Source organism: Oenanthe melanoleuca, chromosome 5 (assembly GCF_029582105.1).
Source record: "Oenanthe melanoleuca isolate GR-GAL-2019-014 chromosome 5, OMel1.0, whole genome shotgun sequence".
NCBI classification, from domain to species: domain Eukaryota; kingdom Metazoa; phylum Chordata; class Aves; order Passeriformes; family Muscicapidae; genus Oenanthe; species Oenanthe melanoleuca.
The window spans coordinates 45234251-45488630 of NC_079339.1; the positions used below are offsets into that span (position 1 = coordinate 45234251).

At 40.7% G+C, this 254380-nt stretch overlaps 3 protein-coding genes across 7 annotated transcripts; 2 read left to right on the plus strand and 1 right to left on the minus strand.

The window, feature by feature from the left end:
* Window positions 1-10162: 10162 nt before the first annotated feature.
* On the plus strand, window positions 10163-165303 carry LOC130254099 (ras and Rab interactor 3-like). Its single transcript, XM_056493323.1, has 27 exons — window positions 10163-10654; window positions 12896-13003; window positions 61328-61404; window positions 62603-62677; window positions 64517-64601; window positions 66101-66204; window positions 66889-66963; window positions 68447-68472; window positions 69168-69221; window positions 70023-70165; window positions 74727-74896; window positions 76764-76908; window positions 85881-86047; window positions 87469-87583; window positions 89704-89816; window positions 90405-90470; window positions 91978-92123; window positions 101955-102089; window positions 119113-119299; window positions 121677-121791; window positions 138961-139033; window positions 141795-141886; window positions 145719-147194; window positions 149624-149932; window positions 158444-158575; window positions 162166-162329; window positions 164225-165303. Exons 1-27 carry the CDS (start codon window positions 10498-10500, stop codon window positions 164531-164533), a joined length of 4818 nt encoding a protein of 1605 aa, XP_056349298.1. The 5' UTR covers window positions 10163-10497; the 3' UTR covers window positions 164534-165303.
* A 5546-nt stretch (window positions 165304-170849) lies between these two features.
* LGMN (legumain) lies at window positions 170850-196326 on the minus strand. Of its 3 annotated transcripts, XM_056493522.1 has the most exons (15): window positions 196221-196290; window positions 195265-195308; window positions 190121-190297; window positions 182549-182646; window positions 181647-181728; window positions 181045-181130; window positions 178916-178991; window positions 178382-178444; window positions 177450-177516; window positions 175773-175891; window positions 175017-175106; window positions 174122-174319; window positions 173326-173496; window positions 172407-172474; window positions 170850-171618 (listed from the first exon to the last, which is right to left on the minus strand). In XM_056493522.1, exons 3-15 carry the CDS (start codon window positions 190256-190258, stop codon window positions 171579-171581), a joined length of 1296 nt encoding a protein of 431 aa, XP_056349497.1. In that variant the 5' UTR covers window positions 190259-190297; window positions 195265-195308; window positions 196221-196290; the 3' UTR covers window positions 170850-171578. The 3 variants fall into 3 exon arrangements, with proteins under 3 accessions (XP_056349497.1, XP_056349496.1, XP_056349495.1); XM_056493521.1 differs by lacking the exon at window positions 195265-195308 and having other exon boundaries at window positions 196221-196326; XM_056493520.1 differs by lacking the exons at window positions 195265-195308; window positions 196221-196290 and adding an exon at window positions 196055-196158.
* Window positions 196327-204171: 7845 nt separating this feature from the next.
* On the plus strand, window positions 204172-221473 carry GOLGA5 (golgin A5). Of its 3 annotated transcripts, none has more exons than XM_056493524.1 (13): window positions 204172-204300; window positions 204881-205496; window positions 207938-208159; window positions 209139-209358; window positions 209904-210027; window positions 210847-211050; window positions 212165-212335; window positions 212870-212998; window positions 214878-214976; window positions 216526-216751; window positions 217847-217955; window positions 218754-218817; window positions 220133-221473. In XM_056493524.1, exons 2-13 carry the CDS (start codon window positions 204932-204934, stop codon window positions 220208-220210), a joined length of 2211 nt encoding a protein of 736 aa, XP_056349499.1. In that variant the 5' UTR covers window positions 204172-204300; window positions 204881-204931; the 3' UTR covers window positions 220211-221473. The 3 variants fall into 3 exon arrangements, with proteins under 3 accessions (XP_056349499.1, XP_056349500.1, XP_056349501.1); XM_056493525.1 differs by having other exon boundaries at window positions 204182-204300; window positions 217850-217955; XM_056493526.1 differs by lacking the exon at window positions 218754-218817 and having other exon boundaries at window positions 204182-204300.
* The last annotated feature ends 32907 nt before the right edge of the window (window positions 221474-254380 follow it).

Consider the following 254380-nt stretch of genomic DNA (forward strand, 5'->3'; position numbering starts at 1 on the left):
CAGTCCCAAGGCTAAATTCAACTTTTTAAAATGATTGTGAAAGGGACAGCAGATCACTTTTCTCCAGATAAACATTTATTTAGCTGTATTTTTATGCTATTATTGAAGATGTGTGTGCATAGAAATAATTGTATTAATTTTTTTTTTCAAAAGCTGTGCTGTGAATATATTTTATGATGATCATTACAACCTGTCTGGTGCTCTGCCAGCCAGCTGTGAATTGGCCTGGCTGTTTGCTTCCACGTTCCTCCAAGCCAGCTGGGTATGGGTAGGATCTGTTCCTTGGGGTTTGCTGGTAGCAAGGTCTCCCCAGTGTTCCAAGCCTGTAGACAGTTCCCTCATGATCCACTCACAGCTGGCTGAGGCTGTGGCTGTGTGGAGATCTCATTTACCATCTGACCCTCTGTGCAGCCCTCCAGGAGAAAGGTGTTCTCAATTCTGCACGGGCAAATCTGAGTTTCAGCAGCATCTGGTCTGCCCTCCTTCACCTCAGAGTTTCCCTAATGTGCAGTGGCAGCTGTTTACCTGCACAGAAAGCACTGACAAGTCTCTGAGCAAGAAACTCCACCTGTAACCCTTCCATCTCGTTGTGGATTCCTATGAAGAAGAAATCCATTGTTTTAAGGAGAAGGACTTTGGAGGAACTGAAGGTCAGTAAAAACCTCAGTTGGTCCCAGGCAAACCAAAGGTGACATTTTCAGCATGTTCTGGCACCTTTCCTGGAGAAGAGAGTTCTGGAGTGGATCCTTTGGGCCACCCTGGGCACTGATATCCAGGTGCTCAGAGTGCAGGTCAAACCAGAGCTGGTGGATTGCTAGAGGTGCATCCCCACCCTACAGTCTGCAATTATGAAATTTTACTAGTGGCCACTGACGATAGGAATGATTCTTTTTTTAATCATCAAGACAATTTCCAGCACTAGGAAGAGGTTTTAGACATCTCCCAGGACACCTCCTTTGCCCACAAAAGAAAATATGATGGTTAAAACATGGTTTAAAAGGCTATAAAGAGCAAATAAAACTCTAGTCTCCAATGTTTTCTTTCTGAACAGAACATCTTGTATGGAATATTTAAATGTATTAAGTGTTTCTGTGGTCAATTTGCAGATGCCTAAAGTGAATATGATATTCATTACAAAGCTATATTTGAGTTCTCTTGCCCATAACACAGTTGAAACACCTTCACTACAGGCAACACATAGTTCAGTAAAGCTAAGGCTGAGTAAAGTCACAGGGAAAAGTTTTATGATGTAAGCACAGGCAAAAGCCCTGAGTTGTTCCTCCCCATGCTTGAGAGAGGTAGTTATGGTATTTCAGGATATATAGTGACAAATGGACAAAGGTATGCTTTTATATTTATCCATAAGTATAATTTAATACCCATTTCTGAGCAAAATTTCTCTGTGTATTCATTTGCATAATTGGAAGGGCCTTGACATATCTAGCTGCATTTATTATTCCAGTAACACTAATCTTTTTCCCATGGTATGATTAAACTTTGCAAGTGTCTTGTATCACAACTCTCCAATGCTCACACTGCTATCAGGAGGGAGTTTTGATTTGAGGAAGCTGGTGTTGCTGACCCTTAACAATACCATTTCAATCACCTGACCTTGCTGATTAATTAACTCCAGTGGTCATCTCCACAGGGTGGTATTATCTCTTGTGTCAGAAAGGACCAGCTGCTGAAAAGTTTGAATAGGGGGAGAAGTTTTATTTTCTCGTCACATGCAAAAAAGGTGAACTGTTCCCACTCAGAAGAAAGCAATAAGGGCAAACAGATGCTCAGCAACAGCCTAATTAATTATCCATTTTATAATTTCGAGTTGCCCCAAAGCATGTCTCTGGTTTTACTGATAGATGACTTACTTTTATGTTGAGCTGCTTCCTCACTCCATTGTTTCCATGGTAACACCTCTGAAACATTGCTTCTTTCTGAGGAGATGAAACGTAAAGTGGCTGGAATATCTGAGTGTTTAAATATTAAATGAAAACAACAGAAAAACGGTGGAGTGAGTCAGACATTATAGGCAGGTGACACCCACAATATCTGCTGGTGAATTGGGCTATGGAGTAGCACTGCCTTTACTGCTCTCCTGCTAAAGCTGAAAACAGCAATCAGCTCTTAGGAGTTGTCCTGAACCTGGGCTATCCTGGGGCCAAGGCAGATGAGAACACTTATGACCAAGCCTAGCTAAAAGATCCTGCTGCTAAATTCTGTAAGGAGTTAAAAACAGCAAAAAAGTTCATTTACAGGAGTGCTGTACTTCTTATTTGCCAGTGATAAACATTTCTTGCTAAAATTGGCAATAGCTACAAATTTTCTTGGTGTTTTGCTGTAAAATCTGTTAGGAAGCTAACATGGAAATACTGCAAAAAGCATTCCTGTCAATGTTTGAAAATACAGCATGAGCTTTGACCATGTTTTTACACTAATGGTAACAAACATCAGTTATCTGGGTTTGGAGGGGGCTCTGCTGCAGATGTGGCCATTTTTGTAAACTTAAAGGGAATTTCTATGGAGGATTCTTAATGTGCTGCAGCTACAGTGATGTCTCTCTCCTCCTAGACCAGCCCTTTTCAAATTCACAGTGCAAGGCTTGATCTTCAAAGCAGACCTAGTGGTGCTCATTTCCCCAGCCTGGTTTGTTTCACTCACCCTTCTGATCCACTTTGATTCGGGTTCCCTCTGCCTGCTCCCACCAATGACTGTGCCCAGCCCACTGGCTTAGAACCCTGTTCTAATCTCCTGTTCTTGTGTACCAAAGCTCTCCCTTCCTTCCCTTAAATGCCTCCTTAGACAAAAACCTTTCTCCTTCCTGTCCTGAACCTGAATTTCAAACCAGCCTTCTCAGTCCTCTCCTGTCTTGTCTGAACATAATGGGGAGCAAATTAACCCCCTTTCTTATCTTTTCCACAGAAGACAACAAGAAACAGCAATGAAATAAATGCCCTGAATTCCTCATATAAAACACTCCACTGAGCACTGTTCCCACTCACTTGATTTCTCTGACTGCCATTCCCTCTAGACTGTAATTTTGATTTTATACACTGAATTTATCTTCCTAGGACAAGGTTGTTTTCTTCCTACTGTCTATGAAAGTACCTGATTTCTACTAACTTTACAGAAATAAAGGGTGAGAATATTCTTCCCCTTCTTTGACTGAGAATTACAATTCCTTTTAGCTTCAACATTAGAGGTTTTCAATAGAATAAACATTTGTTTTTGAAAATCTGTGGTCATATGAAGAGGAAAATTCCCAGAACTACCCAAGCTCTGCTCACTAGCCGTGTTAAAAAAAGATGCCAGCCAAAGTAGGAGGTGTAAATTTTCTTAACATTTTTCACCATAATTTTATTTTAAAAGATTTGATAGGCAGTCAAACAGCAATTTCAGTATAAAAATGGGTATTAAGTTTCAGAACAAGCCCACTCAACATTAGGGAGAGTTGGTGTTGCCTTAGGAAAAGGGAATTAACAAGATAACCTTTCCAGGTTCCTTCAAACATGTGTTCTACAAGTCACCAAATAAAGACAGTTCTCACCTTTCCAACACTGTTGTTTCAAGGACATCAGTCATCAGGATACATGTCCCTGCACTTGTATATACAGTGTTTGGAGTTTGCAGTTGGTTTTCTCCATATTCACTAAGGATAAATACTTGCTCTTCTTCTCTTTCTAATCTAATGAGGGAAAGGAGCTGCCCTGTTGAATTTCTCCCAGCTACCCCAACAGGAATGTCACTTGGCCTCTCTGGCCTTCAGATTCCCCCATAAGATCACAGCAGCCTGTGCTTTGGGCCACCAACATAGCTGTTGAAAATTTTTGTCACTGTAATGAATCAATCTTTGCTTATTTAATAATCCTTCTCATTCTGAGGGATTAGCAAAGGGTTTTGGAAAGAATTCTCAGTAGGTATGAAAGCTGAACAAAAGTGTGGTTGACTGAGGTGTGTGAAGATGTCTCCTCAGTAGCTGTTTTGAATTTTACTTATTTCAGACATATAAATTTTACCAGAAAGAAGGAAAAAAAAAAAAAAAAAAAAAAAGGAGAACATTTTATGCAGCTGAATTCAGTTTTTCAGTTTCTTTATCAGGGAGTGGAATGAGATTATGAACACCAAACAAATGTGTTGTATACTGATGGAAAAAAGTGCTGTGATTAGCCCAGTCCCTTGTTTTAGCATGATGTCAGCTAACCTCATTCTTCAGAGTTAAGGGTAAGCACAGTCAAACTTCCCCAGTCCTCTGGGAGTAAGGCTTAGAATCAATACTGAGCTTGAACCCATGTGTAGATTTGAAGAGGAGAAAAGAATTCTGTTTACAGAGAGAGGAAGAAATGAAAAATTTGCACTGGGTCTAGAAAATCAAGAAGTGGGGAACAAAGCTGTGTAGCAAACAGAGAGAAAGCATAAGAGAAGCAGAAAAATAGGGAGAAAGTGACTGAGAGCAGAGAGGAATAGAAAACAATGAAAACATAGTAAAGTTAATTGACACTGGAATTCACTGGAGACAGCAAACTTGAGAAAATGAGAAAGAAAATGTGTGTGGGGAGCATATGAGTGTAAACAGTCCCTGCAATTTAACCCCCATTTCAGTATGGCTTTATGCACGTGCATGAGTTCTTCAAATCTGGCAAGGATTTAATCAGATCCCTATATCCATGAGAAATCTAGAGGGCTTTAAACACAGATATTGTGATGAATTTGGAGGGATTAGATAATATTGATTTATGGGTGCAAATATTGAGGTTTTTCTAACAAAATCCCTTTTTTAGCCAGATGTTGATTGAAACCTTATGAGCAGAAGGACACATTGAATACCACTGATATGCATAATGTCTCTCCTGTCCTGCAAGACGACATTTTGGTGGGTTTGGAGAAATGAAGACAGACAGTGTACCTTAACTAAAATGTATTAACAGCACATGTGGGAGATAGAGTCAAGTGATCTTATTTTCTTGTACTTTAGACATCACATCAAGTGTATACATTTGGTTGGTACCATTTGCACTTACTGTATGGCAGGAAGTTTAAATGCATCAGCTTTACCTCCTTCCTGTGCTTATGGGAGGTTGCTCATGGCATAAAAGGTACGAGAAACTCTTGCTTGTAGCATCTCTGCATACTGTTGTTAAACTCCCAAGTAGGGTGTGAGTGTGTGGGTCCTAGCTAAGTGTTGAATGTGGGGTGTAACCACAGATGCTCATCAGAAATGCAAAGTAGAATTACCCAAGATCATTAAAGAGAAAACAGCAGTTGGAAAACTGCATGACATAAAGCACAAGGGAGAAGCTGGGTAAGTGAAAGGAAAATGTGGTTCCATGTTACAAGGTGAGACTGACTTCATAGCATTTGAATTTCAGCTCACAGTTCAGTTATTTACAGCCTTGAAAGCAAAACAAAGGTCTGAGTTAAACTATAGAAATAACTCTTAATTAAGGAATACTTCTGCCTTTGAAGCATGCAGAAGTACTATGTGATAAAACAAGTGGCAACTCTCCACTAGAACTGGGAGATAAAAATCTGAGAATGCATAGAAAGACATGGAGGATCTTAGCACATGGTTGAGTCCTAAGTACTGCAGCTGGAGCTTCTCTGTAATATTGTGGTCACAGAGGCTCTGGCTGAACCCACAGTATGGATGCCAACAATGGATCTGCTTTCCAAATTTCAAGTATGGTTCAGCAAAGTGCTTAAAGAACCATCTGGTTATATATATACACCTAAGGAGGCAGGGTGACTGATGTTACAGTTCAAAACTTAAATTTGATTTACTTTCTGCAAGTTTGTCATATTTGTGTGCCCTCCTTTGCCAGGGACTAGGTCCTAAATAAACACAGGATTGTTTCTTCCTTGACAGTCAGGTGATTATGGCCAGGGCCAAATTAGGTTCTCTCCATGGTTTCCTTATAAGAAGCACTTGGACCAACTAGCAAAGGCAGTATCCCAGTCTCTTTTTTACCAATGCCTTTCCTCTCAGTTAAATTTTTATGGCTTATGGGAGATTTTGGGGTCCTTTTTTAAGGGAACATTTGTGGCTTTTCTTTGCTGTTACCTCTTGACCTTGCAGACAGGACAGAGGGGTTGTATTGAGATGCTGGTTGAATCAGCCAGAAAAGTCAGACTCGAAAAGGCTCCTAGTGCTGGTTGGGTACCTGACACAAACAATCACCTTCTAATAATCCAGAGTTTCCCAGCTCTTCTGTGCTGGAACAGTCTTCATGGCCAACTACCAGGACCTCAGCTTCCAGTAACCATGCCATGTTGCTGCCTTTTCTGCTCCTTTTAGGGGCTGCCATAGAAAATTAATCCAAACATACTTCTCCTTCAACTCTCAGCAGCATCAATATTTTCCTCTCAGATGAGCGGCTTTCATGGATCTCCTGTGAGACACTTCCCTAATTCAAAGCCTTTTGGCTGTTTCTCAGCTCAAGATACTAATTGTGCTTGAGATGAAAAACAAGCACATTTGGCAGTGCTAGATGAAACTAACATTAGTATGTGCTCCTACTGAGACATTTTGGCGTGGGACATACACAGAAGTTAAATTATCACAATGATAATAAGAAAGAAGATTTGTTTCTTGTGTTTGTCTTAAAGACAAGTGCTTTTTAATATTTTCTTCCTCTACACTTTGTTTTGATGATATTTCTCAAATACCTTTAATTTTCAAAATGGAATACGTTCAGCAATCCTAGACCTAGTCTGGAAAACATTTTGTTCTGATTATACTGGAAGCAGAACATCTGAGGTATCACCAAACCACTCACTGTGAAAGCATCACTCAGAAAGCCATGTGTCTTACTCTTTTTTTTTTTTTTGAGACTATTAATGGAAGGCTTCACTGAATTCATATACAGTTGTTCTGCTTGCAGTAAGAGATAGCAATAATTTGAGATTTAAAAAATAAATGCAAAATTCTCTAATGTCACCTTATGCAGAAAGCATTTGCTTCTTTTTTGCTCCCAACACTGTGTCTCTGTACCCTCATACACAGCAGGGATGTCTTAAATCAGATTAAAGTGTTGGGACATCATTCCAGTGACAACCTCCATGTGAATGGCTCAAATATACTCCAACAGACCCTCCTGGTGAGAGGTAACTGGAGCTGAATTCTGCAGCACACCTTGTCCCTTTGAGACATCCTACACAAAGAGTTACCTGACACATTTCTCAAAAAACCCTCAGCAAAATAAAAGTGATTTGGAATTCTGTTCTGAAAGTTTAGTATTCAAGAACAATTTTGAGGTTGCCCTCTGATCACCAGACTGATTAAAAATGCTAATCAGAAGCTTGTATGATTAGGAGATTAGTACTGTCTGAACTTTGATCTACCTCATTTGTGTACACAAGAAAGGGAGAGACACACCATCACACTGAGAACTGCTTTCATGGGTAGCAGATTTCCCCTCTGCTCTGAAGGAATTCACAAAAGCACTCTTCACTGTTTTGGTTCTTGTTTCCTGCTTTCAGTGGTTCACAGGGAAGGCCTCAGGGTTTCTATAGTCACTAACTGTTACCTCTAAACCAGACAACTTTATAACAGCCAAAAAAAGGCAAAAACCTCTATGTCAAAACAGGCAATATTATAATTGCATTCCTGTTACTAACCATGTGCTTTGGTTTGATCCATGTGATGTTCATAGGATCTGACAGAATTAATGAAAATCCCTCACATGTGAAACTCAGGACCTCTAACAATGGGTCACTTCCACAGTCCTTGTGTAAACAACATACTGACACCAACATGGAATATCTGTGAATGACAGCCTCAACTCCAGATACAACTCCAGACCCAAATTTACCTCAATTGTGGCAAACTTGTCATTGCATGTCTTAATATCAGTACCTCTTCAGATCAGGAGCGCCATGGCTTTGAAAATGCCTTCAGTGTAAAGAGCAAATAAGTGAATAAACACAGTAAACATAAAAATCACAAGCAACTTTCATCAGTTGTGGGAAGAGAACCAACCACCAGAACAGCATCTTTGAAGCCCTTATAAGTGAAGAATGGTCAGGCATTGGAACAAACTGCCCTGGGAGGTGGTGAAATCACAAACCCTGGAAGTGTTAAAAAAATGTGTAGATGTGGCACTAGGGTACATGGTTTTAGTTGTGAATGTGTCATTGCTGGGTTAATTGTTGAAACTGATGACCTTACAGGCCTTGTACAACCTTAATGATTCTATTATTCTAAGCAGATTATAAACTTATTTTGCTGAAAACCCAACAAATCTCTGCAATTCCCTCCAGTGTTACCATCCTCCTATTGCTAGATAAAATCTTCATACAGAAAATTACAGTCTTGTCAGCACTGCAACTCTAATTCAGCACACAAAAAGGGCATGGCAGACTAATATTTGCATTTCCACTTTGAGTGGATGGGGAGGCTTTAGTCCCAGACAAGAGGGGATGGAAAGCTTTGTGAAGAATTAGCTCCCATCTATTACAAGAAATGACAGGGTATAAAGTGGCATCTCTACTGACATGGCCAACAAACATCTTCACTGGAGCTTAAATGTCTTCAATGAAAAAAAACAAGTCCACTATAAAGAAAAGTGCCAACCTAAAGACCTTCTGTTGCCTTTATCCAGCTTCCATTGCCTCTGTGTCTAATTAGCCCGTAAATTCTTTTGGTCAGGGATAGCTTTCAGTGTTCTGGATTAACTTTTGAGATTTCCTACCTGGCTATGGAGAGAAATTAAAAGACATAACCTGATTTGTAATCTTCTCTATTACCTTTTTTTTGTAGTAGGCAAGACCTCTCAGAGTTACTTTTCCTCTCTCAGCACCTATAAATGGGATGAAAGATAGGAGACTGGAGCATGTCTCAGTGCCATTCTTCTGACATGCAGTTGTTTTCCTGCTTTAATGTAAACCAGAAAGTCAAAAGCCCACCAGAGCCTTGGTGCCTGTGGAGCTTGGACAGTTAAGACACAGTTTCTGTAGCTATGTGCATGTAAAGCAGCAACAATGTTAACATGGAGATGTTAACAATGTTAATGGAGAACCTCTTTGGTTCTCCAGCTTGAATAATGAATTTGAGACAACTGGTACTCTTCAGGATGAATCCAGAGCAATTTCACATGCAGTGTGGACCAGAACATCCTGAGCACTGTGCTTCTGTATCTTATTGCAGTGGACAGAATTCACAAGCAAAACTAGAAAACACATTTGAACGATGGGAAAACAGAGGATTGTTGATATTTTATTTGTGATTATTTGTTTATGTAGGCTATTTGTATTATAATTATGAAACCACGACAATTCCAGATACGTGTTGTATGTTCTGAAGAATATAGACAAAGATCCAATGGGAATCACTTGAAAGGCTTTCTGTCGTAAGCCAAATGCTGTATCAAAAAGAAGATCAGATGAGTTAATCCCATTTTGCCTACATGTGCTTCCTCATGCGTTTCTGGGAGGAATACAGAAGCGATACGCGTGCTCTAGGAGGAAGTTCCCATCACTCCTTGTCTAACAGAAACCACTTAATTAATGTAAACATAGAATTTTAGTTGAAAAAAGAAATGAAATCTCGGTGGCACAGCCTGCAACTAACCAGCCACCATTTCACAAAACGGGTCATTAATTTGTCATCCTAAGCACCAGGCGTTCGCCGCAGTGCAAACTGCGCGCAGAAGCGCCATTCTCCCCATGGAAGCCCATCTCGAAACCCATCTCCTGAGACAGGCGGGAGAGCCCCGAGCCTCCGGCGCTCCCCGCCAGCCCCGGGGCGCCGCAGCCCCACAGGAGACCCGGCCCGGCCCCGGCGGCTCCTCCGCACCTACCGCTGCCCGCTCCCCTCCGCGCACGGACGGCAAGGGCGCGCCGAGAGCGGGGCATTCCTGCGCCTTTAGGGAAAGGATTAATTTCGCCCGTTAATTCCTTCCCCCCGGCCCGGAGGTGGGGGAGAGCACATGCGCGTTGCCATGGGTGCCGGAGCAGCACCCAGAAAGTTGCGGGAGAGGGGCGGGGAGAAGGGGCCGAGCCGCCCGCCGGGGCTGAGTGCCCGCCCGGCGCCGCGCTGACAGCCCGCGGGCAGCCGCTCTCGCCGCGCCGGCTGAGTCGCCCACCCGCCGCCTACGGCTGCCGGCGGGGAAGGGAGGGAGGGAGGAAGGGGATAAACTTCAAACTTGGCCGGGCGGGCAGAGAGCCGCATGGATGTGTCCGTCGCTCGGCGCTGACTCGCAGCCCGCGGCGGCCGCTGCCCGAGGAGCGCGGGGCGCCGCCGCGCCGCTCCCTCCGCCGGCCATGGGGCGCGGGGCTCGGCCCGGGCCCTGAGCGCCCCCCGCCCCGGGCTGCCGTGCATCCCCGCCCGCCGCCACCTGCTCTGCCTCCGCCGCGCCGCTGCCGACCCGAGCGAGGCCCTGGGCACCGGCTTCTCTTCGCGCTGCAGCCCGCCCGACATGGAGCCGCCCGCGGGCAGCCGCCGGCAGTGATCCCCGCTCTCCCACCGACCCACTGGCCGCCCCCTCGGCGCCCGCGCTCGCTCCGATGGAGCCGGAGGAGACGCCGCTCGCCCCTCCGAAGACCATGCTGCTTATGCTGAGGAAAGTTCGCAAGAGGCGGGAGATGCTGCTGCAGCAGCTGGGCTTCATCTGCGCCATCCTCTTCTTCGCCTGGTGCATGTCCAGCCTGCTCTCCAGAGCGGGTGAGTGCCGGGACCGGCGCACCCCGCAGGGCCGGCTGGGCTGCAGCGCCCCGGGGTGCCGGCGTTCGGCGGGGTCGGGCGGCGGTGGCTGCTCCCGTTTGGGCTTTTCTAGCGGAGATGCTCCGGCGTGCGGGCGGGGCGCGGAGCAGCGCGGGTTCCTCTGGAGAAAGCCCCGCGCCGGGCAGAGGGGGAAGCTAAGCTCTCGGCTCGGGAACCGGCCGGGCATCACCGGGCAGCTCTGTGCCTGGGAGCGGCCCTGGAGGAGTTTCCCCTGCTGCTGCACCGGAGTGGAGTTCTCTGCAGCCGCCTGTGGTCCCCTCCGCAACTTCGGGCTGCCTTCCGTTCTGTCCTTAGGTTGTAAACCTCCATCAGCTGTAGCTGATGCTTTTCTCAATCTCACACGCACCCCCAACACCTCTCCCCTCACTACAGTATAGATATGAGAGAAAATTCTGCATTTTAGGCTAGGAACGGTGCTAATCTTACGTTTTGTAGAGAGAGTATTATAAGAGAATCTTTTGCATCATTTGTGAGTGTGCTGTATTGGTAAACTGATGCATTTCGAATTAACCATATCATTCCCATTCGTTCCTCTGCCTGCTGGCACAGCTTGGGCTGTAAGTGTGTAGCTTCAGGCCCTCATCCTGCAATATGCTTCACATCCCTCAAATACAAAGTCTGAGGTTGTTGGGACAGCACTTGTGTCTCTGGGTAGGGCTGCCAGCAGTCCAAACAAAAATAAATAAAAAATAAAAATAAATAAACAAAAATAAAAACAAAATCGACTAAGCTCACCACTAAGCAGCTACGTTTAATGTAAGAAACTCAGATTTCAGCACATTTAGGATGGGTCATCTACTTAAATTAAAGCTGAAGTTCAAGTGTGTGCTTTAGGGAAGAAAAATCTGCTGGAACTTGCCATAGTTTGTAATGCTCTTGTGCTCAAATTATTGCCTGGCTTGTTTGAGCTGTATCTAGGATGGCAACAAGCCATCTATATAAGAATTTGGTGTCTTAGACCATATTAGCATATTGCTCATCTTAAAACTTTCAACTTGTTTTTTCAATTTGGAAATAAGTAATAGGGGTATGAATATGTTTACATAGCTTGAGGGGTTTTTTTGTTGCAGTTGTTGTTTTCCACAACTTTTTTAGGTTTTCATGAAAAATGTCATGACTAATGAAAGTTTTTAATCTCCTGGGTTATCAGCTAAATCCCTCATAACCTAATTTTTGATGGTATGCTGCATCAGGTAGGGGTTTTTTTCAGCTGACTAATTTACAGTACATATTATCCATAAACACTGACCATCTGTTGGCTGTGTTTCTTATAATTGTGGCTCAGAATATTTTACTCTGAAAAAACTAACTTCTAAACAAGACTTCTCTTTCTAGCAGTCACTAGGAAAACACAGGCATTACATGATAACAGTAAAAAGTCTAAAATTGGCCAAGGAAGAATTTTTGTTGTTATTACAATACGTTAATTTGAAATAGGTAAGATTGAGGTGGAAGTGATTTGATTAAGAGGTTCTTTCTTTGGTTATTATGATTGCATATGGTACATGATGTCACAAGTGCTCCTGTACACTATTTAACAGGTTTTGTTGAGAATGGTTCTGGAATATGCATTTTGGCAAAAGCTTCATTGACTTCTGAAAAAGTTTTTATTTTTTTAAGACTTATGAGAATTCACTGTGATTTCCATTTTCTTTGACGAGTTATGAATGGCTTGATATTATTAATCATACCCAAAACTGAAAAGTTCAGAATAAACTAAAACGTAACTGGAACATATCCATATGCATTTTTATTTTTTCATGAAAGCAGTAATGTAATATGTGCAAGTACAGATGACTAAATGGAAGTGTGATTTTTTGCTCATGTCAGCATAGCTGGGCTGGTTTCATCTATATAGGAGCTGCAAGTGTTGACTTTCACAGGTACAGGCTCCAGCATTTGCTTGGTGCAGAATATTTTCCTGCTGTGGGTCACAGCCAAGTGTTCTGATAGTTCTGATAGCTTGGAACATGCCAACAGCTCGGATATGGTGCCTGGATGCACCCTTTGGAGCTAGGAGCACCTAGCACATGTCTGTTGGCACATGCTCCAGTCACACCTTGGGTTTTACCCTGTTTGCTTTCTGTCCATGCTCCTTGTTAGTGGGCATGTGTAGTCCAGCTGGGATTATGCAGGAAAAAATCAGTGCTAGTGGGCATAATGTCTTTTTATTTAATACAGGCCAAGAATTAGCTGTTCCAGACAGAAGCATTATATCAGGAATGTGGAGGAATAGAAGGTTGATGGCATCACCTAATGAGACACATGAAGAGAACTGTACAGAACCAGGTAAGATGGGAAAATTTTGTTATGTCCTATAAGCTCTTGAGATGTACTATTGGGTAGTTTTGTCATGAGCAAGCTGCAGTGGTGTATAAACATCAGTGTTAAACTTAAAAAAACCCAACAAACCAGGACTGTTCTGTGTAGAAATAAGGTTTATTGTGTTACATAATGATATGGTTTTATGTATTAAAGGCAAAAGGTAATGTTCTGATAAAGGAATGTTTTGGGGTCATTGTGAGAGTAGTGCCAACTATTTGATTTCTGTAGTTTTGTTCCTTTGGTGATTATTCATTTCTGTTCAGCTGATGTGTGTATGTTGCACAAGTCATGAGACGTGTGCTCCTATTAAAACTATGGGGGGTGAAATATGCTGTGTTTTAGATGACATCTGAGCTCAGTGATTTATGCTCATTACCATTACACAGTTATTGAGGTTTGCTAGTTTAGTGATAAACCATGTATACAGAGTAGGAATTTATGTTGTGTAGAGGGGATTGATGAGGTAAGTGATATAGAAACCCTGGAATCCATTTTACTTCAGGATGTCTATCTTGGCCAAGCAAAAAGAATTGATTGAGGGCAGAAATAGATGATGCATTTTAGTATTGCTGTTAGTCCACAATGCTTTCATCTTTCCATCTGTCTTTCCAGTGTGTATTGCCTTTCTCCCTCTCTCCTTGCCTCTCTGTGGTTTATGGTGTGTGGGAGATAAGACATTTTGCCAGTGGCACTGGCCAAGTTAATTTTAAGTTCAGATTTACTTTTTTTAATGTGACTCTTTGATCAACTCTGTGATAGCAGTGGAGTGTGTGCCTTCTCTCCAACAGTGTCAGCACGAGTTCTGGGATACTGTGAGCCCCAGGCACTAGGGGAGTTTGAAGCAGTATTCCTGCCCTCACTTATGTATTTGTTGTAGTACTGAGATGCCAGTTATATAGATTGAAGATCACTACTGTCTTATACACTCCTGAGAGAGAAGTGGAAGAACATAGCTCAAAGTATGTGGGTCCAAAAGTTTTAACTGTATCCTTTAGATGTCCAAGAGTTTCCCCGTTCTTTTGTTAAGAGCTTTGTGGGTTGGTTTGCTGTCTTCTGTGTCTGTAACCTTATGATGCTCTTGATTTGTCTGTCAAAGTTGTTCACAAACAAAAAAGAACACAAAAAAGACCTTTTGGAGACACATAATGATTCTTGATGAATAGTCAGAAAATACTATTCTTTCCCACTCCTCTTTCATTTTCCTCCAATATGTGGATGCATCAATGTGATCATGTTTGAGCACATACTCCATAGCATGCTTGGAGTCAAGGCAATGGAGGCCACAAAATTTTAGAAGCTAAATCAAAAAAGCAGCTGTCAAAGTTCTGATGGAGACTTCCATTTAGCATGAGCAAGAACTTTTTCACAATGATATGAGAAAATGACCAAGGCAAAAACATGCTTGCATGTCAGTTGGAATTTCAGAAACATTACTGATTTCTTCACATGTTTAAAACAAATAGTTCAGCTTCTTCCATCCTTCTAAGGTTGTAAGATTAGTTTAAGAATAATTGGAATAAATACATCTGGGTCATTTTGATGTGCTTTCTGAAATTCAGGTCTCTGAGGTGCACTTTTCTCTGTAACCACAAGAGATGGACACAAGGGAGGCCAAAATATGCCTCAGGATGCTGTAGTTTTATGAAAAATATCACAAGACTTGTATTAAATTAATAATTTCTAGGCACAGAAATGGTGCTAGCCTTTCTTTTAAAAAGTGTTTCTTCAGTTAGAAGACAGATTTACAGATCAAGTCTGTCACAGGATTGCAGTTGTAGCATTTTTAATCACTTCCTGTTATTCTGCAGTTATGTTCTGCTTATCACTGTGTATCTTCTGCAGCTGAAAGAGGAATTGAGATGCTGTAGTAGTGACTAGATATAAGCTGTAAATAAAGGGAACATCTGAAAATAGCTAAAGTTGGTGTTTGTGGGGCAGGAGTGGATCCATAAGAACCCATTATTGTTATTGCTCAGTGACAACTTGTGTAGATTTGGGATAGTATTTGTTGTTGTCTGTTTTTTGTTGTTTTGTTTTTTTAGTGTATTATCTATTTTTTTTTCCATTTTTTTCTGGTAGCCAGGGATTTAGATTTGTCATATAATGAGAAAGTAGCAATGGTTGAACACCTATCAATAAGGAGCAAGTAAGATAGCTCATCTGGGAAAGTAGCTTGTGTAATCATATGACTACAGGGAGAGAAGTCCCAGGAAAGGTCAAGAGGCTTGATGGAGATTGCACAGGAGATTGGTGAGAGTGTGGATTTTCAGCTGGAATATGAGTACAGAGTTCCCTGTAGGCTCCTGTATGAGATGTACTTACTCTTGCCTGTGTCATTTCTGTGTCTGCTCTAAGCATGAGGGGCTGTACAAATGCATGGCTGTGTGTATGCTATACACCAGTTTTCTTCTGTTATGTGGATGTTTTTATGTGTGTGTTTAGGATACAAGGATTTCATAGTACCTTGAGAAATGCAGGTTTTTGTTGAGAGCCTGTTAATCCCTTGTGTTATTGCTGTGCTCCCTTTTCATTAGCTTCCCACACAAGTCTGCAGCTTTACCTCCCTTTTTCTGAAAGCTTTCAATAAAGTTGATATATTTACCACTCGATTTTTTAACTTATACATAAGTAAAAAAGTAAAAATCCCAATTGTTAGAAATGGCAGCCATAGAAGTTTATAAGACCATGAGATCCTTGTTCTTCATGACACTGGCAAGAAAGGCTCATCCTTTGTAATATATCTTGGGATAAAAACTGAGTAAGCTTCTGCAAGTAATGTTAGAAGCCTGGGAGAGCTGCTGTCTTCTAGAAGCTCACATAGTCTACACTGTTTGAGATGAGTCTCATTTGCTGAAGTAGATAAGTTCTTATTGTGTTCTTCTGCAAACATTGATAATGTTTCTGGGGCATTGTATCAGAAGAAAAAAAAATGCTTAAGTCTCAGCAATGCTGCTTTAAAAAAGAACCAGGGGACTCTGAAAGAGGACAAGAAAATACATGTGTGTGTGTGTATGTAACCAGAGAAGAAAAGTTGGAGTTTTTGTATCAGAGGACTGATAATTATGATAGTAATATTCTGCAATCATGAGGAGTTATAGATTGTCACTATGCCATGGCAGCAAGGGAGCTGTAGGTCACTGCAGGAAGCAGGTGAAGCCTTGGGAGCTTCAAGACAACCTCAGTTCTAGTCTGGACTGAGACCAAATCCTCACCATAGTTGATGTGTTCTGGAGCATTTTTCTATTAAAAATCATTCCTAGCTTTAAATTTCCCCATTGTTGAAAGCTTCTCTGCTGTGATAAGATACTGGTCTTTGTATTGTCATGGAGGCTAGAGGGCTTATAGATTCTATATAGAAGGCTCTGAACTTCAGAAAATTAATGAGAGTCTGGGATTTTTGAATTATGAATCTTATATTTGTTTGGTATTGAGTAACTCTCTGGATGGCTTCCTCTTGGAAGGAAACCAAGCTACCTTTTCTTTATGGTTCTGGTGGATTTCTGTGGGAGGAGGAATTGACCTGACCCTCACTTAAAGCAGAGAGATCAGAGAAGAGTTGTCTCTAGCATCTTAACATACCTCATTAGTTTGCAACTGATTTTTTTGCTGTATCCAAGTCTCACTTCCATCTGCTATCAGCTTGCTAGCTTGCAGTGCCATCTGCCCAGAAAGTCTGGTTTGTAGCTTCTCTGCTCCAATGGCTTGCCTCTTGTTTCAGAATGTTCCCTTGACTCCATGTCCTCCAGAGCTCCTAGTAAGGTTTCCAGAGCACATACAAGGTGGGGTGGCTGGGTGTCATGATGTTTCTTACCATGTGCCTCCACTGGGGCATGTCAGGCTGTTTAACAACTGACCCAGACTCTTCACTGTTGTGAACATTTTCAAGTAGTTCCTGAATACAGATAGATTTTTTTTCCCTGTGAATTAGAAACGTATTGGAATATATTTCCATTGTCTTGTGACAGTAGTCAGGGAGCAGCCTTGAAACAGATATACAGTGGGATTTTCTTGCCTGTGGTTTGTTAACCATGGACTGTTCATGAGCTACATTGATTTTAATGAGCTACATTGATTTTTAAATAGGTGGCAATTTGGTTCAAGCATGTTCCTCCCATTGTAACTACTGGGTAAAGAAGAATTGTGGACTGGGGGAAGGACAGGGTTAGCATTTCTTCCTGACCCATGCTGCATGTTTAGTTTAGCATTAAAAGGCACGTTGTAGCAGAGAGAAAGAATCAGTCCTCTATAGCAAAGTCTGTTTCCCAGTAGCATGTGTATAAGTGAGTTCTGAGTCAGGATCAAAGTCATTAAGTCTGTGTGTATTTTGCACTGTTAGTTATAACTTTGGGGTCTCATGTAAGATGTGATGCACTGGTATTAATAATTTCACTGTAAACCTCTGTTTCAGAACAGCCTAAAAATTAGTAAGTTCAGCATGACCTGCATGTGCTCTTACTCTGCATTGATAGAATACCTAGCACAGAAAGACCATGGTCTCATTGAGATACTACAGAAAACTATTGTGTTCTGTTATGTTATTTGCAAATATTCCCCACGTGCATATTAGTCAGACTTCCTCTCTGCCTTGATGCATGTGCAACAGTTTCAGTATGATAAATTTATTGATAGTGCATGCATGTGGATTTAAAATATTTTGTTATTCCAGAGTGTTATGCCCTCAAAGACCAGTAAAGTTATTAATTAATTTCTTTTCACGTTATTCTAAAATGAAATTAAAATGAAGAGAGGTTTAAGAAAAAGAATTTTAGTTGCTTTATGCATATTGTATTCACATAACATATAGGTGCAGTGTCCTGTGAATGTGTATTTATTTATGTAGTTGAAAGACTTACTGATTAGCTAGCATGTAGCTTATTTCTGTATCCACTTGTCATATGCTAGTGGGGTTTTATTTGTTTTGGGTTTGCTTTGGGTTATTCCCCCTAATCCAGTGACTCCAGACTCCCTCTTGTCCCTGTAGATACCAAGTGCTGAATTTAATTGATTGTGATCTCATTTGTATGGGGAAGACAGATGTGTGGCAATTTAAAACCACTTTTAGTGGGGTAGCTGATGGCCAATGACAAACATATTGTCACAAGTCTTTCTTATGTGACTGCTGAGGTCTCCCAGATCAGAATTCACACCTAGGTTGAGGTTGAACTGGCATCTTTGCATAGCCTTGGAGTGTGAGATTTAAATGGTTATGCAGGTATGTGTGGTTGAAGTTAGTTGGGGAAGGTGGTGGGGTTTTTCTTTGTGTTGGGTGTTTTTTGTTGGTTTGTTTGTTTGTGGGCTGTTTTTTGTGAACTTACCATCAAGAGTAGGAAATGTGCTTTGGCTGAACATAGAATTTGAAAAATAATCATCCTTCTTTCTGAGCTGTTCATTTTGTTGCAGCATATTAAAACTGGCATCCAAAATGCTAGAAAGGAATGAGACACACATCTTTCTGTGCTTTGACTCAACCTGCCAGCAGCATCCCCTGGAGAGCTGAGAACAGAACACTCCAGGGTAATTTATCCATTTTGCCAGGTCTAGGTGTCAAGTTTGCCAGAAGCAGTTTAATGCACAGTAAATTAAGGTCTGACTAAAATGCCATGTAGACATGTAGTAAACAAAGGCAAATCAAACATATTAAATAGTATGTTCTTATCTTACTGTGTACTCTTAAACCTAGTAAAAATATTACCTAATATAATCTTTATTTCATATGACTCAGGTTTATTTACAGTTGGCTTGGGTCCAGTTGAAGCACACTGTGGATAAGGACTTCTACAAGTTGAGTCTTTGCTTTGAAACCAACAAGCAGGCCTGAAACAAAAATCCACATTTTTAAAAAGTAGCCACTTCTGAACTAAATTTAATGTCTGTGAACACAGGTTCTTGGAACATCAGGTTGAATGCTCTGGAGTGCTAGACTAAGATCTCAAGTTCCCTGTATTAGCCCAGCTCTAGTATTTAGATATTTGATTTGCCTGCATTTCAAACCACATTACCTAAGCATTTATCAGATACTTATGTAGCAGCAATGTAACATTTCTTTCAGTAACTGCAGACAACTCAGGCAGAGAACAGCTGTGTAAATCACTGGCCTGAGGTCAAAGAGGAAAGATGTGACAGAATCAAATCCAGATACCTCAGTTTTGACTTAGGCTCCTGGAAAAATGATGTTTGGACTAGTATGACTCCTGAAGTTCCATCCAACCTGAGTTATCCTGTGAGGTGGTATGGAAGTCAAATGAATTACATTTCACTCAGGACATATTTGAAATCCTGAATTAGTGATTTCAAAATCAAAGTTAATGAGACTTGGCTGTGCAGCTCTCCATGGTATTGCTGACTGACTCGCCTTTAGTGGGGGATAATGTGTATTTGGACATGTTCTTCTTTGGTATGACAGGGGAGACAGACTGTTTTGTAGATATGTGCTCCATTTTTCACTTAGAAAATGGTGTAATAGCTGTGTTTAAATGTACCTATCTTTGTTCATGGCAATTTTGATTTCTGTGTCACTTTGTACTGCAGCTGAGACTGCAAGCACTGCAGTTTTGTATTGCATGCAGTTGTTGCCAGAGCTGACTTTGCTTGTAGGAAGGTGTAGGAAGTGGGTTGAAAAGGCCTTGTACATCAGCCTGTGATGATGGAGGGATTTGTTATCATTATTCATACTCCAGGGGTTGGCCTAGCACTGCCTTTATGAGATTCTGGGTTGCTTGACAAATGCTAAAATGCTGATTTGTTTCTACATCTCTGTGCTCTCAGTGTTTTGTCAGTCTAACTTGGACCCCCAGTGTGGAGGATTCAGACAAAGCTCTGAAAGTGCAGAACTGGGCTGCAGGGAAGTAAATTGTGAAAAGCACCTGGAGGTGGAAGATTGTCACCAGAAGCTGCAAGAGGGATAGTGAAATTTGGGGGTTGGAACTGTATGGTACAAAGACTAAGATTATCCTGTCAGGCATCCTGGAGTTGGAGGATAAATGAAAGAGGCACTTGAATGAAGGGAGAATGAATTTGGATGGTGGACCATGGGAGAATCTTGGGAATTGCAAAGCAAAGAGGTAGGCCCTGGGAAGTAGTAAGCAGAGAAAGTGATAAAAGGAAAAATTAAACTGTAGAGAGAGGTTTGGTTTTGGTTGGGCAAGAAATTATGGTAAATTAGTTTTCAACTGTTCTGCTAAGAACAGTTCTGCTATCTGTTTCTGATAAGAGCTCTTATTTTTTTTTCTGAAGTGACAGCATTTTATTATACATATTTAGTTCTGTAGTCACTATGCCAATGACATATTACAGAATAGATGTGGTTATCCACCTAGCAGGCTGAAAATACCTGCTGACAGTTCAACTGGCATCAGTCCTGTTCTACAGGGAGGCAATAAAGACTGGTGGTTCTCTTTATTCTTTGAAGTTGATAGACATTGAAGACATTCTAGTAGAAATTTTAATAGCCTTAGAAACTGAATCAGATCAATTCCTGCAGGAAGTCTTCTGGAAAGTTGAAGTACAGCAGGGCAAACACTTCAGATGGAATAGGTTACCATGTGTATGTTTCAGCCAATTGGTTTTTCTTTCAGCGTGAGATTAATGGTTTAATGTTAATAACAGGTGCTGCTTTAACAATGCTGAGGGTGACATTATCTACCCATAGTGAGGAACAGTGGTAAATGTGCCTTCCTGCAAGCAAGAATATTATAATTTAGACTGCCTGTTCAGTTTCCATACATGCTTGTTGGAAAATTCTCAGAGTTTGCCTAAACCTGATGAATTACTTTTCCCCTGCATATAATGCATTCAGTTGTTCAGTGGCTTGAAGGCAATATGATTGAATCTATTGCTATTAAAGGTATTTAAACCTTTTGATAGCAAGATGTACGATATTCACAGATGGTGGGAAACATTTAGACTTCTGGAATGGAATTTCTGAATGAAATATACGTTTAGAAGTTTAAATTGACTGAAATGTGGAAAACAGATTTATTACCCACTCTCCCCATTTACTGTGAACCAGCTTGTGCTTTGAGCTTTGTGAGCTCCTAGACCAAAACTGGCTCTTTGAGAAAGGCAATTGTTTAGAGCCCCAGGGAGCATATCTGTGCTTCCTTAACTCTACCATCAATACACCCCTGACAGTCCACAGCAGCTGAGGCTCTGTCCCACAGATTTAGTGCTGGATGGTGGGATGATGTGTCTGGTTTAGTTCTTTGATTAGCATTTTCTCCTATTACTTTTCATGCCTTTATAAAGGTTGCATTCTTATGTTATGCAGTTTTCCCTCCATAGAATCTTTGACTGCTGTAAGGCTTTTCTTTATATTCAGAAGCCTTTTGCAAGTATTGCTCTTCCCTCTTGCTGCTATCCTTTGTCTGCTTCCTTTACTTGCACTGACACTTTGAGATGTTTCCCATGTCCATTTATCTTATTATTTTTATGCAGATGCTTCCAAAACAGAAAGTGAAAGAAACTGTCTGTAATATTATCACTCTCTGTTTTCCTGAATCTCACTTTGTGAGCAATGAGTACCATGGTGCTCTGAGAAATTGGCCAGCCAGGATTGGCCAGACAGAGAAGTCAAAGCTAACATGTGAATTAGTCCTGTTTCAGTGATGTTTTGCTAGGTGAGTGTGGGAGGTCCCTGTAGAGCTATAGTGTTATCTGTCCTTGTTATGAGATGCAGTGGTAGTCCCTAAGAGTGCCTAATGAAAGTGAACAAGGAAAAGGAAAAGAAGACTAAAAAAAGGCAAACTGTCTTACCCAAAGTCTGCAGAGAAGGTCAGTAGCTTCCCCCCCACATGATCATAACTTTTAGCCATATTAAGTTCATTGAGACTGGAGCTGTTGCTGCTGCCACCATCAGCAGTCCTTCCTGATCAGCTCATGATTTGATTCTTTTATTGTGCTTATTAAAATGAAAGATACAGCTTTTCACAGTAAATAAAGCATTAGCACTTCCCAGCTAGTTAAAACTGGTAGCTAAATGCTACACAACAGAGCACTTGTGATTTCTTCATGTCTTCCACCTAGAGGGAGAGGAAGCCTTGGACTGTATAGATCTTCTTAGTTGCTCCCTAGAAGGGGGTGAGTACATTCCTGGCTGACACATCTTTGGGTCAACTGCTCTCCACAGAGAATGGAAATGAAAAATTGGGACTTGGGAAGTTGCAGGTCTCTGCTGTGGCAATGTTTCTGCCACTGGGGAATGCTTTTTGGGACTGCTCTGTGAGAGAGACATTATAAAATGCCAACACTCTGTTGCTCTGCCAAGACTAAAATGAGGACTTCTTGCTGCTTGCAGGCTGAAAAAGGAAAGAAAATGGTCAGCAGTATTTTCTCATGTGTGAGCAAACCTGTGCTTGTGCCTGACTCAAAGCTTTTTGAAAATTACTATTTTTAAAAAAAATTGTGAAGGGTGAGGTGAGGGTTTGTTTAGGCCAACTGACTTTTAAGTGCAGAATACGTACTTCACATTTGAAGGTTATCAGTTAATCAATTGTGTTTTTCAGTGCTGTATGTGTTTACTATAGTTATTTGGTTGTATAGGATTGTTTAGTAATAGCACGTGATGAGAGAATTCTTACTTGGAAAGACTATCTGGGATCATCTCCAGAACTACTTTAATCTGTGGATATTTAGGGCAACTAAGTTTAGTAAGTACTACTTAGGTAATTAGAGGTTGGAGCTGGGCTGCTTTCTCTGCAAGACAGCAGACTGGTAATGGGAAATCAGCCAACTTGGTTCAGTGCTACCTCTGAACAGCACCAAGCCTGGTCACCCAACTCAGTTTTATTTTTCTATTGTCTTAGGGGGGTTGAAAGTCTAAATAATATTATGTTTCCTGTAGTCTAGGAGATAACAAAACTATCTCAAATTGCTTAGGTTGAAAGGAGTACTTACAGCTGGAAACAGTCACAATACCCATTTTGTACTCTGGACTCTCATTTGCTGTAAAGAAAAAAATGCTGACTGGCTAAAGAATGTTTAAGTCTCTGCTAAATAACTGCTTGTGAAATTCTTTTTACTCAGTGTTTCACCAGTTGCTCCTTAGGTATAGGTACAAAACCAATTTGTGTGTAAGAAAGATGTTATATTGAAAAAGGATAGTTGCCCATATCATACAAACTTTTCTGGATCTTAAAAAGAACTATAAAAGTTTCTATATAAGCTCAATGGCTTTGGTAATTGTTCAGATTTGGTGGAGTACATGAAATTATTTGCAGAACCTTTTGGTTTTGCTGAAGACTTTCCAAATTTGATGTTTTCTCCCTCATTCTACCTGTTGCTGGATTGAGTACTACACAAATGCCAGCAGCATTATTATTATTCTGGGATGAAATTGCAGATGGCATGGGAATAACGATGCATGTACTCTATGCTTCTTACAAATAAAATTGTGATCTTCACAGCTGAAATTCTTTCCTAACCAATTCCAAATATTTTGGTCTGGCATTATTGTATTGAGCACTGCAGTCCAGCTCTGAGGAGCCTCTGAGGATATTTCCTGCCAGGGGCTCAACTCTGCAGGGTAATTCTGCCCTCCAAAGGGTTTTCAGCTGTGCACATCTGATACCTTGTGGAAGAGATGAGAACCTTCTGTATCCAAAGTGTGGGGAGGAAATGGCTGTGCTGGGCAGCACTGGCTGTGTGCCTGTCTGTGCTGAGACTTGTGACATCTCACTGGGCTCAGACTGTAATAGGGGCTGTGTCCTGACTCTGGAGTGCCCACAGACATGACCCCAAACTGAGATCTTGAACGTTGTTGTAAGAAACCAGATTAACATCTCTTGCGTCTAGAAGACTAAGTTCAGTCACTAAGTACTAAGTGGAGAGAGGTTTTTTTGTTTGCCTTATTTAGAGTTTCTTTACTACAAAATCTAACACCTCTTTTTGTAAGTAATAGCTATTTTGTAAATATCTTGTTTTAATGGCAGTTTTATAGTAACTATAGAGTTAGAAGTTCTGTGCACTGACATCTGTGCATTGTCATGAAATGTACAGAGCTTCATAATAACCATATACACCAGTCTTTACTGCCAGAGATTGAGATTCAATCTATCAGTGTGATATGGGACCAGAAAATCCTCAATTCTAGCTGTGCCTGCAGCAGTGAATTTCTTTGGAACTTTAGCCTATATTCCTTCACTCCAGAAAAAATACTTTTTTTTTTTTATTCCACAGGGAGCAAAAATACAATTCAACACTAGCAGGGAGCAAAAATATAATTCTGCATTAGTGAGGAACCTTGATCTCTATTTCTTCTACAAATATTACCTATTTAGATTGGGGTCTGAACATGGAAAACATCTTTATAATAGTAAGCTTTGTTCTCCACAGAGAGTGAAGATGATCTTGGATTTCCCAATGGTAGATTTGCAACTAGTTAGGTACCACAAATACTGATTTAGAATGAGTCTAAATATGATGTGCCTTGTCAGTGAGGCACCTGTTTCTTGCCCTCAGATTATTCAGTTCATTGCTCTGTTTATTTCTTTTTTTTCCTCTGCAAAAATACCTTATCTTCCTTTCTGTCTGTAAAATGGATCTTTTATATGGGAAAAGCAAATGAATTGCTTGTTTTAAAGTAATGAAATCAGATTAGGCATTTATAGGAGTAAAAATTCAAAGTTACAGTCATTATCTTCCCAAAGGATGCATTTATATTCTGCTAGTAAACATACTTAAATATCAAGGAAACAATAGTAATCTTTCTCTTCTTTATACAAATGGTGTAGCATATCTTTTGGTGTCTTCCTATTTTAGTTGCACGGTGACTTTATATACTTAATCTTGAAGAGGCATTTGGATTGTATTATTTAACAGCCATGGGTAAAAGCCTCTTGCAATTATGAGATTAACAAGAGTTACAATGTTTTGATTCCTGAGGACTGATATATGAATACATGTGTGCTTTGACTAGATACATGTTTGACTTTATTTTTCCTCTCTTTTGGTCCCCATCCCCCATTTTTCCTTTAGAGAAAAAAATTTGTTAGTTGAAAGATTTTCAAAGGATGTAAAGGGCTTAAATGCCATAGGTGTTCCTTCAGATGCTCTGTGAGTGCCAGACACCTTTACAGCTGCAAAGTAACAAAATCCAAGAATAGAAATTTGGAATTTGGCTTTACTGGCTGTTAAGCTGTATGGTCTATGTTTTATGAGAGGATAATTTTATTTTCTTTAAAACAAACTTGGGAAGGTAGTGTATGTTTTCCCTCTTTTGGGAAAACATTCACTCTCCAATGTATGAAGTTACAAACACATAATTAAAGCTGTGAGAAAAATCATGGTGCTGTAATGTATTAATTGCTGGTGAGTTTATACTAACTGTAAAATAGCTCTGGCTTTTTAGAACATCATGCATCTCTATATTTATTAGTTCCCAACTAAAATATTTAAGTTAATGATGCTGAATAGTTTTATGGGGAAAAATATATGCTAATTCAGAGGCTTGAAAATAGCACCAGGTTGGCTTTCATAAATCAGCACAAGCTCTTGTTTCTTGATGTTGTGTAACAGCTGTTGATGTGATGCTGCAATTTAAACTTCAGAAAAAGCTGATTAGTGTAAACCTCCCACATAGTGTTGAGGACAGGCTGGAGGCACAGCTAAAGTGAAATGACCCATGCAGACGTGGTCACATTTCAGAATTCTGGGAAAGTCCAATCTTGCCAATTTAATCTGAATGTACATCTAGGTTTAGATGTTTGCATGGATTTACTTTGGGTGTTTGGTTATTTTTTTGTTCAATTGACATTTTCTTGATCTGCTTTGTGAAAATGAAAGCTGTGTAGTGGAGTGTTGGGGCTGAGGTAGTGGCACACACAGCAGTACCTGGGAGGACCATTTCTGCTTCAGGACAAAGTGCCTGGAACTGGAAGTTTCTTGCAACACTCCACACTACAGTGCATTCATTTCAGTTTGAAGGGCAGATTTTTAAGTAAGGTGGATCTAATACTTGATTTTGCTTGGCTCACTTGAGCCAATATTCATATTTAGTATAGCATTTGTGCAGAACTTTAACACTGAATATGCAATTGACCTGAAGTTGTTGATCTTGTTGTGAACTGCAACCTTTCCAATACCTTGAGTCTCCATTGGGAAGGATCATTCATGTTTAAGACAAAACAGGGTCTTAGGTAGGAATCAGAGGTTTTGAGTCTATTGGGGTTTTTTTTCTTTTTCAGAGGAGTATTTTGGTGTTGTGCTCTGCCTAAGTCACTCTTCACATCAGTAGGACCCCTACAAACACAGCAAATTCAGCACTGGACTGCCTTATGTAGTGGAAGTTAGGATTTGTTATTGTCTGTGAATATCACCTGCATGCAGGTTCTCTGATTTACATGAGGGATGGTAAGTTCTTAAGAAGCACTGCTACTCAAAATTGGGAATTGAGATTTTGTATGTCTTTTGTCTATTGTATTTACATGGTCTGTAAATCTAGTGTGTGTGCTGACCATCTAATGACCTTTAAAAATGCAGCCTTTGGAGAGATGAAGAGGGATTTGTTAGTTGGCAGATTTGTGCTAGCAAGCTTCAGGTTATTTACGGAAGTCTGGAATTTTGTGCTCTTGGATTTAAAGAATACTGTGTAATTCAGATCAAAGGCAAAGTATTAAAATCTTAATTCCACTGGGAGAAATATCCCCTATTTTGGCATTCTCAGACATTATTCTTGATTCATGTTACTAGTGTACCTTTATAAAGACAAAAAAGTTAGTTTTCTCATAATTTTCTGTGAAATCATTTTTCTTTCACAGTAGGACTGTGTAGCAGTCTGTGAAGGTTAGTCATAATTTTAAACAGTGAAACTGTTCTGATATTAAATCAGACAAAATCATAATTACTGTCAGGTGTTTATATTTCCTCCATTATATAGTGAAAACATTGACATGCTCAATTTAATTGTTAAAATACTGAAATATTCCTCTGTCATCAAAATTATTAGTGTATAGATAAGGAAGGGAACCAAGAAAAAGGACATTTCAAAACTATTGCAGTTGCTGTTCTAGAAGGGTTTTTAAATCTGTACAGATGGAAGATGCTAAATTGCATTTCTGTGGACTTTTACAACTAACTTAAAATTCATGGGTTATACAAATGAGAAAGATCACAGAGAAACTGATTTGTGTGGTGGAAAGCAAGGTAACCATTGCTTGGAGTGTTTCCCTCTCAAATGATGAAAACTGATCTTATTGTGCTGTCTAGTGCACAGAAGTGCCTTGAATCTTGTTAGGTGACTTTGGATGGTAAAACAGAAACTGTAAATCTCTGTGTTGGAAGATGTTTGTTGTCCTTGGCCTGTGGAAAAGTGCCAGATGACATTAGAAAGTGTTCTATGTAGTCTGAAAGCAGTGTCTTCCTTGGAGTTTAATTTCTTTTCCTATTTCTGTGCCTCCAAACCTATGGAATGGGTTTATTTCACTGGCAGTGTAATAAAGCAAAATGTTCTTGTAGTGTGAGTTGTACCCCTGTACATAGAAATTGTATCTCCTACAGTTAAATAACTGGGTATATTACTGAAAACTAATAGATTCCATTCTCATAAAAGCCAGTAAGGAAAATTCCCTTGAACAGGAAAGGGAAATGGGATGTAGAGTGGGATTTTAAGGACCTCAGTGCTTAGATATAAACAGATTCTCTGTGAAGTTTTTGAGTAAATGTGGTCAGTTCTCTAGGTTTCAGCTGAGTTGGATGTCTTTGGCAATATCACTAAGTGCATCCTTAGCTACCTGGGTATCTTCAGCAGTAGGGGAAAAGCTAAATAAAACATTCTGCCATGTTTTAGAAGAACTGTGTTTTCTTCCTGAAATGTAGGCCTCCAAACCTGAATTCTACCTGCATTGTGTCCACTAAAGTTGGTGAGGACTTTTGAACATAAAGGGGCTTTTGGCAAATGGTTGAGTTGCCCTCACTACAGAATCTTTCACAGTAAACACAAGGAGCAGCTGAGGGACAGTAAAGCAGCAGAGAGCAGAAGTCTCTGGCTGTAGAAAACTCATGTTCAAGAGTTAGCAGTTCTTGTGGAGCTGGCTGGGAACCGTGGGGCTGGTTTGCCTTGCTAGCAACACTTTCTCACTCATTTTAGACAGACTTTCTATTAAACCTGCAAAGATGCAAAACTCTTCTGCTGTATGAATCAACTTTAGGACTATAGTTGACATAGTTGCAGACTCTTTTGGGTTTCTTTAAGGAGAGGTGATACCTCCTTGAATTAGTGACCAGTGAGGTGTGAGAGAACTAGTCTGGAAGTGGAAGGATTTAACTTTTTTTAATTGAAATGGCTGTAGTGGCAGTGGCTTGTGCTGAATTCAGTCTTACTGAGGTGTGTAAGGAGTGCTTTGAATACACCTAATTGATCTAGTGTCTCTCTGGAGGCTGTGGCAGGTTCCAGTGCAGTTTCACCTTGCTGCTGTCGTTGTCTCTTTCCCCACATCAAGGTCATAGCTCTGCAGGTGAAAGTGCCTGGGGAGCTGCAGGATAAATTAAGGAGGTGCTGTATCTGTGCTTCCTCCAGGGAGAGGTACTGCTAATGCAAACTTCTGGACCATTTCTTTATTTACTCAAGTTCTGTATTAATCCTGGTTTAGCCCAAAATTTCGTAGTGCTCATCTAATCCTCTATGTTTCAGGCCTCATTTGTGGACTTTGACTAAAAATACTTTTGTTGAAATGTACAGAGAAGTTTCATGCTTTAGGCAGAAATGCACTGCTGCAGTCATGGGAGCTGCAGAATGCTGCAAACAGAGAGACAGTCATAACCACAGAAGGCTTGATACAAGGCACTTATATTGGACCCAAGATACACTGTAATTGTTTCTCAAGTCGAACATTGCATTTGAAATAACTCCTCCCTAAAAATACTTAATGACAAAATTACAGACCTTTCAAATTACTTACCACATCTTATGCTATAGTTATTTTAGCTGCAAATTTTAAATAACGTTCACATGTTCAGAAAGTGATGACAGAGTTGGACTTTTTTTTTACCTGTTGGATATTTGGCTCTCTAGACAGTGGTGAGCACTTACCATTAAACACTTGGTCCCCTGTAGTGCATATTATGTTGGTTGTTTATGGTGAGAGTAGCTTGCAAGTGACCTTAACTGTTTAAAACTGAGACTGCTAGTCATGTAGACCATGGTTATCATCAGGGGAGACAAGCATCCCAATGACTTGTACACTGATAGATGAGTTTGGGGTCTTACATTTCTGTTCTAAAATAAGCATCCTTTATGTGTCATGTGAGTGAAATTCAATCTCCAGAGACACAATTCTGAGTACATTTTGGTAATGGCCCAGCTAAGATGATAGAAAGAAATGCTCCTGCTTAGATCACTCTTCCAACTTCTTTCTTAATTTGCTGTTGCATTGTATTCCTTTCCATTTTGCCCATGACTTTTTGTTTTGCCCTGACTTGTCTTAGGTTTTTGTGAGTTGCTGTCTTCAAGAGACTCTTCTATGTTTTTAGAGGACTTTATGTATGTGTGACTTTGAATGACATTTTGTTGTCTCATTTGTTGCTGTAGCAATCACTAGTCTGTCTCATAGAGGAAGTGACAAGAGATGTGTCATATACCTGACATTTCCTTTATTCATTTCTTATTGATTGCATGTAGTAAAGGAAGGAAGTTTAGGAAGTAAGAGTTAGGATATTGTGTGTACTGTCACCATCTGCATATGGAGAATGTGATTTAAAAATGGCAGCTGATGCTTTCTGCCAAGATTTGGATCTCATATTAGACACTAGAAATATTTTGGGACTCTGTTTTTTCCTTGCTCTTCCAGAGTGGCAATTCATCTTCTAAGCATTGTTAGTATAGAGTGCTGCAAATCTACTTTTCTCACCAAGCAGGCATTGCTGACTCCCTCCTCAAATGCTGCTCATCACCAAATCTGTCATACAGGTTCCTTTAGTCATGCAGCCTGGCCACCAGTGCTCCAGGCTGCAGCTCAGTTCTGCTCACTTGTGATTGAAACCTGCACTCAAAGATTCAGTTCTTCAGAAGGCCAAGTCTACAGAAGCTGAGACTGTGCCTGAGACACTTACTGTTCATCATCTCACTGGTTATCTTCTAACCAGTGTACATTTGAGTGTTTTTTTTATTGATTTCTTGTTCTTCTGAGCATGCACATATGATCTGTCAGTAGCAGCATTATACATTTTCTTCATACTATATATTTTTGAATTATGTATTTAAATAATTCCCAGTCATATTCTCATTGTACATTATCACTAGCTCCTATGTGGAATGTCACTAGTATGTGTGGACTGCAGACTTTCTGCAAGTTTCATTACTGATTTTACTTGCAAAGTAGCTTTCAGCTGAGTAGGTAGTGATTAGATGTCATGATTTTTAGGCACTCATAGTAATGCTTCTTCCATCCAAAGAATGTAAACTGTAATGAACTTGGAGCACTTGCTTTAGTGTGGATCTCTTTTTAACTAGAGGAGCTGAGAGTGTATTTATGGGAAATCTAAGGAAATCTGTCCATCACAAGAAATTGATGTGGTGCCATTAGTGCCTCTCTCCCTCTACACTTACAGCTTCCCCCTCATGTTCAGTTATTTATCTTATCCCTTTTGGGGGAATGTCCCTCACCTCTCAGACCCATGTATCAATACTGGCATGGTTCTGTCTGTGGATGTTCTCATTTAGTGTATTTGACTAGAAAATAAATATTAATGTGGGGTTTTTTTAATGTAAGTGTATGTGTTTGTTGAACATAAAAGCTGAGATACTTTGGTTACTTTCTTTATAGTCTTTATAGTCCTACCATGTTCTCTGTTCTCCCCTTTGTGAAAAACAAGTCCTCCTCTCAGTCAGATGGGTGCACTGTAGCACAGGAAGTAGAAATTCATCTGACCAGCCAAACTAATAAAAGGAAACATACAGTACCTAAATAGACACACTAAAGAACAGTGCTTATAGCCATGTTCCTCTGCTATAGGAGAGCATTTCCATTATGTCCTCTTACCTTTGGAACAGCAACCAAGCCAGTCCTTTTCAGACACTCAGTGGTCAGCATTACTTTTATGATTTTGGACACTTGTATGTAAATTGTATGCCTTGAAGCACTTGTTAAATATGGATTTCTTAGGGAAAGAACTCAGTGTTTTGAACTCTGAGAGACAAGATTGCAAGAGCAAGGCATGTTCTTCACCCCTACAAATCAAGGGGCCCTGACAGGATCTTCCTGAAGATGTTAAGGGAACTAGCTGATGTCATTGTGAAGCCACTCTCCATAATCCTTGAGAAGTTGTGGAGATCAGGCAACATCCCAGAAAGCTGGAGGAAGGTGAAGGTCACCCCCATCTACTAGAAGGACTTAAAAGAGGATCCAGGAAATTCTAGACATGTCAGTCTTACTTCAGTGCTTGGGAAAATTGTGAGTGAATCCTCCTGGAGGCTGTCAAGTCAGAAGTGCACAACTGGGAAAAGACAGCATGGATTCACCAAAGGCTAATTGTGCTTGACAAACTCTGTCATCTTCCATGACAAAGTAGTAACCTGCTTGGCTGATGTGGCTTGTGGCAGGCACTGTCTGCCTGGATTTCTCCAAGGCTCTCACTGTGCTTTTCCACAGCCTCCCCCTAGAGAAGCTGGTGTGTTGGGATCTGGAGAAGTGCTCCATGCAGTGGGTGAGGAACTGGCTGGCAGGCAGCAGCAGGGTTGGGATAATTAGCTGCTTTTCAAACCAGCAGCTTGTCTCAAGTGAGTTCCCCATGAGTTATTGGGGACAACACTTCAGTATCTTCATAAGTGATCTGGAAGATGGGATCAAGTGCACTCTGGTGAAGATGCTGGTGATCCCAACAGTGGGGAAGTGGACACATGAGAAAGGAGAGCCACCCTGCAGGATGACTTGGCTAGGCTGGAAATGTGGGCTAACATGAACCTGAGGAAGCTCTTCAAGGTCAAGTTTTTGCACCTGGGAAAACATTATCCAGGAGTGCAGCACAGGTTGGGATCTGACCAGCTGGTGAGCAACTCTGTGGAATGACAGCTGGGGATTGTGGTGGGCAAGCTCTGTATGAGTGAACAGTGCACTGCTGTGGAAAAGTAAAGACAACAGGATGCTGGTTTTCATCAGCAAGGGCATCAGCAGCAGAGGTAAAGATGTCAGTATCTCACTCCACTCAGCGATTTTCAGGTAACACCTGGAATAGTTTGTTCATTTCAGCTATAAAAACAGAGCTGTGCACAGGCTGCAGAGGGTTCAGAAAAGGGCCACAGAGGTGATCCAGGGTCTGGGAAGCTGGCCACATGAGGAAGGGTGCAGAGAGAACTGTGTTTGTTCAGCCTTGAGGAAAGAAGACTTAGGGAAGACCAGTATGTAAAGGGTGGCTGGAAAGATGATGGAGGCTCACTTTTTACAAGGAGTCATGTGGAAAAGATGAGAGTAATGAGTAAAGGTTACCCCTGAGGAGATGCTGATTGGATGCAAGAGGAATAGATTTCACATTGAGAGCAATCAGCCACTGGAATCTCTCCAGGGAAGTGATGAATTCCCAAATGTTGGACTCTTAAGATTTGTCTGGACAGGATGCTGGAACATCTTATTTGGAGTGTGCTTTTGCCAAAAAAGGTTGGACAAGGTGATCCTTCAGGTTCACTTCCAGCCTGGTTTCTATGATTCTGTGTTCCTCTGACATAATTGTCTAAAATCCCATAGGGCTGATCTGCCCAGCTGGGAGATGCTGTGGTGTGTATCACATGCCTGCTACCACCAAAATGTGCATGTGTGGTGAATGATCTAAGCAGGAGCAGAATATGGAGTTGTATTTTGTCATGTGAACATTTTGTTAGTGTTTCAATGTTTGGATCTGCTAGTGGGTAATAGGTGTCATCCCAGGTGGATACAAATAAAGCATGTCTAATATACTGCATCCTACTCTGTTTTTATTTACTCTAGATATTAAAGCAAAATTGCCCTTAAGTAAAATGTTTAGAAGGTGGTATTTTTTTCACAAATATCTATTTTCCTGTCTCCCTGTTCAACTAAGCAGGAAGCCTTAGTAACCATAAGTCCAACAGCACAAGCTTCCAAGTGATGAATTACTATTAGTGAATTTTTGCAACCTCATTAAATAATCTAAAAGAGCTTAATTATATAAATCTACATCTGTGGATGTTTTAAGGAAATATTTCAAAATCGGCTGCCAGCTTGATCTCATGCAATAGATAATTAAATTATGGCCCTAATTCAGGAGAGCATTTAAGCATGTTATTAACAGGGTCTGTTGAAGGTAGAAAATTTGAGTGGTCTTAAACAGAGCCCTTGGAGAAAATTTAGTTTATATTTGAACTGATGATACTGTGAGAGAGGGATGCTCTTTCCCAAACCAAAGAAAGGTGAAGCAGTACCCTTGAAAAGAAAGATTTTTGTTTCTTCTTATGCAAGCCATCTGTCTTGTGAATATTAGACATTTCATACATATATTGAATTATGCTCAAGATTAGCATAGAGCAGTGTTTTTAATTGTAAGGAGTGAACATCATGTCACCACTTAATTTTTTCTATTCTGAGTTTACAGCCAAAGCTGAAAGTTTCTTTTTGCATGAACTATTGATCTCATTCCAGCTATTCCCCCCCAAGTCCTTCTACAGATCATGTAGCATCTGCAGAACTGGTCAGCAGACTATAAATCAAACATTTGGAGCCTGAAGAAAGAAAAAAGTTGAAAGAGTATGTACCTCAGCCTTTTTAGGGATCACCCCATCATTATTTTTGTTTAGCTCAGTGATCTTTCTATTAAGCAAAAGTATTAAATAAGTAATTGTCAGAAAATTGAGTCATCTGTGAACACATGCTGAAAGAGAAGAAATTGCAGAGTACATTTTGATCTGAATCCCATTGTAGTTGTGAACCATTTTCCAAATGTCTCTTGAAACAGTGTACCTGCAGCACTGCAAGAAAGATAATGCCTGCTGTTTGTTACTACTAGAGATTATTAGATGTTCTATCTTAAATTGTTAAAGCACCTAGATGAAATTTTGTTCTCAACATAGTATTTTCCAGCTTATGAAGGGGTTATTTTGATTCTGTTCCTATTGTGCTTTCTGATCATATATGCAGCAGAAGTGCTGATAGGGTAAGAAAATGGAGTTCCCAGTTACTGAAATGCTTATTAATTACATACACGTGCACGGATATCACAGTCGTTACACAATTACACCCCACACATATGAGGTATGACAGAACTGAATGAGAGAAGGAAATCCATCTAACCTCATAAAAGAAGATCTGGAGATCTCTAGCAGAGCCTGCTTTTATTTTTATAGCATTCGTGTCTGTATGGGTGAGTAAGGGGATTTATTCAGCTTCCCATATGGCAGTACAGGCAATCTGTCAGAGCCTGGCCTTAGGCAAGAGTAGTGCTGCTTCTGGAGCAGCAGCAGGGTGGGAATTGTCTGGAAGCAGGTGAAATCTTAAAGCTCCTTCCAGAAGATGCTGGCTCTAGTGATAAAACTGACTTAAGAGGTCCTCACCATTGACCTGTTGTTTATGTCTTGTTACTCCCATTTGCTTTTACCTTTTTTGTGCTGTAAGGCAGCTGAGGTGAAGTTCTAGGTAAAGATCTATCCCTTATTTAAAGGTATCTCAAAATAGAGGTACATGCACAGCTTGGGTGGTAGAGAGAAAAAGCAGGAAAAATTGAGTGATAGGGTAGGTACAAGACAGGAATTTCTTCCTTCAGCTTTTCCACCACCTGAAACTTGATGGGGTTTTTTTAATTGCATGTGGATTTACATCAGTAGTGCAGCACCACCTAGGCAGGCTAATCTACTCTCCAGCCTTGCACAGCTGGAGAGTGCAATACTGAAATGCCCTCAGTGTGTCCTCAAAAGTGTTTTGCTGATTCTGAGACTTCCAGAAAATCTCAGACTATATGTGATTCTTCCTCTAGCAGGATAATACTTCCCTACCTGCCCCAGATAAACCAAGGACTGACAGACACTTTCTATTCTGAGGTTTAAATCCAGAGACACTGAAAACAAGAGAATTTCTTCAGTTTCCTAGAAGGAGAGTAGATACTGAGTTTGAACCTGACATATTTTGAACCATGAGCATACATGTGCATTCCAGGAGCCATGAGCATACATGTGCAGTCAGTTATCTTACTGTCTTAATCATGAGTACTTCAAATATGAACTGTTTCTTTCTTAGGATGTATTTTTTAAGGTTTAACATTCTTTCAACAGCTCTGATAAATTTAATAATGCAGGTATATCAAGTGATTATGTACCTAGAGCAGTAGAACAGAGCTGTTTCTTTTTTTTTTCTTTTACCTAGGCAATAAAGTTTGCAAACTTTGTTTTGTAGATGTGCTATAGGCAGGTGTGTGATATAGTTGAGGCCATTGTTGCTGTTTTGAAGATGAACTTAAGGATCATGTTGGTCTGGGAAGTATCTACTACATAATTGTCTTTTCATTCTAAGTACAGGTGTTCTCTACTCAGAGGAACTGTCTTGGGGCCCAAAAAAACTTTCTAGATACTATTTAAGCTAAAGTTATTTGCTTGAAATGGTGTGATGAAGACATGAAAGCATGAAAATTATATGTAGGTGTCTGTACTCAAATTTTTATAATTTAAAACTATTATTAGATTATTAGTTTATTCTATTGATTTAGCTCAACATTCTGTACAATTCATAATAAAGTCAGTGAAATGCACCTCTTAATTTTGCTTTATGTTGGTACACTGATTATAACACTTGTCTTCTGGAGAATGACAGTGCATTTCAGAGACTCTTTTAATAAAACTGAAGTTGCTACTCTATCTGAGGACCACTCTAGTTTCCTTTTTTCTATTGACCAGATTACATGTAAAATGTAGGTTCTTATACTGCGGTGGAAATGGGTTTCTCCACCTAAGTAAAAGTTTTTAAATCTACTCAGTTTCATGAATCAAACATTTTTTGGCATCCAGTGTACTAAAAATCTCTGGAACCAAAGAATTAAAGCTGAGACACAGCTCTTCTTTCTGCTCTCCACATGTCTAGGAGTTACAATTACACACACTGCCTTTAGCGTTAGGTGGGATCTGTCCATGGTTGTTTCTCTCCTGGCTTTTAGAAAGAAGTTGGACTCCATTATCTATGAAATTGAATCTATTTTATATTGTATTCAAGTTTCATTTTGGCTGCATTCAGCCAGGGTTTCATGTGGATGTTTTTTTCATGCCTCAAACCTTAAGACAATGGTGGTGGTGCTGCTGGGATTTTAAGATGAAACTCGCTTTATAAATAAGGAATACTACAGATTTATTTTATTGTCTTGTTACTAGCTTTACCACTGGCCATGCTGTGGCTCTCACTATTTTGTTGTGTGTAGCAATGGAGGTATGTGCGTAAGCATTCTGTTTAAGGAAACAGCTTGGCATTTTTAGTTAGTAGAATGCTGGTACTGCTGTGATAAGAAGTAATTGCTGGTATACTTGATATATGTTCTCTCTGCAATTAGAAGTATTTTTAATCTCTAGAATAGAACCTGGACTTCAGTGCTGCATGTATGCTCACCTCTCAACTCAAAAAATCTATGGGTATCAAGTTTATATGATCAAGTAGCTGTTCAAGCTTATGTATTTCTCTCTCTGGCCCATACATTCTCAGTACTGTCTTTCCACAGTAGTGCCTAATTCTCACTGATCTCTCTGGAATTACTTAAAGATAATGCCTGTACATCTACCCATCTAGCTGAAGGGTCTGGGAAGAGTGTCTGTGCATGAGGAGTGAAGAGCAGGATCTCTGCACCTATTGCTCTTAAATGCATATACTTAAAGGGCCTTCTCACAACATGTAAATGGCATTTTTGCTTGTTTTGAAGTACTACTATTAATTAATGTTTTTTTCTAATGTCATTTGTTACTACTGCCATCCTTAGGGATCCCTCAGGTGTCTCTCATTGGTGTTCTTTTTTCTCTTCACTATTTCTCTCATATCTTTCTTTTTGAGTTGCCTTTTGACTGTCATCAAAATGAAACTGCTCATAAGTTACCTCTTCTCCAATAGTGTTGGAAACTTTGCTTTTGTTCACTGAGGCTGTCACCTTTGTTGAGACCTCTGGAGAGAGACAGCTTATTGCTTCATCTCACATGGCTCTTAGCCAAACACATCTTTTTATTTATTATTATGAGGTAACAATAAGAAGTGGGGCATGGGGAAGATAAGTGTGCCAGTGTTTGGAGGGTCCATTTTTCAGCAAATCTGTGGTTCTGCCTCTCCCTCCCCACCCCCCAAGTCTTTTTCTTCAATTTTTTTTTCATATCCCTACTAATGTATATACAAGTGATGCATTGCTGAATCTGACCATTTCCCTGTCATTGCTAAATTTTAGCCTTGCTTTCGTTCCAAATATTCATTCCCCCTCTTCTCCTTCTGGGCTTGTTACCATTCATGCTTGCACCTTCAGCACTGCTTTCAGCACATATTTTCAGATGTGGAAAACAGCTAAAACGTGTAAACACAGCAGTCACCTGTTACATGGGCATGATTTTGATTCATATGCATGTTAGTAATTGGATAGTAATGAGCTACTATTAGCTAAATCAGATGTATTTTTTCTCATTGAAATCCTCACTACTGAAATGCTCCTGTTCTCAATATATAAAGTTTGTTAATGATGTACAATATAGCCTACCTTTTCCTTATTAAAATTATTTGTGCGTTTGATGGCAGAATTTGACATTTAATTAAAAACAAGACCTTTTAAAATGTGCTGTTATCACACCAGCCTGAGATGACTCTGATTGTAGTTTTTTGGATCCAGCTACTTTCTTCATTTTTCACAATGTGGTTTCAGTGCAGTATAAACTGATTTGCTGTTGTGACACTTGAGTGGTGCATCTGGCATTCAGCATCTCACCAGCAGCTTGACAGGAATCCCATGGCAGCAGCAGCACTCCCTGTCAAAGGAAGCTGCAAACCATGGACTCCTTCCAGTCTAAACCACTGCACCCATTTCTCTGTGGATACTCCCCATATCTGAACTGCAAATCAGAAGCAGTTGTCCAGCTGAGGTGTTGTGGGTGTTCTGAAAAGATGTGTGGGATGCTGCTTTCACAGAACAGGTGTTTACCTCTGTGTAGAATGTATGGGCAGATGAACCTGGCAATTTCCCTTCTGAAACAACAAAGAAGAATGCAGATAAAATTATCTGCTTCATGTATATGAGACCTAAATAACTGTTATCTTGCCTAAAAACAAGTGAATTAATTTGCTGCATTTGGTAATTGCTTTATGTCTGTGCAGTGATGTTTAAGTGTGGGTCTGGAACTAAGCTATTCTAGTGTAATAAGATTTTATAGCACTAAAATGTAATAATGTTTGTGGCTATAGTATGCAGATATACTACATTCCAAGAGCGGGAACAGAACCTGCTTTTTACAATTATTTATGGAAATACCTTGTGTCTGCTTCTGTGACTCAGGAGCACAGGGAATATCCATACCTGACTGAAATAGCTCGGCATCTCTTTTTTTTCTTTTTCCAGAACTGAACTGAATGCCTCAATGAACATATGCTTATAAGAAATTTGAAATAATTTATTTGATAAGTTGTTGAAAATCCTGCAGCTTTATATCTCATCATGTCTTAAGCAGTAATGATGCAGAACTATACCCTGGGATATGAGATCCTTACTTGATAGAAATGAGTATAACTGCCCTGAAGTCTCTGAAAAACTGGTACTTTCATCTGGCAGGAAATGGAAATTACCATCAAGTCTATGAAAATTTCACAGGAAAAAGCAAATGAATGATTTAGCAATAAGCATAATCCAGCTTCAGAATAGATTACTTGGCAGTGTAATGTATTGTCTTTAAATCCCCAGTGGATTAATAAAAAAATGATTGTGTGGGGTTTCTTGGCATAGCCTCTGTAGGCTAAATTGAAGATTAAGATACCTGATTAGAAAGGTCCTTTCATGCTCCAAAAATGTGCAGGTCTATGAAAACTAATTGGAAAAGGGACAAAAATTACCTCCACTGTGATAGAAACTTACAGTAGCATATCACCTCACTGATTTTTGCATGTGTTTGATAAGTTGATATGAAATATTCAAAGAACAAACAATACTACATTTCTGATTAGAACACTAGGGGAGTACTGAAAAAATAAACCCCTATCAAAGGCACCATTTAAAAGGAACCACACCAGTTGTCCTTGGAAGAAAGGTATTTAGCATTTAGAAGCTCAATTGTACAAAAGAAAAAACAAATCTTGTCTGACATGTGAAAATTAATCACTGCTTGATATTATGTCTTCTTTTTAGTTTTTTGATTTAGTTCTCAGGAAATGGGAAAATACACTAAAACTAAATCTAAGAGTTACTGAGGAAATGGGCATTCTGCCTCTTCCTGTTTGAAGACTGTGAGTCTTCAGATTCTTGTACATATGACAGCAGTTGAGATTTTGAGGTTTTTTTAAAGATTTCAGCCTTTCTGAAACAGTGCCCACAAATGAAGCATGTAGTTCTTATATGAAACTAAATGGATTGCTTTGTCCTTTCTAACATCAAAACTAGTGATGGGCAAGCTGAAGGCATTTTTCCAAAATCCCTGTGTGCTAAGAGTGACCAAGGCTTCATATAGATGACTTTAAATCAGTAGGCAAAACATTATACCACAGGAAGCTGGGCACCTTCTATGCAGCTCCCAAGAACCATGAGACTTCTCCAAACCTATTTTTGCAAATACTTGATGTTTTTAGGTAAATGTTTATATGCTATTGGTAGATCAGTAGAATGGAGTTTGTAATTTTAACCACTTTTCAGGCAGTTTGGGCTATTCTTGGTAAAAAAAGCATTTTGAGTTATTTTTATGGTAATTTTGTTTGATAAAAGGTAAGTTTAGATTTAGAAAGTTTATACTATGGTTGGGATAATGGTATACATTAACACAAGTCCAAAAGCACATCGTATTCAATTTTCTCTTTTTTCATTATTTGCTTTGTATATCAGAAGAGAAATGAGAAATTAGAAATTTCCAAGGCAAATTGCATCTTACAGAGGGGGTGAAAGGTTCTTGTCAGCTTACTTTATCAAAAGCATAGACCTAATTGTTTTTTCAGTATACTGACAAGGATTTACAGATACTTTGCTCACTTCATTTTCTTGCAGAGGGAGTAGTTTCTTTGAAAATTATTTTCAAAATTGCCTGATACTCTTTTACTTAATTTAATTGCTGGCTGTTGATGATGTTCTGGCAACACACACTTTCTACCTCAAAGAAAGGAAGCTGAGAAAGTAAGAATAGACTGGTCCCAAGGGAAGCTTTAATGAGTTATATATACATAAAATTAGACATGAAGGGGATAAGTAAACAGCAAAATGAATTTTTAATTGCCACTTGAGCATAGTGTGTATTTGTGACTAACATTCATGACTAACATTCATGATTTTTCTTTCTTTGTAACAAGCTCCTCTGTGTTTCAGAAAAACTTGGCAGGTGGTGTTTTTTGTGTAACAGATCTCCAAAATGAAAACTGTTCTAAAGGAAATTTACTGGTACCTTTAGACTGTTCCAGCTTGAGTGACAGTGTTAATGCTCAGTCTGTCTTTACAGGGCCATCTCATAGGACAGTGGGTGATGCATGTGCACAAGATTTTTGCATGCAGAACCTACAGAAGGGATTTAACTTAGGTTACCTTTTGTAAAGGCATTGCAATTACAAAAGAATCTACTTACAAATTGCCAAAAGTATCTGGCAGAATTTGAGAGGTAATTAGGAACTTAGCAAGCTTCTGGTTGTAAAGAAAGGCCTGTCTGCAAGTTGTTTGGCCTTTGTTCAAGCTTTGGACAATGACAGCAAGACTCTTGATAGTGGAGTATTTTAAGAAGCAGCTGTGCCCATCCTTCAGTGTAAGTTTCACCTTTTCTTTTGCTTGCATCTCCAGTGAGATATACCAGCTTATTCATGGAGGTTGTATTATTATTTGTTGTCAAGAATGCTCTTCCCTTTGCAGAAGGGAGGACTGTGGATTACTGTGTACAGGAAAATCCATTTAATGCAATATTTAGACACCAGGATTTGGCAAGAATAAATAAGATTTGTGTTCTGTACTAAATTTTGGTGCTTTTGTTTGACTAGACAGATGCCAGCTTGCTCTGTACCTAGCCAGAGATGCACTTCCCTGCCAGTAGCCTTGTATAAAAAATAAACATAAGCACTTAAATATGTGCAGGACAAAGGGAATTGATGTAGCTGAGCATGCCAACTCACTTGTCTTTGATAAGAGACTGGTCTGGTTGCTGGAATAGAATCTTTTGGGACAGGTTTTCTGCTAAACTATAGCAGTTCACATTCTACTGAATTTCATGCATTTTGTCATTTATGACAACAGAAGACATAAATAAGGGTTTTTGCTTTTTGGATTATGTGTGTCATACAGTAACTTTTCTTTTTTAGCAGAGAAAGCTACATAGAAAGAGAATACTTTATAAAACAATGTGTTGGGTGCCTGTGTACCAGATACTTAAGACATACTTGAAACATTTTAGTGTGTTCTTGACCACCTTTGCTCTCTATCCTAATATTGATAGAATAACTAAAGCATTAATTTTCTGTGGCATGCCAAGCAGCTAAGCATGTAAACAGGTAAGCACAATGCAATTAAGTGTGCTGTGTAATCCTCTGTGTAATCTCAGCAGAATGCCCCTTCATCACCTGATAGAAAGATCTTGTCTCATAGGATTGGAGGGGTCATGCTGCTTTGTATCTTGATCTTTGCTAATCCACCTTACGTTTTCACATTGAGATTTCACGTTTTTCTGCTTGCAACACTTGATCATTTCTAAGAAGATTGTTGTCTTGCTTGCTTGACAGTCACCATGAAATGGGAAGTCATGGAGTTTATGAGCAGCTTATTTGTTAATTAAAACTGAACTATCAGTCTTGTGACTGGAATTTTATTTGCTATTTCTGCATGAAATACTGCTCAGAAATCTGATTACATATTAATTATGGCTTCCAGAACAAGTGATAAGCAGAATTAAACCCACAAAATGTATGTTACAGTGACATATTCTGCACTGGTTGACACGTAAATGAAATGACCTGGTAGGTTTTGTCTGCTTAAAATCTGTATCCATGGCAATCCACACCAGGTGGTGCTGTAATACATCAGCTTTGCAGTTCTTATTCCTAGCGAGTTAATGCTTTCTTTGGAAGATAAACTGTATGTTGGCACTTTATTTTTTATTCTAGATTATCTCTAAAGAGAATAGTAGAAGCAGTAAGGGACTAATCTTGAACCTTGATTTTTGTATCAGAGATTCTGGTTCTTTACATAGAATATTGGGAGCTGAACTCTTAGACTGTCAGCGTGGCACCTTCTTAGCTGGAAATATTTATTCTGTTTTACATGACATTTTCCATTGTCTGAGATAATTGAAATATTATTCTGAGATAATTGGCATGTTAGAATTGTTACTTGAAAACTTTCAAAGTATGGTCTCAATGGAATTTTTTGTTAGAATCACAGTGTTGTGTCTTGCATTACAATGTACATGGAAATTAGAATTTTAGACATTTTACCCCTAGTATCATGGAATCTGAACTTTACAGATGAAATTTAAACAATTAAGCAAGGGATTTGGATACACAATTTGAATAAAGTCAAAATAGGACTAAATGATCCAGTCATCTTTGAAAACTTGCATCTTCATTCTTTTGCTACTAAATTTTCCTCTTTTGCCCTGCTGTTTTTTAATGGCAAGAGTCATGCTTCTGGCTTCTTAATTGCTTTTTTTCATTGCAGGGGACAAAAGCTGTTTCTCTCTGTTCTTCTGTATCCTGTTGTGACCAGGCTTTGAGAACTTTTAAAAGATGGGAGAAGGAGGAGAAGAGGGAATTGTTAGATATCTGGGACTATATTGTAGTATAAAAGAGAGTTGTATATTGAAAAGATTAGGAAGAATATGTAGGAAAATGTTATATACCCTTGCTCTGGCCAACAATCTGTTGAAATAAAAAGCCCTAAACCAACCCCCAAATGCATTCTCTATATGTTTTCTTACAACTGTGTTACATAACAACTTTAAAATATGTTCTAGTTCAGTAAATTAAAAGCAACCTGAAATTTTTTTTTCTGATTTTTTTTTTCTTCTAGGGGTCTGTAAGTTTACAAGATATCAAACAGGATACCTAGAGAGATACTTATTCCTGTGCCTTGCCCCAACTTTCAACAAGAAGCACAGCCCCAGACTTCAGCTTAAGATCATGTATTAATTAACTAGAGAAAGCAAGTTTAACCATGTTTTAAGTGGCTCTCAAGATTAGGGTCTAAAATAAAAAGCAGGAAAGTGACTGAGATGAAAGAAGGTCCTGCGAGTGCTGGAGAGAGAGAAAGGCTGAGAGTTGGAAATGCATTTAACAAAGGGCTGAGAGCAAGTTTGGTGCAAAGAGAGTGGGAAGCTGAGGTAAGCATGGGTGGCAAGATGGAAATGTGAAACTGAGAGCTCAAGAATTGACAGCAAATTGTCAGGCTGGATAATTACCCAGAGAGAGGCATCTGTAGTCATGATGCTCAGGCTGCATTTGAATAAATAAACCTTCCACAGCTCCAGTCACAGAAATACAGGGCTGGAAGTCAAGTTTTGGGTCATCTAGACTTTGTTTTGAGGACAGAACTTAGTCTCACTCTCAGTATTACTTAGAATCACTCTCAGTATCTTCTGCAAAACAAACACACAAACACCCTACCCTGAAGTTTTTATTAGAATTGAAATGGAGCTTAGTGGCTGTTTCATTGTAAATATAATTGCAAGATTTATAATAATTAGAACTTTGGAATTGGTATTTGATAGATGTTTAAAATGTTCACCCTACCCCTAATGATGTGTTCTTTCTTTCTCATTGTGATCTGGAGTTGGTCTGGAGTATTTGTCATTCAGCACAGCAGAGTGTTCTAATATTCTCTGGCACCCCATTCTATCGCTTGTTTACGTTTTATTAAAAGCTAGAATGCAAGTTATTTTACACTCTTCAGTAGGGTTATATAATTTATATGATTGAATGGGTAAGTATATTAATATATTGAGTTAAGTAGGAGATTACTTGTGTGTGGAAGCACAGGTGATTCAAAGCTGAGCTAACATGCTGTTTTACCTGGGTATGCAATTCAGAGAAGTCCAGGTAGAAGAGCATATTTCCCCTTCATCTAACTCCATTTTACACTTGGTGTAATCAGTCTGCTTCAGTCCACCTGATTAAAAGCAGTGTTGTTTTTGCCTCTGCAATTCAGTGATTCTTTTTGCTGGTGGAAAGGCAGATGCTAACAGGATCAGATAGTCTCGGACTTGATAGAGTTTAAACCTTTGAAACATGAAATGTGACATTGTCTAATAATCTTTTCTCTGAGATCACAATGGCTATTTTGTGACCCTGCTCAGCATATACTCAAGTTGGAGTTGGATTTTTTCCCCTTACCTGAATTTTTGTTTAGGAAGCAAAATCTTGAGACTGTTTTGTTTGGTACCACTAAAGTCTGAAATATTTTCATTAAAATCACCTAAATTATACACTCTCATAACTATTATAGACACATTTATCAAAATTAGAAAAACGCAGCTCACACACATCTGTTTGATAGTTAACTGAGCTTTTACAAAAACTGAAGTGATAGCAAGTCCAACTAACAAATGTCTAAACTATCAAATTTCCTACATTACAGTAGATGTCTTGAAAGTGCATTCCTTACTCTTACTGGCATGTTTAATAACAAGGCAGGTATTTTCATAGCTCATCCTTTAATGTAGACACTATTATTTACCAAGTCTTCAGTTGTGAAACCTCTTTGCATCTCCGTCACCAAAAGTGACAAAATAGTGAGATGTGAAATGGGTGACCTGGATGATCTTAATCCAAAAGGTTTATTGAAGGTAATATGTCAGGGTATTGCCTGAGCTGAGGACAGAATAGTAGCCCAACTGTTACAGTTTATTAATTAATACTGTTCAGAAGTCAGCCAGCAAGTAATTTAGATTTTGGCGGAGAAAAGATTCTAAAGTCTAAAGAAAAATGATGATTTGGGCCAAAATGTGCAGTCATATTTCAGGGAAAAGGCACTATGAGAATCATTTGGCTTAAGTAAGTACTGCTGGGTTTAATTTACTGTGTTTTAGAAATCGCTATTAGAAATTTTTGAAGTCTTTCTGATCACCTGATCTGAACTGCAAGTTTTACTTTTCAATTAGGCTCTTTGCACATTAGTTATTTTTGTAGGGTCTTTTATGGGAGCTACAGGGTTGGTATTTTGGTTAAAATGTTTTTAGCATCTGTGGTTCCCATAGGTTCACTTCTAAAGAAATATGTGGGGTAATTGTGATTTCTTTGTGTGTCTTTAGCAGATCACTGGGACAGTTCTTGATCTGTCTGTATATTTCTGCTGATACTATTTACACTCTGTTTATTCCTTTTGCTTATTTTCTTTGGTGTCATGCTCTGTTGGATATCTTATGCTTTACTCATCTTTTACTTGCCCTCCTTTTTATTTTTCTTTTGGCACAATTCATGTTTCTTCCTTCTGTTGCCTTCTTTATAACATCTTCATCTCTGCTGGTTTCAATCATCACTTCTTTGATATTTAATTTCCAAGTGTGTGTATCTGTGCCTGATTCTCGCACATTTTTCTGTTCTCAGATCTTTAGGCTTTTCTTCTGGATGTCCTTGAGTCTCATTAGCACATCACTGAATATTTAGTCAAAAACGGCATTTTGCCTCTTAGTAATTATTCCTTACTGTGCATGTTTTGTGTAATTTCCCACTCCTCATTTAGTTTTCTATACATCTCTCTGTATGCTCTGCACTTATTTCAGTCTTCTCTTGCTTAGCTCTTTGTGTCTTCATAAAAAGTCTTTGATTTCTTCTTCTTTGACAACCCTGGATATACATCCAGATGGAGGAAAGGGATGCTGGAGAGCAAGCACTGTGGAAAGGGACCAAGTTGAGCTGGATCAGGAGGGCCAGCCCTGTCCTGGGGGGTATCAGGTCCAGCATCACCAGCAAGGCAAGGGAGGGGATTGTCCTGCTCTGCTGGGAGCTGGGGACAGTTTTGGGTGCCATGATGTAACAAAGACATTAAAGTGTTAGAGAGTGTCCAAAGGAGGCCACAAGGGTGGTGAAGGGTGTGGAGGGGAATCCCTGTGAGGGGCAGCTGAGGTCTCTTGGTCTGTTCAGCCTGGAGGAGACTGAGAGGAGACCCCACTGCAGCTACAGCTTCCAGTGAGGGTAGAGGAGGGGCAGGCACTGAGCTCTACTCTGTGGTGGCAGTGACAGCACTGAGGGAATGGCCTGAAGTTGTGTCAGGGAGGTTTAGGCTGGATATCAGGGAAAGGCTCTTCACCCAGAGGGTGGCTGGGCACTGGAACAGGCTCCCCAGAGAAATGGTAACAGCCATTGACAGAGTTCAGGCAGCATTTGGACAATGCTTCTGGACAATGGTGTGACTTTTGGGAGTGGTCCTCTGCAGGGCCAGGAGTTGGACTTGGTGATCCTTGTGGGTCCCTTCCAGCTCAGAATATTCTGTGGTTCTTTCCTGCTTTCTTTTTTTTGTTAAAACATTTTGTTCTTGTAGTTACTATATCAATAATCTCTTAATCCTGTATAGTGTTCACTATGTTTTCTTTTTGGTTTTATCACATTAACTGTTGTGCTTTGTTGTGTTACTGTGTACGTAAGTTTTACAAATAGTTTATTTGGAATAATGAATTTTAAGAATCCTGTGAGGATAATTCAGTACTTCAGTTTTTCTTATCAAGGAGAACATTCTGTAATGATGGGGTGACTTTTGTGTATACTGTTTAGCAGCTATCCTTTGTTGGACTTGAATAGTGAGAAGTTCTTTGCAAAATTAGGCTATTACTTTGATTATTTATTGATTAATTTATACAGGCCTGTGATCTCACTCTCATGTCTCTAGAATGTCAGTATTGTAGTATTTAAATGCCTATTTGAAGTGCAGCTGACATTTAAGCCAAATGCATGTAAACTGGCTTTTGAATTCTTCTCTAAGCACTTCCCTCCTGTATCCCCTTATGCCAGTGGGGTGGTTTTTTGGGTTTGTTTCTTTTTTTTTTTTTTTTTTTTTTGGTGTGGGAGGGAGATGGTTAAGGGAGGAGTTGGATTGTTTTTTTTGCTTTTGTTTTTTTTGGTGTGGTTTGGTTTGTTTTTTAGGGATTTTTGGCATTTTGGTTTGTTTTGGGTTTTTGTTGCTGTTTTTGTTTTGTTTTTTTGATGGGAAAATAAATGTGTGATTGCTTATCAAATGTGTGGAGAATTGTGACTTTGTAAAGACTTCAGATTTGGTTGATTTTATTTTTTTTTTTTCTGTTGGCATTAACGTTGTGTTGTATCCTATATCTAGTTTTCCTACAGCACTCTTGCTGTCAGTACCTATACCAGTACTTTATTTGGAAAGTTATTCAATGTTCTAATGCCTTTATGTGGCTGCATTTATTATTAGGGAAAGTTTCTACTTTGTATTGTTCATGTCAGTTATTCATGATACAGTGTTCCCTCCTTACATGTTAATTTTAGACAATTACCACCTGCTCCTCAGCTTCTTCCAGCACCACTGACACCTTCCCAGCCTGCTGGCACAGCTCTGCCATCCTTTCCTTGGAAGCTTCTTCAAGTCTTCAACCAAATTTCTTCCTGCTTGATGAGGTGGCAGAGCAGCCCTGTGGACAGTACCCCATCACTCTTCCCTGGCTCAGCCTTTTCTGTCATTGCTAACACTGATGGTATTTATTAAGGTCTGCAGTTATTATTATATGTGTCAGAATGTGTCATTTCCTTACATTTTTACCATCCACAGCTGTCTGAAGTGTGGTGTGCCACACCCAAAAACCAGGGCAGGCCTCCTCCAGTGTGAAACACCACTTGCATCTGAGTCCTCTGATGATCTCCTGTGTTCCAAATGCTTCCACAAATGATGGAGTCTGGCAATCATTTTCCTAAGTGGCACAGCATCCCTTGAGTAAAAGGGGCTAGCTGGGGCTGCTGTCACTGTATGTTACTGTTATGGCTGGAATTCTCTAACACTCAGGTGTTATCCTGGCTTCCTTAAGGGGTCATGTCCAGCTGCTTTCTATGAGGCATTTATGTTGGGTGGGCCACCACATTTTATTAGAGTGACTGAGTAATTTGGGGCATTCTGGAGCTGCCCCATGGAGATGCTTCACCATGCAGGTGGGAGAGCACAGTGCCCACAGTGCCTGGGTAAAGGCTGGAATAAGGAGCCCAGGCTGACACTGATGACTCAGTGCTTTTCCCCCCTCACTTGTGTAGAAAGCCTTACATTATGGCTTTGAACAGCTGCATGAACTGTTAATGGTGTGAATCCATGGAAAAAGGGCACCAGTGCCATTGAGTATAATGGCTAAATTGTCAACATATGTTTTTCTTAGTATTTATAATTTTGTTTTTGGTATATATGTAATATATCCTTGGTATAATATATAATTATTTCTCTGTGTAAATAGTGCTGTAGTCTAGCAGAATGTAGTTTTAGTTTTTAGTTACAGCTGGAACTGTCTGAAGTGAAATAAACTGCAAAGGTAAATACATCTTTGCTTGGTGGCTTTATTTTAGATAAGATCATCACAGGAACTTTATCAGAGTAGTTAAATAAGTGCCTGACTCTAAAAAGAAGAAGTTTAATTGAAATGAGACCAATATTAATAGGAACTTCTGGAACTGGTAGGCTGGATTTGTGCTGATGACCTTACTCAGCCCATTATAGAATCTAGGACCTTGATTTGTGCCATGTAGTTGTTATAAAGCACCATAAAAACTTCTTCTTTTTTGAAATGCATAATCCAAACAGGTTTTCTACTTCAGAATTCTTTTGTCTAGTTCTAAACCCAAACTTGAGAGCAACATCATGCAGTTACAGTGTTTGCACTGTTTATGCCTCTGAACCTTTCTAATTAAAGCAAAATATGTGGGCTGGAATCTCAAACTGATGTAAATCAGCAGAGCTCCATTAACTTCTGTGCAGCTATGCTTCTTAATTTCAATATTAGCTTTTCAGCAAAAAATGTGGTTAGGAAATGAGAGTTAAAGGGAACCAAAATTGAAATGAGTTTTACTCTAATTTATGTCTGCAAAGTGCAAATACGTTAAAATCCCCATGTTGACCAAAAAAAATTCTGTACAATTATTTTGCTCACTGAACCATTTAAGCTGTTGATTTATCTGCAGACGTATTTCAAAGTCTTCCAACTGTTAAATTTAGGAAGAAAAAAAGCAAATTGATAAAAACAAGCTGTTACTTGGTTAGCTGCCCAGTCTTGTATTAAACCACAATATATGCTTTCACTGTAAGACTGGAAAGAGGTTTTTCTAGTGGATGGAACAACTGCTGGAAATCAAACTGGTACATATCATTCCCAACTGTGGCATTAATGACACCATGCAGTTGGGGAAATCATGTTCTGTCATTCAGCTTGTGTCTTCACTGCAAAGTTAATTTGAATGTTCTATCTCGAATTAGTTTAATATCAATGAGAAAAACTGCACTGGAAAATAATGCAAGAGCTTCACACAGTGATTGAATGACTGAAGTGCTGGTATTGGTGGCTGATGAGAGGTGCTGAAGAAAGCAGTAATAGTCCTTTCTGACAGACTAGCCAGCTGGAATCAAAGCTCAAGTTAAGGATTTAAAAAGGCATAATCTATTAATATCCAAAAATGGTTTATCAGGCCTTACTGTTTTACAGACCAGGTGCATGATTTTATGCCCAGTATTTATTGTTTTTCAAGTACCAGAAGAAGCATTTTCACAGAACAGTGGACTAGAAGAGTGGTACTCATCTGGTAGCATCCTTTAGTGTTTGCAAACCCTTGATTGCAGGTAAATTGAAATACACAAAAACAGCTACATTGTGCCAGGCTGTTGAAGGGAGTTACAATGACACTATTAAGTAAAGTTGGTAGATTTAGTAGTCCAAAATGGGAATATAAAGAAGTTTTGAAATGCTAGGTCTGGCTCTCTGGGCAGATGAGATATAATTGATCAGATCAGCAGTTTAAAGCTCTGCTTGCCTTACATCAGGTGAAAGCAGATGAAGTTTGTGGTGAGGCTGTGCTGTCTTTAAGCACTCACTGTCCTAGTCCACATTTCTTCATTTTCTGACCACTCTTTCAGCCATCTTCTGCTTCTGCAGCCATATTCTATCACATTTCTTTTTATGACTGTCTCTGTTTTTGTTGCACACAGGAATACAAGGAACCACCTTATTTGTGCATGTTGGGGTTTTTTTACCTCTTTGAGGAAAATCTAAATAGATACATATAGAGAGAATATGAACAGAATATGTGTATATATATATATATATATATATATGTATGTTCTGTGAATTTCTAACACGTTAGGAAGGTGGGGTTTCCTCTTCAGTTCATCTGAACTAGTACTAAGAGAGGCAAAACCAGTTTCTGAACCACATGATGTGTTGAGATGATGATACAAGCTCATTTTAAGACAGAAGAGCAGTGCAGTGTTGTTCCTACATGGGCAGAAGTGAAAGCAGTCTGTATATTTTGCAGCTATATGTTTAGGCTCCTTGAATGGCACTGCAGAGTGTAAAGTGGGTAACACAGGAGTCTTGCCTCATCTAGAAAAGACTCAAAAGCATCCTTTGAATGAGCAATTTCTACTTGTTTTTTGTGGGCACTATCTTGGTGTGACATTTCTTAAGAAAATTTTGGATGGTGTTCTGAGAGGTTTTATTAATTTCATGTATATGGTTTCAGAAAGTGCTTTATAATGTATGGCCTAAATATGTGCTACTATTTGTTGTGATTAGATGAGTATGCCATTTTCCTATTGCTCTTGTTGTTGAGAATTTAGTGCATAAACTTAACTGATTTTTTACTGCCTTCCTTAGCTTTCAGATGCTGATTCTTCTCTGTCATGTTCTGAGACTCTGTAATTCCCTGTCTTTATTTTTGTAGCTCAGTGGTATTTACAGACAGTGATTGTTTCCCATGGTGCCTTTCTGATGGTCCAGGTAAATGTGCTATTCTTGCTTCTCAAGGCTGGACAATATAGTATAGTGCCTGCTAAGCCATTTGTGAACATCCATCAGGTACAAATATATTTTTGATGTGTTGGTTTGGGATTTTCTGCAGAATAGTACCTCATAGTCTGTATGCAGACTGAGTAGTAAACTGGTGCAGAATAAGTGGGAGAGAACTCATCAATTTGCTTGTCAGGCAGTGATGTTTGGAAAGAAATTAAAATCTGCTAGCACTCTTTAAATTGTTTGTACTACTGATGGCTGCTTTGGCATGAGAAGCACATGGGTGCAGTACCTGCACTCAGGGTAGTACAGTGGGATGCCAACACACCAGACTTGCAGCTTGAAGATTTTTGCAGAAATAGAGAAATACCTGAGTTCAAGGAGCTATTTGTAGTACAGAAGCAGTGAAGCAGGAGCTCCAGCTATGACCTATATATCCAGGCTTGCAGCTGGGCTTGTGCCATATGAGCTGAAGCTCCTGTGACAGTAGTTCCCCTGTTAATGGTATCTGAGCTGGCTGGATTAAAGAGAGACGTGTGTTGTGTCTTTCTTCCACACTTAACTTCTAAGGTCTAAAGAAAGCCAGATCTGTCATGACTGGGCTGTGACATTGTTAAACTGATGTACCTTTTTCCCCCTTATTTCCTTCCTTTTGCCCTTTTCACTCCAGTGGCTTTTGGCCTTGTACTCTGCTTTGTGTAGCATTGCTCTAAGTAGAGTCTGTCTCTCCTGTCTGTGAATTGGTATGAGCTTCATTGCAACATTTTTTTACAGATACTAAATAGCCATGGAACAGCTGTGATTGAAGACAGCGTGAGAAGGACTGCAATTTCAGATTGTGAAATTATTGTAATGTTTATCTTATTGCTTTCCAACAGTGGATTTTCCTGCTGTTTGCCTCTATTCTACATCAGGATCACTTTTATTCTGGAGTAATTACTGTGCATTTAGGAGATAAATGATTTTCCCTCCCTCAAATCTCCAGTGCTGCTTAATAGTCTACTGGAAGTCTCCAGATCTTCTAAGAAGCTGGTTTATACTTACCAGATTTCATATCAAATGTGAGGATATTGAAGTATGTAGTAGAGGCTAGAACTTTTAAAAGAGATTGTTCTTGAAGTACTGCAGTACTGTTTACAGCTTCTTATTGAGTTTCTAGACTAGTGAGGAAATGCTCCAAGGGATGTTGTTTAGGGAGGACTTTGCAAATCTGCCATTGGAAAAATTATTTATGCAGTAAATGAATCGTGACATAGGAGCTGGAGGGTTGAATCTTAGCTGCCTTGGATGGAATTACTTATGTGGAAAAGGTGAAAAGATTGTTTGTCTGTGGCATAAGAAACATATTGATGTCATTTTTTATTATTGAGCAGAAACTGCATGCTGGAAAGTTCATGTATTTGTGACTTGGAGCTAAAGCATCGGAACTGAGAAGTAATGCTAGTAATCCTGTGTGCTCAAAAAGTGTGAACCTGGCCCCACAGAATTGTGGTGTTTAAAAGATGAGCAACAAGTCTGGATCTCTTTTTTGTTTGTCTTCTGTTTTTTGTAGGTTTGTAGACTTGTGCTGTCTTCTACTAACACAAAAGTTAGAAGCAGATTTTTTTGTTTTACATGAAAGCTGATGTTCTTATATAATTCCATTATTTCAGGACCATGGTTACAGAAAAAATAAAAAACCAAATATTATATATTTTACAAAGAATGAGACATGGCTATACCACATAAGCATGGCTTACACGGAAAAATTGTTGTGCTTCTGATTTCCATATGAAAATGAGTCTTTCAAAGCACCAAGGGGTACATGGAACCAAAAATTATACAGACTTCAAAGCCTGACTTCAGCCAGAGGTTTTTAACACTGTTGGAGGGGGTTTTTTGAGAGTTAAGTTGGCACAACTTAAAATAGTTTTTCGAAATTCAACTTCTTTCCAAGATAAAAGCAAACTTTGGAGAATTAACCAGCAGATCACAGCTTGTGGCATCAACAACCTGATTTTTTTTTTAAAGGTCTGGGTAGGGCATCTGAGTTCCATGAAAATGTTGGCTTGCCTTTAGTGAACTCTCTTGGATATTCTGACATCAGTAAGATCACTCTGTCTTATTGCAGCATCTTTGAATTTTACCTGTTCCCTCTTGGTTAAAGGAGTATTTTGGACAAAGTACAGGAAAACTCACTGTTGGAAACAAACCTGAATCAGCAGGGGTGGAATAGATGTTTGAGTTAGGTATTTTTACAACTGCTTTTCATAATTTTCCTTCTATATCTAAAAAGAGAAGCTGCTAAGTAAAAGAAGTTTAAACAATACCCATGCCTGACTTCATTGTATGTCTTTATCTGGTCTTAGTAGGCCTGATGTAAAGTCTGCTGTTGCTCTGCTATCTCATGACCATTTGGTTCTAGACAAGTAATTTGTTTAATTTAATCTTAGCCTGGTAGAATCTTAGCTATGTATGGTTTTTGTGCTATTTCAACTTGAAGAATATCACAATTTTCCTAGACGGTTAAAATCCCTGCTTGGATGTGGTATATTTTAAGTATTCAATTTAGTTTCCTTTTCTATGCATTTGGGGGAAAAGAATAGTGTGTACCAATACAGCTGCTTTTAAATGAGCCATGGTGAAGCTTTTACTGAAGTAGAAGGGATTCAAAAGCTTATTATTATTATGCATTAACTGTACTGAAGGCACAATAGAACAGTTTCATTTAAAGTGCACTTCTGTTCTGAATGATAGCTGCTGTGGCATCTCTTCTGGTAGCTTAATTCTTTCTTCTCAGTGTTTTCTACATGTGTTCTGTTCAGTTTTCAAGTAACCTGGTGGCTTTTCTGGCTACCAGCAGTTCAAACTTAATCTGTGGTCTGACTTGGATCCAGTCAATTTTGCCATTTGAATGTGGTTGTCACTTCTACTGAGGGTGTACCTGGCAGGAAATAGCCTCATATTCTGTGGGATTTGAGGTCTGTCTCCAACGTGTGTATGGAGGTAGTAATCACCCAATTTTATTCACTGAAGAAGGGTGGGTAGAAGGAACTTGGTTGTACAGAAAAGTACTTTTGTAGTCATTTTGCAGGCAGAGATGTTCATGGAACAGGATCAGTGATATTTTATAAGGAAAGAGGTTATTTCCTGTCACTTCATTTATATCCATTCTTAGATGTAATCATCTTTCTTATTAGCTCTGACATGGCAGCCAGCTTTTACTTTTTGAAGGGCAGTTTTGATCCCATTGTTCACGTGGAATAATGTTGGAATGGACTAATAATGCATCCCTGTGCCAAATGAGGTCTTCAGATTTTCAGAAAAGATTTCTATCTTGAACCAAATGCACTTTACTGCTCCCTCTTGCTTGCATATTCAAGCAGCACAAGGAGGATTTTCTTCCTGCTATGAAATTCTGTAGTTTGGGGATTTCTGCCAAGGGCAGCTTCTGTGGTGGTTGTTCCTTGTATCCTACCTGCTGACAGAGTAGGAAGAGACAGTGGTTTGCTGTGATTGTCAAGCTATTCATTAGACATAATACAACAGTATATGTAAGAGCAGCTCCAGTCATACTCAGTAAAAAACCTTGGGAGTTAACACCCAAGTGTGTAAAAGTGTCCTTTTGTGCCAAATGGAGTGGGGCATTTCAAAGGGGGTCACCAGTCTACAACGTCTTAAAATTACATTACACTTTTTGTAATCTTTGTAGTGAAGTGCTACAACTTGTCTGGTTGATTTCAAAGCCCATTGTTACAGCAATCAGATTGTCATTTTCCCCCTGGCAATACAGTTTATGAGTGGACCTGCGGTGAAATCCCCTTGAAGATGCTGTTGACATGTCAGATAATGCAGCCTCTTCTTGGTGTTATTGTGAAGTGAATAAGACAAGGTTTTTAAGTGATTAGGCTGAACAATCAGCGTAAATACTTTACATCCTTTAGTTCTGAAAGATTATTTTTTTTTGTCTGACTGGGAGTAAAAAAAAAATTCAAAACAAGACCTCATCGAGCTTGCACTGAGGATACCAAAACCTCGTAGTGTGATGTTTGATTCTCCAGCTTGTTTGCAGCTGGAAGGCTTGCCAGTGTAAAACATAAGGAAAGATTCTTTTCTGTTGGATGAAAAGCTGCCTGACCTTTTAATAACTGTACTTTTTATGTGAGTCACAGTATTGGGTGTTAATCCAGTCATTATCCTTTTTCTAAAAGGTGGTAATCTTGCTAGGGACACCACTTCTTATCTGCATTTTAAAAGGACACAGCCAAAGTGAGTCCAAAACCCAGCATAGCCAGAGAGTTCTCTCCTTCAAATGAAACAAGGTGCTGTAGACCATAGAAACTATAGACTTTCAGGAAGCAAAAATATCAACTGTATGAAGCTCAGAATGGAAAACTAGAGGAAAATTCCATGTGGAAGACACAATTATTTACTGGTAACTGATATCTGTAGTTATTTCACAGAACAGTAAAGAGGTAGTACAATTTAAACCATTCACATTATTTCACTGTGTTTATTCAGTCCTGAGAACCAGAATTATAAAGCACAAATGACATGTCATATCTGAAAAAGCTGCACCAGTGCTGGACCCTGGCAGTGTTTGAACTGCTTTGCCAGCCTTGGCTCAGAGTAGTGTAAACAGTGCTGAGGCACTGTGAGTCAGTAAGTGAAAAAGGGGAGAAGAGGAAAATTATTTTAGTATCCTGGTTTGGGAATCTGATGTGTAAAATAAAAGGGTTGGTGTCCATAGGTGGTGTTTTGAAGACTACACACATGCTTTGTGGAAAACCAGTGTACTAATACGAGAAGATGCTAGAAGAGTTAAGAAATTGTGTGAATGGTCTGGAGGCAAGGGAGAAAAAAGCAAACAAAATGATTCCAAACCTTTGGAACCTCTTAAAGTTACTTTGAGGACATTAAAACCATTAACACAAAGGTTAATGCATTAAACTCTCCTCTCTGGTATGTGGATGCATCCTTATGTTGCAGTACTTGTGTAGTCTTGTGTCATCACTGAGTCCCTGGATCAGGAAATGGGATTTCATCATGCCTTTTAATTTTTTGGTTGATAGATAATTCTTAATGTGTTTTTTCATTGTTTGACATTGACTTAATGAGTGAAAATACTTTTTTTATAAATGAGAAGAGGAACTCAGTGTAAGTCTAGGATTTAATAAGGTATTAATTCTACTTTTTATGGTAGCTAATCCAGTTTTGTATAGATATTTTCATAACTTCATACTGAGGAAAGAGAAATTTCAAGGCTATTTAATAAATAATACCATCCTATATTAATTGGATTTCATGGTTGAGAGTTGAGTCAGTTATTTGCTTCATAAGCTGCCACTTTTCCATTGCACATCTAATTGCACTTGGGAGTCCTCTTTTGGTTGAGCAATGCAAATTGAATTAATATACCAGAGAGATGAAATTTGTTCATCATTCTGCTGTTTATGAGGTGAGGGCTATGGAGGAGGATGCTTAGTGTGCCTCCTGCCAGATGGTACTTTGCCTGCAAATAGAAAGCTTGATCTTTGGCATCACAGTTTTACATGGAGGCACAAATGCTTCTCAGAGAAGATGGGTGGTGTTTCAAATAATTTCATTGCACTTCATTTGGATTATTGTTATTGTTGCCTTATTGTTGCTCAGGTAGTATAATCCATGAGACAAGTTTACTAAAGAGTTATCTCTACAGAACATCCTTGCAGAATTTTTCAAATGAATGTGTATTTCTTTGAATAACCCATTCCTGATCTGCTGTAAGACCACTGCCTAGGGTTAGTATCCAGCAGAAGCTGAACTGAGCATGAGAAAAAATCCACAAGTCATCCTGCTACAGAAAACTGGAAATAGCTGACTAATGGGAATGGGAGCTTAAAGCTTGATAATTCCTACTTTTTCCAGAGGGCATCCACCATGATTGGTGAACTGTTCTTTATTTCTTCTTTGGTCCTTTTAGGATTTATATTGCTGAGTGTACCATTTTTCTTCACTGACAACTTAGAGTTAAGGGCCTGTTAGCTTGTGAAAAAAAAATCTTTAATGCATTATGGCACATTTATGATTTCTAAATGACTACTCAAATCCATTACATATAATTTAGGAAGTATTATTAAAATGGAGGACTTTCATATGACACATTTTACATTTGAGTAAACTAGTTTCACTGTGATGGTTAAGGTCTTTGGGTTTCACTTTTTTTCTGGTATTAATACTACATTACATAACTAAAATCAATACTTTTCTGTGAGCAAAAGCTACCTGCTATTCTTTTTTTCAAGTACAGAATTATCATCACAATATTTACAGTGCACAGGTTGTGCAAGAGGATCAGCTGTGTGTATTGTGTCATTCCCTGAGACTGAGGTCACCACTGTCCTGAGACTGAACCACTTCAGCACCTGAGGTAACAGGTGAAAAAAGGCAGGGGACTGGCCCTTTTGACTTTCATGGTAAAGAGAATATGGGAAGATGCTTTCAAAGTTGCTAACCATCTTTCTGTAAAAATCTTCCCAGTGCACTGATTTTGAAGAGCAGTATGGGCTAAAGTCACAAATGTTTTAAAAGCTTATCCTATTCCTTGCAACCCAGCTGATACAGGACCCTTGCATTCAGGGAGGTGTTGGAAGGAGTGATGATTTTCTGGCTTTCAATCAAATCTTGCAGCAGATTAGTACAGAATTATAAATTAGTGCAGTTTGCAGTACCATGAAGTCTGTTGGAAGCTCAGCTTCTGTCACACAAACTGTTGACATTTTGCTGCTGACACCAGGTAATGATGCATCCATTTGCTTGACAGGTGCAAAGAAGCTCACTTCTGCACACAGTGATGAGTTTGTTCACTGTCACTGAGGCACAATTACATGTGTATGAACACAACACCAAGCTTGGGGAAGATGAGGATCTGGAATGTGAGAAGGGAATTGCACACAAGCAGAAACACACTTAACTGCAGAGGTGCCTAAGGCTGTTTGCAGTGCTTTAACAAATGCCACAAACTTTAAATATTCAAGCTGTTTTGTGACTGTGATCATTGAAGGAGTAAAAGGGGAAGCATATATTTCTGTCTTCTGTCTATCCTTCATCCCCTTACACATCCATTCTGGGTGAGTGATGATCAGCAGCCCCTGAGTGCCAGGGTGAAGGGGTAAGCATTGCAGTCTGTAGCTCTAATGGGTCCTGAAGGGACAGGGGAGCAAGATGTAGGCATTAAAAGGGACAGTGAGCTTTTGTGTGCATCATGTGCCTAAAGCCTTCCTGCAAAGGCAGAGCTGATTGCACATAGCCTTCAAAAACCTACAGATCCATTTTCCCTGTGAGGAAAAATATTTAAGAGTTGTAGCAGGCTTGAATGCTTAGCAGGTGTTAAGACTTGGCATGTTTGTTGTGAGTAAATCAACTGCTAATAAGGTGAAGAAATCACATGTCAAGGCAGGTTATAAAACCACAGATCCACGTGGTTGAGGTGGTTGTCAGGCTTAGGGGATTCTGAAACTTAACTTCATTGGCAGCCTGCCTGCTGGAGTAGGGGCAGGGCATGTGGGAGCAGTGCTCTCACGGTACCCAGGGTTAATCCTCTGACAGCCTGGCAGGGCAGGTGTCAGCAGCACGCTGGGCTGGCCCCAGCTGCTTCCTGCCAGCTCTTTGCTCCAGAGCCATGTGGCTCAGAGCTTATGCTGTGCAGCTGCTCCTGTGTTCTGGTCTGAGGCATGCTCTTTGCATGCCTTGTACAGCTCTTTAGCCACAGACAGCTCAGCCAGAGCTCTTTAGCAAAGATGAATCATCCTTTCTGCCATGCTATAATCAAGGATTTTTTTTTAATGTCCATGACTCAGAGGAAAAGGTGGTGTCCCCTCCAAGTCATAATTGGATAAGGTGCTTTTGTTTCCCCCCTCATTTAATGATTGGAGAGAGGGAACAAGCTACAGAATGATGGCAATTTCAGTATAGACTTGGCTTTCTTGGTGCCCTCTCTTCCCCCTGAGATCTGTGCTGGATAAGATGAGCTGCAGGACCCATGCTTTTGCAACAGTACCAGCAGGATAAATATTTCTGTATTTCTATCTGGTTTTAAGATGATGGGTGTATGTTCCCCTCCTTTTTTTGGCAAAGGTTAGCCCCATTAGATGTACTGCTCTTCATTTCATCTCCTTCTCCCATCTGTTCTGTCTCTTTTCAGTAGAAACCAAGGAGATGTAGCTCCCACTCAGGCAGCCAGATAACTCCATCTCCCATACATAAGAAAATATGTCTGTGTGAAGCAGAGCAGTGCCTTGCTGTGCACGCATCAGATTGTACCATGAGGGCAGACTGCTCTCTCAAGCTCTGGTAATGTCATATTCCCTCTGTCAGCTTATACAGATGAGGGAATGCCACTGCCCCCTTCAGTTAAGTGTTGTTGAATTCCCAGGCCTAGAATAGAACCCAGGGGAATTCAAACAGCTTTTTTTCAAACACTTTTCCTGAGAAACCAGGTTATCACAGCAGTAGGTAAGAAAAATAAATAGCTGGAAATACTAAAGCAGTGATACAGCTAGTAAATAAAGAACTGTGCATGTAGATAAGGTATATTATAGATTATCATTAGACCAAACCTATGATTATTTGGATAATAAAGCCATAAAGTCAGCAAATGTTTATACACTAAATCTCCATACTTGGAGACATACCTTGGAACTCACTGGTAGATAGCTATTTCATTAAGGAAGAAATCTTGCCTACCAAGCTCCAGAGCTTTGTTTAATTTCCCTGACTTTTAAAGAAGATTTTGAATTGCCTCGTTGTGAGAAAAACTGCACACCATGAGTTCTTTGTAGAGAGAAGCATTATCTTTGAGAAAAGCTGTCTTCATGTTAATTCATGCTATATTACCTCTGAGACAAGCAGGTATTTATTACAAGCAGTTATCTATTACTAATGCTGTTATCACCACAATAAACTGTTATTACTGTCTATGAAGAAAGGCAGTTTGCAGTGAAGCTGCTTTGCTTTTCTTTTCTGACTAGATGCCTATAGTATTTTTAATTTTCTGGCTCATAACTTTGATGTCCTCAGGACTTCTGATTTCTTATTTGGTATTTACTTCAGATAAGTAAAGTCACCTTAGAACAATTAGAAAAATGATGATTTTTATTATTCATGCTTCTTAAAACTTTGGTTTATACTATGGTTAGCCATTTTTTAACATTGTATTGTGAAATATTGTACAGTCATCTGAATGAGATTACCAGGTAGGTACTAGCTTCCCAGATGACACATCCAGTTTGCCAGGTTAGGGGACAGGGATGTATTCCTTCTGCCATACGGTGGCAGTAAGGGGTGGTAGTTCTGGCACCAACACCTGTGATGGGAGCTGCACACCTTTGCATCCAGTTATGTGAAGACATCTGCCTTGTGCAGGGTCCTGCTCTCATTGCTCAAGACTCAGGCCAGGGCTCTGTTCTTTGCTATCCTGTGTGTGTTCTCACAGCCACAGCTGGAATGGAGGAGACAGAGGACAAAATGAGGGTTGCAATGTGCAAAGTAATGTGGGTGTCCTGAATACATCCATGTGGGCATGGTATTTTAACCAGTGATGTGAAAACAACCATATTGTGTAAGATGCCAGCAGCTGGAGATCTGGATCTTTTCTCCCACAGGAGAAGTTTCCTTAATGCTTTTTTAGTTACTAATCACTTCAGATAGTATTAATTTTTAATAGTCAGAATTTATTAAAAAAAACTCCTGCCTTGTGTGCCTACTAATTTTTTACCTTAAATTATTTCATGTGGTAGGGAATAACTTCTCTGAAAAATTTTGCTTTTGTCAGCTAAATGTAACTGACAAGAAGTTCTTAAAGCTGATGGTATTTCAGTATTATTCCAGAATAGTACTCCACTCTCATGGAGGGAATTATATTACATGGAGGGAATGGTATTTTTTATGCTAGATATTACTATATTGCTATATATAGGAACCTACTTGGCTGTTACATGCATATATGCTTCTGTTGCCATCCTAAAATATTCATAAAACATATAAAATAGATCAAAGCATTGCAGATTGCTGCATCTTGACCAATAGTTTGTGAATTATCCTGTACTGTGTTCCTGTAAGAGTGTTGATTGTGATTACACAGTGTCTCAAAACTACAGAGCACTAAAGGAATTCTGAAGTGGCAAGCTGTAATGTAATACATCAGAAGGCACTTATGTTTGGTCATATGTTTCAACAGATGCTTCCTTATTTTTCACTCTTTCATTTATACATGCTGTACATTTTTTTTTAAAAGTATGTTTTTCTTTCAGCTATTAATGAGTTTCCTGAAGATATATTTACAAATAAAGAACGTCAGCAAGGAGGAATTCTGCTTCATATCTTTGCTGTAAGTTTTTCTCTGCTGTGCTTCATTTTTATTTTTCCTTTTGTGTTACTTATTCTATTTTTATTTTTTAATAAGATATTAATCATCATAGTGACCTTACTAAGTAGAGTTAGTTCTGCATATATCAGCAATTTTTTAATACTTTGAGTATTTCTAATGTGTCTATATGAATACAATTTCTTAAAAGGTCCTTGGGGACATGTATAGTGTTGGAATTGGTATTGTTGGATTAACAGTTGAACTTGATCTTAAGGGTCTTTTCCAACCTAAAACCTTCATGGTTCTAAAACACCATGACTTAAGAAAATGATACAAGTCTGAATTTGCAGCACCTATTCATTCATCCTCATGGAGATAAAATCCTGCCAGAATGGATCACACGACTTGTACTTCATGTTGTAGAGACACACTTTGGGATTCCTTCATTGATGACACTAAGCATGATGTGGAAGTTTCTTGAGTCTCTTTTTTCTTTTGTGCCTCCATGCAATGGATGCCATTATAGTTAAAAAAACCCCAAACCAATCCTGAAGAAATATAGAAAATATCATGTAGAATTTTATTTCGTATTGCATTAAAAACAGGCCTGCAGGCTCCACTTTTTCATTCCCAGCTCAGGGAAAGTAAAGTATAAAGGAGTTGTGTTTGATGGACAGCATCAGGATTAAGTCCTCTGCATGGGGACAGCACATAAAGCTGCATAAGACAGTGGGAGAATCCCATGTATGCAGGGAACCAGATCATTCCCAAGTGTTTTGGTGCAGTGATCCATGGCCAGGGTCCACTTATTTCCAGGTGTATATTATTTCCTGAATATTGTTAATCAGCCTGGTTTTACTTTCTATTTAATTACATGGTCTGATAATTATAGATGACTACACAATTTTGTAGCTTTACCTGTTACTTTTCCTTATATGAAATCTGTTGTGGCATTCTGTTCTGTCAAAGTGTGGTACCTTCCATATTTTAGGATCTGACAAACATTCTTATTCTAAATGAGATTTTACATTCAAAACTCTGGTTTGATGCCATAAATTTATCAACAGGGAGATTTTTTTTTTTTTTTTTTTTTTTTTTTTTTTGTAGTGGAATAAAAACTAAAGCGATATATTTCTGTTAGTTTGAATAAAACTAGCATTGCCTTTTTCCCTCTTTTCAAAAAAATCCAAAGTATTCCCTGAATTTGTTTTCTTTACAGGCTCTTTATATGTTTTATGCTTTGGCCATAGTATGTGATGACTTCTTTGTTCCATCCTTAGAGAAAATTTGTGAGGTATGTTAACAAAATTTATTACTCTTTTAGAAATGCATTTAGATAATATTATTTAAAGAAATGAAAATTTTGTATCGTCATTGTTCAGAATTGATTCCTGTCAACTTTTTGGCTTCAATCCTTTTCAAATTATTTGAGCTTCCATCAAAAAATGAACCAGTAGTCTGTGCACACTTGTTTCTCTGGTCACACTCAAGCAGAAAAAATCAAAGATTTAATGAGATCTGATGGCAAAGCCCACTCTTAAATACCTGAAGCATGTAGTTATGAGAGTTATGAGTTATGGATGAGTTGGGTTTATTATTGTACTCCTTTTTGAAAAAAGGAACTTGTTTAAAGATATCATAGGTAGAAAAATGTGGCTTTGCAAATCTTACTGTACATCTACCACCATGTCAGCAAGGAGAAAGAAGGTATGTGTGGTCCTAGCATAAAGTGGGAAAAAGAGAAAATGTGTGAGAAAAGTATGTACCTTGGATATGGAATCAGAACACATTTTATGGGGGAAAAAAAAAAGTAATGTAATGCATTTACATAATTTTTGAGAAGACTTTGCAAAATTACATGTAGGATTCTAATAGAGTTGTTTGTGACAGAGTAGAATTTATACATGGCATGGGAACGTTGTGTTGAGTATGATTTTGGTGAACAAAGTAGATACATAATACAAATATAGATTTAGATTTTAACTCCTTTTTAAAGCAAAATGAAAATCTCATCTCTTTGCTTTTAAACAAAAATAAGAGTGACTGTTTTCTGAAAAAACTCCTGGTGGTTTTTGTAGCTAGCTTAAAAGTCTGTTTTCCTGAAAGCATGTAATGTTAAATGTACTAAATGTACTAAATACCTGTTGGTGTTACTCAGAGCTGTAAGCTTACACTTATCAGTAGAAGAACAAATAGAATAATAAGGGAGGTGATCAATAGTAGTCAAATACTCAGCTGGGATCTTTTCTTTCCCTTTCCAGATCCTCTCTATTCAGCATGCACCTTATTTAAGTTATTCAAATTGGTTGGTTACAGATCCTTCATAAAATCTTTACATCTTATTTCATGTTCTGCTGAACATTTTAACCAACAGTTCAGATAGCACATTTAAGTTTGAGCTCCTGCATCAGTATGACTGTAATAATCATATTTATGTTTATTTTTTGTCAGGATGTGTAGGATGCCATTGTTATCAAGATGTTCTCAGGCAAACTGCCTGAAACAGGGTTTTTTCACTTCTCCTTTTGTCACTAGTTACTTTTCTATCCTTCAAAGAAAAATAATATACATAAATGAGCATGAAGACTCTGAAAAAGGAAAAAACTCCTCCATAAAACCATGTTTGTAGTTCAAGAGCAAGATCTTTAGCAAGATCTGCTAAACTGATGCAACCCACCTGTGGACCTGCACGTGTTTATGCTGGTCTGAGAACCCTAAGTTACCTATATCCTATTAGAGCTTAAGAGACACTGGCATAAAAATAGATCTCTCTGCCATACATGGCCCTCTCTGCATCTAATGGACTAATTTTTTCTGTGTCTATGGACTCACTTTTGATTAACACAATTGAAAAGTGAAGCCAGAATCAAGCCTGCTGTTTGTAGGATTTATTCACAAAGGTTGTATTTTTCTCTTACCGATTTTCATTTAGAAGCCCCAAGAGTTAGGGAGTTGAATGACTGTGTTTAGAGCTACAAAAGTAAATTAATCTAAACAATTTGAGATGTTTACAATCCTTTTCAATCTGCAGAGGTACTTTAATCAGCTCCATGTAAGCCACAATTGGCTATTCATTTACATATGTAACTATAGAACAGTAGCGGTGCTGACATTACTGATTGTTTTCTTCTAGAAACTACATTTGAGTGAAGATGTTGCTGGTGCCACATTCATGGCAGCAGGGAGCTCCACCCCAGAGCTGTTTGCATCTGTTATAGGTATGGAGCCCACACACAAGCTTTTTTGAGATCTGCTGTTAAAAAATCAGCAGCAGATCCAGCACAGGTACCCATTCTTCTGACAATTTATAATCAGCAATTGTAGCTGTCAGCTAGTCTGTGGTTCATGGTATAATTAACTGCTCAAAATATCTCATGAAACTGTGTGTCTTCTCTCAAAACACAGAGAGGAATGTCTGATTCTGAACACAGGACAGAAGAGATTTATTGAAGTCTCTTGAGAAGTAATTTGATATATTTGGAAATAGATTAAGAGCAGCCCTGAGGAGGAAGACTTGGGGGTGTTGGATGATGAGAAGTTCATCATGATGTGTCACTGTGCAGCCAGTGTGCACTTGCAGCCCAGAAAACCAGCTGTATCCTGGGCTGCACCAAAAGCAGAGTGGCTAGCAGGTTGGGGGAGGCGATTCTGCACCTCTCATGAGACCCCACCTAGAGGAAGAGACCTTTAAAGGACACCCAGTTCAGCTGCCCTGCAGTGGGCAGTGACATTACCAACCAGATCAGGTTGCTCAGAGCTCCATCCAACCTAACCCTAAATGTTCCCAGTGGTGGGGCCATCTTTGTGCCAGCATCTCACCACTCTCATTTTAAAAGATTTATTCCTTTTGTTTAGTCAGAATCTATCCTCTTTTAAAACCATTACTCCTTGTCCTAGGGGTCCTAAAAAGTTTATCCTGCTCTTTCCTGTAAGATCCCTTTGAGTGCAGAAAGGCTGTAAGTACATCTCAGAGCCTTCTCCTCCCCAGGCTGAACAAACACAATTCCTTCAGCCCTTCCTCCCAGGCAGCCTCCCCCACTGCTCTGTCCTCAGCTCTGCCTTCTGAGCAGCCCCTAGCCCCTGACAGCAGCATTCCAGCTGTGGGATTTGTCCAGCCAAATTTCAGTAATGGCAGCTTTCTAGCAGCATGGTGGCCTAAACTTGATAAATCTTTAGTAAAGCCTTTGTAGCCTTTATCCCAACTGACATTTTCACTTAGGGAAGCTTTAGGGAAATACAGTCCAAAGGAATGCACCATAACCTCACATTCAACTTCTTGAAAAGCAGTGAGTGTAAGCTTTAGGCTCCCTTTAGCAATCAAGTAACTTTAGCAGAAGTTCTCTGTTTGCTCACCTTGGAGAAAAATTTCTGTGCTTTAAATAAATTCCGTGTTTCTGATGTGACTAGAGATATTTTACACTTATTTGAATGGATTCTTATACAGCTGAAAATTAAGCTGTGAAACAGAGACCTTACTGTTGAACTAACTAGTGAAAAAATAATTTACTGAAAGTATGTATGTAGAGGTTTTAAGCCACAGCTGGGAAGCTGCTAGCTAAACTAAAAGTACAAATTATTACACAGAGAAGGGAACCTTAATTATGAAACATATTTTGATTAATCTTTGAAACAGTCTCTACTTTACAAGTTGTACATGTTCTGAGTGACCTAAAATTAAATGACAGAGGTAGTTATGTATGTTTTGTCCCCTCTGCAGGTGTATTTATTACTCATGGAGATGTAGGAGTTGGGACCATTGTTGGTTCAGCAGTTTTCAACATCCTCTGCATTGTTGGTGTCTGTGGACTGTTTGCAGGACAGGTTAGTAAGATACTTGTCTTTACATAGTTAAATTCCTTACAATTTAGGGGTTTCCATGAGCATATATTAAAAAAAAATAAAATTGTGAAAACCTCAAAGATTGGAAAGAATTTATAAATGCTTTACAAATAGCAAATGTTTACAAAAAGTTCAGCTGTAGTGTCAGCACTTTGTACATGTAGCATTCAGAGGACACTGGATCCTCTTCATACAATACTGTGTTTACAGTCAACTGATCAGTGGCATCTGCTGATCCTTCCTGGTACTGATGACAGTTAAAGAATCTGGGACACAAGCATGAGATTGCTCCATTTGCTAAACTACTTGTTTATAGTCCAATATATTCACAAATAAAAGGAGCTAGGAACAATTGATTTGCTGCAGTACAATGAATTGTAATTTACAGTTGAAATTATGACCAAATCAAGTATCATTAGTAAGAAATGTGTTTCAATGATGCAAGTTTCTCAAATGATTTTTGTTGCTGATGCTTATTATAGATCCATTGTCTAACAGACTGATACATCTTCATGGTACCATGAAACTGCATTTGGTTTCAGAATAGTTGATACTAGTAATAATTACTCTGCTCACACACCTAAGTTATTTTAAGATGAGGGGCTTTTTGCTTGTTTGTTTTTGAAATCCCATATTTTTGTTGGCTGAAGGTGTGGTGTTTTTCAGGTGGTTTCTCTCACCCAGTGGGCTGTGTTCCGGGATTCTGTATACTACACAATATCTGTGATCGTACTTATTGTTGTAAGTACTTCTCTTAGCAGTTACTGTGTTTCATTGCTTGAATTTTTGGACAACAGCCTGCTAACTATTGATAGACTAGCAAATAATTATTATCCTAGATAGTTCTAGTGGCATCTGGAAGTGAGGGTTGTATAAATATGAAAATTTCACGCAGCCCCATGGAATGTGTGCCCACCATGTCCATCAATGTCCATTCATTTTGTACCTAAGGTTAAAGTTCTGCAAGCTAGTAGGATACTGTTATGTGTAGGTGTAGAAGAGATAAGTCACAGCTGTACTAATTACCAAAGAAGAGGAACAGCCTTGCCCTTAGTGGGTCACATCCTGACTAATAAAGGTAAGTGTGATAAAAGGAGTGGGTTGGCTGGTTAGGGGGATTTTGGAGGCAGAGGGTCTAGAGAAAGAGGGTCTTGAGGAGGTAGAGGAGCCCTGAGGAAGAAGGAATGATCCAGAGAGACACAAATAAGTGAGGAAGAGAGTTGCTGCAGATCTGCAAAAGATCTGTTATGAGGTCAGTCTGGATCTGATGCAGTCAGAGCCTGCTGTTGGAGCCTACAGTCACAGCTGAGCTGGGTAAAGGCCTGTGGTCAGTCTGCAAACCACTACTTGCAGTCATATCCTGCAGTCAGAGTCTGCAGTTGGACCCTATGGTAGGAGCTTGCTGTAGTCAGAGTCAGGATGGCTAAGCTGTAAAAAAATAATAAATTGAGACCCTTTTCATGTTGTTGAATGAGAGTCTGTGTCCTGGCTGTCATTTCTATCCCTAATAAGAGATCTGCTGCAACAGTTGTGCAGTGCAGATAGCATTCTCCTCAGACCTAGGAGACTGCTTGTTGGGGAGGTGAAAAATTTTGAGCTACACATCTGTTTTGGATAGAGAATGTGGCTGTTTCAGATTCTGGGTTTTTCCAGAGCACAGGTACAGATATTACTTTGTTCATCTAGAGCAGTGTAGTAGTTCCTGAATACACATTTAATGTATCTGGTGGCAAGGCAGGGAAGAATCCATTTAGTCTGTATTTTGTAATGCAAGTGGATCCCTAGCTGTGTATTCAGTAACAGCAGTTACACAGTGTGGAATAAAATGTGTATAACCACTTGACTCAAGAGGAGAGGGCAAGTGGCTGCCTGTTCTGCTAAGACTGGTCTAGCTGTCAGAAGGACTCAGGGGTTAAGTTTTTTTGAGTAAGTGACTTTGCTGTGATTTGCACAGCATGGCATGGGCACATGAGTGTGTATCTGTCTGTCTTTCACATGCTTGTGTCATTTCCCTTAATAATACTTAAAACAGCCACTGAGGGATTCACAAGTTTGTGTTTTGTGAGGAGCACAATCCACACAGTAGAAGTTATGGTTAGAAGGGTCAAAACTTGAGTAGGTCTGTTTAGATATTGCTGATACTTGCTGAAGAAATTTGGCTGTTTTTTGAGATAGATTAGAGAAATGATAATTTTTATGTGTTTCCTTTTTTTCCATCTTCTAGTTCATATATGATGAGAAAATAGAATGGTAAGTTGTGTAAATTATTCCATGCAGTCCTGTATTTTTCATGAGGCTCATTAGTAATTTGAGTTAGCAGTGTGATTGTCTTTCATTCTACACAGTGAGCACGTGAGCTGGATTGAACACTTGGGAAATCTTAAGAACTTTGTTTGGGCTTAGTTTTTTTGATGGTTATGGAAAACTAAGAGAAAATGGAAGAACCAGGAAACATTAAGGAAGTACATAGGCTCTGTGTAAGGCTTGAAGATTGCCATGTGCAGAGAGGGCAACCAAAACTCTTCTGCTTTGATGCTGATTGTTAACACATATGGGGATGCCAGGTGTTCCAAGGAACACTCCAGTATGAATCCTAGTGGAAGATCATAGGCACCTTCTAACAATGCTCTCAGAGTGCCTGGCCTGTGCTTCAGCACTGAAATGACAAAAGGCCTTGGTGTTATGATCCTCAGAAGATATCTGTGGTTTCAGTCTGCATAGCACATTTCTGAAGTACATGCATTGCATTTTATTTGTGTGGTTGTTGAAACTTGAGAGTCTGCTTCCCCTCTCATTCTGCTGAGACACCCTCTAATCCTAATGATGTGAGGCCTGTGTGTGCAAATTTAACTTGCACCAGATGTTTAAGGCACACTCCTACATAAAACTTACAAAGCATACAGCTGTTTGATTGGCCTTCTAACACTTCTTTCTGTCTTTCTGAGGTGGGAAAGCCTTGTACTCATCATTATGTATTCATTCTACATACTTATCATGAAGTAAGTACTTCTCTTTACAGTACCCTTTAGATGTTAGCTGACCATCATTCCTTTGGTCTTGTTTTGTCCTTGGTCTTCCTGCCCAGGGCAATTCAGCCAGTTGTGTTTCTGTGTAAGATCTGTTGGGTTTTATGCTCAACCAGTTTAATTCTAGGTTTGTGCTCAATCAGCAGCAAATACTTTCATGCATCCTTTTCATACTGCACAGAGGTAAAGTAGCTTTCAGGAAAAGTAGAGGAAAATATCATTTATACAAAGATATATAAAAAAATTGCAGGGTACTCTGGATTGTAAACACATCATGTCAGCTCTTGCACATTTTGTACTCCCTGGAGAACAAGGTCAAGGAACATTAGACAGAATGCTAAGCATGTATTTATCTTCAGACCATCTCAAAGCAGGTTGTTTGCTGACATCCTCTTCTGTTGTGTCACTGCCTCTGACAGGAGAGTCAGAGGTCTGGCTGTTACTGCACCTGTGTGTCCACCCTTCAATTGCAAGTTATTTAGACTTACATCCCTTGGTGCCTTCCCCTCACAAATCACCCTTTTTTCTCCTACATAAAGTCTTAGCAGAGTTCACTGACAGGCCTCTCAGGTCCCACCTTAGTGCTAAAATAGATATATGCTGTCTTTAGAAGGTCAGCAGTCTCAGAAATGCTCAAGAACCCTCCCATGGGGAACACATTGAAAGAACCAGTGGGGTGAATTGGTAGCTGATGCAGGAAGAAAGAATGGCTTAAAAACTTGCCAAGAAAATGCAAAAATCCAATCTTTTTAAACCTTTCCTTTGCACTTTCAGGTACAACGTGAGGATGCAAAATTTCTTCACCCTTAAAAGCAAGCATGTTGGAAATGGTGACACAGTCAACAATGAGCTGGAAGATGGTAATAAATGTTATACCTCTAGTTGTGATGACCCATCCATTCCATTACTATGGAAAGGTAAGGCTGAGCAGACAGGACTTGGAAAAAGAGTAGTACACAGAATATCCTTTTTATTTCTTTAATAAAATTTCTGTAATGCAGATCAAAACAGTGTCACTATTCAATCATAAGCAGGATTAACTTGATAATTCAGCAGTGAGACTGCCACATTTAATTTTTAAATTTTTTTAATATATTCTGAAAACAAGCTGCTTTGCACATTGGCAATTTTGTTCCCTTTTTATCTCCTGCTCAGTGATGAGCTACACCATTGTGAAAGAAATATTTTTTTTTTTACCAGGAAGAAGGCAATTTTCTCTTCAAAAATTAGTTTGGAATGAGAAGCTGAGATGTGGATGTTGAAGGAAAGGACATGGGCAGATCAGTGGGCACGAGGGGTTACATGTTGAGTTCAGATTTTCGGAAGACTGGTTTTTCACATGCCTAAATAGACTTTGTGCATCACCAGACACATATGTAAAACTGAAAAATGCAGGTTCTTTGCAATTTGTGTCTTTGTCATAAAGGAAAGAAGATGATACCCAGCTTCTGGTAGTGAAAGTAAGAAAAAATACCTGGGTATTTTTGGCTTGTTTTCAAAGCCTGTTTTTATCTTTGCCTTATTCCTCTTCTCTTCCATTCTCTCTTTTCTCTGTAGAGCAAAATGATTCCACCTTCAAAGCACACACCATATAACTTAGTGAGAACTTGGGCTGCTCTTAACAAGTGAGGTCTCCTCACTTTGTTCTTTGCAGACATCCCCCATTCTAGGAGGCTGAGCTCATCAGCAGTGCTGGTAGCATTGGAAAGATCCTCATGCAATAACAAATAATGCCAAACAGGAATTTAGAGCAGACTCAGAATCCCACTCTCTTCTGCTTTTAGTGTTTAGGCTGGGATTTCTTTTAGGTAGATGTAGGTTTATTCAGTGACAACATACCTCTGCTCTGGTCCAAGATAAGGTGTTTAGACAATACTTATTTAAAATTATTTGTCATAGGACATTGTAGCATAATTAAATGATGGTGACTTTGAAATAATTTAATCTCATTTTATAGTGAACTTTTGGGAGCATTGGCTCTAATAAAATGAGGCCTGTCATTTAGATATGGTTTTGTATCCATGCAAGGCTCTGTAGGTGGCTCCTGTATTCAAGCGGAGACATGGGAAAAGGGTAGTCCAGTTAAACACCACAGATATTAGTGGTTTTCACTTTTGAAGAATTTGAGTTCTATTTTCATCTCCCAGCAGGCTCTCCTCTCTAGCCCTTGTGGTAAAGAGACAACAGCACAGGGTGCTTGCCTGTCCACCTATTTTCTTTTCCAAGGAAATGTGTAGATTATTGAATGCCTGTGAAGGACATGCAGAAAAGTAAGAAAGCTCCACTACATCAAATTTCTTTGATGCACTGATACTGCAGTTTCAGTCAGATTGCCTTTGCCTTCTCCAACACCCATTACACAGATTCACACTTCATTGGAGGGACAGTTGTTCAAAGAGGGAGAGTGTAGTTACTGTCACAGGCAAACACGCCTGGGATGAGAAAGTACAGAAGGAGGAGATCAAGGATGTGAGTGAGCAGTGGGAGGGGAGGATGGCAGGGCTAGCCTGAATGCTTTATGTGTCAAGATGCTGCCCTAGAAAACTGTCACATGGCTGCCTCCAGCTTCATTCCTGCTCTCTCCAAGTGCACCACAGCCCATCAGTGACTCCCTCTTAGCTGGCACATGCTGGCTTCACCAGCTGAGCTGCATTTTCCCAGCAGCAGCTTTCAGAAAGGAGCACTCCTGACAGCCAGGAGAGAGCTGGGGCTGGCCTCTGCCTTGCTTTCCACCACTGGTTAGTAGCTTTTGGCCTCCACCAAAAAACCTCCCTTGTCTTCACCAAGGCGTGGGTTTGACCTTAATCTGATTTTCCATGTGAGGAAAGCCGGATGCTTCCCATAAAGGAGCTGTTGTTTTGGGGAGGAACTTTGTTTCTAGTAAGGATAGTCTGTTGCTCAGGGAGCAGGTAAAAGGTGCAACACTGTATTACTCTGTTATGCTTTAAGTTTCATTACAAGAGCTTCCTGTGGTAAAAAAAAAAAACAAAAAAACTTTAATCACTCAAATTTCAGAAATAAAAAGAGATTTTACCATAAGAAAAATTTCATTTCAAGGGTGAGTTCTGCACACACAGGTAAAGGCAATATGTACTTTGTGAATAGTGCTCCAATTTTCAAAGTACAAATGTGTGTTACCCTTGACTTTTATTATGTTGACCCAAATTTCCACCAGGTGGCATGGTTTGACCCCTACCTGTGTACTGTGTACAAAAGTACTGTGGACAAAAGCAGGTTTCTGAGGGACCAGGTTTCAGAGCTAAAGTCATCAAGAACTTTCTCTTGATTTTGACAGGGCTGTAGGTGATGAACACTGGTGGTGAGCTGTAAGTTTGTTGGAAACAAGAGCTGTTCTCAGTAGATTTTTTAAAAGAATTATCACAAAGGAGAAGTGTAAAAGGCTTTTCTCCTTTTCACATTTCTTAAAACAACTTTTAGGTGGAGTCCATACTATATTGGGCTATTTTTACAGGTATAGGGAGTCAAATTGAAAATAATAAGAGCAATGTGCTGCAGTCACATATAGATTTAGCATGAGGTATTCTACATCAGCACTGAGTTCTTAATTATGGTACTTTAATCAAAGCTGAGTGTTTGCTCGCTGTCTTCACAGGGCTCTGAGAAACAGTTTCAGAGTACCTTCAGTGCCTCCATGTTTTTCATGTCACTAAGATGAAGCATTTTGGTTAATTCTCTGGAGGAACTCACTTGGGAGCAGTTAATCTGATGAGACTGTTAATATCTGGCCTTTTTGCCTTATGAGCATTGCTTTCAAACATTTTCTTTAAAGCAAATGTTAAGTTTATGTGGTTGAGTCCTATTCTGTGAGGACGGATCCCTGGGAAACCTGTCTGACTGTATATTCCTTCACAGAAAAGCTGCTGTACTCCAAGAGTCACTGGAGTGGATGTGCTCCTCATTTGTGTCATCAGCCACAGTACTCAGCAAGGTTAATTTGGTTTAGGTGCTGGGATGGAGGAGGATAACTGCTTCTTTACATTTAGCAAATGTGAAATTGCTACTAGTTCAATTCTGTATTAGAGATGTTAAGCTGCAAGCAAAACTACAGAGTGGATTCTTTGAGAAGAGCACATTTCATTGTGAAACCAGAGATCTTCTATTTATGACACTTCAGGTGATCCCAGTGTACTCGCTGAACATATTTTAGTGAAACAAGGCAAGACACTCAAAATGCTGAGGGGTAAAAGTTACAGATGGTTATTGGTGATTTACAGACTTGCTGTTTTTTTCTTGTTGAATCATTATGGAGGGTGTATTTCTTTAACTGCAAATATGCTAGAAGATGCTTGAGACAGCAAAGCCTTTATTGCATGATGTGACTTAGATGCATGCATGGATCCAGTCTTCCTGAAAAACAAAAATATTTCAACACTGTAAGAATGCAAAGGAGTAACAATATAGGCTTCTGTGTGTTTAGAACAGGTCCATTTTAACTCCATTGTTTGAGTTGAATGTTTTCTTAGATTTCCTTTGCTTCCTGACTGGAACCATGCACTAATTATCTTTCCCTTCTACCTCCTAAATTCTCCTCTTCCTAATGTAAGTAACAATGCAAAAGGGGAGGGAGAGGGGGAGGCTAAGCAAAGCAGAAAACAAGCAGCAAATATTTTTTTTCTCTGTACATATTATTACACGTAATAATTAATATTTATTATAGTCATGTATGTATTTCCTGCCCTGCTTTCTAACACCACATGGGTATGTCTCCTGTCTGCTGAGCCTTGCTCTGCTTGCTATGTGTAGTCTGTAGCATTTGTGAGAATATTGGTTTCTTGGTGAGCTCCTCTTGCCTGTACTTGTGTTGATATCCAATAAAATTTTGTTTCTGTGTGTTCTTAACATGGTAGAACTTTGTGAACTTTGTAGTCTTAGACTTGGTACAGGTTCCCTTATATTAACAAAGACTTATAGCATAGATTGGTTCTTGACAATTGGTTTTTTTTTCATAATTTCAAATCTTTTCCTGTGAGAGATACTGGTAACATTCTGTGAAGTAAAGTGAAGAGTCCAGAAGGAGTGAGCACAGTATTAGGGCCTTCTGAATGTGCAGCACCTTGATCCAGTGGAATAGCTTTAGGGGTTTCAGGAGTGCTGTCTACACTGCCACAGTGCAAACACTTCAAGAGAAAGGGTACAAAACTCCAGTGGGACAAAAGATAAGCAAAGAAAATTGGTACTACAGAATGAAGAACTGGGGAAAAACTGCTCCCAGTAACCTGGCATTGGCTTGTGGCTTCCTTAGTAGAGTGAAATCCCTTTCCAGCATGTGATCCAAACAAAGTGCACAACTGATGAGGAGATTTGCCAGCTTCAGAAATACTAAAAGAAAGTAACTCATAAATTCAGGTGTTCAGATGAATATTTCTGAACACCTGAGCCTGAAAGGACCTGACTCTGGATGATGGGATGCGTGGTACTGTCAATTATACTGCTAACTCTGTCCATTGTGATCATTAGTGAAGGGGATACAGCAGTATGGCAAGAACAGTGTTGTGATGGTGGATGAGATCATCTGCTCCAGCCCTCCCAAGTACCGGTTCCCTGAGGCTGGGCTGCGGATCATGATCACCAACAAGTTCGGGCCACGCACCAGGATGCGGATGGCAAGCAGGCTCATCATTAATGAGGTATGTTCATTAGCAAAACAGAGGAGGAGGCAGAGGGCTTACCCAAGAGCTGTGCTCATAGTGATCCTGGAATTTAGATTCTCCCATGTTCCTATGGTTGGATAGAACTGTGTGTTTGACAAGCAGCTATGTGAGAACAGATTCCCAGCTGGTGATGCTGCCAGTTTTAATGGGATGGCAGTCAAAAAGGAGGGACTGCCTTATCTCCCTGACAGAAAATATTTATTTCTCTCTGTGTGTGTGCACATTTAGATTTTATTTATAGCAGAAGAATTGGCTTTGATTACTACAAAAGTTGTCAGGTTAAAAAAGGATAATGGACAAGGCAGCCAAAGTTCTTAGAAGCAGGTCAAGTATTATTAACACTTCAGGGTCCCTTCAGAGATTTGTCTACCTCTTTAGTATTCATTGTAGTTCTCAACTCAAAATAAAAATGGACCAAAATATTTTCATGAGGGGAATTTGCCCTGGCCAGTTTATCTTACTTGATGCATTGTTACAGCTGTATATATTGCTTGTTCCATACCCTGCAGCTGAAGTAGCAGGACATGGCAAGTGAGGCTGTCCTGAACTTGCTGAAGTACTGGGGGTGAAATCTTTGGCCTACCAACCTTGTGTTTCATGAAGGCAGGATTTTATAGTTTGCTCCCACAGTGTCAAATATGAGAAGTATTTACTCTGGCAAGTAAATAGATTTCAACATCATATCACAATACTTGTGTTTAGCCAGCCTTATGAATACCACAGTAAAAGAAAGTACCATTAATGCATTTGTAACAAAAATCCAGTTTGACAGTAAAATAGTGAAAGGTGGTGTGGTCAGGAGTAGATGATCTGTTGACTCTGTAATCCTTGAAGTCATTTCATTCACCAGAGAAAAATTCTTTAATGGCTGTGTGGGCAGAAAGCTGATACTTGGCCCTTTCAACATCTGCAAAAACATTCTTAAATTTGAGCATCTTGGGTGTATGGTCTTATGTATTCTCACTTACATATTCACAAGTTTTGCAAAGTATTCAGATAGGATTTTTCTCTATTTTTCACTACAGTATGTTGATACTGCTTTCAGAAATTATTTGCCTGTTGTGCAGTTGCTTTATTTTTCAAGGCATTTCAGAGCACTTTTTAGGAATTTGCTAGTTTATCAGGAACAGGGAACACTTACCAACCCTGCATTACCTCATCTAATGAACTAAAAGTAATTTTTTTTTAATAAAAGTAAGAACTTACTGTTGAAGCTAACATTCTCTGGTGCATGAGTGGGTGTATATACTGATGTTTGAAACCTATCCCTGTAGTTGTTGTTCTGTGTATTGGAACATCAGTTCTTATATATGTCTTATAAACTTCATGTGCTCAGACAATGGCAACAGGGATTAGTCTTGCTTTTGAAATTAAAATGGGAAGTTGAAATTTACCTCAATGAATGGAGTTGAGAAGGAGGGAGAAGAATTGGATCTGAGAAGAACTCCTGGATAATGAGTCATTCATAAACCACCTCTAATTGTGCAGAGGCATCTTGAGTGTTACCATTTGGTTATGGTGCTATTGCTGGTTTGAGTGGGAACTGTTGAGTGAGAAGTGCTTGGGAATAACCACATTGGTTAAAACATGGTGTGGAACAACATATTACAACGTTCTCCATCATGGCTTGAAAGACTCCTGCCAATAATTTTGAAGTGGATGGTTAACCTGGTGAAGCCTGATGGAGACAGGTAGGCCACTGACAGATTTGTTGTTGACTGAAAGGAAAGCTTTGAGGAGAAACTTCATGGCTCATGTGACTGGTGCTGGACAGAGAGCAAAACTCAGATTTCACCAAGAAAATTCTTCCTGAATGATGGCAGTTTTGTGTTTTGACCTGCAGCGACAGCGGTTGATCCAATCTGCCAATGGCTCAAGCAAAGCACTTCAGAACAGGAGACAAGAGAACATCGAGAATGGAAACATCCCTGTGGGGAGCCAAGAGGAGGAAAGTGAGCAGGACAGTCTGACTCCATTTTCAGTGCCAGGTAAGGCCTACTTTCTAGATGTTTATAGTACTGAAAAATAAGAGAATTTGAATGCCAAACACTGGGTTGTAAGAAAGGCAGCATATGTGGGGAGAGAGGAGGAAAGGGATTGCTTTGACTGTCTGAAGAATGGATTTGCTGACAGGAAAACTGGGCTGGAGGCTGGGGGGCCAAAAGCAGATCTTAGGAAAGTGTTTTCCAGTCATCATGGACAGCCATGGTAGAAGTGCTGATTTGCCAGAGATGAAGGAAAAGCAGGAAAGGGAAGTTTGTATTGAAACATGTCAGAATGACCTGATGAGCACTACAAGTCATTTTGAAGTCAACAGTTAACAATGACTTGTTGGAAGTTGCTAGGCCAGAGGCACCTTGGTGTAAAAAAAAAAAAAAAAAAAAAAAAAAATTTAGGGAGAGAAAGAGCGTTTAAAATTGTTATAATAGCTGTATGCAATACTATTCATCTTTTTGAAGCTTTTTTAAAATTCTTTTGTGTATTTGGCTATGTGTAACCAACCTCTTGTGCTGGTACCCTTGTCACGCTGCAGATTGACTCTTGCCCAAATGCTTTGGGGATTAGACAGCAGAGATTAGATCAGCCCTCACAGACATGTAGTCTGTCACATAATTGCTGTTTCACACAAGTCTTGCTTGGCATGGGTAAATACCTCATGCACTGAAAAAGAAGGATTTTCCATGTTATGTCTAATTTCTTAGCAATCCCATTGCTTCTGGTGCTGTCATTGTGGAAGAGATGTTTTTGATGGAACAAACATTGAAGCATGCTGTGTGAAGATTAGATTATACTGTACATTTCTGTGCTCCCACAGGAGCTTCTCACAGTCAGCAGTTAAGGACTGGAGTGAGGAATGGAGGCAAACTAATTCACTGAATATAGGCCTATTAGATGGGCTTCTGCTCATTCATGAGATAATGAAAAAGAATATTTTTATTGTATGGTGAACTAACAGGATGCAAGTCAGCAATATGCTTGTGCACATGGGCACATTAATGATGAGTAGTAATAATAGCAATAAGAACAACAGAAACTAGTAAATCACTTCTACAAAGGAAAAATGTCTCCCCAAACCATCTAAACATCACTAAATCCTAGAATCATGAAGGTTGGAAAAACCTCTGGTATTGAGTGCAGCTGTTAACCCAGTACTGCCATGTCCCCTGCTAAAGCATGTTCCTGAGCACCATGTCTGTGCTGCCAGAGGCAGTGATTCCACTGCTTCCATGAGCTCTCTGCTCCAAACCTTCACCACCCTTGCATGTGTGGCAAAGAAGACTTAAACTGAGATGGTTTTGAACAAGTTTTTGAGTACAAGTTTTGATTAGGATAGTGCAATCATGCATTTCTTCTTACATTTCAGGCAGCTTTTATATTAATAAAACACAGGTAAATTTCAAATTAGAGCTTCCTAAGTGTGTGACATTCACAATAGACAAAATGCTTTGAACTAAAGAGGGAGTTATTAGTTCTATCATTGGTCTTCTTCAAATGCATTTTCTTCTGCATTTTTGAGGGAATCTTTAAAGATAAAGTGAGGTTTAACAGGCCAGAGTGGAACCACTGGTGATTCAGTTCATACTGAATGGAGCAAAAGTTCACCATGAGCTCAAGAGTGTTATGCAAAAGTGAATAAGTGATTGCATAAAATCCTTATCATTACCTTTGGGTTGTGTCACTCTGTTGCCTGGAGTTGATTATCCATTGGTTGGATTCTCATTTCTCAACTCATCTTCCGACCAAGCATTCTTTTGTTATGCTTTCAAAAGCACCACTCTAGTAAGTTTAGTGAAAATGTGAGGACCCAGCATCTTACTTTGTTGTTGTTTAAGTACTGTGGCACAATCAGTAGCCTAAAAAAAATCCTGACATTTAAAACTGGCTTCAGGGCAAAGGTAGTTCACAGACAGTTCCTAAGAATCCTCTGTGGTTCTCTTTGATATGTTTTCAGCCTGGGAATAAGGCACATACATTTTCTAAAGATCAGAAGTTCATGTATTTTTTCAGTACTGTAAAATGTTCTATGAAGAATAGGCTTTCAGTTTTCAATACAACTTTCCAATTCAACTGGTTTTGGTGACCTAGGTAAAAAATCCACTCTTGTATTTTAAGAGCTGCAACTGGCTGTGAGTTGGCCCAACCCCTTTTCTGTGCTGTTTTGTAGTCACATTTTTTAGCCTAATTTGGGATTTGAATTTCTTCAAATTGCATATTCTAGATATTTTTGCAAGAACAAGTTTGGGTTTTTCCTGAAGTGGAAGTAAGTGTAAGTGAAGTATAAAGTTTCATCTCTGAGTAATTCACAGTTATTATTTGTCATCTCAAAATACATCTTTTGTATTTTGTTCTTTTTTTATCCTCTGTCAATAGAAGTGCTCAGCAATAAGTGTAGGGCTTTAGCAAGCAGAAATAGAGAATGTAATTGTTATATGAAAACAGTCTCAAACTGTTTCAACACATATCCCCTTTGTCAAACATCCAGAGAGATTCACTCCTGGGTGTGGGTGTGGCTCAGGCCCATCCTGAAAGAGAAGACAACATGCAGTTTTTATGGAAACTGCATATGATATCATTCAGATAGCCTTTGCCTTTGGTTTTTGTGTGGGAAAAACACTTTCTCTTTAAAAGAGGCATTTGTTTGTTGACCTGACCTTTAGGCTATGATGATTATTTCCCAAGAAAAGGGCTCTTCTGAAGCTTTACAATTTGATTACTCTACAATTGTTTGAAAGCAGGTCTTAAAGTTTAAAAAAACACCCCACAGATCAGAATAAAATAGAATAAAACTGTCAGGCATATGTTGGCAACTAAATAGTGTGTTAAAGCCCTTTCATAGGTCAGTGGTTTTTTAGAGCCCAGACTCAGAAAAGCACTTCTGTGCAGCTCTTAATGGATGCTTAAATCCCTTCCATTGTCACATGTTCAGCACCCTTTAAAATACTCTGTGATCTCAGCTCCTGATCATTTCACAGGAATGAAGAACTTCTCTTACAAAACTGGAGCATGGATGCTTTATATAAGTCATGATGGTGTTAGCTAAAACAGGAATAATAATTCCTAGAGCTAAAATGAGATGGCAATAAAGGAGATTAGCAAGCCTATCAATTTTTTGTTTGGATCCAAAATACAAAGATAATGTGTAGGATAGAAGCAAAAAAAATTAATAGTACCTACTAAAAACATTTAAAATGTTTGTACTTGGTCAAAACAAATGTTTATCTCAATATTCTGACACCAGCCATGATTTTATGAAGAAGCCTGGGAAGAATGAGACAGGACAAGTTATTGTTCAGCTATTTTCATCTCAGGAAACTTCTTGGACTGGATAGAATTTTGATCTAAAATTCCTTAGTGTGTTTCTTCTCCATTAACCTGATATTTATGTCTAACTGTCATTGAACCTTTGCAAGCATTTAAAACTCACAACATCCTTTGGGAAGGAGCTTCATGATTTTGTGAAGAAACTTTTACTTTGTTTGAACCTGGCTCCTACTTGCTGCACTTAATATCTTCCTTTATTGGAAACACAGGCAAACCCAGTGTACCTCACCTGAACACTCAGGATGCTGTAGCTCTTTGTTAGACAGCAAGGTTAAAACACAAAATAAACCAGGCCAAAATCCAGCCAAGTCTAACAAGATATGGGGACTTCTGTTTAGTTACATCTTATTTTTGTTGAATGCTGTCTTGTGTATACCTGTTGTAAACCTTGTGTAAAACTGAGAGCAAAACTCGTTTCTGCATAGTGGAGCAAATTCTTTTTTCTAGACCAGGTTTTGCTGTACCAGAAATGTGTATTTAAAAGAAAATTATTGGCATAAATCCAAATATTCAAAGTGTGGTAAAGGCACAGGCTGAAAATAGAAATCTGAGTTGTTTTGGACACATTTCACAGTCTGGAATTTGGAACTTGTATTCTGGTAAATGAAACTTCTGAGCAGAGTATCAATAGGTTGAAAAATAATCTGTTTTGGATGAGGATGAGAAGTAAAACCTTGGTCTTTTCCAAAGGAAAAAAAGTTTCCAAACGTCTGTTGCAGGAGAACTGCAATAAAAATATTTTAATAAGTCTGCTGCCCACTTGGAAAGGTGATAAAGACTGAGCCTCTTGGGATACTTTACACACACATTAGCCCTTTTCTAGTGTGCTCTTACAGAGACTCTTTCCTCCACAGTTTATGGGGTAGTTTGCAGAGATGAAGTCAATAAGAATTTTCTAAGAAGGTAGAGAGTCAGGTGCTGAGTTAATTTTCCTACTGAAAAATTGAAAGCCATTTTCTAACAATTTTTATTGTTTTGCAGCAGATGCTGTTTTGTGGAAAATCATTCTGATGGAAAATTCACAGTAGATCCTAGTTTGTTGCCTCTGTTTCAGTTGGTTCTGTATTGGGTACCATACTTGGGAGAAAAATTTGTATTTCTCTGTGTTTTGGATGTTGCACATGACTAGAAATTAATTGAGTTTTCAGATTGTCTAATTTACTTATATTGAAGTTTTCCAGTCAGTCTGAACTCTGAACAGCATTTTCTAACAGAAGTTTACTTGCTCTGTGGGTCATTATAAAGCTCCTAGTGTAGAGGCATGTCACTTTTACACATGTTTGGATTGAGAATTGAATTGACATTGATAGTAATATGTGGGTGTAAATTCATCTTTGTAAATACAAAGCTTAATTAAAACCAAGGGGACAGGTGTTTGCAAAGTCATTTTTAATTGGAGAAAAGAACATATTGGATTTTTTTGTTTGTTTGATTGAGTTTTGTCCTTCCCGAATGAAAAATGATAGAGAGATTTTAAAATATAAAAAACTGAGTTTAAAAAATTTAAAAATTATTAAGTGACACATGAAAAAAGTTTGCAGCAATAATCTTTTTAGGTGAGTCTGCATGTGCCTCATTTTTAGGCTAAGTTTACCATCACCAAAGGTTTAGGCGTGTTCTGAACTAACTAATGGGGGGAGCTGAGATCTGTGCTTGGCTGACATGCTTTTAAAAGGGAAAACTGAGTGGAAAAGCTATCTTTTAACTAACTGCCATAACTTAGATGTGATTCCTGATGGTGTAGTTACAGACTCCACTCTGTTTAAGCTTGAAAAAGTGTTTTTCCTGTAGCTTATTAACTAGGACATGGGGGCTGTCTGCACTATATGCCTCTGGAAGTTCTGTGTCAGTCTAGCTCTAGCTTAGTCCCATGGACAAAATGCCCATTATAACTTGGAGCACTTTTAATTTTGTGCCTCTGGTTCAGCTTTATACCAAGGGAATGCTGCTGGTGTGATACAAGGCTGCCCCGTGCTGCAGCCTAAAATAGAGTAAATTGCAAACCAGAAAACACTAAGTGGGGTCAATCAGTACATTTACTTCAAGAGTACACTTCTCATCTAAAGGTAAACACAAATGTCATTTCACACTTTTATGCTGAGCTCCTCTCAACTCTCTGTGAGTGTTGCAAATAGGATTTTTATTTTTTCTGTAAGAAGTGCTTTCTTTGGCACCTTAAGGAAATACTTGTTTCTTCTCAGTGCTGTGATATGTGTTGCTGTCTTTGTTCTCCAGAATATTATCTGTATGTGAAAATAATTATGGCAAGCATTTCATCTGGAATGATGACTAGACCAGGAATGTATTGAAAATTAGCAGAGCTCTTCGTTGTAGGGCTGCCCCTTGATTTTCAGAAACATTGTAATTGAGCTCTTTTGTAATGATACCTCTCTAAAATACTTGGTATGCTTGGGTTCCAAATATCTGTGAAAACAGAAAAAATGGGTGTATGAAGTAGTGAAAACAACTTGCAAAAAACCCCTCATCTTCTTTTACAGCAGGGTGATGTGAACATAATGTAGACCAGTGTTGCTTTCTCTAATAAAGTCATATTCTTTCATTATTGTGAGGGGGTGCAAAATACATCTTTCCTCAGTAATGTGGGTTTCTGCAGGAGCCTTTAAACCCAGGGCTCACAGGAGTGGGTATTACCACTGTTAAACAACTGCCCTGGGGTCTTGTAATGGGCAGAACAGCTGTGTGTTGAATAATGGCCTAAATGGGAAAGATAATTTTCTTCCTAGCAGATGTACTAGGGAGCTACTCAACAATTGTGAAACAATTTGTCATGAGCTACAAGCATACTTCACTTTAACAACTTTATCATTAAATTTTTTAAATTATTATTTTAGAGTGGGTGGTCAAAACCAAAACAACAGAACAGCAAAAGAAGTACTTTCAAAAGAGCTAAAATATTTTTTTTGCATGTTTTAGCTGTGTATTGATTATGCATTCATAATGCAAATGAGTAAAGTCATCAGTTTTCTGAGGAAATAAAATCTCACTTCACTGAGGTTTCTGCTAAATGTACTTAAGGTCTTAAAAAACTGCTGAGTTACAGCCTAAGAGCAGACTCCTTTAGCCCTGTGTGCCACACAAGATCCATGACCCAGAATAGTAGGGGCTGAATAAAACCAAGGACAGATATAGTTAAGTCTTCATATAAAAGTTTATAAAAGCTAGAAAACCAAAACACAAAAGAGAAGCCAATGTAGAGTGTGTCAAGTAAGCAGCTTTGGCCATGGTGGTTCTGAACTCTTCCAGGCCACTGGGCTTGCCTTGTTAACCCAGCAGAGCCCCGAGCTGCACACTGCTCTTCCCCAAAGTCTTGAGCCCAGTTGCCATGTAAAGAATGCAGATGTCATTCCCACAAACCATCCAGCTAAGCACTTTCAGCTCCAGGTGTTTGTGGATAAAACATCACCCCTGATGGAGCCAGGAATTTTAATCTGACACACATCCATTCAAACTCAGCAAAGATAATGAGGCAGGTCCTCCTCCACTAGTGCTTATGTTTTCCTGGACACGAACAAACATAGCTGTGCCAGTGTAAGGCACTATGTGTTCTCAGTTAAGCATTTCTTTGAGTAACTCAGGGTACTAAAGAGGATGCCAGACAAGATGCATATTCCCCAGCAGAGACTCCATTTGTTCCTAAGGCAATTCTGTTTCACTTATTTATGTTACTGAAAAGAGAAATGGGACTGCTTGTGTGTAGCAGCACCAAAGACAGTCAGATTACACCCACACAGATCAGAATTGGATCCATAATTTCTTTAATCCACTGACCCTGCAATTGGAATTGTGAGCTGAGGATATTACTGGCCCAGGCCATGCTGACTTTTTGGACTATGAATCAAGCCTAGCAACTTGAGTACACAGAGTGTACAAATTAACTATCTAGAGTCTTTAAGTGATCCAAACTGTAACAAATTGAGCAGGAGGAGGTACAAATTACCATAGGACATTTTGTAGAATATTTACAGCCTTGTTAACAATTAAAGAGAGAAGTGAGCCAGAAACTGTCATTTCCTGGTCAGAACAGGTAAAAGATAACTGCTTTAAAAAACATCTGTGCAGAAGTATATGTAAGCAGAGAGAAAAAGGTCTTCCTTGTAAAATCTATAATACAGCCTCAGTGACATGTAAAAGTGTAGAATTAGAAATTACCCTGGGACACTTCAGTAGTTTTATGCATTGGAAGTTCCACAGTCACAAGCTATAAATGGGAATAAAGAGCAAAGTTTAGTCTAATATTCCTGATGAGTTGATAGCATCTCAAAATTCACAGGGAAATCTCAAGTTACAAGGCTGTTTCATAACTCAAGCAAGAAAATTTAGTTCTAGAATATATACAAAAGTAAATGAATAAAGACTTACATTTCAACTTAACAAGTTAAATTAGACTAGTAAGTAGCCTAATAAATGAAAGTATTAAATGTAAGATATTAAATTTCATTGCATCCAGAGGACTGAGTTCAATCAAATTAAAATCACTAACAAAAATTCCTGTTAAATACATTGTAAATCCCAAGTCTTTGCTGAAAGAAAATTACTGGTGTAATTTATAGGAGCTGGTTAGTAACTGTTCTTCATAATGTAGCTAAACAACAGCTTCACTGGAAGGCGTCCCTGATGATTTCCTTCAAGGGGATCAATGATTTTATTCAAAACAACATATTTTACTAGATCTCAAGTATAGCATTATGAGTTAATGATGGGAGCCCCTACTTAATTCTAGCATAATTCTAACACAGTGTAAAGAAAGCCCAAGCCAAAATTGCCACAATGTTGGTTGTGATATTCTCACTTAACCTGATAGACAAATCTGTCATCCTACTTGAAAGATGCCTCATGAACTGTATGAATAGTACCCTATTTACTTATGGCTCAGTTATAAAATAATTCTGGTTTATGCATTGAGATTCCATTTGCAATACTGTAAATTTTAAACAAATGACAAGGTGTTTACCAGTCTTCAGTGATGACAGTTCTTGGGTATTTCTCACCAGTTGATTTTGGAGAGCTGTACAAGGGAAGTCACTACCTTATTTCCTTTTCCAGAAGATTTCTTTTGCCATCTCAAGGTGGTCTTGTATGCAGATGGAGAGACTTAACAAATCTAGATCTTCTAAGTAACAGTTTATTTAAACTTCTGCCCAAATTAGAACAATGAGGCACGTGGAAAAAAATTGCCATGTTCATAGTTTGGGTCTTGTGCTTCTGTTTTCTGTTGCTGCACAGAATGTACAAGTAATTTTTGCCCCTTGGATTTCGATATTTCCATTAAGGTGAGAGGATGGAGTTTGTTTTTAAATTCTGGATTAGTAGTAATACATCTGAAGGAGCAATAAAGCTGACTTAATTTTAGTTTCAATATCAGCTATGATTTTAAATCATTATAATTATTCCATGGATTTTCATAGATCTTGGCAGGCTTAACTATAAGAAGATTCTGGATGAGCATGGAGAACTTGGCTGAAAGTGGCAAGGCCAAGTATAGTTGAAAGGTGCCTGAAAAATGAGCTGACATGCACAATTGTAAACATCCTTCTGGGATCATCTGCTCTGCTCAGAGGTGTAGCTGAGCCTGGGATAGTGATGGGAAATTAAACTGTTTCTTTCCTTTGTCCTGCAGATGGGAAAATGAACAAAATTAAATGGCTTTTGACATGGCCATTGATATTCCTGCTGTTTACCACGATTCCAAACTGCAGCAAACCACGGTGGGAGAAGTGCTTTATGCTGACATTCATCTTGTCCACTCTCTGGATTGCCTTGTTCTCTTACTTCATGGTGTGGATGGTAAGTGTATGTAACAGGACTTCATACTGGGTGAAATGTGCATCTCAATGTATGTAAAAATCATCTGTGCATTTGTTAAAGAAAGGCCTGTAATTGTAGTGCTGTCTCTTTAGCTCATACAATAATTACTATAATTTTAGCTTTTTGCTGCCTTTTTTCTGCAAAAATAATTGAGCCTTTACTGTATAGTGCACAATGTGTACAGGAAGGTAGTGGAGAACATCTCTACTTTGCTCAAATGCCTGTCAGGCATTTGCAAACCACCCTGTTTCCTCTCATGAAAGACTGTGTTTTCTATATACTTTTTGCAACTTTCTATATAATTTTTGCATTGTACAACAATCCTCTAATGTAGACTGTGTCTAAGAAATTAATTTGCCAGCCAAAGCCAAACATTTGTATTGTATTATATGTTCTTTGGAAGGTCATACTCTGTACCTTGGTTCCATATATAGATATTCCTTTCACAAATGAGAGAGGTGCTCATTAAGGCTGCAGCCCAAACTGCTTTAAGAGGCAGCTGGACCACAGTACCTTGTTACCAGCCTCAACAAGGGAATCATGCTGACTTCTATTCCTGGGTCTCTGCTTGCCCCTGAAGATAAGGTTTGTCAGTGGGTTCCTAAAATACACCTTTTCTTTAGTGAAGGGTCCAATTTTCCTCATGTGATCGACTGGCAAACTGTTTCAAGAAAACATCACATAGCCTAGAAGAATTCCATCCTTACAGTCTCAGCAGGGAAGCAGCTGCCTGTCCCTGGTTCAGTCTTCTCAGCCTGTTTCCTTTTCAGCTGCCTTTTCCTGATGTTTTTTCAGCCCTCTTTGGATGTCCCAGCTACATACAGTTCCCTGTCCTTTCTAAGAGCTCTGCTGCAATCTTCAGTGATTCCCTAAGCTCTTTTCCAGCTGAATCTGAAATATCAGGGGGCAGGATAACCAGACATGCTCACTTCAGGATGATGTGAGAAGTCATGCAAGAAACTAGTTCCTTCTTCATGTGTTAGGTTATAATAAGTTCTATATCTCTGCTGCTATATTACAATATAAAATTGGTTGCAGTCCTTTTGAGAATAGAACCAGTGAGAATCCTGTCATTTGTGGAAACCAAAATAATCCCAAATCCACAGATTGGATTGCATCTCCTTAAAACAGCAGTATGTCATGTTAGAACAACAGGAAATGGAGATTTTGTTTGTCCATGGAATGTTGAATAATAAGACCCAAAGTCCTTTTCCTTTGTACAGAATTAGTTTTAGGCTGTTTTTTCCACAAGTATTTTCTTTGCTGAAATGGATAAGTATTGTGAGTCTATTCCTGTTAGAGTCCACACCAGAAATCAAAGCTAAGAGTATGCCACAACTGTATTGGAATGAGGAGACTTTCCAAATAAGATAAGTTAATCTACCTTCCTCTTTATTCAGGTGACTGTGATTGGATACACCCTTGGGATACCAGATGTGATCATGGGCATTACTTTCCTGGCTGCAGGAACAAGTGTCCCAGACTGCATGGCCAGCTTAATAGTAGCAAGACAAGGTACTGTGTCTGCTGAAGCATAACTGCAATCTTGCATGTGCTCTGGGAATTGCTTCCTCCACACACACAAATTGTCAATGCCATTTTATAATTTTATTTTAATTTTTACTGTTTCATCACCTCATTAAAAGCCACAACAGTTTGCTAATAATTATGAACCAAAAAAATTATCTTTTTGCTTATTGGGACAGGGCATTCTAGAAGGTTATTCAACCTCCAATGTTCCATGCATGGTATGTGTCAGGGTAAAAAGACAAAAGTCATAGACAAAACTAGAATATCAGCTATTAGAATTACATTGAAGAATATATACTGATCAGCACTTTTCCATGTAAAACTTGTACTGGTTTCTAGAAGACCTCTCAAATCCAAGGAAGTGAAGTGGTTTGAGAGGCAGAAGTGTTGCTCCAAGAAGAGTTCTCATCCAAATGCAGACCTCTTTCCTGCTGGAATATATAAATAGCTGCTCTGGAAAGAGTTCTGGATTACTGACATCTACATCCTCCTCAGCTGTCCATTTGAAATTGTCAAAGGCCTTCTCATTTATCCTTAAATTTTAAGGGTTTTTTATGTTTGTTTTTTTTTAAATGTAAAACATGGGTAGTAACATCCCTTCCTGTTGTTGAAAATCATCAGAGTTGACAGTGTGATCCTCTGAACAGCAGTAGAATAAGAAAAAGACCAAATTTTATTCTTTTCCACTATTTCAATTCCCATAGCTTTTTTTTTATCAGATAATGACATCTCCAGCACACATCATTGGGCAGACAACAAGGGCTTTGCTGTGATAAATTAAGTACTCAAAAGCCCCACCTTTGTAATTTGAGATAGGACTAGTGCTGTTAAATGTTTCTTGGTTGGAAAGTGTTGTGTATTTAAAGTACATAATTTTCCATGTTGCAGTATTTGTTGTGTGCAGAATAATCTCACACAAACAGTACAAGGAAGTTTTCAGAATTGTTATGGAACTATCTTCCAACTAAATTAATTTTGCATGTGTATTAATTTAAGTGAGCAGGCTTTTTTCAAAAACAAGGAAAATGTTACATTTTTAAATTAACAGACTGCTGCTTTAGGTTAGTTCTTCTGTTGTACTAAACAAAATACTGCAAAGATTGTTTGCTCTGAAAGTTAAGGTAAGCCCTAGATTGACAAAAGGGGACCAATGCCCTTAAAGAAAGTGCAGGGGCTTTGCAGTACTTGATTTCAAGAGAGTTGTTCACTGACAGAATGCAGACAGATACAGATGGACACTACCATAATTTGGATCCAAAGCATTACCTTTCAACAGCTTCCTGCCAGAAGATCATGTATTTATGGTATGAGAGTGTCTGTCTCCACTCTGTTTACTCTGAAACTATTTTTGGGACATGTCCCATTTATGTCAAGAGTTCCTCTTCCTTGTCAGTTCCTTCCTTTCCAGTATTCACTTAGTATAAGTGATTCAATAATTAGCCCAGTTAGGTCTAAGGGAAGTTAGCAGGGACAGAGAAGAGTTTTGTCTTCCTCATATCCACTGACACTGGTGCAGAATGGAATGCCAGCCAGTGGTAAGCATTAGAAGTGGATTTTGAGTAATACCTAAGTACCACCATTTACCTTTCTTTTTCTTTCCTGTAGTGTTTTATTGTTCTTGAAGTGAAATTGTTATTGATTAAACCCCACAGAAGCACATAATATCTTTCACCATCATCTGATTGGTTATTTGCAGGATCTCTTTTCATTCACATGAGATAAATATCACATATTCACATGAGATAAAGGCCACATATCCACATCCTAAATCCAGTACATAACCTTCAGGTTCCCTGTGGCTGCAGACTACCTAGAACAAGACTTTGACATAGACCTCAGGTGCATGGATACCACACACCCTGTAAGGGCTTTGCAATACACAAGGAAGATGTAGTTGGAGTGAGCAATTTCTGCACTTTTTTTCAGAAGTCAGGCTGATGTTATGGAAATTGTCTCCCTACCTCAGATCCTCTGTCCAGTTGAAGGGAGATTGGATCAGTGCAGATCATTCCCCTATAGTTTCCTCCAGTGCACAGAGTAATGGCCATATACTTTGATTTTATCAAAGAGTTAGTTTTTGTTTGTTTGTTTGTTTTTCTCTGCAGGCCTTGGTGACATGGCAGTATCCAATACAGTAGGGAGCAATGTCTTTGACATTCTGGTGGGACTTGGTGTTCCATGGGGTTTGCAGACCATGGCAATTGATTATGGATCAACTGTAAGTATACTTGGCAAATCCTTAATTTGCACTTTCATTCTGTTTTTTAAAAATCCTAAAAAGAAGCATGCAAATAGAGTAAATTTAGAACCAACCTGTTGACCATTTTATTAGTTGCTAAATAAGTGTTATTTCTTTGCCAAGGAACCTACTTAAGAAAGCAATTCTTCCACAAGCTGCATTTAATTTCCAGTTTGTCAGCTGGAGTAGATTACACTGTGTAGCAGAAAACTATTGCCATGGATGGTTCATGACTCTTTTTCTTGCTACACAACTTCCATTAAGCCTGTCTCCATGTACCTTAGCATTTTTGCCACTAAGATCAGAATAACAGCCTATCTCTCTCTTCTGAGGATTTTTAACATAAAATCCGTTATAAATACTCCTTTTTAATGGAGATGGGATTTGGTTTCATTCCTTAATCTTCCTGTTCTTCATTAGGATGCATCTGTTACGGATTTGCATAGTTTAAAATATGTGAGGCACTGTTCAAAGCAGAAGGTGGACTTTAAATCAGTAAATTGATTTTTGATCTCCAAAGCACAATTATATGGCCAGCATTTTAAAAGTCTTCTCTGATTTCCACAGGTTAAAATAAACAGCAAAGGACTGGTTTATTCAGTTGCACTTTTGCTAGGATCAGTGGCTCTTACTGTAAGTATTAAGGCATCTACCATGCATTTCAGTTTGAAAGTACTTGTTAGGTATTTACATGTTACAGAAGGATAAAATAGAAATGCTTAGCATTGATTCTTGTAAAGTATCATTCTTCATATAATACCATGAGTTTAAGAGCTACCACTGCCCTCAATGAGGACTGAAATTTGGCATGTGGTAGAAGAGATGCTGGATATGTATAGGTCCCATGGATTTCAGTGGCAGTGTTGAAATTGTTAGTACTACAACAGTACTTCTGTGGTCCTGTCCATGGCCTGTCCATGTACCCCTGGCCTGTCTCTGTTTTGAGACAAGACCTGATATACTTCATCATCCTTTGCCCTTGTCTCTGATTTCCAAAACCAGCCAAAATCAAGTGCTGTAGCCTAAACCCTTAATGAAGACAGTGAGGATTGTGAACCCCAGGACTCAGAACAGGCATGCTAAATGTCACTCAGCATAAGACACGTGACTTCTTAAGGTGAAACAATAATTCTGTTTGAAAAAATCAATTTTGCTGGTACTTAAGGTCTGATCCTGCTTGACTCCCAGGGAACATTCTATAGGAAGAATCAAATCAAGAATAAGGAATCCAAAAGGTATAAAAACACCCAGCTATACTAATTTCTTTCACTGATTGCCTGTGGAGGCTTTGTAGAGGACAAGGTCACCACTGGAGGTTTCACACTGTTGCATGACTAAGTCTTACAAAGCTTCACATCATCTGTGCATGACTTCAGTGACAGAATGACCAGGGCTGTTCACTCTGCTACCAACTTCCTAATGTATCTGATCTATAAGGTGTGAGAAGGTGTTCTTTCCATTTCTTATCCCCAGCCTGCCATGCTGCACAGTGCCTGTGAAACAGCACAGGTGTTCTGTAGACATTTGTGTCTGGTGTTGCTGCATGCATGTTGTTAATCAGCACTTTGGGAAGAAATGGGAGGATTTTGCCTTCATGCTTTTCTGAAGAGAGTCTTTTCATAGCAGAAGCCAAATCACTTGAATTTGAGGCAGCTATTACTGTCTCATTTGTTCTGCTAAGTACCCTGATTTGCACAGGCCCTCCCACAGCAAACTCAGTGGAAAGTTTTGAGCAAAATTAATAATAATTCAGAGGCACTGAACACCATGGAAAATAGATGCCCTCATGAGGACTTTGTTGCTTTGCTGCCTGTAACTTATAACCCCGTAGTTCTAGAGCTCAGCAAATAAGCAAGCAGAGCAAGTCTTTTGAAGCTGTTGAAAGTATGGGCATTGGGTGCTGGTGTACTACTGGGACATAAAGGATTTGCAGGGGAACACTTGAGGGAGAGGCATAAATTAATTCAGTTTAGTTCATTGGATATTGTTTAAAAGTCATAGGACAACTGAGGGTCAGAACAGAATATATTTTTGTCTTCCTGCAAGACCTCTAATTCAAAAGACTCATTTTTAGCTTATAATGGTTGTTTCCAAAAGTGTCTTTCAGAACTTAATTAACTGACACTCTGTTTGCTTGCAGGTGTTTGGAATCCATGTGAATAAGTGGAAACTTGACAGGAAGTTAGGCATCTACGTGTTGCTCCTTTATGCTATTTTCCTGTGTTTATCTATAATGATAGAGTTCAATGTCTTCACCTTTGTCAACTTCCCTATGTGCCGAGAAGAGCTTTAAACCACAACAAGGAGAGAGACTGAAATTCTTCTGATTACACAGGCTGTAAATGACAGGAGGCATTTCACATTTCTACCTTCTTTCCATCAGTAATTTGAGTGTCTTTCCTGCTTTATCAGCTAACAAGCACTTTTACCTATATGGAAGGAAAGCATACCTTTCTCTTTCTATGCTAGCTGAAGGCAACCAAAGCATTTTCCTCATCTTTGGACATTGCTGCTTGGTCATAAAGCTACATGGATCTTACACAGCACTCTAAAAGGACCCACTTATGGGCATTCTGTTGTGGTTTTCATTCTCCTTTTGCAGACAATCAACCACCACCATCAAGGTTAGCAAGAGGATGGGAGAAAAATCTTTATAGTTCTTTTGGTTTTGACATTTTCTTTCATGGAAGGATAAGAGGCAAGTTCAGAACCTTTTTTTGGCTGTCAGAATATTTAAACTACAGGACAAGAAAGTCCAAGGCACATATCATGGCATGTACTGTTGAGGATCATTTCCCCCTTCAAGTGCTCTGCTTTTGGAGAAACTGCACTGACAGTTTTTGATGGCAGTGTTGGATATTTATCACTCTGTACAGTGAACAATGTGGCAGAGAAAGAAGAGGAAATGGTTGTATGTTGTATCACTTGTGATGATGCACACTAGAAGTCAGAGTAACTGCATACTGAAGAAGAGAATTTACACGCAGAAATTCATACTTGAAAAATATGTTTTATTGTTAATGAGGAATGCTGTATACATAGATATAAACTGATATTTGTGGAATATTACACCACAAGAAAAACTTTGCATTGGCCATTGTAAGCCCATTGTGTAAATTTAGAAGAAACTAAAGAAATAAAATATAATTGGGTGCTCAGTAACTATCAGTTACTGTTACCAGCTGGCAGTAGTAGCTGAACATAATCCAGACTTTCTGACAACAAAACCCACCCTGATTATGATTTGATTTGATTCAGTTTGATTGGTGGGAGGAAGAAGCTTATTTCATCAGTCAAGATGCTGGTGTATTCTTCACCATTTTTTTTATTCCCAGAAGATGAATGTCTGACACGGAGCAGTGCAGATAAAAGTCACTCTGACAAAAGCCAATCTGTCAAGAGAGTGTGGTCCTTGATTTGATTGCATGCAAGTTTTGAAGCATAGTATACTTCTTTTTAACCCCAAGTAGAAGCCAAGTTTTGATATCCTTTCCACCAGCATAAATCCGAATCAAGGAATTACTCTGGATATAATTGACAGCAAGATCCAGCCCAGAGTATTAAAACAGCAGGTAACATTCCACATTTTAGCAGTGATATAATTGTAAATCACTGAGACAGCATATTTTGAATTGCTAGTAAACTTTAAAAATATTATGAAGCTCTATGTGAATGATCACATAAAGTTTCTAAAGAAGCACAGTTACCTTTATACATAGATTTTTAAAATTTTTTAATGTTTATAAACCAAACCAAACCTATCAACTAACAGTTGATGTGTTTTTAAATGTATTAATATTTTCCATTAAGACTATATATTAAAAAATTGTGTCAATGAGAATATACTATAAAAACTCAGAGATGAGCACTTACTCAGAAAGTTCCTTCTTTTTGACATATATGACAATTATGTTTTGCCAGCTGACTTGCAGAATACTGTTTACACCAGGCAGTGAGTTTACAACTAAAACTATTTAAAAATTATTTTAGGGTAAATTAAAGAGTGTATGCTGCTGCTGGTGTGATTTTTGAGAATTGGGTCCATTCAATGTGATTCTAAAGAGAAAAAGAGTAACACATTTGTTATTTGCTTTACATTTTGTTACAAATGTCAGTATTAGTATCCATTTAGGGTTTCTTACCTTAATTAAAAAATTACATCATTAAACTAAGAACTAAAGATGGACGCAAATACAGCATTACTAAAATGCTTTATTGAATAGGCAAGAATGGCAGTAAACACATTTTATCTCAAGTATGCCAATGACCCCATTTCCAGGCATTCACATCGGTTTTGCTGCAGTATAAAGCTGAGGAGATGGAATTCATGTTCATCTTTGAGTCTCTGTTGCAGAAAGGCTGTGCAAATGCAGCATACTGCTGCAACACTGTAGGAATATCCCTTTCTAGTCTTACTCTCTCCCCTGCTCTCTTTCAGGAGGACAGTTTACTGCTGAAAATCTAATGGTGACTTAGATATGATACTGAAAGGAGCAGAGAGAGAGGCTGAATAAATGGGGTTTTTCCTATATTCTGTTTTTGTGGTCTTGGAGAACTGTCTCCAAGAAAACATTTGCCCTCCTATGCACAGTTCAGGCAGTTCAGTTGTCTTTATATAATAGAAGAGTAGTTCCAAAGTCTGGTATTGAGTGCACAGTGATCAGCTGAGTTGACAGGGATGAGGGCATCAAAGTTCATAGTGCCAGATATAGAAAATTGTACTGTACCTTCATATTTCTGAGCCAGGCAACTTTGAAGAGTATGGGCACCATTTTTTCTGTAGCACCTGACTCTCAGCACATATATGCATAAATTTTGCTTGCTAATTCCATAAGTCCTTCACACATAATTTAAAATTACTCTGGCTAATCTGAATATCACCTGCTCCCAAAGACCAGTGTTGTGTTTTATTTAGCAAGAAACAGTCTCAGAATCCAGAACAACCCTTACAGTGTGTGGCTGGTTCCTGTCATCTACAGCTCTGCCTGAAACATAAACTCACTTCAGACAATTTATATTGAATTCTAATGCTGCATTTCCTGGGGTGTTCTCATCTGCATCTAGTGAGACAAATATCATGTTGTGCTTATCATTATAAATGACATTAGTAGGATTCTCCTTTGACACCACCACATGACCTAGGCTGTATTGTTTGCCAAAGAATTATGAGATGCTGTGTTAGGGCTTTGATGACACATATTCATATGAAGTACTTTAAGAAGCCCCTAAGTAGTCCTTGCCCATATGCTAAAATAAATAGTAATGCACTAAGCCATGCAGGTAAATTGAATGATCCAAGAAAGATCTGATTGACAAATTGTTGTGTTGCAGATAAACCCACATCAGAATGTATCAGTAATTCAGGAGGCTCTTGCCGAGTAATAACAGACTAGTGCCTTTCACATGTATACAGAAAAAAAAGAAAAGCATTAGCTTGTGGGATCAGGAAACCATTAAAATTTTTGCCATTTTCTAGTCAAGGAAAGAAGTGATCTGAGCTTGGCTCTCCACTCTTAGCACAGTTCTATACTGCAGCTGTTGAGATTGTATCTATAAAATTTTGTAGCCATTTTGTTTCATTAAGCATTGCAAAAGTTAGCTGCCTGAGTTTGGAATGTATGTCACAATGTTCTGTAAGTTAATGCTCAGCTCAGGAGTGAAAAGAAAACTGGTGGATGTGAGAGAGAAAACTGTTAGTGTGATCTGAAATTTGCCAGCATACTAACACTGAAAAGCAACACTACTCAGAAAAAGATATCCCATATCCAGCAAAGCTTAACTTCAATAGGTTTTATTCCATTTTAAAGCTAAGCATCTATCCAAGTGCCTTGCTGGATTGTGTCCTAAGATGACAGTGGAGCATGATTTCTGGGCATTTTATTGTACTTAGTTCTTCCCATGTTCTCTTGATTTTGTAGTCTAAAGATTTTATTTCTTAAATTAAAAGGTTTGACCAGAATCTATGGACTTCTGCTCTGCTGGTATCACTTTGGATTTCCACTCTTGTAAATAAAAGAACTCGTTCCTTGTCTCAGACTTCTCAACTGTGCATCTGCCCTCGTGTATGGGCAGCATCAAAACTGAGTTACAGCTCTGAGCTATGGCCAAGGAGGGCTTTTAGCAGCTCCTTTGGGCTGCATTGCCCTGGAGTAGCACAGTCCCACACAGACCCATGGAGTGTAATCCTGTCTGTAGCAAGGAACTGGGAGTGTTTCCATTGAGTTCAGCAGTGTTTGATTCCATTTATTTACCAAAACAATTGTACTGCATTGTAAAGTATTGCTTGAGTAAAGATTTCAAGCTCAGGATCTGCATGTCTGTATCTAAGATATGGTTATCTTAATGTCTCTTTGATGGTCTAAGGGCTTCTCTCTGGGCAGCAGAAGAACACCTGAAGTCTTCCCAACAGGTACAGCATAGTCAACCATCTTTCTCCTGGTTCAGTCATTGGCGTGCCAATTTTATTTTGTTTTTATATGCTTGCTGCAGCTGTAACAGAATCAAGTTCTGGTTTTAGATTACATTTGTAAACTTTCTGTCAATATGTAAGCAAATGGCGAAGGTCTTTACTAATTAATACTTAGCAATTATAGAGAAGATTCTATTGTCTTTCTTGTCCCTTGTGACTCTGCTTCAATTACACTTGTTTCTATTACGTGTTTGCTCTAGGTGACAAATGCCTCATGAGTTTTGTTGTCTTCCTTTCTTGGATTTCTTGCAATTGTAATGCCATTTACTTTTGTCCCACTGTTAGTTGGTTTTGGTAGAGTTCTTTAAGCTATGGAAATACTGTCTGATCATTCATGCCAAGTAAACATCAGACAGTATGTAATATGAAACAGACACTAAAATAACTCTGACAGCCAGGTGAAACCAAAGACTCTTCCTAATTGAAGTACATCACCTTGGAGCATAATGTTCTGTCATAGCAAGCCTCAGAGCTCTCTGTTATTTGTGTTTAAACACTCAGAAGAAAATCTCTACAGCTCATGCATTTTCTGCACAATTTTCTTTCTATTTCCATGAGTCTGAACACCACATTTTTCATTTTGTTGGATGGTGAGATTTATGTGATGGTTGCACAGGTAAATGACAGTGTTTAGTTACAGTGATGTAACTAAAACATATGTACCAAACCCATTATTATTCCCTTTGGAACCATTTGGAAAAGCCTGTATGCAAGTGATCAATGTCCTGTTGAAGAAGAGAATGTCACTTAACTGATGTGTGCATTCCAGTTTCTGACCTATCATGTACGTGTTTAAGAGCCTCCTTTTGAATAACTTGAGCATATACATTTCTCACATTTTCCCCTGTGTGAAGTCCTGATGTTTTTTCCCCAGAGCAGTCTGTGACATCCTGTATGTCTCTCCTGACATGTGAGATGTGTGGAGCTGCTTCTCCACAGGCCAGGGCATGTAGTGATTGTGGCAATTTGTTCATCACATGGTTCTGCTTGCTGCCATACAGTACACTGTCTGAAAGAAATGAATAATTATGGGAAATCAATGCCATTTGGATATTCTCTTAGAAGAATTGCCAGTTGAAATTTAATCCTGGTTTTCTTTTTCACTTGCACAAAGGATGTAGGTGATCATGGCTGTCCTGTCACTGAGATGGTCTTGATAAACTTGAATGACAAATAAAAAGATTGGTTTATAGCACTAGCCATGGTAACAAAGGTATCAGAATATGTGAAAACCAGACAGGTATAATCTCTAGAAAGATTAATAACAACTGAGATGCATCCATTCAGAGGGTCTTTGTAGAAAGATTATGGCCTTTATTCATATACCAGTTATGTGTGCAAAGAAAACTTGTAAATCTGCTTCCCCAGCAGCACCTGTGTTTCAAATGGCTGTTACTGCAGCAAAGTTGTGAGCAAATTCTTCCCTTCATGTCCTTGGGAGTGGTGCCAGTGTTCATTAATGTCCTGGTAGTTGGCACAAATTAAAATCAGTGGAACTGAGCATAGAATTTGGCTCACAGTATCTCCTCCATTGCAAGAAATACTTTGAAATCATTCATGATCACTAAAATAACTTCTGAACCTTTGAAAAAAAACGTGTTTCATACTTGCAGGCATTTGCAGTGCACCCTTCAGAGGTGCAATACCTCTTTAAATATTGTGAAAACCTTCTAGAACTGCTTACTTTGAAAACAGAAAGGGATGGGTTTGTAAACTGTAAATAACAGAAATCTCTCATGTTACTTATTTTTTCAATGACTGTGACCTTATGCACTGTGAATGCTCTGTGATATGGGGTCCATTGTACAGATAAATATGTCATGAAATCCAAATGGATTTAATGTGATAATTTGTTACAAAATGTTGGCATGATATTTGATTATTTTTGTTGTGAGAATTTTAAAAAATAGTTAACTCAGCATTTATAAAGATCATAGCAGTCAGTATTATAATGCACTATATAAAAATATGTACACTATCAATAAATTATATAAACAAGAATGTTTGCTTTTTTTTTTTTTTTTCCTCAGCTGATTAGTATATGTGAAATATTCTTTTATATATATTGTTGAAAATCTAAAATTTTGGGACCCAAATAGGATATGTGCCTGCATGTTTTTGGTGAAATCTGGACCCTGCTGAAGTGAGTGACAGAAGGTCCACATTCTGTGTGTTCTAGGGAGTATTGCCTGCATCAAGCCATTATTTGGAGTGAGTTAAGTGTATCAGTTTGATTTGCAGCAATTCTGAAACACACACTTTGCTCTTTTGGGACTAGAAAACTGAGAACTCAGTTTTGCTGAGAGCACAGTTTGCTGTACTGAGGCTCTGATCCAGAAGCAATTCTGGCAACCTCAGAAAAACCTCTGCTCAAGAGCATTTTGGCTGCCTCATCCTGTGGTATTTTGGTGTCCAGCAGGTTCACTCTGACTGCTGCATTTCCTTTCCCAGTTCCCTGGGCTCTGGAGACTGCCCATTCCCAGCATCCCTGCAGTCCACCTGAGGCTGTGTGGAGACTCCTGGTATATTGTCTGTAGTCTGTGGTGCAGCCTGTGCTGGGCTTAGGAAGAGCTTTAAATGTAGTTCTTGGTAAAAGAGGAGCTAAGAGTTTATTTACTTTGTCTCATGGTATATTAACAGTTTCATTAGACAAAGTCTTCTCATGAATACTCCTAACCAGTTTACCACCAGAAGATGCAAGTTAAAGCTTGATCTTCTTTTTCTTAATCACTGTGCATGAGATTGGAATCCCTACTGCTTAATAAACCTGGCATTAGCCACTGTGGACTTTTGTATATCTACAGAAAAATCTGATGGAAGTGGAGAAAAAGCTTATTCTTCATTCTCTGACTCTTGCAAATTCATTCTTTTGTGTATGCTAGGCTAAATTTTTTTCTAAGCTTGGGAAAGAAGATTCCTTCTTATACACAGAATTAACTTTTGAAAATCAGAATCTGAATGTGAAAAGTGCCTCTTCATTTAATCCCATCCTTGGTATGGTGACCTGTCATGATCTGTTATGTAACAGGCTCTATAAAAGGCACATAATCTATGGATTAGTGACACAATAGGCATGACAGTTCCTGAGGGCTCCTATCACAGGCAATATTATTGATGCAGCCACTCCCTAGTGAATGGAAAGCAGAACTGTCATGTAATCTGGGCATATTCTGAAAGCCCTTTATTGTAGCTCAAGTGCTCATTGTACTTAATGGCTTCCCCCAAAAGCCATTTTTAAACATTTCCAACCCAGCTGCATAAAACTACAAAAAAAAAAGGGCTGCAGGATGCTGTGGCTTAAGATGGAAAGGGTGAATCAGTCCTAGAAGAGACACTAATTCCTCCCATTTGGCTTGGATTTGGATTTATAACAGAGGAATGTCAATTTGAAGTAACTGGATATTATTTTGTCATTTAACTTTTGTCTAATTGTTTCCTTCCAAAGGCTGATTCTACAGCACATTGTCACATACTAAACCTGTCAAATCTCTGGTTCAAAAAAACATCTAGTAAAGGCTGGACAAAATTTGTCTTCTTTTTCATATAATAAATATTTTACATAAATACTGAGTATTTTGCAGAAAATGTGGGACCTTTAAAATTAAATTTGGTCAATATCTTTGACAAAACAAATTTTAAAACTTCAAATTTCTGAAACTGCATTCTTTATGTTGGAAATAATATTTCACTCAAATCACATGAAACTGAGATAGCACCAAAATACTGGACTTTTTTTTTCTGTATTTTTGTCATTTTTTCCTGGACCTTTTTAATAGTTCTAGTGATTTTTATTTTTTTTTATTATTCTTCCCTAAAAATATAAATGGAATTGTCTAATTCTGTTGTGGTTTGCATTTGCAAAATCTTAGGTCTTTGCCTAGGATGGTTGTCTGAACAGTTTTCTCTGCGTGAGCAGGTCAATGCAGGCAGCACAACTTTGCAGTTTTTTATCTCAGCAAACCTTTATTTCCAGCACAGCAAGGGCAAAAGCTGAGTGGGCCTGGTCCCTGCTGAATTGCAGGGGAGGGAAGTGGAAACTGGGGTAGAGTTAAATTTGTGTGGTGCATGTGGGAGATTGTTCTCATGCCAACACCTGAGGTGCATTTCAAAGGTGCCCAGCTGGTGAATAAATCTAGAAGATATTTTTTTCTTGGACCTCTGAACCCAGAACCCACAGAAAAATTCAGACCTGAGATCTGACAAGTCTGCAGTAAGGGATGAGTGAATCTCAGCCAACCAGTTTGTCTAAGAGGAATAGATTTTTCATTGGATGAGTTCGTCATTGTCTGAAAATTACTCCAGGAGTTGGAGCAATGAGATCTTTAATATAGTAGAAAAGAGTAGAAATAGAGTAGAAAAGACAAGATACAGTAGCTGAAAATGTAAATCTAGATAAGGCAAAAAATCAGGTGTGAATTTAAATAATACCAGGAATTATGCACTAACGTACCTTACTTAGAAGGATGGTGAATTTTCCATCATGCAGTCTTTCAGTAAGGCTCTTTCTAAGATAATAGAGATTTTAAGATAAATCCTTGTAAAAGCTAGAAGATAAATTTCCTAATGTGAACTGAAGTTAGAGTCTTTATTAAAAAAGAAAAAAAAAGGGGAAAATTTTGTCTTGTGTTACGTTGAGGGTGTGACTTGGTGATGGTAAAAGTGTCCCTAACTCAGTTCCAGCAGAAGTTTCTCTCTTGCCAATACACTGACAGCTCCCTGGCATTTGCTATTCTGCTATGGACTGTGTGGCACTGTCTATTTTCAGAAGGCTGAGGAATTCCTTCTAAAGATAAAAGCAGCAAAAAGTTACTTTTGTTTCGCACTCCATTCCATACAATTGCTCCTCTCCACCTCTCCTTTCTACTTCTTTCCTTATTGTTTCCATTATGTATTGTGCTACCACCAGGTATTTCTGGAGCAGCTGGAGTGCCAGCAGCAGGGTCTGGCAGCACATCTGTCACAGCTGTGAGCTCAGCCAAGGCTCCTGCACAGCAATCCCCCGAGCGCTGCCGTGTGCCAGCACCCCAGCACCTCTCACTGGCTTTTGCTTCAGCTGGGGCTGCTTTTGCAAAGCTGTCCTCTGCCAGGGTTAGACGTTTCGTTTCCTCAGGTCCTGTGTAAATACAGAGGTTTCCAAGCTCCATCTGGTTCCAGTTACTCAAGCAGTAGAAATACACATGCTTCAGGAATTTGCAGACGGAGACTTACTGCCTTGCTGCCTTACAAAATCCTTTACAAAGTTCACCGTGCTCCGCTGCCTCCTGACATACCTGTAGTCTGAAAAATTATTTCCTCTGAAACTTACTCAGGTTAGAGAAACAAATTAGTTGAGAGTCTCAGGCCCTTCTTTCTAATAAGGTTAACCTGCCTGCACTACTAAATATGGCTTTATAACACACACACACTCTCACACACACACACACCCTTGACCACCAAAGACTGCCTCTTCCTGAAATCCCCCGTTCATATAAATACAGGAAGTAGAAATAAGAGAGGCTAAAATCGGATCTTCTTGGTAGTTTGCTTTCATTTCAGTGCTTGTTTAGTCCTCTGCCCTCTGATACTGAGCCTGAAGCTGGTTTTAAAAACATCTTCCCCCTCACGCCCTTGAAATACCATTCTCAATACAAAACCTGAGGATGTGGAAGTTCTGCTCAGCAATGGGAAGGAATTGCTTTTCTGACCGAGGAACTCTCAAGCCACTGTGATACAGAAAGTGACTTAAAGTTTGCTGTAATGATGAAAACATCAGCAGGAGAGAAGGGAGCCAGGGATGACTCAGGGTAAGTCCTGAATCTTTCGTGACTCTTCATTTTTAATAACTCTTGCTTTCCTTTTCCTTCTTAACAAAGAGTTCTCGGCTGCATTTGTGAGCTGACTGCTGAGTTACTGCTCACACAGTCACAATGGTGAAGCATGACTGTGTTGCAATTTACAGCATTTCCTTTAACTGGCCAGCTAAAAACAAACTGCAATACCTTTATTTAGCTTGAACCATGGCTATTTAAGGAAGAAGGACAAATCCCAAGCTGCAGTTTGGAGCAAAGGACAGAAAAAGGGACTTTTTTTGGTTTTGGAAATGTGACAAAGCTTTTCTGGGAGGCTTGCTTTGTTTCTGCTCAAATGCAGAAGTAGATAAGGGCTCATCCCTATGAGCTGATGGTCATTTCAATGCCTGCACACTAAGGTGTACACAAGCCCTGTCCCCAGGCTCCCAGGAGACTACAAGCGTACTTTCTGTCAGGAAAAGGCTTCCCTTGCTTCTGGCCAAAACACTGCACCTTGCAGGACCAAATCCTGGGAAAACGGTGGGAAAGAAAATGGGTTTTGATGCAGAGGACAGTCAGCAAACTACTGGGATTCCAGGATAAGGCTGGAGTCCTCCCAAGACCTGGTTGTATCATAAAGCCCATGCTGAAGCTGGGCTTTTCTGTTTGCTGTTGTAAACAAGCAGGGGGAAATTACATAGCTGCTGAAACTGTCAGTCATACCCCCCTTCTCCCTGGAAAACCATAATAATACCAGATACTGAGACTTTTTCTTATCTGTGTAGCACACTTAGCCTGTCTTCCATAAAAGCTCCCAGATATTTCTGTGATGTATCCAGTAGAAGCAGCTGTGTGGATGGGTGGATAGATATGGGATACTTGCATGGGTGCTGCCCTACTTGGAGTACATTCAGTCAAAAAGGAGGGGAAATTGCTGCTGACATTACTGTGTGATGGTTTTACCATAGCACTGTTCCCAAGTACACACATGGAGGGGATGGAGGCAGAACCCTCATTGCCATTGTCACTGCTTTTGCCTTGTTCAGCTGTTTGCATTATGAGGAACAATGCCACTCCTGTTTCGAGGTAAAATTCCTCAGTTCCATGTAATGTCAAACACTGAGGGACAAAGATCACTCAGCTGCCAGGAAAAAATGAAAGCATCCAGTCCCTGTAGACTGGCAAGAGGAACTTACTATATGGCAAACCAAAGAGCTTGCACTTTGCAGATAATCCCTGCATTTGTGACAGTTAAGATGTTAAGTATGATAAACTGGAAAATATATTCATTTATCTCTTTCTGAGAGGTCTGAAAGGAGCCACATGCTTGCAAAGGTTTGTTTTCTGTCTTGAGTTGCAGGAGAAAGTAAACAAGCCATACACCCTAAATTAGGACTGTAAATCAAGTGGTTGGAGTGATATTGAAGCATCAATAGGCATGCTGCATGCACTCTTCATAAGTTTTTGAGCATCTGAACAATTTAACAGAATGACCTTTTATTTAGTTAACTGATTGTCTTTATTTCCAATCTTTCTCCCACCATAAAAAGGAACTTGGGTATTTTAAAATCTCATTTAACTCTTTCTGTTTACTTGCTATAATATTGCTGAAGATCCTCAAAATTACATTTTAGCACGCATATGTTGTGGCTTCCAACACATTACAGAATTAGAAACATTTCTAAATGGTGTTTAGCTGATTTCCTGTTATGGTTACACTGAATTAGGTGCAAATTACACAGAGTATTTGGAGTTCATAGCTTTCTAAAGAAATGGTAACATAAGGCAAGGTGTTGATGGAGAGCCTAGACCTGATTTTAAAATTCTGTCCACAAAAATTGCATGAGAAATTGCTGAGATTTCCCCTCTGTTCAGCATTGTTTTAACATGAGTTAAAAGGGAAAGCTACTCACATACACAGAAACTATGGCAGTGCAAATTATGGAAGTACCCCAGCAACTTGGAAATATCCATGCATTAATTCCTAGTAAGGACTAGGGTCTATTCTGCATGTAGTAACTCCATAAACAAGTTTTGCTGATTTATATCTGCCAAATGGTCAGAAAGACACTGAGCAGAAATCTGTCTCCAGAATTAGTAGCTACTCAGAGAGGAATGAGGGCGAAGTGCAGCTAGGGACTGGATAGAAATCAATCTAATCAAATTCTTCCAAAATGCTGTAGGTGAGAAACAGGAAAATTTAACCATTAATTCTCACCTAGAGTCAGGCTAACTCCTAGGAACATTAATAAGTGGTGAGATCACAAAACATCTGGAGAAATGTGAGCTCCTTGACCATGGCAATCATGGATCATGTAAAGATATATGCCTTCACTCCAACATCTGGCAAATATATGGAGGATATGATGAGAAGAGCAGGCAGGAGCTGAGACAGAGATGTTATGTGCAAGTGTTGAATCCATCTTTAAGAAAATGTCTGTTTCAGGTAGCTAGGATGGGTTCCAGTGGTTCTCATTTCTGGGACACCAGATTACCTAATGAAGTAATGATTGTGCATCTTTTTGTGACATGTCTCTTTTGGCACAAAATCCACATCACAGCTGACAGATTTCATGTGGTTAATGTAGAATAAAGAGGTCACTGGAGGAATCTGTAAACTGAACATTCTCATAGGCTCACAAATTTTAGCTTCAGAAGGGAATGTTTTGGTTGTCTAGTCTGATCTCCTGTGTAGAGCAGACCAGAGAACCTATGAAGCATGCTATGAAAACCATGGCTTCTGCTGGAATGGGAGTTTTCACAGAATCACAGATTATTTTGTGATCCCACAAGGATCACTGAGTCCAAGTCTGGAGTGAATAGCCCATACAGGGATCAAACCATGACCTTGGTGTTATTAGTTAGCCACAAGAGGTTTGTTATCAAGGGATTCTTTACCCAGGCTACACATATCTCTCTGCAGTTCAATAAATAAATCTTATACCAACTGTTACCAGGTTCAGGTTTGAACTGAGAAAAAAATTCTTTAAAATTTATCAAGAGCCTTTCTTTGTAAAGTGCTAAATCTCAGATTATTTGAATCAGTGGAAAAAGTCCTGCTGGCCTTGGGAAGTCTTGGACCCAATGCAAAGTACTCCTCAAAGAAAAGGAGTACTCCCACCAGAACCTGAGAAATATGGTGTTTAAGGGGGGAAGGAACAGTTCAGGCAGCTGGAAACAAATCAGTGTTATTAAATCCCTGCTGTCTGTCAAGCTCTGATAAGGGATACACTTTCCAGCTGAGGGGGGATGCTGCTTCTCAGGAGGGAAATCTCTGTGCTCAAGACGCATTGCACCAAGACTGGGATATCACTGTAAAATACAAAAAAGGAGGTGCTCTCCAAAGATACCTGAATTTGGTAGGGAGGAGACAAAAATCTCCTGAAATTCATTTAAGTGAAAAGCATGTTTACAACCACACTGACTTGTTACATGATTTTTCCAGCACTTCTAGTACGTGAGTCCTTGCCAAACTTAGTGGATGTTTGGAACACATTGTACAGTGGCACTGGTGGTAGCAGGGAAGTGACCTGTCCCTTTGGTTCCTAGAGGACAGACCACACTGGGAATATTGCCCCTGAGCAGGAACCTCTCATCACTGAAGTCTTAGAGCAGGGGACACAAATGTAAGCAATATTCTGATCATCTACTTTCTGCTACAGGTTCAGCTAAATATAGTTTTTCACTTCCTGTCCTAAATGGCTACATGCTGGTTTGTATTGTTGGCTTTACAACCTAGAGGCAACACAGGCTGAAAAAGGTACATGTGAGTTGCACACATCTCCCTTGCTCTGTGTGCACAGGTATTCACATAAACCTGTGTCCTGGGCACCACCTGGGAGAGTTGCTTGGCACAAATTTGGGCTGTCTCCAACCCTTATCAAACCATGTGTATGTAGGCCAGGTACTTTAGAGATTATCTATTTTTAGCATATTTCCAAATGATAGTAGGTGTATATTTCCACTCATTCATCAGTAAATATAGATGGTTTCTCTGAGATCAACAATATAGGATTGTGAGATTCAGAAGAATATCCAAAATGATCTGGATAATAGACATTGAAGAAAATACCTTAACCAAATCCATTAGGAAGAAAAAAGCTGGGGAATTTCAAATACTTGTCTGGGCAAGCATGGATAAAGAGAACAGAAACCAAAGTGCTTCAGTGAAACTTGGACAAAATACTGTCCATCACAGACCTTCAACCTTTATAATTTTGAAGGGAGAAGGTTTTTTGGCTCTTGGGAATAAAATGAAATAGTTTTTTGGAAGGTAATTATAATACACAGGCAGCTGTTTGGAATGACTGGTCAAATTCTAGTGGAGATGGATCTGTGGGTAGAGTGAAGATATGGTCATGGAAAGCCCTTGGTGCCCCAGAAGTCTCACACTTTTCCAATTGTATCCAAAGCATTCCCGCTGTGTAGGGAAGGGTGTCTGCAAGTTTTTGATTGTTTCAGTTGCCCTTTGTGAGGAATTACAGATTAATGACAATGAATTTAGGTATTTAATATGTCATTATAATCTTTTTAATTAGATTAAGGATTAAAAAGAACCAGGGGAAAGCATGTTTAGCATATGTTTTGTAAAAGACCAAAGAGAGGCTATGATGCCTCTTGCTATAATGTCATCAGGTCTGGGTGGTCCTAAAGTCACAGGAGATGGGATGTGCTGGGATGGACCTGGTCTTGGCAGTCCCAGTGTTCAGAGCAGCAGCTGTATCCCAGAGAATTTTGCTGACCTGGACCCTTTAATTCCTTCTGAGGAATTCGTTACAAAGCTGAGATGTTTGATCATTATAAAAAAATTTAGTTTCAAAGTATTCAAAGAAGACTTACATATTTCTTTAGACCAAAACTGAGAAAACAGGAATGAAAGAAGAATATGTTTCACTGCAGAAGATAATTTAAGAAAGCCTTCAAGAATCAGTGGAAGCAGTTAATGCAAAATGATGCTACAAGGGCAATGAAGTTTCAATTCTTGGATCTCAAAGCCGACATTGGTCTGCAGTGGTCTGCAATTCAATCTATGTTCTACATTTCTTCCTAATCCCAATTTTGAGATTAGTTTTTTCCTGTGGTATGGGGTAAGTGTTTCATGATGAGCAACAAAGCGAAATCTCTAGAGCAAACCCTCGTCTGAGGCCAGGTAGAAGCTAGACAAAATCATGTGTGCCTGTCTGCCTGTATGAGAAAATGTCTTTTTTTTAAAATCTAGGCACAAATACATGAGAAGTTTAGTGAATTCTTCACCAGAATTGGCTGAATGAGAGGAGGCCCAGCCCTGGTAGGCATGGCCTGGGTTCCTGACTGTGTCCTCTGAGCCGTAGAGCTTGTTCAGAGCTATGTCAGGTTACCACAAGTACTGGCCAGAGGACATTGCATGGCACCTGTGGGGTGAAATCACTGGGGGCCACCATGGATTTGGAGAGCAAAGTGCCTGAGGGGCATATGTATGACTGAGTCCTGTCCTGCTTACAGAGCTTCTCCAGGAGGCCCAGCCAGCAGTGGAGTACTCTAAATTCATTCTGAAATACAGCTACACAAAAGTGAGAAGACAGCTGAACAGGCAGGCAGGCATCCATGGAGAACTATCCACCAAAAAAGGTGCACAGGGCCAAAATCTGTCTGTTTCTATGCTTCCCAGCCAGAGAGGGCTGCCTGTGGCACACAAGGGGCAGGAGAGCTGTCCTTGCAGAGGCTGCTCCCATCTGCTTGGAGGGCAGGGCTGTCACACAGGGCTGCTTGTGTGTGTGCTGCATTTTCTTGGCACCCCACTCTCCCTCCACCACTCTGGCAGCCCTGATCCTCTCCTGGGATGCAGGAACACAGGGGTGGGGGAGAGGGAAATGTGTCTGTGCAGGTACCTGGTAACACAGCACTGTGAAGCAGCTGTGGCTGGGGGAGCAGTGCTGTTTAACCTGTGCAAATGAAATAGAGCTACAAGCATCACCCAGTGTGGTAAATATTGTAGCCACAAGCCTTTCCTCTGTCTATTCTGTACCTGTCTGAGCTATCTAAAGTAATTCCACCCACCTCCAGAAATGAGATCCCTCCACATCCTGCTGGAGGGGACCATAAAGTCAGTGCTTCCCTCAAGACAAGTTGCAAGAGTTTTGAAGTGCTTAGCTCCTCTTTGCCTGCACCCAAAATGGTATAAATCTTTTTGCAAGTGAAGATGATTACTTGAGCAGTAAAGGATTAGCAGATGTGAGCATTGCATAGCTGGTTGTGCTAGTCACATTTTCCTAAATAGATACTCTGTTAGATACACACCAGCCAGGGAGTGCTATGGAATGCAGCTCTTTTCAAATAGATTAATACATACATGCCTATGTCTGTGCCTTTCCCAGACTTTCTATAAGCTTTTTGCTAAACAGAGAATGTATTTATGTCTGAGTAAAGGATTTCTCCTTTATGCATTACTGGTACCTTTAAGAGGGACAAAGTGTTTTCAGCAACTGTAATCACATTGTGTTATTAATATAAAATCTTGTCTTTATGAAAGGATCTCTGGGTGTTTCATGGATATTAAGCCTCCCAACAACCAGCTGAAGACAGGTACTGTTACATAGGAAGTGAAACTGAGGCACGAATTCATGGAGCTGATTTGATTATAGTCACTTACTTCATAGCCCAATCCCCTGGGTCTTTGTTGAGCAGTGAAACTCTGGTCTTCCCCAGACCATCCTTTAAATTTGGGGTGATGCTAGGAGCAGAATCCGTTTCTCAGAAAGCCTTTTCTCCTTGGTGGATGAGTTCCCTGCTGGATTATGGAGCTAAACCAGCTTCCTCAGTGTTTACACAGCTTCTACAGCTGAAGCAAAAGTGGTGTGCTGGATGTGGAAATGCAGGAAGAGTTTCCTGCAGTACCCTCCATTGCCCTGGATGAGGAGGAGCACAAAACCCCACCCTGAGAGTTGTTCTCTGGGCCAGCCTGGAATCCTGGCTCTGAGAATGATCCTGCAAGGGGTGGGGCTGCTGGGATTTGCTCTAGGTGACTCAGGGTCTGTGTATCAGGACTGCTCCTGGTAGGGTTGGAAGACCTGCCTTACTGCTTGGAATTATCTTCTGACCATGTTAATTAGTACTTTCTCTTTGCTTTTGCAAAGCTAATGACTTGTTGGGGAATTTCAAGTGCTTTGTTGAGGGCAACTGAACACAGACAACCTTCTGGATGCTAGGAAAACTTTGCCAAATACAGGGAATCCACACAGCTCACGTCCATCCCTCCCATGGCCCTCTGGAGAAAGGCAGTCTTTTGAAGTCTCTCTCTTGTTGAAGCAGCTGTTGGGCAGAACAGAAAGCAGCTGCAGCCCCTTATGAACTGGATTACATTTTCTGCTGCTTGGAAAAATTCACCAAGGAAACAGAGAGAGACCAACAAATAGCAGAGTCTGGGGATGGACAGCACTGCTGGCTACCTGCATCACTGTTCTGCAAATTGCTAGCAGACTTCTAGGCAAAAAAAGGTTGTCACACATACTTGGCTAAATGACAGCCTGGGACCCAGCCCAACCTTTCATCTTGCCTGCCAAGAGTCTTCCTCTTCTCTCTTTCTTTTTTTGCCCCTCTTGAGTTCTCTTCAATGAATTTATCACTCCTGATACCCTACACAAACCAAGAAACTGGGCAAAGCTCAAAGCTTCTCCTGCTGAATCAATACACAGGAAAGAGCTGGGGTTGCAGCTTTGGCCAATTGTCTTTTCTGCCTGTAGGACAAATACTTAATACAGAATGTTTTTGTGTAATTGTGTCCTGAAATCCCATTCTAATCCTTTCTTGGGAATAGAAAGTAGTTAATTTTAGGCTGGATCCCACTGATAACCTTTCCAGCCAACAGGGAGAATGACTGTTACCCTCCCAGCAGAGATGGGTCCTAAGTGAAACCCAGTCAAGATTGCAGGAGGGACACTGTGAATAGCAGCTGAGACAGGGATAGATGATGGGTTTAGTCCCTGGCATTCTGCTGTCTCCCTTTGCTATCAGAGCTAGCTCTCTAGATCTAGTCTGGATTTACCCTGCCTGACTTCAGGTGTTTAACTGTTGTGTCTGTTTAGGAATCTGTGCACCCATGGTGATCTCTGGTCTGACTGGAGAAGCAGCAATTCCAGGGAGTAATTCAGGGTGACTGGCACAAGTGGGCTGAATCCAAATCTGAAATTGGTTCATGCCTCACCCAGCTGAGCAGGGAGCCAGACCAGAGAGCTGTGTCCAGCACTAACCTTTCCTCCCCTGAGTCAGAGCACCCCAGTGTCAGACAAGCAATAGGTGGGGGTGGCTGCAGCACGGATGCTCTGGGCAGGACATGACCAAGAGAGACATGTTGTGGATTAAACTACTATGAGCACAAAGCCTGTGGCTCATGACTTACTGACAATTTTAGCCCTGGTGAAGCTGGGGCTAACCATAAACACAATTAAAGGAACAGGCTTGAGGTCCCAGCAGTGGTTTGGTGGGGTCTGGGGGAGCTGACAGGTTTGTCTTGCTGTTTGGCAGGATCTGTAGTCACATGCTGAGCTGCCAGTCACTGCAGGGAGATGTTAGCAGATTCTGGCACTGCTGCACTAACCAGCCCAGGTTCCAGGCTGTCCCACCATGCCCACCCACAAGACAGGTTGCTCAACTTAGCAAATCTCTCCCACCTTGAGTTGTTTCCAGGTGTTCTGGAGGTGTTCACCACTAGAAGGTGGTGAGGGATCATGTCTTTTCACCACCTTTCCATATCCCTGAAATACCCAAATGAGCCCTTTTCTCCTTCCTCTCCTTCTCTCAGGAAGGCAGATCTCTAACCTTGCCCCAGTGTAAATGCAGGCAGGGATCCCAGCAGGTAATAAAGCAAGAAATGAACACATTTCTCTAATGCCTAATCAAAATTAAAGAGGCATATGAAATTGCTGGAGTAAGGCTTAAGGAGGACAGACAAAGAATAGGTTCACAGACTTAGATATTTGTTTTTTCACTAAGAGCTCTGCATTTTGAAATCCATCCACACTGGAAGGAAATCTTACCCAAAAAATGAATATCTGTGTGTAAGTAAGCCACTTTGTGTGGTGCCTTATGAGGAGAGACCCCAGAAGTCCTGTGCTCTGCCCCTTCAGATACTGCAGAATGAAAGTCCAGTGGATTTATTTCCCTTGGCAAAACAACCATTTCTAGTTGCAAATCATGACTGAGATAAGCTCTTGCAGATATTTCTTAGTACAGAGGAAAACTGCTCAGCATTATGCAAGTTTGTGTGGTTAGCCTCTCATGTCTTGTGTGCCACATGTCTACACTCAATCCTCTCACAGGGTGAGCAAGGCCATAGCTTTTTATCACTAGTCTGATGTTTCTCTAAACATTTTGCCCAGGTTTTTGGCTCTAATGCATCAGATTTCAAATATTTTTTTATATATAAGGTTTGAAACAGAAAGGCTTTATGAAAGCTATGAAACTGCAATCTATTCTTAATGAAGTTTGAATTGGAAATTTGTCCCTCCCCTTTATTTTCCGTTTCCTTTTCCCCTCTTTGTTAGGTGATTACAATATAGAAAAGCATTCCCAGGGTTTCCATTCCCGTCTTCCTTCCTGTCCAGATGAGCTGGAAAGGGGCAAAACCTCTGCCCATCACCTTGACCCTGCAATGAAAGCAGGGGTGCTCTGAGCTCCCAACCCTTCAGTGTTTTTGGAATGCAGAGAATCCCTTCTCTCCAGGTCATGGCCCCTCTCGAGCACTGACAGGGGAGGGTGAGGGAGATATGGGGTTTCCTTTTGGTCTTAAATCCTAGGAAGTTGTTTCTGTTCTGCACAACATTTGCTTCTGGTTTCTGCACTGCACAAGCCTTTCCAGAGAAGTTGATTTATCCAGCAAACATGTTGGCACTTTTTTGTTGAGGAAAATGTCTGTTCTCTAGCCACTCTGACCCTGCCTTGGCTGGTGTTTCAGCAGCTCCCTTCCCTTTGTACTCAAAGGGCCTTGCAGAAGGATAAATGATCCTTGTTGCCTGCACACAAAGAAAAATCTTCAGTTTTGCTGATACATTGAAATTCCTAAGAGAATAATTTGAGTTTGAAATAGGCAAAGGACAAATGCCTTGAAAATCTCTGATTGTAAATGTGAGGGAGAGCAACTTATCACTAACTGACTGCTGTTAGGAAGGGGGTACAGCTAATAAAACCTGCAAAGTGATTTTGACTCGACAAAGTATGTTTTGACTGGGTAAAAAGAGAAGGTCAGTTGATGTTTGTGAGACAAATCATTGACTGCAAAATATATATGTAAAATAAATACAAAAAAAATATGCAAAAAAGTTACATAAAGGCAGCAGTATAGTTTGTGAGTAGCAGCCAAGGTATGTTACACCAATAGGAGATAATAGCCCCAGTGTGAGACCACAGGCAGCATATTCCATTGGTGTTAATGAATGCAGGAAATGGCTAGATTGAAGGGGAAAAAAGCAGGGGGGTCTTTGAAAGAAGAGCTCTTCCTTCAGGAAATTTTTGGGTGTTTGTTTTTTATGTTGTTTCTGTCCATGCCATGGCTGTGAATGTGTGTGAGAAGGCTTGGTTGATAGTAGGGCTGACCTAGGAACCATCAGTAATGATAATTAGGTAGTAATTTGTTTGGGGTTTTATGCATATGCAGTTCTTTATACTATACATGACTTTGTATATTTAAATAGAGGGACAGACTTCATTAACCTAGGAAAAACAGGGAAGCTGGGAACTTCATAAACATTTAGTTGCAGCTCCCCATCCCCTGAGAGAACTCTTCACAGAAAGGTTGTTGACAAGGTCAAACAAGAGAGTCTGACAGGGTATTGCTGCTGCTTCTCTATAAGCACTCACAATTAAGCTTGATTAATTTAGGAGGAAGAGGCAGTGGAGGGTTTATGGGAAGCACTGCAGGCACACACTTCTTCTCTGTTCCTGAGCTACTTGCCCCTGCTGCTCCCGCCCTTAGAGAGCCACCACTGGTCCTGAACACCAGGTTTGTGCTCTGATGAGGGACAGGGACAGTGGTACATGTCCCCCACAACACCAGCAGCTCTCATCCAGCAAGGATTCTGCAGAGCTGACCTGACTCAGTGCATGTCCACACAGCTCCTCCAGTGTGCTTGATCCACCAGCAAGCCGAGCCATGTACTGTGTAAGACACCAATCTGGTGCCATATGTGAACAGAAAACCCTGTGGCTACTTGTTACTCAATAAATTGATGCATGATTTAGAGTTCTTCCACCTGCACAAGTGGCCATGGCATGTTTTTGCCCTTGAAGTATAGTAGAACTTGTTCATTTTTGTAACTTCCTCTTGGTTTTCACCAGGGTGGTGAGGGTTTGGTGAGCTGGTGAGTGGTTTAAGGGTAGGTGAGCTGTCCCACACCTGATCACCTGATTCCTCTGTGCCTTTAATGCAGCCCCCTAGCAGGGTGAGGACTTGCTCCACTTTGGCAGACTTTGGTAAACCTGTGCAAGCAGGGTCCAGCTGCATGCAAACCTGCCAGCCTTCACAGAATTGGGCATTTGAGAATCCCTGGCAGGAACAGAAGAGATCACCTGAAGTGAGACTTCAATTGCAGAGTGCAAAATTCACTGCTGAAATTGGCTGTGCCTGTAACAGAAAGTGGAGCAGGTGAAGAAAGAGAGTTTTGCTGAGCTGCAAGGTGTCAGGATATTTAGGAGACCTTTGGTTTTTCTGTCTTGGCTATTAAGCTTGGTCCTTCCAGGCTGACCCAAAACTCCTGGATGTGCAGAGCATCAGCTGCAACCAAAGAGTCGAAGGGTGGACATTTGAGTAGAGGAGGAGCAAGGGGACCAGCAGCAAGAGGAAGTGTTCTGCCAACCACAGGCTCTCCACAGACCACAGGCTGAGAAGCACAACTTCCTGAGTATAAACTTGTCACCAGGGTGGACCAGCAGCACAAGCATTCTGCAAGGTAGGGAGGACACTGGACAGGCAAGCCAGCCTCGTGGGACACACCAAGCTTCTCACATCATTTCCATTATCCAATTTTTCTGTACATCCAAGAACCTTACAATGCAGGAAGCTCCCGTGGCTTGCTTTACATCCTATTTCTTTTGCCCCTCTTTCTGCCTGTCAGACAACAAGAAATTTGTTTACTTCTGACTAGAGAATGACAATTACCTGGGTGTGATCCCTGAAGATCTCAAGAACTTACCTTTCTACTTTTGGGTTTTTCATTGTTGATTATATTTCAATTTGTTAGGTTTTGGCAGATCCCTTGGCTCTGTTATGAGTTATTAAAACCTGAATTTTCTGCAAGTCAGGGTTCATGTTTGGTGCACAAAATAAGCTTTTGTGTTATAGGTTTTTCAATATATCACTTTGCTGCCTTCTAATCTTCCTAATACTCTGTTTTATGGTGAAACATATAGAATTTCAGAAATTTCCAGAATTTTAAAGAAGTTGCAGCTCTTCCTGCAGCTAGGTTGGCTTCAGGGTCTCACTTCCACCACCTGTTGAAAGAAAGAAGAACCCAGCAAGGTGACAAAAGGCAGGTCCAGAGAGCAAACTAATTCTTCTCCTTCTCAGATTAATTTGATCTGAACTGATGAAGTGATCAAAGATGGGCTGGCTTATGAGAGTAAGTAGATGGCATCAAAAAATGACCATTTCTAAGGTAGAAGCAAAATGAAGCTTGATGTCTCTCACAGTGAACTGAAAGTAACAACACTTTAATTCACATGTGTCTGAACAAAGATTTTTTAATAAGTCTGTGCAGTTTGGACACCAAGCTACCAACATTCAATGTGTTCCTAATCACCTGCCTCATCAGAAGTGATACAAACCAAAGAAAGCATGGGCAGATCTGTTTCTTGAAATAGGTGAAACCTTGTACTTTTGCTGCTGTTATGTAATTCCCATTATTCCTGTAAGGAGAGCAGGTGACTATGGAAAAAAGGGATATAGAGATCTGCCTCTATTGCCAGTGGCACAGAGCCCTGCAGCCAAGTCCAGCTGGGTTGGTTGTGACCTAGGATGAAAACCAGCCCTGTGAGTTTTCTGTCAGTCTTTTAATCTCAGCACTGTCATCTCACCCATCTCCATGAAGCTCCATGCTCCCAGCTCTCTCTTAACCACAGGAATTAACAGCACTGTCTATCAGGACTGCTGTGTTGGCTTCAGGAGCTTCTATCTTTTCCTCCTGCTTCAGGTGCTCCTTTTAACAACTGGGCTTGAAGGGTTTCAACATGTCAGCTTCAGTCACAAGCTGGCTTGTCCCAAATGGTATCCCCTCAGGTACCAGCCAGCAAATGTTGCTCTATCACCTGGCACGTGGAGTTTGTGGCTGAGTGTCTGTGTTTCTCCCTCAGTATCAAGCCAGCTGGCACACAATGTGGTTCCTGCTCTGCAATAAATAAATATAAATATAAATATAAATATAAATATAAATATAAATATAAATATAAATATAAATATAAATATAAATATAAATATAAATATAAATATAAATAAATATAAATATAAATATAAATATAAATATAAATATAAATATAAAATTGTATCTCTTTCCTTGAGGACAGCACCAAAAACCCTTGTTCTTTCTTGAGGCCTTCTCATTTTCCAAGGGAGAAGTAAAAGCAGTACAACATAATAATAAAAGACTAGCTTCTAATTTTTAAATCTTGTCCATTTAAACAATAGAAAGGCACTCAGTAATTGCTTATCAATGCACTACAGAGCACTTGATTTCCAATTTAAGATTTAGTTTTAAAAACTTGTTATGTCTTTCCTCAGAGCAAATGTGCAGGAGAGAGGAATTAATCTGGCAGTCCCTGCTGCTGTTTCAATTGCTCTGTGTCTCAGCTGCCTCAGGGGAATTCAGAGTGTCCAGCCACGTATAGTCCAGCCAGGAAGCCCTTACTGTCAGCAGGTTAGTGACAGTATTTTTGAAACCCATTGCAAAGGTATGCTCAGGCTTTCACCTGCACAAAATTCAGAGGATTATATCTGCTTGCTGGTCTGCTGACTTTTGGGAATATTCAGCTGGCAAGTGTGGCTCCTGGTTTCTAAAGCAGTGAGTCATGGTGGTCATTACTGCAGTGTACAGTCACTGTGCAATCATTCAAACCACCACTGTCATTATTATTGCCTCCAACAAGCAACCTGATACCTTCTGCAACCCTGGGGCAGGTGTGTGAATGTAATCACTGTGCAATTAATTACCCCGTGCTGCTAGTCAGTAGGGAGCTCCCTGCTTCCCAACTGAATCCAGTTCAGCAGAAGCACTGCAAGATTTAAACATACTTTGCAGTAAGAGCTCAGTGAAAAAGAAAAGCAGGCAGCTCTAGGGACAGCTTTTCAGCTTCACATCACACCTAGCAAAATGAGCACCTGCCAAAGGGTTTTGCAGGACTGTGGGACAAGAACAGAGTTTTATGCTACTTTTAAAAACTGAGGCTTTAGAAATCATCTGATGCAGGAATTCTGAGTGAGCAAACTGGAAAGGCCAGCTGCTCACCGTGGTGGCCCTGGAAATCCCTGCAACTGGCAGCACTGCAAGAACCCAGGAGCTGCCTGGGCTCCCTCCTCTCTGTGCAGCCACAGAGCTCCTGCAGAGCCAGATTAAATTGCTGGATTAAGCATTCCCACAGCCCCATCCAAATCTTTGTGACAGCTGTGCCCAGGACAGAAGTCAAGCACTGGTGCCATGACTGTCAGCTGGTGTGTCGTGGGTCACAGCAGTACAGCTGGAAAGGGCTGGGAGGTCGTTCACTCCCATTTCTTAGCCAGCACAGATTTGATTCAATAAAGTGTGTGCTGCTGCTCCAAACCCAGCATTTTAAGAGATTGGGGCAATGCAATCCTCTTCCTCTTCTTTTGGGAGTTTATCCATCATCTCTTATAACTCACTGACAGGAAACCTCTCACCAGACATTCCCCTGATTCCACATGATCCTGTTAATGACTCTTCCTACCTCTTCTTTTGCCAAAGTCTCCCCTTTCACTCCTCTGTGCTTTCCTCCCTCTCTACAGCCTACTTAGCTCCTTCCAGGCTGGTCTGGCTTTTGAGAGGAGAATACCTCATCCCTGAGGGCTCAAAAATATTGGACTCCTTCTCTGCCAAAAAAAGAAGCCTTTTCCACTGCCCTAAATTTGCTGGACTGAAAGACTCCACACACTCAAATAATGAGATTTTCCATTAAGGCAAACACTTTCAGGCTCTTACTTTTTCATCTTATATGTCTGAGTTTGGAATTATTTTCAATTTTCTATCCATTCTCCAAAATTCAGACCCTACATGCAGTCACATGTATTGGAAGCTCAGTTCTGTTATTTTTCTTCACCAGCCTGTTCTTGTTGCCAAACCCCAGCTGGTGCAGTGAGCAGGGCTCTCACATGTTGTGCCTGTGGGAGGGAGCAGAGGGATGGGTTCCTGTACCTGTGGGGAGCCCTTCAGGTTCCTGATGCCCACCAGTCCAGGCTGGTTTGTGTTACCCTCCTGACTTTGTTGATAGCCCTCATTTCCCTCCAGGCAATGGGGTTCCTGAGCATCAGTGCTTTGCTGGCCCCACCTTACATAATTAAAGGCTAACACTGTTCTGCACTGCAGGAGCTGTGGCTGTACATGTCACCTTCTATGCCACAGTAGGACATCATCAGCACTGACCTCCTTTTGATTGAGGTTTCACACACCATTCAGATGTGATCAGGTTCATGTCTATGTGACTAATTAGGGGAGTAATTTTTGCTGTTATGGAACATTTCATTATATGTCAACTTTCTTTCCCTTCAGTTCATTACTTCTTTCCCACTACTGAGTATGAATTATTGCCATACAACACATGTTTTCCTTTCACATGGCTTTTTTTTTCTTTCTTGTGAAAAAAACCCAAGAGATGACTCAGAGTAACTTCCAAAAGCTGTCTTCCACAGTTTTACTCTATATGTTCAGATGATATTGATTAAAATCACATGCTGTTATATCTGAAAGAAATTCCCTCACCTATGTGACAACCTGGACTTTTATCACAAGTAAAGATAGTTTCCTTATTTCAATTTGCTTTTTTTTTTTTTTCCTAAAGCACAGTTCTCTCATTCCTACTGTCTTGACTATGATCTTAAAAAAAGATTGATTAAAATCAAGATTCTGTGAACTAATACCTTAATCTACAACTGGAATTACAGAGGAACCTGTATTTTCTGGGAAAGCTATCTGTGAAGGGTTGAAAAAGAAAAAAAAACTGCTAAAAATAAAATCTATGTGCTGCTTTTGGGATTTGAAAGGCTATTTTTACACAGACTGACTTTTGGGACAGACTTGCTGTGTTAGGTAAGGCCTTTGAAATCACTTTCTTTTAGTAATTTAAGACTGACCTTATTTGAAATGTAATACCTTAAGATCTGTATCTTTAATAGGAAAAGGAAAAATATTTGAAGTAAGACCAAATAAAAAGTGAGAGTCCTATTTCCAGTTCTGACATCTAATCAGAAAATTAGAGCAGCAAAACACTTTTTGTGTATGTTCTTTTACATTTTCTTTAAATGTAAAATCAATTAATCAAATGAATGACAAGCTTGTTTCCCCATGAGTCCATGGTCTTACCCAGTAGAACTCTTGTGACCAGACTTTTCAGCACAAGTATTTCCACTGCCTGCAGAGCTAAGCACATGTATAAATACTTTGTCAAATCAGCACCATAACTCGAAGCCAGTATTTAGCATCAGTCTGCCATTAGAATGCAGGGATTCCTCTGCTGCATCACTACTTTTGAAGCAATGAAACACCTCTCAGACCCTTCAGCTGAGTGGGACAGGCATGCTCCACCCTCTGTGGCTCTGGCTGCCCCTGTGTGTCCCTCACCTGTGTCTGTGAGCACCTGCACTCTGGCAGCATCGATGGGTGAGCCAAAACCAACAGAGCTCAGCACAAAGCAGCCTGCCAGCCTGTACATGACAATGTGCCTGGGCTTTGATGTCCCCAGGGAGCATTCCTGATGTCTATGTGCCCCTGTGTTTGCACTTGCAGTCCTCACTGCCAGCAGTTTTCTGCTTGCAGTTCTGCTTACCAGGGATTCCCTTGCTGTGTTTCAGCCCTGTCAGAGATCCCAGTGAAGAGGGGAAGGAGACACATCTCTGTCAGGCCATTGCTGTGCAGAACTGCCTCCAGCTTCCAGGGATCAGCATCCTTGACAAACTCATCAAGACTTGTCCGGTGTGGCTTCAGCTGAACATGAGCCAGGAGAGGGCTGGGGCCATCCTTGGCAAGGAAACTGCAGGGGTAAGTCCAAAGTGATTCCAGTTCAGACAACCACATTTCCTGTCCTTGGTTAGGAGAGCAGTGCTTTTTATTTATGTGGAAGCAAAAATATTTAGCAGACTGCTCTCTGTTTCCATTACCATTTGATGCTTTACCTCTCTCAACAGCACAAAACAGATATATTTGCTTTGGGAAAGCAAGGAGTATTATCTCTGGTTTTATTTGCTTACCATGTAGATTCATGGAGATTCTCATTCATGGTGATTATCCTAATCTGGAGCAATGAAAAAAATCTGTGAAGAAATGGACCTTAGATTCAGGGAGCTGCTGGGAGTCATTTTTCTTGCAACTATTGGTATCTGGTTTGTGTTAACTGAGTATTAGAGAATTATACATGTGTGCAAAGCTCAGAGCTTGCTTAAGGAAAACAGCTCTGTGCCAAAGGGAGCTGCTCCCCTTTCCTGAGAGGTCTGAGAAGTAGGGCATGGCAGGCTGCAGATGTCCCAGCTGGGGGACATTCCTCTTTGGGAAGGACAGGTGCAAATGACCTGAGCTGATGTCAGGGCACACCTGGTCTGGACCTGTCCCTTGGCTGAGTCAGTCTGTCCCAGGGCTAAGTGCTGGCACAGCTGAGTGACACCCTCCAGTGGCATTGACCTGAGCAGCCTGAGTGCACTGCACCCCGAATTAGATTTCTCATTTAGACTGAGCAAGTAACTCTCTCTGTTTTTCTGCTCTGTCTGTAAGTGGAGATGTGTGTGACTGTCTGTGATGTATGGCCCAAAGCCTTCTCAGCCATTATCCATTTCCCTGCTGGCAGGGAGTTCCCCACCCCTGAGTGGCTTTGGGAAAACATCTTGCCTCAGCTCCTCCTGCTCATGCTGTCCTTGGGCACAGCCTTCAGCAGCACTGGGAAGCAGGCAGAGAAGAGATGCTGCATCAGAAGTGTCCCATGGCAAGGGCAGCATCTCCTGCCCTCTGTGAGCCCTCCTGAAACTGGGCAGCACCATTCCCACCTGTGGTGCAAACAGAAGAGACTCATTTCAATACTGGTGCTGAGCCAGGTATAGGGTTAAGGACAGCTCAGAAAACCCACCTCCTACTTCTCTGAACAGCCATAGTCCAATTTTAGCCTTTGGCTCCATGGCAACGAGGCGTGCCGATCAGGAAAAAAGAAGTGATTCATTTCCAGGTTTCATTTCCCTGGCTGCTTAGATTAAATTTGAGATGCAGCAATATAAGATGGAGCTGTCTGGCAGTCATGGTTAGAGGGACAGCACTGCCATATGGGTGAAGGACCTGGGAAAGGGAGATACTGCCTGCCTCCTACCTGCAGACACTTACTGGGACAGAAGGCAGAAATCAGCCTGTTCAGGGCATACACCTGAACATTTATTTGCATTTTCTCTGCCCTGATGGTGGACCTGAGCCCCTGGGGCTCCATTTCTTTGAGCTCAGTGGCCAAGATGACAGCACTGTGCGAGGTTGTGAAGCAGCCCCAAAGCTGTGTGTTCAGCATGGGTGCTTCAAAGTGACTGGAGATGCTCTGATGACTGAGACTCATGCAGGGAAAGGTCCTAGACAAGCTTTTTAAAAATTCCTCTGCCCAAGAAATTAATGGGGTTTTGCTAGATTTCCATACATTACTGTTGATTAATGATTTTATCAACTCACACTTCTCTTTCTAATATTAATATCCAGGCTACAAAATAAGCTTGATTTTTCAATTCAGTTTTTAAAAAATACATTTGCTCCTTTCTGCCCAAGTTTACTATCAAAGAACAGATTAAGGTGAACATTATTTTGTCTTTGTATCTGCACCTTCAAAATACAAGCTAAAAAAATCCCTGACAATGAGCTTTACTTAGAAACACACCTGGGATCTCCCACAATACAAAGAATGAGGCATTTTTTTCCTTTTTCTTGGTGGAGCAGCTCTGTGGGAAAGGACCTGCAGGGATGGTGGGCAGTGAGCTGGGCACAGAGAGGCTGTGGGACCAGGGCTTGTTCAGCCAGAAGACAACTTCAGGGGGCCTGGGCTGGGACATTCTAGGGTGACTCATCTGGGATTTAGGGCACTGATGTGAGGACCATCACTTAACAAATTGTAAGTGCAGTTTTAAACTCTTCAGTTCATGAAATAATTTGCTTTAGGTGTAAGTGGGACATCAGTGATGCATACAAATTTTGTAAGTCCCCTCACAGGTCTGAATTGCATTAGGATGAAATGTCCCTTTATCCATTATTTTTGTTGCAAAAAGCTTAACTAAGTGGAACAAAGATAAAATAAGGCTATTTAAAGGTGGATTGTACTGATAAAATTCTGCATTGTCAATGACCTAAAATAAAGTTTAGAAACTCACAGAATGTAGCTCTTGATTCTTTTCTCCTTTTTCAGATATTCTTAGTTAGGAAAGAGGGCAATGTGAGCAACATGGTCCTTGCAGTTCGCCTGCCAGTGCAGAACGAGGCTCCTGGTGTGCTGGAGTACAACATTAAAGAAGAAAAATCAAGTAAGGACTTCATGCTTTCTGGTCTTGCTCTGGTTATTGTACCAAGTCCTCTTCTGATCACCTGTATTTGTGTAATCTCACTTGCACTGAACAGGTTCCCCTTGTGACCAGCAGCAGATCTTGCTTTTATGATGTAGTTCAGTTAATATTTCCTACAGCTGCTTTACCTCAGCTCCCCTGCAGTTCTGCACCTTGTGTTACCATTTACAGACTCACAGTAGGGAAATAAAGCACCTCCAGATGAGGAGGCCAGTGCTTTGATGGAGTGAGGGGAGCTGCCTTTCACCAGCTGGAAGTCCTGAGGAAAGTGGAAAGCAGTGGCAGACTAAGCCTTGTTAACTCACTGACTCTCTCTATTTAAGCCACTGAATTTGGGGGTCACCAGTCATCTGACATCTGCTATGTTGCCTTTTCATGCCCCTCATGCAGTCACACTGAGCAACAAGATAGTCCTAAACTGTTCTCAAAGGCAGCCAGGGATGCAGGTGACTGATGGTATCCTGGTTGGATGGCCAAGTCTGCCATGAGCAAGTGAAAATTAACCCAGTTTGCAGTCAGCCACATCTAATGCAGCCCTCTGTGTAAATGGATGTGCAGGGCACATGATTTCCACTTTCAAAGGAATGTTTGGAAGCAACCAAGTTTTAGGATAGTCATAAAAACACACACTCAAAAAAGTTCATAAAAATAACTTCACACTATTTATTTATCTGAACACATCTAAATCCTCTGCCACTGAGCTCTGTCCCAAGGCCAGCTCCCCAGAGAAACTGTTTTATTCTCTGCTAAAACACTTGTGCTTCTGCAGATCATTGGTGCAACATTACTTTCCCTTTGTTCAAATGAACTTCTACAGTTGCTTTAATAGTTTTTCCTTCTCCTATATTTCTTCCCATCCCTCTGCATTGTACACAGATTTTAAAGCCAGAGGTACAACTGAATCTCTTAAACTGTTCTCAAGGCCAGACCACAATGTGTCACAGCATTCAGCTCCCTGTCTGGCTGCTGCAATCCCCTGGGAAGTTTTCTCTCTCATCCTCCTGCTCCTGGGAGCACCCAGCAGCAGAGATGCTCAGTGCTCAGTGTGAGGACAGGAACAGAAACCTTCTGCCACAATTTCAGGTGTTCAATTAAGAATACAAGGGCAAGGGTTAGCTGCAGGGTAGGGAAACCTTTTCTTTATTTAGCTATTTGAACTTGACCCAGCACTTAGATTTTTCATGGTGGGGAATCAGCTTTTGATGATTCAAGCGTTCCTTTGGATAAAAGTTAAAATATCAAATCATGTCATCCTCAAAAATGTCATTTATAGAAATGTTACTTCTTGACTCATGTCCTGTGCCATAAAATCTGATTTCTTTCAGGACAGGCAAAGTAAAATGTAGTACAAAAATGTCACTGAGCTAGCCCATCTAGAGAGACTTTGCTGCCATGCGTTTCCAACTTGTTTGTTTTTTCTAATTTATCACTACCTTAATGCAAAGGATGTATTGGGAGACAAGCTTTCTGGTAGAAGCAAGAATTAAATCAGTTTCCACCATTTTCATACAAGTTGCAAAAGGGTAATTAAAATTCAGCTCTCATTCATAAAGCAGGAAAGGTGCCATCACATGCAGCAATCCCAGAGGCTCATGCAATCCTGTGGTGGATATTCACATTATTTTTAGCTTGAGTTCTGTCAGTGTTGCATGTCAGTTGGTAGAAAGCCTCTCAGTTCTCCATCCTGCACTGTGTTGACAAGAACACACTGGGCACAGAAGTTTGCTTCCTTTCTCATTTAGGGTGAGTACCCTGGATTTTAAATTTAAAAGAAATTGAATGACTTTCTGTTAATAAAGCTGAAGGCCTGTACCTAGTACAATGGGAGATGGTAAATCTTCTGTGTCACAGAGTAATCTAATACCTTAGGTAATTAACTAATTCATTAGCTTTTTTAACTGCATTACTACACTGGCTTCTAAACATTTTTCAGAAATAAAATTAAAATATGTCCAAAATCTTTAAAAGAACTTAGAACCTTAGCTTCCTTGACGAGTAACCTGGTATGTCTGGATTGCATCAGGTTGATGATGTGCCCTTCACTCATCCCTGGTATTCTGTAAGTGTCAGGGCAGGAGACCTCTGAGCACCCCCAGAGATACTCCCTTGCTGTGGAATGCAAGTTGGAAGTTTGGTGTTACACTTCTGAAAATATGTAAAAACACCCCAGCTGAATAGCCTGAGGGCCACTGTGGATGGCAGGGTTTTTCCAAACATCAATTCTTTAATTTCAGAAAATCTCTCTTTCGTTTCTGAGTTGGCACATAAGCAATGATCTGTGTGACATGCTCCAGGGAGAGCTGCTTGTCCCTTTCTGAGAGCTGGCTCCTCCTAAAGCAGGAATTTTGGAGAAGCAGGAACAAATTCTTGCTGCCTCAGTTCAACTCATTAGACTCCACACAGTTAATGCATTCAGATGTGACCTGAAATCTCAATTTGCCTTGACATACAGAGTTCTGATTTTATGGAGAGCCTTCCTTCAGTTAAAATTCAAGTTGCAACCAGCTCACTGTTTTGAATACCCTTGCCAGCTCCCTATTGTCCTTGTCTGTTTGTAGAGTCATTCTCATTCCACCCTACCTTTCAGTCAGGGTCTGAGAAGGGCTTTCCCTGGTATCACAATTATGGCACAGAGGTTGTTGCCCAGCCCCTGTGTTCCATATAAAGATGGCCATTCAATGAAGTACAAAAACAACCTTCAGAATCTTCTTGACATTGCACTGCCAAATAAGAGTGGTTCATTGTTTTACTGTTTCTTTTCCCCATAGGAACTTAGTTGATATTTGGTGAAATATTTAGGGAAGTATGGTTTTCTGATGGGAAGACTGTACTTAATTGTGTTTTCTCTTTTTAAGTGGAAATCCCCAAAGAATCCACTACGTAAAATAACAAGGAAATGAAACTGCTTTCCTCTTTTTCTTTTTTTTTTTTTTTTTTTTTTTAGTTGGGGATATTGTCACCTCTTCTGTGAAGTAGCCCTTAGAGAGAACAGAAGAATTGACTTAAAAAATTTTCTTCTGGTTCTTCTTGGTTGTAATTCTTCCAGAGTCAGGGCAGCTAAATCCCAGTGGTATCAGTAGCTATAGAAGAGACCAAGCAGTGACACCAGGTACCATATGGTTCATCAGAAAGCTGAGAAACCTGGCAAGATTCAAAGCCTTGGGTCTCTGTGGTTTTGCACTTGGCATGAAGGATCCCTTACTTCTTACTCAAAGCAGTGGAAATCTCCCAGACCTAAAGCTTGTTAGAAGATCTCTACCATTTAGAGGTGCAGTGCTAGCAGCTACCTCTCAGTCTTTGCCAAAATCTCGACTACTTTGTGCACTTTCTGTTCTGGGAGCTGTCCTTTATGTCTGCCTCATTCTGAGATGGAGCCCCAGATTCACAAACTGAGCACCCCTTCCTCAGCTGACTCCTGCCCTTGGCTCTTCTCAGAAAACTGAGGGGAATTAGGGCTCAGGCCCTAATTCCTTTTCATGTATATACCTTCAGAAGCCATCCTGCTGACCTCAGCTCCATTGCAGCAGTATTAAAAAGGGAAGAGTCAGATGTTTAAAGTACATGTGCATTTCTGAAGTAGCATATATTGAGAGCTTGGATGAAGCATCTGAATACCATAGATCTTTTACATATGCTTTGGTGTGGGATGTGTAGTAATTGTTTTCCAAGCTCTTCTGTACCAAGAAAAAAGGATGTGATTCCTTTCCAAGTAAGCAAAATGGCACTAAACAGAAGTATCTGCAATTTCATAGAATAAGGAACATATTGTTCATATTATTAGATTTTTTAAAAATAGAAATAGCAAGGAAATTTATTTTCTAAGTCCATCATGAACTCTTCAGGTTCATGTCATAAGGGCTTTGGGGCTGGCCTGGTCCTGCCATACTGCCCATCTCCTGTAACCATGCTCCTGCCTCCCCCATTGCTGGGACTGGCTCAGCTCACTTGCAGCTGTATTTTTGGAGGCACTCCACACAAGCCCATGTTGTGGAGTTGCTGTCCTTGTCCCTTATTTAAGCTGTACCTGTGGGGACACTCTGCCACCAGATACAACTGCTCTGAAGCATCTTTTACCACACATGGGGTCAAGGCTGTGTTGAGACCCCAAAATCAATGAGTGCACAGCTGAAGGGGGGTTGGTAGTGAAGTCTTGGCTTTAGTGTGGCTATTTCATTTATTAGAGGAAAATTGTGAGACTTAAAGTTCTCTGTGCTCTGACCCTCCAAACTTCTCTGCAGAGCAACTCTGAATGAGCTGGAATATAACAGAGGTCTTGAAATAACCTTAGCAAAATCAAATAGGAAAACCAAAATAAATTATCTCCAAGTAATACAAAAATGTCCAGAACATGATTAATACCTCCTTTGAAGGATGAGACATGGTGCTATTGGACATGGTAGCTTATACTCAATTTCTGGTTTATGGACAGCAGCTGTACTCCAGGCTATGTGGTATGAGCTTGGGGTAAGGACCCACAATATACCTGGACTGAAAAGGTGCAGGCAATTACTGCACTCCAAAGCAGTTTAAGAGGAATCACTGAGTGTTGCTGCAAAATTGCAAGTCTGGTAGCAAAAAGGATGTTGATAAAGAAATCCAATGTCTGCCTTGGTCACCTTATTTGACCTTCTCTTAAAGTCAGACTGAGCTAAGGAAGTGCAGACTGGAGTTTTATATTAAATACTTGAGACAGGAAGGATTTAGGAAAGGATTACAACTAAAGGAAAACACACAGCAGCAGTTTAACCTGTCTGGTTAATTCTCTAACTGCTTTTACCTGGTTACCATGAAAGTTTGTGAGGATCTGACCACTTTTTCCATCCATCAGTGAACATCTGCCAGCAAATTATCAGGGCAGAAAGAAGATTTGCACCAGGTATAGAGGCAGCAGGAAGGCAGGCCTTGCTGGGGAGGCCAAACAGAAATTTAGATGAGCAAAGATGTTCCTTTCCATGTTGGATGTTAGGAAATGTGAAATCAACAGGAAAAGATTACTGAAGGGCTAAGATTTTACAATATACTCCCTTGCCTTAATGATCCCAAATAGGTGCAGTCTAAAGATGTGAAAGCAAGCTTAATTCTCAAAGTCAACTTTGACAATCAATGCAAAGTCACTCCAGTCACTTCAACACTGCCATTCCTCCTTCCCAAGAACATATGGGAAAAGATCCACAGTATTTATTATAGACTAATGCCATTTGCACAGATAAAAAGGACATGTGCAGTCATGCTGACTGTCCTGTAACAATAACAGATGGAAATTAAACGACAGTAATCAGGCAGCAGCATGTTTACAGAGGGGCATTAGAGCAACAGGGGGATGGACTTTGCTCATCTTTGCAGGCTTGGCTCTAAACAAAGCTGCTGAAAGCCCTGGTCTTTACATCCCAGCCAGCCTGAGGTGAGGGCTGTGGCCATGCCTGGCAGGATGGCAGAGCTCAGATATGAAGGAGACAATTCCTGTGTGTGTGCCTGCACGGGTCAGTGCATCCCAGTGCTGTGTGAGGACACTCACAGGGCAGGGAAGAGGGGCAGATTGAGTAGGAACAACTCAGTAGATGCTCTCTGTTGGCTCAAGCACCTCCAGATGCTGACAATAGACTTGTCTATTTGCACTCCTCTGGCAGCCCAGCTAACGTGGCCAAATACAGTCACTTATGGCAGATTTTCCTGTTTAATTTTGTTAATGTTTATTTTAATACATAATTCTGAGGCTGGATTAACAAACTCAGAGACTAAAGCACTTGCTGCTAACATGTCACAGTATGGTCAGGTGGCATTTCCCCACGTGAACTCCATTGGAGCTCTGCACAAATGAGGTCATGGGAAAAAATAGGAGGATAGCTCAGTTACTGCAACCTACTCACAATTTAACTCCTTTAATGTGAGTGGCTAGTTGTGCAGATGAACTTTGTGATATGAATATTTTTGTGGAAGTGCTGACAGCTCTTGCAATAGCTTCCTCAGTTTTGCAAGTCTTTTTGCTAACACTCTGTCTCCTGGAATCAGGAAGTAGAGTGAAGATAGACAGAATTTTTTTTTCCAGAAAGAAAAATAACCATCACAAATACAGAGAAAAAACTTACAATTTTGGTAATACTCAGAAAACAGAAGATACAGGAAAATAACCCATAAGAAGACAACCTGACATTAAAAAAAATAATTTTAATTGCATTTATTTTGTATCCCTTCTGAACTAGAATAAGGATGGAAGACAGAGAAATCTGCAGTAGAGACTGAGGTCAGAAATATGGGATCCTTCACTTCATAGTGTAAGTGGATATACTGGTGTATGTGCTGGTATATCTGACCCTGACTTCTAAGATTACGACATTTATTTGGGTAGCACTTGCAGATTTTCATGGGAGGTTTTAAAAGTTGGGCTGGATGAAGCCTTGAGTGACTTGGCTTGATCTCATGGATGGCTCTGTTCTTAGTAGGATTTTGGGCTAGAGATCTCCTGCTGTCCCTGGCAGCCTGAAGGATCCCATAAGTGATACTGAGTCAGGCTGTGGACAGGCTCAGGGTAGACAGCAGCTCTCAGAAGGGATGTCTCAGCAGAGCAGCAAAAGCACTTCCCATTCTCTAAGGTCCAGGTTCTTGAAGAAATACTGCTAAGATTCACAGAGGGAAAACGGTAAAAAAATAAGTAAAACAAGTATTTTCCATACTATTGTGTCACCTGTGATCTCCCCAAAACCCATAACCTTCCTTTCTTCAGTTTCTTCTCCCTTTGTATATAGGGAAAGATAGAATGTGCTCAGTTTATTTAATCAGTGCAGATTTGCAGTCAACTACTATCAGGTACTTGTACATACTTGGAAAGGCCAATAATGCCCCACAGAGGTAATCATATGCCCCTAGGCATGTTGGAGAGCTGAGCTTTCTGCAGGCTGAAACAGATTTCATGTGCCATTAATAACACTGCAATGCTCCTGGACTGTTGTTGTACAGATATTAAAGGGAATTTTCAGTTGGCATGGGACAAGCCAAGGAGTAAATGTACATTCCACTCTTCCCAAGTCAAACCTCTCAAAACAATCTCTGGCTCCACATACTGCAGGCAGAAGGGCCCATTAGAAAGTATCTTTGGTTACTTCTGTAATCACTGTAATGGCACCACAGTTCTTTTTTAAATGGTCACTTTAAACAAAAGATTTGGCCTCCTTCAGTGGAAACCCTGCAGCATTCAATACCAGAAAGAAGAATTCTTAATTCTGTAAACTAAGGCATGAAAGCTGAGTAGGACTATTTATAGCTTTGGTTTCCTCTGAATAGATGAGAGGTTGAACCTGACATTACAGAGTGAAAAGATCAAGGTGGTGCTTTTTTTGGTTTTTGGATTGTGTATGGCTTTTATTTGACAACCCATTCTGGCATTCAGAGGCAAAGCAAAAAGAGGACTGACTTGGCAGCCACCTCATGAACTGCCCTGGAGACTTGTCTACCAGTCAGGAAGGTCATTAAGCATCTTTGAGTTCACTACAGAATATGACTTTACTGAATATATATTTATGTGTATAAGGAAAAAATACCAGTTGTCCCAGCAACTAGTAGTGAAGGTACTGCAGCCCCATGAGTACGAGTAAGGTGGGTGGAAAAGGGCATGGGCCCTCTCCTGAGGAGAAAGGGTCAGGTTTTATGTGAGTTCAGGCTGTGACTTGGTGCTGACACTGCTGCCACAAGAAGGGCTCTTGCCATTCCTCATCTACCAGCAGCACGTGTCCCTGCCCTCCAGCCCCTCTGGTCCCTGTCTCTGCCTCAGGCAGGTTATGGCTGGGAAGGAGGAGCAGTGTTGATGTGGGAGTGTGAAAGCAGGACAGTGTGGTGGGGCAATGCTTCCTTAAGGTGTTACCATATGCTGGGTTATGTGGAATAAAGTCTGGAATGGAGAAAAAGGTGGTAAAGGGCTGAGGTGACTTTGGGAAGGGTTGGTGTCAGGCTGGAGAGGGAGGTCGGAGAACAAGCTGGAAAGGGGCAGCAGGTGACCAAGGATGGAGTCACATCCTGTAGGGCTGAATAATTGTGTGACCCTCAATGTCCTCTAGGCTGGCCACGGAGGCAGGAGCCCAGCAGAGCTGCCAGCAGAGGAGGCTGCAAGCAGGGCAAAAGCACCCTGGGGGTGGGTGGGAAGTTGGTGGAAAACTGTGGCAAATTGCCCCATAGCATCCAGTCTTCCAGAGGCAGAGCATTGATGGCAGCAGGATGAGGAGCTGACCTTTCCCTTCCCTGCCAAGATGAATTCAGCTGACTTTTCCAAAGGAGGGCACTGATTTTACAGGCTGAGGGCTGAAGCACAGGGGATCAGCCAGCTGTGCATCACCAGCCCATCCTGGCCAGTATTGTATTTACTGGGCTGCAGAGAGACCTTTTGCTTGCTGAGCTCTTGGCAGAGTCCAGCACTGAGGTATCAACACAGCTATTCAGACTGCTTTTGTATGCTTTTTGTATAGCCTGACAGGCAGTTCAGCTGCTGTACTGTGTGCAGAGTCAAGTTTTCCAATTTGTTTAAGAGGAATGTTTTCCTTTATTGTTGCATGATGGAGCATGTGACTAAGGCAAAGTGAGAATCTGTTGTCAGCTCTGGGCCTGACAAGCCTGAAAAAAGAAGAAAAAATAACAAGTTATCAACACCCTTGGGACAGAAGATCCCTCTTCCCTTCTTTCCCCAAAACTGATTCCATCTCAATTAAGCAAATCATACATTGCAGCAGCAAAACTTGTCCAAGACTACTTTTTTCAATGATTAGCAAACTAATGAGTAAAAGTTTGTGCATTTTTAGCAGGGGAGACTGGAAAAGCTGAATATGTAGTTACCTTCATGTTTATTTTCATTTGAGGAGGACTCTGGGCACACAACCTATCTCCTATTTTCCTTGGAGTAAAGAACTCTATTCTGGGGGGCAGACACCTTGCCTTTAAAGAGAGTAGGCTGATGAATTTTGTCACTTCACATTGTGGTTCCTGTTGCTGCCTATAAGATGTAGAGATACCCTAGTTATCTTCAGATTAGCCTCTCTCAGACACAGATAACAATCTGCCTGCATCACCCCGGGCTCTGCATGGGCTCATTTCCCCTGTTTATGCATGGCTCTCATTAGCAAGAAAAGTCTGCCATCACCTACACAGCTTCTTGGCATGAAAAACCTCCCACTGAGTGAGTCAGCTCCTGGCATGGGATAACTGGGCAGCTCTGCCCCAGCCTTGACCTTCAGCTCTGTTCTGCTGCTCTTCCTCTGAATCTCATCTGCCTCCACAGACAATACCAGACCAAAGGCCATCTCTGTGTGGGCTGTAATAAGGACATAGGAGACATTATCTTTGTCTAGTCTGCTGCCAGTGGTTTGATTTGAGATAAGACATAGAATGATTTCTAGTTCCCTAAGGATGGCTAACCTAGACATCTTCCCAAGATCAGTCTGTCTGCCAAGGATGTGTTTTCCATTAGCCCCATCACTATTAACCCTGAAAAGTGGGTTAGAGTCAAGGAGTTCCCCTGCAGGAGGCTACTCTGAACTAGGAGCCCAGAATTTTGGTTTGGTAAGAACAGTGACCACGGGCCTGGGGGATATTGTAAAACATGGTATGAGGACACATTTTTTAACCTGTTGTGCAAGTCCATCATTTCTCTCCTAAATGCAGATGTACACAAGGAAGGCAGAAACTCTCACCAAGTCCTTCTCATTTGAGCTGAGTCTCACATCACTTTGACATACTGCTTATTTTAAAACATTAAACACTTGTGCAGCTGCTTTTTCAAGATTGAACAGTGCCAGGTTTCTCTGTGGTTTACAAGTTGTTTTGGAAACATTCTGGTTGCTTATAGCGGGTAGCTTTATTTTTATTTTTTTTTTAACTCTCAGCCTGAAGAGTTACCTCCCTTCTCTCCATACAAATGCTTTCATTTTATTTGAAGCTTTAAACTGGTAGGATTGTAGGGAAAGCCTTTTGGAAAGAAGCCTGTAGGGGTCTTGTTAGCTTTGCTAATCCTTACTTTGGGGTTTTTTTTGGTTTTTTCCCTATTTTTCACTCCCAAGAGGCATAATGCAAAATCTGTATGTAATCAGAGCTAGAGACTATGCAGGCTGTTCTAGGATAATATTGTCTTACCCTGCTCTGCTTAGTACCTTGAACACAACCCAAAAGGCTTACTGGCTTTAAAACAGCTACTCTAAATCAGTACCCATAATACAAGTGTCCTTGTCCCAGTGACTAAACTGAAACAAATTATTATTTTTTATCCTTGGACAGTGCTATCTAAAGATCTTATAGAGCTTAATAAACAGGAGTTTAGATTCACAAATGAGGTAAATAATATACTGTTTGTATTGAAATGAGGGCATAAAGGACCTCACTCTTTGATCCTTGAGTCGGATCCTCAAAGTCAGTGACAGTGCAATCTATCCCACTCAGAAGAAGGAAACAGAACTTCTTTCACCAGGTTGGCAACTAGGGGGGATTGCAGCTCTAGGAAGAAGAAGCGTTTTTTTTTTTCTTTTTCTTTTTGTTTTTTTTGTCCAGCCTACTGACCTCTGCCATTTCAAAGTGGGTTATTCCCTTTCATAACTCACTCTTGGAAATTGTCTTATTTGTAAAGGCTTCTCTTCCTGGAAGTCTCTCCTGCAGAATGTGATTCTGAATACTGGATGGCTTCCCTTAAAACACTCAACAAACTTCCTTTTTCTGTTTGATTAACCTCAGCACTACGTACTGAGGTACTTCACAATGTATCTCAGAGTCAGAGAAACAAACTTTTCTCCAAAGTAAATGGAGAAAAATGTTTTTTAATAAACTACACCTGTATTATAGCATACATTTTTCACATAAGGATTGTTATCCATATGATCTGGAGACTGTTGCTAAGAGCTAAATCCCCAGAATTTCAAATCATAGCACTGTTTCCTGTTACATGAGACACAGGGGAGACCCTTTATATATCTGAATGCTTCATTTGCATCACGAAGTTTTACCAAAGAAATTTGCCTTTTGAGAGTAACTTACAAGTATCTATGTCCAGTTTGTCTTGTCAGTCATGACAAGATTTAATGGGCAGCTGGGCAGCATAAATCTTGTACTGCCACTGTAATGTACAAGTGGATGCTGAATGATCTGCAAAAATGTGACTTCTCCAGCAATGGTCCCAACTCTTGCTCAGCTGCTTAGTGCAGAGTCCACATTGATTGAATATGTTGTCCTACTCCCCTGGGTGTTCCCCTCAGTCTCTTGGTATTTCAGAAAGGTATTTCTTCCCTTATTCCTGCAAAAACAGACCCTGTGTGGCTACATCTAAAACTTCAGCTGTATCTCATATTAAAATCAGGTCTTGGGAATTCCCCTGGGAAGAAGTCCTGGATCTCCTCTGGCTGAAGAAACTCTGGAATTTCCACAGACTTTAAGATGTTCATTCCATACCTGGAAAGTGGATATGGAGTTGAGGACCTAACAAGTAAGGCAAGGGCTTTGAAACTGAACAGTCACTCTTGAGTGTGTGCTCTGCTCTTAATCCCTGAAATAGCTGGCAGTGCTACCCACATGGATACCTTTAGGGAAAGCACTGAGGAGCTGTGGCACTTTTAGTGGAGTTGGCTGTGCTTGAAGTACCTGTGAGAGGCACTCTCTCATCCCCTGCTGAAACACTGATCACAGTGAGGAGGAAACAGCAGCAAAATGCCTGTAACACGTTCCTGCTCGAGCATCCTGCAGCAGAGACAACCAGACCAGGCAGCACCAGGATTTCAAGCTAATTTAAAGGCATTAAGTCTCAGTGGGCACCAAGGTGCTGCCCATCTGCTTGGGTGAATGTGGATGAGCAAAGTACAGTGGAGTGGTCAAGACCCCTGTGGCTGTTAGGGGTGAGGACTGTTCCTTACCTTGGCAGCAGAACATGCACACAGGGCAGAGGGGAATTACCATCTCCACTGAATGTCCCTTCTATTCAGCTCCAGCCTGAGTGGAAAAGCCTGTGATTTGCATCTTCTTTAATGACAATTTGTTCAGCACAACATAATTATATTTAGTGAAGAACATAGTTTAAAAATAGAGTTCACTTATACTCTACAACCAAGCTCATTAACACTTTATCACTTTCATAATTCATTAGTTCCAATTTCCCAGGAGCTGCCATGACAATGATTTTTTTTCATCATGGCTAGAAAGATTAAACTCTGTAGGAAGCCATAAAATTGAAATCTTTTGAAAAAGCATGAGTTGGATGCACAACAGGAGACTCAGGCAGAAGTTAGAACCGGGGAAGTTTCAGCCGTTCCCTGATGAGGAAAAAAGCCAGAAGCAACTGGGAGTTAAGTAAAAAACACTAGGAAAGACAAGAAAGACAAAACAGACATAGGACAGTCTAGAATTGTGCAACCAAAACTGAAACTACAGCTTCAACATCATGTGGAACAAGCAGAGGCATCAGATTACAGAATGAATAAAAAGGCCTTGAGAAGAAAAAACAGATTAACAGTGGCAGTTTATCTGTTTTACAAAAACACTAGAAGGCCATACAGTACTGTCCACAAGGTCATCAAGAATAACATGAGAAACAATGCTAAAGACAGATACTAGGAACTTCAAAACAGAGATATTGCAGGAAGGTACCATAAACACACCAAGGACTTCTACCAATGAAGTCTAAATTTCCCTTCTTTAGCAGCATCCAGTTGAAGCTCTTGCTCTTAAAATCACCACAAGCCAGTTGCATGAATAAAGGTCAGAACTGGAGAACTGAAACAATAACCTGAAGGAATTACATCACACTCACACATTTCTGCAAAGCACAGGAGGTAGGACCAGCACAGTGCATGGTGACAGACACAACAGCCTCAGCACCAGGCTATGGCAGTCACTGTAACACTCCATTAAAATACCCAGGGCTCATTCCCCAGTGGCAGGAAACTGCTAACCTGCAACAGCTTGAACTGTCAGTGTCTGGGAGTAGGAATTTGGCAGCCTCTGCTTTGGAGTGATCCCATCCTCATAGCAGGTTTACTCACTGAGGGTAGCAGAACAGCAGCAAATCTGGCCTGTGCTGCTTACTGCAAAGGTCATGAGAACTGTGGTATCAAACCAGAGACTTACATCAAAGGAGAAAAACACCTCTTGTTAGGAGGCTATGGATTTATAACCTGAAAATAGAAACAGATAACTGGAATCACACCCATAATGATAAATCTCAGTTTCCCAGACCTGTAAGAATGAGAACATCTAAGCACATCCAGGCAGGACTTCTGAGAATGGTTGTGTTCTCAGTAGTCCTCTGTCAACATAACTGCTGCAGAATAAGGAATTTGTGTCTTTGAATTCAGATGTCTCTGAAGGACTACACAGATACCAGAAACAACTGAAAAACCAAGTGGATAGCACTAACAGTGCCACTAGAGAAGAAGAAGCTGAAGTAATTGAGTCCCATGAGCCTGTGTAAGCAGTAAGATGGAAATTGGCTTGGTTTGTCCATGTGACCAGAACCATGGAACTAGCAAACACAATTCTGTGGGGAAAAATCAGAGAGGAAAGGAAGGCAGAATGCTCAGGGACAGTGTGACTCAAAGACATCTGCATCTGGATGGAGAAATGATGGGGAGATCCAAAGAGTGAAGGGAACATGAATACAGATTCAGTCAGTGCCTAAAGATTTACATTCTTCAGAGCTGGTGTTTGAAAGGGGAAGATGAGGCAATCATGAATATATGTAACAGTTCATAACCTGGCCATGTCCTGTTCATTTACTGAATTGCCAAAGGACACAAAAACAGAGTATAGTCACCAATGAACCACTGATTCATGTTGCTAATGCTTCTGTCACCCATAGAAAACTTCAATTAATTCTTATCTCTTTGTTTCAGACTACTCAAAATTGCCCACTGATCTACACATTTCCCCTTTTATTTCCTGAAGGTGACATTTTTCAATGGGCTTCTAAATATCAGGTAAAACTCAATATGCTGTGGCAATATGTTTGGCTCACAGAACCCAGCCTATTTTTTTCTCTTGCTTTTGATTATATTCTTGACATTCTGGCACTGTTATGGTGAGATGTAGATATTTCCTTGCTCTTCAGGTGCCCTGGATCTAGTTTTACAAGCCAAAGAAAGGTGATTTTTTTTTTCTCTGCACTTTTCATCAGTATTACAGCAGTCTGACAGATGTCTGCTTGTAGATTCTGCAAAAGTCATGAGTTCCTATAAATGGCAGCATCACGATCCCTCCCTAAGCAGCAGTTCTCATGTCAATGAAATGTCTCCAGCTACCCACAACACACCCACAGCACAGAAAATCACCTCTTCCTGATTGTCTTCTCAGAGCAGGGTGCCTTGAAGGCATCAATGGCTCTGGGGGAGAGAAATATTGTCCCAGTCAGCAGAGTCCTTTTAGCTGTACAAAATTGCTATTTTCTGTGTCGTTCCAAGAATTAGAAACATGCAGCAGGATGCACATAATGGTCTCCACAGGTGGATGACAACCATTCCTACAAGAGATGTTCCTGTATCAAACCCATCATCTGCCATCCAAAAGAAAAGCACTACTTACCAGGGAGGTCTGCTGGTGTCAGCAGGTGTCTAGAAAAGAAACAGGTTAAGAGAAAAGTATTAGATTTTCTCCCAAGGAAGATGTTCCCCACAGGAGTTTGCAAGGCTTTCCCCACGGGTGCTGTGCTGGGAGCAGATCCAAGTAGCTATGGCAACCCTCTGCATTCTGCTTGACATTGGCCACTGTTCAGAATTAATTTGGGGCTGAGTATTGGTCCTGATGGTGTTAGTACCTCGAGTAATGACACATCTAAAGTACTATTCTTACTATTCTTCCATCTGTTCTTACTTCTTTGCAGGCTGCCCAAAAATGTCCCAGGAGAGCTGTGGGTCTCTGTATGATGAATTCCAGCCTGCTGAGAAATATGCTTGGTTTTGTTACCTTCTATGACCTCCCAGAGCAGGGACAGTCCTATTTATATATACCACCTGCTGAAAACTTCTGTCCTTGAGCTTCAGCAGCTTTTTTAACATAGTCTTCTTTAGCTGTATAATTCCTGGTGATTTGTGGTGTTCTATGCAATTTAACTATATATGAGAGAAGCAGCTATGTAGTGGGAAAGCACTTGTATGTGGAAACTCTTGACACAGAGACACTCAGACTAATAATTTTTTTGTCTAACATTCAAGCTCCCAAGTGGCAGAGCTTTCTGGCACAGAAACAATCAATAGTCCAAATCCAAGCAATTTGCACATGTATGTGAGCATGTACAGGTGCAGCCTCGTCTCTTATGGATACCTGAGGTTCTTGACAGAAAAAAAATGCCTTAAAACTATCATCATTTAATAGCTGGCTGTTTGAGTGAATTCAGACTTGGGTTTAGTTCATTCTCCAGAACAGGACTGGGTTTTGTCTTTATTTTTGTTTCCTGTGTCAGAACTACAAAGCAGATGGGTTTCAAACTACAGAAATTGTTCATGGTAGATGTTTTGATAATCCTTGACTGAAATATGATTCTTATTATGGAAAAAGAAGAAAAAACTCATCAAACATGATTTTTCCAGTTGTGAGAAAAAAGTGAGGGAAAGGGATTGTTTTTCTTGAAGTATGTTTCGAATTCCACATTCCAGTCTGGTATGGGTGCATACACTGAGGTTAAACTGTTCATGCTAATCCAACATAAGCTGATGCTAGGAATGACTGTTGAGAATTACATGGCCTTTTTCTCTATAAAAAATGTCTACACTGGAGTATCCAGCCCAAAATAGCAACGTGCTAGGCCTGGGCTAGAACAAAGGGAGAAGTAAAAGGAGGAAATGCCTGGTTTGGGGAATGAGATATAAACCTGAACAAGAGACAGTCTTGAGCATTTCCTTGCAGGGGGATTGTCTGCTGGCTGGAAAACAAGAGCCAGGGCACAGAGGTGAGGGAGAGGAGAGCCAGGCAGATGTCTCTTCCTGCAGGTACTGGAGACCCTTCTTTGCAGGAGACCAGGCACAGGCAGGCATGGCAAGGGGCTGGAGAAGGCTCACAGGGCTGTGAATCACAGCTGACTGAGGAAGCTGAGTCACAACAGCTGAGCTTTGTGTCCACAGCTCTGACCTGTGGGCTAGAACAGTGTGAAGGAAGATGCACAGCATCAGTGGGCAGTGCCATGGGGGTGGGAGCTGGTGCTGCTCCCCAGGAACTCCTGGCATGCTCCTGTGGCAGCTCTGGAGTGCAGCTTTGGGATGGTTCTTGACGACCAGTGGGTATTTCTGAGAATCCTCTGCAGATTTCCTTACCCTTGTCAATGTCTGTTGTGGCAGTGTGTTGGGGAGGGAATGTTGTGCACAGTTTGCATTGAGTTTGTGATACTGTAAGGCTGAAGCAAAGATGGACACGTCTCTCCTGCAGATCCAGGTCTTTCTCTCTGCCTTGGGTTATCTGTCAGTGAAACTTTCTTCATCAGCCAGTGAATTTTTTCTAGTTTAAAAGCCAAAAGCTCTGTAGTAACACGTGAGAATTGGGCTACACAATGCCCAAATGCCTGCCACTATAAAGAAGGTCACCTTAAAGAGCTCTGCAATATGGTGGATTGTATTTTGCCACTTAAAGGAGAGTGCAGTCACTGAATAACACCACGGGAGGGAGAAGACAGAAGAGATACAAATAGGCTGTGCTCACACTGCCTGTGTGACCCAGGTCAGAGCCCACACACACAGTAATGAAACAGTAATTTCTATTTTTTTTCTTCAAAGCACTTTGTCCATCCAGACCAAACCAGATTCCAGCATGGAAAGTCACAAGGTCAGCCCTGTATGTATTGCAGATATGCACATCCTTAGAGACACATGGGCTTGTAACAATCCCTTTGGAAGTGAACTGGGAGGTTTTTTCTTCCCATTGTTTCTGTTAGTGTCACAACCCTTGGATGTCTTGAACTAACTTTTCAGAAAGCCAGGCTGAGATATTTCTTCTCTAGTGTCTCCCTGAAGAATCTTGTTGCATTTGGCCACCTGAAGCCAGTTCTTTATGCTTCGCCATATTAGTCCATGCAATTACTGGACAGTCACAGAACACAAGATGTGCCAGCCAAACCTATCTGTTTTGGTTTTTGGTTTTTTTAATCATATAGCTCAAAGAAAACAGCTGCTGACCTTCTTTTCTGTTTTTCACCAGTTCTGTACCTGGAAGGATCTGTCCTTGTATTTGAGGATATTTTCAAACTGGTTGCTTTCTACTGCGTCAGCAGGTGAGTTGGATTCTTTTGTTTCCATGGTACAGTCATTTTGCCCTCCCAGCCTGCCCTTCCCCAGTCCCAGCACAGACCCCTCTATTTCCTCTGCTCCTCTCCAGCCTGCCAGAACAGATGCTAGTATCTACATTAGGGCCAGATCACCCCACAAGCACAGCTGTCCCTGCAGCTGGAAGCTTTGTCCATAGGGCTGCAGAATCATATAATTGAGGCTAAGAGGGCAGGGAGGAAGAAGGGCATTGAGTTCACTATTTATTTAAAGCTTCAAGCATACACACAAACACACACCACACACACACACACCTGGTAGCAACTCATCAAACCTACTAATGGACAACATGTTGCCTGCAGTCACCTATGGGGAATCCTTAAAGAAAAATAGTCCTGAAACAATGTTCTTTTGCTAGTATTGAAAGTGAAAACAAAGTGTATGTTTGCTGAGCACAGAAATACCAAGAATAATAGGTACAGAAATGGGAATGACCTGTAATGTCATTTTCACTGGTGCAAGGTTTGATCAGCAGCTGATGAGCCCCTCTGTGTGATTAAACCCATATGTCTGCAGCCTCCTCTAACCTGTGTCCTTGTGCTTAGCACACTGCAGCAATACCTCACCTACTTACCCCATCCCTACTGCAGCAGGCCTGCTTGTGTGTTGTTGTAGACTTTTGACTTCCTCTGTATAAACTTACGTGACTCTCAAAGTAGTTATTTCCTTTTAGGAGGAGAAAGCAGATTCAGGATATGTTTACAAGGCAGTCACATTAGTCACTTGGCTAGGTCACACAGTAGGAAGAGTCTGTCTGGGGTAGGATACAGTGTGCTAGAACTTATCTAGCCAGTCCCCCACTATCTGAGGGCTGCTTCTGCAGCCAGCTGAGTTCAACACTACTGAGGCACAACTCCTACCTGCATACAAGAAACCATGCTCCACCTCACCCTCATCAGTTAATAGACAGTCAGGCATTTAGATGTGTGTAGACCCTATGGGCATAAGTTAAACCCCAGACCCTTATAAAGATTTCTTTCTCCCCAAAGCAAAGAACAGCCCAAATGCAAAATAAAATTGGGCATTTCTAGTAAGTGTCTGGTGACGGAGAAAATATGCTCACATCTGCTTTCTTGCAAAAAGGATCATGGCTTAAGAAAGAAAAGTTCTTCTATTTGCCCCTGTTATAGATACTGTTTCTGAGTGTCAAATACACATTCAGATGGTTCATGTGATTTTTCCAGGCTACTGGAAACACAAGATAAAAAGGCAATAATTTTCTGAGAGAATAAGGTAATAAAAAGACACTGATCTACCATTTGCTGGCAGCTCATAGGAGCTCTCTGTGGTGGTGAATGTAGAGGCCTGAGAACAGGGATGTAGTAAATTGTCTATGAATAGCTGGAAACAGCTTTTCAGGGCTGACAGGCACTTCTCAAAAGAACTTTTGCTTGATATATTACCTACCTGTAGGCAACAGTTGACTTGATGGCTGGTCTGCAAACTGCTGCCCTATTAATAAAACTGTATTTTTAAAAAAGAGAAATATTCATGCATATAAAATAACAAAGAAAGCAGAAGGTACATGGACCCTTTTCCTCTTTTAAACCTCATATCTCCCATGAAAAAATAGCAAGCCAGGGAACACATCCATTAATGTCTGTGTGACAGCAGAGTGCTCAGCAGTGCACAGAGAACCCACAGAGAACACAAAACATCAGAAAAACCATCTGTTTAAAAGGTCAGAAATAGGCCCCCTGCATCCACCTGTCAACAGATAGGTCTGCAGTCCTGTGCTTTTTTGGGGTGTGCATTTGTATAACAGAGACCTCCTACTCACAAGGCCAGTTTTTTCCATAATAATTCCTTGTACCATGCAGAAGATTTTGTAAAACTTTTTGTGTAAAATGATCCTGCACCGTTCCTTGCTATCATTTAGAGACTGGCTTTTCTAGTCCTTGCTAGAATGGGATTTTAGGCAAGGACAGGGTTAGCAAATTGTCACTGTGCAAGAGGCAAACCTGAACAGTTCACTGGCAGAGAAAGTGCTCTGTTAAATTGCTTGAAACTTAGGGTGTGCTTCAGTGAAACTCTGCCAACATCCTCTGAGAAACCCAGAAATCCTTTTTTCAGTAGAAATACAGCATCTTTCCAGAAACCAAGTAGTCACAAGTCTGAGAGTGGACAGTTAGAGGGATATGTGTTTTCTCAGTGTCATGCAGCACTTTCTTACTGTCTGTCCCTTCACCTAAGGGTCACCCTTCCCCAGGCAGGGGCTTCCTTCCCCAATCCCTCTGTGCCTTGCTGTGTACCCATGCCTTACACTTACAGACATTTTTAAAAGAGGAAGCAGAGGAGTGAGAGAGGGACAAACAGAAAGAAAAAGGACTTCAAATCCTTTCCACATGAAGAAGATTGGCTTTTCTAATTAAAATAATTACAGTTTGCAGCACCTCACTTTTAATGGGAAAATATTTCAACCCTTGTGGCCTCCCCTGAGGTGAGAGGCATTCATGCTCTTTTCAGAGGACAGAGCCAGGCCACAGTGATTAAGCCAGTGCTATGGCATGAAGCATTACCACAAAAGCTTTTGTGAAATCAGAGCAACCCAGGCTGGCACAATGTCCATAATTCCTTACCAGCCACAACTTTGCAGAACACAGCTGAAGTTGTGAGCCAACCCAATCACTAAAGCCAAGCGAAGTCTGGAGTTCCTAACAATTGTGGGGTTTATCCTTTTGCTGTTTTTTTCATTGTTTGTTTCTACAGGGATTTGCTGCCCTTTACTCTGAAGTTGCCACAAGCAATATTAGAAGCCAGTAACTTTCAAGACCTTGAAATTATCTCCAGTCTGGGCATAGGTAAGTCCCTCAGGGCAGTCAGATTTTCACTTGGACTTGTGAGAACAATGGTGCCTTGCACAGACATAATGCAAGTGGAAGATGGATGAATTATTGCCTTTGGAATAGCTAAAGAGGTCTGAATGCAAGAGGGAGGTGTTTATGGTCATTATGTTTATAGCAGGATGCTGACAAAAAGGGCACTTGCCCTCTGGCCATAAACTTCCACCTGGATCTCGATCCAGGGTGTGGTACCTGCAATCTGGGTAAGCTGCACCTTTCACCAGCTAAAGTGCAGCATGACCTCTTGGGATAACTTATACATGCTGGAAGTAGCTGGAATCTGAGCTATTTGGAAAACACCTTTGCAACTTCTCCTTCTGATGTGTGGGGGCAATGCTGATGAAAGTGTGATATTTCAGAATTTTGATATTTCTGCTTCCTCCTGCAGGATTTCTAGTTGGTAGAGAAATATGTATCGTCCCAACATGTTCTCTCACCTCACAATAATCACATGCAAAAAGGAACATTATTTTTAGTGACAGCACCAAACAAGCAAATTTTAGATGAGATGTATAAAGTTACAGATAGGAAAAGCAGTTCTGTTAACTAAGAGATCTCCTTTCTATTCCTTTTTATTTACACACTCCACTTAAGACAGCTGCTTCAGTTAGCCACTTTCATACTCCTTGGTTTTTCAGTTTTTCTTCAGGTGTTGAAATCAGCCAAACAATGGAAAAAGCTGACAAGTTAGAGATAGTTATTAGAGCACTCTCACTATTTTTGGATCTTCTGCATCATACCTCCCAGAAGGCATGGGCAAACCCCACTGGTTTCAGTTCAGGGAGTTTTGTTGAATTTCATCAATAGACTTGCCTCTAACACTTTCAGCATCCTCTATTTTGAGTATGTTCCATTTTTTCAAAGCATCCTTTTATACGGATGTCCAGCCAGCACTTATTGCTGATAAAAAGGTACTTTACAACTTGAGATAACAAGTTACAAACTTAATTTTTTATAACAAACAAATCTAAAAATTAGGATTAAAATGTAGGAAGTGTACCATGAATCTGCAATCTTCAGTCTGATTTGAGCCAGCAGAAGCTATCTTGATTCAGGCAACAGTTTCCAGCAACTTCTGAAAGAAGAGATTAGTTAAGCACAAGCACAAAGCAATATTGCTTGTAGTCTTTTTCCTTCTCTTTTGTTCTGGTGATCATAAAAGTAGTGAGGCTTGGAAATTTATTTGTTTTGGTTATTTCATACCAGGCAAGTTTCTGATGACAGAAGAAAACCTGCTGTTGTGTGCAGTTTTCCTGGGAAATGATGCTGCTTCCTGAAGTGCCATGCTGTCTTAATAGAGTCAAACAGGCTCAGCTACTGACAGATGCTGTTTATTGCTTCCTGGAACAAAATTTTGTGGATACAAATGGGTACACAAACAATAAAGGGCTTCCCAAAGTGGCATTTTCAAAGGAAACAAATCATTGTTTGAAATTCTCATACGTTGCTTTGTGTTTATTCCAAAGTAATATGTATTTCAAGGGGATAGAAGTAAGATGTCTATCTGCAAGCTGAATTGCTCCACAAAGGATTTGGCTGTTCTGTATGTTGTCACATACAGAGGATGTACTGCAGGCCCTCTAGTCCTGATCTCACTAGTACAGAAGTTATTTTAGCAGGAGAATAAGCATGATTGCACTGCACAAAGAGCACATACCATCACAGACATGCCAAAGACTCCAAGAGCTGCTTAATTATCCCTCCCAGAGTGCAAGATAAGGGAAGATCCAGGACAGGAATGGGAAATGATCAAACAGCCCTCTCTGCAGTGTGAAACAGTGTGGCTGTGCTGGGAAATGTCTGCCCTGAAGCAGCTGTGTTACTTGGTAGAACCACATCATCTGTTCCTTCCCAGACTGAGTGGAGCTTTGCATTTTCATCACAGTGCCTTGTCCTGACCACTGCTGAGAAAAATGACCAACTTCCCCTCTGCAGATCAGTTTACTCACCATTTCCTCAGCCCATGAGACTTCACAGCATTACATTCTGACTTAAAACAACTTCCTCTGCCTTGCATTTGCTGATACCAAGTAGAGCTGGAGAGCTAAAGGAAAATGGTACCCCAGCCAGCCTCAGATGTCAGGGGGTTCTCAGCGTGGTGTCAGTATGTGCAGTTGCATCTGCATGTCTATTCCCAAATTCTGCTGTTAAGAGTGCTGTTGTTCCTAGCAACATTATAATTTTAGCTGCTTTGCTCTTCTCCCTCTCACAGTAAGAAATCAGAGAATAAAACTGTTTTAACGTCAGTCACCCTAAGATAACATGCTGACATGCTTATAAAGCTGAATTTGCCATAGATGCTAGCCTAGGCTGCAAGAAGCTAAATAGGCAATTTTATCCTGATGGGAATAGATTTTCTTTTACTCACCTCTAGACATGAGAGCTGTACCCCATGCTCAGCACCGTGGGTCATCCCCTATATGTGTTCAGCCCCATCCATCCTCTCTTGGGCCTAGCATGTGATTCTGGCAGGGAGACACTCCTGATAGCAAGCACAGGGCAGGGTTCAGGCATTGCATGACAGCCCCATTGTGTCCCCTGAAATCAACATAGAAATGTGTGCCATCAGTGTCAGCTCTGTGTTTAGGCATGCTGAAATAGTTATTTAGTTGTCTGCATCCCTGTGTTTCCAGGATTTCCCATCTTCCCTTTATCCCTAAATCTGTGGGCATCTGTACAGTTCTTATCCAGTGAATACCCTCAGATGTTCATTGGTCAGAACATATGAGGTTTGCTGGATCCTGTTTCCTGATGCTTCCAGTAGTGGACCCTGGATCAGCAGCTTTAATATTGATCAAAAGCAATCAGACTTGTAAGGCAGGTTTGAAACCTCACCTTTGGGGAAAAGGAAAAAAGTTGGATGTGATACTGATTCAATTATAAAAAATGTACCAATGCTTTGTAATTTTTTTAAAACAGCTGTTAAAACACATTAGAAGCAGAGATTTCTGACATGAATGATTACTTGCATGTGAAACACTATCTTTCTTTTTCTTCATAGTTGAAGGCACTGAAGTAGTTAACTATTCCTTGGTTCTTCATCATACATCCTTCCTGTGTACAGTCGTTTGCATCATCTTTTCTGACACCTGCAGGCAGACAGTCTCAAGGTGTAAGGCAGAGAGGCCATGGTTATAGATAATAGAACTATAGACCTTATTAGTAATATTAATCTGGGGAAGGTGTTTAAAATCATGTGTTTCCAGACCAATTGTACTGCCAAGCAGTATCAGACAGTCTGTAGAACACATTGCCACATGAGCTTGCTGCATAGTAGAGCCATCTTCAGCTGTTGTCTCCTGGTGCATGTTGGATGCTGGCTGTCTATCTCAGACCTGCACCTCACTGTTGTGAGCAAGAGGCAGGCACGACTTGCCTGGGCTCTTCACATCCTCTCCTCAGTATCCACAGCTATTTGCACTTGGAGGGCTGTGATCACTGGGCAAGCACAGATCCTTTTCACAACCATTTGTATTTGTTACTTGCACTTTCCTGCTTGTACCGAAAATGCTGAAGAGCATTAACAACTTTCACTAGGTGAGTGTCATAAAATTGACAGGGGAGAGAATCCTGGTGAAGCTTCTGAGTTTATCCCCTGGCTTGAAGGATTTCACATGCATAAAACAGGCAACTCTTTCTTCACACTGTTTTGTGCAGAGGTTCGAAAGTTCAAAATTGAGACTTGTGTACCATTTCTTTTGACAATAAGTAGATTTTCTACATATCATTAGCAGCTAAAATTCTCTCAATTTTTTTATTTTTATTTTTAATTTTGCGCTTCTTTTTGCAGATTTCTGGGATTCCTACTTAAACCACAGAAGACAGGACTTATCCCACCCTGCAAAAGACACTGCTTTCAGTACTGCCCAGGCAGACAGTTCAAGATCTACCCAATGTTTTGCAAGTAGCACAAACCACTGCTCATGTGAAATTGAGCTGTCAATAGGAAATGACAGGCTGTGGTTTGTGAATCCTATTTTTATAGAAGAGTGCAGCAATCCTTGCCCTCCAGATGTACCTTCTCCTAAAGGCCACTCTGGGAGCATTGATCTCCCCCCTGCCACCATGCTCACTGAAAGGAGATCTCCTCGACGGCCTCCTCCCCCTCCACCTTCTCATGCCCTCACTCAGAAACCTTCCCTGAAGCTCCCACAGGACCCCCTGACTGCCAGGGAAGAAAACAAGCTACCTATTGAGCCACTCGGAAAGAGCATGGAGGCAATGAGCATTGCGGGCGGTGAGGACAGGGCAGAAAGGAAGCAGAGCTGCTGGGGCAATGAGCCCTCGGCAGCGAGCCCCAGCAAGGGCTCCCCGCCCGCCGCTCCCCCGCGGAGGCGGCTGAGCGAGAGGACCGCAGAGGAGAGCTGGGTGGGTAATCCTGAGAGTTGTGAAACGCCAAAAGGGGAAGGCACAGAGGAAAGCCAAGATACAAGTGCTGAGAGCAGAGATAAAACCTTGCTGTGCAAAAAGGCTCTAGAAATGCCTGGGGAGGTTCCCAAAAGGGCTGTGTCACAGCTGCAGAAGACGAAGCCTGAACCTGCAAAGAAGGAGGACATGCCTAAGATACAAAGCTATCCCATTGAGAAAGGAAAGTCACCCCCTGTCCCACCACCGAGAAGGAAGAGGGTTTCCCAGGCGCCGAGGATCCCCAGCTCCTACCAGCCGAAGCAAAGAACAGTGGCAGAGACGGCCGTGGCCACCGGGCAGGCTGTGTGCAAGGGCAGCCCAGCTACAGCCACAGGAGCTGCCACCTGGACACACACCAAGACTGAACAGGGACATGGCCACAAGTCTGTCAGCTCAGCTGAACTGGAAAGCTCCCGCCTGTCCCTGGAGGACGTGGGAGGCAGCACCATGGCTCAGGCATCAACATCTGAGCCAGACTCCTACTCCACCAGCAGCACAGAGGATGACCTGGAGATACTGAGTAGTTCATCTGGTAAAAAGACACGTTCTGTGATCTTGGCCAAGGCAAAAAACAGACTGTCCTTGGTGAACCTGTCCAACGTCTTCACAGTCTTTTTGTCTAGTGACAGGAAGCTGCAGAAGAAGATCGTGGAGCTGGCACAGGACAAGGATTCATACTTTGGCAACCTGGTGCGGGACTATAGAGTGTACAGTTTAGAGATGATGGCAAAGCAGAGCTCCAGCACAGAGATGCTACAAGAGATCCGGCTGATGATGACACAGCTGAAGAGTTACTTGGTGCAGAGCACCGAGTTGAAATCTCTGATAGACCCAGCCTCCTACACTGAGGAACAATTAGGTAGGTAACTGTGGTTTATTCATCCCTGGGCATGGTTTGGGAGGGTGGGGAGGAAGACAGAATTATGCAGACACAGGTTCTGCTTTACAGAATTATAAACCATTTCCTAAAACCTAAGCAGGACAAATTGAAGTCTGCTCTGTGGTTTCCAGTGCTTGGAGGAACAGCTCTAAAACCTGAAGACCAATGAGGGGAAAAATCCCCTTATGAATGCTTTAAAGGGAAAAGTTTAAGCAGAAGAGACGTTTTTATGTATGAGACAGACATGTATATATATGTGTGTGTGTGTTTATGCATACACATAGAGCTGAATTCAATGGAAACACAAAAGGTAAACTTTCCCCTTCACAGCTGCATTCCCACTTCCTTCCACTGCTCTGCTACAAGGATGGAGATTGGTTATGGATGCAGGGAGTTCCCTGCATGTGGCATGCAGTTTAGAGGTCAATCACTGTCTCATAGGGAGGAACTAGATTATGATGATTTTGAGAGTTAGGTTGGAGGAATCACTTAATTCTACTTTGTGCTCCTCAGAGCTCAGAGGTACAGAAGAGCTGTCTGCTGCAAGACTACTGCCAGTTCCAAAATGAAGTGTTCACCTCTTTGCTATAGATATAATTTGCCTTTGGGGAGAAAAAGTATTTTTTGTAACTGTTTAGAGGGGTTTCATGGTTTTTCATTCATATCCTGTGAGGGAATAATGTGCTGCTTCTCTCTTTGCTAAGGATTGGACTGGTCTATTTAATGTATGTCCACGAGAGAATATTAAAAAGAGCTGTAGGACGTTTTATCACAGTGAAAGCTGTACAGCCAGAAAAAGCACACAAGCACGCACACACATGCTCCTTTGAAAAAAAACTGTTGCTTGAGGACCTGAGAACCAGTGCAGAGCTATTTGTGGATCCTTAAGTCGGCTTAAAACAAGATGGGAGCTGGAAGACCCAGAATATGGAGTGAACTACAGAAGTGACCAGGGATTCCAGGAGATCCTTCAGTATTAGATGTGCAGTATTAGGGACTCAGCTAAGTGATGAGCCAGGAGTAACAGGCAGTCCACATCAGTCTCAGTGGGCTCTGCTGATTTCCTTCTCCCCAAACAAAGGCTTCACATGATCCTGCAGATCCCCAGCAGAACAGACCTGCAGCCAGCCCCTGCCATAGCTAGGAGAGGGAACCTGCAGTTTCACTTCCTAGGCACCTTGTAACGTCTTCAGTCTTTGTCCTAATAACCTCTTCCTTCAAGATGAGGAGTGTGGGGGCAGAACAAAGAAATCTGTCTTGGATTTTGATTAGTGAAAGTGGAAAGGAGGAAGAAAGAAGTGTCCTTGTTATGCTTGCTAGAGCTGCATGTGTGCAAGTATCCCACCACCTTCCCACAGACATGCCTGGTTCCCATCCTGTATCTAACCCTGTTCACTGATGGCTCCTTAACAGGATGATGTGGCCCAGTCAGCGTTGACAGGACTGCCTTCATCTGTGGAGGACAGGGATTCCCCTGGAAGATTTACCACTTGAATTAGCACTGTTTCAGGATGATTGGTTCTCTGGATTCTTTAAAATAGTTGCGTTTTGAATTCATAAATATTACTGCCCTCTGGTTCATCCCTCACCGCCTGAGCAGATGAACTCTTCTCCAATGACCTTTTTGCCTCAGTGCAACAAGAGGATCTCTTGCAGTGCCTCTAGTTCTCTAGGAGTTGCCTCTGGTTTCTAGGAATCAGACAACAGACTTCCTCATAGTCTGTCATGCTTCCTTTCATCTCCAGCCAAATATTAAGCAAATGCTCAACCCACTCACACTGTTTCCTGCTCCACAGGTGGCATAAGAGTTGTCTTTATAGGATCAGTAATTTAAAGTCCCTCGAGTAGTAATGATGAGAAACTTCTGACCAGATATTGGTGTCTGTCTGAGCTGGTGGCTACAGCTGCTTTGAGGGAAGAAATGGGTGCTTTGGGGGTGCAATTAATTTCATCCCAAAGTGAGTATCTCAAACAAGTCAGAAGGAGAGGTCAGAAGGGACATGAGATTGAATTGCATCTGGGCATCTGCAAGGGCAGGGCTGTGAGAAAAATCACAGTTAGGTGAGAATCCTCTTCTCTCCCCAGAGTTGGTTTTCCTGCTGCCTGGCAGTGCCATGCTGGTCAGCCAGGAGTCAGGCAAAGAGAGCAGGTACTGCTGGTAGCAGGAGGTCTCCTACAGCTCCAGTGACAGAGACAGACACTGATGTTCTTCTCAAGCCCATCTAGGACTTCTGGATAGTGTTGGTAATTAAATGTTTACTTTCTGGGATGTAATTTCTGTTCCTTTCTCACAGCTATGTAGTAGTGCTTGAATACCCAGCCACATGCTTCCTTAGGACTTGTACTTGTACTTGTATTACTTTATTGCTTATTCATTATGTGATTTGTGTTCTCCGTTCTCTATGCAGAAGTGATTGCTGAGACAGCTTTGTACAAATGTGTCCTGAAACCTTTAAAGGAAGCCATTAATTTTTCCTTAAAAGAAATACACAACAAAGATGGATCTTTACAGCAGCTGAAAGAGAACCAACTTGTGATACAAAACACAACTACCACTGACTTGGGCATCACAACCAGTGTGCCTGAAACTGCTGTGCTGGAAAAGATCCTTCACAAGTTCACAAGCATGCACAAGACCTACTCTCCAGAAAAGAAGATTGCCATCTTGCTAAAGACCTGCAAACTCATCTATGATTCCATGGCTCAGGGAAATCCAGGTACAGGACTCCTGCTGCAATGGTATCCACTATGGGTCTTTTTCCATGTATCAAAAGAACGTGTTTATGATACAGCTGCCATGGCAATATTCTCATTGGAGGTAGCAGTGATGGTTCATGTGTCTGGCATCTGATGTCTGCAGGTTGTGTTCAGAATGGAATGGTTAGTGAAGTTTTTCTGCACTAATAACTGGTATAAGATGTTACCTGTTTAAGTTTAAGCTCTGTAACTCCAAAAACTAATTACCTGTGTGTGTTTTATGGGTAATGTTATTTTTGCACAGGTCTTTACACAGCTCTCCAAATATCCTCAGGGCTCTGTTCCAGCTTGTAGCAGAGTAATGGTAAATTCTAGGAATGGGTCTTTGGGAAAAGATTTGGCCTTTACAGAGTTTTGCCTAATTTGAGGAGGAGATGCAGAATGCTGGTAGTTTGTTACTAATTCCTGATGATCCAGTAAATTCTAAAAGCCACTTCTTCAGTGCAAGGCAGTATGTGCTCTGAGTATAAACACAACATGGGCCTCAGGCCAGCCACTAATGCAGAAATGAAACCCTTGACCTGCAGACAGGATGCATCTTTGCAGGTAGACCAGCAAGTCCCTTCCTCCAGGAATCTGTTTTGCCAGTTCCAGAACTTTTTTTTGTGCACTGTGAACTGATGACTAGCCATACCTGAATTAGGAAAGAAGCCAGGTATTAATATTCAATAACTTGTGGTTGTTCAAGAACTCACAGTCACAAAAGGTGCTTTTAGCTGTTTTGCTTTATTTTGTACTGGCAACAGCCTTGGAGTGCTCTTACAGGGATTGTTATGTCCCTGCTGAGCCTCACCTCAAGGTGATCTCTTGGATAGTAAGCAACAAGGTTCAGGGACCAGTCTAGACACATTAAGAGCAGAGCAAAAAACCACCCCAGGGCTGAGCCTTAGCTGCAGAGTGGAAAGGACCTCTCACTGCCTTCAGGTATTATGAGATTTGGATATGTGTAGGGGAATTTGCTGTAACTTTGTTAAAACAGTTGTGTGAAGTTTGAGAATAAATTTGGTTTAGGTGAAGGACTTGCAAGCCTCATTAAAACCCACATAGTTTCCTTCTGATGCTGGTGGCATGTTACGTACACATCACATCTTAGTTAGCTCAGGGCTGGAATTTCTCTCTTGAAGGAAATATTGTTGTGTCACTTTATGTGACAGAAATGAGGAGTCAGGGAAATAATTCAAAAACCCCTACATGTTTAAAATATAGACATTCATGAAATCAGATGGTTTCATTGTGGTTTGCTGTGCTAATCAAAGCACTGCATTTCAGCCAGCTGTTTTCTCATCCTGAGTACTACTGCCAGCAGGATGTAGGTTGGAAGCTGATTTCACCCCTGTGCATCCAGTTTCCTCTCCCTTATATCAAGTTCCCTCTTCCTTATACATGATCAGTGATGCATATCAGGGCTTGGCCAGAAGAAAACTGTCCTGGAATTATGGACATGTACCCCAATGAATTCAGACCTCAACAAGAGGCTAAGGGGAGAAGAATGCTGTTATCTAACTCCTGGAAAACAGCAGACTTGGAGAGAAATTGAGTGAAATGCCCTGTAGACTCACTTAGAAATAAAATGTGAAGCCTCTTCCACAGAATGAACAGAACCCAGATAATTTTCATTTTCCAGTGGCAAAGACAAATTCTCAGCAACCTGAAATATTTTTCTGACAGGGAATTCCAGCTGGTGGCATGCAGAAGAGCATGCTGTGGGCTGCTCAGAGCAGATTTCAGTAGGTGGGAATTCTCCTTCTGCTCTCTGCCCATCTCAAGAGCAATAGAACAGGGCCCCTTTTGCTTTCAGCCAGCCATAAGGCACCACAGTGTTCTTCACACAGGAAGAGCAGAGGCCATGCTCAGCTTCCTGTGCAATAGCTTCTTCTCCTTTTCACTCCTTTTCCTCACTTCTCAACTAGAAAGTTCCCTCCTCTTCCAAGATCAGAGCAGGTGAAACAGAAAACTAATCATTCCCTTTGCTACAGGACCAAAATCAGTCTTCCTGTGTCATAAAGATTACCTGTTCAATCACATGGAAACCACTAGTGTTGCCTGGTTTAATTTACAATTTGTCAGCTCAGGCCAGGTCTTTATTCATTTTAGGCTGGTCATAGGATGAGCTGACCCAAGAATATGGTTTCATTTCTCAAAGCAAAATGCAAACACCATCAAATCAAGCACTTTTTCTTTTCAGACACATATGAAAATATAAGTTTTTTAACATTTTGAGACCCATGTACAGCAGTCCAGGTTTGGCCAGGATGTACCAAGAGGTACCAAGTTTCCTATAAAACTAAGGACAGGCTTACTCAGGAGCATCTGTATCTGTGGTGGTGCCCATCTTTGCCCTGCTGAAAGAGTCATGAAACTTTAAAGTCTGCCTTGACTGACCCTATGTATATCAAGACATTTTAAGAAAGGAGGAGATCTTTGGTTTGATTACAATTCATATTTCATGACAAAATCTGCCTGATAAATTGGCTATGGTTGAAATTCCTGACACTTAAGACTAAAAACTGAATGGGTCAGATCCTAAACTGGTTTAAACTAGCATTTCTCCCTCAAGCTGAAGGCAATCAGCTTGTGGAAGTGATTCATCACAAGGAATTAGGAAGGCAAGTTCACAGTGTTTGTTATACACCTTTCTTTCAGGAGACCACGGAGTACAGCTCCATGACAGAGTTGAAGTAGGACTAATCTCTGTCTGTATCTCTCTGTAGGTGGCCACAGAGGGCTATCATGCCCAGCTTCCCAGCACACACATTGTGGAGACAGTCCATGGAGTCCAGATGATTCATCTAGCTACATATAGGTTTCTGCTTTAGAGCAAGATGACTCAAGGCAAACTCCAGTGACAACACTGATTAATTCATTACTGGCTATAAAAGAAATTAAGGGGCTGTGGTTCAGATGCTCATATGTATTATGTAGGTAGTGATATTAGTAAGTGAATCCTCACCAAAGGCACAATTATGATAGTATTGAGATGTCTCACTGAGCTTTTCCAACTTCTATGCAAACTTAAATAACTGAAACATATGCCTCCAAGAATATAACCTACAATCTGAAAATATGTAACCTGCCTGCTAAAAATACTAGGGATGGTTAGTAAGAATAAAACACATTTAAAAAATAGAGTTTGGAAACCCACGCCACACAAAATGGCTGGCTTTTTTTTTTTTGGCACTAGAAAAATTAAGAGGCAGGAATCACGCAGCTCCTACATTTGGAAGGCATGCTGCAATGTGCACAGGGACAGCTGGGCACATAGGTGATTTATGTAGAAATACAGTAATGTTATTTAGAAATAAACCCCTTATTATGTGTCTTTCAGAAATACCTTTACTCAGACAAAAGATTAAATGTATATTGTGTGATATCAGTAGAATGAAAGTCTCTGCTTTTCATCAGGAACACAAGTGACACCTGTAGAGCGAGAAATGATGGAAATCTGCAATCTGTGGTGTGCACTGGCAGTGGTGTGCCTGGGTCACCCAGCCTTGTGCTGCCTGGGAGCTGCCACTGTGGAAGAGAACTGATGGGGAACAAAGCAGCAATAGGCATTGGTTTATGGAGACAATCTGTGAAGCAAAAAGGCCAAATTTGGTCAGTCCATGAGTGAGGAAGATAAGGGATGGAAAAGCTCTAAGTTTAGGCTAGAAGACTGAAAGATAGGCAGACTGCTTTCAAAGGAGATTAAAGAAGAATGGAGGTACCATTTTCTTACTGCAACATTTCTAACTTGTGAACTTCCTAAGATTATGAAGCTTCATTTTCATATTATCTTTAACCTGCACATGCAGCTGGACTATATAGTTCAAAACTCTAGTTTGTACTAGTTAGGGAATTGGCTAGGGGACCAAAACATCTGTTTTAATAATTTCTGTTTCATAGTTTTACATAGATAATGTGCTTAATCTGCTTTTGGAAAAAGAGGATAGATATGGCATATATCCATTCCATTTCTCTACCTTAGCTTTTAGAATGAAGTTTGTCACCCCTACAGAACTGAGCAGCCAGATATTAGCTGCACTAATGCACTCCTATAATGCTCTGAAGTTGGCAGAAACAAAGCTGTGTCTTCAGTGGGATAGCTGAGCTTGTGCAAAGGAAACTGGGCTCCAGTACTTCAGCAGCCAGTGAAGAGCCCATGCTAGAAGCTCCTAAAGCTGTCAGAGCAATCCCATTACACTGCTTATTATCATATCTCACTTCTGAGAAGGAAAATAAGGCTATACATAACAGGTTTACTTTGATATCTTTTCGAAGAGGATATTTGTATTTAAGTTACTTTTAATGAAGACTGATGGACTAGAGATTTTGGGTTTTCTGCCATCTAGCACAATTTCTACATTTGAATCAAAGAGACAGTTCAAATTTTTCATGGGGAGCGAATTCCTCTGATCTCTAAGCCATATATTTTTGAAGTGAATTCATGCTGTCTCCATCTATTAACTCACTTAATTCACTATATCACAAATTCAACCTTGCTGAAAGTATTATGGGATAGACAAGAGACAGCAAAATGCTAGTGTGTGGAAGGAAAGTGACAATCTTTTCTTATGATCTTGAACAAATCCCAGTTAACCTTTGTGCACCTCAGGTCTCCTAGCTACAAACTGAGGCTAAAATTCACATTTTGTGGAGATCTGCTTTTAGACATCAAGATAATGTTTGTAAAATATTAGAGTAAGATGCAGGGCATCACCTATGTCTGCTGGTTTTCAGAACATACGCAGACAGAAAAGAAACGTATGAATGTGTTAAAATAGGCTGTAATTTCCTTATGGAGGCTTGGGCAGAATTCCAGTTGCTTTAAATCATGTATTTAATTAATACTCATCTATTCAAGTGCTGCATCCCAGCCAGGAGCTGACGTTGTATTTGCTTTGCTATAAAAATAATAGGATGAGTTTGTGGCAGAAGAGAAGGCTTATTTTAAGCTTCTTAGAGATATTTATGAAATAAATGTTTCCTGACCCCACAGGGAAGAAGGGGAAATAAATATCTGGAGCAGGACACCACCACCTTGAATAGGCAAATTCAGTCTCACTGTCACTGGGAGCAGTGGCAGGGTCAGAGCTAGATTTAACTCTGTCAGCTGCAAAAATTCCCCTTTGTGAGAGACCACAGATGGAGCAAGCCACACAGGTCTAGGAATTTGGCTCAGGCCCAGCTTGAAAGTAGAGATGAGGAGACAGCAGCCTGCAGAGAATCCCCTGCTGCAGGTCCCAGATGGACACTGGCTTGTGCCCTGGTGCCTTTCATGGCACAGGAAGCATGTGAGTTCTACAGTGCTGAAGCAACCTCTCATGTCTCTTGGTTGACAGGCATTATTTCATCTGTCTTTGTAGACTCCTGCTTCTGGTCATGTTTGAGTTGCTGAGAGCACATATTATCCCCACGGATGGACTGAGATACAGAGTACCTCAGGGCCATGCTTGGACTGATGGCTGTACATGTCAAAGCTAGTCCCTGTACCAGGGCCAGGAGGGCAGGGGAGAATCAGAGTCCTGCCCTCTCAGGCACTTTTCCTTGCAGTCAGTGGAGAGATGCTATTGAGATGCCTACAAGGTACAATGTACCACTCTATCCTGTCTGACCTGCCCTTGGCCACACTGGAGGTTCATGCCAACACATGGAGTCAGAGCTAGATCACCAGTGATTAGTTTTGCTTTTCGCTTGTTTCTCTGCTCCTGCTGACTTCGGCTTTTGCTACAGATGTGGGAATTTAAAATTGGATGTCGCAGAGCCACAGGTGGATTAAGGTGGTGTCTAGTAATTTAGACAGGTTGTGAGGATACAGCATATGTAATACGTGTTCTTTCCATTATTTCAGTCAGACATCCCTGCTCAGCATTTATTACACAAAAAGAAAATGTAGATCAGATTTTCATATTTAAGGCATATAAACGGCTGGGAGTCCAATAATATTTCTATGAAGTCTTAAAGTTGAGAAGAGTTTATACCAAGGACTGGAGGGCAGAGCAGCTAAATCAGCTTATAGAAATGAAATAAACCACATAAAATAGAGTTGTCTCCATTTCTGATTGTACATACAACCACTTTACAGACAACAAAAAATAAAGATTCTGTAGGCATTCTTGAGAATTTTTCTCTAACTTTCACCTCTGTTGACACCAGAAGTTGATCAATGGGGACATTGAATTGTTTAGTTCCAAGCTGCTGTTTCCATCCTGCTTTAGTTTGTCAGTCCATTCTCTGTTCATGATCTATTTTGGTGACATGTAAAAAAACACCAACCAACCAACCAACCAACCTATCAACCAACCCACCACCAAACTAACAACTCAAGGGTTTTTTCCCAGTGAATAAAAATTTATATTGTGAAGTAGCAACTTTCTTGGATGCCCTATCAAACATGACATGAATTAGTCATGAAAGAGAAGTAGTAGGAGAAATTCTGTTATTGGTGTTGCACTGGAAATCCCTTGGCCTTCAATGTTAGAATCATTCTATCCATGCCACTGGTCAGTACTTACTAGACCACAAAGAAGAAGTTTTTAATGGAGGGGAAAATGAGCCTAAAAAGTCTTTGGTATTTTGTATTCTGTTATACTAGTTTCGATTAGAGGTAACTCTGTTGCCCTCTGGTGTACTTGGAGCAAAAGGAGAATAGTACGTTTTGCTGTAAAGTTTTTCTGTTACATTTTCATGTCTCAGTTTTGTCATTTTTTTTTCCTGGAAAATGTTGAACAGCTGTAATACTGAGCTGCTTGTATTAGGATAATGTATATGACAGTAATAAATTAGGCCCTTCACAGAACTAAAGCTTTCACAGAGACATAAGCCAAGAGAACAATAGACCAAAAAAATGTCCATCCAGATGTTAATGGAACAATGAAGTCCATTTATAAAACATAGTTTTGTTGGAGACCTAAGGCTGTGTCTTTTAACTAAAGGCAGCCATAACCAAGCAATCAGAACTGAGAGTGTTAATCCAGCTTTCATTAAATAAATAGTCTATGTTTTGGCATGTGTGGGCTCTGTTAGAAACAGACTGACTTATGGCGATTTCTCATTCTCTAACACTTTGTTTTAAATGGATCAACTCACTGTTCACTAGAAGCATTAGTAGGTTTATTTCAAAGCCACTTTTTTTAATTATTATTTTAATCAGGAGCTAAGCTCATGTTTATTTGAGGCTTCAGAAGAATATCTTTCTTTGCCAGTGGAGAATCTGCGTCAGCTATGAATGACAAAAAAAGAAATCTGACTCATGGCAAATATTTGAAATAAGTCAGTGGGAACATTTGAGAAATAGGAATGTATGCCCTACCATGGAAGAGCATGTGTGCTATGGGCCAAAAATGGCTAGAGCATAATTCCACCAAAACTACATCAAGGGTAGCTTTGATTTCTTGAGGTGAGACAAGCAGCTCTCAAGTGAGACACACATAGTCCATGAAACCAACATATCCAAATGCACTGGTGAGAAAAAACTCCCCACAGTCTGAGGAAAGACATTCAGAACGAAAGCAGATGAGGTTAAGAGGTCAACTCTGAATGTTGGGAAGATAGGTCTGGTAAGAAACTTGCTATTGTGGGTTTTCCATGATGAATTTATCACATGTTGGTTGAAAGTGAAAGTGCCTTTCAAATCAGGAAAGTTATCCTTGTGTTTTTTGTGGTTTATGCAGGGAAGCTTCCATTTGGATTATATTTTAAGCAGTAATTATTTATAATGATGACTGTTAGCATGCAGTTTTTTGTCCTTAGAGATCCCAAAGAGCTCTTACAGACCCCAAAGAGCTCTTACAGACTGTATATTAGGTCACTTTGTTAACTTAGTTGATATCAATGTTTCAAGCCCAGGAAATGCTGAGCATCTGCTGCACACCAATTTTGAAAACTAGGTTTAAGTCCAGTGGAAATCTTTCTGTTTTCTTAACTGGATAGCATGGTTACAAAGATGATTCCTCTTGGATCCTAGCTCTTGGGAGAATGCTTTGATTAGGATCATTAGTGTAATGTTTTGCCTTCTGAAGGGAGATAAACCCAGTCCTCAATCCTAAAACCACAGTCTCAAATTCTATTTTCTGTTTTTTGGTATCACACATAGAGTAAGCCTAAGAGAATAAATACCCCTAATGCATGTAGACAACTTCCCTACTAATATTGCCAACCTGAACTGCAGTCTTGATGTCAGTAGGGACAAGCTGGAAGCCTTTGAACTCTTCAGAAATTGCCAGTTGCTTGTGATCAATGAAGTTAAGTTTATATTTTTCCAGTTAATTTTCAAGATCCTATTTTAGCCTTGAAGCAAATTTACTTACTTTTTAAGTTATCTAAATTTCTGTTTTCCTCTTTTTTTCTTTGCTGGTGCTTTTGAGCTTTAGCTCTTCAGATAACATAAGCTATAGTCTGCAAAGGACTTGCTGTGTGAGAATCTGACTCTGTTGTGTGGGAACATGATTTTGTGGTGTTATTAGGATCACGCTGTTTTTCTCTTTGCTCAGGAAAGCCCTATGGTGCAGATGACTTCCTCCCTGTGCTCATGTATGTGTTGGCCCGAAGCAACTTGACTGAAGTCCTTCTGAATGTGGAGTATATGATGGAGCTCATGGACCCTGCTCTGCAGCTAGGAGAAGGTAAGAGTACAGTGTTTGCCCATGGGATATTCACTTTGGAAATCATCATTTGTCTCACTTCAGTGTTCATGAGTGTGAGGCAGCAGGGCTCTGGATAGATTTTGTGGATAATGCTTTGGACAATTTTTTGAAATCTGAAGCTCTGAAATTATTGCCAAACACTTTAACTCCTTTTAGCAGTGCAGTGCCTTAAGACACAAGTTAGAAAGGCAGGGACTCATCATAAAGGATAACTGAGGAGCTGGATTAGCAACCCAAACACAGACATCTAGTGTTCCTTGGCCCAAAGGCTGAAAAGCTGGAAGGTTTTTTGTTAAAATTAAACCTCTGCTGCAAACAATTGTGCAGATATTTTTATCTATTCCAGTGAGAAAAGAGCACATTTCTTGAAGTGCATTTTATGCCTCACAGCTACATTCTCAGGGACACTCTATTCCTAAATTTGAGTGAACCCTCTTAACAATGTTGTCTGACTGAGCATCATAGTGAGACACAGAAAAACAAAAGCTAGGTTAGAGGGAATATTGAGTTTGGAAGTGACTAAAGACCTCTGTTATCAGAGACACAAATACCCCAAGTTACTGTGGGCCCCTAGTTTCTTAAATATAGTTTGCAAAGCACATGCTTTCCAAGTGGCAGTTACATACTCTGAATTAGGAACACAGATAATTTATCACCAAGTAGTCACTAAATCAATAAAATAGGGTTTATTTTAGACTTTGCTTTGGTAAATACTGAGGTTCTAGAAAGGAGTCCTGGATGAACAACAGCAGACTAATTTTATTTACATTAAATGAGGGTATAAGTCTGAAACTAAGCATGTCATTCCAGCACAGTGAAGAGTGGAACAAAAGTAAGTACCAAGAGGATGATTAGTAGCAATACAGTACATTAGTAAGGGGTTTCTGCACAGGCTAGTTTTTCTGCTGAAAAGAATTCTTAGCAGGAAAAAAAAAATAAGTTAGCTGAAGTACAGCATTTTGTGGTCATAACCAAACTGCTTTTGGTGACTACTCTGCACACAGGTTCTTCATTCCAAAGGAGCCCACTACCAGGTTGGCTACTGAAGTAATCTGGGTCAGGGAGCCCAGGATATTGAAAGCAAAGCTGGCTGGAAGTGCTCTTAGCTCAAAGATGCAAAGGCTCTGTGAAATATACACTCCAGTCCAAAGGGAATATTTTGTGAGGGAGTTCCAGATCAAACTGACTGACACCAGAAAGGACACTGCAGATACAAGAAATGGAGAGGGGAAAGAACATCTCAGTAAAGATGGCTCTGAGACTACAAAGTGTAGAACTAGCAAAAGTTAACTTGAGTTAGGTCTTTCAAAGTTGAATAGCAAAATGTGTTCAGGTACAGAAATTAAAGGAAAATAAGTAAAGCATAAGAGAGAAAACTGTGAAATTGCATAGGTCAATATACAAAATCACTTCAATTCTGCCTCCAAATGAAGAACACACTTTGAATTCACTTAATATCAATGGTAATGCTGACTGCTGAGGCAAAGGCAAGGAAAGATTATAGGGAACAACTGAATGGAAATGAAGAAACTGGAAGTGGGGAAAAAAAATGCTTTAAAAAAGTTGTGATAAATTCCTGTTGTGGGGTTCTCAGAGCTCTTCCTCCCTAGGTTCTGAGGGATAGGGAAACATCTCATCCCAGGTCCCATCACAGCTACTTCTGACTCAGCCAGAAGAGGAGAAATATTGAATGACGTATTAAAATACAATAAATAACTGTATTTAAGAGGAGAAAAAGTTTTAGGCTTCTTACTCTATCTTCAGCACTTCTTTGTGGGAGACAGTAAAGAAAAATATTTCTTTAATGTTTCTTTCTTTCTTTCTAAGAAAAATGAGTGCTTTGGGCACAAATCTTCAAAACTGTAGGACACTCTTCATAGATCTCCCAGAGTACGGGAAATCAAACGGCAGTGTCTTGGTCTCTACACCAAACTTTCACGGCGCTCTAAAATTACTGCTCTGGAATACTGCTTTGGTTCCCTGAAGCAGCAGCCGTGGGCTCAGCGGTGCCTGAGGGGCCGCGGCCTCAGACCGGAGGGATGGCTGGCGATGTGCGAGCGGCCTCAGGCCGGGGGGATGGCTGGCGATGTGCGAGCGGCCTCAGGCCGGAGGGATGGCTGGCGATGTGCGAGCGGCCTCAGGCCGGAGGGATGGCTGGCGATGTGCGAGCGGCCTCAGGCCGGAGGGATGGCTGGCGATGTGCGAGCGGCCTCAGGCCGGGGGGATGGCTGGCGATGTGCGAGCGGCCTCAGGCCGGGGGGATGGCTGGCGATGTGCGAGCGGCCTCAGGCCGGAGGGATGGCTGGCGATGTGCGAGGGCCATCTAGAGGCCCTGATGCGGGTGGAACTCCTCCCAGCAGCTGGCTGTCCCCGTTCGCAGGCACAGGGACGCTGAGCAGGGGTGTCCCCGCCGCTGCTGCCCTGCAGCTCTGGCTGCCCGGCCCCGGCCCGAGCCGGGAAACCAGCGCTCCATCACCCTGCGAGCAGAGCACCTCTCTGTCCCTGCCAGGGCTACCCGCACCTCTGTGGCTGAAGCCGGTTTCTATCATGGCCCAGCTGCCCTCCCGTGGCTGCAGCTGGTTATTTATCTCCTGCTGCAAGCAGCGCCACAGCAGCCGGGAGTTCTGAGGGAAAGGGCCTTTGCCACTTCACCCGGTTTCTCTGCCTTACCAAGATTTATCCCGCAGCCCTGAACAGCCCAGGAATTACAGGTGAACGCCTGGGATGCGTCTGTAGGTGTGAAAAACGAGGTTCATTTTCCTGGTAAATTTTAAAAGCTTTAATAAAAGACAATAAGAGACAAAACAACAAAGCAAAAGGTTATAATGGATGGGTGCTCAACATTCAGCCCAGAACACACACTAACTCAGAAAACACTTCGTTAAATGCATCCATGTGTTGCATATTCATAGATCTTCATGAATTATTCAAAATCATTCCCCCTCAGCCTGTAAATCAACATTTTTTTTTCTTCCCTGGGGTTCTGGTGTCCAATAATCCAAGAATGTGAAGAACTTCCTCATTATCTTTTTTACCATTCTCTGAGTTAGTTACATGAATAAAAGCTTTTTACATCACCCTGTTATAGTCCAAGAAAAATATATATATCACACTACTAAGTTTTGTTAATAGCAAAGAACTAAAAGCAACTATATTCGTACAGCAAAGTTTTCCAACATTATACATATAGCATTCATTTTAATATTTGCAAAATGGCAATAATATAATATGTGCCTATAGCAATAGAGGATGGAGAGAACAGAGGATGAATTGTTCCTGCAGGTCTGAGACATCCCTCAACAGGGTTGAGCCCATAGGAGCCTCGAAATCCAAACATTTGAGTAGTGTAGCTGGAGCTGGGGGGCTTTGTGTTTCTCCTGCAGTAATCTATGATTATTTCTATTTCCCTGCACTGTAGGGAAACACCAGTGAGGGCTGCACTCCCTCCAGCAAGGCACGGGCAGTGCGAGGGTCGGACAGCTGCCCCTGCGTGGGCACCAGCAGGGTGGGAGCAGGACTGAGTGGCCCACGAAGGTGTGGTGTTCATACAAGACTTTCAACTTTTGCAGGCTCCTATTATTTAACCACCACCTACGGGGTCCTGGAGCACATCAAGAACTACGACAAAATCACAGTGACACGGCAGCTGAGCGTGGAGGTTCAGGACTCCATCCACCGCTGGGAGCGCCGGAGAACGCTGAACAAGGCCCGGGCTTCCCGCTCCTCAGTGCAGGTAGCTATAGGCATCATATCCTAGGGGAAAAGCCTGCATGCTTCCTCCATACTTAGAAACCTTGAATATAATTATTTTTAAATGAAATTAATTGAAATAACTATTAAAAAAAGAAGAGTACATCTGGTGCAAGATTTGCAGATCTACACACCACATTTGAAATACATACTACTTATGAAATAAATTTTGAAATCTTGAAGTGCCCTAATTATATTTTAGTTTTAAATATGACTGCAAAATTATTTTTTTGTTCATTCTCAAAAGAGTTGTGCTAGGAGCCTTTGCCTGTGGCCACTGTGGTGGGGACTCAGAAGCCCCTCTTAATCATTGCCCTTAATGCCTGCGGAAATCATGGGCTAGACTGAGATGTGAGCAGGCCATGCAGGGCTGCTTCTAGATGCCATAAATCTGTAGGAGGATCTGAGACATCCCAAGATCCAGTCAAGCATCTTCCAGAGCCTGTCCTGCAGCAGGAAAGATCCATCAAGGTTAGTTTTGAAGCCCATGCTGTGCATGGCCTGGCAAAGATCTACCTGTGCACCAGTGGGAGAGGGTCCCAGGACAGAGGGGTGCTCTGGACTGGACCTCCAGCTGTGGTGAGGCTGGTCCAGGCAGGCAGGATAGCCTGCCAGCCCCATGTGCTGTGATCAAATCGTCGCCCACAGGGAGGCAGCAAAGGCCACGTCTCAAGTTCTACAGCGCTTTCAGAGTGCAGAACTGAAAATGGTGCATGCCCAGGGAAAAGCCAGGGGAGAGTCTCTCCTGTGGGGAGGAGTAGTCTATGCCAAAGTATGGAGTTGAACAGGTTTTCCATATTGCAGTCAAAACCAGTCCCTGATGATCTCAGAAACTGTGAATTGTGGATGAGATACAGCGAATATCCATCCAGCCCTCAGTGCTGCTCTGGCAGTAGCTCATAGAATTAAGTACCTAGCATGGAGCATAATAGCTGAGAAAGCAAATGACACATTTCCCCAGAATATTCCCTACCTCCAGCAGCTGAAAGGCCATTTTTCATCCCATTGAATGAAGGGTAGTATCATAGACAGGAAAGCCCATTCTGGCAGAGCCAAACAGGTTGCTGATATGTTCAGCAGACCTCTGCCCAACCTTCTGCCTGCCTTAATCAACTGCAGTGATATTCCTTAAATGTAGTTTGGAAGCCCATAGTCCACACACTTGGAAATTCCCCTTCTGCCAGGGAACCTCATTATTTTCTGAACAAAATGATTGGGATTTGTTTTGAAGTTCACAGATGCAAATCAAACACACAGGTTCCACTGTAACCAAAAGCTCTCTAGATTCTGTTCCTTATGTGTTTAGCAAGATGAAAGTTGTCACAACAGCTGTTACTGCCTGAAACAGGATACAAGTAAATCAACTTTCTCAGCATAACTTCTGCTATTTCCTTACCAATGGAAAGAAGTTCAGTGAACCCACTCTCAAGGTGCTCTTTGAGTGATAGTGAAGTTGCAAGGGCCCCACACTTCTAGCCCTATCCCATTTCTGGGAAACAGTTTTTAGGCCAGATCTCTGACGTTTGTGTTCTTTTGTTCTTGTCTGTCACTTCTTTGCAAATCATTTCTTCAAGAGCTGTAAAAAGATGGCAGAATGAACCATTGCAGATCATTCTCTAAGGATATTCACTAAAATCAGAAAAAGCACTTTAACGTCAGTGTCTGTATGGGGCTAATTATTTGGTAAAGGGCTTATTTAAGTATTTGCTGATTCAGAGCCTGTCAGAGGAAAGAAAGGAGAGAACAACTAGGATATTGGAGAATGACTGCAGGATATTTGGGAGCTCTAGGCAGCTAGAGCTTTATGGCTGAATTTCTCCTCCTTTGGTCCTAGGTTACTGTGTTAACTGCAAGGTCTCTCCTCATGTTTCTCTTCAGGATTTCATCTGTATCTCCTTTCTGGAAGTCAGTGGTCAATCAAGGACACTTGCTTCTCGTCATGACACCACAGCTGAGCAGCTGAGCCAGCAGTGTGCCGAGAAGTTTGAAGTGGCCCATCCCAAGGACTACGGACTCTTTGTTTATGTTGATGACCAGTGGCTGCAGTTAGACAAAGATGCCCTTCCTCACCATATCAAAGCCTCTCTGCTGAAGAGTGAAACCAAGAAAGATTTCCATTTTATTTATAAACCAATAGACCATAAAACCCCACCGGTTCCAATTGTCAAAGAGTCAGACTTTTCCTAAGGGCCATGCTGCTTTTTTTCTGTCTTTGCCGTCATCCTGGAGGAGCTGGATAATTTACCTTGTGAGATCCTCTGGTATCTGCAGACCTCAGAAGTTCTCTGGAGTGTGGCCTTCAACATAGGGCAGATGGGCTAATTGCAGATGGTGTCTGAACACTTAGCATTTCTCAGTAGAGGTCATTTGCTGAAGTAAAAGGAGCATTCAGGAGAACATTCATCCTCTGGAAAACTTGAAGTATCAATCATCAGAACCTCTCAGCTGCAACCAGCCAACACTGCAGAATGTAAATGAACAGTAGAGAAAATCCAGAGATCCTGCAAAAAGGTGGACATTTACTTTATAAAAAATGATGGCAGGTGTGAATCACGTCTGTGCACAAGGTCTTTGAAAGGCCTGCACACACCTCAATCTGCTTGGAGGTAAGACTATGTTTGTGCCTTATGGTATCTGTTCACCCAGTTTGAATAAACTGGGTCTTGTCTGATGTATTCAGTGGCACAGTGTTGCCACCTGTAGCAGAACTCCATCTCTGTCTTGATGTCAACAACATGTCTCTGCTTTTGAAATCCACACAACTACAAACAGTGCAAGATGACCCAGTACTTTCACTAAGAGTATGTTTTTTGCCTTCTATCTATTTGTCACTCAAATCGGGTAGCATAGGCATTTTCATCAATGTATTTTTCCTAAAGATTGAAAGTCTTCACCATCAGTTTTACATGTACAGCAGTTTTATTTACATTGGATGTTTGATAGTGTCTGGTTAATTGTATATTTATTTCAATGTGTGATATGGTGCAATTATTTTAAAATAAGCCTTTGTAAAGAATTTAATAATTTACTCGGTGTATCAAACCAGATTAAAATTTGAAAGTAAAAAGAAGTTAGAATTAAATACCAATCCTTTTTTATATGGCTGTCATTTTCACAAGTGTTATCCTAGCTGTAATTCCCACCAGATTATTACTTTAATAAATTCAGGCTGTTTCAGACAGAAATTTCTAATTCTTCTTTCTATGTAGGCTTTTAGTCATTCAGTCATTGCAGACTTAAATTTCCCTGAAAAAACAAATTCCTGCAGAATATATTGAATCACAGCAAAAAAAATCATTTTATAAAATTTAAAAATAATTTTTCAGGATTGGATAATGAAAGCAGGAGCCTTAATTACAAGACAGGTCTGTGTTTTCTGGTTGCCTTCATACAGGCAAGATTCCCACTGAGAACACAAAATATGAGTTGTCTGCATGCAGGAAGCCAGCAAACTCCACTGCAGCTTCACCAACTTGGAATCAGGCCTAGCAAAGCTCTGATTACAAAAAGGTGTTTTACTCTGAGTTTTGCTCAAACTTGCTATTGTTTCCTCCCAATAACATTCAAAAGAGATTTAGGGCACCTTGAGCCAAGTTGCCCAAGGTCTCTGCCTTATTCCTGAAGCTCCAAGAATAAAAGGGGGTTACATGTAGCTGGTCCCTGTCTCAGTCTTTGAGGCTTGAAACAAATGTCCATGTCTCTGTGCCCCAGCTGTAGCCAAATCTGCATACAAATAGCAAACCAGTGCTGTGCATCTGCCAGCATGGGCTGTGTGCACGTCTTGTTGGGAAGGGACAACAACCAGGAATGAGGAACAGTGAATGACAGCAATCTTGGTTTTGAGGGTATGTGCAGAGCTTGCAGTGCGTGACAGCACAGCTGACTCCAAATTCATGGTTATTTCTGCTGTGTGCAGCTGTTGGCATCTCTGCCTTGCCTCTGGGCAGTACATCTGCAGGATGCTGGAGCTGAAGCCCTCTCTCATCTGCCATCACCCTCCTGCAGGTGCAGGGCTGTGTGCTCCTGCTGGGAGCCTGGGCTGCTCTCAGGGTGGCACTTGGGATGCCAGGGCTAAACCTGAGACACAAGTTTCGATCTGGGAGTGATGCTGCCCTGAGGGCACTCACAGGTGTGGCTGCCTCCAGTGCCTCTCCAGTGCCTCCCCACCCTGCCCAAGCCCTCTTCATCTTCCCAGGGCTGTCAGCCCCTGCCTCAGTGATGCTGCAGTAGGAGTGGTCTCCAGCTCCCATGTCCTCAGCCTGTCCCCTAGCTGGTCCCCATTCCCAGGGAGGTGCTGGATGTCCAGGACTGGGGCTTCCCCTGATGCTCCCCTGATCCTTGGTCTGATCAGATTATGATTATAATATAACATTCACAGTCAATGAGCCTAAAGGGTAAGAGGTTAAAGTAGCAACATGGAAGGAAAGAAGCTAGGACTGATCTCCTGGGTATTTCTGCAGAGTAAATGGACTTTGCACCAGCCAGAATCAAGCAACTGATTGATGAAGTGGAGCACTCCAGCACCTCACAGTGTTCTGGGACATCTGAGTCACCAGGTGGACCCTGGGGCTAGGGAGAAGTATGGGATATAGAGCTGGTCAGTGGAGATTGTGGAAACAGTGCTAAACCACTGCAATCCAAATGGGCTTAGACCTAAATTTACTAATGTCTAGACCCAAAATCAGACCTGCAGATTCCAGTTTTTGAAATGCAAGGAATGACTTGAACTTTTGCATTTATGTGGGCTATTCTCAAATTGCACATGTAATTTTCCTCTGGCATAACAACAGCAAAGCTTTGATTTTTTTTACAAGAGCTGCTATGGCTCTCCCAAACCAAGAGATTATTGACAGTAATACGAATTACTGCACCTGGCTGTGAGCTGCCTGGAAAGAAATCCTTGTTCTAGGGCATGTCCCTTCCTCTGGACCTTGGTGTCCAAGATCCTGCACTGCTTTGGGCAGGTATCTGACATTTTGGATGGTGTGAGGAAAGAAATCAAATATGGGAATGAAATAGGCATTTTTAAATGCTCCATGGGATTTTGTTCATTGACTTTTTCATGGGGTTTCCTCATGCTGCAGCCCAGGAGAAGAGGAAGCAGCTCAGCCTAGTGATCTGTGGCCTCCCCTGGTTAGTCAAGAGGGTCACACTGTGACTCACATGCCAGCCCTCATGTGAGCCCTCAGCAGACAGGAGTGTTCCAGGAGGTTTTGACCGAGTAGGGTTGTGCAATCCAGCCAAGGCCTCTTCAAACACTAATTTGCAGAGAAACATTGTGCAATGATCACTTATTGAGTCACAAGGAAAGGATCACAGTGTGAGAGAGGGGAACAGGGAGACCTGCTGAACCCAGCAACTTCTGCATAGAAACAAACAGCCTGTGTGGCCACTGTATACACAGAGCTGATTTAACGCCAGCTTGCACCTAGTGACACAATCTGTCAATAATTCACTGAAACAATTACACTGGCAGGTCAAGTTTATCCTAAAATAGAAGCCATTGAGATCAAAGGCTGAATTCAAGAGCTTTTGGGCCTCCTCATGCTCCAGCCACCAACAGTACTTTGAAATCTGTCACGAGACTGGCTTTTTACTATGGGCCTGTAGAGTGATTGAGGCTGGCAGGGACCCATGGGGTCCAATCCAATCGATCCAGTCCAATCCCTATTCAAATGGGGCTGCCTCCCAAGGTTGCTCAGAGCCTCATCCTTTCAGTGCTGCAGTCTCCAGGGTCATGCAGCCTTCCTGGGGCCCTAGTCCAGCATTTTAACACCTTGCACTGTGAAAATGCTTTCCTTCTATTCAGCTGCCATGCAGGCCCTGCCTGTCCCACCAGCATCCCTGCTTGGATGGATGCTGCTAGTGAAAGATACTGGCCAGCTCTGCCTGTGGTGCAAGGCTTAAAGAATTCTAGACTTTTGCTGTCTTCTGCTTCTTGTGGGGTATCATGCCCCTAGGAAGGAAACAGCTTCTGATTCAGAATTGCCTGAGCTCTCAGCACAACATGCTGCTTTAAGTCAGCACTTTAACTTAAGCTTCCTTTTTCTGTGCTGCTCCTCCACCCCTGTTCTCACAGGCAGAGGCTAAGCACAAGAATGAGAGTCCTTCAGCCTCCTGCCCTGAGATGGCCACGGGTGCTCAGCACTTGCCATTAACTGTCTTGGGGAGACAAGCTTCAACTTTGTTTGAAGAGAGCTAAAACAATACTGCTTACTGGAATATCTAAAAAAGTGCATTATATCCAACTCATATAAACTGCTTTCTGCTTTCTTGCTGGTAATGAAGGGAGGGTGGTCACCAGTGTCCTGATCAAAGCTGTGTCCATTTAAGTTTGCATTACACAGAAGCAGCCAGCACACAGTGTACTGTGGAGGCTGATCATGGACCTGCCCTCCAGGTCCTCTCCAAGGAAAGGCAGTGAATTCCTGTGCAGCAGGATGTAAAAACACACAGCAGATTTGGCACATGGGTTGGAAGAGGGCCTTGGACTCCATTCCTAGCAACAAGGAGAAGGACAGGAAACCTTGGCTGCAGTGAATGACACTCTTCCCTGAGGCTATGGATATACACAACTCTTCTGCTATTTATGTAAATAGCACAGGCTTAATTTTGGCCTGTGTTGCCTGGTGCTGACAATTTGCTAGAAACATGAGTTTTCCATATTTTGCATTCCAGCATCCCAACATTCTAGGAATGGTAGGCTAAGCAACTGCATGCCTGCAGGAAGGGCGAGGGTGTCTGTACTTGCCCAATTCACCACAGGACACTCTGGCGTAAGACTGACCTTGCACAATCCTAAAATTACTTTCTCATTAGATTCTATTACCATCACAAAATAAACAGCCTGCCATGCAGGCACTGTCTGATGCTATTTGTAGGACTTAAAACAAATTTATTGATCCATGCAGGTGAAGATTATAGTTTTTTCTTCTGTGGGGCTGTTCCCTGTGGGACTGAAAAGGAAATGGGTCTCTGGATACAAACTGAAAATTCAGAGCATGGATGAGAACCTGCTCCATCTCAGACAGCATTGTGGCTGTAGTGACAGCTTCAGTGTCTGTCTTTCAGTTTGCCACATACCTGAGGGAAGGGGTAACAATGCCATTTAGGATGGTGAAGCTATGGAAATCATTGCAAGAGGAGAATAGAACAAAATCCCACTCTCATGTTTCAGGTTTGCATCCTCAGAGACACAAGGGTCTGCAGGAGGGTCAAGACACATGATGTGTGTCAGTACCACCTAGGTGTCAGTGATGTGTGAAAATAAAAGCATGCTAGCAGCTGATTTCTGACTGATAATTACTTTTTGATGTCTACTTACAATGGCTGTATGACCAAGAGTCTCAAGTGACACCATCTATGAGGAACAGGGAAGCCTCTTTATTAAACTCTGCATTCTAGATGTGAAAATCCAAAAGAACAAATGCCTCTTCTGAATACTTCAGAAAAATGGACATATTTAAAGGGTGAAAAAACTGTTAAACCTATGAATTGATGATGCTAAGTGCTCGAGAAGCAGCCTGGATTTCTAGGGCAGAGAACAACTCTAAAAGCAGAGATGAATAAAACAGCAGACTGAATGCATATATTCAAATAGGGCTTTGAAAGAGTTCCTGTTCTTTCCAGGTGTTTGGGAGCTCTTGGTATGCTCTCTCATGATAGCAGCCAGAATGACTAAGAGCAGCCCTTCCTCCTGCCATCAGGGACTGCAACACATTCACACAGTCGTGAATTTCGTACTCTTATTTTTAGATTTCTGCTAAAAAAACCCCCAGCTTTACAGCTGAGAAACAAGAAGCAACTCAAAAGCAGCACACATCTGAACTTTAAACAACCTCCAAGGTGCAAACTTTCATCTATTAATTCAGTAATACCTGATTCCACAGGGTTTTACCTTTTCCATCCTGACATTAGCTGTGCTCTGGGATCAATCTCTCTCTCAGCAGACAGTGCTCATGAAGCTGTTCGTATTTCTCCTGGCTTTACCTAGCTCTTCTTTATATAAAAGTAGCAGTTACACCTCTACAACCCCTTTCCTCTGTGTGGAGCTACCCAGAACTCTCTCTAACCTGGTGAGGTTGGTTCAGTTTTTGTCAGACTTCATTCTTTTCACGTGGAATTTTGTGTATTTTAACACACTGTGAAAATAACTCTGAAATACTTCTGTATCCTGTCTCCATGTGTAAAAAGGTGTGAAGAACCTGGAACTTCTGTGGATCACCTCACAACCTCTAATTTTGCCATGCTTGTCCTTTACTGAGTCACCTCTGAGGAGTGGCATCTTCCAGTGTGATCTGGATCTGGGGCTTTACACTCTTTGTTGTTGCTTTTAGGCTGGAGTTTTGGGGTTTGTTTCAGCTTTTGTTGGTTTGCTTGTGTGGGTTTTTTTGAGATGCCCTGCCTTATGAAAGTCTAACAGACAGATGAACTTTGCAATGCATATCACAGAATTAATTAGCTCTCCTTCATTTTCAACACAACATGTCCAACACTATTGCACTGTGGATGGATAAAACTGTCAACTTTATTTTTATTCACAGGCAATTCCTGTACTTTATGACTTCCCACAGGTTTGTGAGTATACACAATTAATTACAGTATACTGGTGCTAAATTTACAGCATTAGATATTACTGTTTTTCTTTGGGAAACACTGGTTATTACTCACAAAGATTTTTACTGTTCAACATTTAACTGTCTACATCAAATAGCTCCCAAATGCAACTCATTTCTTTAAACTGTTAAGGAGTTAAAACTTAAAGAACAAGCTTTGGTTTCTTCACTCTTCAACAAATCTGCAAATTAGTCACTGTAATAGAATTCATTAACTTTTTCTTTAAAGTTAAGAGTTAACAAGAGTATTAAAAAAAATCCAGAATTGATGACTCAGTGTTTAGATTTAGGATGGATTTAGCAATCACATAGGTGGCTTTTAGTGTCCATCCAGAGATTCCTAAGAGCATTGTGCTTTGAAAAAAATTATCCATCTTGAAAGCTCCAGGTGGTCTGCCAAAATGCCTCTCTCAAAGCAGCAGGCTGTCAGCAGGTGGGGATGCAGGGGAGAGCACTGGCAAGTGCTGCACTGCTCCTGGTCTGGTGCCTCAGCTCCCAGCACAGTTCCAGTACAGTGGCTGACTCTCTCCAGGTTGCATGCACGTAAAGTCTGGATTATGACAGCTATGAAAAGTTATCACTTGTATTAAGGGTTACATTCAGGATCGTTGTTTCCATCAATACCCAAGGCACACTTGATTCATGGCCAGGCATATTCTGCAACAGAGAACAATCATGATGAATAATTTTTCAGGTACCCTGCTCTCAAACTATTTCCCAAACTGACTGCAGTGGGCTGCCACCAGGAGTGGGGGCCGCAGTTCTTCACCTCCTGAGTTGCATGTACACACTGTCTGAACTACCAGTCCATGAACACATTCCCTACCCTTGGGCTTTCTCCTCTCCCTTTTACTTCCCTTGCATGACTCACAAACTGGGATCCCAACCTCTATCACAAATTCCTGAGATAGAATTCCAACACCATGCTGCCCTTGGCTCTAGTGCACCACTACAGGGGTCAGCCTGGACCATTACTTCCCTGCTTTCCTACCCCACACATGAAGAACATAACACCATATTCCCTTTCATCACCAGAACCCGGCAGTGCTGTGGTGTTTTGAGCCAGCAGCTGAGGGGGTAGCACAGAAAGAAGCACAGCAGGTCCCAACCTGGCTCCAGTGTAAGCTCATACAGGAGTTACAGGGCAACGCCCTTGCATCAGTCATGCATTTGTTTAATGTTGTGTGGTGCAGTGGGATCCTCTGACTCACTGTCACTGCCCCTGAGGCTCAGTATGGAAATTAAAGGGTTATGGGGACATGGATCATTATGAGTGGGAGGGAAATAATAAAGGTGTCTGTCAAAATAAACATTTCTAACTTTAGAATGATTTACTGACAAAATGATAACAAAAGTAGAACAAGTGAGCAGCTTTCATCTGTCTATTAACTTTTGCTCTTTTAGCCACAGTTAAAACTACAGGGCATATCTGGGAACCTCATTACCTGTCAATGGGGTATCCTCCTTCACAAAGGTTGACCAAGGCATACAGCTGTCTCAGTGCATACTCATACTGAAATAAACAAACATTGTTAATCATTCAGTGATGAAAAGCAGGTATTGTTTATCCAGACTAAATGGTGGAAATAATTTAGAGCTGCTATAATAGCCAAGGTGCTCAACTGATGATCTAGTACTGGGCTAAATGGACCTTCTGCACACTTTGTTCTTTGAACTTCACGCAATTCAGCAATTCAGCTTCTTTGAACTCAGGCAAATTCAGCTGTGCTGCACATTGGCCTCGTATGCAAAACCATCTAATCCATTACATTCTTAAAATCCCACAGAACAAAAACAAAAAATCCACTTATTCTTATCTAAACATTTTAAACTAAACAACAGGACTTGATCCTTAACTGGGATTCCAGGAAGAGCAAACTGTAATAAAGCCCCTAAACTAAAAAGTGGGTCTCAAGAATTTAGCAAGACAATGGAAATAGCAGTGAGGCTACTACAAGGAATTATGCATTATATTGTATCATAACACAGAAATCTCAATGCACCAAGATGATTCACAGTGGTGGTGCTTGTTTCTGTTTTGTCAGCAGAGATGTTTCAAGCACAAATACAACATGACTTTTTTAGCACTGGGATTTCTGGGGAGGGAACTGATGGAAGCAACAGCACAAATTAGTAAAAATTACAGATTATTTTTGGGGTTGTTTTTAATAAACTTCTTGCTTACCTAAATGTCTATTAGAAATGTTTTCCTGCTTCCAAAAGCATTACTTACCCTTGCTCCAAATTTAATCTGTATGACTGCCCCAAGGTAGCTTTTTAATAAAAGTTGATTTTTGCAGATGTGCCTATGACTTGCTAGTTTTTCTGGCCTGTTTATCAGCTTATATCCAATGAGTGACTCACCACAGGTAAGTGCCAGTTGAAGCAATGAGCTTTGAAGTGGTTCACTGCTGACTGGTAACAGTCATAATTGGTGATAGTCAGTCTGTCTGACAGAATCTGCTTGGTCTTTTCTGTTGATCCTGTTACTACAGTGACTATCTTCTGCATGGATTCTTGGATGAATTCTTTCACCTGTACATAAAATAAAAGGAACATAAAACATGCTTTTTCTAATTCTAGTTTAAAGACTTTGAATGAAATTTCTCTTTCTTTAAACCTCCTTTAACTTTTAGGCTCTTTAGGGAACCAAATTTTGCCATTTATTTTTAGCATAGTCTCTTGACTTTTCTCTTAACACTCAAATGAAAACTGACAAAGTCAGGATTCCTGGAACCCAAAATAATTTTCCATCCTTCTACTGTTTACCAGGGAAAGAAAGCACCACCAACACCAATACTGACGTCCATTCTACAGGAGCTATTTGATTTGGGATGTTTCAATTCTACTGAGACATGAGTTTCTCTAATACCAAAGATTAAGTCTTCCCCACAAGAATTTCTATGCATGTAGATGAGGAATTTCCTGTCAATAAAAGCTGTGAGACTGATTTTAGCATTTGCTTACCTTTGGTTAGATTATCACTATTTGAATGGGCCCTGTGGAACAGATCACTGAATTTTAAAGGACAAATAAACCATCAGCTAGAGGTTACCAGTCTGAAGAGTAAATTTGACAACTTTCAGGGATTTTCCTTCTGCCATTGCTTAGGATAGAAATTAATCTGGCTTGATGAGCAATTCTTTTTTTCTTTTCTTACCTCCAGGTATGCTTTCATCTCTGCAGCAATCTTCTTAGCCTCAGAAATGTCATTGGTAGCCATCAGCTTTCGTTTCATGATTGCAAAGGGCACATCAGGACTAGGTGTCAGGTCATAGTGTTCCACAGGTGGCAGAGAAATGGGCATAGCTTTCTTCCCTGTGCCCTGAAACTGCATCACTTTCATGGAGGAGATGCTCTGAAGGATAAAAAGTAAGCCAATGGAAACCATCATTCATCCTCAATAGGCAGTTTTGTCTTTGTCTGCCATGCAAACCTAACTCCCTAAACTTGTTCTATTAGAGAAAATAAAGGAGATCACAGAGCAGTAGGTGTGTATCTGTGTGCATGCATATGTTGGGCTTTTTAATACAATGAGGTAAAGGCTGCTATAGATCAGGGAATTTTTATTTCCAAAACTCACTGGGGGGAAAAAGGCTACCAGGTTATGTAACTGCACATTTTTTAAACAAGTATTTCAACTGTTGCATAATGGGACTATTGCAAATGCTGTATCGCCTCTTAGCTCTTCCCATTTGAGGGATCATTGTATTTTTTAACATTTCGCTAATATTCATAATATGCCTGGAAGTGGCAAATACCTTTCTTACATTTTACTGAAGTGTGAAATCACTGGCAGAGCATGGAGGACAGCTTGTACCCTGATTCCTTGGATTAAAGCACATGCAAGGCTGATTTCCTTTAGCATCAGGATCACCACCTCTTAAATGCTAAGAGGTCTTCTAAGAGAAATAGCTCATGACTGAAAAGGACTCAGTCTACCCTGACAGTTTACAGCTGTTTTTTGTTTGGGTTTGTTTGGTTTAAGGCATGAAAGTAGAGGCCATGAAAGGCTTGAAGATACATTTGAGCAGGAAGCCCTCTCAAATACATACTCTGTTTCCATACTGCATCACATGGCTGGTGTTGGTGCGTTTCTTCACCAGCTGAAACTGCTTGTGGAGTGTTTCTTTTCTTAGATCCTCCTACATGAACAAAGTTCCACGAGATCAAAGACAGTTAAACTCAGCTATTCTAAAAATGCAAGGAAGGCTGAAAAGGGTCTAAGCTGTCAGTGGGTAGAAGGAAGTATAGGACAAGAGCTACACAACCTTTGAAAGACATAGAAGCAAAAACTGAAAAGAAGATTTGACAGCATATTCTCATATTGCTTTTAGTAATCCCATCTCCCAGCAAATGGGCAAGATGGGAGCAGACTAGCAGACAAATCCCAGATTTGTTCCATTAACACTATTCTCCATTATACTTGCAAGTGGTTAGCCACAGTTCTGTGGCAGACATACAACTTACTGAATTGCTCAATTTGTTTAACATCTTTAGAGATGTGGTCTCAGATTAGCAAATAAAGATTATGAATTTGGTACTAGAAGTTAGATATTTTCTATGTTATAAATTAAAAAGACAATAATATTTCTGAAAGTTGGTATTGGAAGTAAATTAAGCAGCCCAAACAAATAAAGATTATATATGTCGTTCTGAGTAGTAGATAAATACTTTTACCAATCTAATTTGTTGATTTTGGTCTCACATAAAGCCAAATATTTTCACAAATCTTGTAAAAGAGCTATGCTTAAAAATCCTAGTGATATTTATCATACATAAAATGAAGAAAATTTGCTTAAGTAACTTACCATATCTGAATCTTCCATCCAATTCACACTGTACCAGTCCCCAAGATAAGTCTGCCTTTCATCATCATAGTAACATGCATAAGATGACTCTTTGGGATTAGCAGCTGTTGTTGCATAAACTGTAATACAAATAGTAAGGGGTTTTTTTATCTCCTTTTTTTTTTTAATCTCCCCTCCCTCCTCCATGATTTAATACTTAGACAAATATATCATGTGCAGCTAAGTATTTCGCCTTTCAATAATTTACTTCTAAACAGCAGGAAGAAAAGAAGCTTGTTAATCATTCTGTTCAGTCACCCTCAGTGACTGAAGAGCTTCTTCCTTGCAGCTAAATGTGGTCTGGGGTGTTTATAAAAAATTGCCTGAAGGAAAAATCTACTATTCAAGAACTGCCTGAGAGCATTGTGCACTAACAACTATCTATACATTCATTTTCTTTATTACAATAATGAGAACTTTTTTCCAAACTTGAAGTAACTCCCCTAAAAATCATCTTTTCTTCCACATAATGCCATCTTCTAAGTAATATACTTTGTTGGATAATGCTCTACACTGAGACAAAAGTAAATTAAACCTACAATATCTGCCCCGAGCACAGTGTTCTCAGTAAGTCATCTCTAATAAATGTTGTGAATACATATTTACAAGTATCAAGACAAAAGCAATTTTGGCTGTTTGCTGAAGTTGATACATAGCATAGCTTCAGTGTAACTGAAGGAAAACCTGTATTTTAAAGTGAAAGTTTAGCACATGATTTTATAGAGCTATTGTGTTGTTTCTACTCAGAATGTACCAAAGGCTCAAAAGTAAAAAAAAAACAAAAACTTGAATCTTGTCTGCGCAGTAAAACATTTCTCTTAGCACCCTTCAAAATGCTTACTGAGTAACCAGTTAAACTATTTAGCTCATCAGTGAAAGCTGCCAAAGACAATTTTGTACTCTAATACATAAATTGTCAATTTTCTGCCTTTCTAAGTTCTGGGGCAGAGCTGATTGTCAAACCAGAGTCCTCAGACTGGGAATTTCTGACAGTCTGACAATTTGAAAAATACTGAGCATTTGTCTTGGACAATCATCAGCATGAAACTTTCTGTGAAAAAGAAAAACTGTTTGTACAGGCACATGGCTAGTCTTCTCTGCAATCACATCTTCAAAACCACAAGAGCAAGCACTTCCCTCCCTGATACCAAAACAGCTGTTTCAAAAGGTTGTGATTCCTCACCCTAACCAAGGCTGAGCTTCCAGCTCTGCAGCAGAGAGCCTGGAAACCCTGAAAAATCTGAGTTCCACGTCCTGGGTAATTGTACAAATGTTCAGTAAAACTGCCTGGCAGTGTGCCTGGTCTCTCAACTGCTTTGCTACTCGATGAAACTGAGAGCAGGAACTTCACATCTATTAGCAGTGCTGAGGCTGAAAAATGTCTGCATAAACAGGGCAACCACCTGGCTCCTGAAAAGAAATACTTTTTCAATTTCTCATTTCCAAAAAACTGAAAGCCTTTTCAGTCTTTTGTAAGACTCTATTAAAAGGAACTTCCTGTAAATGGAAAGCATTACTTTCTAGTGCTCCCCTGCTAAAATTCTACATGCCTTGAACCTATTCTTGTCACAGTCAATGCTTGTTTAGGTCTGTGACAAGTTGTGATATTTAAGTTCAGTAAGTTAACTGATTGCTCACCATTGATATTATCAGCCAAATGATTCATCATAGATCCAGACTCACATGCTTCAATGTAGAATACCATCTGTAAAATAAAAAATAAATCAGAGACCTTAAGAAATTCCACGAGGAAATGGAGAAAAGTTGTTTGGTGCTTTTTAGCTGTAGCTAGTTGCCTGAACTGCTGTTACTGAAACAAAAGCTATGGATAATGCTACAAAACAATTTTCCATTTTCAGAATCAAACTCTGTAGAAAGGGGAAAGAATAATAATGAAAAGGTGTTATTAACCTCTACAGAACCCCCAGGGATCTACTGGCTATTGTACAAAGCACAGATCAAAAATATAGTCACTCTACTCTACTCTAGGAACAGCAACATGTTAGCATAGAATGTAGTATCTCTGGAACTGATGGCAGATGTGTGTTCCTGAACACAGCAAGCCATAGCAGACATTGCCACAAAGAACTACTTGAAAAAAGCACTAGTAAAATGTTCAAAATATTATTTTTTCTGCTTAATAGCACATGTGATGAAATAACTTCACAGAATTTTCTGACAAGACGTACAGTCTTTTAAACTATGTAAGTAACTAAGAAAAAACATGAGGTATATACAAACTTCCTGTAATAACAGTGAAGTCTGAAGTGAACAAAGCACAGGAAGAAAGAGTCAGGTACAAATTATGGGGGTGAAGCAGTTACAGATGTTGTTTTTGTAGTCAGAATATGCAGCATAGGCAAAAGCAGTTACACTACATATTGACTGCAAAACCAAGTAAACTATTTACTAAAAATCCAGAGCAGATCAATCCTTTTAACTGCAAAATCCTAATGCAAATGTAACTGCATGTAACAGATTCTTCCTACTTTGAACCAACTCTCAAAATAAAAATCTCTCTTCCATGCCAGCTGCTCTTTGAATTCAGAACTTCTGGTATGCTCGTTTACCTTCCTGTATTTCTTGTGATGATACATGTACCAAATAGTCTTATTCAAGTCCTTCACATGGAGCTGTGTAAAATAAGAAGGCTTGTATTAAAACCATTTATGATCAACAGACACACAGTTCACTTAAGAGTAAATACTAACTGTTGTGAATATGTACACTATTTTCCCAATAAATTTATCTGGTCCTTTGCCCTCATGAAGTGTAACATTCTAGCCTTTACCACTCTGGAAAAGATGAGTAATGGTCCTAGAGGATACATATGGTGCATCAGAAAGTCAAGTCACACCTTTGTGAAACAGTCTGCTAAGACCACAAAGTCCAGCGAATTATAGAATGACAACTTAAATTTCAACTGAATGTTACAGATTCTAACTGGAAAAAATCCAAAACGCAGTGATGAGAAGAATAATGCTCCTTTTCAGCCTCACCCCTCAATACAGCAATGCACTAAATATTCTCATGTTTTATATTTATTAGATATTATTTTAGTATGTCACTAAAATGATGGGTTATGTTATTCCCAAAATGCTTACATCATCCTCAGGAAAAGCCAGAAGTCCTGGAGCTCCATGGTCAGTGAAATAAACAAACACATGATCCTTGGGACCACTGTAATGAAAAACTGAAAATGAAGTATTTTTAACTACTCCAACCTAATCTTCATTACAACAATATCTGCTTCTCAGTGCCAAGACATGTCAATATCTGAAAACAACAGAGCTGAAACACCTCCTCCTCTTGGTAATATTGTTTTCTCCCAAGCATACTAGTTTGAATCCTTATTACAAGAGATGAGTGCTGGCAAAAGGAATGAAAGCAGGGATATAGGGTAGTCCCTCAACATGGAGAATATGGCAATCCCATTTCATATTGCAAACTGTAAACTGATTGTGAGACAGGGGCTGTTATCAAAGGTATGGTGGAAACACAAATGGTTTTTAATGGCTATGTGAAGAATTCATTATACTGTGGGCATTTGTAAAAGTCTGGTAAAAAATATAAGTTATACCAAGGCACCAACAACACAGGGATAAATCATAAACTCTTTGCTAAGACCCTTAGGCATGTAAGGACTATCATGGCCATAATCAGCCACACAGATCACCAAGCAGTGTCAGCCTACAGCTCCATGAGGAACTGATGAACTGATGCATGTGCGCACACACACCCATGAGGACAGACTGGCTTCTGCCTCAGTGGCTCTGCAGTCACTTGAGCACTGAGCACTCACAGGCTCTGACACCCTCACATCTGTGCAGCAGTTTGCTGTACAGTCTGATTCCACCCTAAATCTTGCCCTAAAAGCCAGAAAGGAATTTTCCTTTCAAAGTGTATTCAGGGACAATTAAATATAAAAGGTGTACAAAGATCAAAAGGAGTGTCCAGGCCTCTGTTCCTCTGTACCAGAGTCCAGAAATCTTTACTTGCTTTTGCTTTTTGCTCACAGCAAACAGGTACACTTGTAGCAGCTCAAGGGAACTTTGTCTAGCCTTCTGTTTGGCCACTAACCTACTGGTCAGTGGGGCCACCTTAAAGCCCAGCTGGAATTCTCCCAGGGAAAGGATAATTGAGTCCTCGTCCCACCCAACAGCAGTCAGGCCACTTGAAAATTCAAACAGAGCTTAATAAAGAAGGGTTGGGTGTTACTTTTTGGGTTCCTGCTCTTGATCCTAAGTGCAAAAAATTTGACCAAGATGGAATGTAAACAATTAAGACTTTTATTTGTGGGTTCAAGTGCCTTACTGAGTACATTAAGAGACTTTGGCCCTCTGCATAGCTACTCCCTTATCTGAATGGGAACATCAAGCTTTCACAGGTGAGGTGTGTTCAGACATACATCTTTTAAAAACAAAAATTGCTTCATAGTCACCTCTTGACTCATTCCAGAGCACAATCTGGTAATGTGCAGTAATTTACTAACATATTGCCTATATGTGTTGCATATATCATTTACAAGCTCAGTTTTTAAGGATGAAGTTTAAACAATTCAGAGCAATAACTTATTTGACTCTTCTCCTGCTCCTTCTTTTTTATTGTTCTCCTCAGTGCCAGGATGGGATTCTTCTGTTCTGTTTCATGTCAGATGAAGAGAGACTTCACAGTTTAACACAGTTAGTCCTTCCAAATGGTCAAATTTAATTTCTTAAAGGTTTTACAGTAATTCCTCTACATAGAAAAATATAATATTATATAGCGCTTTACCACAGTTAGAAATATAGTACAACTTAGTAAGGAGGCATCATACCTTCCCATCACAAACTCTATAGAAGCAAGATTAATAACAGACACTAGGTATCCTTCCAAGAAGACTTCTTATTAGGCCTTAATATATTAACTACATTCTTGAACCATCTAAATTATATAAGCCATTATAGCCTACCATTAATTATAAATCTTCCATTCCACTTAGACAATCTATAATTTATTATTCTATGCTATTTATTATCTATACTATGCTCTAATCAAATATCAGCAGTTGCTTTCTTGTGATGCGTAGTTCAAGGAAACAGAACCACTGTATTTGTAATGTGAAGGAGCTGGAATTGCCATCAATAATTTTTCTGGATTCTCAAGTTGCTCTAATTTACCCTATTCTTTTGTTGAAATAAATGTCAATTTACAACTACACATGCAATTATTTTCCAAATTAAACTTCTCTTACCTTTTCAATACTTTTCCTGATCCCACCCCCTTCACTGCTTCACTGTCTCCTCTGAGAACTGCAAGAAAATTCTTAGGTGTAACATCCTAAGGATTTGAGAAGATTAAAGTTAGATCAGATCATAAAAGCAACAACAAAATCTTCATATAAAAAGATGGCTTCTTGAACTTAGAATCCATGGATGACAAATTTAGCTGGCCATCCTTTTCAAGACATCCTTATCTAATGACTCAGTTGGCTACTGAATTATGAAATCACTGAGTGACTAGATTACTACACTGATTTCATGAAACAGTTAGTTTTACATAGCTGTTTTTCAGACTGAGTTACAACATTTACAGTCCAAGACCTTTCTTCCTTTTATTTCATATGTCAGCACGGAAACAGTGTAAAAGTTCACTTTTATGACCAATGCTTCACTTCAAAGAATCTATTGTCTATATTCATCTTATAAACACCAAACTTCATGCCAAATCATCCAGGTGAATAAACCTGATGCTTTATACTATGTGGATTTTGGAGTGTGAGCTACAGGGTGAAAGAATTTATTCAGACATTGGATAATGCTGAACCTTCCCCAGGGAAAGGGGTTTTGCTCCTACCTCCTTTGTGTAGTCCTTGGGCACTCCAGCATACACATCTGAGCCATTAGGTCTATTGATGACAATGCCTTTGGTTGGATTTCTGAAAGGTAAATGGAACATAAATAGGAATCATAAGCCCAATGTCATGCCATGACCATAGAACAACTAGGAGCCAGTTAGCATGAGAGTACAGGAACTTGCACCATAGGTCATTAAGTGATTTCAGAATATAAAGGGCTTTGCACTTCAGTCAGTTACTTATGTTTGTCTCAGGTGTCCTTACCCTCAGAGCACATTCAAGTATTCTACCTCAGATCATGCCAACTGATCTGAAAATATAGGTGGATGGTCTCTATCATCTCTCTCCTTGCAGTCTTGCCCTTATTGCCCTTAACACTTTGCTCCCAGTGCTGCTGTGCCTGTAATGTCTGCTGATTTTGGGGGAAGTTGTTTCAGGATTAGAGGCTGTATAAATCAACTGTTTCATACAGAAAGCAATTATATGCTCTAGACAGTCACCCAGAATGGAATCTGTACCCATCTTCATTGAATGTACATGCTGGGAATATCCTCCTAAAAAAGCCCTGGAAGTCATACACAGACCTCCCTAAACATGAGTTTAGGTTATTTATCTGCTGCACACTGTTATGCTTGGGAGTTAAGACCCCCTTATAACTCTCATAACACAGCTCTGCAGTCCTCAGTGCCACAGCTGATGCTGAGCTGTGGACTAAGGCTTAGAAAGCTCAGAACACATTTCAAAGGAGAATTACTGTGCTGATGGCTGATGTGTCTATGCATATCACAGGTGGTTTGAAGAGCTTTTCTTTCAAAACTACTACAAACTCAAAACACATTAGTGACTACGGCATGTTTGTAGCAACTATGTAGTTTTTGACCAGAGTACACTCATCACTTACTCCTCATTATCAGCAATGTCATCATACATCATGACAATGATCTGCTCATCTGGAATTCCATTTCGGTGTACAATCTGGTACGCATGGCACACATCTGCCTGAAATTAAGCAAATTTTCATTACTAGTTTTAATAGAAATTTTATCTTTGATACCACAGGCAAAATAGCTTTTAGGACCTAAAAGCAGGCTATTGTCCAAACAAACTGCATTCCAATATAAGAGACTAGGGTTGCTAGAGAGGGTTGCTGTGCTGAAATGCACAGATTAAACCAGAGCTCATTGCCTTTCTCTAATTAGGAGCAGTAGCATTAATAATAGAGACTATGATTAATATCACTCCTTCATTACCTATTTTCATCTCTTATTTAAATGGAAACCAGAAGTTACTTGGTACAGATAACAAATTTAACATGGAGTTCTCTGCAATATTCTGCATTGTGTGAGAAAAATCAAAATGATAACTTCTGCAATGACAGATAAATCCAAAGTGTGCCAAGCAGACAAAAAGAGTTGGATTTCCACCAATTTCACTTAATTCTGCACCAAACCTGCATGAGTAAGCATTGAAGACTGTCCGTCCTTGACTTAAGCAAGGATTGTTTACCAATCTCATCTGTGCAAAGATTTCATTAAATCTTGCCTTACACTGAGATTAGAATTTGGGTTAAGGAATATTTTCTTTTTAATTATGTATTGCTTACTCTGCAGAGCAACAATTTCAGGACACAACAGATTTCAGTGGAAAACCGAATTTCTATTCAGGATCTTTTCCTGATTTGTACAGGATATGAATAAGCAAATTTTCTTTATAGAACCATCTTCCCATGATGCAGAAATAACAATAGCCATTAAAGTGATATTACAGTAAATGCAGAACTCTATCAGAATGCTAACCTCTTAGTAACCTCAGCCCAAATGATTCTCTTCCTTAAAACTGACAGTCCCTGAATGCCCTAAGGAACATTAACAATCATTCCTAAACTGGAGGAACTACAACCCACCACATGCTAGAAAAAGCTGTGCAGGTTTAATGGAAGAGGTCTCATCTAACAAATGCACACTCCAAATGCAGGCAACAAGCAAGCTTTAAAGCTTACTTGTGTTGAACTAATCTAATTTGCTAATTTGGAAACCAAATTGATGTGGTTTAAGTGGACCAATGTCTGTTCAGATTACTTAGGAGTACAGGTGATTTTAATCAAAAGGACAATGCAAATACTGTAACTTTATAATCCTTGGTCTTCTAAGTGCAGATGAAACTAAACAGAGAAGATAGTTGTACAAGATTCTGTGAAGGGTGAGGCACATTCAATGCTAATGAACTCTCCAACAATAAAATCTCTTCATGTGACTAACCCTGAATGTTAAACTGTTCTTACTAAAGCAGTTCCATTTCCTGTTTGTATGTCAGCAGCCTATGTTCTCTTCCACCCATCCCAGACAATCTTCCAGTTAGTTTTCCATTTCCTTATATGTCATTATACCAGCTGCTGCTGCAATGAGTCAAAATATTAAGGTTAAACAGAATTAGGAAGGTATCACATATAATATAAAACAAGAGCACAGGTTTGACCAAGAAAGTTGCATTTTCACATGCAACCCAAGCAGAAGTAGAAGAAAACACTATCAGAGCTTCTTTACACTGATTGATGAGTAGATCATACCTCACTCTCAAAATATCACATACCTCTGTGATGCTGACAGAAACCTTTACAGGCTGCCAACACACAGAAATGCTTAGACATGCAGGGATACAGTATCACCATATCCAACCACCAAGTGCCTGTACTCTTCCAGACATGTGGCTGGCCAGTAGGGAATTTAGAAGTGTTTTTAACTGATGCTAAGAACTCAAAATTAGTTAAACTTTGTAAATGCATATTATCAGTGTTTTTTGTTTCCTCTCCTTCCTTCTGGTTCATTTGCTGTTTGCTCAGTATGTTCTTAGCAAATAAGACAGATCAATGTAGTCAATTCCCTTCATCTTAACTTAAGCCTGTCTGGGGGTTGTCCCAGCCTTTCAAGGCTTTTGCTAAGGGAGCTGTACCTGCCAGTAGCATAATGATATCACCAGCAAAGGCTAGAGAAGCAAAAACACGTTTTCCTGCTAAACTCCATTGACTAAAGTAGGACAGTTATGAGCAAACAGTTAGAATTGGCTGACCTAATTCATCATCTTTGATACAGCTCGTGACTGGTTCCTGTGTACACATAAAAAACCCATAAATCTCTATAAAACCAGAGTAAAAAAGTTTGCAGCTAGAGCAGGGAGGTGTATGTGAATCTAGAGCATTTCCTGTTGATGTGTAAATGTCTCTCAAATACTGCTATTTGAGCCTGCTTCTCTCAGAAATATTTCTGGTGTATTTGTACCTGTAAACCACTCAAAAAGAGACAGCTGTTCACTTGTTCCAGATTTCTTGTTGGTGCTACTCTTGCTAGTTTAATATGTGAAATGTATGCTATGAACATCTACTGAATAAATTATCACTAAATCATGTTTTTTTTGATTGTGATTTGGGTAGGGCAGCAGCTGCCCCACACAGCACAGGAAAAGGTGCAGCTGTACAGCTCCTGCTGCACAACTGACCTTATGGGCAGCTCCAAAATGGACACTGTTAAAGGCATGGTTCAGACCTTTCACCCCCTGGTTAGTCTAAACCTTCTGCTACATCAGCAAATTTCAACGGAAGATCTGCTTAAATAATTAACTCCTAGATTTTGAAAGCATGGGGGTCAGAGTGTGAATTATCCTGTTTTCCTGGCATCCCTATTTTTAAGCTTTTAAGCAAACTGCTTGGGGGGATTTTTGGAAAAATCAAGTTGTTTGTGACACAAGCTTGCATAAATAGTTCCTAAAGGGAAAAGCTTGGACTTGTGTGAAATTGGTTACTTCTTGTCTTATGACTGCTAGGTCCATGGCTGAAAGGAACTATCAGCTTCACCTTAAAGCAGCATGATTCCCACCACAGCTGTGCTGAAACGTCACAGCCTAAACAAGACTGAACTCTAATATACAAACAAAGTGGAAAAATATGTCTGAAATGCCAGCCATGTCTTATCCTTTGCTTAAATATACATCACTGAATCTGCCCAAAGCTATAACTCTAGCAAGAATTTAGGAAAGGTTTCCTGAGAGCTCAGTTTAAATTTTGTAAGCACAGTGAGGAAATGTTAATTGAAGTCCTGCAGTCAAGGCATGGCTAGTGTCTGTTACTACAAGACAAGATAATTTAAGACTGTCCTGGAATAGGATACTGCTCTGGCTGGTAATGTCTAGAACCCTGAAAATACAGTCTCTGACCCACAAAGCTCAGTCAGTATAAGGCTAAAAACAACAACTGAAAACAGAGCCATGTATACAAATTCGTACTTTTAAAATTTTAATTTTGCCAGACTTTTCAGTCTGGCATTTCTCTTGAGGATACACTCCATCTTTAGTAAGACTGTCATTTCACACCAAGCTTTCCCACAAACTATGTGGTTTTGAGTATCCAGGAAGCACAGGTCTGTCTCTTTTTCTGATCTGATATGAAGCCAGCTTTAAATTTGAGTTAGCTGGTATGTTCACCCCATAGAAGAGCCAGACTGTTTCTTCTAATGACAACTAGTTTGTTGAGTCATTCTCTAAATCTGTCAAAAGTATTTAGTACTGTATTTGCTCATGTATGCCACTAAGCTTTCCAGAGGTATTTTATCCAGCTCTTTGTGCAGTAGAGAGCTGAGCCACTTTCCCTAGGAACAGGGGGAGTACTCTTGAACAGCAGCCAGTCTGATAACAGAAAAGCTGCTACAGAGAAGTAAGAGTAACTGCTGAGGAGCAGAGAGGAGCACAGTGATAGCCCTTTCACAGGCCAAGCAACTCTAATCAAAGCCACTACAATAAAGAAAAGCACCAAAGAACTGAGAAACACAAGTATAAAGCAATATACTGCAGTGACAGTATGCCTATCACACAAAAAACACCTATACTACATACTATATACTCTATACTACAAAAAACACCTATAATTTATTTTAGGAATCTGATGAGATAAATGTGTAAGACAAGTTTAGATCATCCTGATTGGGAAGAAGTCCCAGTTCATCACAGTAGAAGCAACTGCCTGCAAGGTGTGCACCTTGCTCACATTAAGTGCAACTTGTGGGTTTTTTTCCTTATCTTTTCTATCTCTGGTTTGTAGTGACAGTGAATCCTGACCACTGACAGTGGATCCTGACCACTGACAGCTCAATAACCAGTCTTAGGCAGAGTTTCAGATTCCTTGAGGTTACAGGTGCAAACTCAGTGTTTCCTGGGTCTGCAGTCTTTACAAACTTATTATTCCTGGGGTCTGTACAGCATTTCATGTATGAAATGTGACATTTTTTAATATGTAATCTATTTCTTCTGCTTTTGTGGTTGCTCAGTCAGATGAGCACATTACCACCAGATAATTACTGTGGCAGACAATACTGTATGTTTTGACAGTGTTGAAGCAGGCAGTATGTAAAACAACTGGAGCTCACAAAATGAAAATGTAACACAAACATGCAACATCATGTATTAACTGTACCCTGGACAGCTGAACTGAGAAACTGAAACCCAGAGATGTGTCTGCTGAGTTCTCAAATTACAAAGGGACATTATGAGTGCTTAGTTGCATGTAGGGAATAGAAACAAGTCTGGTAATAAAAAAAAGCCACACTGAATAACTACTTACTGGAACACATCTACAAAACCACCTGGACACAGGCTAGGCCAGAGAAGTTGTGGGGAAGAAGGGTGATGGCAGGAATGAAGTGAATTAGAGGACAATGTATTTCCCTCTGCAGTTGCTCCCTTGAAAACCAAAAAATTACACAAACGTGCAATCCTGGAGTGCTGAGAGGTATGACTCTACTGAACAATACCACATGTTTCTATGTGTGTTCACTATGTGCTCTGAAGCAGTGAAAAACCAAGTTCTATTCCTGGTTCCAATGTAAGTGACCTAGGCAAATAATTTAATTACTTAAAATGTTTTTGCTTCCATCTCTGGAAGGTAGGAAACACTAACAAAGACATGGTGATCTGCATAATGTTTTCAAAAAATCTCTTAGACCTCCTCATATTTCTGTAGCATTTTTCCTCCTCTGAATAACTCTCCTAAAAGTCTACTATTCTGCTTGTTTTGCTGGGAATAAATTTCTCCAATTTTCTGATACCCAAGGCACCCTTGGATGGCACTTCATGGCACACACAAGAGGATTTCCCATGACTAACTGCTAGCTGTCTCACCACATATCACTTCTACCACACATGCTCATCCCCACCAGGCCCTTTAGATTAGCCACAAAAGGCCACTAGGCAGAACAGCACAAGCTGCTGGTGTGCTGCATCTTGTGGGAATTGAGCTTTTTCATAACCAGTTAAGATGCACAGTATCTTGCTCAGGACAGGCAAGTAAGAACCCAGCCTCATTCTGAAGGAACCTTCCTACAGACTCTTTTACAATGGTGCTTTTGTAACTTTAATAGGATTATTATTGGTGTTCTAATTTTCTTATTTCCAAATGTTAATACCTGAAGAAGTGGTAGCTTAAAATAAAGAGATTTCTAGTATTTAAATACAGAACAATCCAACATGGCAGATATTTCACATTGTTAGTTGACATTATCTTCAAAATTCAGGTATTTAAAGAAATTCTGTTCTCATTTTTTTAACATTGAAAAGGAATTACTTAATAACTACCTGCAAAGCATGACCACACTCAAAAGTTAATAGGCTTCTGTGAAACTGGCACATTCCAAAGACTCACTCATTGCTGGACACAAATATACAAGTATGGATCTTGTGTTCTTCATTGTCCTATTTTACCTGGCAGATACACCTGCCATTGAAGGCTCACTGACAAAGGGATTAAAAACTGTGCCCAGGCAACTGAGTAAAGGAATTCTCATGAGCCACAGCTTCAAAATTGTAGTTTTATTTAAAGAATGAATGTTGTGGTATTAACTCCTCCTAGAATGGAAGGGAGCCAGCTAGACTGGTTATACAGCAATAGCAACAAAAAGAGCACAGTCAGTAATTAAATTTAGACACCCAAAGACAGGCAGTAACCAAGTACAGCAGTTGTATTTTCATCATTGTTTCCCAATTTCAACTTGAAAATTCTTCAAGATTTAATTTGAAATAGGAATAGTTCATATTAAGGCTGTGATATTATGATTATATCAGGTGATATCTACAGTGTAAGGATCTGGCAAAATTCCTAAAATGAGTTTGTCAAAGTGTTGAGTTATTGAGTATTGAGTCTGAATTATTTAGTTTTAAGCTCATTACTGTGCTAGAAGTTACACAGTGATTGTGAGCAAAGAAGGAGGAGAAACATACACAAAACTCAGGGTGCCCAACACACAGAAAGCTCATTTGTTTCTCAATCAACCAAAAGGATGAAGCCTCTCTGTATTTTACAGGCAATTACATTAAAAATAATAAATATTTAGAAGTTCCAGCATTCAGCAAATCATCCAGTACATTTCATACAATTCAGTTTTAAAAATGCTGATTTTGTACACTAGCATTTAACCAAAAATACCATAATAACATTTAGAAATATATAAATATACACATAAATCAGAATTAAATTGATCCTGTTCTCCAGGAAAGCCAAGTTGCTAGTTTAGCACATAGATGCCATTTGCATAGATTCATCTGTTTAAGGGATTGTCCAGCAATTCCCCAAGGGGAAAATGCTGCAGAAGTTTCCTGACTGCTGACTATAAATCTTGAACTTAATCAGAGTTAAGTCACTTGGATTTAATCACGTCCATAGTGACACCCACACTCATTCCACAATTTCACAACACACTGGCTTTCCCAGCAGTTAGACTTGAGAATTCAAGTTCCCTTTCCTCCCTTTCTGCCACTCACTTTGTTCCCTGCACTCTGTTGCACCGTATATTTGTTGTGCCAACATAATTCTGAGGCCAGAATTGAACACAATCAGCAACCTGGTTCAGATTAAGAGGAACCCCCTCACATGTCCTCCACTCCTCAAAACATAGTGCATTTGCAGCCTTCAGAGATTTTTTAACTAGAAAAAAAGGAAGCTTCTCATAGCATAATGAAGAGAGGGAAAAAATGGACAGAAACATGCACATGTCTCAAAATGAGGTTTAGACAACTGCAAGTTTGGATTAGATCCTCTAGCCTAGTTAGTAATAGAGTATTTACCCTAAAATGTACAAGTCTCCCAGGATGCAGAAGTGTGATTAGAGGAAGAATACTTCTCCTCCTCTAATGACAGCTTTTTCAAGAGGTCAGAGGCAAGAAAAAGTTGTATAGAAAAAAAAATTTAGAAGAAGTCACATAGTAAAAATGAGCAGTGGAAGGGAATACTTGGGGTGGTAACGAGAACTAAGAGCAGGTTCTGAGTGAATCTTGCAGCTGTTTGCTTTGAAAACTTTGCACACACCTGGGAGTCCAGAAATAGAAGCACTTGCTCAAATGACAGAAGGTCTAAACTAGTCTAGATGACAGGCAGCTATCACCTTCCTGCAAGTCTGGGAGCATGGACAGCATCAGCATGTGGAACTATGGTCCTTACCTGGTGGCGATAGTTGTACCAGCCATTTGAACCCGCAACAATCACCACCCAGTGCTTGCCTCCATCTTCAGGATCTTCCATGGGGAATGTGCTGATGCCCAGAGCACAGCCCAGCAGCACAACTGCTTTCAGTATCATCTCTCTTCTTATTTATCCCACAAATGAGAGAAAGTTTTCCTAATGAAAAATTTTGAGAGAAATAAAGGAGAGGACATCAGTCAATGAACAAATGCAAAACAAACATCAACAAACATCAGCAGTATCACAACTAGAAGCTTTTCTTGCTTGTGGGGTTTTTGTGTTTCTTTCACAGACCATTTAACCCACAGTACAATTTCTGGTCATATCTTCCTTTAGCACCAAGCTGCTACTAGTTACAATAGCTTTTTTGTCAGCTTTCATATCTGACTGAAAGCAATTCTGAATAGGACAACCAAGTTGTTCAGCTCCCTCTGGTTGTGCTGTTCTATAATAGCTGGCAATGAATAGGTCTCAAATACAAAGCAAGCCTTACTATTAATTACTTCATAGATGAAACTCTTTAAAACTATTATCTTGGTCTCTGCTTCTGGGATTCCCTGGTTTTCACTCACTTGCAATTAGCCCATTACTACTGAATCAAATCCCAGGTGATGTAGGATACTAAAGACATGCATTAGTGCTGGGGAGTTGGAAGGCCAGAGTGTCACAAAAGCTCTCTGTGCCCACAATACCAAAGAGGGTGGAAAGAGGCTGTGCCACTGCTCTGCACAAGACAGAGCCCTAACTGCTGGGGCTGGGGGGAAGTGCAGGCTGTGAGAGCCTCATGCTATTTGTGCAATGTGTTACTCTAGTGGAGAGCAAATGTGAGCCAGTACCACATGAAAGAGCAGCACTTTTGCCTCTTTTTCTCAATGGTTAAGTGTTTGCACAAGGTGCACAGTGAGAAAATTGCATCTGAGCCTGTGAATGTCAAATTTAGAAAAGCAGGCACAGGGGAGGTTTGAGCCCATGCAGAAATGGCTCCTTCTACTTTCTTGAGAGGACTACAAGTAGGGTCCTCACTAGTGCATGTCCTGAGCACCTTGACTGTCTGATAAAGCATTTACTCTACAAGCAAACTATCTGGCCATATTTAGTCTCAGGTTTAAGGCCTGCTTTTTGAATAGGAGTTGGTGGGGGCAGGCAAGTTTCATTTATTGGTCAGTCTCAGGTCTGCTGCATCCAATATCAAACTCTTAAAGCAAATTGCCCTGATGAGTTGCATGCTCCTGGCACATGTATAAAGATTACATAGTTCCTCATGCACTGAGATGGGATTTTACACCTACTCACAAAAATGAGATTGCTGCAAGGGATGGAAGAGCTGTTGTAGTAAAAGGCAGAGTAGGCTACTTTAACAAGGCTTTCTCTGAAATAAAAGCTGGAAACCCCCAAGCCATTCAACAGGGTCACAAGGCAAAATGTCAAAACCAGCACTAAGCCAAGTAAACGGTATCTAAGTCAGTAGCCCAGTCAAAACCACCCATCTGCAGCCTCTCAAATGAGGCTGAAACAGAAAAGCAGATAGCTAATACTACTAACCTAACACACAGCATGGGTTCACTAGCCACTACAATTTAGTCTTACAGGCAGTAGTATGAAAAATACATATATGCATATATTATACTATATATATGCATATTTAAAAGTTGGGGGGTTTTATCCTTTTTAGTGGAGATAGCACAAAGTAAAGGAAGTAATGACAATCAAGGCAGAACCAAACATTAACTGTTATGAAACTGCTTCTTCCAAAAACTTATCTTTCAGGAAGAAGCCACTCCTGTCACTGCCTGTAACACTTGAAGCAAGAATTGCTCCAAGTTACACAGTAACTTAACAATTTAAGGTTTGTTGAATTATTAGCTTCTTCAGCACTCAAGCAAATATGAAGGAATAAGCAGATTTTTTATTAGATGATTATACTCTCCCATATTGAGCTGGAACTGTAAAGTTTTGTCATTGTTACCAAAGAATGTGCCTTTGTATGGCAACTCTGCCTGATCTATCTTGTCACTTCTTCAGATGGTAAGACAAATAACATATTGTGCTGAAGATGCACTGTGTACAACATCCATAAAACCTGCCCATTCTGTTGTCTACAGCCTGGCTAAGATTTAGACCAACCTGTCCAGAACTTTTGTAAAGTGACACAATACATCACAGGCCAATGAGCCTATTCATTTCCAATATTCAATTTCAGGTATCTAACTCCTGGAATATTAAGCAAAAAAAGAAAATCAGTACTGTTTAGACAATCTGCTTATAAATCTTAACTGAGTTTTACTTATTGGAATATTGAGCTGAATTTTCTGCACATAGATCCCTCAGAGCTCAGTGTCTGTCTCATAATATTTCTCCAACTATAACATGAATTATATTTATGTGAAAAAAGAAAAAAAAAAAAAGAGAAAATTAATGTTTCAAATAATTGCTGGAGATCCTTCCACATAATGCTTAGCTCTTTGAGATACCATTCATTAGAATCCAGGGCATATAAACAGAAACTGTATTGGTGCCAGCTGTTCACTGGGCCATATAACAAGATGGCTAATTTCAAGGGAAGTCCTGGCACACAGACATCCATCACACAGAAGCAGCCACTATCAGTTACTGAAATACCAGACAACTGGAAACAGCTTGAGGGGATTGTCTTTCCTGGTGAGCTCATGCTCCTGACTATACTAACAAGGATCTGCAGTTCTCAGGTCCCCAGCCAGTACCTGTGCCACACACAGATGTGTGCACCACACACCAGCACTGCACTCTGCCTGCAAACTGCCCCACAACAGAAAACTTGAGCCAGATCAGAAGCACAGACTTAAACTACCAGCCCCTCCATGAGGGATTCAAGAATCTTCCAGGTAGTACAAGGGTATCCAGGTACTCATATTTCTCGCCTCCACTGACACTAAAGTTGTGACTGATGCAGAACACCCAGGGGAAAAAAATAAACACCAAGAACATTGCACTGTACTAGCAAATCATACATATTTTGTCATGTATTATTTAGAATAGAAAAGAACCTCCTCTTTGGCACAAATTAATGACATATAATTTCTCTTATATGTCTTTGCCTATACTATAATTAAATTAACACCAGAAAGAAGGGAGAAAATAATAAAAGCATATCACAATGGACTAGTAAACCATAACTAATAAATACTCAGCTCCCCAAAGTTCTCTAAGCAGCACTTTAAAAGATTTAAATACCTATTATAAGTGCAGCGGGAATGGGTTTTCATTGTTTTTTTCTAACTACTGCTTAAGAAAAACCAAACCAAAGTACAAACAAACAAATAATCATCAAACAAAACAAATACACTCATGCACACACATATTTCTACTTGTTTTAAAGAAGGCCTCTGAGTGCAAGTGGGCAATTTAAAAGGCTGTGTTTGGGGTTGTGTTGTAGGAGTTCTTGACCTACAGCTGAGAAGAGAAAGTTCCCTATCACATGCTTTGTTTTCAAGCATATTAAGAGAAAGCAGCTGAGCTGACCAGCTTACCACAGGTACAGAAAAGCCTTTCTCTGAAGATCTATTACATGCAATCAATCCTAAATCACATGCAGACCAATACTCAAGATTCACTACAAGATTATCTTAGAGCTTTGGCTGAGTCAGAAAATATAAGTTTTGATCAGTTCTGCCTGGTCTTTCTGCCAGAAGAGTTAATTAACTTTGCCTTGAGACCATGCCAGGACAAAGGCCCATCTCAGATGCAGTGGGTTCAGCATCAGACCACCAGGTAAGGCTGCTGCACAGTCTGCACAATCTGTGGAAGAAGCACATCCAGAACTGGAACAATTCACACTTAAAACCAGTCTGTCCTGACAGAGGTACTTTGACCCCTTCCCACTAGACAGCTAGCATACATCTCTGACTTGATAAGAGAGGGATGCTTTAGAAAGACTACATCTGGAAATGGATGGCTGCTGCTAGGACAAATTTTCTGGCCAACTGCCTGAGTTCACAACTTTCCTGTCGGGAAACAGTCCTTTAAGATCAATACTCCTAGAACAGGATACCACTCTAAAGAAAGGGCTTTGAGTTGATCAAAGTATTTTCCACTGGCTTCTAAAGCAATATTGACACTTCAGTAGCTTGCACTCCAAATACCTTAAGCACAGTCTCCAAGAGCTATATAAACAGAAACCGTATCTCTATTTTACTTGCATGAGAAGTACACTAACAGTAACCTTGCTGAAAAATAACAGCCTTAAGCTGATCAGATGACCATTAAAGCTTTTCTATGAAGTCTTTCTTAACAGCTCACTTCTTATAACTATTAGCCTTTCAGATTCCTGAATCAGCCACAGTTCCTTTCTCAACAGAGTGCTTGCATATTTCCTGACACTGTAATACTTAGATGCTGATTTCCACAAAATATGTGACAGTCTTCCTCACAGGAAACTGATGTCCACAGTTCTGTCAGCAATGTTCCACCTGCATGCTGTGCTGGCTGCTACATTAAGGCACATAAGCCTGTGATTAGGCCCCTGCACAAATAATCTGATTTTCTTTCTGCACTTGCATCGTAGAAAGAAAAAAATCTTTATCACTATAAATTCTGACAAGGTACATTTTGAAGGACATAATGGTCCCTGTTGCAAAACATTTCCTTACAAAGGCTGCTAGTAACCATTCTATAAACTGGCTTAGTATGATTAGAACTCGTAGTAAAATATTTCTGTGTCCTGGTTTACAGCAAATTTGGGAGGAAACCTCTGAATGGGATCCCTCTAGGAAACAGATTCAAGCAGTCCTTCCCCCAGCTGGTTCGGGGAAAAATATTTTTGTTTAGCTACTGAAGATATACAAGCCACTTTTACTGTAAAATCCCATAAATATGTGGTTAGCTCAGGGTGATTCTTGATGTTAAATAAATGTATTTAAAAGTAATTATAAATAAAGTTAATTCCCCTGTTTGCAGGTTTACTTTTCTCAGCAGCAGAGGCAGTACAATTTACTCGAGAGTAAAAAAAAATCCCAAATCATTCCTAGAATGGAATACACCATGGAATAAGCTAATAACCTGGTTTAGGGGATTTTTTTTTCTCTATACATTTCAAAAAACCCAGATGCAAATTTTAAGGCTTCAATAAAACTGCTTCTGCTATTTACCTTCTTATCTGTCTGCAGATGTACAAAGCCTCTGCCATCACATTCTGATAGTAAGGAAAAAAAAATACTGCAACACTGCATGAGTAACTTTGTTATATTGCTTGAATTGGCATGAGAGGTGTAAGGGTAAAAGAGTAAGTCAGATAAGGGTAAGAATGTCTGCTCAGCAAACGTGGAAATGTTGGGAGCACAGAGAGAAAGAAATTCTGGAGAAGTTATTGCACAGAAATTCCAATATGAGATTACACAAGAGTCCTGCACTCCACACATCTTTTACTATGGTTTATCTTAGCATTTCAGATCTTGCTACAATATTTATGCTAAACCCCAGCATTTCAGATCTTGGCTACAATATCTATGTTAATCCGCAAACACAGACACCCAACACAGTGTTGCTCCATTCTAACTGGGAACGAGCTACTAGCTCCAAGCAGAGCCGCATGTCACGGCAAGGCTGTTTATCAGCTATAAATAACCAGCCACAGCGCAGCACCTTTCAGGCATCACTGGCTCTCTGCAGAAACCCCGTGAGCAGTTACTCCATCCCTGTCTCCCGTTAAAAATGTATTAGTGGTGATTAAATCTAAGCTGCTGCCGCTGCTTTCTCTCGCATCCCCCCGATCTCCCCCCGTCTCCTCTGCCGGCCTTGGGCAATGCCCTGGGAAGGAGCCGCCCTGGCTCCCGTCTCTTCCAGCACGAAGGGATCAAACGCAGCTCCCGGACCAGCCGGGGCGCCGGGCGAGGCGGCGGGGGCTCGGCAGCGCTCGGAGCCCAGGAATGAAACCGGCACCTTCGGCCGCTCCGCTGGGAGGCGGCGGGGCCGCTCCCCCGGCTCTGCCTCTGCGGCCGGGCAGCGGAGCGGGCCGTCCCCTGCTCACAGCTCCCTTGGCTCAGGCGCACCCCGCCGCCTCCCCCCCGGCCGGAGCCCCCGGCCAGCGCAGCCCCGCCGCCCTCACCACGCCGCGCAGACCAGTCGCCGCCGCGGCCGCTGTGATTGCGGCGAGCGCCGTGCGGGGCCAGGAGACCGCGGCGCGCGGGGGCGGGCCCGGGCCCGGCCAATCGCGGCAGGGCGGAGGCGGGGCCGGACATTCTCCGGCCACACTACGAGCCCCAGCAAGCCCGGCGCCCGACTGACTCAGCCGGCTGCGGGCCCTGCGCGCAAAGCTTTTTGGGACTTGTAGTTCCGCGGCTGCGGGGTGAGTGGCGTGTGTCCCAGGAGTCCCGGGAAGCTCCTCTCGCGTGGCGCGGGAGCCGCCGGGAGCCGCCGGGAGCCTCCCGGGCCGCGGCGTTTGCGCAGCTTGGCCACGGGACACGAACGGGGCAGCGCCGGCTGCGCCTTCCCGTTGGAGCTGCACTGTGCCTTCGGGGCAGGATGGAGGCAGGAGACCCAGAGCGGGAGGGCAGAGGGATGTTCCACAGGGAATCCAAGAAATGACGGAAGAAAACGAGCGGCCCCGGATGGTCCTTGCGTGTCCCAGCAAGGATGGCCGGCGGAGCGCTGCGGGCTGTGCGGGGAGGGGCAGAACCGCGAGCACCGGCGGAGGGGCTGGGGCTGCGCACTGACACCTTGCCAAGACTTCTCCGTTTCTAGTGAGAGAAGGAAAAGTGAAAATCCTCTGTGAAAAGTACAGACACATGTTTATTCGCCTAATAAACCACATACAAAGCACACCAACTTCCTCATTGAATACTGTAAAAAACCCTTGCATATCTGTAAAAAAACCCCCAACACCTAAGTTTGCATTTTGTGACCAACTGACTGTTTTTGAATGTCTGTGGAAAGTTACAGCTTTTCTCTGACTCTGCTACTTGCACCGTCTGCACCGACTCAGCTTTGCTTATGACCATAAATGTAAAAGGTCGTTACAGGTTAATCATCTATGTTTTTCTGGGGCTAGCATGCCCAGTGACCTGACGTACCACCTGACCTGTCAAGCTGTTAGAATTCGGGTCACTTCAGGAATCACCTTTTAGAGCTGACAAAGATCACCATACTGATTATCCAGCAAGAAAAAAATACATACCGGGAATCTTAGTTTTACCTCATTGAATTCCTAGTAGCCAAGTGGGTTAAGCTTATGTTTTATTATCCTCCTGCCCTAAAAGATATCTAATATCACTTAAGAGCATTGCTGGCCCATCATCCAAGTCCAAAGGTGTTTCTCGTAGCCAGGCTATATGAGGTAGAGTACACCTTGTGTCAGCTGTCACAATGTCTAAGTCGTTGCCAAATAACTTGTCTATAACTTCTGCATTAGTAAACATGAGCAAGATGTTCCGTTCTGTGAGATAGGTGGGAAGACTGCTACAAGAACCCTACATATCTGTTGAAATGTATTGGGCAGGTACTAAAGACACTTGAGTTATACACAGATTTGTACTACTGAATTCAATTATTTCTTTGATTGTGCTAGAAATTTAGGAAGCCATCCTGGATAGAGAGGGGAGTTTGTCTAAGGGAAAAATGTGAATGGTGTTGCTGGGTATATGGGCTGACATAAGCAGAGAGACTGTCAAGGTACAGTTGTGAGGCTCAAACAGAAGCAGCTACATCACCTGCAGCAGGAATCCAGCATGATCCTTGCAACTGCTGCTATGATAGAAGAGGGAAAATGGACAATGACTCTGTAGACAAATACACATATTATCTTTTTCAAAAGAGAACAGCACATAAGTAGGTAAAACCATGATGGATTTATGAAATTGAAATGAAATCTTATTCAGCCTGCAAAAGAGAAGGCTCGTTGGAAACCTTATAGCAGCCTTCCAGTACTTAAATGGCGCTACAGGAGAGCAGGGAGACAGACTTTTTACAAGAATATGTAGTGATAGGACAAGGGAGAATGGCTTTAAACTGAAAGAGGGCAGGTTTAGATTAGGAATTAGGAAGAAATGCTTTGCTGTAGGGTTGGGGGGCCCTGGAACTGATTGTCCAGAGAAGCTTTGGATCCCTAGAAATGTTCAAGGCTGGATTGGATGGGGACTTTGAGTAACCTGTAGAAGCATGGCAGGGGGACTGGAACAAGATGGTCTTTGGTCCCTTCCAGCCTGAACCATTCTATGGTGCTATGAAACAAATTTCTCTGGCTCTGACAGTGAAAAGCAAAAGTAACCACCACCTATATGTCTCATAACAAAACTTGAACGCTGTGGAAGGTAGTTCCAACAACCCACCAAAGCCACACACTACAAATGGTATCTAAGAGGCTACCAAATTCTGAAAGTGTTTGCTTACTTAAATGAGAACCAAAAAAAAAGAAAACCCAAATGTGAAACTTCAAAACTGCAGATAATGGATTTTCTTTCTTAATAGCTTTCCTACAAAGCAGAAGGCTGCCATGTGGTGAGGGTGGGTAGTTTAGCCCCAGTTCTGTTTTGCTAAGAGTTCTCTGAGAGGATTGTAACTCCTACATCCAACATTGCTAACACCAGACTGGACTGGTAGTGCTGGCATTGCAGTAATCGTTCTGGTAGCACACAAGTTTCCCCAAAAGAGATATTCCAGATTTTTGGCAAGACAACTTGCCAAACTCTTAAAAATTTTTAAGACAAATCTGGAGATGTCTTAACACAGGTATTTATGGTTCCATGCCACTAACTTAACAGCTGACAAGATTTGAACTGCAAAGTTGATTTTGCTTTTAATCTAGCAGAACAGATACTTCAGAAAATGTACAGGAAGCCATTCTGGACTTTACCTACACTTTCCTTTAAGAGCAGCTGAATAGATCAAGAATTTTTTTAATGAGTCAAGGGTATTTTTTAGCTGGGAAAAAATGGACTGTCATCATAAATTGATCATATTTAGGGTGTGTATCTTTTAAGCCTCCTTAGTCTGTTTTAAACATTTTAACAAATTAGTATTCTTTCTGTTGCACTAACTTGATAACTAATAGCAAAACAAAATAAGAAGTTCTGGAAGAAAAAGCTAGTTAAGGTGAAGAGTGGAACAGGTTGATGATAAATAAAAAAGTGTACTGAGCCTGGTCTTTCCACATCTTCACTAGCAATGAGATTAGATTTGTTTGTCTAACACTGACACATGACTAGGTGCCTTGTAAAAGCAAACATCAGACTTGATTATTCTGTATGTTTGAAACAAGGGAAGATTCTCATTTTAGCAAAATTAATAGATGAACAATGGGGTGACCTTAGCTATCAAATTATTAAAGGAAAAAGCAATGTTCATATTTATTTTGGGAGGAAAATCAGAAGAGATTTTCAGCCTACAGAAAAAATGAAAATAACTTCTAATTTTGTGCACCTCTTCTGCAGATTACACTTTCCTACTTTTGTAGTGAAATGTCATCAAGGGAGCTGCATGGAAAAAAACAAATTTTGGTGTAGAATAAAGTAGGTGTGAGGTGATATCCTCCAATATCCCTATGATCAGGAAATTCAAGGGAAGGACAATGTGTACTAGAGAAATCAAGCAGTGAGGAGGGGAAGGGGAAGAATCTGAAGGTTAAATTACTACAAACATGTCCTTACTGGGAGTGGCTTCCAAATAACCTTTGTGACTATGCAATGGGGAATGTATTTTGAAAATTGTGGAATAAGATAATGGCCAGCATTAGGTCTAATGATGTTATTTATTACAAATCTAGTTCATCAGCATTTTCATAACTACAGAATGTCCACTGAAAACTGTGGGGGAAAAAAAGCTAATTATTAACAGGACAACCAGAACAGCATCCTCTGCAGTTGAGTTCTCTTGTCCATTTAGTTCACTGCAGACAGTTGTGGGTATCCTCATATCTGACTGACATATTTCCTAAACCTCACTGCATGCATCCTCTTGATAATGATTTTTTTCCTGCACACAATTAACGTCTAAAAATCTTATATGTTTGCAGTATCACTGTGAATATCTGCATTTGGATTCCTAACAGTTGCCTTATCCATTACCACTATCAGAAATAATGCTCTTTTCTCTCTCTGTTGGTTAAAATACGCTCTCCTCCATTTTATGGTCAAGCTTGCCCTAGCATATCTTGACCAATCTTGACACTTGCAACTCCAGGATTAATCCATGTAATTCACAATTAAGCCAGGAAGCTGCCAAACTGGCTCTGTGATGATCTTTCACCCAGCACTCACATCACCGTCTGGTCTTCCATTCTTTGCATCAAATAGCATCTTCTTGTTGGAGGTAAACCTCTACCCTTTCAAAGACTTATTCTGAGTACCCTGAGGTCATGAAAATGTGTGGAAAAAAGGCATATGACAGAATACAAATAACCCCCTGAATCCTTAAAGGGCACTTTACTCTCCAAACTTTGTATTCCTTAAGTTGTTATTTTTGAAATGTCACTAGACACTTTTGATGTCCTAACTTTGATAATTCTGGCAGTGTCTAGGAGGGCTGGCTTTGTTTCCTGCTAGAAGAATAATATGCTAAATCTGTCATTTTTATATAGAGGAAGGAAATAAAGTAGTGAGGACACTAGAAAAAGTGTCACTGTGATTTATTACAGGAAAATAAAGAAATAGGAGTAGCAAAAAGAAAATACAAGCAGTAACAACAGAAAGATTGAAAGCATGTTTGTGTGTGTGTGTATTCCTAATTATTTACACTGAGTTACAGAGGAAGAAGGAATGTAAGCACATCATAACTTTGTGTCTTTCATTTAGACACAAAAGTGAGTATGCAACAGTGGAGACAGAACAACTTTTCCAGGGCAAAAATGAGGAGTGGTCTAACTCCAAATATTCCAGCCACGAGTCAGCTACGTGTTCTAGCCAGGGTCTACTGCACTGCACCCCTGCACCTTGTGTAAACCCGTGAGCCAACAGTTACTAGGCAGTGTTAAGAATTTCCATAATTTCATTTTAAAATGGAGTTCTTCTAAAAGTCCCCCTCAAACTTCTGTCAGTTTACCCTAACATTTTCCATGTTACATGTTTATGGAAGAACCGCTTTCTGATAATTTTCAATTTATAAATTATTCAGTGATACCAAGAAAAATAAAAAGGGGTGGGTAGGGTAGGGTGTGGAGGATCCAGCAAAAGAAAACAGATTTTTTTTTTGCCTGTTTACAAATTCTGTAGCTGAGATGCTTTTGCAGCTGTATGCTTTGAGAAGTTCTATTAATTATTAAATACATAAAAAGGAAAAAAATATTTTAAGGCCTTTTAAATGCAGATACCCGCTTTGGCTTTGGAAGTCCCTGAGTCATAATTCTAAGGAGAGTGTAGCTGAGAAATACCTTCTGTCCTTTTAGTGTACCTTCCCTCACTACTTGCAGTTGACCACTTTCATGGAGGATTTATGCTTTGACTGGCCTTTCTAACCAAGGAAATTATTATGTTCAAATCACAGGTGTTTTTTGCCTTGTTTGTGAGAGTCCAGTCCCATCTGGACAAGTTCTATACCTTCAGATCTCAGAAGTGCATCGAAGGCTGGTGATTAAAATTCTTACACATTCATTAGCACTGAACATGATCCATCCCTAGAATTTGTACATTTTGACTGGATCAAACCTGCTTTGCTCTGTACAGGCACGGAGGAGGATTTCACCTTTAGTTCCTCCTCGCTATGCCTCAGTTCCCCACTGGAATGTGGAGATGGTAACAGCAGTGGGTGTGGGTGTGTGAGCTGGGTGCCCTGGGCAGGTGACAGCCCCAAGGTAGGCTCTCCTGGGGGGTGTGGTGATGCAGCTGAAGGAGGAGGCTATGCACCCTGTACCCATGTACCCTTCCACCCTAAAGGAGGCTTTACCATGGGGTACATGCTGGGAGGTGAGCAGCCAGCACACAGCTGTTTCACAGTAGCTTTCTGAGCAGACCTGATTTCTCTGCCCACAAAGTTAGGCAAAGTCACAGACATTAGTATGAACTTATGGGCAGGTTGATACCATTTTATTCAATGGTGCATTGAAGTGACAAATGGCACGAGGCCATGCAGGGAATGCTGAGAATGAAGTAAAAGCTTAAGTAGCAGCTCATCCAGTGGCCATCAGCTTATTTTGCAATCCTTGATATTTGGCACATTTCCAATATACTGCATGAATCAAAGACCTTAGACCAGATAAGTAGTTGTGTATTAATATATCATGACACATGGAAAAGAAGGCTGAATGAGGATGACATGACCCATCTTTATTTTTTGTTGCTATACTTTTTGCAATTTTTATGGTTTTCAGCACAGTCATTTACAGAAGCCAACTGCCCAAGCCCTATTTCAGTATACTTAGAGATTAACTTAGTGCAAGTCATGTGACTTGTACTTGTCAGGTGACATATCTGTTTTGCCTCCTCTACCTAAAAATTTACCTTAATGAACAATGAAGTACCTGTGAATTAGCTCAAAGTGGGAAATAGTAATTAAAAAAAATTTTTTTTCAACTGCAGAGCCTACCTCTTTTTTTAATTAAAAAAAACATCAAACCTAAAGCCCCAAATGTTTTCTTGCCATGAGTTTTGAGGGACTGAGTTAATCTTGCTGTGATATAGTTATTTGGGCAGTTATTTTCTAGCATCGTTATTTAAATTTCCTTACAATGATAGCTATAATAGACAAAAATAGTGTCTGTAAATTATAGCTTAAAATTACTTCTACTTTGAGTGTGAATAGGGATCTGAAGACTTTGTACAGAAAGTCTAATTTTTCTCTACAGATAGATATGAATCTCTTTTTTCGTGCTTGCAGACAGAGAATTGCAGCCAGAACCTTTCAAAATATGCAGCAAGATGTGTAGCATCTCAGGTCAGGGCCTGGACCTGGGGAGGGCACCTGTAAACTGAAAAACTGAAAAGACACCTGTAAAGTTTTCAGTGGTAGTTAATGAAGTTGCATGCCTCTTGTGGCAGAATTAAATATTCTCACCACTCAACCTGGCAGTCACAGGATTCTTAGAAGTAGCTGTCGATACAGCAGACATAAGGGACTTTATAAATAGGGCAATGAAACAAGAAGCAAGTCCTAAGGATGCCCAATGATAATTGATAATTCCTGTCTGTAAACAAAAATTTTGAAGCCTTTGACCTACACAGGAACTTTTCATAATCTTTCCAAACATTGTGTGTTCCCCATTGGAAGAGGATTACCAGGATAAGATGTAAGGAAACTTCTGTAAACCAAGTAACAACATTCACATACCAGCCTACTAGTGAATTTAACCAGACAATACTTGTAAGATGTGATCAGACAAGATAACAACTGGAGCTCTGGGGAAACATGGATGTAAGTCAGCCATGTATTCAGCATTGTAATCAGGAAAACAACAGCTCCTCAAGAGGGGGATCTGAAGTGGCAGGAGGTGTAAGTGCTGTCTCCATTCACGTTCTTGCTGATACTTCAGGTATGAGTAAAATCTCTGTGTGGTGGTTAGCTGCGAGGGGCTGGTATAGAGGGTCGAGGAAAGCCATAAAGGGGGATGAGACGATGAGAAACAGCAAAAATTAACCTTACGTAGTCCTTTAAGTGTATCTTCAGCGTAGTTTATGTACACTTTAGCAGCTATCCTTACTAAGAAGAAGCATTTAAAGAAGAGAGATAACAGCCATAAAGCTTGAAATGGTTCAAATACTGCAAGTTGCAGACACCTCAGAGATGACAGGGAAGGATCTGACAGCCAGAAGTACGCGGCACTTGGGAATGTGGTTTTACTGGTGGATTTGGCAGTGCTGAGCTAACAGCTGACCTTCGAAATCGTCTCCAGCAGAGATAATTCCGTGATCCTGCGGCATTCGCAGCTCCGGACGAGTCTCGCCTCACGCATTACTGAGAGCACCGCCAGGGGGCGCGCGGCAAGCGGCGGGGGGCGGTGCCTGAGCCCGGGGGGCGGGGCCTGGCCGTGCAGGGGGCGGGGCCTGGCCGTGCAGGGGGCGGGGCCTGGCCGTGCAGGGGGCGGAGCCTGGCCGTGCAGGGGCGGGGCCCGAGCGCTCGCTGCGCCTGCGCGCGGCGGCCCGGAAAGGCGGCCACGTCTGCCGGAAGCGATGGCGCCGCGCCGCCCGGCCCGGCCCGCGGCCCCGCGCTGACCGCCGGCCCCTCGCGGCTCCTCCCGGGCCGCGGCGCCCCCGCGCTTGCAGGAGGTGAGGCCGGGCTGTGCTGAGGTCCCTGCCGCCCCTGAGTGGGGCCGGGCCGGGGCAGGGCGGCGGACGGGCCGCGCTGGGGATGGGGGGCAGCGGTCACTCTGAACGTCGCCCCCCCGGGAGCTGGGGTAGAGGCGCACACCGCCGCCGTGGTGTGGCGGGCCCGTGGTGCAGCTGAAGGCACCCACCTGTCCGCCCTCTTGGTGTCACGGGAGAGGCTGCGGGCTGCAGAGTTTGGGGGGGACAAGGTGTTCTACCTGAGCCGCTTTTGGAATTTGCGGGCCAAACGTCTAAGGCATAGGTTTCATCTCTTTGTGATACTCTGTAGCAGCTGATAATACCAGAAACTGATGCCGTGGTCTAATTTTAATAACCTTGATTTAAAATCCTAGGTTTTGTCTGTTTTTCTTAGAAACTGATTTGGTTTATTTCCATTAGTTACCCAAACAGCAAAATATCAAATGTGTAGAAAAAAGTATTATAATAAGTACAGCGCTAATAACTTAACAATTGTTTAAGTAAACAATACATCTTGTCTTATCAGCAGCAATCTGATTTGTAATCCTTCTGTCTTTCACAGTATATGTTCCTGAAATTTTAATTGTACAGAGTTCATCAACAGACACTCATCATGTCTTGGCTTGCTGATCTCGCTGGAAAGGCAGAGGATCTACTCAACAGGGTTGATCAAGGAGCTGCATCAGCTCTGAGCAAAAAAGACACATCAAGCAGTGCAGTTTATGATAATAAGAACTTGGACTCTGCCAATGACTATTCTGAAGTGCACCAGCATACTGGAGAACTGAAATACCAGGCATCATCCAAAGCAGCCTACATTTCATCAGCAGCTGAAAATATTAAACACCAAAAGGCCACAATCCTGGCAGGAACAGCAAATGTTAAAACAGCACGTAGGACATCCTCAGAGGCAGCTTCTGCAGTAGAAAATGCTTCCACACCCAGAGCTGCTTCACATTTTGTGAGAAGAAAGAAGTCAGAACCTGATGATGAGTTGCTGTTTGATTTTCTCAACAGTTCAGAGAAAGAACCTAATGGAAGGATAGATTCTAAGAAGGAGAGGAACAAGGCACCTGTTCTTCAGAATCACTCTCGGACTTCAAGCATTAGTTCTGTGTCTGCCAGTACACAGAGTGCAAAAACTACTGAAGATAATTCCATCAGGAGCCAAGGCAATGGTAGTTAAATAGTATTGAACCTAGAGATATTTAAAACCCAAGTATGTCTAGGGTAAGGCTAGGTAATGCATGAAACTTCATGTCACTTCATGAAACATTTGATGGTGGTAGTATGCCAAACATATGAGGTACAGCAGGGCCTTTCACATTTTTTCATCACTGGGGTAATACTAGATACCATGTTAATTTGCCAAACTACATAATTAATACCAAAATCTTCTGTGCTCTGGATCTACCTTGTTGCTACTGTTCATCGTGACCTCTCTTGAGCTGTGGTCTAACCTTGCATCAGCCCCATATTGTCCCCATGTAGAAGCAGAGGTGCTGCTGTTTTTGTTTGGTCACTGGGGCTGTTGCCACGTGGGAGGGGGAGTGACTTTCACCCATGGAGCAGTGGTGTTGGCTGTTCCCCAGTGCAGCAGGTGAGGTGAGGTGTTTCCCTGTTCCTCCATGCAGGAGGGGTGAGCTGGCAAACTTGCTTGTCCTGCAGGAAGCTGGATGTGGACAGGCTGGTGTAGAGCTACAGGCATGAGAGAGCCAGAGAGATAAAGCCTCTGGGTTTGCCAGAAGTAGTTGCATAACTGCTTTCTAAATCCAGAGGTCTGAATGAGCCTCCAGGCCAGTCAGAAGTTGGGGCTGGGCTCAAGGTAGCCACACAGAGGAGAACGTGGCTGGGAAGTGTCAGAACTTGTGTTCTGTTACCAGACTGTCCAGTCTGTATTCCATCCTTGTGACTGTGCTACTTTGCTGTTATTTATTTTAGAAAATTGAAGCAAGTGGTTGTTGTTAATAATGTAGTTAGAATACTTTATTATTTGTTTACTATTTTGAGCATGTAAAGTATTGTAAATGCCAGTTTTTTGCTTACTACATTAAGTGTGCTGAAAAGCTTTAGACATAAAAAGGGATAATTTCCAAACATGTGAATGTTTTTTCTATTTCCAAGTCCGTGATTTTTAGTAAGATTTACTACTAATAATAAATAATACAGATATGTTGGACCTGACTCTGTGGCCCTGCTGATTGGTACTTAAGAGACATTTGTTTTGCTCAGTATGGCTTGAATTTTTTTTTAAATTCTTTTCTGAGGATTCTTGAGCAGAGTTTGCATTGTGGAGCTGCTAAATAAGAAAGAATGCAGTTACAATACAGGATTTGAACATGCTGTTTTCCAGAGTTGATTGTAGGGGATATATCTGTGTATTCAGCATAGAATCTGTTGAAGTAGTTTATGATATGTTATAATTATATTATGATATATTAGCTATAGACAATCAATTAACATTATACTTTGTATTTGCCATGATTATAATCTAATCTGTGCTATAAATGGCTCATTTCTTGCTTCATTAGCTTAATTTAATCTATTGAGTTTTTTCGAGACAAAGAAATGAGTCTAAATTATTTGGTAAGTTGGAAACTGTGTAAATAAATTAAAGGAAAGATAATGATACTTCTTAGGATTGCCTTAATCGGAAAAGGGCTTGAGAAAATGTGGAAGCAATCTTCCTGTCACTGCTGCTACTTGTGGTGTGGTGTTGCTCAGAATTAATAGTGTGCCCCCCTTCCTGGGCTTGGGGTGTTAGGAGCTGTTGCAGTGGTGAGAAAAAAGGTGAAGCAGCTTGGTTAATGATCACAAGGGAAGTAAATAATGTTTTAACAATTTCACTGCAGTCTTGCTTAGAATTGGTTGCAGTCTGGCCCTGTGGATTTTCAGCAGTTACTCACCTGAGACATACTAAATTCAGCAGTAATATGTTTAGATTGCTTGCTTGTTTGTTCATTGCTTGCTATGTCATTTTATCTTAATATTGCTGCAAAGCTTCCAACTATCTGCATGATGGAATCAAGACTCTTGCAGTGGATTTGTAGCTTTCACAGCATTAATCAAGGATACTGTGTGTGTGCATGATGGGAAACGGCTGTTGGTTCCTCCTTCCCTCCGGGGGACTGTTGTTCAGAAAACCACTAGGAGTTCCTTTATTGTTCTCTCTTTTAAAATAAAATTGGTGTTGGCAAAATCTAAATGGAAACCCAGAATGAGTTTGTACTAAAAATTCCTGCAGTTAGTTGCCATGTATATTTAGTTACATGAAGTTATATGAAGTTACTCTTCAGCTTCTCAGGACTTCTCTGAGCAGCAAAGTCATAAATAGAGTGTTAATGTTTTGAAATCCTAAAGTTGCGATTTATGTAATGATAAATTTTATAACTTCTGCATCTTGTCTTGCAGTATTAACAAAAACACTGCATGATGCATGTAAATACTCCTGTTTTGTGCAATCCCTTGTGAGAAGCAGCTCCATATTCAATTTCAGCATAAACTATTTTGATTTATTATTGTTGTTCCTTAACCATTGATGGAGACTATGGAACTACAGTTTGTAGAAAGGCAGTTTACAAACACATGCATTTGTTCTAAGTTGCATCTCTCTGTACAGAAACTCCAGACAGTTCAGACTCTGGCCTGGGAGCTCAAGGGAATGGCCTGAAAGATTCATCACTAAGTGCAGTGACCAACCCCAGTCTTTCAGCTGATGATGATTCCAAATCACATGAGCTGTCCAATCTTCGCCTGGAGAACCAGCTGCTGCGAAATGAAGTTCAATCTTTGAATCAAGAAGTGGCTTCATTAATACAGAGGTCCAAAGAAACACAAGAAGGTACTTCAGCTATAACATCAGTAAAGCTAGTGAACTAGGAAACAATGCTCTGCATATTTATAATGAAAACTCTCCAGGTGCATTTGCTTGTGTGACTTCCCATGTAATGATAAAGGAGAAATAAAAAGTCTTGTTCAACTGCAAAGATAAAACAAATGTTGATTAAGATTATGCATTTAAATTAGTTACAAAGCTTACATCTTAATGAAAAACGGTCAGCAAATACCACGTTTAAAATAATTTTCCTGCATTTTAATGGCTTTTGCAAAGCATTTATTTTTAAATGAGCAAATTCTTTTGAGTACTTCAAACTGACTGCTCTCTGGCTGTAGTAGACTACAGTCTCTGATGTCTAGAAAAATATAAATTAGTATTTTTAATATGGCATCACTGGCTTTTTTAAAGCCAAGTGACATGACAAATGTAAAAAAATGTGAGTACAAATTAAATGATAAAACAGAGCAAACTCCTGCTGTTAAGCATAAAATTGACGTCCCATTTTTTTTCACAGTAACTGCATAAACCAGATAATTTTAATATCCAGTGAAGTTTAATGTGTGGTGTTAGATTAAAAACAGAAGCTTTTAAATATTCAGCATTATTCGTGACTGGTGTATTTTTCTATTGTTTTTTATGTGACAATAAACTCAAACTAGAATTAAACTAGATGGTTTATGCAAACAGTTCTCTTGGCACAGGCCATTGCAGGGGATGGGGCAGGTGAAATCTGCCATCTGCAGTGTGACTCAGAAGGAAATGTCTATTTTGAGATCACCTCCAAAATTTTCTGGGTTGTGCTTTGACAGCCAATCTGGCATTTGTTACTTCCTGGTAGCTCATAAATTTTCAGTTTTACTTCAACTACCAAGTTGAAGTACTTAATTTTTTCTTTAAGAAATGAGATAGGTGCATCCTGACTGCTTACAGGACCTTGCAATATCTACTTTTGTAAACTTCAAGGAAACTTCTTATTTTGCAGAACTGACCAAATCCCGGGAGAAGGTGGAGAAGTGGAATGTTGACCATTCAAAGAGTGACAGGATGGTTAGAGAACTTCAGGCTCGAGTGGATGATCTGACAGAAGCTGTTGGTGCCAAAGATTCCCAGCTGGCTGTGCTGAAAGTACGTTTGCAAGAAGCTGATCAGCTCTTAAGTGCTCGGACAGAAGCCTTGGAAGCACTGCAGAGTGAAAAGTCACGGTACTTCATCATTTCATACTTTGACATTCTGCAAATAGTAATAAGTTTGAAAAAAATCAAGATAGATAATTTAGTGTCTTCAAAAATAAAAGATAATAAACTAATGAAGAAAGATTTGAAATACAGGGATTAAAGATTGCACTAAAATGCTCTGTCATAATTGACAGCAGGAGCAGGACAAATTAATATTAAATAGGGCATCTGTTGGCATCTGATTATTGAAATCCATTTTGTGTAAAGTATTTACATCTGTGTCAGAAGCGTGAAGCTAAAAGTCCCAGTAATTTTTTTTTCTTGACAAATAGACTTGGTTATTCACAAATATAATGATTTTTCTGAACTTACCTTGCTGCTGGGATATACAGAATACAGGCCAGGGAGGAGAAGTGTGAGTCAGTAACTCCAGGCCTCACACCTGTAGTCTATATGCAGTAACCTAATGGGCAAATTTTCAAAGCTGGTCTGGAAGCCAGGAGGTTATATTTTTACACAAAAAAAATCACGCTAGCTTACTTCTTTCCAGTTAATGTGTTTCTCTGTTTCAGGATAATACAAGACCACAGTGAAGGAAGCAGTTTACAAAATCAAGCTCTTCAAACTCTCCAGGAGAGGCTGCGTGATGCAGACTCTGCACTCAAGCGAGAGCAAGAAAGTTACAAGCAAATGCAGGTTAGACCTGAAGAGTAAGGAAGACTCTAAAACTCTGCTTTTTAGATCAGATACATGAGGTTCCATGTGCTTTCTCCTCCCTTTGACTTCAATTCCTGTTCAGGGTACTAAATGCTTGGAAGGATGTGCTGTCTGCTGCACTAAATACCCTTGAGATGCTAGTTTATTTCTTCCATGTTATTTTGAAAGCTTCATAAGTAAAAGTTTTTGAGGATTAATGGTGACAACTTTTACTGTTTTTTTTTTTTTTTTTTTCATGCTAACTTTAACGTTAATGCAAGTTTTAAAAGTCAGTCAGTAATCAGTTTAGTTTTCCATGGTGTGTTGTTACACAGTTTTACTGTGAGATCTTAAGATGAAAGATCACTTTTGTGGTAAAGGTATGAGTACCTTATTAGTAGAAAATGTTTTCTACACTTAATTTGGCCTTTGTTATGTATAATAACATCTCTGAAAATCTTTATCAGTGTCTGTTTTGGTTTTTTTACAGTACTTCAAAATATGTCATACGACAATTGATAATATTTTTTGAGGGGCAAGCTTGCTTTTTGTTTGCTAAATAAATGTGAATAATATGAAGATTGTTATTTCCTCACTATTTGTGGTGAGGGAAAGAAAAGCATATCCTTACTTGGATCATATACCAGTTGCTTAAGCAACTGGAGTTTCTTTCCATGTAGCAGTAACGTGTCTTTTAAGTTGGAGGTGGTAGTTAGGAGGTGGTGTGCTCTGTAGGTGCTTTTAAACTTTCTTTTTTCTTCCTAGGTTAAAGTTGAGACTGTGTTTAAACACGAAGTATTGTTTTTTTATTCCTAATAGAATGAGTTTGCGGCTCGTCTAAGTAAAGTGGAAGCAGAACGTCAGAACCTGGCAGAAGGGATAACTGTAGCAGAGAGAAAGTATTTAGATGAAAAGAGGCGAGCTGATGAGCTTCAGCAGCAAGTCAAAGTAACTAAAAGCCACCTAGAATCTGCAAAACAGGAACTGACAGACTATAAACAGAAAGCAACTCGCATTCTCCAAGTAAGCATCGTTGTGAAGAAATAGTGTGATTTGTATACTTTAACTGTTTTAAAGTGTTATGCTTCAAATAATCTAACTTGTGGTATTTTTGTCATTTGAACTGTAATGTGTTCTGGGCATATCTATGATACATATATAGAACAGCTACCAGTCTGCCTTTCGTAAACTTGAGTTTATAGATGAAGGTATGGAATTGAAATGATTGTTCAGATCCTGAACCTGAAAAAAAATCCAAGTGAACCATTGCACTTATTGTGCATCATCTGTCAGTGTGTTCCACATCCAAGAGTCCAGATAGTTAAGTAGATGAAACCTACAATTTGTTCCATATCCAGTATTCTTGATTCAAGAATATTGCTCTGTTCTGCTTGAGGCTGAAGCATAGCATAGAATGGATACTTAACATGTAACCAGAGAATATTTTTCCATGTCCTGAAAGGTTGCTTGTGATTAATGTTATATGAACAGTGGCAAAATCAGGTATTTTGTGCCGAGTTCTGCACTATGTAAATTGTCAAAGATACCATGCCCAGATGTGGTTGGTTTGAGTCTTGTTTATAAATGTTAGCAAGACATTGAAGATAGAGATGTCTTTTTAGAATAATTAATAGTTAATAGTCAAATATTCAAGGACAGGTTTTTAATCATCTTGATACATATGAAAAACTTGTGATTTTAGTCACAAGTCAATGTCAAGGTAACACTAGGCTGACTCTGAATATCATCTTTCCTGGAAGAGTTATCACTGCATTTGGTCCTAGATTTTGTTGACAGGAGAAAAAGGGGGTCCGTTTTGTCTGTAGTGTCTGTTGGTGTGCATCTTGTCTTTTTCAGTACTAAGAGGGTCAAAATTGGATTATCCGTGACAAGTTTAACATTCCAGGCACTTGTAAAGAGCAAAGCTGTACTCTTCTACAGATTACACAGGCTTTCAGTAAAATTAGTCTTGTGGCATACAGGAAATCAGAAAGATTATCAATACGGAAGCATTTTCATTTTCAAATGTGTAGGGACATTATTGGATAAAAGAACAGAGAAACCAGTCATTGTAGCATATTCTAATTGAGCACTTGTTCAGTACTGCTGTTAACAATGTATTGACTTATCTTTTCAGTCTAAAGAAAAGTTGATAAACAGCTTAAAAGAAGGCTCTGGTATTGAAGGCCTGGATAGCAATACAGCAAGCACGGTGGAACTGGAGGAACTGAGACATGAGCGAGACACTCAGAGAGAAGAAATACAAAAGCTAATGGGGCAAATACAACAGATGAGAACAGAGCTGCAGGTAGCTGTGCCTATGTACACCTGTATTTGCAGTTAGCTGCAACAAAGGACTGTTCCCTTGTATACTGTGGATCTGTTTCTAGTATTTATTACATTACTTCTATCTTCCCTCACTACTGTGTACTCCTTTTGAGGGAAGCATTTCTTTCTTAACAATCATAGTGATTTCTCTAGCCATCATCTATATTCTTTTCTGCAATAGCTACTAATCCTTGAAGCACTGTAATCCAATCCATCTGCTGGCATAATGGGCTCAGCACAGCACCTGCACACAAGCCCATTTTACAGTTTTAACCTGTAGACAGTAAAAAGGAAGAAGCAGAGGCTTTTCTTTTTCACAAAATGCATTTATTTCAATACTGTGTTTCTGAAAATATTCTGTATAAAATGATCAAATGTAATTTATCCAGTACACACACACCTTTCTTTTCCTTTGAAAAAGTATTGCATATACTATGTTTTTTGCTGTTGCCTATGACAGATTTGCAATAACATCTGAATGTTAGTGAAATGGTAATATTTGTTTTCATTTCAGGACATGGAGACACAGCAGGTAAGCGAAGCTGAGTCAGTGAGAGAGCAGCTTCAAGACCTACAAGAGCAGATATCAGCACATAAAATGGCCAAACAAGAGACAGAAGCTGAACTAGAACGGCAAAAACAGGTAAGGAATTCTTGAGAGCTGCATCTCCTTTTAGGTCCCATGTGGTGCCATCAGCAGAGTATTTGGCTTAATAAGAGAATATTTGGATACTTGGGCAGTGTTTGATTAATTTTTTCTCTAGTACTCCAAAGAAATCCCCAAAAGTTTGGTGAATGTCACTAGGTCAAGGAAAGTACAGCCAGGACTAAGCAATGGTAGGGGCTTTCTGGATACTGCTGATGAGCAGAGATCCCACTGAATATATAGGGCCCCAAGGAAGGGCACAGAATTGATCAGGATTTTGAATTTTATTCAGCAGGGCAATAATGAAATGACAGGGATATAGTAACAAGTGTCACATTTTTTATACCAAAAAACTCTAATACTGAAAGTGGCTACTGTTAAACTTCCTCTGCTCAATAAGTTGTAGCTTATAAAACAATGTCATAGTAGTACCAATTTAGAGGTAATTTATTTAATCAGTTTGTTACTCAGTTCTGAATCTAATTGTCATTATTTCTAAATTGCTGTAGTAGACAAATTGCTGATAAAATTATGTTAATGAATTCTGTCAAATTGTGTCATCTTTCTGAGCAAATTCTGCCTTGATTTAAGAAGTTCTGTGCTATAAAAAGAGTGGGGGAAAAAGGCAAACTCGTATTTCATGTGAACAAACTTGCTATGCAGTATGAATTGGACAAATATTTTGCACCATGTTAAAAATTTTCCTTGTAACAAAAAGCTCATGTAAAGAGAATTAATAGCAAAGAAAGCACGAGTCCTCTGTATCTGCTAGGAACAATTTATCTTATAGGATTATCTATCCTTTCAGAAATTACATTTTAATGGGATGCTCGCAGCTTGAACTAATTAAAAGGCAGAAGTCGAGGTCTGCTCTTGATGGGTAGCTGATGTTTATTATGTCAAAGCAGATGGTAGATTGTATTTTGTTACTCCTGCCCTTCTGAGGAATATGCTTTAAGTCAATAGAAAGAGTGAGGTGAATTTTAAAAAGCATCAGTTATTGCAGAAACTGATGTCTTCCTTTTAAGGACACCCATTTACATGTGCTTTTAACATAATTGCTCTTGTTGATCCTTAATATAATTATGGTCAGTTCTGTCTGGGAGTTGCTTTCACTATTGTCATAAGGTTTCTGAAAATGAAGATGGAAAATAAGTAAAAGTGCTATTTTTTGTACATCTGATGGTTCAAAGGGAGAACAGGGTTATCTGTTTTCTGTAGCAGCTGACAGCTGAAGTGATAGTGGTTTGAAGATTGCCTTAATTTAAAAGATAAGCTTGACAGATCTGTAAGTGGGAGCTAAAATAGCCACTAAATAAAGGGAGCAACAAAACTTGCAGTTAAATTTACTCTTCAGTAATTTTTTTTTTACTAATATTCCTCCTTTCACGTCTGCTATGTTAATTTGTCCTAAACTTTAGAGGAAGATGTATGTCATACAGAATTATAGATAGCTATGCCAAAGGTTTTCTATTTAAAGAATGGTATTTTGAATTAATGAGTTTATTTTAGAAATACAGATACCCCCTAAGTATTTTGTAATTGTTACATTATTGACATAGTTTTAAGACAGCACTGCAACAAAGGGTGAAAGTGTAAGGAAGATAAAATTGTGGTCCCAATGAAATTGTGACTCCTAGTAAACTAGTCTGGATTGATATTTATATTAGGGCAGTCTCCACTGGCCATATAGGTTGTGATTTGATACTCAGCTCTCTCTATCCCCATACCCCCCATCCTAGCCAGACATGTAACTAAGATAATATTTCAGTTTGTATTTGATTGCAGCATATTGCTTTCTTGTGTTCTGTTATGAAACTCAATATATATATATATGTATAAAATCTGTTGTATGTAATTGTGATAAATTTTATAGGAACTACATTATACTGAAGAAGAATTGTATCGAACAAAGAATACTTTGCAAAGCAGAATAAAAGACAGAGAGGAAGAAATTCAGAAGCTCAGAAATCAGGTGTGTATAGAAAATAATTTTGTCACCTTCAGCTATCAAAACATGATAGGAACTACTCATTTGACTAAACTATCCTAGAAATCTCATAAGCATTCTACTAGTGAGGTACAGTGTACTTGTTTTCAATAGAGAGAAGAGTTTGAAAGTGGGGAATACAAGAAGGGAACCATATTAAATAGCCTGTTTTATAGCTGTGTGTGCTTTTATGTGGGAGGGTAGGGAGGGGGTAATCAATCACTGTCCCAACTAGACCTGATGGGAGGTGTTGGATCAATATTCTTCTCTTTGCAAACTAAAAAAACTCATTGGAGTTTGATTAGGTCATTATGAATTCTACCAAGATCCTTGTAATTGTTCAGAGAGCCCAAGTTATATCCTGCAGACTCAGTGATCCATCTGGCCCACTATTCTATCTTGGCCAGTGGCAGTAGGGGCCAGCATGTGAGCCTGGCCACTCCTTCACTCCTGTGCACCTGTTCAACATCAGTAGTTGAATTAGGGTTAGTGTTTTAGTCTTGACTCAGTTCTACTGCTGTGTTGATGGACCTGTTTCCATTGTGTCAGTCTAATCCTTTTTGGAACCTCCTCATACTTGTGAGCCCCCTCAGTCTCCTTGAGCAGCATGAAGTGAAAAGTAGGCTGCTTGGGGAGAAGTTGGTAGTCTGGAGTCAGGTGTGGTCAGCTGAGCAGTTAGAACGTCAAGATTTGGAAATGGTTGTGATGTGATACAGATTTCTTGGGCAAGTTGGCATATGAATTTTCTGGTAGTGCTGGAAACCCTGCCTGGTTACAGGCACCTAATTTTTATTTTGGGTTTCTGTAATTCCTGATGATTCTTCATTAATGAAGCTACATCTTTGTGCAGTATGATGCCACAAAGTGGCTCAAGTCCAAGACTGTAGTGAATAGATGAGCTGTTGCACAGATGGCGGATCTGGTGATTCCCATTTGCATGAAATATTTTCTGCAAATTGAATTACATCATCCATGTCAAATGCATGGTCCATTTGCTGGCCTTGCAGTTTCTGTTAGTACAATCACATTTTCTGCCTTGGTGCTCCTCAGTTCTTCTGCAGCACATCCTGCATTTTCAACATTTCATTCATGTTTTCCTGTGAAATGGTGCTTGAAAACATTTTTATATACTCACTAAATTAACATTTTTACATACTCACTAAATGGAAAGTATGGTAGCCAGGCTGGATTAGCATGCTATTGATTGCTATTTAAACTTGTCTCTGAGGCATAGCATTGATGTTGTGATCAAATTTAGGTTTATACAGAAACTTTCATATGATTATAGCTGGAAAACAGAAAGATACATTTTTGCATAGACTTTCTTGTGTAATGTAAACAGTTAACAACTGTTGAAATTAAGTTTCCTCTTTATTGCACTCACCAGTGATAGTTTTGATGACATTATCCTGTAAAAACTCTGCAGTGGAGTAACTTGGTTGTTGAAGGCTTAGCTTATTATAGAGCTTTGTCATATGTCAGTTGGTCAGAGACTGAATTTAGAATGATTTTTTTTTTCTTTACTTTATTTTAGCTCACAAACAAGACTCTAAGCAGTAGTAGTCAAACAGAATTAGAAAATCGGCTTCATCAACTGACAGAAACACTAATTCAGAAGCAAACCATGTTAGAGAGCCTGAGCACAGAGAAAAACTCACTTGTGTACCAGCTGGAAAGGCTCGAGCAGCAGCTGAAGGCTATCCAAGGCACAAGTGCTAATGGACCTTCCATTAACATGGCAGGCATTGATGGTGCTGAAGGTAAATAAGGAAATTCTTAAAACTCTTGTCTTTTCTTCAGTCCAGGCTTTTTTGCTTCCTAATGCCTTTCCCTGAAAGCCTGAGTTTGTAAGGAAAAATAAATGCTGAAAATAGGCTGCTAGGTCTAGAGACCTTCTCTACAGCAGCCACTATCATAAACAATAGTTAACTTGAACTTTTTTTTTTGTGAACAAATGACTTCAGTAAATTTAAGAAAGCAATTTTAGTCTTTAATTCTCAATACTATGGCAGTATTGGAACAATTTGTCACAGGTGCAAATAAACTTGTATTTTGGAGTTTAAACTGAATATTAGAAGCAGGATTGAAGGATTGTCTTGCATAAAGAGTTTGAAAGGAGAATAAGAACGGAATACATCCTTTTGAGAATTGCTCTGGTTGACAGTAATTTCATTCTTGCTTTCTGTCTTTCTTGAAAAGCAGCTTAAAATATGATGGTTCTGATGAGGTTGGTTTGCCAGTCTTGTATCTCTGGGACAACCTCATGAGTTGATCCATGGTGTTGAGATGTTGCTTTTCAGAGTCATAGTTTGTCATTTTGTATATATGTTAAGTAACTTTAAAAGCAATCAGCAAGTGGTGTGAAATAACAGTCCAGACTTTTTCTCTGCTTAACAAAGCAGGAGTTGTTTGTAAGCAACTTCAGAAAGCTGAAGTTTAGTTACACAAAAGTAACATTTTCAAATCTTTATTTTAAAAGTTGATACATAGTAAAAATGTAAATAAAGTAAAATGTCGAATGTACATTTAGTGTCAGAAATGTTAATCAAAGTTTCACTGTATGAGAGTAAAAAAACAATTTGAGAGACTGTGCCAGTATCAAGCCCATCATTTTATACACTTAATAATAGTTAGTTGTGACGTGATGGAATTTAATATCAAGATATCAATTTAGTAAATTAATAAGTTTTAAAATATACTAAGTTGAAGTTTGATTGTAAGTTTTTATCAAGAATTGACGACAGTACAATCTACTGATCACTGTTTTTATATTATTTATAGATGTATTTGTTACATGCTATCAGTTTGTTTCATTTAAAGAACAACTTGTGTAATGTTTTGCCTGTCCCATCCAGCAGGCGCTCGGCTGCGCAGCGTTCCTGTGCTGTTCAGTGACACGGAGAGCAGCGTGGCGGGCGTGTACGGGAGGGTGCGCAAGGCTGCCAGCACCATCGATCAGTTCAGGTGAGGGGGTGCTGAGGGGTGCAGCTGTGATTGCTGACATCCTTCTACTTGTGCTTCCCTATCTTATTCATATTCTTAAGCTTTTGCAGACTGTCAGTTATTTGAATGAAGCTCTTACAGGTTTTGATGCGAGAAGTTCCCTACGTTATGAAAAAATGTCAAACCAAATTCATCACCATCTTCTACATTTTTTACTTTCAGAGGTTTTGACTGTGTCTGTGATAAACACTCTAAGTGTATTATTAGGGAGTATCAACTGTACTCTTTCAGTCCTGATGAAGACAAGATTCTGCCTTCTAAGCCAATGCAGCTGTTTACCTTGGAAGATAATCTGTTTAAGAAATTAGTAAATTAAAATCATTCTGGATCCAGCAATAAATTTGCTTCGATCCCTTTCTGAGAAGTTAGGTGAAGTGACAAAGGTGTGCCACAAAACTTGAAACAAACACCAACAGAAAACAAAATTTGGTAATCCTTCTTAGTCCTTTGAAAGCAAGATCCCTTGATAGAAAGTCCTTTGTGCTTCCATGATACTAGAACTTCATTGTGAAAGGATTTCTGTGATTGGGAAAAAATCAGGAGGATATGTTTTATGGTCTGAATTTTCTCACCCCACTTAATGTTTTGAGTACATGAAGTACAATTCAAGACAACAACAAAGCCTTGTGTGTCTTTGAGAAAACTCAAGACAGAAACAAAGCCATGATGTTTGAGTTTGTGGTGGATGAGATGAGTGGAACAGGAATTTATTGCTCAGTGTTGAATTGTGTGTTTTGTTTTCTCTTGCTACCTGTGTAGCATTCGGCTGGGAATCTTTCTGAGGCGATACCCCATAGCAAGAGTCTTTGTAATCATTTACATGGTGAGTCAGCTTTCTTGAATGCAAGATTTCTATAGCCAGTTTATATGCCAGTATGTCTTAAATGGCAAGAGTGATGTTCAAAAGGCTATAATTATCTACTCAATGTGGGTTTTTGGAAAGTGGACCAAATAATACTTACACAATGGCATTTTGGAGTCATGCTGCTTGGCAGATTTCAGTTTTTCCCAGAAATTCTTAGTAGAGCAGTCTTAAAGACACTTATGTAACTGTCATTTAAAGGCCTGTGAAAGTAGATTTCTAGTAGTAAAATATGGAATAATAGTAACCAATTGCCAAGGTTAACCTGCCACACCTGTATTCACTGCATTTAGGAAAATGACATTTTTAGAGCTTTTTTAATATTTGACTCTTCATTTTGATTTTTTTTTTCAGTGGCTAATGATTGCTCTTCTCTAGTAGCTGAAAAAGTAGCAAGACAAGTTTTTCTTGGTAGACTCGAACAAATAGTAGAAAATTGCTTGCCCACATTGAGAAAACTGTCAGGCTGTCAATTGCTAGAAGTGAAATGCCTCCCTTATCCTCTGGAGGGCAGGTGCGTGAGAGCTGCAGGGACCTGTGGAAGGCAGGCTTTGTAAAAACCCCTGAAGACCTGCTGCCCAAGCTGCAATCTGAAGGGAAACTTGATGGTGGCTCTATAGGAGCTGGGCAGTCAGTGTCAGTTATCCCTTTTCAGCTCAAACCTTGACTATGATTACTGTAACTTGAATATTTTAAAATAGTTTTTTAAAAATAAATGTGGGTTATGTATTCCTTTTTGTACTCCTGGCAGCTTCTATTCTAATTGGACAATTTCAGCCAAATTTAAATGAGAATTAACATTCCTACAGAATTCATAAAAATACCTCAAATCAGTGCCTGTGGTAGGGAGAAGGAAATCAGAACTTGGCTGGTTTGCAGTCTGGTGTCTGGCACAGGAGTAGTGGCTTACCAGTCACTCAAGGCACACACATAATGTGCTGGCTGGGGACTGGATATCAGAGGGAGCAGCTGAACTCACTGTGGCCTGGAGGAAAAGAGAAACCAGACAATACAAATCTGTAGGAAAACAGGCTGCTTTATTTCTGATGCTTGTGTAAAGTCAGTAGTTTTCTGTAAACAGCTTCTTCAGAATCTGATTTAGCACTTCATTATTCAAATGACCATTATTTTTTTAGAAGGATCTGATTAACAGAAAAAATATTTTAATCAAAATATTTCTACAAAAATTTTATCAGCTCTCATTGAGAGCTCTCCTATTTACTGCTGCTGTGGATGGTGACTGCCAATGCTAAATTTATTTCTTTTCTTTTCCCAGGCATTGCTTCATCTCTGGGTTATGATTGTTCTCCTTACCTACACCCCAGAGCATCATGACAGTCCCAGTGGCAGGTAGACAGAGACAGGACCATATGCTGTGCTAATGTAATGTGGACTGGCAATGCCTTTGAATTATCAGTCCTGAAACATCAGCAAACTTTTCCTCATGGTGTTTCAGAAAGATGAAAACCATCATGCCTGATTTATCACTACCTTTCAAATACGTGTGTAATACTATGTAGCTTTTTCAATTTACCTAAAGGAGCATCACTTACCAGAGAAATGAAGCTGTTAAGCTAAGCTCTGATTAGCCCTTACATTTTATGTAGACCTTCTGATGGTTAGAGTGAAAGATAAGGCTTGTTCTGCAGAGAAGTGCAAGGATTTCTGAAGTTGCAGATATATCTGGCACAAATTATTTTAGGTCATATTGGATGTGGGCTATGGTCAGGTAATAAACTGTATTTAGCATTTTAAATAAACTTCTTGCTGGTTTCTTTCAGTCTGCTTTTGCACTTCTGTTTTTAACTTTGTACATAATAGGCTTTTCCTTAACATTAACTGGAAAAAGGACAATGGAATGGTGCAATATATTTTTGTAAATAAGTTTAAGAATAAAATATTATACATTCTTCTTAGCTTTGTACTTCTAGTGCAATAGATGTATCTTTCCTACCAACTGAATAGTGGGGCTGCCTATTTAAAGGCTGGTATTTTAGCTTTATTAGAGAAAGATGATTTTTGAGACGGAAGGTTTAAACTGTTGAGAAGTGATGGTGTTTCTTTTTGCACTTGAAATTTGTATATTTTAACTGCATTTTCTTATACCTCTCTCATTAGAACATGTCCTAATCAGATCTTCTTGAAACATTTATTTTCTAAAGCTTTGGGTACTTAATTAAAACTATTTCTATATGAAATCTATCAAAACATTAAAGATTTCTCATGTCTAAACACTCACCAAATATACTGATAAACAAACCTCATCAAATATTTATAGTAAAACCCAAAATACCAAACTTACTGTAGAAGTTCTGTTGTCAGATTGTGGCATTCTGTAATTATGAATTATCAATAGACAATCACACAAGGTCACTTTCTTTCCTTAAGAAATTTCTTGGTTTTTTGTGTGATGCTCACAGCTGGGTAATGAAAAGATGACTGCAAGCAATTTGTCACTCTTGCTCTTGAGGATGTGTTTCAGTTTCCATGTGGCTTGAACACACAGCATTAGGTCCTGTCACGCTGGCTCCTATGGAAATGTTACAGTGGACTAATGACTGTATTGCTGCTCTGACTCAGATCTTGGAGAGAGAAATAAAATGTTTGGATAAAATGAGTAATAAAAGAGCATTTATTCGAAGTTGTGTCTGCCCTCTATCACATTTGTTGCATTTTGCCTAATTCCTGTTTTCAATTCTGGTACTAAAGCCACGTTTGAACGCCAGGGGGAGCTGATTGGTGTGGAAGGAGATCAAGTAAAGGACATTTGCACACTTTTTCTGAACACACACAGTTTTTTCATTTAAACACTTCCAAAACACTGAATCTGTGGATATTTCAGTATGTTGTGTTGTTTTGGGGGAACATTATTAGTGGTATAAATGCCTTAGAGCTTTATATCTATTCTTACTTCCTTTTCTCTTTTGATTTCCTTTGTGTGTGTGTGTGTTTTTGGTTGATTTGTTTGTAGGGTTGTTTGGTTTGGAGGGGGATTGGTGGTTTTTTGGGGTTTTGTTTTGTTTATTGGTTTTGGTGGTTTTTTTTTTGTTTTTTGTTTGTTTGTTTTGATGGGAAGGTATTCCGAGTGCTAAGTCTCTTCTTGAAGGACTATCAAACTACTGGGCAGTTAAACTACTCCCACTTCAGTGACCAGAATGTCACTTTAGGGGTTTTGAAAATATCTTGCAAATACTGACCCTATTTTTTTCATGCTCTGTAGTCTAGCTGGATATAAATGGTCATCATAACTCACAGAAAATAGGAATGTCATTATCCTGCTGCAGAGGGAGGTGGGGATGGGTAGCAAGAGCAAACCTGCTCTTTCCCTGATACTCTGCAGCCTAGGAAAGGCCTGCTTGTTTCAGACTGCTCATCCTGGTGCATGTTCAATTAGGCAGATGTACTTAGAGACAGATTTGGGTTTCTGTGAAAGGGCTTCATGTGCATCCGCATAAGGCCTCATGTGACATCAAACTCCTCTTTGCCACCTTGGTTTGCTGATACCTGATCTGTGCTTTGTTTGCTGTGCCAGGTCAGCCACATGTATACTAAGACCTGTGCAAAGGAAGTGACTTTATTGCTTGATTGCAGATAACGTTAACAAGGGGGAAACCAGAATTGGATGATAATGAATCTGCTAATTTCTCATCAATATAGATGAGAGACATATTGCTTTACCAGAGAGAATGGCTTTCTCTGCTGAATAGATATTTAGCTATGAAACTGTAAAGAGTAATACAAAGAATTCATCAGAATTTCATGTGCTTTCATTTATATGTTACCTTCCTGCCCTACAGCTTGAGTTTGAAAGCCTTGGAAACAGGCAGACAGATGTCAGCAAACCAGAAACTGTGACAGATTAGTAGCAAGTCCCAAAATTATCTGCATTATTCTAACAGGCATCCATGTGCATAGACTCACATAAATAATCCTCTTAGATACAGTTTCCTTTCAGAAATGCACTCACCAATTTAATCTCTATTTTAGGGTACTCCATATTGGGCTGGTGGCAAAACTGGATCCCACCACTGCATTCCACAAATAGTGGAATGATCTTTTGAGTTCTCCCTACCTAATGTTGCTTCTTGCCAATACTGCTTGAATCAAATGCTGTTCATCAAGGAATTACTGCAACCTGTTTGGAGAAAGTATCTGATACTCCAGGCAGCTCAAGGAACTGGAGGGATCACAGACTGGCTCTGAGGTATAAGTCAGTCCAGATGTGCGAAAAGATTGAGCTGGGAACATAAAGACATTTTTTCAAGCTGGAGGGGAAAAATAAAAATTGCTGATTTATGATTACAAACATTTGCTAGTAAGGAAGTTAAAAGTCTGATAGGTCAAATATCATGTAAGAGACTTATTGTGGGAGAGTAAAAGATAATAAAAGATAAGCAATAGTCTTTTTGTGCCATTACTTAGGCTTTTCTAGTCAAGAATCAGGAGCATGGATGAGTGTTTTGTCTAAAATTGATCTTTCCTATGCTGCATTTTAACTTTTTTTCAGGCAGATGTGCAGGTTTTCATGTTTGTATGTTCTGGTCAAATGAGGCAAATTACAAAAAGAGTATTTTGAGTCTGCATTCTTTGAGGAGAAACTGGAGGAGGACACTAATGAGCAAAGTCTGAGCTCTGTCACAGCAAAGGGATGGGCTCCAGATGTTCTGCAAAATCAAGCATGTGTGTTCGGTAAGAAATGGATGAAGAAAATGATGTTCTTATTTGCTGATTAGCAAAGCTGAAATTAATCAACTGCAGCAAAATAACTGATAGGATACAGGAAAGATCTCAGCTTAGTGGAAAGGGAGAGCGAATGTTGATTTTTTTTCCAAAGGAAAGGAGCCTGTTTTGGCATTCATTGTAAAAAGAAACATTATCAAAGCACTTTCTACAGTTTAGTGCTAAAACAATTGATGTGTTTTCTCAATGGCTTTTGAAAAAAATATCACCCTAACACTAGTGTCTTGCAGCAACCTGGAATGGATGTAGTCTGCATGTGCAAATTCAAGCAGTAATTGTCCTAATTGCTCTATTTAAAAAATTAGGAAGCTTGTTGAAAGCATTTGTGTTGATATCTTTAGCGACAAGAAAACATGATTCACGATCAGTGTTTAATTTTAAATTAGTGTTTAATTAGAAAACACATTCTGCTGAATGAGAGACAGGAATGCCATTTTTCTGCCCAAACTGGTGGTTAGTAGCTGGACAAGATCCCTGCCCATGAATGTCCCATCTCCACTGCAGCCTTCCAGTGTCCCTCCTGCTGCAACAACTGGGGAGGCTGCACAGCTGCAGCAGATGAAACAAAGAGCAGAAATTGATATTTCCCCAGCTGCACAAAGTTTCCCTCTCCAACAAAGCTAGTTAGCTTGAATTGCCTGTTGGTGTCTGCCAAGTGGGTATGCAGATTGAGACTTTCCCAGTGGGATCTCCTAAAAACATGTTAATGCACCTGAAGGTAAGAGTCTGGGGTTTGTTTTGCAAAGCCTTGATTCTTCTGGGCCCTATTATCCCAGTGGGCCATGACTTTGACCTCTATGGGGCACTCAGCTGGCCACAAACTGTTGCCATCCAAACTTTGGTAACCCTTGCTTCCCAAAAGCAGCACATGGTTTGGCTTTGCAGAGGTGTGTGTGCCCCCTCTTCAGGGGTGCTGGGAGGCACTGTGGGCTGCAGCTCCATGGCCCTGGCCTCATGGAGCCTGGTTTTCCCAGCTCCTGCCAGATCCCTGCCAGGGACCCCATCTGCAGCCACAGAGAGGGAGCATCTGCCTCGTGCCAGGGAATGGGATGTCACAGACCAGGACACACCTGGTTTGACCATGATGTGTGTGGCCATAACACCTCACCTTGACTGGGGTTTCTCACTGCATATGGCATTTTTGCAGGAGAGAAATAAGGGAAGTTGTCCAAAATTCTGCTTCCAAGCCAACACAGGAGCAGGTTTGCCTGTGGAGAAGGTGGGAGTGATGCTGCCTCTGCCACCACGCCAGACACAGCTGGGGACTGTCTACAGGCCAAAAATCCTGTGTCTGCCTGTGGGGATCAGGGAGGGAGAAAAGGTCGTCCAAGGACTGGGGACCTGGCTTTGCAGCCAGAACAGACCTTTCCAGAGGCATAAAGCAGAGTGCTGTGATCACCTGTATCAGCTCTACATGACTATTTATCATTAATCCAAGGTTATTGAAAGCATTGGTTTCAAACCCCCGCACCTGCTGCTTCCCAAGGGTTCACACAGATATCAATTATTCAACAAAAGACTTTAATAAAAGCAAGCAGTGCAGCTGCTGCTTTGTGGGGCTGTGTCCTCCTGCCTTGGGCTGGGTACCCAGCCAGCAATGAGCCCCATCACAGCCACCAACAGGCAAGAGCAGCCCTGCCCTGGCTCTGCCATGTGCAGCAGGGTGAGGCAGTGGGATGAGATGGGGCACCCACTCAGAAATATTCACCTCATCAGTTCTTACAGCTGACACTGTATTTTTTTAGTTTTCATTACCATTTTTACCTGGGACACTGTGTGTTTTGGGGGGAGAAGATGCTGAACCAAACACTGCTCAGGTTGTTTCCAAAAGAGCTTAGCATGTGATGTTGAAATACAGTTCTATGAATTATTTTCCTAGGATAAACCTTATACCCAGAGATGAATGGTGGGGAGGAGGCTGAAAAACCTTTGGCTGTGACACCAAGGAAGTTTCTGGGAGGACCAGCTCCCACCAGCACATATTCCAGCAGTTCTAAGTTTCTTTGCTTCAATTTCCTTTTGGATAACTCAGGTAGTTTCAATAAACTGGTGCTTTCTCTGATCTCTAGAATTTAGATAAAATACCTGTCTTTAAGTCTTAACCATTTTCCTCTCCTTTTACTCACAAGTTACCTGGCCTTTAGCTGCAAGGTCCCACATCACTTCAACTCCTCCCTTATGACAGGAAGACACAATGCTCCATTTTGCCTTGATGATGGGTTCAGGTCAGCAGCAGCATGGCACGTTTTCCCCCCCTGGACTCTGTGTAGAAAAGCAAAGAGAATGCTGTTTGCAGCATCCTTGTTGACCTGTGGAAACTGAATTTCCATCCACCTGGGCTCTGGAAGGAGGAAACCCCTCAGCCATCACAGCAGCCAAACCAACACCAATACCAGCCTTGAGACCCGGTGACCCCAAGTATGGGAGCTGCTGAAGCCCAAGGTGCTTCTAAGCTTCCTCTGCATGTCCTCCCTCAGGAAGGATGCTCTTTACTTAGTGCTTCAGATATTTCAAGGCACCTTCTGAGTGCCTAAATAGGAATTCTTCTCTAACTGGCTTAAATCCAAGTTGGGGTATTCCCTACAATAAGGGCTTATGTTTATGCAAAATTATTTTTCAGTGCTTGACCATGAAAAATTCTTGCAAATGTTGCTTTGATTTCAGTGACTAATACAGTGATATTAGGAAAGAAATCTGCTCTGAGATGAGGTTAGGGGTTGGCTCTGCCAGATTTCCCTCACTGAGCTGGTAGAAGATCAGTTCAATTATTTTTATGGCCTGGAAACTAGATTTTGTCCAAGAATAAATAGATCTTATTTGTTTTAACCCGTAGCAGATTCCAGCAAGACCCAAGTTTGTGTTTAGGCTGAGGTATCCTGAGGGGCAGCTGGGACAGCAGTGGGCAGGATGCTGGTGCAGGTCCAGGCTGCACCCTCCAGCTGTGACCTCCACTGCACCTGGAGTGTCCTGGGTTACAGAGAAACCACAGGGATAAACCCCCCCAGTGGTGGGCTTCCTTAGATGCAGGTGTGCTGAGTCCTAAGGAAACATAAGGAGGAATTAAAAGGGATCCACTGTGCCCTAAAGCCTCTCCTGTCTGCAGCTGGAGGAGCAGCAGGCACAAGCCTGGCCACAGTGGCTGCTCTGCAGAGGGGAGGAGAGGCCAGTCCTCCACAAGGCTTGGAGCTCATCTTCTTCCTAGCTGGGATCAGCTGGGTCTGGCTTTTAACAGCAGGGTGCCTGCCTAAATGACTGGCTGGTAAATTACATTTTTCTGTCTAGAATGAGGTAAATGTGTATTTTATCTAGATAATTAATCTGAGGGATAGAACTAATGTGATTATTGTGTTTTCTTTTCCCTGCTCCTGTCAATATGGCCATGTGGCATTTGTATCTTGGAGCCTTTATTAAACTGGTTTATTTGTAAGCAATCAAACAAGGATGATTTTGTTCAGACTGTCACCTTTATCTAGCACTAACAAGCTAGGAAATGACACTGCCTTTTATTGTCTTCCTATCTCTGTAAACTTACTGTTATTAAAAAATAATAAATAAATAAAACTCTTAAATAAGCAAAGAGGAACAGGCTTGGAAAATTCTGTGGGCTCCAAGGTGCCTCTCTGGTTTTCCTCTGCAGGAACAAACACGACCCTTTCCCCCTTTCCCACACATGGAAGCTGTTCATTAATGTGTCAGGAAGCATGACTCAATCTGCAATTTTGTCAAGACATAGGCAGGAAATTTAGGTGCTTGCATTATCAATAGCTACTGTTTGATAAATCTTTCCCCCACAGGTTTTAATAGTTTGGTGCCTTTCCACAGGCTGCTTCTTGGAAAATAGTGATTAGTAAGATGGTCAAAGTTATTTTGCTGTTAGAGCCTGTTTGGGAGGGCACTGAGTGTGGGAGGGAAATGCTGTTTGTTACTGCAGGCTAGAAGCCAAGCAGGAGTGTGGCACCTGCCCCTCCAGCAGAAGTCATCCATAGGGACCCATCCATAGTAGCCGCTGGTCCTGTGTTTCCTGTCTCCAGTGGCCATGTAACCACCCCTCCCATGCCCCTGCAGGGGGAGCAGGCCCAGCTCTCACCTGGAATGGTCCCTGGTCCCTGCTCCTGCCCATGGGTCACACCAGGGACAGCCTGGCTGCACCCTGCCTGCTTTTCACTTCCAGCTGCCTGACCTCCAGTCAGCTGCAGCCCTGGACCTGGCCACTCATCATCCATCTCATAGGCTTTCAATAGTGGTTTTCTCCTTGGAATTTTATGGGTTCCAGTGTGTGTTTTCCAAAGAAGTCCAGGCACAGATCCCAGGCTCTTGTGGCCAAGAGCCATCTGCACCACTGCAGCAAGCACTGCAATCCAGCAATGATCTACCAGCTGGGAGACTGGAAAAACTGTTTTCTTCCAAGTTTCAAAAGCTTTAGGATTTGCTCAGCACATTTTTAAATTTTCCACACAGGTTTAAGTAACAACGGAAATTACTGTTTAGTGTGGGACTTGAGATATTTTAGAAATTACCACTCTGCCTGCTCAAAGGTTTTAAATTTCATGGTGAGGTAAATGAATTCTATATTTCAATTTCTGAAGGAGAGAAAGAAAATGATGGTATTGGACAGAGCTGGCTGCTTGCCCAGGGTGAGCTAAGTGACCTGGCCCAGCATGGACTGGAGAGCTGGCTGGTCATCTCTGCTTTTCATGAGGGCTGCAGGTCTTAAAAATAATAAAATGCAAGAAAATAAAATAATAAAACATAATAATCTTGTAAATCAAAGCTTTTACAGAGCCTCCTTTTGATATCTTTCACATATGAAAATCTCATACAGATACATGCTGATGTGAACAAGAGCAACCTCAACAAAAGGGGTGTTAATCTCCTTCACCATCCCAAAGATGGTTCTGTTACAGTAATTTTATAAAGCTAATAAAACCAGCACACTTTTACTTAGCAGTGTTGCATTAAAACAAGTCAGGATGACAAAGCTGTTCAGATTTCATTCTTACTATGTGTAGTTCAGATATCTTGCATGGATGTCTGCTGTCCTCTTTAGAAGAAATTATGTTTATATGTCAAATACAAAGAAAGAATAACTCCTTTCTGAAATGTTTTTGTTTGTTTGTTTGTTTTTTGTTTGTTTTGTTGTTTTTTGTTTTTTGTTTTTTTTATCAGAACAATTCCACTGAAGGGCTGAAAACCTCAATACAGCAAAATATCACATTACAGGAGAAAGTGGGACTGACTGGGTCAGAAATTAATTCCTCTATTCATCCAGACCAGAAGAACAGCTGGCCCAGGTGGGACATCCAGGGCATGTGGATGTGCAGAGCTGAAAAGCACCAGGCTAGCTGCCTCTCTCTGCTCCCTGCCAGGCTCCTGCCCCTCTCTGCTCCCTGCCAGGCTCCTGCCTGCCACGCTGCCTGCAAGGCAGATACAGCCATGGAGCCTCTTGGCAGGCTCCCATCATCCACCATCCAGCAGGAGTAAGATGCCCACTTTGGGTATGGCTATTGGGACTGGCTGCCCTTGGCTTCCTTGGAAAAGGCACAGCACATCTCCACTAGCACTGGAAAGTGCTCTGCCCAGTTTGCCATGCCCTGGTGTCAGGAATCACCCACAGCACATTTCTCACTAAGTGCTTGCTTGTGGCAGACCTCAAGGAACTGCTCTATGTGCCAGATTGGAGGAGGCAGAGGGGTGTGGGTGCAGGGTACACCATCAGGCTGTGCTCTCAGGGGACCATAAAATAATGCATTGCACTGAATAGCTGGTGACCCAATTCTGACCTTAAGAAGTCAGACCTGGAATGCTAAGCAAAGAATACAACTCAGAGCCTTAAGCAAGAGCTCATTAGTAACTTACTGAGAGTTGCTCAGCCACATCCAGAGCAGAGGGCAGTGACCCCACCATGGCTTTGAAGAGACCTAAGTGATTGGCAGTTTGTCTGAAACACTCAAACTTCCCACATTAACCAATACTCCAGGTGTGCCACCTCACCCAGCAAAGTCACCTCACCAAATTAACACAGCTGCAGGGGTGGATAAAAGTGTGGACCTTGACATGCCTGCATTGCACAAGATTTCAGTCAGGCATTGTGAATCACACTCTGGCTGATGTGCCAGCATTACCCCTAGAGGGTCAGAGGTCTGAATGTGAGTGAGCAGTTGAGACTGTGACTTTACTCTTCCCAGAGTATTTTAAGCTATTTTAAACAACTTTTCACTTCTGAGCTGCTGGAGTTCTTATAGGAAAAGCACCCTAAAACAATTCCAACTTTCCAGGAATGTGTCTAAGATGAATGCTGAGAGGCTCATTTGCCCATGTTTTTCAGGAAAATAGATAATTTTTTAATTTGTGCAGTCTTACCAAAGTGAACAACTGTCAGCATTACTGCACCATGGAGGCTTCTGCTCATCTTCTCTGGACTGGTGGCTGTCTATGCTTAGCATCAGGCATCACAAGTCCCAGCCACAGAGTCCTCAAATGGAGGCATCTAGAATTTAGGCCAATTTTTTCCAAGTGTAGTTTAAGCTATACCAACCTCTTTGCTCAAGGTTCCTTACCTCTTGAAAAGAAGTGTGGTGCCAACACATTAGTGCTCTTGCAATTGAAAATACAATGATTTAGAAAGTTCAGAAAAAAATGGCATTTTAAATTTCATGTTGTTTCTTTTGCGGGAGAAACTGAGAATGGAATCTGGCATTTCTCTGGCATATCCCACTGCTTTACCAGTATACCCAGTGCCCTTCTCCCCACAGCACCAAGTGAGCCCAAACTAAGAACAGAGGATTCTCACTGAGAGTCCCCAATCCCTTCCTTACAGTTTCACTGCCCAGGAGTTCCCTTCCTGTCTGATCCTCTAAAGGTCTCCTGCTTGACCTTGCTTTTCTTCTGTGAGAACCAAAGCTCCTTTCTGCCTTGAGCTCTGGGGTTTGCCTCCTTCATGCTTCAGGAGGGGGAGGTGGAATGGGTTAGGGCATGTCCCCAGAGATGAGAGCTGAGAAATGGTCTCAGTTACAGCATTTCAGGTGTTGTCAGCAGCTACTGCACTGTTGAAACTACCCAGCAGTGTGCAGTAGGAACATCCTGTCCTTCTGAACCCTTTAGCAAAGTCAGAGGCAGCTGCATTTCTTATATCTGGATGAGGATGTAAAAGAAGGATGTGAGCTTTAAGGATATCTTGAATCCTATAGACCTGCTAAAACTCTTTGGATTATTTTATAATATTATTGTCAATATGTACATACACCCTGCTAATATCTCCATCAGTATGGATTTCTTTCTGCCTTTCTTGTGAGTTCATGTCCAAATACATAATTTATCTCCTGTGCCAGGAAAAGCTTATTCTAATGTTTTTTTTCTACAATATTAGTAATTTGATTTGGTAGTCCTGAGTGTCACAAAACCCCCCAAAACTTCTGAATTTCAGGAACTATGTCACATTTCCAAAGAAGTGCTAAGCCCATCTTGAAAGCTATGAAGCTTTTTTTTTTTTTTGAGAATCTCTTGATTTCCTTTCTCACTTGAATTCCCACATTCCTTGGACTGGGTTTGAACCCATCTGTTTTGATCCTCTGACTGCAGCACACACACATATACCAAATTCTCCTGGGATTAATGTTAAAATGTTCTTGCTTCAATAGATGAGATATCAAATTATTGACTGGAAGGATGAGCCAATTTCACTGTTATTCCATGAACCTCATTACCCTACTCAATCAGAGTGCTCTCATTCCACTGGGGAGTGCTTCTGTAATTAAGATCCTGGAGCTTTTTGAGAAAATGGAGTAAAGACAAAATAAATTAAAGGAGAGCTGCTCTCACCTTCTGTAAAATCTGTAGTTGCATTTGAATTTTCTGCCAAGCCAGAAGATTGGTGTTTGACACATGTCACTGGTTGCTTGGAAGCAAATTATGGCTCCAGACCCATGAGTAAGTGCCAGCTTCAGGAGGAAACCACAGCATGCAACAGCTGAGGCCTTGAAGCAATGTCTCAAAGACAGACTTCCTTGAGCACTGGGATTTCTTTCATTTTGTAAAGATGCTTTGCCTCCAGTGTGTTGTGTTCTGATGCACAGTGAGTATGGGGAAAAGATTTGCTCACATCAGGGAAAGAATCTCTGGGCAGGCATTGGGAGCATCCATTTGTCAGTGCAGAGTGTGCAAAGGGAAGGAAGGTCTGCTACAAATGAGTGTGCAGAGCTATTAAAAAACCGGTTCATATTGCAGTAGCTTTGTGGTTGAAGCAGGGAGACTGCAGATGCAAGCTGAATTACATGCCTCCAGCATGGTCTTCCAGTCTGCAGAAGGAATTAAATGTGGGAAGTGCATCTGAACCAGCAGAAACTGGCAGAGATAAAATTGATAATTAATGCCCTGTATCCTCTCACTGAGATCCCTCACTATCCCACAGCAGCTGGCGGATTTGAGTTTCTTCCTGGTGTCCCAAACTGCCCTGTTTTTTTAACCTGGATATAGCTTAAGTAAGTAAATACAAAAATACTCAACCCATGAGTCAGAAGAGGAAAAGGCACTTTGCATCTTCTTCCTCCTAAGCCCTTTCCTATAACCTTTGTTCATTTGCTTGATATTGTATTAGCGATCAATTGGATAAACCCTAATCTGGATTTCTCAATAATCAGTGTTTGCATGGTACAGCGAGCAGCTGGAGATGGAGATGAGGAGGGAAAAAGCTGTTTTCTCTTCTGTATCAACAGGGAATATTCAGCATTAAAAAGCAGATATGGAGACCTGGCCAGACAGGGCTGGTATAAAGGTCACACTCTGGCAGGGGTCACCCAGCCTTTAGCACTGGCCTGTAATTGATAATCTCCTGATACTATTACAGGCAGTGCCATTATGACTGTCAGCTTTAATTAAGCACACTCCTGTTTGCTGTTTCCTTCTAAACATCACTCCAGGGCCACAGCTAATTCAGTGTGCAGCCAAGCTTCACCAGGAGAGTTTTTGCCCTGTTTCCATCAGCCAGGGGTGGGGTTAGCCACTGGTGTGCCTGTGGCCAGAAGACTCTCCACAGTGCAGGAGGGAGCTCTGGACACAGTGGATCATCCACTTTCTGCCTTCACCAGACTCTCAGCTGCTGGCAATGCTGCTCCAGGGCTCTCAGCTCTCACAGAGCTCAGAGGCAGAGCCCCCTCCCCTCCTCCAGGCAGGGGGAAGCCATGCAAAGGGGTGCTGGGCCACCACAAAGTCCCTTCAAATAAAACCTTCAACCAAGTCTTCAGCATTTGGTGTTTTTAAGCCTTGGCCTTCAGCTTATTCTGCGAGCATGAATTTAGCATTAGGACATCTCTGTTCTGCAAGGACACTGAGCACTGATACAGTTCTGTGTTTTATTCATTATGAAGGACTGAATCCTATTACATTAAAAATTAAAATATTAAACTGTATTAAATGGACACGTAGGGGATATACGTTTCTATATCAAGATATACATTTATTCATAGGCTCAGTAGGGTCTTAGATGGATGTAAAAATAAAGGGAAATTAAGTTACTCATCCAGTCTCATAGTGTAAATTGGTAGCTGAGTCAGGAGAGGCACTTAGGAGAGGTTATTATTTGCTTTTGCTCACATGGGGAAGCTTGGACCCTCTGTCCAAGAGTCAGTTTATAATTGCAAACTATAAGTGTCTTTCTTGAGGTGTCATTTGTTTAACACTTTGACAATACCATTGTCAGCTGATGAGAAAAAAAACATTATGGCTTCTTTTCTATTCTGCCACACAGTTCTATTTTAAATCTATCAAATTACTTGTCCTGCTCTTCATAGCATGTGAGCCTCAATGACCCTTCCTAAGTGAGTTTGGTCCTGCTCAGATGGGCACCCAGCCCTTGTCACACTAAGAGCACAGCTGGAAGGACATCGAGGGGTGCAGAGTCTGGAATCTTTGGGCACCTTCTCCCCTCACCTCTCCCTGCCAGGAGCAGGAGCCAAGACAAGCTCTTACTGAGCTGGGACTCCTCATCTCTCAAGCCTGGGTTAAGTGTGGATGTGCTGGACTGCCCAGAGAAACTCTGTGTGAGTCTCGTGCACGTCTGCCTCATACTCTCAGAGTGGGTTAACAAGGTGTTATCTGCTCTCCCAAAGCATCATGGAATCAAAGACACAACACTACTTAAAAATTTACCTCCCCCTTCCCAAATAATTGACCACTGCCCTTCCCTATCCAGAGTGTGACTTGCTTTTATTTGTGCCATAAAGCTCCTCCATCTCTCACTCCATTCAAAGTCATACTAGGAAATCTGCCCTCAGCATTGGTCTAAAATAATCTGTTTTCTAGAGCAACATGCTCTGATTTGAAGACTGTTAACCTTTAGTGTCTCTATTATCCCTTAGCCAGCTCTTCCTAAACAGCATCCCTGGCAGTGATCTTATCTTACTTGAACACTGAAGTGGTATTTGTGGAAAATACCCAGGGGGTAGATGAAGGTCGTCACTGTCCACTTACTTAATTATACTCCATAATTAAAGCAGTTACTCAACTGCTTTAAGGCTGGTAAACAAGTCCATTACAGATGGGACTAATGGCTGCAACAAAGTTTTCCACATCTGTGAGTGGAATGGCAGGGAAAACATGGACTTTGTGAGTGGACAGGCAGTGCAGTCTTCTCTTCATTGAGATCAGGCCTGGATCAGCCTCTGCAGGACCAAGTTCTGTGTATGTCTAAAAGCTATTAAAGTGTGCACTGACACATCCTTGTCCCTTGTGGTGTTCCAGTCATTCCACCTGTGGAAGCTGGTCAACATCATTCAGGGAAAACAATCTGCTGAAAAACTTTATCCAGAGATATTGAGGCTAGTAACAAAAGAGAAAGTATGTAAAGGCCACTGCAATGCAATCTCAAAATTGGCAATTTAATGTCCTGTCCCTGGGGCAGCAGAAGCAGGATGATATGGGATTTTGTCCTCCAAATGCATCTCTAAGACAGGAAGGCGTAGTTTCTACCCAGAAGTTTGAGGTTCTCCTCGTTTAGCACACTTTTTAAAATGCCACTCATATTTTTCCAATAGAGTGGCTACAGACTGATGGATCTGGATGTAGAAATAGGATCACCAGAGGCCCAGTATGGCTGGAAACCTCCTTCTGTTCCCTCAGCCATGAGACAAGGACTGGGGTACAAACTCCTCATTCCAGGCATTGCCCTGTTGTGTAGAAGTACAAGGACCTGCCTGTACTGTTGTCTTACATCACTGATGTGCAAGAAGTTTTTCCATTTAAGAAAATGCCCAGAGACATAGAGGTTTTACAGAAATTAGAAAGGACAAATTCAGAATAATAAATTTAAAATATGACCTGACTCTCATTGCACATCATGGGTAGCAAGAGCTCATTTTGTGTTGCTCAAAAAACACAGTTACCTGCAGTGCAGGGATCAGCACAGCAACATAATCTTGATTTGTTTTATAGTTCTGTATTTGCAGTTGTGATATTGTGTCTTGGGTGAAGCATCCAGGCAACAAGCCAGTCTTCATGATTAGCAATATAATAACTACTGGCTAAACAAATATTTCACACACACAGATCTAATGAGACTGGTGCTAGGGAGGATGAGTATTAAAAAGTTAATTAGGATATTCTTTTTTAAAAACATTATTCCTTAGTTTTGCTGGTATATCACCTGCAAGACCCAGCATGGTTCAGGAAATGCTGCAGCCAGATATAGATACAGAACATCTGCTGAAGAACAAAGTGTGAGTGTCCTCCACAGAGGAGTCACACTGCACCAGAGGGAGGTGTGAGGCCACAGCAGCAGCCCTGGCTGTATCCTCACGTGCAGGACATCTTGCATAAGAGTTTGAGGTCAATGCAGAACTTCATAGGAGCCCAGAGCAGCTCTGGTCATTCAGACTTCTCAGGGTCAAACAACTTTAGTTGTAGGTAGACCTATTCTAACTCTTCCTCTGAAAGGTATGTGGAAAAACACAGTTTGTCTCCCAAAGTATGATTCTGGTACTGGACCACCTCCAACCCTGCCACCCATACATACCTGCATGATAGCCAGCAGACACAAGTACTGGCAGGCACCAGCATCAGCAGATGTTTCCTCTCTGCTCTCCTGTGTGTGGGAAGGAGCTGCACACCAACACTATGCAAAATCCCTGTTGTAATAGGCTTTGGTTGTGTTACAAAATGTTTGATCAGACATGGGTTGAGATAGTGCATCGAACTACTACATCGAAGTGATTTTTGCCTTAGTTTCTCCAAATTATTTTGTGTGTTGGCTTGGCAGTTATATGTATGGTGCCTACTGAATTTGAAAGGCTTGTTGGGCAAATGTGCCCTAATAGCCTGTACAAATTGCAACAGGTGGATTAAATCAAGTTACTTTGCTTTTGCAAACCAATAAAGTTCTCTCCCCAATTAATTTCACAGGTACTCATAAAGCAAAAGATTTAATTAGTTCTTTATATTAGTTGATATTTACTATATATGCAATAAAAAAATAATGAGGGTAGATGTATACTGAGAAGATCCTGCCCTGAGTATTTTATTAGAAGCAAAGCAAAAGTGAAGCTACTAGGCTGTATTTATTATTTAATAAATAAATGAGTTTATAACAACTCTGCACCTGAGCCATGGAACCTCAAAGCTCTTAACAAGCTCCTAATGTTTAAACTTTGCTACAAAGGGAGTGGTTGGGATGCAAGTTTCAGCAGCTGTTTCAGCATTTATTTGGATGAACAAAACCTTTTGGTGCATTTCTCGTGTGTCTTCTTCAGAAAGATTGCTGATACACCTGCCCAGGTCTCTCTTTTTCCCCAAGAAGTGCATCCCAATTTGTGATGAGAGGCACAGGCTCTTGATAAGAGAATTCATGCAGGTTTTCTAATGAGAAGCATTGTTAGTTTTGTTGGAGTGTTTTAAACCAGAGAGTCTTTTCTCAGATCTTTAGCTATGAATGATAAGGAAAGTTAGAAACCCCAGTGAAATGTCAATTTTGTGAATTCTCTACCAAATGGCTTCAAAATCCTGGTGAGAAAAGCTTGGAGACAGTGTGCCCAGAGCTGATGGCTGCCTCTCCACACCTGCTCCCCACCCAAGGGAACTGCTGGTGTGCCTCTGCCCAGAAACCACAGCAGTTCTCACAGGGACCCTGGTGATGTGGGTCCCATGGGAAAGTGGGTTCAATGTATCACATGTTTAAATTGTTCTTGCTACCTCCACAGCAATGTCTTGCTTCCACAGTAAGGCAGATGGAACTTGAAGAAGTGTTAGAAGCCAAACAGGAAGATGAGAGCTTGCTTGTGATCAGAAGCAAAGTTCCCAGAGGATGGTGTGAACCAGCAGTCTGCAGCACCAAATCAGGCTCAGGCCTTGGGTTCCTACTCATATGATCAGATAAAATAAGCTTCCCTTTTGCTGGTCACCCAGTGACCTTGAGGCATTCTAGGATCTGGAAGAATGGCTTGTCTAACCAGTGCTTCTTCCCACAGTGATATTCCCTGGACACCTGTTCACCTATACTTATACCTGCTGCTGTGTGTTAAAGAGCAGCAGACCCCTCCATCTCATCTTCTTGCTCTTACATTTAAATCCAGCTCCTGCTCCATTTCCAGTACAAATGTCATACATGAAGTCTTTCTCTCTTCAGGAGCTTCTTTGAATTTGTGCAGCAGCCCCATTCCTACTCACAGGCACTCCAGGTTCCAGGCTGCTGGTGATGCTCTGGAGAGCCCATTTATGACAAACCAGTACTATAAATACCACACTTGGCACACAGGCAGCTCAAGGCACCTCTTCTTGTCTCCTTCCTCTCCACCCTGCCCACCACTTACATGCCATCAGTTCTCAGGTGCCTCATATTTTTGGACTCAGATTGTCTCATGGTTTGATCTTTCACATTTTACCCATATATACACACATTCAGATCTTTTCTTTTTCCTCCATTTAATTCTACCATGCAATACAGCAAAACAAATAAAAGTCAAATAACCTCTGTGGTAGTGTTCCTGCCAAGAAATGCAACTCATCATCAAACCATCTGGTGCTATACCATGCATAGGGAAAAGCTTATTTTTTGAGTCCTGGAGGTGGCTTTTGTTTGACTCCAGAGTACTTGGGTTCCTCCTCCTGATTTAGGCCACTGAGACTGGCACCTTTTTCAGAAGCAGTAAAATCCAAAGCCTGCACTCTCAGGAACCTGGTTCAGAAGATTGTGCCCAGCCTGTGTGTCCTAGTTTTAAGCACCCACAGTGGTGTTCACAGAATGAGGAAGGCTAAGCTCACTTCTCCCATCCAAGTGCCCCAAAAAGCAGGAGTCTATCAAACTGAGAGAAGCATTGAACTTTGAAATAGTCTTTCTATTTTTGGGAGGTGAAGGTGGGGATATGTTCTAAATACTGTCATGGTAAGAAAGAGGCAGTGCACTATTACCACCTCACTGGCTCCTGTTTATAACATGAAATTGTGGTTCTTGCTCATTCCCTTCCACAAGCAGGCACCTTCCTTGAGGAGATGTTGCAGGGTCTGAGGCTCAGGCAGGAAGAGGGTTCTCCTTGTCTTGGGTCAGGTACCCAAGCTGATTCAGGGATAAGTCTCTCCATAAAGCTTCACATGCCCCTCTTAGACACCTAAACCCCACCCCATACTTTACATTAGGAGCCCACCCTTATCTTCTGGGTTTCATTCTGGGGCCAGAGTGTAACACAGAACACCAAGTCGTGTACCACATCTAAAACATGTGTGCATATAGCTCTGAGCCTACAGACAGGGAGATGAAGTGCATGAGTAGGGGTAGATCCTCAGACTCTTTGGAGTTTTCCTTAGTCATTTGTGTTAATAAAATAATGGGGTGCCTATTGCATGGCTTTAACATCACACCTTTCTCAAGTCCTGAGAGGAAATCTGAGGAAGTCATAGGGAAAGGGTTAAAGACAGCACAATCTACAAAGCTGTGCTCTGGAGAGGTAATGCCCAGCAGAAACTGAAATATCCACTGTCATTTTCTGATTCAAACTTCCTAGAAACCTTCATAATAAATAGATGCTGAAGACAACTGAAACATATGACAAGAGAATTGAAGCCATGGAATGGAATAAGGACAGGAGAGCTTAAAGAACATTTAGGTTAGTGAGATGTGTTCCAGCTTGCAAAACCAGACAAAATCCAACTGTGAGAGCTTAAGGACCTCCAAAACCATTCCCAAGATATTAATGATTGCTTTTCAGTAGCTAGGGAATAAGAGAGAAATAAAAGGGAACACTTAGTACTTGCATTGCAGGGAAAATAAAGGAGTTTAAATATATCTCATTTTGATTCTTAGAAAGATTGCCAGAATCTATTATGAAACTCTCAATTTATAATCAGGTACAGATTAGTCAGTTGATATGAAACACATTACAGGGATTTGTCAAGAATAAACTGTGTCAATTTTTTTTCATTTCTTCCTCTTTGGTGTAGTGGTTAAGGGAAACAGACTTGATTCTAGGAGTTTGGACACTTGCCTGGTAGACATGTTCAGGTGTGCACTAGAGAAACACAGACTTGACTGGGAGATCTGAATCCACCTACATGATAAATTGAAAGAGTATAGGGTGGTTCAAAGCATTACAAGACTGAGTCCATTACAGGACTGTGTGTTCTGCCTGTCTGACCACTGTGTGGAAGAATGGATGATGGGGAAGGGAATGCAGCTAAAAGGTGGCTGAATAAAGCCAAGCTGTTTGAGCTTGAAACACACTGGAAGGCATGATACAAAATTATTGTGATCACCAGGAAAAGTGCTCTGAATTCCTCAAGATGAAATTCGGCAAGTAGAAAAGCAAAGTGCAACAGGCAGAAAAGGAAAATCAATGTATAGCTACAACAAGGTACACAAAGAAAATTCAAGGGAAATAGCAGCAAAAAACTGGGGATGAAGAGCTATTGTGCAGCAATTGCAAAAAAAATCCAAAAACCAGCAAATCAAATTCAAACAAACAAATCAAGAAATGGGTTTAAACTACCTGTGAAAACCCATGATTTGGAAATTAGAAGGACATCTGTACCAGAGGATGAAAATCTGAAACAGTTTTCCAATAGAAGTAAGTCAAAAATCCTTGCAGGGTTCAAGATGGAAAAGGGCAATTTTTGGCAGGGAGTTATCAGAGGTGATTGCTAATGTCTTTTACCTGCTTCTCTCTAACACATTGGGGGTGATGCTGCTCTTGCAAGGCAGGAGCTTCTGCCTTGGGAACCCCACTTTGTGAAAGAGAGAGGACATTGGAAAGGACCCAGGACATAACACCCTGAATGAGAAATTTGGAAAATAACTGAGTGTAAGGAGAGGCTTGGTTAATTTAGAATGGAGAAGGCTGGGGAAATGTGATAGCAATCTTGCCCAGAGAGCCACAGATTTTGGCACCTCCATATCCCATCCTGCACAACCTCATCTGAAAAAAAGAGCATAGAAATTAGGAGAAAATTGAAGAGTTCTATTTTCAAAAGACAAGGATTGACAAACATTTAGATGAGTTCCTTTAAGTGTAAGTCTTCCTGTGTCCATCAGCCATGTGGCTGTCAGTGCTGGAAGGTCCCACATTATCCACCCTGAAGGCCTGGGCAGTTGAATGGCCTGTAAGAGATGCCTTCAGCCCAATGCTTCTGGGAGCCAGCCTTGTCAAAATCGGAGAGAAGCTGGGTGAAATGCACCTGAAACCATGACAGTGCCAATACAAGAGATCTCTGTGGATCTTCCACCTTCCTCTGATCCCCACAGCTGTACCTGGTGGTATCTTCTCAAAGTTTGTTCACACAGAGGTGCATAGGCAGTAAAAAATCCAATATGCTCTCAGTCTCCAATGGCAATAACATGGTACTGCTTTTACCTATTTCTTTCAGACAGAGTTTGAAGGACTATTCTATTAGAAATAATTTTCAGAGACATATTAACCTTAGTCCTGCCCAGTACCCCAGGGTGTCTTTTTAGTTTTCAGTCCTGAAACAAATTCTTTTGGAGGGGTAATAATTGGCACTGAAATGAGAGAGAAAAAAGGCAATGGGTGTGAGGAAGAGAGCACAGCAGGTATTCCCGTGGCCAGAGTGCTCTGCCATTGCCCTCCATAAATCTAAAATGGAGGCTAACACCTGGAAGGAGAACAAGGTAGCCAGGATTTATTAGTAAATGACTGTCAAGAGAAAACAAGTATTTTATTGTTTGCAAGACTGAAACCACAGTGGATGCTAACACCAGGCTTCAGAGTAATGATCTCTGTTCAGTCTCCTAATAAATAATTTTCTCCATTTAGCCTGCCCCATGAAACAGATCAGACTTGTTGGATTCCTTGAATGTGCTGATGAATGTTCTCCCAGCTTAATGACTGCCTGTAACCTTGCTGCTCCTTCAACCAGCTGTTTATTACTGCCAGCGTTTTCCCCCTCTAGGAGATTGTTTATCCAACAACCAGGGCGCTGCTACTGGAGCATTTCTAAAAAGATCATTCTGCTAATTATTCAGCTCATTAAATGAAAGGTGAAGCAAGCACCAGCTCCCAGCTTTGAGCTCCCTGATACAAGAATGTTCCTGTTACATAAAACTCCATATTTTTTAATTCTGCAGCACTTAACCTCTTTGCAGCCTTTGAAGGAAGGTTTCAGCTCCAGCAGGTGTGCTTTGTAAGAAATGGATTTTTTCTTCTGTTTAATTAAAGATACATTAATTAATCACTGTATACTGAAGATATTTCTCCTGCCTTTTTCCACAACAGTTTGTGTCATGAGGGGGAAATAACAAATGGGTATTTCAGTATCATCCACAGGCAGACACTTCCAACAACCCCCTCAAATACTGGCAGGTTTTGTCTGAAAAACATGGATTCTTCTTCCTCATTACCTCAGGGGTTTGTGGAAAGAGAGAGAGGCTAGAAGTCACCTGTTGATCAGGCAGAGGGTTTGAGAAGAGATCATCAGTTCTGAGTCATTGCTCACCACTTCATGGAGAAGGGGGGCAAAGTCCCTGCAGAGCAGGGCTCATCTGGAGCTGCTCTGCTTTCTTCACTGGCTTTGGTTTTGCCCACATCTTCAGAGCTGCACTGCAAGCAGCTGCAAAACTTTGTTAAAGACATGATGAGGAAAGGCTGAAAGAAGACCCGAGAGGAGGTGCATATAGATTTGACAGAAGGTGAAGCAGCAGGTTTGCAGCTGGTAACTGTGCTGTTTTGAGTAGCTGGTCGAATGTCACACCAATGACAGGGACCTCACTGGCCTGGTGAATGGAGAAGAAGGTGGCAGATGAGCTTCAGTGGAGATAAAGCAGGTGATGCAGACTGGGGAGTGTTTGACTGACTGACAGTCCCAGCTGAAAGCACTGCCTAGGATTCACTTTGCAATGGGGTCATACAGAGACAAGCTGTGTGTTTTGCTTCACCTGATAGGCAAGGATGAGGTGAAAACCAGCAAGTTTTACTCCATCAGAGGCTTCAGCTCAGGACTGAAAACACTACTCCCACGAAAACAACTTTTGAAAACTCCTTTGGGCAGACCCCCAGCAGCCAGGTGTCCCCCAGAGTTTCTCATCCTTTGGTGACACAAGCCAGCAGCAGGTACCCGTGGAGGGCTGACTCTGGCAGTGCAGTGATGACGCACGGGTCTGAGCGGTGGCAGGGGCTGGAGCAGCTCTTGGACCACTCACACAGTCAGTGACAGACTCTGGAGCCAAGACTGTGTGCTGGGGCTGCCTGAGGGGACTAGAAAAACCCAGGTTTTGTTACCTCTGCTGCTCAAAGAACAATTTGTTCACTCAAAATGTACTGCTGGGAGCGAGTCCCTTCTGGAGAGACACCAAGGAAAGCACATGACAGTTGTACTTATCAGCACATCTCTGCTGTCTGATCTGGGCCTAATGAGACCCACCACTCTTTAAATTACACTGTCTTGTCACTAATTCCATTTCCAGCCCTGCAATTGCTAAATATGCCTTCATGCACATATTTATTTGCTCCACAGTTACTATGAGGCCAACAATCCATAATGCATTTTGCCCAGTCTCTGAGCTGTAACTTTGCAAATTTGTCAACGATGTTTGCTATTAAAGAATGTAACTTAAAAGCCACTTAACATCAATAAGAGAAGGTAAAAATCAAGCTATGCCTTCCTAAGGTCTCTCAATATCTGCAACTCCCTTGTTTGCTAATGGAAGACAAGGGCCAGGATTGTAAACTTGCTGGGAGAAAGGCTTGGCCAGCAGGACCAGGTGCTTCATGACAAAAGCCAGGTCTGCCAGAAGTGATGTATTTGGGGAAGGTTAGGATCAACTGCACTTTCCATTTTCTAGATGTTTCAGCCAATATTAGTGTTTGTAACTGAAAGAGAGGATTTGTAAAATAACTAGTTGTGTTTAAAAAAGGCCCTGAGGATATATCCAAAGTAAGAAGACAAGGAACAGCATGCAGAGAAGTAGAAAATTTCTATTTAACTTATGTATCAGCTGTCTATTAATAATAGCTTCACAGAGAGACACTGACATAGTTTCCAAGCACACAGAAATCCCCTCTGCCCCTTATGCTCCATATAAGTGATAGATGAGATTACATCATGAGCCCTAACTCAAGCCCACAGCCTCAAGGCTTCTCAACATTGAGTGTCCCCAGTTTTTCAGTGCCTTTGTTGCTGCCATTGACATTATTGATCCCTTTTGTAGGGCAGTGGGGAAGGTCAGTCCCTCCCTCAGCACAGCAAAACCCCCTTGCTCACTTGGAGGCCTGGTTACAGAGGCATTATGTGCCCCCAGAGTCTCAGACTTACTTTGAAAGAACCTTTCCACCACTCCACGTGTAAGTCAGGCATGATCCCTGGGCATAGACCAGGATTTACAATGGAAAAGTGTTCCATTCCTTCTTTCTGTCTGGTTGGAAGGGGGTGCTGACAGAGACTCACCAACCACCCTGGTTTGGAGACTACTATGCTCTTGTCTCATGGGAACTTCTGCCAACAGTTCCCACTGCCTTTTATTCAGACACACAGGAGCTGCCCCTCTCAACAGAAGGATGCTGAGATCCTGACACTTGTAGGAGAGTTTTTGTACCATGAGCTAGATGTGATCTGCTGCAGGGATTCCAACCCTTTGAGTAAATCCCACTGCACCCTGGCCAGTGAAAACCTGGGAGGCCAAGCCTGCCACTGCAACCCAGCTTTGAACCCATGAGGAAACCTAGAGAGCCAATCCCATGCAGCACTGTGCATTTAATGATGCCACAGGGGTAACCAGTGAGGCAGCAGCACCAGCAGGAATGGTGCCACCAAATGCCAAACACAGTTAACAGAGGGACCAGCAACCTTGCCACCTCCTTTTCCCTTCTCACCTTTCAGAGAATCTGGTCCTGATGAGAAACATCTGTAGCTCTTCACCTTTTCAAAGAAGCTGTGCTAATGCTACTCAGTACTACCAGATGGGTAGAGCATCCCACTGCTGTCCCTTCACTTGAGACAGGATTTACTCCTGCCCTGCAGCATCTGCCTCCAAACTCCCTGGGCCACTACCATGCTGGGGGGGGTCTTGTGTCCTTCAGCACACTCCAGCCCTTGCATATGGGGGTCACAAGGAGTGTGGGCTTCAGTTCATCACCTCAGTGCTCACTCTTGCCCCAAGCAGCTGATTAGAACTTCTGCAGCAGCAAAACTGCACTGCAGCATAAGCCAGGTTTAGATGGTGATCCTTTAAACAGCAATGATCTCTGTCAGAACAGCTTTCTTAAATCCTGAGAGAGATGCTGCTACTTGCACTTAATTGTCTTTTTGTGTATTAGCTATTTAATGGTATTAGCATAATACATGCTCCCATTTATGGAGGAAGCGTTTATCTATGTACCTTCACCAAAAAGTGGGTTTGATTAATTAAAAAAGGAGTACGGATGGGATTGCTGTGAGGATTTGAATGTAAATGCACCAGCAGATGCTTCCTGATCCTCCCAGCAGAGTACATCACTTTTAATAAACTCAGAACAGATGGCTGGCTGCAGTGTCAGAGATGATACGTATCAAAGTGCTCCCCTCCCAGACAACTCTGTCCTCAAGGTTCCAAATCCAGAGGGGTGAATCCTCACCTGCAGCCCGCTGGCAAAGTTCCCTCCACCTCAGGGGTGCTGTGCTTACTCATTGCAGTGTGGAGTCCTGCCAGGGAGGTGCAGGTTTCTGCTTCACGAGCCCTGCGGAAATGTGATCGAGGCGCTTGCTGGAATGCAGAGCCTGCAGTTAGATTAATCAGGCTGCACAAGAAGCAGCAAGAGATAATGTACAGCTAGTTAAAAGTTTAGCTCTTCTTCTTTCTCCTCCATGGGAGCTGGATCCTGCTGATTGCAAACAGGAAAAGCTCCTCTTAGTTCAAAAAGATGTTGAGTCAAGCCTGCAGGACTGAAGTGGCATGTCTAAAACATTTGGTGTATCAAAATTGCAACTAAAACTCTTCATGTGTTCACTTTATCTCTTGACCAAAAAGACAGGATAAGAATCCCATTTTAAATGGAATAAAATTAGAAAATGAATGATCAGTACTTTCTTGGGTCTTTCCTTCCTAGGTCCCTCTACAAAGAGGATTTTGTCTGAAGAGTAAACTGAGGCAATGGACGGTTAAATGTGTTGCAGTGGTCATGTGGGAAGGGAATAGCAAAGCTGAACATAGAAACCAGGTCCCTAAGCTTTTATCATGGGCTGAAACATTTTCCTCAGTTCCTCATGCCCATTACCTAAGTCGCTGCTACCTTTGTTAGTGCTGGTTTGAGCCAAACTATGCAAATTATGCCTGACTCCTTTGCTCCTGTTTGCTGCCAGGGGCTGCTGCCACCTGAGCAGGCTGCTGGCACTAATTGTGGGAGCTGCTGGCTGCAGGGTCAACAGAGGAAAAGTGTCTGTGACTACTGGAAAGGAGAAATGAGCTGTATGATTCGCTAGAAAATAGAAGGCAATTTTCTGAAAGCAGGGAGATGAGTCAAGCAGGTCTTTCCCTGGACTGTCACTAGGAAGAGAATATTTGTTTGAGGAACACTACTGCTCAGGAGTTTCTGGCAGCTGTTCCAAAGACCATAGAATTAGGTTAACAGACTGACTTCTAGGTGTCTTTACCATCTGCAGCTCAAGAAATGTAACCAGAGGCAAATGCAGATCTCATTCCATAAAATAAGTTATGACTCATGCACAGTGCTGGAGATGGAGAATGTCTGGGATCTTGTGAGCAAAATTTCCAATGTGAAATCCTCATGAAGATAAGGGCTGGCAGTAGGAAGCTGTGTTCTGTGCTCATAGAAGGAAATCTGGCCTTGGTGCAGCCTAGCAGGAAGACAAGAGGGAATGAAATTCTAAGCAGAAAAAGAAGTTCTGTGCTGAGACTTCTTTAGAAACATCTATTTTTTAGCCAAAGTACAACAGAAAAGCACATGGATATTCAGCAGAAGGAATGGCAGACTGACAGTGGAATCTCCTGGAGAGGGTGATAAATGTGCAGCTCTAAAGCCCTGGTCCAGAGTCCTTTTACACTGCAAACCTCCAATGAAGGCTTGGATGAGCTGTACTGGGTCCTGGCACCCACCATTCTGTGGGTTAGAGATGACACCTCTGGCAGGCAAGCCTGCAAAGCACAACATCCTGAGCTGCACTTTAAATCAAAATTGTCTGGTGTTGGTTAGAATGATGTGAGGACACAGTGTTCAGGGAAATTGAGCTCTTAGGAATTAAAATTAAAAAACAGGGCTAGGGATTTTTAAGAAAATTGGATAAATAGGAAGAGGGAAGGTAAATAAAATATCAGGCAGGATATCCTGGAAAGGAGAAAATAAAACACAGATAATAGGCATTGTTGGAAGAAACAAAGAAGTTTGAATGGTCTTGTCCAGCATCTCAGTGTGTGTGTATGGCACAGTCCTTGACCAGCACCATCCCTGGGTATCACACAATATCCCATAGTGCTGAGGATAGCCACCAGCCTTTCCTTCCCATTGCAGTTCAATAGACCTCTGCTATAAAACTCTGTGCCCACTCATTTCTTGTTCAAAAGTAAAATATTACTTTATATTAGAGGAGTAAAATTAAGACAATGGGAGTGTGATTGATAATGGGAGGGTAAAAAATACTTCATAAAACCTAGTCTCTGCCAGTAAAATGGAGGCTTTGCTGCTGGATGAATGTCTGTCCTGGGAAGTTCTTTATTCAAAGCATCCATTTATCACTGTAGCAGGGACCATTGGCCAGCATTCAGTGACTGCAAAATGAACTTTCCCATGAGTACAAACTCATCATTCAGCTCTAATGATCCAAAGAAAAGTTTCAAATTAGTCCCTACAAGAAAAACAGTGGTGTCACCCCGGATGTTGATGGGAATAGAAAGACCATAGTCAAGGTCACCCCAGTAATATGGAGGAGCTCGGTGCTTTCTTGCAGAAGCACCAGCTGTGTATCTAAGGATTCAAACCAAAGTCCATTGCTCCTGATGAAGCAAAGAGCCTGTCCCTGTGTCATTCCAAAGTCCATGTGAATCCTACTGAAATCTAGAGTGTATGTGAGGGTTATGGTTTAACAAAAAAAGGAGATTAAATATGACAATAAGCTTCTCATTATTCACCTGTTGACCTCTGCAGTAGCAGTCCACGTACCCCAAGGTCCTTTCTGGTGTTAATATGAAAGATGAAAATGAAAATATCAATACCCCTCAAAAATGGGGAAGCATCTTCTCTTGGTGTGTGGGGCACAGGGTGGGTCTCTGCCTCTGGCCAAGTAAACACACAGCTGGAATGGATGAGCCAAATCTCCAGCTCAGTTTTACTGATGGCCATAATTTCCTTGCTTTGTGGTGGTTTTATTTTACCCCAGAGGATCTGACTTCTTTAATTAGATGTTTTGGGTTTGTTTTTTGGTTTGTTTTTTTTTTTTTTTTTTTAATACATAGAAGTGATGCATAAAGATTTCCTTTTCTCATCTCTGGCTAAACAGAGGCTAACAGCTTTGTTAGACAATGGAGTACTCTTCCAATCAAACAGCAATACACTGTCTCCAGGGAGCTTTCTTTAACCACTGAACACAAACAGCTGCTGTAATTGTGCTGTTCTTGAGGCCCTCTGCAGGGGCAACCAGGGCTGCTGCTTTTCCTGAGTGCATCTTTAGTGCAGCACAGGAGGGAGTTTTGTGCCTGGATCCAGTGTGGATTTCCAATAGGCTCTTCTGCTTACCCACCTCTTCCAATTAATGAAGCTGCTCTCAGAATATGATAAATTCATTCCTTAGCCTAAGTCAAGGAATAAACCTCAGATGGTTGATGTTTTGAAGCAAATGCATAAAATAAAATAAAATAAAATAAAATAAAATAAAATAAAATAAAATAAAACTGGAGTGATTGTGACATCCAGGAACGTGTGAACAAAAGGTCAGGACTGAACTCCCAATTCTCTTTGTGGCTATTGTACCATGTGTACATGCTGTTTATAAAGGGTTAGTAAAGTATAAATAGATGCAATAATCAATTAAAAAGCATGAGTAGCCTGTGATCCAGATGGCTATAAACATATCAGTTGATGGTGCTAGAGATGGGCTTCAGCACAGTAATAAATAGGGCTGATCAAAATATGGAAAAGTGTTTCTGTAAAATATTTCAATGAGCCAGAATTGTTTCTGTTCAAAGGGTCTGCAAAAATCACACTTTTATTAAAAAAAATTTGATAAAAAATACCCCATTTGATTTCTGCTTTCATTTATTAAAAACACAGTCAAAATAGATGCTAACAATTTGTATAATCATCAAAACCTATGTAAAATATGCTGCTAGTCAACTTCCAAGAAAGGAGCTGCATTGCTCTCTGAGGCACTTATCCTGCAGAGAGTTTCAATAGAAATTATTTGGGACACTTATTTCATTGTTAGGCTCTCACACATTTCTCCACATTTCACAACAAATGCAGAGCAAGTGAGAACCACATTACTGGACCTCTAAAAGCATGGGGAACACCTGTATGGCTTGGCACCAAGTTTAAAAAGGAGCAGGTGGTATTTGGAAGCCAAGGAAATCACACATCTTTGCAGGAAGGGCCAGAAGTTCTTAACTTAAGAGGTCAGCCCTTGCAGGAGCTGAGAAGAGCACCAATCCATGGCTCCCCCTGTCCTTGGACAAGTCAAGTTAAGGCTGCACTTCAGCTGCTAAGGACAGAGGTGGTGCAAGGGCAGTATAGGGATCAGGAAAGTCACTCCTGCACTGGGGTCACTCACAGCAACCCCACAGCACAACAGGCTGGGGAAAGAGTGGCTGGAAAGCTGCCTGGTGGAGAAGGATTTGGGGGTACCATGGACATGAGCCAGCTGTGCCCAGGTAGCCAAGAAGGCCAATGGCATCCTGGCTGTGCCAGCAATAGTGTGGTCACCAGGACCAGGGTAATGTTCATACCCCGGTTTATGCAAAATTCAAATTGATTTCCTGTCTTTACTTTTGTTGATGAACAACATTGACTGATGTTTTTTTCTTATCTTTTAAGCAGGTGTTCTTCCTTCTTATAGTTGTTATCCTCACTATTACCAACACTCCTTGCCTAAATACATTTAAATTATATCCTTGACCCTGGGGAATGCATCCTAAACTCAGGAAACTAAGCTAGGTCTAGAATTGAACCCAAAACTCACTGGAAAGGGTAAAAATCTTTTTATTGATCTATGTTTGGGTTCAGGCTCTCAATGAACAATTTGCTTAGAAATGCAAATAACACATTTTCATGTTACATTTCCAGTTTCTCACTGTGTCAATCTGTCAAGCAGCTGCAATGTTCCCCTCAGTACAGAAAGTCACATACTCACTGCAGCTTTAAAAAAAAACTGAGTGTAGTACCCATTTATCTTCCCTGCCTGGAGCAAACCCTTCTATTTCTGCTCCTTTGGGATTACACACAACAACAGTTGCCTCCTACATGGCATGGAACACATGGATTTCACACGGATTTCACCATGTATCTGGTTATCTAGCTGCCTCCATCAAACAAAAAGCTGTTGAGAGCCAGCAGATCATGTTTCAGTAAAAACTCTAAAAAAAACAGAAAGAGAAGCATGGCCTGGAGTTTTTTTTTCCTGATGGTTTGGGTTTTTTTAATCCCCAGCAAAGCAGAAAGTGTGGTTTGTCCTGAAACATTCTCCCAAGCACTCAGAAGCAGAGACTGAGTCTGAACTCAGCTAAGTACAGAGAGATCATCTCTGTAATGTCAGTGGTGGCCAGTGGTCCAAACCCTTTCCTCCAAACAAAGCAAATTGGGAGCTGCAGGACTGCTTCAGGATCTCCCAGATTTTCTTTGGGCTCATTCTGCAATCTGGAGAAATCTGTCTGGACTATTTTGTCTGCAGAGCATATGAATGAGGTGAGAAAGTCTCAGCAGAGACTTTGCTGCAATTAAAGGTGCCTTGTGCCCTTGCCCAGTAGAAAGTAATGGCTGCTTCCCAAGGACAGGCACTGCAAACCCTACTCTCCTGTGAAGAAAAAGCATTGGTCAGGTAAGAAACTTGAGCTCCTGCAGGCTGATAAAAAAAAAAAAGGCCAGTAACTGTAATTTAAGATTCTGTGGTTGTTCCTCAAGCTGCTCTGTGCTGATGCTCTCAAGCAATTTAATACCTGAAAGGCTACCTCCTCCTGTTCCTTGCTTAGTATAGAAGGAAAAGGCTTGCTGTGCCTGTAAAGAGAACATTCATTAACTAGCAGTAATGTGCAATTTGATGTTCAAAAACTGCCTTATCAGCAGAACATCTGAGGTATGAGCCATCTGCACTGCACAGGCTGCCCAAAGCTCTGCTCAGGCTGTGCAGAGAACAGCCTGATCCAAACCAGGGTGAATGGATGGAAGGAAAGGACCAAGGTGCCAACTGAGACCAATAGAGTGGGAATTTTTTTCTTTGCCTTATCCAGACTGAATAATTTCCCTGATACAGGCTGAGGCAACTCTTTACTACTGACTTACTGCTGGAGCATGTCTAAACCCTCCAGAAATCCTCCCAATGTCTTTTATATGAGGGAATAATAGATCTTGGAGAATACTGATTCCTGAGACATCTATGTATGGCCATTCCTAAAATGAAAACCAGCTTTTTTAGGTATTCCCAGAAAGTTTCTGGGTCACTGACTGAAGACTAAAAATATTCTAGTGACAGTGCTCTACTGAGAGCAGGATACCCCAGGATCTCTTTGCATTATGCTACAGGTAATTATATGCCATAGGTAATTAACCTGTGGGACTGGCTGGCTAGCAGCCAGGTTCAAAGGAGCCTCAGGAGAACTGGGTGACTGAGATTGTTTATCTTGGAAAGGACACGAGTAAGAGAGAAATTAAACATCATGAAAGCCTCACTGGACTGGGAAGAGAAAGGGGTTTTGTCTTTCCCAGCTTTTAGAAGAGAAGAAGTAATTTTAAAATAACAGATGAGATATTTTTGCTGCGTGTAAGCAAGCTGGAGCATTTAATGCCATAAAGCTAAGGAAGACACCAAATTTGAGAAGAGACTCAGAGGGACAATCAAACTAAAACACTGTGAAGCACTGTAAAATAAATATCAGGGCCATTGCCCAGTTTTTGGGAGGCTTGAAAACTGGGATTCAGCCTGGCACACAGTCAGGAAGAGGCCCTAGTCCCAACCCAGCCCTTGTCCCTGCCTCTGGGGGAGGGCCCAGGGTCTCCAGATCCCTACTCCAAGCCAAAATAGCAATTGTTGTGTCCCTGTGTGTCATATCTCCAGCTAAGTGGTTCCAGGGATGTGCTACTGCCACTGTTTGAAGAATAATAATCTTGTGGGGACAGCAGTGCCCTGAAAGTCCTTAATCTGGTTTTTGGGACAGAAACATGTTGGCAGTACATACTTGAATCCTCACACTTTTCCTTCATCCTTCTGCAAGGGTGGCATGGAAGCAGGTTCTGTTTTCAGCTGTCTTTTTATCTCTTTAAGTGCATTATTTCTGATGTGAGCAAAAGGAGATCAAAGCATCAGAATGGAAATTGTTTATGTGTTTCATAACCTTGCCTAAGCCTTGTTTTTGGGGTGGGGGGAAGGTTCCAATTACAATTGCTTTTTAATTAGAGATTTTGCCATTTCATCTCCATTAATTGGAAAAGTTAGCACAAGTGCATCTAACTCACCTCTCAGAAAAGCCCCTTACCATGCTCACAACGTTTGAAATCAGGTCTTGTGGGCAGCCCAGAAGATCCATGTGCCCCTGTGGCTGACTTGGTTTTCACTGAGCAACTGGTCTGGAATGGGCATACAGATTGGGTATATACAGGAAGAGGAATAAAAGTGATCTCTACAAAATATACCAAGCAGTCACTTAATGTTCAGAATCTGGGCTGATGGTGATGCTCTCTGAGGATCCATCTGTTGGCTGTGAGCTGCTAGCAGAGTAGAGGCTGTCTGATGGGCTTATGGACCTCCCACAAGAGAAGTGCTGCTCCACAGCACTCCACTTAGTCACTCTTGTCACTATTTTCTTCCCTTAACTCTCATGAACCCTGTTAGTGCCTGCAGGTCAGTAAACAGGTCTGCCTGTCTCTAGATTCAGAACTAAGTAAACAATATCAATTATGTTCTCATGAACTTAATACCAGTCTAGAACTTACAGAATTGCTTTATCTTACTAAATATGTACATCAGTATTATGTAAACTTTGCTGTCACAAGTCAAATAAAACCATATGAATCATCAGTAATTTCCAGAGGAGGCTATTTGAGATCACTATTCAGGAAGAACCTCTGTCTCCACATCCTTTTGCAGATTCAGTGAGGCTCACAGGAATCAATGAAGGTTTTCTGTAACTGCCAGGTAAAGTGACCATGGCATTAGAGGGGCATGACATTTTCCAGACTGGTATTTGAATAACATTTAGAACAATTATGCTGAGATCCAAGCTCTTTGTAAGGGTGTCCAGATGGTATTCTGTGATGACTGCAGCGAAGTCTCTTCTTCCAGCAGGGAACATACTCCATCCAACATAGCCCCAGTGAGAGCTCTGTATGCCAGGCAAGGAAGAAAATGGAAAGGCAGAGCTAGCCAAGTTTGGCACAATGATGGGCTTTTTATGGGGTATAAGTAAACCTTTCAACAGGAAAATAAATGAATTTCAGGTTAGTGCAACGACTTAGTCTAGACTAAGAAAATCAAAGCAAGTCAACATCATTTTGCCTCTGACCTGAAAGAGAGGACTGCCTTTGAGCAGCACAGATGAGTATTCACAGCAGCAATCTGAGCTTTGAAGCTTATTTCTATTTACAGGCAGACAAGCAAGGCTTGTATGAGGGAACTGAGAGTCGAGTGTGGCTGACTAAGATGGGAAAGAAGAAAAGATGTGATACGAGGGTTTTAATAGACTTTGCTAGTAATTTGAAAATGAGCTTACATTCAAGTTTTTCAGTCAAACAGTTATCTACTGATTTCATATACAAGTACGTAATTATTGCCTATTTTTTGCTTAGTGTCTTTTGGTTAGGGTGCAGTATTAACTGTGCTTCAAACCTTTTTGATATCATCATGAAAAGACACTTCCCCTCTTTATGTGCCTCAGTACCTGGATCTGTAAAATCACAGCTGTTTGAAATGCAGTGTCAGTATTTCCAAGCACAAAAGAGGAGTGAATTCTTAACCCAATTTCAGCCAAGAAATTAGACAAGCTCTCAGAGAAACTCACAGACAAACACAAGATCCTTTGGTTTTATTTCTTGAATTCTGAAATAAAGTAAAAAAATATTTCTCTCTTGAGAATAGCACTTAAGCCACATAATCTATCAATGAAATGATGATATACATAGAAAGATCATATATCAGTATGGCTTTTAGTTGTTCCCTCAGCTCAGAGCATGGATAATGCAACAGTGCTGGGTGGCTGCTTGCATCCATCCAGATATTGCCATCTTCTCAAATCACTTTCAGGCTGAGAAGGCAAATATCTCTTGTCCATCTGCACAGGTTATGTTGGTGATTGCATGCAGGCCATGGTATATGGCTCTCCATGGTCCCACCACACTTCATGCATGAGAAGTTGTGCAGCTATAAGGAAAAATTGAATTGTTCTCTGTAGACATCAACAGCTTTTTTTCTAAGACTGGAAGGGGTCAGAAAAGTCCACCTTCACTACTTTGCCACCCTCTGAAGACCTACACCCGTTTTCCATATACTAAAACACAAACTACTTTAGAGACTCACAAACCTCCTTTTCCCTTTGAGTCTTCTGGCATTGCCTTTCTCTGAGTGGCAGAATACCTTTCACTTTTTTATTTTATTAATTTTGCTCTTTTGACATAAATCTTTCCCTGGCATGCTTTACTGTGACAGTTCCTAATATAGCTGTGCTTAATGAGACAAATTGCAACAGCACAAGTACTGATTGCTGGATTAACAGTTTCATATCCATTTTTCTGGGGCAAGAAATAGAAAAACTCATCATCCATCTTATGCTATTACAGTGGGACTATGCATGCCATACCTGGAAAGCATTTAGTTTCTCCTTTATAATTAACTTAATGGATGCAAGACCATGAGAAAGAGGAGGAAAAAAAGTAGTTATAGGTGCTACACATCCTGTTAAATTTCTCAAATAGAGGTCCCAGAGAAGAAAACGACTTTCATGTAAGAAACTGGATTAGAACTGAGATAATTTATTTCTCTAATAAATACAGCATTTATATGTAAGGGCAAGTAAATATTGACTAGGAAAACAAAGCCTAAGCGGATAAGCAGATTAATCTTTCTTACTTAAGAATACATAGGAATTTACAAGCTTAATAATGCTCAGTTTTTCAGACTCAGAGACTTAAAACACACACCCTGGAGGGAAAAAAGAAAAGAAAAAAGAAAAAAAGGA

Bases quoted from the DNA above. Each gene is read 5' to 3' on its own strand.
- GOLGA5 (XM_056493524.1), top strand. From the start codon at position 204,932: ATGTCTTGGCTTGCTGATCTCGCTGGAAAGGCAGAGGATCTACTCAAC. The intron at 209,359-209,903 runs GTACTTCATCAT...TCTCTGTTTCAG, and splicing joins CTGCAGAGTGAAAAGTCACG to GATAATACAAGACCACAGTG. The intron at 212,999-214,877 runs GTAAGGAATTCT...TAAATTTTATAG, and splicing joins AACTAGAACGGCAAAAACAG to GAACTACATTATACTGAAGA.
- LOC130254099 (XM_056493323.1), top strand. From the start codon at position 10,498: ATGGAGCCGGAGGAGACGCCGCTCGCCCCTCCGAAGACCATGCTGCTT. The intron at 66,964-68,446 runs GTAAGTACTTCT...TCCATCTTCTAG, and splicing joins CTGTGATCGTACTTATTGTT to TTCATATATGATGAGAAAAT. The intron at 162,330-164,224 runs GTAGCTATAGGC...GTTTCTCTTCAG, and splicing joins CTTCCCGCTCCTCAGTGCAG to GATTTCATCTGTATCTCCTT.
- LGMN (XM_056493521.1), bottom strand. From the start codon at position 190,258: ATGATACTGAAAGCAGTTGTGCTGCTGGGCTGTGCTCTGGGCATCAGC. The intron at 182,647-190,120 runs GTAAGGACCATA...GCTTAATTTCAG, and splicing joins GGTACAACTATCGCCACCAG to GCAGATGTGTGCCATGCGTA. The intron at 175,892-177,449 runs GTGAGCAATCAG...TTTGTATTACAG, and splicing joins TTTGGCTGATAATATCAATG to TTTATGCAACAACAGCTGCT.